The sequence below is a fragment of the Heterodontus francisci genome, chromosome 10, assembly GCF_036365525.1.
Source record: "Heterodontus francisci isolate sHetFra1 chromosome 10, sHetFra1.hap1, whole genome shotgun sequence".
In the NCBI taxonomy this organism is placed as follows: Eukaryota; Metazoa; Chordata; class Chondrichthyes; order Heterodontiformes; family Heterodontidae; genus Heterodontus; species Heterodontus francisci.
In genome coordinates, this window is record NC_090380.1 from 36,420,781 (window position 1) to 36,709,138 (window position 288,358).

The window sequence follows — 288,358 nt, forward strand, 5'->3', positions numbered from 1 at the left end:
ATCAGTGACCTGCCTGATGGCGTGATGAGCTGCTGTCTGTGAAATGCCACCGAGATCTGCAGATGATTACTGGAACAACCCAGTTGCATAGAAATTGAGGGCAACTGAGACCTTGATGGCTACAGCTATGGGACTGTCATGGGATCCTCAGGTCATTGTGGATCACAGCACACAAATCCAAGGCCATCTGCCTGTGTCGGCGCAGCCTGTGATGGCGCAGGCACTCCATCATTTGCAGGTGACTGACTCTTCGGTGGTGGACCCAGTGTCTTAGGTAGCACCTTCTTTCCCTTGCAGCTCCCTACTGTGCTTCTCTGGCCTGCTGTTCTTTCATGGGATATGGATGTTGCTGGTAAAGGCATTTGTTGCCCATTCCTAACTGCCCTCACCAACTGAGTGGCTTGCTAGGCCATTTCATAGGGCACTTAAGAGTCAACCACATTGCTGTGGGTCTGGAGTCACGTGTAGGCCAGACCAGGTAAGGACAGCATATTTCCTTCCCTAAAGGACATTAGTGAACCGGATGGGTTTTTACACCAGTCAATGATAGTTTCATGGCACCATTACTGAGACTAGCTTTCAATCCCAGATTTTTGTCCATTAATTGAATTTAAATTCCACCAGCTGCCATGGTGGGATTTGAACCCATGTCCCCAGGTCATTAGCCTAGGCCTGTGGATCACTAGTTCAGTGACATTACCACTATGCCACCATCTCCCCTGGGAGGTTGAATCTGCTGAAGCTTATATTGGCTGCTCTGTCCAAAGTCAGGGTAGCCCATTCCCATCCAAACTCCCTCAGCTGGGGTTTGTTCATGCCTAAGTAATGTCAGCAGGTACATATTTTTCTCTGGATTCCTGCCACTCACCACTGAGAAAAGTAAGTCTCATAGCTGCTCATGGCTACTCTGTGGCACTTTTGAAGAAGCTAAGATTTATTTTGAGCCTCAGCATTATTTTAATTAGACCTTCTCATAGCCCACATGCACTCTCCCCCACCCCCCAACCCAGTGTTCACGTCTTGCACCCTGCCGTGTTCCACACATGGGGCTGGAATTTAAGCGCCTGCCGCTATGACCAGTGAAAAAGATGGCGGCCCCGCCATGCCACCACAATCTCCTGCTCGGTGGCTCATTTAAATACCCGGGTCGGCCTGCACCTACCCCTCTCTCCCAATCACGTGGAGCAGACTGGGTCTCTGCCGCCGGCATTGGCGTTAGCTGCCTGTGCGCAGGCGTGGTGCCATTTTTAAAGGGCAGCCAGACCTGCCCGATAATTTGTAAAGGGAACCACACTGTTCAAATGGAAATCCTATTACCCCTCTCCCACCCCCAATAACAATAAAATTAAGTATCTGCCCTTTCCCCCTGCAAAACACTTACCTTTCAAACATGACCATTTCCCACCCCCGCAAGCTGAACAAGGTGCACAGGTCACCCCTTCTCACCATCCCCTACACTAATGATGTAAATTTGACATCGTTTCCACCCCACCCACCACACACTAAAAATCTTAAGTTCCCCCTTCCCCACCCCCACGGTGGTGTCTGTTACCCCCAGATGGGAAAGTGAAGGCGCGAGTGTGCCAGCTGCCACTCAGAAGATCACGGCCCGACTGTAAGATTGCAGCTTAAGTTTATCTAAATCTATTCATTTCATTAATTTACATATGGTAAGCAGGGTCCCGTCGCCCAGCGGCAGGGGGTGCCGCCACGGAGCCTTGCCACAGCTGGGAAGATCAGGCCTGGCCCTCCTGGCGTCGGGCTGTGTGGCAGGCCACTACCAGAATGATTGTCTGGCACCACCCCCCCGCCGCTGCCACAGAGCCCGATGTCGGGACCTTGTAAAATACTGTCCATGGAGTTCTCCCTGTTCCCTACCTTGAAAAATCCCAAATTACCTCTAACAAGCCAGTCAATCAGCTCCACAATGTCCTCAACAGGCTCTTAATTGGAGGATGCGGACTTGCTGTTCCCTCCCTCCTGGCGCCCCATTAAAAATGGCATTGCATTCCGGAGGTGGCAGCTCCCAGTGCTGACCTCCGAGAACGCGATCCTTTAAATCGCGCTGGCACCTACCCCGCACCCAGCAAAGCTTTTAAAATCTAGCCCATAGTCTTCCTTCATTAAAAATGACCTCAAACCAGCAACGAAGGGGTTAATTGCCTTTCTAATTGCAATAAAATCGAAGGACAATAAACATTTTCTATCTGAAGCAGATTAAATAAGGAATAAATTATGTGTTTAATATTCATTGACACAATAACCTATCTAAACTATTGGTTTCACTTATTACTAACATAAAAAGCTAGAGCATTTTGGCCTATACAAGGCTAAACTGAGCTACACCATTAAGGAAACAACAATCTTATTAATTATACAGTGGTGCAAGTTACACAACAAGGTATTTACAGTTTGGCACCTTGAGATACATATGAAACAAAGCAACATAACCTTTTAAAGCTAGTGTACGACTTCCTAAAAAATTCAAACAAAAAAATTAAAAAGTGTAAGCAATCTGATTATATGCCATTAAATAAATCACACAACATGGAACATCATTTTAATACCTCAGTTTAACGCTTAATGTCTTTTTCCTGAAGTGTGAAAAATATTAAAATGCTCTACTAGAATATCAAAGTATATGATTTTTTCATATATATATATATATATATATGTAGAAAGAATTTTTCCAAGCACAAAATGACTGGTGACCTGCTAACACCTACATGGTCATGGAATGTAGCTCAGTTGGACACTGTTTTAATATAAAGGCAGTGATTTCTTGTAAAATTTTGGTCCACTCTTGATTCATTGTATTGGAACCATTGTAAACATACCAATCTTTGAAAAAAAAAGTGTGATCTTGTTTCTGTTGCATGTCCGTAAAAACTACCATTCCTTAAAAATATGAAACAACTGTAGACTTGCTTTCTTCTCCTAGATGCTTTCTTCCTCTTCCCTCCCCACGCACCCCCAACAAACAAAGCCCTGCCCTTTAACATGGTACACTGGGCTAATTTACCTCAGTCTGCCATAACGGGCATGGATAGGTTTACAGGGGAAAAATATCAGTCAAGGTTAGACACTGGAAGAACATGTCCCAACAGACAATGCAGTACATTATGGCCTTGTTTCGTGTTCTCATATCATTGCATTCTATTGCTGGCCCAACAGAATGCAAACATTCAGCTTTCTTTCAATCTGGGTTAGTCACTTAGTGAGAAACAGTCAGCAAACAACAAAGACAACTTAGCATAACTTGGTCACGGGCAGTCCAAGCAAAGAGAGGCCTTCTGGTGGGACGTTGCCTACTGCTGATGGACAGCTTCGTGTCGTATAATTTTGTATGTAATCCAGTAAAAGATGTTAAAAATGAGGAATGCTAGAGGGAAGGCAGCACGGGATATCATGTCAATCCTTTTTGCTCTGTCGACGAATTTCTTTCTGATGGCCTCTGCATCCTTGGGCTGTGGGGGTGGAGGATTTGGAGCTACAGTTTTGACAGCTGTGCCATCCTTGACTTGAAGGCAATGACCCATCCCATATCCACTGAAGTTAAAACGACTCTCCCGAACCAGTTCTTCATCCTGTGAGAGAGAAGGGACAATAAAATAGAGCAACCAAATCTGACAAGGTGACAGCTTGATTTAGATATATTCACATTACTTGTGCCCTGAAGAAGTCATCTAGGCAAATCATCGAATTGTATTTTTCCCTTTTATTGCTGAGAGTATTTAATCTCATGCTTGAAGTTACTTTGAGAAACTGAAGCTTCAAGTTGCATCCTGGATCAAAATTTTTAGATCTTAAAGCTATTTCCCCTCTGTTAAAGGATTTGTCTTCTTACTGGAGATTGGGGCATGAGTAATTGTTTAATAGTTTAGAACGCTGCAACCTGATCCCAGTACTGAAGACAGCATCTAACATGATCATCTCCCGTAATCTTTTCTTTAAGGTTCTGAACAAACTGAACATTTTTCTTAGAATCTGATGGATTATTGGATAAATGTACCACTTGGTTTGCTACTGCGCTGCATAGAATAAGTTGGGCCCAGGTTCAACACCAGGCCTGTACTGATTTACAGATCTTAGCTGGGGCATCATGACAAGTGGTGCAATTGGTCTCAATATTACTGTGAGATAGAGAGCAGAAGTTGCTGAATTCTATAAAAAGTTTAGAAAGGCAAAATACTGTGGATGCTGAAAGTTTGAAATATAAACAGAAAACTCAATGTTGAGTCTGGAAGGTTGTGAATTTCCTAATTGAAAGAAGAGGTGCTCATCCTCGAGCTTCCATTGAGCTTACCTGAACAGTGTAGGAGGCCGAGGACAGAGAGGTCAGAGTGGAAGTGGGATGAAGAATTAAAGTGGCAAATGACTGGAAGCTCAGGGTTAAATTTTCAGATTGAACCGAGGTGCTCAGCAAAGTGATCACCCAAGCTCCATTTGGTCTCCCCAGTGTTCAAGAGACTGCATTGTGAGCAGTAAATACAGTATACTAAATTGAAAGAAGTTCAAGTAAATCACTGTGACCCAAAGAGCATTTTAGGCCAAAGCAAAGAAACAGCCAGTTTGAATAAATGTATTTTGAGTGAGGTGATGAAGGGTTGTTTCCATGGAAGCTTACCACAACATTCATTAGCAATTTTGGGAGAAAGAGAATTTCTTTGAATTCATTGTTTCACACTTGAAAAATACCAGAATCCAAAGGATTGATTTAATCCCAGTCCACCATTTAAGCAAAGCAGTTTGGTTGCTTACATGAGGATTTTCTGTATGGGAAACAATCATTTCCTGATGACAACTCGCCTGAGAAATCAGGAAACTATCAGAATATATAAGGAATTCAGCAACTTTTACAGCATTTGGTAATGAATTCATGATTCAGTTTCAACTGTACATTAACAAACACTGTTTGTCCTTCTTTCATTTCTACATTTATTCTTTTTTGCCACCATGGTCTGACATATAAGCTTAGTAATAAGAAATGGGATGGACAAGGTAGGTCCTCAAAAGCCACATTAATTCCTTGACACTCAGGCTAATTGTGTTTTTTTAAAATGGCCATTAAATTAAAAATGAGTCAACTGGCTTAAAAAAAAATCAAAGAAACAGCCAGTCTGAATTAATGTCAAGACTCTAACTCAATTTGAGCTGGGATCAACAATCTTGAGGTTGTTGCGGGCCCAGTTATGAAATGAATGTAAATTAGATAGAATTCAAACCAATTAAAAATAATCAGTATTATTTACATTAAAATAAATCAAAATTTCAAATGCCAAAGAAACATCTAGTGAAAGTTATTGCATTTAGGGATGAACATATTTATTGCCAGTAATTAAGTTTTTGTTTTCACTATGATATCAAACTGCACTGAAATGACTGCCCAAGTATAATACTACTAATCTCCTTTAATATTTCAACCCTTGCATCATCTACATAGCAGGGTATTCCAATTAACTGAGTAAGCAGTCATATCCAAATAAAGCTCGTACCAGTAAGCTTCTGTGCGTCGACATTTTGCATACCAAGCGACTATTCAAGTCTCATAATGAACCAGTAAATGTTTTTTATCCAGAGAGAATATACTTGGTATATGCAATAGAATGGTAAACTGGTTTGTACGCTAATAAAGAACTCATAAAATCCTTACAATGCACGGAGGGTAGGAAATATACTGTAAACGATCTGCTGAGAATTATACGCTAAATTCCAATTTGAATCCTCAGCTTAATAACAGCAGGTGTTGTAGATGGAGAAATTCTTGCCATCTGGAGACTACAATTTCAAACAAGTAATTTTGCTACCATTGATTTGTTCACACCATTCAGAGTATGTTAGAAGCAGTGGAGCAAATATAACAATGCCTTATTGATTCACACAGCTGAAGTCTGGACCTGTTCAATGCATTCAAGGGATAATGCTCTGGCTTTCAAAATATATATATGTCCTTTTCGCAGAAAAAAAATGTACTGGACAGCAAAAGTTCAACCACCTTTTCAGCTGGCTCTTTTGGTAGTGATCGCAGGGTGCAGGACATTATGATACCTACAAGCACCATCTGCAGAAAGGTCACCCATCAGAAAATTTCCCCTAGTTTGCCGCAAGGCTAAACCAAAACTGTGTTTGCTAAGGCAAACTGTATGGTATCATAACAACTAGCATTTAGACATTTATAATGTAGTAAAACTTAGGGAGATTAATCAGATGAAACATTGACACACAGGCAAAAAAGACATTGCAGAATCATAGAATAGAACAGCACAGCAGGAGACCATTCAGCCCATCCAGTCTGTGCTGGCTATTTCAAAGAGCAATCCAGTTACTTCCACTTCCCCAATCTTGCTCCATATTCCTGTAATTTTATTCTCCTTCAAGTATTTATCCAAATCCCTTTTGAAGGCTACTATTGAATCTATATCCACCACCCTGTCAGGCAGCACATTCCAAATCTTAACCATTTGTTGTGTAAAAATGTTTTTCTTCGTTTCACCTCTAGTTTTTTTTGCCAATCACTTTATAAATCTGTTCCCCCTCATTATCAACACTTCACCCATTTGAAATGTTTTCTCTTTATTTACTCTATTTGAACCCTTCATGATTTTAAACATCTCTATTAAATCAGCCTTATCTGCTTTAAGGAGAACAACCCCAGCTTCTGTAGTCTATCCACATAACTGTATTCTCTCATCCCTGGAACCATTCAATAAATCTCTTCTGTACCCTCTCTAAAGCCTTCATGTCCTTCCTGAAGTGTAGTGGTGCTCAGAATTGGACACAATACTCGAGCTGAGGGCAAACTAATGTTTTATATAGGCTTAGCATAACTTCGCGGCTTTCGTACACTGCCTCTATTTATAAAGCCCAGAATCCCATATGCTTTATTAACAGCTTTGTTAACCTGTCCTGTCACCTTCAAAGATTTGTGTATAAATATACCTTCTCTGTTCTTGCACATGCTTAAAAAGTGTACCATTTAGTATGTATGGTCTCTCATTCTTCTAATCAAACTGCATTTCCTAGCATTTTTCAGTAGTGAATTTCATCTGCTACGTGTCTGCACATTCCACCAGTCTATTTATTTTCTCTTGAAGTCTATGACTATTTTCCTCACTTCCAAGTTTTGTGTCATCAGCCCCCAATTCCAAGTCATTAATGTATATCAAAAACAACAGTAAACAACGCCAATGTTTACCTCCCTCCAGTCCACAAAATAGCCATTCACCACAACTCTGTTTTCTATCCTTAGCCAATTTTGTGTCCATACTGCGATTGCCCCTTTTATCCCATGGGCTTCAATTTTGCTAACAAGTCTAATATGTGACACATAATCAAATGCCTTTTGAAAGTTCATATACACATCAACTGCACTGCCCTAATCTATCCTCTCAATTACCTCATCAAAAAGCTCAATCAAGTTAGTCAAACATGATTTCCCCTTAACAAGTGCATGCTGGCTCTCCTTTATTAGCCCACACTTATCCAAGTTGCTGTTTATTTTCTCCCAGATTATTTTTTCTTAAAGCTTCCCACTACTGATGTTAAAATGACTGGCTTGTAATTGCCAGATTTATCCAGGGTGTAACATTTGCAATCCTCCAGTCCTTTGACATCACCCCTGTATCTAAGGAAGATTGGAAGATTGTGGCCAGCATCTCTACAATTTCTACCCTTACTTCCCTCAGCAACCGAGGGTGCACCCCATCCCAACTGGGTGGCTTATTTACTTTAAGTACTGCCAGCCTTTTGAGTACGTCTTCTTTATCTATTTTTATTCATTAGAGTTCTTTGAGGAAGTATCAAGCAACATGGATAAAGGGAAACCTGTGGATGTACTGTACTTGGATTTCTAGAAGGCATTTGACAAGGTGCCACATCAAAGGTTACTTTCCAAAATAAGAACCCATGGTATAATGGGTAACATATTAGCATGGATAGAGATTGGTTACCTAACAGGAAACAGAGAGTAAGCATAAATGGGTCATTTTCAGGTTGGCAAGCTGTAACTAGTGGAGTGCCACAGGGATCAGTGCTGAGGCCTCAACTATTTACAATCTATATCAATGACTTAGATGAAGGCACAGAATGCTTGGTTGCTAAATTTGCTGATGACACAAGGGTAGGTGAGACAGTAAGTTGTGAAGAGGACATAAGGAATCTGCAAAAGGATATAGATAGTTTAAGTGAGTGGGCAAAGATTTGGCAAATGGAGTATAATGTGGGAAAGTGTGAACTTGTCCACTTTGGCTGAGAAAATAGGGGTGGCGCAGTGGTTAGCACCGCAGCCTCACAGCTCCAAGGACCCGGGTTCAATTCTGGGTACTGCCTGTGAGGAGTTTGCAAGTTCTCCCTGTGACCGTGTGGGTTTTCGCCGGGTGCTCCGGTTTCCTCCCACAGCCAAAGACTTGCGGGTTGATAGGTAAATTAGCCATTGTAAATTGCCCCTAGTGTAGGTAGGTGGTAGGGAATATGGGATTAGTGCAGGGTTAGTATAAATGGATGGTTGTTGGTCGGCACAGACTCGGTGGGTCGAAGGGCCTATTTCAGTGCTGTATCTCTAAATAAAAAAAAAATAGAAAAACAACATATTATTTAAATAGAGATTGCAGAACTCTCAGATGCAGAGGGATCTGTTGTCCTAGTACATGTAACACAAAATTTAATATGCAGGTACAGCAAATTATTATGAAGGCACATGCAATTTTGTCATTTATTGCAAGGGGAATGGAATACAAAAGTAGAGATGTTTTGCTACAGTTGTACAGGGAATTGCTGAGACCACATCTAGAGTATTATGTACAGTTTTGGTCTCCTTACTTAAGAAAGAATATAATTGCATTAGAAGCAGTTCAGAAAAGGTTCACTCGACTGATTCCTGGGATGAGAGGGTTATCTTAAGAGGAAAGGTCGGACAGGTTGGGTCTGTATTCATTAGAGTTTAGAAGAAAGAGAGGTGATCTTATTGAAACATATAAGATCCTGAGGGGAATTGATAGGGTGGATGTTGAAAGGATGTTTTCCCTTGTGGAGAGACTAAAACTAGGGGGCACAGATTAAAAATAAGGAGCCTCCCATTTAAGACAGAGATGAGAAGAAATTTTTTCTCTCAGAGGGCCATGAGTCTGTGGAACTTGCTTCCCCGGAGAGCAGTGGAGGCAGGGTCATTGAATGCTTTTAAGGCAGAAGTAGACGGTTTCAAGGGGTATCGGGGGTAGGCAGGAAAGTGGAGTTGTATCCACAAACAGATCAGCCATGATCTTATAGAATGCCGAAGCAGGCTCAAGGGGCCTAATAGCCTACTCCTGCTTCTAGTTCATATGTTTGTATGTTCATATGTTTTATCTCAGCAGTATCCCAGCAAATTCCTAGTTTATCATAGCTTTGGCAAAGTTCTCTTTCTTGGTAAACATTGATGCAAAGTCTCATTTAATAACTCAGCCGTGCCTTCTGCCTCCACCAGTGGTTCTCCATTTTGGTCTCATTGTTCCTCTGACAATCCTTTTACTGTTAATATGCCTATAGAAGAACTTTGGATTCCCTTTTGTGTTTATTGCCAATTTATTCTCGTACTGTCTCTTTGTTTCTCTTACTTCCTTTTTCACTTCTTTGTACTTCCTTTGTACCTTTTATATTCAGCTTGATTCTCCCTTGTGTCATCTAGCTGACATCTGCCATATGCCCCCATTTTCTGCTTCATCCTACTCTCCAACCCCTTTGTCAACCAGGGAGCTCTGGCTTTGGTTGCCCTCCCTTTGCCCTTTGTGTGAATGTATCTAAACTGTACCCGAACCATTTCTCTTTATAGGCCACCCGTTGCTCCATTATATTCCCGCCTGTCTTTAACTCCAAATTTGCCAGGGCTAGAGCCCGCCTTATTGGGGTTGGTGGGTGGAGGGGGGGAGGGGGTTGGCAGGGCGGGGGTGGAGGGGGGAGGGGTGCTGCTAATTAAATGCTTTAAGGAGGGTCTTAAAGATACATACGTTTAGGAGTGGTTTTCCTGAGTTTATAGTCACTACAGCTGAAGCTCTGGCCACCAATGGTGGGCAAAGGGAGTGTGGGATGTGTAACAGGCCAGAGTTGGAGGAACACAGAGTTATTGAAAGGTTGTAGAGCTGGAGAAGGTTATAAATACAAGGAGGGGTGAAGCCATGGAAGTATTTGAACATGAGGATGAGAATTTTAAAGGCTTTGATGGACAGGGAGCCAAGATACGTCACAAAAACAAGGGTGATGGGTGAGGGGCTTGGTGCGGATATGTAGGATATGATCAACAGAGTTTTAGATGAGTTCAGGTTTATGGAGGGTGGATGGGAGGCCAGCCAGGAGAGCATTGAAGTAGCTGTGTCTGTGGTTGACAAAAGCGTGGATGAGGGTTTAACAGCAAATGGGGGCAGCGTATCATCTATGGCAGTGTGATTGGAGGAGTGTAATCCTCACTGCACAAATGGGAGGGAACAATGCATCTTTGTAATCTTGCTGCCTAGAAAGGCACATGTATGGCTTTTAGAAATGCTCAGACATTGACTTTAGGAATACATATATCTTTGAAGTTATGATGATAAATGTTTACTCCTAAAACCAACCTTTCCCCATGTTTTGGAACACCTTATTAAGTCACTATCTGGTAACAATAATCCGTTAATATGTACCCTATCGAATTGGATCAATGAGGGAACCAATCCCACAACATAAATAAGCTGGATTTCACAGGACTAGGAGCCAAGGGTGTTGGAGAATTGCCTAAGATGGTTATGTAAGATAATCACAAGTGGTAGCACTCTTGCCTTCATGTCAGAAAGTTTTGGGTTTGCGTCCCCCATCAGAGACTTGAACCTATGATCTAAGATGATACTGAAGAATGCTGCACTGTCAAAGATGTCATCTTTGAGATGAGATAATATATCCCATGATACAATTCAAAGAAGAATGGGGGAAGTTAGCCCGGTGTCCTGGACAACTTTTATCCCCCAGCCAATCATTTAAAGGGGATGATCTGGTCATTCATTGCTGTATGTGGGACCTTGCTATGTGAAAATTGGCTGCCATGTTTCCTACATTATAATAGTGACTACACCTCTAAAGTACTTCATTTGCTGTAAAGCACTGAAGGATATCCTGATCTCACAAATGGTACTTCAAGTAAGTTCCTTTCTCTTTCCATGATTGGCTGTACTAATACAGCTACTCACACGTGAGCACTTGCAGATTTTCAATTTCCAGTTTACTGCTTATTACTTATAAGGAAGAGGAACAAGTGAAGCATTCCAGTGAGCAGTCATAACAATACTGAATATAATCCTGTGATCACTAACTAGGTGACAGCCTGAAATTAATTTGCAGTTCCTTTATTCTCTGATTACAAGTGGTTAGCTTGGAGAGAGCTCTGACACAATCAACTTTCATGAATCAGGAGAGATTGATTTTCACCAGATCTTCAGTGACCCCCAAGAGTACTTATTTCTGGTCAATAAGACCCTACCTTATCACTGCGTGAGGTCTGCCAGGCGGAAGTCAAAGCCATAAATCATGAGCAGGATGACTGCAGAAGTCAAATTCTATTACTGTTCCGTGGGATTCAAGGATTCTTGTGACGTTTGGAGATTGCATTCCCTGCTCCTGTCAATTTATAATTGGTTGTACAATGTACATGGCTTACGATGATTATATAAGTCAAAGCACATTTTTATCAAAATGAGATTACAAGATTTTCTCTGAATTCAGCCAGTGTTTTGGGGATCCTTTTTGCCAATGTTACCATTGAAACCACAAATCAGTGGCTTTGATTGCAAGTTTAAAAAAATTGTATTGTCGGTTGCTGCCAGTTTTGTGGCATCTGCCCTGCACTATAAATGAGGTCAATCCCGTAGCTCTGGATAGCCTACCCATATTATAGTTTCTACTTAAAATAGTCCTGAAGCGAGAGCACAGTGCCAGAGTCCTGTTCTTGTATGAGTTACTAAAATGAATCATCTATCCCCCAAAGAGGTAGATCTCCAATATAGACACATGCCGATTCGCTAAGTCACTCAAGCCATGAGTTATACAAGCAACTGCTGTGGCTCCCACACATACTCTAGCCCTATTTCACATTTATTTACAGCTTTACCCTTTAATTGTATGATAGATACAATGAGAAACTGTCTGAATATAACACCATATTGTATTCTGCTTTTCTTACAATGAATGCTTTTGTCGTTAACCTAAAGGCTCATTTTCAACTTTCATTCTAGGTCTGGATATTCTCCAATATTATCTCCAATAAACCTGTACACATGAGTATGAGAACAACAAAAATTTGCATGTAATGTAGAAGAATATCTTACTTCATGGAGGTACAATAAGACAAAAGTGAACTACAAGCCAAAGAAGGAGATATTAGCTTGGTCAAAGAAGTGCATTTTAAGGAGGGTTATAAAAGGAGAGAGGGAGGCAGAGACATTTGAGAGGGAGGTATGGGGCCTAAATGGCTGAAGGCAAATGGACGATGGTGAGTAGATGGAGATGAACAAGAGACCAGAATCAGAGCAACATGAGGTTCTGGGAGAGTTGTAGGGCTGGGGAAGATTACTGAGATAGGAAGGTGTTAAAACCCAAGGACCAGGATTTTAAGTGGGAGCCATTGGGAGACCGGGAACCACTATAGATAGATGAGGACAGGGGTGATGGGTGAGTTGGATGCGTTACAGGATAGGATAGGTACAGCAGAGATTTGGTTGAGTTGAAGCTTATGGAGGGTGGAGAATGGGAGATCGGCCAGGAGAGAATTAGAATAATGTAAGAAGTGTAAACTCAGTCCAGTTGCAGCCACAACAACACTTGCCACCATAGATGCTTTGACCCCATTAAGCAGTGAATGAAACCAACTTGGAAAGTGGTGTTCCCTTCATCTGGACGAACAGACCCAGTATAATATATTTTGCAGTGCTACTTCTGAAGGCAGAGGTCCTCCAAAGGAAGTACTGTAATTGAAATGAGTGCCATTTAGTTGCAACGCTTCCCTCTATCAAGAGAACAAACTTACATCCTGTCAGTTTGGACTAAATTAGAACTTAGATTACACAGTTACAAGGACAATGCTCAAACACACTGAGCTGAATTCTGTATTGGATGTGGGGCTCCCAGTGCCAGGCCGAAAAAGCAGGGGGAATCCTGCCTCTGCCATTTTCGGTGCCCCCACCAACGGAGTGATTGGAGGGATCCTCTGGTCTTTTTGATTCAGAATTTTAGGAGGCGGGATCACCGTCCCTTTAAAGACTTTATAGGGATGGGCATACTGCTTCCAAGAGCTGCCAGCCAATCAGAGAGCTGGCAGCTTAGCAGTATTGGCAGCGTCACCAGGAACAGTGGTGGAACCCCGGAACAGAGGTAGGTGAGGCGGGGTCTCGGGGCCAGTCTGGGAGGCCCCGACAAGGGACGATGGGGGGTGGTGGTTGTTCAGTCTGCGGGAGGGGGGGTAAAGCTTTTCCCCAGGTGGGGTCCTCTGTGGGCCACAAATTGCCCACAGAGGAGGGGAGCCCCAAGCCCACACGGAGGGCACCTCATTTTACAAGGTGTCCCTGCTGCTGATAAGATCTCAGCGGTGACCGTTAATAGACCACTTAAGGGCCTCAATTGGCTTCTGGGCGGGAAGGCCGTTGCAACCGATCCCACCCCTGGGAAGATCGCTGGATGACGGGGAGGCAATGCGCCCTCCACCCCCTTTCCCCCCGCTACCTGTCACGATACTTCGTTCCCCCCCACCCCTCTGCCCGCCCCACTCACCTCCGATTCCACCTCGGGGGGTGGGGTGGGGGAGAGGGCCCATAAAATCCTGGCCGCTGCTTCACTAAAGCTCAGAAAACATTCACTATTTTGATGAGTTTGCTGGATATGAAAGACTTTTTATTTTGAGCTTCAATATACATAAACATTGAGAGATGTTCTCTGAGAGAACCCTTCAACAGCCAAAACATTGTGATCTCAAGAGGACTGATGTTCTTACAAGGTACGTGTGGAATCTCACATAATATATGCATTTCACAATAAATTCATGTACATGATTTAAATGATAAAAGTCCCTATCTGCCAGCCTTGCAGATAGTTTAGAAGAACACATAAAAATATCAGAAGCTATTTTCATGCAGGCCTGTGATTTGCAGGAGGGAAAGAAATCTACTCCGAAATCCCTGAGATATGACCAACTGCTAATAAAACGCACATAGAATTGCAGAAATATAATCCTGCAACATTCTTTCCCTGCCAACTCCACAATTCCAACAACTACTTGAACTAAGAGAACTATGATTCAAATCAAAACTGAGAAAATGAGAGACAGAACTGCAGTCATGTGAAATTGCAAAGAGGACAAGCAAAAATATCAAAAGAAAAACTGAGGGCTGCAACGACAGGCTTCACATTGAACTGACGTTACCCCTGTTTATATATAATTATTGTTTATAAAACATGTAAAACTCAAACCTGCAACTGTGTACAGCCAAGCTTTTCATGACCCCTTTACAGTACTGCTGCTGATACCAGGTCTAGAATTAGTTCCACGGCTGTCATATAAATGAGGCAATTTTGCTTTTTTGTAAGTGCTGAGATTCACGAAAGCAATAGTGAATAAATATACATTTTAAGAATGCAATACACCAAAATAGGTGGCATCTTAAAATGATTCATTCCAAATGACATAGAAGATTAGGATGCTACTAAATTGCACTCCATGCATGTGTTTTGTTGCAAATATGTGGCACTCTCACTATTCCCACAGCAGTGCAAACAGCCAGTTTAACTGAATGCTCCTCAATCAGTGCTACACAGCAGATAAGCATTGCCGATATAATAGGATTATAACTAATTACAAAGTGAAGATTAACCATGGAATTATAAATTCCCACTTTTCTAGTGTTCAAAGCTATTAATTGCAGGAATTTAGCAAAACGAATGATGCAAATTGAGGAGAAATGAATTTATTTGAAGAATCTAGATCAGAACGGCACACATTGGGCTGGAATTTGTGCTGGAGGCGGGGCTCCCAACACCGGGCTGAAAAGGCAGGGGAAATCCCATCTCTGCCTTTTTGTATTCCCCCTTGAAGCGATCCTCCAGTCTTTTTAAGTCAAAGTTTCAGGAGCCAGGATCCAAGTCCCTTTAAAGATGGGGATCCTGCTTCCAAAAACTGTTGGCCAATCTGAGAGCCAGCACCTCACAGTATCAGCAGCGCCATAGCGCGCGGTGGCCATTCCCGGAACTACAGAGGGCTCAGACCTAGGCCCAACAGTGGATCCCTGGACCAGAGGTAGGTGAGGCAGGGTTGCCTGGGTCGTGCGGAAGAGCCCGGCGAGGAGGGAGATGGGGATGTGGTCATGCAGTCCATGGTGTCGGGGGGTCCTGGGTGGTATAGTTGTTCTGGGTGGGCATCCTCCATGGGCCTGAAATTGACCATGAAGAAGGGACCACCACCACCCCCCCCTCAAGCCCGCAGGGAGGGCACCTCGTGTCGCAAGGCATCCTCCCCATGCAACGGAGGCACTCCCTACCACTAATAAGATCCCAGCGGTGGAGGGAAGAGGCCCTCAATTTGGCTGTTAATCGGTTGCTTATGGGCCTCAATTGGCCTCTGGGCGAGGTGGTCATTGTTGGCCTACCACACCAGGAAGATCACTCGGCGACGGAGAGGGGGTGAGCCCTCTGCCCCGCCATCCCCGCCACCCATCGCAGTATTCTGTGCCCCCACCAACACACCACCGCACCGCCCCCCCCACCCCCCAACCCGGCCTCAGGGGGCCACACAAAATCCAGTATTTAGTATTCCCGTTGCGGCTTCCGCTGGTGGTCGCTGTCGCTGTACATCATGTGTGCGGCTGGTCCACTGCAATCCCACAGCAGGTGGCAATTATCATATTGGAGGCACAGGGCCTGGCCAAATACACAATGGGGGACAGGATTCGAGGTGCCGAATGCAGTGTCAGCTGACTCTGGAGCAGTTCATGATGCCATATTTAAAACCCTGCCAGCCCAGCTTTCATTGCTACCTCTGAGTCATTTGCTGTTTACTGCTGAAACTGGTGCTGAAGTGACTCCTGGACTTCTCAACCCCACAACAAGGAAACTGCAGGATGGCTCAGGCAAGACACCGGGTGGTCCCATGGTTTAGTGATGCCTCCCTTGAGATCCACCTCCAGGCTGCAAGGGAAAGGCGGGAGGATCTCTTCCCCAGCGATGGCAAGTAGAGGTCCTCTGGCCTGACCAAGCAAGTCGGGACGGAGATTGCTGAGGAGGTGAGCAGCCGTGGAGTCACCCCCGAACATGTGTCCAGTGCAGGAAGAGAATCAACGACAACCTCCTTCGGTCTGCCGAGGTGAGTACTCCATACCTCTCTCCTTTTTGGGGATTGCATTTGGCTACGTGAGAAGCAGCGTGACATGGGGAGGGAGGTACTGCAAAGGCACTGGCAAAGGCGGATAGACATCACCACATCCTGCAAGATGCATAGCTGCATCTCAGCCACAGGCCACCTGTTTCACAGCTCACCCCCATTAACTCCCGAGAGCTGATGTGAGGATGAGCCATATAGGAAACCCCATCAGGGAACGAGGGCTTGCCATTAGCACAACAGTCCTGTAGCTCTTCCTTTGGAGTATGACTATGCCCCCCTTTCCACTTTCAAGACAAGAAGGCCCATAACAACAGGGAGACCTCACATACTAGCAGAGGAATTGCAGACATCTGGCCTCGTTCAGCAGCTGAAAATGAGGCACTGACGTTAGCGGTGACCTCGGTGGCCACTGAATAGCGGATGGTGCGACTGGAGTCTCCACGCAAGAAAGGGAGGATTGTCTTCCATCGACATCCAACACACTTCTGGAGATCCACATCATGCATGGATATCATGACCAGATCTGAAATGCCTAACTCACATGTTTGTATTCTCTCATGCAGGTCAGTGTTCGCGGGAGACTTAACCAGAGGGGGGACAGCAGTCAACCTCCGAGGAGCAGGCAGAGGAAGCACTGCCCCATGACTCTCCTGCATCTTCCACCAGCGCAGACACTTTCATCTCGGTGGGATCACATTCAGCTTTAGAATCAGGGTCACAAGGTGGTGAGGGCGCCAAAAATGTACCCGAACAGCTGGCTGAGGCTGTCACAGCCGAGGCCACTGACAGTCGGAGGACTGTGGGCATCCAGGCCCATGGCGAGCCTTTGATGTCGACAGCACAGGGCATGCTGGAGTTGCAGGGAGAGGTAAGGCAACATCTGGCGGAGATGCCAGAGATCATGCACAGCCATGAGCGGATGATGAAGGAGTCCATACATGCCATGAGTGCTGCCACATCTCAGGTATGTGAGCACATGGCTTCCTCCATCAAGAGTTTGGAGAGCCAGATCCCACAGATGTACGCAGACCTGCACATCACATTGGCAATGAGCTCGACGCAGGAGTAGCAAGGCAAGAGAAGGACAAGGCACCTGGAGATTTCTCCAGCTCCTTGTCCTTCTCCGGTCAGCAGGGAGGTTCAAGCGAGCTTTGAAAGGGAGGAGGAGAGGTTGCCCTCCACAGCTGGGGGCTCCTTTCAGGGCGCTCTAAGTGTGGACACCAGCTCCTCAGCCCCTCCACCAGTGAGCCCAGCTCCAGTAGCTGTGCGCCGAGGAAAGTCCTGCACCTGTGCAGGAAACCCTCAGGCAGCTGGGCCCTCCAGGCCTCAGGCAGCTGGAGGAAACCCGCTGAAATCATAACAGGCCTGCAGCCTGCCTCCAGCCCAGCTGCTAGTGTAGGGGTTACACCATGTAGAAGCACACGCAAATGTATAAGAAAACCGCCTAGAGACACTTGGGAGTTCACAGGTGTTTGACATTTGCCATTTGTTTTCCACTGTAAAGTTTTTTCATTATTGAAGTTAACATTCATTGTGTAAAATGCTTATTCCTTCGTGCATTTATTGTGAGATCTGACTTCACTCTTCTCCTTCATTGGGCTGCCAGTGTAGGCACAGCCCTCCTTTGGTAAGCATTTCTGATGTGCCAGAGCGCATGGTTAAGCTGAGCGCTAGGCATGGAAACCAAACAGAAAAGAAGCGACACTGAATTGTTTTAGAAGTCTTTGTTACTTTCATTCTGAGAAACCATCATGGTGGCTGGAAGCAGGTAAGTATGAGACTGTCTCTTGCATCCTGGTCCTCCCTCCATTGGAAGCGTTGCATCACACCATGGGGGTCCACAAAGACATGGTGTATGAACCCCATGCCAGGTGATCTGTAGGCCTGAAGAGCGCAGTCCTTGCAGTGACGAAGTTGCCTTGGCATCTTTGCTTTTGCTATTCCTCTCAGCTTACACGCTGATGGCCCTCAGTGCCTACCCTTGCTGATAGCCAACCCTCTCACCCTCTAGTATCGCCACCTGACCCTCTTCACCCAGCAGTATGGCCAACCCTGCCGACCACCCGAGACCGAGCCCACCCATGCAGAGCACACAGGACTGTAGGCTGACAATGGCCTCTACTCCCCCCTCTTCCCCTATTCAGTGCTGTTCATGGCTGCCTTCCCATCGTGGCATTGAGGCCTTGCCTCAGTGCTGCTAGCTTTCTACGGCTGGGGATCCGAAGGCACGTGAGGGCCGCCCATTGTGCACTTAATTCCAAGCCCCCCAGGTGAATCACTGTCAATTACATGCAACTGTATTAAAACTAACTACTACTGCATGGGCGGCAATTGCCGCCTTGGTGCTTTCCTGATGCTGACTAAATCCCGAACCAACATCACAATGTCAGATTTCCGGGCGGATGCATCCGATGCTATTTTCCATCCCCCCCATGCCTCCATTCCCACTCCAAACGGGCTCACTAAATTCAGACCATCCTTAGTGAAAGGACTGCATATATATATATATATAGACACATACAGATTTATGGGATGCATATATATCTTAAGCAGCAGAATCATTTGGTTGCATCTGTATCTCAAATGGCGTTTTGTATTAAATGCTGATAAAATAATGTATATTACTGCATTAGGAAAGTAAGCTATCAAGTGTAAACTTTTACAGTGAAAGCTTGATTGTACTGCAAAATTTCACCAGATGAGGGTTCATCAAATAGGCTTGGTTTCAGGGACAGTTACAGTAAAGAGTCAACTCAACTTGAAATTCTTACTTTTCATTTGCATCATTTCACTTTCCCCTAGGCTCGAGCAGAGTGTTTCCTAATTGTTGGCCTGAAGGGGAGTGGAGTCATGACCCAAGGAAGTGGAGTTAACATGTACTCTTGTCCTTTGGAAAGCAGCAGGAGAGCACAATATTCTTAGGACTCACCTGCACAGGAAATTCCTCTTGCTTCGGTGACTTTGAATGAAAAGGACATCTCTGTCCTGCTAAAGTGACCTGTAGTCTGTATGTACTGGGTCTGTACAGCAAAAGTGGATACTAATGAAATTGGTGAAGTCACAGCAGATGTTACAACTCAGATAGCCAAGCTAAGAAGACAAGAATGGGTGCCTAGTCTTTATACATTTAGAAGTTTTATTTACAGAGATACACATTACAAATCATGCACCTCCAATCCAACAATCACACTTTCAGTCTGCTCGTATACATATGAGTATAAATAAATCCCCAGTTAATGCTCACCACCTGAATACAATTAAACACCCAGTTAATATACAATTCTCAACAGAGGCATCCACTTGACAGATGCTGGATCGATCTTTCGTTAACAAATTATTTGCAGATGGCAAAAGCAAGTGGCTATAAATATTTGTTGAGCTGCTGATAAAGGGAGAGGTAACCCTATAGGTAAGTAACATCACTGATAAATACTTTTCCACAGAGAACCTCGATGTTCTTTATTTATTTCTTTTAAACTTTTTTTTTTAACCAAATGGAATGAATACAGTATAGTGACATAAGGCAAACTGATCCTCATGTCTGCTTCACAGTATTGGTCTCCATAGTTCCTGGTGCCAGTGGGTGAGTACACTTTGCATTCCATCACTCCTATGTTCCAGGCTTTGATTTTACAGGGGGTGGAGTGCAGATTCAGCAGAATGATATTTAGGCCAAAAGAGTTAAATTATGAGGGTAGTTTGTATATACTAACAAAAGTCATCGACCTGAAACATTAACTCTGTTTTTCTCTCCTCCCATGCTGCCTGACCTGCTGAGTATTTCCAGCATTTTCTGCTTTTGTTTCAGATTTCCAACATCTGTAGTATTTTGTTTTTACATAGATGAGGCTTATATTCCCTTGGGTATAGAAAATTAAGGTGTGATCTAATTGATGTGTTTAAGATGATTAATGGAGTTGATTGAGTAGATATAGAGAAGCCCTTCTGGTGGGTTCCAGAACAAGGTTATGCAACCTTAAAATTCAAGCTAAGCCAGCACCTCTTCACACAAAGAGCTTTGGAAATCTGGAACTCTCTCCCGCAAAAAGCTCTTGAGGTTCGGTCAGTTGAAAATGTCAAAACTGAGAATGATAGATTTTTGTTACCTGAGGGTGTTAAGGGTTATGGAACCAAGGCGGGTAGATGGAGTTAAGATACAGATCAGCAATGATCTAACTAGATGATACAGCAAGTTCCCATATTCCAATGTGCTGTCAGTGCTGAAGGTTTTTACCTTATGGCCAGCTCAATACCAAACAGGCAGTATGACAGCGATAAAGCAGTATGCTTCAATTATAGAGTTGAAGTAGCTGGATAGCATGATGGTCAATCTTTCTTGACAGAATTATTGATTTAGTCCAATCAGTATGGTAGGTAATGCACCATTTGTCCACCCACTGTAAAATCTAGCTTTAACTATAATAGCTTGCTTGTTGCTTGGCTTCCGAATAGGGAATTCTTCCCACGTTAAATCGCACTTCTGACATATCGCATACAAGACAAAGTGGCATTTTTCCACTTCTGCCATTAGACTAGACCCCACTTGGACTCTGGACCATAGGCTTGCTAACATCTCCAGTAAATGAACATCCAGTGTTATGGAAGTGATTTTTTTTTGTTAAAATATTTTTTGAGGAATTCATAGTCAAACTGAATAAATGTTGGACCAGTTTTTTTTTTCCAAGAGGGTAATCAAGAGGGCATTGAAAGAACTAGTTTGGCAACAATGTATACTGGTTGTCACATGACTCAAGTTAAAAACAGAACAGAAACCCTGGTAACAGGGGGGGAGATGTGGGCAGAGAAGTCAGTCACGCACCCCTTGATTGGACAAGCCCAGGGAGCAGCAGCGTGCACCTGAGAACACAAAAAACTCACAGGCTTTTGGTTGTAGGGTCAGTGTATTTTACCTTCTGGAGTGAGCAGCTAATAAATTTAGCCTGCTGCTGCAGAAGTGAAGGAAGGAGAGAAGACCACAACCCAGCTCATTTTCCAGTATCTCAAAGACCCTGAGAAGTCCACTGTGTCAATTCATCTCGTCTTCTGTCTAAGTTACTTCCCAATGCCGCGTGAAAGGAACTGTTCTAAAAGATCCCAGTGACCTGTCTACATGTACTTGGAGGCTAGATTGTATGCCAGTTTTGGATCAACATATCTCATCTGTTTTCTTCAAAAATGAGCAAGTAATCAGCCCAAGTATTTTTGTCTGTAACAGAGCTCTGAATTTAAAAAATCCCTTTTATTTTTCCGGTTAACTGATGTATGTATGTGTAGGTGTGAAGGGACTTCAAAATTTTAAATGTGTGTTTATGCTTTACTTCATTACTAGTTAAGACTTGTACTATAATAAACTGATTGTTTTGTTGTTCATTAAACAAACCTGGTTAGTGTGTTTTATTCTGGGGGAAAATAGAGTATATGATTGACTGACTGACTGTATTAGTAAGTGGGAAAATTAAAATATATGTTGTGACCTGTGGAGAAGTGGGACTAGAATAAACAGTGCACTCCTGCCGCCTAGGTTGTAACACCAGTCATTGAGTAGCCATGGGTTAGACCATTGTAGTAATGCATCTGTATTGAATTTGAGATTGTTCTGACCTCAGGAAATTACAAAAAACCCATGGCATGTGAATCTACACCAGCATTATGCAATTGTTATGAAAGTGGCTCTGTTTTGTAAAAAATTATTTTTTAAAAAAGAATTTATAGTTAAGCTAAATAAATGTTGGATCAGTTTTTAATCAAGAGGACTGAAGGAGCCAGATTAGCAACAGCGTTGCTGTTTGTCACATGGCCCGGGTTAGGCTTTGAGCAGAAGCCCTGGCAACAAGGGCAGAAAAGTCACAAGTGCTCATTTGATTGAACAAGCCCAGTAGTAACAGGGAACATCTGGGTTGGCAGAAAAACTGACAAGTTTTCTGGTTGTCAGTCAGTGTGTGTTTTACCTTCTGGAGGAAGAGACCACATTCTTGCTCAATGTTTTTTAAAAGTCAAGTGCTGCTGAAGTGTCAAAAAAGGACAGAAGAAGGAGAGAATTCCAAGGAAGAACAGAAGACTACAACCCAGCTCACTTTCTCACAATTCCCTAAAAGACACTGTGAAGTTCACTGTGAATTCGTCTTGTTTCCTGTATTTCAAGAAGGCCTGCTAAATTCAATGCTGCCTAAAGAGAGCTAATTCTGGAAGATTCCAGAGATTCTGTCTACGTGTGCTCAGAGGTTGGACCGTTTAGTGCAGCGTATCTCATCTGCTATTTTTCAGGGGTGGGCAAGTGATCTGCCCATGTAAGTTTATTGTCTGTAATAGAGCTCTCTATATATGTGTGTATATGTATATGTATGTGTTTATGTGAGTGTGAATGGACTAAAGTAAAAATAGACTTTAAAAATTGGTTAAGGTAGAAAAGGGGACTGTTAGATTTTTAAAAATTTGATCTGTGATATTGTTTTAATTCATTACTAGTTAAGACTTGTTTTATAATAAACTGTTAATTTTGTTGTTCAGTAGAGAAACCTGCTTAGTGTGTTCTATTCTGGGGGAAATAGTGTATCCGATTGACTGACTGTGTCAGTAAGTGAGAAAATTTAAAGAATATGTTGTGACCTGTGGAGAAGTGGGACTGAATTAACAGTGCACTCCTCCAGCCTCGGTCATAACACAACAGAGCACATCCAGCCGTGAATGGTGGTGGACAATTAAACAATTAACTGGAGGAGATGGCTCCACAAATATCCCCATCCTCAATGATGGGGGAGCCCCAGCACATCAGTGCAAAAGATAAGGCTGAAGCATTTACAACAATCTTCAGCCAGAGGTGCCGAGTGGATGATCCATCTCGACCTCCTCCTGAAGCCCCCAGCATCACAGATGCCAGACTTCAGCCAATTCGATTCACTCCGCGTGATATCAAGAAACGACTGAAGGCACTGGATACTACTACGGGCCCTGACAATATTCCGGCAATAGTACTGAAGACCTGTGCTCCAGAACTTGCCACGCCCCTAGCCAAGCTGTTCCAGTATAGCTACAACACCGGCATCTACCCTGCAATGTGGAAAATTGCCCAGGTATGTCCTGTACACAAAAAGCAGGACAAGTCCAACCTGTCCAATTACCGCCCCATCAGCCTACTCTCAATCATCAGTAAAGTGATGGAAGGTGTCATCAACAGTGCCATCAAGTGGCACTTGCTTAGCAATAACCTGCTCAGTGACACTCAGTTTGGGTTCCACCAGGGCCCCTCAGCTCTTGAGCTCATAACATCCTTGGTTCAAACATGGACAAAAGAGCTGAACTCAAGAGATAAGGTGAGAGTGACTGCCCTTGACATCAAGGCAGCATTTGACCGAGTATGGCATCAAGGAGCCCTCGCAAAACTGGAGTCAATGGGAATCGGGGGAAACCTCTCCGCTGGTTGGAGTCATACCTATTGCAAAGGAAGATGGTTGTGGTTGTTGGAGGTCAATCATCTCAGCTCCAGGACATCACTGCAGGAGTTCCTCAGGGTAGTGTCCAAGGCCCAACCACCTTCAGCTGCTTCATCAATGACCTTCCTTCAATCATAAAGTCAGAAGTGGGGATGTTCGCTGATGATTGCACAATGTTCAGCACCATTTGCCACTCCTCAGATACTGAAGCAGTCCATGTAGAAATGCAGCAAGACCTTCACAATATCCAGGCTTGGGCTGATAAGTGGCAAATAACATTCACACCACACAAGTGCCAGGCAATGACCATCTCCAACAAGAGAGAATCTAACCAAATCCCCTTGACATTCAATGGCATTACGATCGCTGAATCCCCCACTATCAACATCCTAGGGGCTATCATTGAGCAGAAACTGAACTGGAGTAGCCATATAAATACCATGGCTACAAGAGCAGGTCGGAGGCAAGGAAACCTATGGTGAAGAACTCACCTACTGACTCCCCAAAACCTGTCCACCATCTACAAGGCACAAGTCAGGTTTGTGATGGAATACTCTCCACTTGCCTGGATGGGTGCAGCTCCAATGACACTCAAGAAGCTCACACCATCCAGGACAAAGCAGCGTGCTTGATTGGCACCCCATCTGCAAACATTCACTCCCTTCACCACCGCACAGTGGCAGCAATGTGTACCATCTACAAGATGCACTGCAGAAACACACCAAGGCTCCTTAGACAGCACCTTCCAAATCTGCAACCTCTACCACCTAGAAGGACAAGGGCAGCAAATGCATGGGAACACCACAAGTTCCCCTCCAAGTCACACACCATTCTGACTTGGAACTATATTGCCATTCCTTCACTGTCACTGGGTCAAAATCCTGGAACTCCCTTCCTAACAGCACAGTGGGTATACCTACTTCTCATGATTTGTAGCGGTTCAAGAAGGCAGCTCACCACCACCTTCTCAAGGGCAATTAGGGATGGGTAATAAATGCTGGCCTAGCCAGCGTCACCCACATCCCATGAATTAATTTTTTTTTAAATGGTCTAAACTTGATCAGCTCATTTTATTCATAGGTTATGCCATCTCTTGGCTACTTTTGCCAAACTGATACAAAGTGTTGTTACAAGATAATTATCAGAAGCAGCTATCAAGCTAGTAACTCTATGTTCTTCACATTTGTATATTCCCCTGAACCAGTAACGTGTAAGTAATGCTGATGAATTATGGATGCTAAGGCTAATTTTATAGTACAATCTAAATTGAGATGTGGCCTGAACTCTAAATCTGAAGCAGATTGAGCTAGGCTACTTTGGTTTGACTGCACCAAAAATGTTTTGACATTTTTGTGTTTGGCTATTAGTTTCCTATCATGGTGGCAGTTTATGTATTAGCCTGGAGAGGCACAGCAAGAATATATATTTAAAACTTTTAGTTTCTGTCGTTGATAATTTAAAGGTGGCAGGAATCTATGACATTTAAATATCAACTTTTGCATGTGAGCCCGAGCCGACAAAGGAAATGGTGATCTATTCTCTGGCAAGCCTGTGCAGATATATGGATGCTGAAAAGCATTGATAGTGGTATATTCCTAATGGTTTAATACTGGTATATGGGTTTGATCATCGACAGGCTAGCAGTAATGTTTGGGTCTGATGCATGTCAGTCAACCAGAGGTGTATGGATCTGGCATCTGACAGTGTCCTAATGGTATACCGGTTTGCTCACTGACTGGTATCGATCTATATATCACAATTATACTATCAGTTTAGCCATGGTTTGTGGCTCTGGCCCCTGAAAGTATACTACTCGTATATGGGTCTAATCCATGACAATTCAGTCGTGTCATATGGATTGGATGTCCCTTAGTCTAAGGCAGGAGCGTTAAGGAACCTAAATTCTAGTTTCCATCTGTTAATTGGGGTATCAGATCCCCAGCAATCTTCTGATAATATGACTGTGACTTAAGCTTAACTTTGAAACAGACGTGATTTAAAAATATGAATAATTGCCTTTGAGAATGTGTGTAACCTAAAATACAGTCTTTTCTGGGATGTAGCCAGATGAATATCATTAAATGTATCACTTTGATAATTCATTTTCTGATACCAGTTCATAGGAAAATACATGGGTTTCAATTTAAATGCTGAATTAGCCTTTGGATCCCAGACCAGCCAATGTTTAAGAAACATGACACTGACTTGAAAACACCTAGGGCTGAATTTTACTAGCCCCTCCGACATTGTGGGTTGTGGTGGGGGGGCATGGAAAATCGGGCCTTGACGCCGGAAAGGTCCTGCCCCATTTTCCTGGCGGCAGCGAGGCCTTGGGGCGGACCCCCCGCCACTTGGTGAAAAAAACCTATTTAACATATTTAAATAAACGATAGCTAAAGAATACTTACTTGTCTCGTCGCGATGGCCAAGCCACACCGATATTCCGGCCAGTGCCGGAAGTCCCACGCCTTCGGATTTCTGTTTGGAGATCCAAGGCATAACACTGATGGGGCAGGCGAAGGAGTGAAATTTTCAGGTTGGGTAGTGGGGGGGGTACGGCAAAAACTTGCGCGATTCATGGCAGGGATGGTGGGAAGGGGTTGAAGGGTAAAGTGGAGAAAGTTGGGGTTGGGTGGGAGAGGGGATTTAAACTGATAATAAAGTTTTAACTTTAATTTTTTCTCACCTGTCATTTTAAACATTAAAATTAAACTGAAGGGCCTGAAGCCGTTTAAAAATGGCACCAGCACCTGCGCGGTGGCTCTGGACGCCATTGTCGGGGACAGAGCAGCCATCTCCTCTATGTTAATGGGAGTGGGCGTTCCACCCCCTCCATGTAAATCATCCGCCATGCGAAACATCGCGGCGGCTCAGCGGCGCAAATCGTGTGCGCGCCGTGCCTTTTTTGAAGCTCGCCGCTGATAAAGAATCTTGCAACTTAAGTAAGAGTGCAATTACATTACTTTGTCACTAAATAGATATTTCAATACAAAGAAAAGCCATTTTGATTAGAAATAGCACTTCGTTTCAGCTCCATTATCCGTCTCTGCATTATTAGGAATATGACTTGCACAACAAAAACTAGATTTTCAAGAGACCTTCGATAAGTTACCACGACATAGCTACTGAATAAGGTCAGAAAGTGTAAAGTCAAGGGGCAAGTAGCAGAATGAATAGCTGCCTGGCTTCGAGACAGAAAGAAAAGAGTAGGGATAAAGGGTAATAATTCAAAGTGGCAGAAGGTGGTATGTGGTGTTCCACAAGAATCTGTGCTGGAAACACTGTTCACAATTTAGATTAATGTTTTAGATTTTGGAATCAAAAATGCAATTTCTAAATTTGCAGTTGACACCAAACTGGGGATGGGGGATGGGGGGTGGGGGTGATATTCAATACTGAGGACTGCAACAAATTACAAGAAGATATTAACAAACTTGCAGAATGGGCATATAATTGGTAAATGGATTTTAACATAGATAAATGTGAGGTATTACATTTTGGCAAGAAAAATAAGGAGGTTGCAGATTACTGAGAAAATAAGAATCTAAATGGGGTAGACGAGCAAAGGGATCTGGAAATACAAATACACAAATCACTAGAAGTAGTGACAGAGGTTAACATTGTCATTTAAAAAAAAAAGCAAACCAAGCACTAGGGTTTATTTCTAGAGGGACAGAATTGAAAATTAAAGCAGTTATGCTAAACCTGTATCAAACCTTGGTTAGACCACACCTGGAGCACTGCATACAATTCTGGTTGCCACATTATAAAAAAATATTGAGGCACTGGAGAGCCTGCATAAAAGATTTACAAGGATGATACCAGAAGTGTGGGGGTGGGAGGAGGGGGAAGCTGACAGTATACCTATCAGGAGAGGATGACCAGCTTGGGTCACTTTTCTCTTGAAAAGGGAAGGCGAAGGGTTACGTACTAGAGGTCTTTAAAATTGTGAAAGGTTTTGATAGAGCAAAACTAGAGGCCATCAATATAAGATAGTCACCAAGAACTCAAACAGTGAATTCAGAAGAAAATTCTTTATTGAGAGAGTAGTGAGAATGTGGAACTCACTAATGCAGGGAGTGGTTGAAGCAAATAGTTTAGATGCATTTAAGGGAGGCTAGATAAGTATATAAGGGAGAAAGAGATTAGAGGGTTATGCTGATAGAATTAGATTAGGAAAGGTGGCAGGAGACTCGTGTGGAGTATAAACGCTGGTATGGAGTATGTAACTTAAGCTTTCCCTGGGTCCATTTCCACGTGCAGTTTGGTTGCTGCTCCCGACCCAAACCCTCCACTCCATTTCCACTTTTGCTCTTTTACTTTACTTCTTTACCCCTCCTAGATCTCTGCCTTCTATCTTTATGCCTCATTTCTGTTCTCCACCCTCAGGTACTTGCCCTCCCAATTCCCTACCCCAACCTAAACCTTCCTGCTCTCTTGTTGCTGTCCCAGGTTTGACTCGTTCTTAGACACAACTTCCCTCTGTGCCTCTTTTGGCATCCTCCAAAGGGCTCATCGAGGCACTTGAAGCTGTCTCATTATGAGCAGCAATCTCAATTGCCCCATCCCACTCTCTCGTCGATATTCCCGCCCAGTGAGCCTGCTGGGGGCTAATCTTGCCAATCCCCCTCCCGTCCAAATCAACCCTCCTACTGCTGATCCTGTGGACTAGGCCAGCAGATCAGCTCTCGCCGCCCCTCTACGCATCTCCCTCCAGAATGTCTGTTCACTTGTGAAAAAGGTCCTTGCCATCCATGAACTTGCTGTGGATGATTGAATCGACATCATGGCTTTAATGGAGACCTGGCAGAGGGGTGATGGCAGCTTTCTCCTTACAAAGTCTCCCCATCTGGCTATATCTTTCACCACTTGCCCTGCCAAAACCGTTAGTGATGGTGTGGGTCTTATCAGATCACACCTTGGCCTGATCCCCTACTCCTCTGGCACTTTCTCATCCATTGGGCATCTCACCTTGTTCCACTCCTCTCACCTCTCATTCAAAATCATCATCTCTACTGTCCTGCCAGGTACAATAAAAATTTTCTCACTGTAATATCTTCACTGCTTTCCTCCCTCAGCCTCTGCACTGAACGACTTCTCATCCTTGGTGATTTCAACCTCCATCTCGACTCATCAAACTCGCTCTCATCTGAATTCACTGTTCTCTTTATCCTCCTAAATCTCTCCCGCCACTTAAGCTTCCCAACCTAAATTCACAACCACTCCCTTGACCTTGTCATATCATATGGTCTTGCTAGTCCCATCGTATCAATCACAGATTATGCCATCTCTGATCACTTCCTTGTATTACTCTCCACCCACAACCCCCTTCCACGCCCCAACCCTACCTCCTTCTGTAACCACCCCAGGAGAAAACTATCCCTAATTCACTTACAACTGAACTTTTGAAATGCCAATTGTCTAGCTTTGGCCCTCCGTTCGCCACAACATTTCTGCCGCTACTGATTTTCTCAACTGCACCCTCACCTCCACCTTTGATGCCCTAGTCACCAAGAAAACTACTACTCACTCTCATCTCCATTCCCTTAAGTCCAAGGGACACAGACAAAGGATATGGCAGACTGGTTTAGCTATCTCCCATCAGATCTGGCTGGACCACAAACAACGCTATCGGGTCCTGCTATCATCAACTCACTATTCCAGAATCATCCTGAAATACAAAGATAACCCACACTAAAGTGTGAAGCCATTGTTTTTGGTCCAAACTCTGTTCCCTAGCTACTAACATCATCCCTCTTTCTGGCAACAGTCTGAAATTAAACCCCTCTGTTCGTAATCTTGGTGTCATATTTGACCCTGAAATGACCATATATCTCACCGTCATTAAGACCGCCTATTTCCCCCTCATAGCATCGCCTGACTTTGCCACTGCCTCACCTCATCTGCTGGTGAAACCCTTACTTATGCCTTTGTTACCTCCGGGCATGACTATTCCAACAAACACCTGTCTGGTCTCCCACATTCTACACTCCATAAACCTGAGGTCATCCAAAGCTCTGCTGCCCATGTCATAACTTGCACAAAGTCTCGTTCACCTATCACCCCTGTGCTCACTGACCTATATTGGTTCCCGATCAAGCAATGTCCTGATTTTAAAATTCTAATCCTTGTTTTCAAATCCCTCCATGGCCTCGCTCCTCCCTATCTCTGTAATCTCCTCCAGCCCACAACCCTCCAGGATATCTGCAATCATCTAATTCTGGCTTCTTGAACATTGAGTTTTTTGATGAGGTAATAGAGAGGGTTGATGAGGGTAATGCGGTTGATATGGTGTACATGAACTTCCAAAAACAATTTGATAAGGTGCCACATAACAGACTTGTCAGCAAAGTTGAAGCCCACGGAATAAAAGGGACAGTGGCAGCCTGGAAACAAAGTTTGTGAGTGACAGGAAACTTCAAGAGGACATAGACAGGCTGCTGGAACCAGCAGACATTTGGCAGATAAAATTTAATGCAGAGACGCGTGAAGTGATACATATTGGTAGGAAGAATGAGGAGAGGCAATAATAAAATAAAGGCTACAGTTCTAAAGCAGGTGCAGGAGCAGAGGGACCTGGGGGGTATATGTGCACAAATCATTGAAGGTGGCAGAGTGGGTTGAGAAAGAGGTAATAAGGCACATGGGATCCTGGGCTTTATAAATAGAGGCATAGAGGATAAAAGTAAGGAAGTTTTTGTGAACCTTTATAAAACATTGGTTGTGCCTCAATTGGAATATTGTGTCCAATTCTGGAAACCACACTCCACACTTTAGGAAGGATGTGAAGGTATTGGAGAGGGTGCAGAAAAGATTTACAAAAATGGTTCCAGGGATGTGGGACTTCAGTTACAAAGATAGATTTTAGAAGTTGGAGTTGTTCTCCTTAGAGAAGGTTGAGATTAGATTTGATTGAGGTGTTCAAAATCGTGAAGGGTCTAGACAGAGTAGATAGGGAGAAACTGTTCCCATTAGTGGAAGAGGTGAGAACCAGTGAACTCCGATGTAAAATGATTGGCAAATGAACCAGGGGTGACATGAGAACAATGTTTTTCATGCAGTGAGTGGTTAGGATCTGAAATGCACTGAAATGAGAGTAAGGTGGAGGCAGACTCAATCATGGCTTTCAAAAGGGAATTAGATAATTATCTGAAAAGAAAAGATTTGCAAGGCTATGACGAAAAGACAGGGGAGTGGGACTAATTGAGTTGCACTCACAGAGAACCAGTATGGACAAACGGCCTTCTTCTGTGTTGTAATCTTTCTATGATTTTATGATCCACAATTTTATTTGTTCCATTGGTGTCCGTGCCTTCCGTTGCCGAGGCCCTAAGCTTGGCATTCCCTCCCCACACTTCTCCTCCTCTCTGCCTTGCTTTCCTCCTTAAAACCTACATCTTTGACCAAGCTTTTGGTCATCTGCCCTAATGTCACCTTATGTGGCTCAGTGTCATACTTTTCTTTATAATGCTCCAGTGAAGTGCCTTGGGTCATTTTATTATATTAAAGGCACAATATAAATATAAGTTGTTGTTGGGCTGAATAGACTGTTTTTATGCTGTACATCCTATAAAATCCTATATATTCTGTAGACAATTATTTACCAACTGTTGAGAACTATCAGCGATACTAGTTGACATACCAATGGGCCAATTTTTACTGTAGGAGGTTTTTAAAAGCCCATAATATAGATCAATATCTGAAATTTCCACAGGGCTTCTCTCAATCGTCTACCATAACTCCAGCAGAAAATTGACAGAATCCCCTGGAGAAATGAGGTAAAGGATTGTTGCTAGGCAAAGGGGATCATCAGCGGAAATTCCATCTCCAGTTCTTCATATACAAGCTTTATTTCAAGAACATAACTTTGGAACTATTCAAAGGCATTTTTAGACACAACAGCAGGCTCGCATGTCCATTGCCACCTTTTACGCTGTTCCTGCTGTCAGCACTGCTTTGGGACATGAAGAGTTGAACTGCAGGCAATCCCTCAAGGTTAATGCCGCAGGCAGCCCCCAAATCAGTTGGTACATTGACAGATATCAGTGTTAGGTGCTGACTGTCTTCCTTAATGAAATCCAGTCAAAATCACATCCGGCTACTTATACCCAGCTAATGCAAACCTTTACCTCTTTGCTCATATTTAAACCAAGAGAAAGATGTCAGTGCAATGGGAGTTCATAACTGTTGGCTGTATTAAAATTCCTGAAACATGCTAATTGCAAATTTTAAACACAAATTCACACTTCCAATTCAAATAGAAATGAGACTCCGAGCACCTACAGATTATGTTTGAAAGTGAAATAATCTTCTCAATAATGCCCCTTGAAAACTCCCTGGGAAAATAACAGGCTTTTTTTATTCATTCATGAGTTCCCTTCCAATTCCATGATACAATCATTAATAGCTTCTAACCACATTAGGAATATCAGCATTTCTCCTCCATATTAGGTGACCAACTATTTTATTTGGCTGACTAGGGAGAATAATATATCCGTTCCCTCACTTGACAGCAGGAACGATTCCTTTAACTGTTTACCCAGTTCAAAAGTGAGTAACGCACTCTCTCTCTACCTTCACCAATGTATACAGATATGAGTTATAAGAGATAAATGAGCCCCGAGAGAGTAAGTCAGACTAATTTAATATTTCTTGCAATCAGAGAGCAAACCTGAAGCTAGTTATAACTAATCTGAAAACATTGCATCAAGGAAACCGTGAACAGGAGATTGCTAACTGAGCATAAAAAAAAAATAATGGAAAACTTCATGAGGAGGATGTGGAAAAATTTGGAACAATGTTGCTGAGGCTCCTTTCAAGAGACCAGTGGAGATGGTTTTTTTCATCAGGGTACGACAATCAAATGCTTCAAGATTTCCTCTTCTTGTTGTTTTTGGTGAAATCATAATGGGCTCATAAGAAATACAGAACTGCTACAGAAAGCAACTGGAGGAAATCTTCCTACTACACATAGCAACTGGAGGAAATCTTCCTGATGCACATAGTAACTGGAGGAAATCTTCCCGCTACACATAGTAGGCAGTGGCGTAGTGGTATTATCACTGGACCAGTAACCCAGAGATCCAGGGTATTTCTCTGGGGGCATGGGTTCGAATCCCACCACAGCAGAAGGTGGAATTTGAATTTAATTCATAAATCTGGAATTAAAGCTAGTCTAATGATGGCCATGAATCCATTGTCGATTGTTGTAAAAACCTATCTGGTTCACTAATGTCCTTTAGGGAAGGAAATCTGCTGTCCTTACCTGGTCTGGCCTACATGTGACTCCAGACCCACAGCAATGTGGTTAACTCTTACATGCCCTCTGAAATGGCCTAGCAAGCCACTCAGTCGTACCTAACTGCTATGAAGTCAATAAAAAGGAATGAAAACGGACGGACCACCCGGCATCGACCTAGGCACCGGAAAAGACAATGGCAAACCCAGCCCTGTCGATCCTGCAAAGTCCTCCTCACTAACATCTGGGGGCTTGTGCCATCTTGGGAGAGCTGTCCCACAGACTAGTCAAGCAACAGCCTGACATAATCATGCTCACGGAATCATACATTACAATGTCCCAGACACTGCCATCACCGTCCCCAGGTATGTCCTGTCCCACCGGCAGGACAGACCCAGCAGAGGTGGCGGCATAGTGGTATACAGTAGGGAGAGAGTTGCCCTGGAAGTCCTCAACATCGACTCCGGAAACCATAAAGTCTCATTGCATCAGGTCAAACGTGGGCAAGGTAACCTCCTACTGATTACCACCTACCGCCCTCCCTCAGCTGATGAATCAGTATTCCTCCATGTTGAACACCATTTGGAGGAAGCACTGAGGGTGGCAAGGCCACAAAATGTACTCTGGGTGGGGGACTTCAATGTCTCACCAAGAGTGGCTCTGTAGCACCACTACTGACTGAGCTGTCCGAGTCCTAAAGGACATAGCTGCTAGACTGGGTCTGCGGCAGGTGGTGGAACCAACACGAGGGAAAAACATACTTGACCTCGTCCTCACCAATCTGCCTGCCTCAGATGCTTCTGTCCATGACAGTATTGGTAGGAGTGACCACCGCACAGTACTTGTGGAGACGAAGTCCCGCCTTCACATTGAGGGTACCCTCCATCGTGTTGTGTGGCACTATCACCATGCTAAATGGGATAGATTTTGAATAGATATAGCAATGTAAAACTGGGCATCCATGAGGTGCTGTGGGCCATCAGCAGCAGCAGAATTGTACTCAACCACAATCTGTAACCTCATGGCCCGGCATATCCCCCACTCTACCATTACCATCAAGCCAGGAGACCAACCCTGGTTCAATGAAGAGTGCAGGAGGGCATGCCAGGAGCAGCACCAGGCATACCTCAAAATGAGGTATCAACATGGTGAAGCTACAACCCAGGACTACTTGCATGCCAAACTGCGTAAGCAGCATGCGATAGACAGAGCTAAGCGATCCCATAACCAACGGATCAGATCTACGTTCTGCAGTCCTGCCACATCCAGCAGTGAATGGTGGTAGACAATTAAACAACTAACTGGAGGAGGTGGCTCCACAAATATCCCCATCCTCAATGATGGGGGAGCCCAGCACATCAGTGCGAAAGATAAGGATGAAGCATTTGCAACAATCATCAGCCAGAAGTACTGAGTTGATGATCCATCTTGGCCTCCTCCTGAAGCCCCCAGCATCACAGATGCCAGACTTCAGCCAATTCGATTCACTCCGCGTGATATCAAGAAACAACTGAAGGCACTGGATACTGCAAAAAGCTATGGGCCCTGACAATATTCTGGCAATAGTACTGAAGACCTGTGCTCCAGAACTTGCCACGCCCCTAGCCAAGCTGTTCCAGTATAACTACAACACCGGCATCTACCCTGCAATGTGGAAAATTGCCCAGGTATGTCCTGTACACAAAAAGCAGGACAAGTCCAACCCAGCCAATTACCACCCCATCAGCCAACTCTCAATCATCAGTAAAGTGATGGAAGATGTCATCAACAGTGCCATCAAGCTGCACTTGCTTTGCAATAACCTGCTCAGTGATACCCAGTTTGGGTTCCGACAGGGTCACTCAGCACCTGACCTCATTACAGCCTTGGTTCAAACATGGACAAAAGAGCTGAACTCAAGAGGTAAGGTGAGAGTGACTGCCCTTGACATCAAGGCAGCATTTGATCGAGTATGGCATCAAGGAGCCCTAGCAACACTGCGGTCAATGGGAATCAGGAGGAAAACCCTCCGCTGGCTGGAGTCATACCTATCGCAAAGGAAGATGGTTGTGGTTGTTGGAGGTCAATCATCTGAGCTCCAGGACATCACTGCAGGAGTTCCTCAGGGTAATGTCCCAGGCCCAACCATCTTCAGCTGCTTCATCTTCCTTCAATCATAAGGTCAGAAGTGGGGATGTTCACTGATGATTGCACAATGTTCAGCACCATTCGTGACTCCTCAGATACTGAAGCAGTCTGTGTAGAAATGCAGCAAGACCTGGACAATATCCAGGCTTGGGCTGATAAGTGGCAAGTAACATTCGCGCCACACAAGTGCCAGGCAATGACCATCTCCAACAAGAGAGAATCTAACCATCTCCCCTTGACATTCAACGGCATTACCATTGCTGAATCCCCCACTATCAACATCCTAGGGGCTACCATTGACCAGAAACTGAACTGGAGTAGCCATATAAATACCGTGGCTACAAGAGCAAGTCAGAGCTTAGGAATTCTGAGGCGAGTAACTCACCTCCTGACTCCCCAAAGCCTGTCCACTATCTACAAGGCACAAGTCAGGAGTGTGATGGAATACTCACCACTTGCCTGGATGGGTGCAGCTCCAACAACACTCAAGAAGCTCGACACCATCCAGGACAAAGCAGCCCACCTGATTGGCACCCCATCTACAAACATTCACTCCCTCCACCACCGACGCACAGTGGCAGCAGTGTGTACCATCTACAAGATGCAATGCACCAAGGCTCCTCAGACAGCACCTTCCAAACCCACAACCTCTACCAACTAGAAGGACAAGGGCTGCAAATACATGGGAACACCACCACCTGCAAGTTCTCCTACAAGTCACACCCCATCCTGACTTGGAACTATATCGCCGTTCCTTCACTGTCACTGGGTCAAAATCCTGGAACTCCCTTCCTAACAGCACTGTGGGTATATCTACCCTAAATGGACTGCAGGGTTCAAGAAGGCAGCTCACCACCACCTTCTCAAGGGCAATTAGGGATGGGCAATAAATGCTGGCCTGGCCAGTGACGCCTACATCCCATCAATGAATGAAAAAAAACATAGGAAACAGAGGAAATCTTCCTGCTACACATAGTAACTGGACGAACTCTTCCTGCTACACATAGCAGCCGGAGGAAATCTTCCTGATGCACAGAGAAACAAGAGGACATCTTCCTGCTGCACATAGCAACTGGAGGAAATCTTCCTGCTGCACATAGCAACCGGAGGAAATCTTCCTGCTGCACATAGCAACCGGAGGAAATCTTCCTTTCTTTTATTCATTCATGGGATATGGGCGTCGCCAGCATTTATTGCCCATCCCTAATGACCTTGAGAAGGTGGTGGTGAGCTGTCTTCTTGAACCGTTGCTGTCCATGTGTTCCACATAGCAACTGGAGGAAATCTTCCTGATGCCCTAGCAACCAGAGAACTTCTACCTAACACAGATAGCAACCAGTGCCAATCTTCATGAGAATATGGGCGAATTTAGCCTTCAGGTTTTGCAATGGATGTTCTGATTTTTTTAGTGTTATAAAAAGTAAAGCCAAATTTCTAATTTTGAAAGTTTAATAGACTTTTCGGGAAGCCCAATACAAAATGTCATGATTATGGGGCAGTATCAGGTTCCTGACCTGTACCTTACCCCAAGTCAACATTCTTTGTCAGCCTAGGCAGCGAATATTCGCAGGCTGACAATGACATGAGGCATTATAGCCAAATTTGATCCCGCCTTTCTCAACAGTTCTGGCATGAGTCATAGATAGCAATCAAGATCAGGAAAATTGGCTGATTTCCTCTCCTTAATCCTGTAGAAAATATGCTTCCTAGCATGTGTGTTTGAAACTTTAACAAAAAAAAAACTAAAAACAGTTTAATTTACAATGCTGGAGAAATAGAAGCTGGGATTGATTCCGATGAGGGTGGCAGATTTGTCAATCAGGGGTATCCACTCAGCCCACCCCATGACAGTTGCTGGAGGCCCAAACCATGTTCATGGTCAAGACTTCTTAGAATAAAATTGGTCTGCTGCCAGTGCTAAACAAGGGAGGGAGAAATCTGGCAACAGAGGACCATTAAAGGAACTGTGACAGGCCAATTGTGGAGGAGGAGGCAGAAGGTGCAACAGTATCAGGAGGATTTTTCTGGAGCCGTCAGAAAGAACATTCATGTTCCTGTTGCCCCCTGCTCCCCCGCAAAAAAAATCTATCACTTACCTGAATTCTGGACTTTCCTGAGCTACCTCCAGCAATCCATTTAAAGGACATTGGTTTTGCTACTTAGCACATGGTATACATGCGCAGGACTAGTGAAGCATAGGGTCCGCAGCTTTTAACTTTAAACTTGCCTCGGGGTCCTATGCAAGTCATAGGACCCCAACTTACATACAGTAATCAGACCAACCAATTCCTCTCTTACTCTCTCTATGCCTCTTACATCTTTTCTTTTGTGGTTATTCTAACTCCCAGTCTCCAATTATTACCATTACCAATATTAGTGGATTAACACTTAGTGCATTTCCAGGACACTCCTTAGTCTGTTATTTTAATGCAGATGCGAAACCATTTATTTTAAATAACCCTCGATGGATAAAGGAATGTCATACAATCATGTTAAGCATTTTCCCATTAACATTTCTCTGATTCTTTCTCTTTATGGCAGTGTCTCCTTCCTCTCTTTCCTCCTTTTGGTCATCTATACTAATATCTCCATATGTGGCTCAGTGTCAAATTTTGTTTGATAGCACTGTTGCAAAGAGCCTTGAAAGGTTTATTACATTAAAGGCAATTTATAAATACAAGTTGTTTCCCTCTGTAATCTGTTTGGCTTCCACTCTCTGCGGATCTCTCTCAAGTATTCCTTTATTGACTTACTCATTTTAAGATTGGTTATCTTTTTACGCAGCAAAATGTTAGCCACCTGGCAACAGGTTACAAGTTGGCCAGGAATAGGCCCGGGCAGGAGGAGGTTATACATAGAGACCGTTGGAGACTAAACCGATCATCATGTCTGGACTTGTCTTGGGGAAGGCACATTAAAACTCAAAACAGCCAATTCAATGCTAAATGGCTCCTATCTTCAAGAATTGCACTGACAAAGGCCTTTGCAGACAGAGAGACTCTGGATTCAAAGCCAAGATAATAGGTGAGACATAACACCACTTTATCAAGATAAGCCATATTCAAACTCCATTGTGCATCAATGGCCACACATTCAAAGACCTTGTATGAACACACCAGGGGATAGCATTTATGGTCACCTGACAAAAACCAAGCCTGATAAAATTTTCTCTTTTAAAAAAAAACGTCTCTGAGAGACAGAGACAGAAAGCCAGACACCCAGGAAGCGGCAAATCCATTCCAGCCTGTAACATCTTTAAACCACAGAGGCAGAGAATGCAAGGTGACCTTGAAAACTCACCACCGGAGAAATCGTAACAGAATCTCATCACTGACTTTAACTGAATCTTAACCACAGGAGTCTACAATACTTCAGTGAACCAAGTAAAGGAACACCAGGCCTGTACCACTGTTAAAAACATTCCTCATGGAAAACCAAGAAGGGTTCAAAGTGAACTCTTTTTACAACAATCTGACTTAAATGCATGCTATCATCATCTCTCTCTCTCCTTGTGTGTGTGTGCATGTATGAGTGAGTGAGGTTGTGAATATTTTTTGGGTATTGTTTAATAAATAATTCATGTTTCTTGTAATCCTATAAGAAAACTCATCATTTGTCTTTGACCACTGAAACACTCGGGGACTAAAACAATATTTTTTTAAAACACTGTCTATCATCAGTTGAGAAGTGAAAAGTGGGAGCCATCCACACCATCTCCCTCTTGTCTGTAACAACTAATAATAATATTGTGACAATCAGATTCTTTAACCAACCCAATATTAAAATCAGGATGTTGTGACAAAATCTTTACTCGTAAATGCAATACAAGGCATTTATTAGAGGTAAATGTACAATGGACACCATTAGTATGAGCTGACATCTAGAGAGGGGTCTTGCAAGCCAACACGATAGCATCTTCAGTTTAGACATATGAAATCTTTAAAGGAGAGTGAGCATAATATTAAATTTGAGACCAATCAAGAAGTGCATAAAAGCAAAGTGTGTAGAATTAAGGGTGAATTAATTGGGATGCATGCACATATGGATTAGATATTGGAAATAATGGAAAATTATAATGTTAAGTATGGAAGGCAAATATATGACAATGAGAGTTAAATTGAGATAGGAAGAAAAACATATTCTACAAAATTCACAGAGCAAAGAGGGGCTATATAACTTTACAAAGACTTCAAACCATATTAAAATAGGTTTGAAAAGGTATTAACAGAGAAAAATATAGCTAAGAGTATTAACCATAACAGGACTTTTTCAGGACCAGAATTGTAAAAGGGTGCCCAGGGAGAAAGTTTATCTTAAAAGATAAATAGAGTGGATTAATTGAAGGTTAAGAGAAAATAGTTGAATTACTTAATGATTATTTTCTAGACATATTCATCGGCATTGAAAATATGTTTGCTATCAAATTATTGCAGTACGACTAATATCATGCATTACATTGAAATTAGTGAGGAAGGGGTACTTGGTAAATTAAAAAGACAGAAGATCCCTTCAGTCTAGTTAATATACATCCTAAGAATGTGAAGTATTCTTTCATGGGATGTGGGCATTGCTGGCTAGGCCAGCATTTATTGACCATCCCTAAATGCCCTTGAGAAGGTGGTGGTGAGCCGCCTCTTGAACTGCTGTGGTCTATGTGGTGTAGGTGCACCCACAGTGTTGTTAGGAAGGGTGGGCCAGGATTCTGGCCCAACAACAGTGAAGGAATGGCGATATAGTTCCAAATTAGGATGGTGTATGGCTAGGAAGGGAACTTGCAGGTGCTGATGTTCCCATGCATCTGCTGCCCTTGTCCTTCTAGGTGGGAGAGGTCATAGGTTCGGAAACTGCTTTCGAAGGAGCTTTGGTGAGTTGCTACAGTGCATCTTGTAGATAGTGCACCCTGCTGCCACTGTGCGTTGGTGGTGGGGGGAGTGAATGTTGAAGGTGGTGGATGAGGTGCCAATTAAGCAGACTGCTTTGTCCTGGATGGTGTTGAGCTTCTTGAGTGCTGTTGGAGCTGCACTCATCCAGACAAGTGACGATTATTCCTTCACACTCCTGACTTGTGCCTTGTCGATGGTGGACAGGCTTTGTCAGGAGATGAGTTACTCACAGCAGAATTCCCAGCCTCTGACCTGCTCTTGTTGCCACAGTATTTGTATGGCTGGTCCAGTTCACTTTCTGGTCAATGGTAACCCCCAGGATGTTAATACTGGAGGAGTCAGTATTGGTAATGTCATTGAATTTGAAAGGGAGATGGTCAGATTCTCTCGTTGAAGATGGTCATTGCCTGGCACTTGTTTGGCACAAACGTTACTTGTCACTTATCAGCCCAAGCCTGAATGTTGTCCAGGTCTTGCTGCAATTGGACATTGACTGCTTCAGTATCTGAGGAGTAGGAAATGGTGCTGAACATTGTGCAATCATCAGTGAACATCCCCACATCTGACCTTATGATGGAGGGAAGATCATTGATGAAGCAGCTGAAGATGGTTGGACCAAGGACACTACCCTGAGGAACTCCTGTAGTGATGTCTTGGGACTGCGATGATTGACCTCCAACAACCACAACCATCTTCCTAAATGTTAGGTTTGATTCCAACCAGTGTAGAGTTTTCCCTCCCGATTCCCATTGACTCCAGCTTTGCTAGGGCTCCTTGATGGCATACTCGGTCAAATGCTGCTTTGATGTCAAAGGCAGGTACTCTGACCTCACTTGAGTTCAGCTCTTTTGCCTCTGTTTGGACCAAGGCTGTAATGAGGTCAGGAGCTGAGTGGCCCTGGCGGAATCCAAACAGAGCATTAGTGAGCAGGTTATTGCTGAGTAAGTGCCGCTTGATAGCAGTGTCGACAACACCTTCCATTACTTTGCTGATTATTGAGAGTAGACTGATGGGGCAGTAACTGTCCAGGTTGGATTTGTCCTGCTTTTTGTGTACAGGACATTTGGGAACTTTTCCACATTTTCGGGTAGATGCCAGTGTTGTAGCTGTACTGAAACAGCTTGGCTAGGGACGCGGCCAGTTCTGGAGCACAAGTTTTCAGTACTATTGCCGGAATGTTGTCCGGGTCCATAGCCTTTACAGAATCCAGTGTCTTCAGTCATTTCTTGATGTCACATGGAGTGAATTGGATTGGCTGAAGACTGGCATCTGTGATGCTGGGGACCTCAGGAGAAAGCTGGGATGGATCGTCCACTCGGCACTTCCGGCTGAAGATTTTTGCAAATGCTTCAGCCTTGTCTTTTGCCCTGGGCAGGGCTCCCCTATCATTGTGGATGGGGATATTTGTGGAGCCTTCTCTTCCTGTTAGTTGTTTAATTGTCCACCACCGTTCACCACTGGGTGTGGCAGGACCACAGAGCTTAGAACTGATCCAATGGTTGTAGGATTGCTTAGCTTTGTCTATCACATGCTGCTTCAGTTGTTTGGCATGTAAGTAGCTTCATCAGGTTGACATCTCATTTTTAGGTATGCCTGGTGCTGTTCCTGCATGCTCTCCTACACTCTTCATTGAACCAGGGTTGATCCCTGACTTGATGGTAATGGCAGAGTGTGGGATATGCCGGGCCATGAGGTTACAGATTGCGGATGAATACAACTCTCTTGCTGCTGATAGCCCACAGTGCCTCATGGATGTCCAATTTTAAGTTACTAGATCTGTTCGAAATCTATCCCATTTAGCACGGTGGTAGTGACACACAACAGGATAGAAGGCATCCTCAACGTGAAGACGGGGCTTCATTTTCACTAGAACAGCACGGTGGTCACTTCTGCCAATACTGTCATGGTCAGGTGCATCTACAAGACGTAGCTTGGTGAGGACGAGGTCAAGTAGGCTTTTCCCTCCTGTTGGTTCCCTCACCACCTGACACAGACCCAGTCTAGCAGCTACGTCCTTTATAATTCGGCCAGCTCGATCAGTTGTGGTGCTACCAAGCCATTCTTGGTGATGGACATTGAAGTCCCCCACCCAGAGTACATTCTGGGTCCTTGTCACCCTCCATGCTTCTTCCAAGTGATGTTCAACGTGGAGGAGTACTGATTCATCAGCTGATGGAGGGCGGTAGGTGGTAATCAAAAGGAGGTTTCCCTGCCCATTTTTGACCTGATGCCCTGAGACGTCATGGGTCTGTAGTCAATGTTGAGGACTCCCAGGGCAACTCCCTCCCAACTATATACCCCTGTGCTGTCACCTCAGGTGGGTATGTCCTGTCCCACCAACAGGGATGGTGATGGTGTCTGGGACATTTGTATGTAAGTTATGATTCCGTGAGTATGGCTATGTCAGAGTGTTGCTTGTCTAGTCTGTGGGACATCTCTCCCAATTTTGGCACAAGCCCCCAGATGTTAGCAAGGAGGACTTCGACAGGGCTGGTTATTCAAAAAGAGAGGGAGATAGAAAGCAGAAAACTGCAGACCAGTTTTGAGGGAGTTACATCTGCTGTGGATAAAGGGGAACCAGTGGATGGGGGTATTGTACTTAGAGTTCCAGAGGCATTTGATTAGGTCCCACATCAAAGGTTATTGCAGAAAATAAATGCTCATGGTGTAGGGGATAACATATTGGCATGGATAGAAGATTGGCTATCTAACAGGAACCAGAGAGTAGGCATAAATGGGTCATTTTCTGGTTGGCAAGATGTAACGACTGGTGTGCCTTAGGGATCTGTGCTGGGGCCTCAACATTTTACAATTTATATAAATGATATAGATGAAGCGACCAAAGATATGGTCGCTAAATTTGCTGATGTCACAGATAGGTAGGAAAGTAACTTGTGAAGCGGAATAAGGGGGCTACAAAGGGATATAGATAGGTTAAGTGAGTGGGCAAAGACCTGGAAAATGGAGTATAATGTGGGAAATTGTCCACTTTGGCAGGAAGAATAAAAAAGAAGCTTATTATCTAAATGGTGAGAAATTGCAGAGCTCTGAGATGCAGAGGGATCTGGGTGTCCTAGTGCACGAATTGCAAAAGGTTAGTATGCAGGTACAGCACATAATTAAGAAAGCTAATAGAATGTTATTGTTTATCGCGAGGGGAATTGAATACAAAAGTAGGGAGGTTTTGCTTCAGCTATACAGGGCATTGGTGAGACCACATCTGGAGTAATGTGTACAGTACTGGTCTCCTTATTTAAGGAAGGATGTAACCTCGTTGGAGGCAGTACAGAGCAGGTTTAATAGACTAATTCCTGAAATTGGCGGGCTGTCTTACGAAGAAAGATTGGACAGGCTAGGCTTGTATCTGCTGGAATTTAGAAGAGTAAGAAGTGACTTGATTGAAACATATAAGATCCTGAAGGGTCTTGACAGGGTGGATGTGGAAAGGATGTTTCCCCTTGTGGGAGAATCTGGAACTCGGGGTCACCGTTTAAAAATAGGGGGTCGCCCATTTAAGACAGAGATGAGGGGAAATTTTTTCTCTCGGGGGCGTGAGTCTTTGGAATTCTCCTCCTCAAAAGATGGTGGAAGCAAAATCTTTGAATATTTTTAAGGCAGAGGTAGATAGATTGTTGATAAACAAGGGGGTGGAAGGTTATCAGGGGTAGGTGGAAATGTGGAGTAATCAGTTCAGCCATGAATGTATTAAATGGCGGAGCAGGCTCGAAAGGCCGAGTGGCCTACTCCTGCTCCTAATTCGTATGTTTGTACATTTGTGCTGCTGTTTCTGGTGCCTCGGTTGATGCTGGGTGGTCCGTCCAGTGTCATTCCTTTTAGAGTTTTCTCTAGCGATTTGGTACAACTGAGTGGCTTGCTAGGCCATTTTCAGAGGGCATTTAAGAGTCAACCACATTTCTGTGGGTCTGGAGTCACAAGTCGGCCAGACCTAGTAAGGACAGCAGATTTCCTTCCCTAAAGGACAATAGTAAACCAATGAGTTTTTACGCCAACTGGCAATGGTATCATGCCCACCATTACTGAGACTAGCATTTCTCTGGAGATTGTTCTAGCAAAAAGCCAGGCAGACACAATGGCCAAGTGGCCTCCTTCTATGCTGTAACCTAAAGAAAATTCAAAATGTATTGCTGACACAGGCAAAATATTGCGTATTGGAAGAATGAACAACATAAGTAGACAATGAAGGGAACAGGATTACCACTGGGCGGAGTTTCAAAGAGATGCAGGAAGGATAATGGACTCATTGCTTTCAATGTCATGATCAGGTGAAGAAATAATCCCAATGTTAAAAGAAAGTTGGGATATATAGCCAAACAGTGGATTGTAAAAATACAGAGGTTACATTGAGACTTTGAGGCTGCACTGATCAGACTTTGCTTGGAATACTGGGGTAGAATTTGCATAGGGGCTTTCAAGTCTCCCTCCAATGGAATGATTTTTCAGAACAAGATGATAAAAGGACACTTGACACCAACTTCAGTGGAAGGTTGGCAGAAGCAGCAAATAAAAAATCTTAAATGCACCCTAATCTTTGCCCACTTTTGCTATCTCCCTCCACTCAGCCTTTTTAAATCTCTGTATTCCTTTGACACTCTCGTTCTAGGTGCACAACAAAAAGTAAAACTACCTGTAATGTAATTGTAGGAATATATTGTTTGAAATAATTTGCCTATAATATTTGCAGGTGTACTGTAAGATTTTGGTTAATGTATTGAATGACCTCTGCTTTGTATGCTGAGAAGAGGCATTACACTGTTTTGTGATATTTTTGTTTATCAGTAATAAATATTTTTCATTTTACTATACATGTCCAAACCTCCATTCCAAGCTAAGATGGTGTAGCTGTCATCTGAGAGTGTGGATCTTGGGGTATCTGAGTCCCAATTTATCTGTGACTTAAATGCATTTCAAATTAATTGGAAGAGACTTTCACTTCTCCATTTAATTTTCAGATGAAGTCCGAACATGATATTCATTTTAGGTAGGTTCTGTTTCTGCAACTTGTGTGCATTGGGAATGGAATTAATTTCACTTTTTTCCATTAAGAAGCATTTTAAATTGCTAGGTCGTTTCTAACTAAGAAAATGCCTCGATGGACACCACAAAGTAGAGCCAAAGCTCCTTAAAAATCCTACCACATGAGTAATTCTACACAAAGTACAAACCAACACCGTATTTCAATGCACTCCAGCCAGCTTCCACACATCATATTTTGAAGCACAGATTTTAAACATTATTAATAACTACTATACAAAATGTTTTGAATGCTACATTTGCAATTCTGGGGCCAATTACATAACTTTTAATGGCAGTAAGTTGTTTTGTACCACATATAGTGGATTAAATACATTGCATGCTGGTCTTCAGAAAATCTTAGATGTTATTTTGGAAGTCATTTATACAGCAGCACTGGGATGCAGTGCTCAGCCACTTTGGGGAGGAGGTAGTTACTGCACACTTTGAATTGCTGATTATTTTTTTTAAGTGCACTTAGAGAGCAGGATCTGAGAGCTACATTGCAGTGGTATGTCACTGATACAATCAAAAGTACTTATAAGCATTTGAGCCTTCCTGCTTCACAATTTTTTTTTTAAAAGGAAAAGGACCATCAGGGGAAATGACCATTGGAGATTAAAAAAAAGGGTCAAGCTGGATAAAGGAAGAAATTATATCTCACTGAGCCCATTTTCTGGGCAAAAGTGACAAATTTCACAGGGCTATATCACATGCTCCCACGGCTGCCTGAAGGACATTTAATCCAGATTGGGTCGGGTGATTTTTCAGAAGTCATTGGCAGCTGCCTTAAACAGGCGTTGGGCTCCTGGCATATGTTAATATGCTTTTTGCTTGAAGGGAGCTTGAGGCAGAGCATTAGTGCTGCAGCATTGGTACGCCGTCTCCAACCTGTGTTCCCTTCGGGCATAGCCCCCCACCCCCACCTCTGGGATCACTGAATTTATTGCATCCTCACAGTTTCCTAATAGGGTTGGGAGGAATGGGGTGGAGGTGGCACGATTTAACCATTTGAGTTTGTGGAAGTCAATTAGAGTATATTTCAAAACACAGTTAACAATGAGTTATAAGAAGAAGAAGATCCCCAAGGACACATTGTACAGCGAGCTCGTCACTGGTATCAGACCCACCGGCCGTCCATGTCTCCGCTTTAAAGACATCTGCAAACGTGACATAAAGTCTTGTGACATTGATCACAAGTCGTGGGAGTCAGTTGCCAGCGATCGCCAGAGCTGGCGGACAGCCATAAAGGCAGGGCTAAAGTGTGGCGAGTCGAAGAGTCTTAGCAGTTGGCAGGAAAAAAGACAGAAGCGCAAAGGAGAGAGCCAACTGCTTAACAGCCCCATCAACCAATTTTATCGGCAGCGCCTGTGGAAGAGTATGTTACTCTAGTATTGGCCTTTTTAGCCACTCCAGGCGCTGCTCCACAAACCACTGACCACCTCAACACGCTTACCCATTGTCTCGAGAGACAAGGATGCCAAAGAATGAGAAGAATAAGAAGAAAGTTCAAAATAAATGGAACCAAAATTGAAGAAAGAGCAAGTCGGAAATCAAATTGCACAAATTCACAAAGTTCTCTATGGTTTGCATTAATAAGATGCAATGGTATTTTTCAGAGCTAATCTTAGTATTTTAAATTTGGATTTTGTGAAACTGAATAAGTCCACTTGAGGTAAGAAACAAAGAGAAATTCGATAACCTCTGAAAAAGTGAGATGCGCAATTAATGCACACCCATTGCTTCTGGTACAGGTAGTTGAGATACTGGGTGAGCTAAACATTAATAAAGAGGAGGTATTAGAAAGGCTGACTGTACTGAAAACTGATAAGTCATTGCATTCATGGGCATTCATGGCTCCCTGCCATGTTACCGACAGCTATGCCCTTACACATCCCAGACCCTCCCTTTTCCCCATGCTCCTCAAATGAAAATTCCAAACTGTTGCTCCCCAGACTCCTAACGAGCTCTACAATGAGCTCAAAAAGCAGTTAATTGGAGGTACGCAGGTTGTCTGCTCCCCTCCCATCCTCCCTTTTGAAAATTGCATCATGTCCCCAAGTTGTCGGGAAACAGTGACACCTCCTGGGTGCGTGATTTTCCGGGCTCACCCACATTTGAACTCGCCCCATGGGCGACTGAAAATTCAGCCCAATAATCCAGGAAAATATGAACATTCACTTGGAGAAATGTGGATTAATTCAGGAAAGTAAACACAGATTTGTTAAAGGGAAATCATGTTTAACTAACTTGTTAGAATTTTTTGATGAGGGAACAGACAGTTGATGAGGGTGATGCAGTTGATGTGTTGTATAAAGACTTACATAGGATATATGGCACAGAAACAGGCCATTTGGCCTAAACAGTCCATGCCGGTGTTTATGCTCCACTCGAGTCGCCTCCCATCTTTCCTCATCTAAATCTATCGTCGTAACCCTCTATTCACTTCGCCTTCAGATGCTTGTTTAGCTTCCCTTTTAATGCATCTTTACTTTTTTTATATTTTTTCATGGGTGTTGTATGATTGCTTTAAGAATGATTGTCCCTTTCCGAACTCAGTATGTTATTGATATAAGTACCAGAAAGTAGCCACATGACTAGAAGCCATACTCAATCAGCACTGTTACCCACTGGACAAAGGTTCTGTATATAGTTTGCTCTGTATTGTGTGTATTAGTTCAGCTGTTAATAAACCTTCTAAGATCTTCAAGGAACTGGAATCCACATAACTTATTGTGTTGCTTAAGATAAACTCATGACAATGGGATGTTGGCATCGCTGGCAAGGATGGAATTTGTTGCCCATCCCTAATTGCCCTGAGAGGGTGGTGATGAGCTGCCTTCTTGAACTGCTGCAGTCCATGTGGTGTAGGTACACCCACAGCCCTGTTAGGAAAGGAGTTCCAGTATTTTGATCCCGTGACAGTAAAGGAGCGGTGATATAGTTCCAAGTCCGGATGGTGTGTGGCTGGGAGGGAAACTTGCACATGATGGTGTTCCCATGCATCTACTGCCCTTGTCCTTCTAGGTGGTAGGGGTCACAGGTTTGGAAGGTGCTGTCGAAGGAGCATTGGTGAGTTGTTACAGTACACCTTGTAGATGGTACAAACTACTGCCACTGTGCACTGGTGGTAGAGGGATTGAATGTTGAAGGCGGTGGATGGGGTGTCAATCAAGTGGGCTGTTTTGTCCTGGATGGTGTTGAGCTTCTTGACTGTTGTTGGAGCTGCACTCATCCAGGCAAGTGGAGAATATTCCATCACACTCCTGATGTGTGCCTTGTAGATGATGGACAGGCTCTGGGGTGTCAGGATGTGAGTACTATTCACTTCAACTACTCCCTGTGGTAGCGAGTTCCACATTCTCACCACTCTTTGGGTAAAGCAGTTTCTTCTGAATTCCCTATTGGATTTCTTGGTGACTACTGATGACCTCAAATTATGCTCTTCCCCACAAGTGAAAATATTCTCTCTGTATCTACTCTATCAAAGCCGTTTATAATTTTAAAGACTTCTATTAGGTCACCCCTCAGCCTCTTTTTTTCAAGAGAAGAGACCCAGCCTATTCATCCCTTCCTGATATGTATACCCACACATTTCTGGTATCATCCTTGTAACTCTTCTCTGCACCCTTTCCAGTGCCTCTATATCCTTTTTATAATATGGCGATCAGAACTGTGCGTAGTATTCTAAGTGTGGACCAAGCAAGGTTCAACACAGGTTTAGCATAACTTACCTACTTTTCAATTCTATCCCTCTAGAAATAAAGCCTAGTGCTTGGTTTTTTTTTTATGGCCTTGCTAACCTGCAGTGCAACTTTTAGTCATCCATGTATTTCTACTCTCAGATCTCTTTGGTCCTCCACCCCACCTGGACTCACAACTTCCAAGCAATAAGTGAGCTTCATTTCCAATTATTTGCATATTCTGCAAGTTTATTAATGTCCTCCTGTAATTTGTTGCAGCCCTCCTCAGTATTGACTATCACTTCCAATTTGGAGTCATCCGTAGACTTAGAAGTTGTGTTTTAGATTCCAAAATCCAAATTGTTAATGTAAATTGTGAACAACAGTTATGTTTTTGGAACACCACTATCCACCTTCTGTCACTCTGAATAATTACCCTTTACTTCCACTCTCTGCTTTCTGCCCTGAAGACAGCCAGCGTTCCATTCTGCCACATGTTCCCTGACTCGGCATTCCCTGACCTTATCCATTAGTCGATTATGGGGCATTTTATCAGAGGCCTTTTGAAAATCCAGATAAATTACATCTACTGCATTACCATCATCCACCCTTTCTGTTACTTCCTCAAAAAATTTAATAAGTTGGGTGAAGCAACATTTTCCTTTTTGAAATCCATGCTGACTATTCTTTATTATATTTTTCATTTCTGGATGTTCTTCTCGTCACTCCTCAAGTAGGTATTCCATTATTTTTCCTACCACTGAAGTTAATCTGACTGGTTTATAATTCCCTGGGCATATTCTGCACATCTTAAATATAGGAATTCCATTAGTTATCTGCCAGTGCTCTGGCACTATACTTTGTTTTAACTAATTGTTAAATATGTGTAGTAATGCCTCTGCTATCTCTTCCCTAGATTCCTTTAAAATGCAAAGATGCAATCCATCCAGACCAAGTGCTTTATTCTTTTTGAGTTTGATTAGTTTATTCAATACAACCTTCTTTTTATTTTAAGTGCACCAATTTCATTATTCAGCTCATCATACAATGTTATGTCTACTTGTTCTATCTCCCTGGTAATTAATGAAGCAAAATAATTATTTAATATTTCTGCCATCTCTCTATCATTACCAATGGTATTATCTGTCTATCCCTTCATGGTCCTATTCCCATCTCAACCTTTTTTATTGATGTGACAGTCAAATATTTTATTATTTTGTTTTATGGCCCTTGATAATTTAATTTAATAGTTCCTCCTTGCCTTCCGAATTTTTTTTTTTTACTTATTTCCTAATCTTTTGTATTTTCTCTTATCATGCACTCCTCTGTTGTCTATGTACTTAATGTATGCCTCTTTCCTAACCCTCAATTGTTCCCTTGTGTCTTTATTCATCTAGGAAGTCTCACTAGCCTTTAGTTTGCTCTTTTTCTTTTCATGGAATATATTTTTTCTGCACTCTGTTGAACACCATTTTAAATGTTTACCATTATTGTTCTATATCGTTGTTTGCCAATATTGTTGCCCATTTTATTTTCCCAAGTTCTAATCTCAGTCCCTCAAAATTAGCTTTTCTCAAATCTATTCATCTGGCTTTCATCATATTTATGTCCTTCTCTATTGTCATCTTAAAGTGTATTTTATTATGGTCACTATTGCCTAGATGTGCCCCTACTTTCACTTCTCTTAACTATTCTGATTCATTACTGCTCTGATTCAATAGCAAATCTTCCCATGTTGGGCTTTTTACATATTGGGTTTGAATGGAGTCCTGTACACATTGTAGGAACTCCATTCCCTTATCCCCTTTACCTTCTTCTTCTGTCCAATTAATATTGGGTTAGATGAATTCCCCATAAATATTATTCAGTTTTTTACTCAATTTGCTAATTTGTCTAAATATTTCTTCTCCCACCTCCCTTCCACTATTTGGTGATCTGTAGACTACATCTATTAGTGTGATTAATCCTTTATTATCTTTTATCTCTATCCATATGCATTCTATTTTTGTCTTGCTGATGGCTGCATTCCTTTTCGATTTCTATTATGTTATCATTAGTAGGTACAACAACTCCACCTCCCCTTTACCCCTCTCTATCTTTTCTTTATGTTCTACGGGTCGATGTTTAACTCCAAGTCCTGATTTTTCTGTAGCCTTGTCGGAGTAATTCCCGACAATGCCTGGTTCCTCCCAATGCATGATTACCACCAGTTCCCCTGTTTTATTACTGACATTGTGTTCATTGCTGTACAGACAATTCAACTCCTTTTTAATAGGATTTCCTCTCACTTTATGTTTAAACAATCTTTTAGACTCCAAATCTATCTTCTTTGGCCTCCTTGTCTTGGGAGACAATGGGTAAGCGCCTGGAGGTGGTCAGTGGTTTGTGAAGCAGCGCCTGGAGTGACTATAAAGGCCAATACTAGAGTGACAGACTCTTTCACAGGTGCTGCAGGTAAAATTGGTTGTCAGGGCTGTTTCGCAGTTGGCTCTCCCCTTGCACTTCTGTCTTTTTTCCTGCCAACTGCTAAGTCTCTTCGACTCGCCACTCTTTAGCCCCGCCTTGATGGCTGCCCGCCAGCTCTGGCGATCGCTGGCAACTGACTCCCACGACTTGTGATCAATGTCACAGGACTTCATGTCGCGTTTGCAGACGTGTTTAAAGTGGAAACATGGACGTCCAGTGGGTCTGATACCAGTGGCGAGCTCGCTGTACAACGTGTCCTTGGGGATCCTGCCATCTTCCATGCGGCTCACATGGCCAAGCCATCTCAAGCGCCGCTGACTCAGTAGGGTGTATACGAGTGTATAACTCTATTCATTCCCTTACCATCAATGTCTTCCCTTACTTTATTCTTTCTTATGCTCTCCTTCCCTGTTTTGTTTACATTTAGGCTGCTTACGTTTCTTGTAGATCCCTCCCCCCATTTTACTAGGTTAAAGCCTTTTCCAACTCCCTATCTATCCTTTTCACTAGGACATGGGTCCCATCCTGGTTCAGGTGGAGCCCGTGCCATGAGTATAGTTCCTTCCTTTCCCATAACTGACGCCAGTGTCTCATGAAAAGGAACTTCTCTTTCCCACACCAGTCCTTTAGCCACGTGTTAATTTTTCTGATCTGACTGCTCCTATGACATTTTGCACGTGGCTCCAGAGATTATTACCCAGGAGATCCTGCTTTTTAGTTTAGAGCCTAATTCCTGGTACTCTTTCAGCAGGACCTCCTCCCTGTCCCTATCTATGTTGTTTGATCCAACATGGACCATGGCAACTGGATTTATCCCGTCCCTTTTCATGTTTCTCTCTAGCCGCCATGAGATATCCCTTATCTGGGTAGGTAACATTGGGACTTTTGCTCTTGGCTGCAGATGGTGCTATCTATTCCCCTAATTATAGAGTCCCCAATACCACTACATTTCTGTTCTGTTCTTCCTCTGCTTGGACAGCCTTCTAAGCCACAGTGCATTGGTCTGCATTGTGGCTGTCCTCCCTGCAGTCTTTCGCCTTGTCCTCACAGGTAGCGAGTACTTCCAAAAGGCATTTGATAAAGTGCCACAAGTCTATTGACTTGTCATTAAAGTTGAAGCTCATGGAATAAAGGGAAAGAGTCAGCATGAATGCAAAGTTGTCTGAGTGACAGATAACAGAGTAGTGGTGAAGGGTTGTTTTTTGAAGTGGAGAAAGGAGAATAGTGGGGCTCCCCAGGACCTAGACTTGAGTGTAAAGGGCACAATTTCAAAATTTGAAGATGACACAAAACTTGGAAGTCTTGTGAACTGTGAGGAGAATAGTAATAGACTTCAACAGGACATAGACAGGCTGATGGAATGGGCAGATATGAGGCTGATAAAATTTGATGCAGAAAAGTGAAGTGGTGCATTTGGTAGGAAGAATGAGGAGAGGCAAAATAACATAAAGGGTACAATTCTAAAGGGGGTGCAAGAGCAGAGGAACCCGGGGGGTATATGTGAACAAATCATTTAAGGTGGCAGGGCAGGTTGAGAAAGTGGTTGAAAAGGCAAATAGGAACCTGGGCTTTATAAATAGAGGCAAAAAGTACAAAAGCAAGGAAGTTATGATGAACCTTTCCAAAACACTTGTTTGGCCTCAGCCGGACTATTGTGTCAAATTCTGGGCACCGCACTTTAATAAGAATAAGAAGATTTTAGAGAGGGTGCAGAAAAGATTTACGAGAATGGTTTCAGTGATGACAGACTTCAATTGTGTGGATAGATTGGAGATGGTGGGGTTGTTCTCCTTTAAAGAGAAGTTTGAAAGGAAATTTGACAGAAGTTTTCAAAATCATGAGGGGTCTGGACAGAGTAGTAGAAATAACCTGTTACCGTTGGCAGAAGGGTTGAGAACCAGTGGACTCTGATTTAAGGTGAATGGCAAAAGAACCAACGGCAACATGAGGAAAAACCTTTTTAAGCAGCAAGTGGTTAGGATGTGGAACACCCTGCCTGAGAGCGTGTTGGAGGCAGACTAAATCATGGATTTCAAAAGCAAACTGGATAAGCACCTGAAGAGACAAAATTTGCAGGGCTATGGGGAAAGGGCTGGAGAATGGGACGAGGTGAGTTACTCTTGCAGACAGCTGGCATGGACATTATAGGCTAATTAGCCTCCTTCCATTCTGTAACCATTCTATGGTTCTATAAGACAGTATCTTCAAAACTAATTCTCCTTTGCACATCCCACTTCCCCCTCATCTCACAATCTCAACTGATTTAGAAGCTGTAGATGGTCTAAGCATGCACCTCTTATTTTACCCTCACCCACACCATATCTCTAGCCTGGTCCCTTTTCGAGGACTGCAACCTGCCCAGTGGTGGGAGCAAAGCAAGAAGACAGTGACGAAGAAACACAGTCACCCGTTCTCATGCTCACAGCCACCAGCTCAAACATTGACACTGCACCTACTTTAGAGGATAACTCAGAGGCAGGAATTGCACGTGGGGAATCACTGGACAGGACTGTAGATAGGGGGCAAAGGTACCACAAGGTGCCAGCTACTCAATGGCTGAATTTCCACAAGACTTCTGCTCCAGAGGTCTCAGGTGAACACTTCCATGGGGCAGGTTACAAAAGAAAGCTGATGGGTATGCACAATGAAATGCTTGGTACATGCCACCTAAGCTAAGGGCAGCAGTCACATGGGATCACCACCACCTGCCAAGTTTCCCTCCAAGCCACAACTATCCTGACTTGGAACTATGTCGCCATTCCTCCACTGTTGGGCTAAAATCCTGGAACTCCCTCCCTAACAGGGCTGTGGGTGTACCTATACTACTTGAACAGCAGTGATTCAAGAAATTGGCTCACCACTACCTTCTTAAGGGCAATTAGGGATAGACAGCAAATGCTGGCCTTGCTAGCAATGTTCACATCCCATGAACGAATCAAAAATAAAAGGGCCAGCTAGAAAACCTGCATGCAATGCTGAGGAGCATGGAGGAATCCAGTACCAATTTGGTCAAAGAGACTGGAGCCCATTTTCTTCCAGCGTGGAAGTGGTGGCTGTTGTATGATTGCCTTTAAGAGTGATGTCCCTTTAAGATCTTAGTATGAACTAATGAGCCAAGTACCAGGGCGTGATCAGGTGACTCCAACCCAGAGTCACTCTGCTACTGCAACACCTAGAGACAAGTTCTGTAAATAGTTAGCTCTGTACTGTGTATAATAGTCTCGCTGTTAAACCTGTTTGAGATCTTTAACCAACTGGACTCCACACATCTCATTTATGTTGCATCAGACAACATAAAAGAATGCATTATGTGGTGGCAGCGGTGATGAGAAGACAAAGTCTGAGGTTGAAGACCACAGTTAAAACAGCTCTAAACATAACCTTTCCTACAACCAGTAGAGAGAAAGTTCAAGAAAAATACTGGCTAGGTGAAAAAAGAAAAACTTACCTCAAGCGGAAGAAGACAGAGCACAGAATGGTAGGCGGCAAGTAAATCGGGGGATTCATTGTGCTGATGGGTGAGGGATACTGCTTAAAAAAAAGCTTTGAAGTCCTTCAAAAGATCTTTTTTTTTTCAAAAGCTCTGTGTAGAAAAAAAACAGGAAGACCTGACTCCTTTCCCAAGCTGATCGAGGTTGTGCCATTACAGGAGACATCTGTTAGAAAAAATGTGGGAAAACCCAGCTCACTGCAGAGCCTTCATCCACACAGCCAAAGTTTAAAAACCCATTAAACTACTCAAGCATGAATAAGACATTCCATTCACAAAGCCACAGTTAAAAAAAAAAACATTAAAACTACTCCAGTGTGAAGAATATAATAAACTTTGAACAAAAACCCATTGAACTGCCTATTGTACAGTTATGTAAACAGAAGAGGCTTAAGTGCTGGAAGCAAGAGAAACGCAAAGCACTAGCAAACACCCACTCCTGTCAATCAAAGCAGCTAGTATAAATAACAGAGAGTCTCTTAAAGGGGAAACAATGCAGAGTCATAGAACAATTCTTAAAGTAAGTTTTAAAGCAAAAGAACAGCAGAAATCTGGATACCAAATGTCCCAGCATGAACTGGAAGGCCTTCACTATCCGAGTTCCAACTGTTTAAATTGTCATGGTCCTGTAGTTTTTTTTCAGAATATGTGGTTTGCCTTTAAGGTTTGCAAGAGATCAGCATTGCTTTAAGAACCAGCAAACCTCAGGAGTTATAGGAAGGTGTATTTTCATTGCCTTAGAAACAGCCATTTGGAGACTGCGATTCAAAGGGTGCATTCTCATTACCATAGATACAGCCACTGGGAGTGAGCCACATGCGATACATTTGTTAAAATTCAGTTCTGAACTGGCTTTTAGTTGAAGACAGTTTGTTTTAACAGAACACAGACACAGGGGACATACAGGCAGCTGTGGTGACAGCACCTGGAAAAAGAGCTCTCAACCATTTAAACTGAAGGAAGAAGATTTTAGTCTGTTTAATTATTCTCTCTCAAAATTCTAGAACATCAAGCCAAAACAGAGCTGTCTGGTAATTTAAACTGAAGGAAGGGAAGTTAGACTGTGACAATCTTTTATCCCTCAAAAAACTCTAAAGTCAGATTGATTCCATTGAAAGTGTTTGCAACTCGTTAATTGTTGAAATTTGCTAGAGAAGGAAAGCAACATTCTGTGAGGACTTCAAGCAACATTGGACTGTAAATTTGCAAGGACTCTAATTTTTTCTATTTTAAATGTTCTTTATATCTTCATAGTGTTTATGAATTTAGTTCTTCGAATTGAAGAATTAATTTGCTGATTTAAAGACACCTGGTTTGGTTAGCCTCATTCTGGGGTTGATAGTACAATTTGGCTGGGTCTCTCTTTAATTTGGAAAGTTTTAAATGATATGTTAGGCGATCTGTGGAGCGACAGGATTGAAGTATCAGTCTGTTTCTCTGACCAGAATCAGAATCATATATTTTGACTGGGGGCTTTGACTGGAGCGGTCGGTTGTAACAAAAAAAATGCTGTTATTCTTCACAGACCAAATAATTGTAGAGCCATAAAAACAGGCTGTAAAAATGCTAATAGCAGTTGGAAATGAGGGATTACACAGAATCAACACCTCTGGACTATCTATCGAGGACCAGAAAGATCCTGCAAAGATATGGAAAGTGCTAGAAGATCAGCTCTGATGAAGAGTGAATTTTAGAATTCAACACCTGGAATTGATGTCCTACAGGCAACAGCCACAGGAATCAATAGACCAGTTCATCAGTAGATGCCATAGTAAGGGTAACGAATGTGATTTCTCAGAAACAGAGCTGTCGGACCAAATAATGGAGCTGGTGATTATATCAACACCAACTGAAGCGTTTCAGAAACACCTCATGGAAAAAAGAAAGGTCACAGCATTGATGCTGTGCTGGAAGATGGCAGGAAATACAAAGTCGTTGTAGCAAGCACTAGGTGCAGCCAACAGTATTGGCACAATAACCAGGTCGAAAAGAGCAAGCATGTTGTGTGGTAAGTGCAGTCTGTCCCACTCACGGCGAAATTGCCCTGCATTTTGAGACCTGTGCAAGGCGTGCGGTGCAAAAGGACACTGGGCCCGCCTATGCAGAAATTCTGGCTCCAAAGACGCAGCCAGAAGGACACAAGCCAAAGGAAGACAGGCGCAGCAACAGGGCAACATACGAACATATGAATTAGGAGCAGGAGTAGGCCACTCGGCCTTTTGAGCCTGCCCGCCATTCAATAAGTTTATAGCTGAACTGATTACTCCATATTTCCACCTACCCCCGATAACTTTCCACCCCCTTGCTTAACAAGAATCTATCTACCTCTGCCTTAAAAATATTCAGACTCTTCCTTCACCACCTTTTGAGGAAGAGAATTCCAAAGACTCATGCCCCTTTGAGAGAAAAAAATTCTCCTCATCTCCGTATTAAATGGGCAACCCCTTATTTTTAAACAGTGACCCCTAGTTCCAGATTCTCCCACAAGAGGAAACATCCTTTCCATGTCCACCTCAGGATCTTATATTTACCAATCAAGTCGCCTCTTACTCTTTTAAATTCCAGCAGATAAATGCCTAGCCTGTCCAATCTTTCCTCATAAGACAGCCCACCCATTCCAGCTATTAGTCTAGTAAATCTTCTCTATACTGCCTCCAATGCATTTACATCCTTCCTTAAATAAGGAGACCAGCACTGTACACAGTACTCCAGATGTGGTCTCACCAATGCCCTGCATCGCTGAAGCATAACCTCAAGATATTTGTATTCAATTCCTCTTGCGATAAACAATAGCATTCTATTAGCTTTCTTAATTATGTGTTGTACCTGCATACTAACCAATTAGAAACATAGAAACATAGAAACATAGAAAAATAGGAGCAGGAATAAACCATTCAGCCGTTCGAGCCTGCTCCGCCATTCAATACGATCATGGCTGATCATCCAAACTCAGTAACCTGTTTCCACTTTCTCCCCATATCCCTTGATCCCGTTAGCCCTAAGAACTATATCTAACTCTTCCTTGAATACACATAATGATTTGGCCTCAACTGCTTTCCATGGTAGAGAATTCCACAGGTTCACCACTCTCTGAGTGAAGAAATCTCTCCTCATCTCAGTCTTAAATGGCTTACCCCTTATCCTTAGACTGTGATCCCTGGTCCTGGACACCCCCGCCATCGGGAACATCTTTCCTGCATCTAGTCTGTCCAGTCCTGTTAAAAGTTTGCAGGTTTCTATGAGATCTCCTCTCATTCTTCTAAACTCTAGCAAATACACGCATAATTGACCCAATCTCTCTTCATACGTCAGTCCTACCATCCCAGGAATCAGGCTGGTGAACCTTCGCTGCACTCCATCCATAGCAAGAACATCCTTTCCCAGATAAGGAGGCCAAAACAGCACACAATACTCCAATACGTCTGGGGAGGCGGTGGCGTAGTGGTATTATCACTGGACTAGTAACCCAGAGACCCAGGGTATTGATCTGGAGACATGGTTCACAGCAGAAGGTGGAATTTGAATTTAATTAATAAATCTGGAATTAAAAGCTAATCTAATGATGGCCATGAAACCATTGCCGACTGTTGCAAAAACCCATCTGGTTCACTAATGTCCTTTAGGGAAGGAAATCTGCTGTCCTTACCTGGTCTGGCCTACATGTGACTCCAGACACACAGCAATGTGGTTAACTCTTACATGCCCTCTGAACTGGCCTAGCAAGCCACTCAGTTGTACCTAACTGCTACGAAGTCAATAAAAAGGAATGAAACTGGATGGACCACCCGGCATCGACCTAGTCATTGGAAACGACAACGGCAAACCCAGCCCTGTCGACCCTGCAAAGTCCTCCTTACTAACATCTGGGGGCTTGTGCCAAAGTTGGGAGAGCTGTCCCACAGACTAGTCAAGCAACAGCCTGATATAGTCATACTCATGGAATCATACCTTACAGACAATGTCCCAGACACTGCAATCACTATCCCTGGGTATGTCCTGTCCCACTGGCAGGACAGACCCACCAGAGGTGGCGGGACAGTGGTCTACAGTAGGGAGGGAGTTGCCTTGGGAGTCCTCAACATTGACTCTGGACCCCATGAAGCCTCATGGCATCAGGTCAAACATGGGCAAGGTAACCTCCTACTGATTACCACCTACCGCCCTCCCTCAGCTGATGACTCAGTACTCATAAGTACTCCATGTTGAACACCATTTGGAGGAAGCACTGAGGGTGGCAAGGCCACAAAATGTACTCTGGGTGGGGGACTTCAATGTCCATCACCAAGAGTGGCTCGGTAGCACCACTACTGGCCGAGTCCTAAAGGACATAGCTGCTTGACTGGGTCTGCGGCAGGTGGTGAGAGAACTAACAAGAGGGAAAAACATACTTGACCTCGTTCTCACCAATCTGCCTGCCACAGATGTTTCCATCCATGACTGTAATGGTAGGAGTGACCACCGCACAGTCCTTGTGGAGACGAAGTCCCGCCTTCACATTGAGGATACCGTCCATCCTGTTGTGTGGCACTATCACCGTGCTAAATGGGATAGATTTCGAACAGATCTAGCAATGCAAAACTGGGCATCCATGAGGTGCTGTGGGCCATCAGCAGCAGCAGAATTGTACTCAACCACAATCTGTAACCTCATGGCCCGGCATATCCCCCACTCTACTATTACCATCAAGCCAGGAGACCAACCCTGGTTCAATGAAGAGTGCAGGAGGGCATGCCAGGAGCAGCACCAGGCATACCTTAAAATGAGGTGTCAACCTGGTGAAGCTACAACCCAGGACCACTTGCATGCCAAACTGCATAAGCAGCATGCAAGAGACAGAGGTAAGCGATCCCATAACCAACGGATCAGATCTAAGCTCTGCAGCCCTGCCACATCCAGCCGTGAATGGTGGTAGACAATTAAACAACGAACTGCAGGAGGTGGCTCCACAAATATCCCCATCCTCAATGATGGGGGAGCCCAGCACATCAGTACAAAAGATAATGCTGAAGCATTTACAACAAGCTTCAGCCAGAAGTGCCGAGTTGATGATCCATCTCGGCCCCCTCTTGAAGTCCCCAGCATTACACTTGCCAGACTTCAGCCAATTTGATTCAGTCCGCATGATATCAAGAAATGACTGAAGGCAGTGGATACTACAAAGGCTGTGGGTTCTGACAATATTCCGGCAATAGTACTGAAGACCTGTGCTCCAGAACTTGCCGCACTCCTAGCCAAACTGTTCCAGTATAGCTACAACACTGGCATCTACCCAGCAATGTGGAAAATTGCCCAGGTATGTCCTGTACACAAAAAGCAGGACAAGTCCAACACGGCCAATTACCGCCCCATCAGTCTACTCTCAATCATCAGCAAAGTGATGGGTGTCATCAACAGTGCCATCAAGCTGTACTTGCTTAGCAATAACCTGCTCAGTGATACCCAGTTTGGGTTCCGACAGGGACATTCAGCACCTGACCTCATTACAGCCTTGGTTCAAACATGGGCAAAAGAGCTGAACTCAAGAGGTAAGGTGAGAGTGATTGCCCTTGACATCAAGGCAGCATTTGACTGAGTATGGCATCAAGGAGCCCTAGCAAAACTGGAGTCAATGGGAATCAGGAGAAAATCTCTCTGCTGGTTAGAGTCATACCTAATGCAAAGGAAGATGGCTGTGGTTGTCGGAAGTCAATCATCTGAGCTCCAGGACATCATTGCAGGAGTTCCTCAGGGTAGAGTCCAAGGCCCAACCATCTTCAGCTTCTTCATCGATGACCTTCCTTCAATCATAAGGTCAGAACTGGGGATGTTTGCTGATGATTGCGCAATGTTCAGCACCATTCGCGACTCCTCAAATACTGAAGCAGTCCGTGTAGAAATGCAGCAAGACCTGGACAATATCCAGGCTTGGGCTGATAAGTGGCAAGTAACATTTGTGCCAGGCAATGACCATCTTCAACAAGAGAAAATCTAACCATCTCCCCTTGACATTCAATGGCATTACCATCGCTGAAACCCCCACTATCAACATCCTAGGGGCTACCATTGACCAGAAACTGAACTGGAGGAGCCATATAAATACCGTGGCTACAAGAGCAGGTCAGAGCTTAGGAATTCTGAGGCGAGTAACTCACCTCCTGACTCCTCAAAGCCTGTCCACCATCTACAAGGCACAAGTCAGGAGTGTGATGGAATACCCTCCACTTGCCTGGATGGGTCAGCTCCAACAGCACTCAAGAAGCTCGACACCATCCAGGACAAAGCAGCCCGCTTGATTGGCACACCATCCACAACCATTCACTCCCTCCACCACCGACGCACAGTGGCAGCAGTGTGTATCATCTACACGATGCACTGCAGCAACGCACCACGGCTCCTTAGACAGCACCTTCCAAACCTGTGACCTCTACCACCTCGAAGGTCAAGAGCAGCAGATACATGGGAACATCACCACCTGCAAGTTCCCGTCCAAGTCACACACCATCCTGACTTGGAACTATATCTGCGTTCCTTCATTGTCGCTCGGTCAAAATCCTGGAACTCTCTTCCTAACAGCATTTTGGGTGTACCTACCTCCCATGGACTGCAGCGGTTCAAGAAGGCAGCTCACCACCACCTTCTCAAGGGCAATTAGGGATGGGCAATAAATGCTGGCATTGCCAGTGATGCCCACTTCCCATGAATGAATAGAAAAAAAAATGTGGTCTCACCTAGGCCTTGTGTAATTGCAGCAAGATATCCTTGCTCCTGTACTCGAATCCTCTGGCGATGAAGGCCAACGTTCCATTTGCCTTCTTAACTGCCTGCTGCAACTGCATGCTTACTTTCAGAGACTGGTGCACAAGGACAGCCAGGTCTCACTGCACCTCCCCTTTTCCCAATCTATCGCCATTCAGATAATAATCTGCCTTTCTGCTTTTGCCACCAAAGTCACATTTATCCACATTATACTGCATCTGCCATGTATTTGCCCACTCACTCAACCTGTCCAAATCACACTGGAGCTTCTCTGCATCCTCCCCAGCTTTTGTGTCATTTTCAAACTTGGATATGTTACATTTAATTCCCTCATCTATATCATTAATATATATTGTGAATAGCTGGGGTCCTAGCACTGATCCCTGTGGTACCCCACTGGTCACTGCCTGCCACTTGGAAAAAGACCCGTTTATTCCTACTCTTTGTTTCCTGTCTGCCAACCAGTTCTCTATGCATGTCAGTACCTTACCCCCAATTCCATGTGCTTTAATTTAGCATGCTAATCTCTTATGTGGGACCTTATCGAAAGCCTTCTGAAAGTCCAAATCCACTGGTTCTCCCTTATCTATTCTACATCTCGTTCCATCCTCAAAAAGTTCCAGTAGATTTGTCAAGCATAATTTCCCTTTCGTAAATCCATGTTGTCTTTGTCCGATCTTGTCATTGCTTTCCAACTGCTCTGCTATTACATCTTTTATAATGGATTCTAGCATTTTCCCCACGACTGATGTCAGGCTAACCATTCTAAAATTCCCTGTTTTCTCTCTACCTCCTCTTTTAAATAGTGGGTTTACATCAGCTACCCTCCAATCCGTTGGAACTGTTTCAGAGTCTACAGAATTTTGAAAAATGACCAGCAATGCATCTACTATTTCTAGGACCACTTCCTTAAATATTCTGGGATGTAGATTATCAAGCCCTGGGGATTTATCGGCCTTCAATCCCATCAATTTCCCTAACACCAATTCCCTACTAATACTGATTTCATACAGTTCCTCCTTCTCACTAGACCCTATGTTCCCCAACATTTCTGGGAGGTAATTTGTGTCCTCCTTTGTGAAGACAGAACCAAAGTATGTATTGAATTGGTCTGCCATTTCTTTGTTCCCCATTATAAATTCCCCCGTTTCTGAATCTTTTTCTCTTCACATATCTATAGAAGCTTTTACAGTCAGTTTTTATGTTCTCTGCAAACTTACTGTCATACTCTATTTTCCTCTTCTTAATCAATCCCTTTGTCCACCTTTGCTGAAGTTTAAACTGCTCCCAATCCTCAGGTTTGCTGCTTGTTCTGGCCATTTTATATTTATCCTCCTTGGATCTAATACCATCCTTAATTTCTTTTGTGAGCCACGGTTGAGCCACCCTTCCTGCTTTATTTTTGCACCAGACAGGAATGAACAATTGTTGTAATTCATCCATGCACTCTTTAAATGCTAGCCATTGCCTATCCACTGTTAACCCTTTAATTAACATTCCCCAATCTATCATAGCCAACTTGCGCCTCATACCTTCATAGTTTCCTTTTTTTAGATTCAGGACCCTAGTCTCGGAATCAACTCTCTCACTCTCCATCTTAATGAAGAATTCTATCATGTTATGGTCGCTCTTCCCCAAGGGACCCCGCACAACAAAATTGTTAACTAATCCTTTCTCATTACACAATACCCAGTCTGGGATGGCCTGTTCTCTAGTTGGTTCCTCAACGTATTGGTCCAAAAAACCATCACGTACACACTCCAGGAATTCCTCCTCGACAGTATTATCGCTAATTTGGTTTTCCCAATGTATATGTAGATTAAAATAACCCATAATTACAGTTGCACCCTTATTGCATGCGTCTCTAATTTCCTGTTTAATGCCATCCTCTACATCACCACTGCTCTTTGGGGGTCTATATACAACTCCGACCAACGTTTTCTGCCCATTGGTATTTCTAAGCTTGACCCATACAGATTCCACATCAGGATTCTCTGAGCTAATATCCTTCCTCACTATTTTATTGATTTCCTCTTTTACTAACAACGCTACTCCACCTCCTTTCCCTTTTTGCCTGTCCTTTCTAAATATTGAATACCTCTGGATGTTCAGTTCCCATCCTTGGTCACTCTGCAGCTATGTCTCCGTAATCACAACTATATTGTAATCATTTACATCTATTTATGCTGTTAATTTGCCTACCTTATTGCGAATACTCTGCACATTGAGACACAATGCCTTTAGGCTTGTCTTTTTAACGTTCTTAGTCATCTTAGCATTATTTCGCACTATGGCCCTATTTGTTTCTTGCCCTTGATTTCTATGCCTTCCACTTTTGCCTTTTTGTTTCCTGTCTTTCGTTTCTATCCTTGTTTCCTTCTCCTCAGTCTCCCCACTCAGGTTCCCACCCCCCTGCCATTCTAGTTTAAATCCTCCACAACAGCACTAACAAACGCCCCTGCGTGGACATCGGCTCCGGTCATGTGTAACCCGTCCCACTTGTACAGGTCCCACCTTCCCCAGAACCGGTCTCGATGTCCCAGGAATCTAAATCCCTCCCTCCTGCACCATTTCTCCAGCCATGCATTCATCTGGTCTATTCTCCTGTTCCTATACTCATTAACACGTGGCACAGGAAATAATCCTGAGATTACTGCCTTTGAGGTCCTGCTTTTTAATGTAGCACCTAACCCCTTAAATTCATCTTTCAGGACCTCATCCCTTTTTCTACCTATGTCGTTGGTACCGACATGTACCAACACTGGCTGTACTCCGTCCCCCTTCAGAATGGCCTGCAGCTGCTCCGAGACACCCTTGACCCTGGCACCAGGGATGCAATATACCATCCTGCAGTCTCATTTGCGGCCACAGAAACGCCTGTCTGTGCCCCGTATAATTGAATCTCCTATCACTATGGCTCTCCCAGTCTTTCCCCCCACCCCTGCTGTGCAGCAGAGCCATCCGTAGTGCCACGAACTTGGCTGTTGCTGCTTTCCCCTGGGAGGCCATCCCCCCCAACAGTATCCAAAGCAGTATATCTGTTTGAGAAAGGGATGGCCACAGGGGACTCCTGCACTACCTGCCTGTGCCTACTACTCTGCCTGGTGGTCACCCATCCCTTTCCTGCCTGTGCAGCCATTACCTGCGGTGTGACCACCTCACTAAACGTGCTATCCAAGACGTCCTCAGCATCACAGATGCTCCATAGTGAATTCACCCGCAGTTCCAGCTCCGTAATGCCGGTAGCCAGTAGCTGCAGATGGATACACATCCTGCACACCTGGTCGTCAGGGACACTGGAAGCATCCTTGATTTCCTACATAGTGCAGGAGGAGCATATCATGGGTGCGAGCTCTCCTGCCATGACTTATCTTTAGATTAATTAGTTACTCCTTTTAAAAAATACTCATTACACTAGGGGCCTTGTTCTACTCCAATCACTACCCACTACAATCTAAAGTCCTTAATAAGTTACACTAATTTAAAAAAAAAACACAATTTAGTAGTAATAACCTTATCACTTATAAGGTAGGTTTAAAAAAACTTTCCCCTGATTTTTTCCAGCCATTTCCAGGGACTAACAGCTGTTACTCACCAACCAATCACCTTGCAGCTTTCCTGTGATGTCACTGTTGACTGTTTTTTTCAAACCCCAGCGCGCCTGGACTTCTCTCACATGGGTCCGACTCCTCTCTGCTCCACTCCTGGAAGGTAAGTGACTAGGCCGCGATCTTGGGCTGTATTTATCAGGTCCTCTGTTGGCGTTCTTCCCACAGGTCCGACTCCTCTCCTCTCCGCTCCGCTCCCGGAAGGTAAGCGACTAGGCTGCGATCCTCGGGCTGTATTTATCGGCTACTCTCTCGGTGTTCTCCCCACAAGTCCGCTCCTCTCCGCTCTGCTCCCAAAAGTTTCATGCAGTTCATACATTAGGACAACCAGATCCCTCTGCATCTCAGAGCTCTGCAATCTCTCACCATTTAGATAATATGCTTATTTTTTATACTTCCTGCCATAGTGGACAATTTCCCACTTTCCCACATTATACTCCATTTGCCAAGCCTTTGCCCACTCACTTAACCTATCTATATCTCTTTGTAACCCCCTTATGTCCTCTTCACAAGTTACCTTCCTATCTATCTTTGTGTCATCAGCAAATTTAGCAACCATACCTTCGGTCCCTTCATCTAAGTCATTTATATAAATTGTAAAAAGTTGTGTCCCCAGCACAGATCACTGTGGCATACCACTCATTACATCTTGCCAACCAGGAAATAATCCATCTGCTTCCTGTTAGCTAGCCAATCTTCTATCCATGCCAATATGTTACCCCCGACACCATGAGCTTTTATTTTCTGCAATAACCTTTGATGTGGCACCTTATCAAATGCCTTCTGGAAATCTAAGTACGATACATCCACCAGTTCCCCTTTATCCACAGCACATGTAACTCCCTCAAAGAACTCCAATAAATTGGTTCAACATGATTTCCCTTTCACAAAGCCATGTTGACTCTGCATGATTACCATTTTTTCTAAATGTCCTGCTATACCATCTTTAATAATAGCTTTAACATTTTCCCTAAGACATATGTTAAGCTGACTCGCCTGTAGTTTCCTGCTTTCTGTCTCCCTCCCTTTTTAAACAAAGGAGTTATATTTGCTATTTTCCAATCTCATGGAACCTTCCCCGATACTAGGGAATCTTGGAAAATTAAAACTAACACATCAGTTATCTCACTCACCACTTCTTTTAACACCCTAGGATAAAGTCCATCATGACCCAGGGACTTGTCAGCCCGCAGCTCCAACAATTTGTTAAGTACCACTTCCCACGTGATTGTAATTTTCTTGAGTTCCTCCCTCCCTTCTATGACTTACAGCTAATTCTGGGATGTTACTTGTATCCTCAAAGACTGATGCAAAATATCTATTCAATTCAACTGCCAGCTCCTTATTATCCATTATTCATTCCCCAGACTCACTTTCTATAGGACCAAAGCTCACTTTGTTAACTCTTTTCTTTTTTAAATATTGATAGAACTCTTACTATTTGTCTTTATATTTCTAGCTAGCTTTCTCTTGTACTCTAATTTTACCTTCCTTATCAATCTTTTAGTCATTCTTTGCTGTTTTTTTATATTCTGTCCAATCTTCTGACCTGCCTCCCATCTTTGTGCAATTATAGGCTTTTTCTTAAGTTTGATACTATCTTTAATTGTTTTAGTTAACCATGGATGGCAGGTCCCACCCTTGGAATTTTTCTTTCACTTTGAAATGTATCTATTCTGTGTATTCTGAAATATTCCACTGCCACTGCATCTCTATTGACCTTAATCTGATTTACCAGTTCACTTTAGCTAGCTCTGCTTTCATGCCCTCATAATTGCCCTTATTTAAGTTTAAAATACTGGTCTTGGACCCACTCTTCTCGCCCACAAACTGAATGTAAAATTCAATCATATTATGATCGCTGCTACCTAGGGGTGCCTTAACTATGAGGTCATTAATTAATCCTATCTCATTGCACAATACCAGGTCTAGTATAGCCTGCTCTCTGGTTGACTCCAGAAAATTCCAAGAAATTATCCTGAAAGCATTCTATGTACTCCTCATCTAGGCTACCTCTGCCCATCTGATTTTTCCAGTCTATGTGTAGGTTAAAATCCCTCATAATTATCGCTGTACCTTTCTGACAAGCTTCCATTATTTCTTCCTTTATACCACCTCCTACAGTGTGGTTAAGGTTACGTGGCCTGTACACACTCCCACAAGTGACATTTTGCTTTTATGATTTCTCATCTCTACCCAAACTGCTTCTACATCCTGGTCTCTGAACTAAGTTCATCCCTCTCGATTGCCCTAACACCATCATTAATTAACAGAGCTGCCCCTCCACAATTTCCTAGCTTCCTGTCCTTCCTAAATGCCATATACCCTTCAACATTCAGGTCCCAATCTATGTCGTCCTGCAGCCATGTCTGTGTAATGGCTATCAGATCGTAGTTATTTATTTCTATTTGCGCTCTCGGTGCATCTGTTTTGTTTTGAATGCTACATGCATTCAGATACAGAGCCTTTAGTTTTGCCCTTTCATTACTTTTGTAACCTCTAGCCTTATCTGTTGATTTACTCTTAGATTTGTACTCTCTGTCCCTTCCTGTCACAGTCTGTTTATCATTTTCCATATTAATACCTTTTTCTCTTGCCTTGTCTCTACTCCTTGATTTACCATATCTTCCCAAATTTGATAACTTGCCCCCACTATTCAGTTCAAAACCCACTCTACTTCCCTAATTATATGGCTTGCTAGAACACCGGCCCCAGCATGGTTCAGGTGTAGACCGCCCCAATAGTATAGTCACCACTTTCTCCAGTACTGATGCCAGTGCCCCACGAACCGAAACCCACTTCTACCACACCAGTCTTTGAGCCACACATTATTTTTCTAATCTTATTTGCCCTTTGCCATTTTGCACATGGCTCAGGTAATAATCCAGAGATTATTACCTTTGAGGTTCTGCTTCTTAATTTGGTACCTAGTTCCTCATACTGACTATGCAGAACCTCTTTCCTTGTCCTGCCTATGTCATTGATACCTAAATGGACCATGATGACTGGATCCTCCCCCTCCCACTGCAAGTTCCTCTCCAGCCCTGAGCAGATGTCCCAAACCCTGGCACCAGGCAGGTAACACAGCTGCCTGGACTCTTGCTCTTTGCTGCAGAGAACAGTGTGAATCCCCCTAACTATACTGTCCCCTACTACCACTATATTCCTTTTTTTCTCCCTCCACTTGAATGGCTTCATGTACCATGGTGCTATGGTCAGGTTGCTCATCCACACTGCAGCCCTCACTCTCATCCAAACAAGCTGAAAGATCCTCAAACCTGTTGGACAATCACAAAGGCTGAGGCTCCTGCACTCTGGGTCCCCTTAACTGCCTCAGCTGCAACCACACTCTCCTGTCCCTGGCCACTGACCAAACCAGAAGACCCTATCCTAAGGAGTGTGAACACCTGCTGGTACGAAATGTCCAGGTAACATTCCCCCACCCCCCCCCCCCGCACCAATGTGTCGCAGTGTCTGCAGCTCGGACTCCAGTTCAATGACTCTGAGCCAAAGCTCTTCGAGCCGCAAACATTTACTGCAGATCTGTTTGCTCTGGATCACACTGGCATCCAGGAGCTCCCACATGCTGCAGCCGTGACACATCACCAACAGCAGCAAGGAGAGCACCAGAGACCTGCATAAATGCAAGCCGATACACAAAGTCCACAGTGAAAACGACCTGAGACAAGATGCAACGAGGAGTGATTCTCAGCCAGAAGATGAGCAGGCATTCACCTTGTGAACCCGACACATCGCATTGATGAAGTCAAGCAACTGGAAGCTTTCATCACTATCAACATCATGTGCCCAAAGAAAGTTGGCAAACATACACTCAGGATAAAGATTGACAACGTGCTAGTGCAAATATCCTACCAGTCCAAATCTTCAAAGATATGTACTGGAGTCATTGGAAATCAATGATACAACCGACAACTGCCAAGTTATTGCATACAACGGGTCACCCATTCCTTGCAGTGGCACACTAACATTGCAATGCAGCTGTGGCAAGTCGGCATGGAACCACAAACATTCTACCTTGTCGACACAAGCAGACTAGCAGTGGCAGGACTACCAGTGTGTAAGGACCTCAACATCATAACTATCCACAAGAGCATTGCTAAGGAGAAATCTCCAAGGACCCGACCAGCATCAAACAATGCAGTCTGGAAACCCAGCAACAGCACAACTATGCCGCGCCATCACTCTGTTCTCTAGAGAACCGTCAGCACCACAACGAGCCAGGATGGACAGGTACCGCCATGAGGCCAAGTATTCCTTCCCCAGCTAGTCCTCGACCTAGAGCCCCAAGCCTTCAGACGCAGAGGATGAGGGGAGGCGAAGGACATGCAATGTCCTGAAGAGGCAGAGGAGGAATAAATTGAAGCATTGTCTATTGGCTCTTCGAGATGAGGTGCCAGAACTTTCCAGAAATGACAAGGCCTCAAAAATGGTCATCTTGTGAAAAGCAACAGAGTATGTTAGCAGGCTGAAGGCAGAGCAACAGAAACTGAATGCAGAGAGGGAGAAACCTCAGAAAGAACAGCAACAGATGAGGTGCAAATTCTCCAAGCAAGAGCTATCAAACCACCAAGAAGATATATGGACTTTTGAGCCTCTATACTTGTAAATCTTATAATCTGTATTCCGTATAACTAAATCTGATGTTATCTAATGTTATACGTTTTATTTTTAGCACACGAGACTTATCTTTGGAAAGAAGGGGAATGTTGTAATATTGCCTTTTAAGAGTGGTGTTTCTTTAAGATCTTAGTATGCTAATGAGCCAAGTACCAGGATGTGGTCATGTGACTGGACCCAGAGTCACTCTGCTACTGTAACACCTAGAGGCAGGTTCTGTAAATAATTAGCTCTGTACTGTATATAATAGTCCAGCTGTAAATAAACGTGTTATAGATCTTCAACCGACTGGATTCCATGCATCTCATTTATGTTGCATCAGACAACATAAAAGAGCTCATTACAGTCGCCCACTCCATTTAGCACATTGTGGACCGAAGCATGATGCAGTGTTTGATGGTGCAATCTGAGCTTCCATTGCAGCACAAGCGGAAGGCACCAAATATCTGGGCTCTGCAGTGGAAGCTCAAACTTCTGTCACACAAGCTCAGACAACTGCTATCATGACTATGGATACCAGTGTTCAAAGGGGCTTGCAGGGTGTCCGGCAATCTGTCATCCCAACAGATTATTAGGATTGCTGAGCACCACCCCGGGGAAGCGGCAGGGACTCCATGGTGCAAAATTGCTGTCCTCTTTCACGATGACAGCATCCGTCCTCCCAGTCCTGCCACTCTGCCAGTGCCCTCGTTATTGCTTGTCAGCCAGCCAGCCCAAACTTCTGCCGCCTAAGCTGAAGTGGTACAGTCTGCAGCCAGGCCTTCTAGGGCCAGAGCTGCTCAAGGTTGTCCCCTTAGACCATCCGCAGTCTCCCCCACTGAAAATCAGTAGCTTTCAACCAGCCATACTGCAGCCACTAAGTAGCACTGCATAGCAGCACTGGAACACTGCAAAGGCATACAAAAGACAGGCACTAAGAGAATGCACAAGGCTTATTAGTTGATGTTTGTATGCAAAATGGCATAATTTGATAAATAAATTTGCTTTGGAATGTTTGCTTTGTGGTGACTTTTAGTTTTTACATTGTGACCAAGAGAATGCTGTGATGGTCAGTAATAGAGGAAAGGTAAAGTATGTAAATGTCAGTGAATGGAAAATTGGAGTTGCACTTACTGGTATCGCAGTCTAATGAGTTGTTCATAGACAATATGGCCAGATAGGTGCAGTCTAGGTTGCCTCCTTCCTTTTCCTTCTCCTCCTCATGCTCCTACTCTTGCTGCTCAGCCATATATCTGGTGGCAAGGGCTGTGCCTTCATGATGGCAAGGTTGTGCAGCATACAGCAGACCACCTCAAATCTTGGCACTCACTCTGCCGAGAATTGCATGGCTTCTCCTGAGTGGTCAAATAGCTGAACCATTGTTCCAGCATGCCAATGGTCTGTTCTGTCACATTTCATGTGGCAGCATGACTTTCCTTGTGTGCATGCTGCCCATGTCTGCATGGGATGTGCACTGAAGTCATCAGCCATGTGGTCAGCAGATAGCCCAGTAAGCACTCTCTTGGTTTTTATAGTGGCTCAAATGCAGATGGTATAGCAGACTGCCGCAGAACGAAGGCATCATGATTGCTGCCAAGATACCAGGCATTGACCTGTATGATTCATTGTGTGTGGTCACACACGAGCTGGACATTGAGGGAGTGGAATGCCTTTCAGTTGTAGTACATCTCAGAGCTTACATATGATGCCCACAAAGCGACATATGCAGTCAATGGCACTTTGCACTCTGGGGAATGCTGCAATCCTTGCAAAGGCACAGGCTCGCTCCACCTACTGTTGTCTAGCAAGAGAGAATGAAATATAGTTAGGTCTCTTTGAATAGAGAACATCAATGCCCACCCGTTTGCAACAGCAGATGGCAAACTGTGAGATGTTTGCAATCTGGAACAAACCAGACAAATAAAAGTTCATTTGCTCAGTCACCCTCACGGTCACTGGCAATGCAGTCCTCGCCCTGCTCTGAGGCTGCAGGTTTGACTGTAGCAGGTTGGAAATTTCAATCAGCACGTCTTTGCTGGAGTGCAGATGTCTGACTTATTGTTCCTTTGTGAAGTTCAAGTAAGAGAATTGCCCCCTGAACACCCTCGGCGGAAATGGCCTCCTGCTAGAGAGCCCTTCTCCCTATCCCCTTCTTCCCTCTTCTTACAATTTGTCCTGCTCTGTGTGCCCTCTGTTCATTCTCAGAGTCATGCTGCATTCCAAGGGGAATACGTACTAGTGCACCCATGTCTGGGAGAAACTGGTTTGTGCAGAATCCTTGAAGTCAGCAAAAACTCTTTCAGCACCTGCCACAACACCCCTGTAGACCTTAGCAACTTTAAATCTCTGGAAAGCATCAAACACTTGTAGAATTGTAGCAACTGACAGTAAAAATCATTCAACAACTAATCTGGAAGTAGTTAATGATTCCTTTAAATAGTGATGGTGGGGTCCTTCCCACAGCTGAAAGCAAACTCAGCATTGTTTGATTAAGAGACGGCATTAGTTGGAACGTTGAGCTCCAGAATATCAGCGCTGGTGTTAAATCTGCATTATATGCTGACTGAGATCATGATCTGCCTACTCTGCATATTTCCGGTTAGCGCTAATTATACGCGTGCTAACGCCCTCATCAATATGGCATCCAGCATGACCCCCCACCAGACGTGTGTGTGTGCTACCGATGCCTTTTGGGCCCCTAAGGCCACTCATAGTGCTAAATTATACCAGCCCTCTGGAGACAGGCTGGGAGGTGGGAAGGCTCGTAAAATGGCAGCAGAAGCCGTCAGGAAGAAATCTTGCTGCCTTCCTTAGCCAGGGTTGGGACAGGACCCCACTGCATGGGGAAACTGCCAGGTACATCAAGTTGGCTCCCCAGTGGCTTCCGAGTGGCTTCCATGGTTGCTCCATGGCCCACGGAGGGCACCCTCCCCCCCCCCCCCCACCTTCCCCCCTCACCCCCGCACCCCGTGGCAATGGCTGCCCCACAGCTCCGACATCGCCGCTGGAGGGTTTCACCTCTCTGATCGCTGAGGCCTGCCTGCCTGGCCATGGCACATTTAGAAGAGTTCTGGCTGGCGGTTCTGAGAGGCAGGCTGTTGTCCTTAATTTCCATCTACCAGCGCAGTCTTGGGACCCGCGTTTGGTCCTGGCAGTGGGACCTCACTCTTGCTGGCAAAACTCCAGCCACCGTGTTCAAAATCCAAGTGCTACCCATGTGAATTTTGTACCTTTGTATTTATTTATGAGGGAATTCTATAATTTAGCACTCTCTGTGCTGAACTTCACCTGGTTGAAGAACATTACAAGAATTGAGTTGTGGAGACCAGCATGCTTAATTCGTGATCCACCCAATTTGCTGCCAATTTCCAGACAAGATTCTGAACCAGGAATGCTAAATCATAAAAGTTACCCTCTAGTACCTTATCACATCTCTCAAAAATGCCTCCAATGTGTGTCACATACAATGAGTTACCTGAAAGGTAGAGACTGTTGTTAAGTAGGTTGAAGACAGAAGAACAATATTGTTTGGTTGTGATGTATCTATAATTAAGCCAAAATGCTCATGGAGGAATGATTGTTCCATTTTACAGCGCTCTTCATTTACCTTATTTTGTCGTCTCTGTCTTCTTCTCAGGCGCAAAAACTCTTTGTGCTGGCGTGATACGAAGTTTACAGCAGCATACTCCAACAAGGCAGAAAACACGAAGAGGAGACATACTGCCATCCAAATATCAATAGCTTTGACGTATGAAACCTAGATGAAACATAACAATGCCTTAAGAAAAGATAAGGTTATCAATTAAGTTCACAATTTTTTCTTAAATCAATCTACCCATCCAAATTTAAGATTTTGTCATCACCCTGTTCACTTGGGAACGCATATTGGAATCAAATGGGGCCATTTGTTACATGCCTTGAAATGAAAAGGAAAGAGCAGCCAGCAATTGATTACATTAAATATTTATTATTATTAGTTTCTGTCTGTGTGGGATTTGGACCATGCATGTAATCATTACTACGTTTCTCAGACCACTGAAAATCAGTGTGTCCAGGATATGGCCCTGAACACGGTCACAACAAGATATAGTGATGGGGAGGTCTGACAAAGCTAGGGCAGATTAGAGCCTAAATTCAGCAGCACCCAAAACCATCCACGATCCTTGCTGCATGCAGGTGAGGCATGCCAGAACAGAATGGTTTGTGAACCATCCTAAATTTGTCCTTGGGCCTCATCATCAAAATTGCAGTGATCTGTGGGCACTAATCCATGCCCCGATGTAGGGCCCCCAGTGCAGGCCCTTGGAATTTGATGAGCTCAGTGAGGCATGGGTTTGTAGGGGGTAGGGGGCAGGCAATGGCTGCAGTATTAATGTGGAAGCAGAATGAGCACTCCTATTCCTCTTGACTCCACATTGAGGAAGTTAAAAAGAACATACCTGTGGCCTTTATCATGGTCTCCTGCAATTCCTTCAAGGATCACTGGTTAAGCCACTGGAGAGTCTGAAAAAGTAGTGTACTTTCTACTTTTTACTAATTTCAGGAATGGGTCCACAAATGGGTACATAAGCCTCAATTCAAGTGGCCACCTAAAAAAATTGCTCTTCTCAATTTAGCAATGGCCTGAGTGGGGCAAATCGGGAACGGGCCTTCCTACTGCCCAGTTAACGCTCATAAAATGGACGCAGTCATATTGAATTTAAACACTAAATCTGTCAGTGTTCAAATGATCTCAATCAGTTTTTCAACAGACATGATCATTCCAAATGTAATCTCTTTTGAAAATGGCCAGAAAATCAGATGCATGTGAATCAGAATGGCAGAATTCCCAAAAGGGATCAGTCCATGATCTGATCATCCCAGTGAGCTGTGGTGCCTGCAGGGAGCACCGGATTGTGGAATCACTCCTGATATCCCTGCATAACTCTGCAACAGGGGCACTAAACATAAGACTACACCTCAACCTTTTCACCATTCACATTATATAATTGGGCTTTTTTTTTCCAGATTTAAAATATTCAGTACTGTTAATTTATGCTCATCTCCTGTACATGCTTTTTGTGGTCTCTAATTAATCTGAATCTTTAAAGAAAACCCACAGTATTTATTAGTTTTGTAGTTAAAGAGGAAATAAAATCCAACAACTGATGAATATAAAAGCAAAATACTGCGGATGCTGGAAATCTGAAACAAAAACAAGAAATGCTGGATTCACTCAGCAGGTCTGGCAGCATCTGTGGAAAGAGAAGCAGAGTTAACGTTTCGGGTCAGTGACCCTTCTTCGGAACTGATGAATATATTTGGGAGTGTCATATTTCATAGATTATATATTAGATAATACAACTCTATCTGTTGGCCAATATCTGAGAATATTACAGTCTGCTGTATATTCTAGAGTGAGTGCTACTCATTCTAATCCACAGAAATGTAGTTGTTTATACTATTTGTTTTCTTTTACCAATGGTAGACAGTAATGGACAGCTCTTTTCCTAGTGTACTGTGTGACTAGTCACAAACAACAACAACTTGCATTTATATAACATCTTTAACAGAGTAAAACATCACCAGTGAAAATGGTATTGCACTGTACACATCCATTAGCTGTTAAAATTCTTGAGACAAAAGCATTCTCTGTTAAAATGGAATGTACACCCCAAGCCTGGATCTTCTCAATAGGATCCATAGAGTTTTGGCCTGGCATTAAGTCAACTGTCAACTGTTAGATCCCTGGGAATTAGTAAAACTTGTCCATCTGAATTGCCTTAAAATATAGACAGAGAGCCCACAAAATAATCAATCTTTTCTCGAGTTTTGCAGAACCTCACATTATTGATGTAAAGTGAGAAGGATATGTGTGCAGCAAGGTACAGGAGAACTCAATGCAAATGGCTTGAGGCGAGTTTGAACAGCATTGGTAACTTGGCTATATTGCATGATTTATGGTTAGAATAATGATTGGAACATCCTGAAGCATCTGCATACATGCCAGCAAAACCGAACTTTGGTGGTAAGTCAGAGGTGTAACAGCTATTTGTAGTAAGCCATATGACACTCCCGATTTGATATCCAGTTTATTTTCAATTCCTCCCCTAAGAAATGAGTATGAATGCCATCTGACAGATATTCTGCATAGCTGACAAAGAAATATTCCAAATGTTGTGTAAGGCACTAATTGAATATGATTCACTTCATAAAAAATATTACAATTCAAATCACAATCTTGAAGCACACTATCATAATTTTTGTTAGGTTAAACATCAGTTCCTTAAGTGGACCTCACAATACCCTATGATCCGAGGTGCACTTATTTCTACTCAATATTTGGATAAATGGCTTAGTGATACAGGCATTGTAACAGAAAATTCTTACTGCATAAACCAGAGACTAGAATGTATCATGTATTGCCACTTAAAATCTCCTCTCTTTACAGATAGTGGACTGGATAAGCACTCTACCAAGTTGAGACACAGGCTTCGAACTAAAAGTGGTTTATTTACAGAAATTATATGAATGGAAAGTTCTCAGATTTCACGATGAGATACATTCACCCTCCTTTGCCCAAAATGTAAAATAACAAGGATACAAGTCACTGAGCTGAATTTAGTTCCCCCCACACCCCCGCCCAAGCATCAGGGTCCATGGCGGGGGAGGCCAGAAGATTGCTCTGGAGGAAGCCTGCCCCTGACCCCGGCGCTGTGAGGGCCCAGCCCGATCTTCACGGAGGCGGATATGCCTCGTGGCAGCCCCCACCGCATTTACATATTTGAATAAATTTATATACCTGCCTTAATTGCAAACCAGCCGCCGCCTCCGGTCCTGGTGTGATCTTCGTGTTGCTGGCTGGCACTCCCGCACCTTCCAATCCCCATCCGGGGAACTGAGGCACCACAGTGGTTGGGGGAGGGGGGGGCAGGTAATTTTTCCTGTGGGGGGGGGGGGGGGGTGGGGGGGGGGAGCAGTGATAAATTGCCCTCATTGGTGGAGGGTATGGCGGGAAGGGGTAAAGTTGATAATTTGTGCACTTTGAGGGGGGAAAGGTCATTTGGAAAACACAAGTGTTTTGGGGTGGAGAAGGAAATTATTTAATATTGTGGTTATTGCAGGGGGTGGGGGGGGGGGTGGAAGGGGAGGGGGAGGGTGTGAGTAGTCCAAACATACAGGTTTCACTTGCTTTCAAAAATCTGTAGTGATTTCTTTAAAAATCCCAGAAGGGCTCAAAGCCCTTTGAAAATAGCGTCAGCGCCCACGCCCAGGCAGCTGACGTCATTGCTAGTGATGGACAGGCTGTCCCTTCCATGTGATCAGCAGGGACGGGCCGCCCCGTCCATCCAAATGAGCTGCCACACAGAAGATTGCGGCCGCTCACCAACATGCGGCCGGCACGGGCGGGTCGCCGCTTCCTTCACCCGCCTCCGACCATGGTGGCAGCTGAACAGGATTCCAGCCACCATCTCTACCTTCTTATTATAATCTCAGAGCAACCTGGTTCTATTTATCAAGCTAGCATGGAAGCTTAAATCCAGTTAGCTTTATCGCTGATGGTTGCATATTACAAATATGTTTGCCTTTTCCATGTGTTGTCTCTTCCTTTCTGACAGCTACTGTCTTAAATCTGTGATGAAGTCTCTGCCCATTGATCTGTCAAGCACAGAGGGCTACAGCTCCTTCATTCAAAAATCTTCATTCTTCAGAAATAACTATCAATTGAAATCACTATCCCTGGGTTGAGGGCTTACCATATGACATGTGACTAGCAGATTTCCAGGAAACGGCCCAGTTACGCACCTCCAATTCAAATTGCCATGGTCACCTTCACACCCACTAGCAATGCCATCCTTTCCCTGCTCTGAGGTTGCAGTTATAGCTGCAACAGGTGGCAGTTTTCAATGAGAACATCCTTGCTGAAGTGAAGATATCTGACACATTGGGCTGAATTTTTCCAGCTTGCCATTGATCTCGGCGGCGAGCTACAAAAATAGCGGGGCACACACACGAGATTTGCTCCATGGTGCTGTCGCGATATTTAGCGTAGCAGCTCATTTACATGGCCAGGGCGGACCGCCCCCTCCACATCATCGGGTGCTCCATCCCTGGCAACGGTCCATTTTTAAAGGGCTTCCAGCCCTTTGGCTTAATTTACATTTTTAAAGTTGCAGGAGTTATAAAATTTAAATGAAAAATTTATTACAAGTTTCACTCCCGTCTCCCATCCCCACAATGACTAATCACTTTATTAATTGCCCTCTCCCCCCAAAAAACTTTCCTCATGATCCCGACCTTCCCCCGCTCAAAGTTTAGAACCTTTTACCTACAACCCCTTCCCACCATCCCCTCCACCAATCGCATCAGTTTTCCCTGCTTCCCCCCCTCCCCCCCACCACCGCCCCCACCCTGAAAACTTGCCCCCGCCGCGAACGGAGATCCGAAAGCACAGGAGTTCTGGCAACTGACCGGAATATCGCAGTGGGACGGCCATCGGCAGCAGATAAGTGATTAATTCATTAATTTGAATGTATTAACATATTTAAATTGTGATGCCTCCCCCATGAGGCCTCGCTGCCACCTGTAATATGGGACGGGGCCTTCCCAGCGTCGAGGCCTGTGGCAGGCCTCTCCTGCAGTTATTTTCTGGGCCCCCTGCCATAACCCCAACGTCGGGGGCCTGGTAAAATTCAGCCCATTGTTCCTTGCTGAGGTTCAGGTACAAGAATTGCTTCCTGAGCACCCTTCTCCAGTGACTGCAGCATGGCTGGTGGAAGGCTGCTGACTTTCACTGGGGGAGACTGCAGATGTCCTTGGAGGGGAACTTTGAGCAGTTTGGGCCGAGAAGGCCTGGCTGCAGACAACACCATCTCAGCATAGGCAGCAGCAGCAGTCGAGACTGGCTGGCTGACAGGCAACAGCAAGGAGAATGGACAGCAGATTCATGCTTCATGGGTCCATTCCTCTTCTGGGGCGGCACCTCAGCAATCCTAGTAGTCGGTTGGAAAGCAGATTGCTAGACTGCTGTGATGCCCTAAAAGCCCCTTTGAACAGTGGTTTCCAGAGCCATGATGGTAGCAGTCTGAGCTTGCATGACACCAGTCTGAGTTTCCACTGCAGCACTCAGACATTGGGTGGATGCTGTAGGTGCTGCACCCTAACCTTAATGGAAGCTGAGACACCATTCCCGGATGCTACATTATGGTTGGTTCCACAGGTGTGCTGCTTGAGGTAGCCAACAGTTCCATGTTGTGAAGGATGGGCTCCAAGCTCTGTGCAAAGCTCTTTACCAAGTTGATTCTGGACTCCTCTGTGCTCCTTGTCATTGAATGCAGGCTTGCTGACAGGCTTCCCAATGCACTGAGCATTTGGGTGTGCACACTGTTATGACCAGGTGAGAAAGAGGTCTAGGGTTCCCCTTCAGCCTTCACCTGGTCTTACTGTCACAGGGTTTTATTTTTAAACACACTGTGTTTTTAGCTCCCCTTTGGTGAATCCTTGTTCACTGCTTTCCAATTATAAGGCAAAGAAACCAGCACAAACAGGCTTTCATAGGTTTAAAGAAGGTGAAATTTTATGAAACTTAAACTTAAACTCCAATTCGGTTAACGCCTACGGATACACGCCGCACCCATGTTAGCATGCATATGCAATACACACATGCAAATAGGGACAGAAAGAGCAGAAGAAAAATAAAGTGGAAAGGTTTGAGGCAATATCTGAAGAGTTGCTGTTACGGTTCTTTGAGCTCACTGTAGAGCCCTGATTATAAGTAAATCTTGCTTTTCATTGGGTCCCAGTTTTCTTCTTAAACCTTGTTCACTGTAGGAGACTTTTCTGACTTGGGGTTCATGTGTGTTCAGTGGGTTTTGGAGTTCCGTGAGAAAGAGATGGGAGCAGACAGACAGGAGAGGAGGTCTGCTTTAGTCCAGGAGTATTCTGCTTTTTCCGCCGACTCTCAGTTTAAAACTCTGCAACAGCCAGGTAGTCGTGTGACTACTGCTGAGTATTTCCAGCGTTTCTTGTTTTTATTATAGTCATGTGACTAACTGGTCTGACCATGTCTGTTAGTGGATTGAATTGGAGGAATAGCTCCTTTGTCCACAAGCACTGTCTGTTAATATGCAAAAATGTATTTCCAGCCAGGGGCCTGACAACCCCTTGTAACAGGCCTTTTCATCCCAGCAACAATTTGAAATTTAATGTCCATGTTACAAAATTAATATGCCTCATTCTTGGCAGGTGGGAGTCTGCAAGCCAACACTCATCATCCTTCTTCTGTAGCCTGACTCCTTGCCCATTGCAGTTACCATCTGAGTTCTCTGCAGCAGATCTAGTGTTTGACCTCGACAGTTCCATTCCAGCTTGCCCCATCCTTGCCTCCTGCCCTGGCTGCAGCGCACTTGTGCCCAGTGATTCACCAGCTGCCGATCCCACCTCAATGCTATCGTTGTAGTGTTAGTATCTGAGCTGCAGTGAAATCGAGTGATGGTGTGTCTTCATCTTCACGGTCTTCTTGCTCTTCCTGCACTACTTGGGCAGGTTGCAATGCTTAGGTGTCTGGAAATAAAAAGGGACAAGGGTAGGGTTGTGGTGAGGGTAGAGGGGAAAGTAAGAAATCTATGCCTACACCATCAACAACAAGTGTTTGAGTAATGTGGCTGTCATGGTTGAATCGCTGGCAGTATGTGCAAGCTGTGAGATGTGCATTTGAGGCTTGCAACTTTGCTAAGTGTTCTTCTCAAGTTAAGTTATATTGTTAAAGGAATGAAAAAGTAAACCTGGAATGTTACTTTAAATCGAGTTTCGAGAATAGGAGAAGGGAAAACAGATACAAACTAGTGAAAGATAAATCTAGGACTAATAGGAAATTTGACTTCACAAAAAGAGTAATCAGTGTGTGGAATAAATGTCCTCATAGAGTTGCACAGGTCAAAAAAAAAATGATTTAATGAACATTTAATTAAACATTAAAGGTGTTACAAGACCTTATGATCTTTCTGAATGGATGAATTAAGTGGGGCTGAATGGCCTTCCTCATCCATAACTATGTTTCGACGTATGAAAACTATTGTATGGAGATGCTGGCAAGATGTAATACAGACATACATATGGTAAATATTTTGCTCTACCTTCAACACCTAGGTCTGGATTTTAACAACCCCCTGCCAGAATAGGCGGGCGGAAAAATATGCAGCCTGTACGCAAGGGGCCCACATAGCGGAGCCGCCGCGATTCCAAATATGGTGGCTCATTAGCATGGCTGGGTGGCCGCCCCGCAGCCCCAACCCCGATGATATGGAGGGGGCAGGTGAGCCGTCACCGGCAACGGCATCTGGGGCCAATGTGCAGGCATTGACGCCATTTTTAATGGGCTTAGAGCTCCAAATGAAACTTTAAATTTTTAAAGGGCCAGTTAGTGTACATCGTTAAAAAATGAATTTAAAAGTCTTCCCATGCCCTCTCCCACCCATCAATGGCATTAAACTTCATTTTAGCCCTTTCCCCTGAATACCAACCGTCATTAAATGACCTTCCCCCACCCTTTGTCCTTTACCCCTTCCCATCACCCCCCCCCAACCAATCCAAGGAGTTTGACCCCATCCCCCCTCCAGAGCTGAAAAAAGTTCCTCCTCCCCTCTCCCCACAAGAGTCGTGCCTCATTTCCCCGAACAGGGATTCAAAAGCGTGGCATTGCCAGCCGACCGAATGAAGATCGGTGTGGTGATTAAGAAGGTGACGGGACCCTCATTAAATCAGGTATGTAAATTCATTTACATATGGAAATCGTGGTCCCGTTGCCAAGCGGTGGGGCGGCGCCACGAGGTCTCACCACTGCCGAGATCAGTACGGGGCCTGCCGGTATTGGGATCGGTAGCGGGCCTCCTCCATTCCTATCTTCATTGCCCCCCCACCTCCGTTCCCAGCATCAGGGAAGATTTAAAGTCCAGCCCATAATATTTATACAAAAGATAACCCTGAGAAATTAGTCTTTTCATTGCATTAAAGTCATCAGGCTGAATGTTTCCACCAGGTAAGGGCAGCGGGACCCTGGGTGGTATTTTACCCAGTGGTGGCAATTAGAGGGCTGCCACCTGGACCGCCATTGAGGATGGTGGCCCACCACCCAGAGCTGCCACCCAATCACAGGGCCGGCAGCATTGCAGCTTCAGCAGCACCACTGTTGGAGGTGGCCAATGCTGAGGCTGCAGGATGAAGGAGAGAGCACCTCCATATTGACGCACCCTTGAAGACATGATAGGTTTTTTTTCTTACTCTGCTGGGGTCAGGCAGGCAGGTCCTGGCAATCGGGGCGGGTGGGTGGGGTGAATGCACCTTCCATTGGCGGTGGCATAGCCACGAGGGTGGCCAATGCTGCTGGAGGTCCCCTCTGTGTGCTATGGAGTGGCCACAAAGGAGGACCACACAGCCCGGGAACCTGCTCGGAGGCTCCCAGGTTTTACCTGGCAGTCTCCCCTGCTGTGGGGGCCCCTCCTGATGCCAGTAAAATGCCAGCAGAGGTGGAAGGTGGTCCTTAATTGGGCGCTTAATTGGCACAATTGGCCATCCGGCAGGAGGCTTAGACAGCACCTTAGACAGCACCTTCCAAACCTGCGATCTCTACCAACTAGAAGGACAAGGGCAGCAAATACATGGGAACACCAGCACCTGCAAGTTCCCCTCCAAGTCACACACCATCCTGACTTGGAACTATACCGCCGTTCCTTCACTGACACTGGGTGAAAATCCTGGAACTCCCTTCCTAACGGCACTGTGGGTGTACCTACACCACATGGACTGCAGTGGTTCAAGAAGGCAGCTCACCGCCACCTTCTCAAGGGCAATTAGGGATGGGCAATAAATGCTGGCCAGTGACGCTCACATCCCATGAATGAATAAGAAAAAAACTAAAGGTTCCTGCCACTGATAATATGCCATGGTAGCAGGAAGACAGCAGACCCCCTCCTGATGCCTTCCGTCGCCATTTTATCAGCCCTCCTGCCTCCTAGCCCGCTCCAAAGTGCTGGCAAAATTCAGCCTATTGTTTTCAAGAGTATTTTTTTTAACTTATATTTTCATGTTAATGTTCAATCCTACAGAGATGGAGCAGTGCCAACACTGTCCCATGTTAGGGTTGTGTTAAGGTACATTACTGAGATTTCTTTCTGCCTCTGTGAAACATAATACCATTGTTTATAAAGTATCCATATCATCTCAGCTAGTGGGCAGATTTCTGATCATCTTCTGCCCAACATAGTGTTCTATAAAAGGTAAAGAAATATGCTTTATAGTATATTAACAAGATTAGTTTTTTTCATTAAAATCTGGAGAGAACACTAAAACGCTGAGAGCAAATATATCTGCAGAATTCATTTAACTTAATGAAAAATATGATGGCTCCTTCATTTTAATTGCCTGTCTCCCCAAATGACTTGATTATGTTCAATAATTCTATAATTTAAAGCAACTCATTATGATATTTCTCATAACCCAAGATGGCTGGGGAACTGGAATCTGCTGCAATCTTCTCTGTAATAATTCTTTTGGGGTGTTTTAATGAAAAACTGCAGGGAAGGTTCAGCAATATAAATTTCTCAGAGTGTTCAGTCAGTTATTTTACAGTTCCAAATTCAAAATTACTTGGAGACTGGGACACTAATGAAGCTTTACACTGCCCTCTTTCCAGATTTAGGAACTTTGTTCAAATCTAGCCAAAACGGATATAACCAAAAGCTCCATATTTGTAGTGTTGTGCTGTGTTCTTATGTCTTCATTAAATGACAGGCACAGGCTTTATACTCAGATTCAACACAAACACTATTTATTGTCTTACTTATCTACAGTGCATAATCTCAGGTCCAAGACTTTTCCTCATTGGTGTGTGTGTGTGCTCTTTGCAAGCCATGTGTTGAGCGTGCCTCTCAAAATGGCATCTCTTTTTATATGTATGATATGTATTTCATCAGTTGCATCGGTGGCCTGGTCTCTTAAAGGTACGGTTTCTTAAAGGTGATGTTATCACTGCACTACATTACATTAGGCTCTTCTTTTAAATTTAAAGTTTTCCCCTTTTCTTTAAAGATTATCAGTTGCTCTCTGGATATTTAATCATGCAAAATTATATTGAATAAAAACTCAGTTGGACTGAAATTTGTAACTTGGAGGGGAGAGGTTTCAGGCAAATTACCCTCATTACCGAATTTTTTTCCCACCTGGCTCCTTTCATCGTTGATGTGTGACATAATCTTTAAATCAGACAGGTAATCAATAAGGTCATAATGATCTTCTCTGTGGATCTTGCAGGATTGATCTCGACTGTATTTGATTTGGCTGAGCTGCCAGTTGAGTTGTCACAGGCGCGAAGTTATCAACATGGCCTTCATCACTTTCTTCTGGAATTGTTTTAGCATTGACTCTTTTGAAGGTGGTCACATTTCTCTTCATAATGTAGTTTCCTCTCTTCGCTATGATCATGTTTCCTTTTCTTCTGAACTACCATAAGCACTTTTGGGTCAAATGGTGAGCTAATTTTCAATGTTTTCTCTTGCCGAACCAGGACTTTGTCTCCTTCCTTTATCTCGCTATCCTTTGCGTGCCTTTCCATCCATGAGTCCACATGCATCTTTATCCTATGTGTTTGACCTTTTTGTCTCTGTCCCTCAAGCCTTCTATTGAGTGCATGTACGGTTGTGAAGGCATGAATTGTGGCAGTAGATACTTCTTCAAGATGTCTTCTTTCGTTAGGTAGTTTTGTCTAACTCTGTTGATCATGATCAATATCAATTCACTGGAAGTTTTCAAACTTGGCAGATTTTCCTTGCTTGAGTTGACAACATGGAACTCAGTCTAACATGTGGACCCATGGGAGGATTTGAGAGTAACTTGGATGATCCCTAGGACCGGTAGAGGAGTATCTGATCCGTAGGAGAAGATTTTAGATATCAACTTGTTCAATTGCAGTTTCTGTTTTCTCTGTAACTCATGGAATGTTGGGACATCCATTATGTTGACTGTTGCTCCTGAGTCAATTACTGCAGAGATTGTCGAATTGCCTATTAACACTGCACATGGGTAGGCATCAGTACCTGTGGTTGTGAGCAACAAAAATCTTCTCTTGTGCTGGTAACTATGCAATCCTCCTTCTGGCATTCAGCTCTATTGATGTCTTGTGCAGGCTTTGATCGGTATACTCTTGCAAAATGTCCCATGTTTCCACAGGCTTTACACATTTTTCCTCTTGCAGGACAAGTTTTGTATTGAAGCTATGCACCAACGCAATGATTGCATGTTCGAACATGGGGTGATTGTGATCTCTGTCTTAGTCTTCCTTGCCATGCCTTGGACCTTTCTCTGGGTTTCCTCTGTGCCCTTGTGTTTGGTGTGTATCTCTGGTAAAACCAACTTCTTGTGGCAGTCATAGATTCTGTTGACAATCCTGACCTGGCCTCAGGGGTTTCTCATCTTATGTTACTTCCCTCTTTCCCTTCTAAGACTTTGGCTTGTCTTTCACTGGTTTCCAGCATTCTGACAATATTGAGTAGCCTTCGCAAGTTTAACGATTCGCCCCGCTAAGAGCTTACCTTCTTAGTCTTGGTGATTGGCAGGTCATAATGATGTGGGAAATGATTTCTTTGCCCATGCCTGTGAAGTTGCAATTCTAGCTCAGACTTCTGAGTCTCATCATGTAGTGGTCAAGGGTCTCGCACTCATCCTGTTTTTTTGCCTGAAGACATAAATTTCATAGTGAGGATTTGCTCTTGCTTGAATATATCTTGTTAGAGCATACTTCGCTGCAACATAATCATTATCAAGTCCAATGTTTGTGAGCGAATTGAAGCTATCACAACTTTTGGTGCAGCATAATGTAAGAGTAACGCTCTCTTTCTTCGAGATGTATTGATATCGTGTGCCACCATTAGGTATTTGAATCTTGCTAGCTATTTGCTCCAGCATGGTCCTGGGTTGCTGTCAATCTCTGTAAAGGCTGGAAAGACTGGCAAATGTTGCTCATACATGGGGCTGATTTATAATAGCTTGCCGCTGTTCTTGGTGCCGAGCTTCAAAAAGTGCGCAGAGTACGCACAAGACCTGCACTGCGGAGCCGCCGCGATATTTTGCGCACCAGCTCATTAACCTGGAGGGGCAGACCACCGCCACGATGACGCAGAGGGGGCGGGCACTTCATCCCTGGCAATGGCACTGGCGCCATTTTTCAAGGGCTTCAGGCTCTTCAGTTTCATTTCCATATTTAAAGGCACAGGTTTGATTAAAAATTGAAATAAAATTTTTTCACATCTGCAATCCCCTCTCCCACCCTCCCAATGAATAAACAGTTAATCATTTTTCATCTCCCCCCACCCCCCAAAAAAAAGTAAATTCCCAATCCCGACCTTTCCCCCCTGAACTTTCTGCACTTTGACATTCAACCCCTTCCCACCATCCCCTCAACCAATAGCATTCTTTTTTGCCATTCCACCCCACCCCCCTCGCCCACTGCCCTGAAAACGTCGCTCCTCTCCCCCTCCCCATCAGTCTTCCGCCTCAGATCTCCGAATGGTGATCCGAAGGTACAGGACTTCCGACCACCGGCTGGAATATCGGCGTGGGACGGCCATCTTGAAAAGGTAAGTCATTATACCTTTATTAACATTTACTTAAATATGTTAATATGTTTTATTTTACTGAACAGTGTGGGGGGGGTGGGGGGTGGTGCTGCCCTGAGGCCTCACCGCTGCCGATGGTAAAATGAGGCATGGCCTTCCTGGTGTCGAAGCCCGTTGCGGCCCTCTCCCAGAAATATTTTCCAAGCATCCCCGCCATGACCCACGACATCGGGGGGCTTGCAAAATTCAGCCCATGGTGATATCTTTTGCTTAAATCTGAAACAAAACATTTTTTTTCCTGTTCCAGGCCAGGTTTTCTCTCTTGTTCCAGTCCACAGTTTCTCATGATCCAGTCTCCTCCTTATATATGTATGATGATGTCATCAGTTGCATCAGTGGCCTGGTCTCTTAAGGGTACAATTTCTTAAAGTTAAAGTCACACACTACACTACAATATTTAGAAATCAAACCCAATATTTTGTGGGGGTTCACCACCGCCTCAAAATATCCCTCAGCTCTGTACTAGCATTAAGTTGGCAATCACATTTTGAAAAGCCATAAAATGGCTGATCGGGTTGTCTCTGACTTTTTTTTCTTTGTGTTCCTTAACCTTGGAAAATTCTGTGCACTGAGGTTGGAGGAGTGCACTGTATTTCTCTAGTTCCACTTCTCCACAGGTCACAACATATATTTAAATGTTTTACCCACTTTCCGACACAGCCAATTATATACTTTTTCTATTTTAGTTTCAGAATAAAATCCACTGACCAGGTTTCTTCAATAAACAAAATTATTAATTTATTATAAAACAAGATTTATTAAATAAAGATGCAAAGCTTATTAACACACAGGTTGAAATATGAAAGTTCCCTTCTAAATTAACCCAACATACACAAACACGCCGGCTAAAAAAAAAGAGTTTTCTCTGCAGAGATCTCTTTACAAAATAAATACTTTGGTCAAATACTTGTTAATTATTGAAGAAAAAAAGGATAAGATATGGAAAGATCTCAGCTGTCCCTTTTAATCTGGCGTCCTGATACCCGTAGACAGCTATCACTGGATTTCTTTGGAGCAGTTCTTTTCATACATATGTCGAGAATTAGTCTGGCAGGCTTTGCAGGAGAATCTCTGCATCAGGGATTTCAGCTATCACAATGGATTCTCAGGGTTTCTCAAAGAGGTGGAAAAAGGATGAGCTGTTGGCTTCTCTCTTAGCAGGCTTACCCCCAACTGACTCAAAACAATATCCAAAATGAAACCAACTCTTGACCACCATATATCTTGACATGTCACTTCTCTGTAAACAACTCCCCTAGTCACCAAGGCTCCTTCGGTTTACTCAGCTTAAGACATGTTACATCCAGTAAGGGTTTGTTTTTAAACCAAGTCCCAGTCCTTCCAGCAAAACAAAGTCCAGTATCGATGGAATCTCTTCAGTCTTTCAAATGAATCAATTTCCACAATTTTGTAAGCACAAGTCCTCAAAAAATATTTTAAAAATGGAAGCACTTTCACAATACCTGTTGCCAGAAAAATGTAGTGTTGTGCTGTGTTCTTATGTCTTCATTAAATGACAACTGCAGGCTTTATACTCAGATTCAACACAAATATTATTTATTGTCTTACATATCTACATTGCATGATCTCAGATCCAGGTCTTTTCCTCGCTGGTGTGAGTGCATGCTCTTTGCAAGCCATGTGTTGAGTGTGCCTCTCAAAATGGCATCTCTTTATATATGTATGATTATTTCATCAGTTTCTTCGGTGGCCTGGTCTCTTAAAGGTACGGTTTCTTAAAGGTGAAGTCACCACTACACTACATTACAATATTTCAAAATCAGAACCCAGTATCTTGTGGGAGTTCACCACCACCTCAAAACATCCCTTAGCTCTGTACTAGCATTAAGTTGGCAATCACATTTTGAAAAGCCATAAAATGGCTGATCTGAGACCAATGCAGTCATGGATATCCTTCTCTGGTTATGGTTGATATATTTCTCTGGGAGAGTGCATTGGGAGCTTCACTCGGAGATAGACGTGCTTGATGCCGATATTGGGTGATTAAACTGAAAAACTGTTTTACTTCCAACACAGACATCCTTCACACTGATGAATCTGAGAACGGCCTTAAAAAAACTTCTCTCTATATGTTTGCTAGGTTTTTAAAATCTGGTTACAGCTATACCATGCCTCTGAATATTTTCATCCATTAGACAGCCCGTGCCCAGGGATCCTCCAACTTCTAAACTGTGCACTGACTACAATTTAATATGTGTATAATGTTCTTTCAACTGCAATCTTCTGCATTCTTCACAAAAGCACTTCTTCCATATCATCTCACCATCACGTTTAGGTGCTGGAGTGCTTTGAAATGACTGCGAGAAGCATCTTGTGATTTGATGGGACAGTTGCTGGAGAATGAAAAAGAAACCACTTAATGTAGATAGGTTTCAACTCCATTTCTGATATTAGAAGCTACCATAAATTAAGCCAGTGTTCAAAAATATGAATTTTGCTGAATCTTCCCTGGAGTATTCATTAACAGTCTGATCTTTATCTGCAGACCTTTGCATGAAAATTATATTGTTCAAACTCCACATAATGCAGCACTTTCGCAATGGCAATATGTTGCTATTGGTAACAACGCAGACAGACTGAAGGTGTTGCAGTGATTGTTCAGCTACTTGCACTCGGAATATGACACGAACTCTGTAAATTATTAAAACCTGCTTTGCATTTGACTCTTTAGAAAGTTTTTAATCCTGCAACAAAAACAGACCTGTGAAGAGGAGGACGAATGGTATTAACTGGATCAAATCAACAGAATAGACATTCCTATGTTCCCATTTGTCGAGATTTTTTCGAGCTTTTTAATGGTACGACCTTATTCCATTTTCAAATGGCAAAAGAGCTGCTATCAAGAGCCAAGTTTTCTACAAGATTTCTGTATTATTGATAGGAGTGACAAAAATGAAGTGTTTGGAGAATTAGAATCTGTTGCTTAGTAACCTGCTACAGGCCTGAACAGCCCATGGGAATATGTACCCAAGATGTCTCATAAGTGTTTTTTTTTGATAATCCTATGAATCTTACTGCACAAGAATGGAATGAGGTGATCGAGACAGTCGCGTTTTATTCAGCTGCAAATCAATCAGGTTTAATTTCTCTCACTGGTAGCTTCATAACTGGAGACATCTTGAAATCTATGTAATAAGCTTATTGATCTGCAACCACTCTGAAACCTCTTCTGCCCCCGTTAGTCTCCAGTTTAGGCAAGCTTAGTTTGAACTGCTACTATTTGTTGAATTTTTAAGAAATGCCCTTGAATAAAAAACAATAGAACTATCACTGTTTATGGAAGGTTAAAAAATTGCAATAAGCAGGAATATTCTGATTTGTGGGGAATGCCAGGAAGATAATACTTTACTTCAATGTTAGGGGTTTATGAGCTAATCATTTTCATACTCATCAAGATCCTTGTTATAAGAAAAAGAAGCCAGCAAGCAGTAGTGGGAGTGTATATGGTCATTTTTTGTTCAAATACGTGACAGGAAAACCAACCAGAGTGAGTGGGAGCTGACGCTCTCCTGTTGCTCACTTGTAATGAAACCTCAGGTAGTTAAATGGCATTTATCCACAGCTTCATGCCACTACACAACAAAGAACAGACTTAGCAGTTTATTTAACTGTAAAACGGTCAGAGTCGAGTGCTTTATTGCGAGTGATCTCAGGAAATGCTTATTTCATTTGTCTTCTTCATCTTTTCTTTCATTGTCTCAAATTTTCTCCCCTCTTCTCTTGAAGATTCTGGCTGATTTCCCCAGTCCCACATCGCCCCACCAACCTGCCCCACCCCCAATAATACACAGAGCATTAAACAGAGAAAAATTGACTGACAAGCACATTCTGTGGCACAGCTTCACAGATACAGGCACTCTCCAGTACCTTACCTAAATGAACATTTTTTAGGCTTAGGCCTAGGCAGTCACTGCTAGCAAGGAAGGGGATGGGACACTATAGCCAAGGCCAATACTTTCCTAAACTGATGTCACACATTTACACTTTCCATCAGGGTAATTAAATGGGAATTAGGAGTGGGAACCTTTCCCTAATCTTTCCTTTCCTTTTCCCAGGGCTTCTGACGTTTACTAGAGTGCTCCCATAATCTCCTGGCTGTGATTGGCTAACTTATTGTAGATTAGGAACCAAACCCAGGCCTTTTCTGCACTGTATAGAGATACATTTCAGAGATACTTTCAGATGAGTCATTAAATTGAGGCTCCATCTGCCTGTACCTGTGATTCACCTTGCTAACACCACATTACAGAATTGGAAGAACAGCAGGGAATTCTGTGAATGTCCCAGCCAATACCACCAAGAATGGATCTGCTGGTCATTCATCCAATTGCTATTTGTGTGATCTAGCTCTCATGAATTGGCTAGTTCCTTTTCCTGCATGACAAGAGGATAATTTAAAAGCACTTTGGGATATTTCTGACAGATAAAGTACTATTATAACTGCAAGTTTTTCTTGATTTCCTGAGCTTTCCCACTTTGGCAGCATTGGCTTTTAAAAGGGGCTAAAGTTGCTTTATTTATTTATTGAAGTCTGGCATATAACACTTTTTATGTCAGCATTTTATATTAAGACTGCCTATAAATATTTATATTGGTTTTCCAGTAAGTAACATTTACATTGACAATCTGTGTGTAAGCTGACACCTGTCTCAAAGTAGTTGCAGGCTCCAGCTACCAGGTGACGCTGTAGCTCCAATCTGACAAAGTCTCTCAATTGCGTCTCCCAACTTTTGCTGCCATTTTATTTTAATTTTATTTTGCTTTCTCTTCAGGCAAAGCATTTTAAAAAATTTTGTTATCTATTTCTTTTAATTTTGGAAAACTGATTTACTAATTTTCCTGTTTTTAAACTTTGTCTCCCCCATCTTTCTACTAGCAGCTCTCTCCCACGAGCTCCAAAACCTCTGCTTCTCATGCCAACAATTCTCTCCTGGCTTAAAAGAAAGTCAACTTCAGCCTGCAGCCCTGCCTGTACTGTCCACTAGCTGACTCAAAGATATAGTAACACGTCAGGCTTGTTTGGCTACTCCCTAAAAATATTTGAGCCTCAGGCCTATGGTCCATCCCTGATAGCTGGATGAAAATAAAGGAAAATATTGACCTGCATCCCTGCTCCTCTCTGGCTAACTGACCTGAAAAGAAAAACATTTCAGGCCTGTGGCACCTGTTCCCACACCTTGCTGACTCAGATAAAAATAATACCTTGGGATCTTCTGTCCAGATCCCTGCTGTCTGTCAGTGCCTGGGTTAAAAAAAAAAGTAAAATATCTCTGGCCTACATCATCAATCGCCATCCCATATTGCCCCCTAAAATGGAAAACTTGAGAGCTTTAGCCCCAATTATCTTTCACTGTTGACTCTTGGGGCTGGATTTTGTATTCCCATCACTGGGAGCGGTGATGGGCATGGAATATGGCATCCGTCCCCCACGGGACCCACGCTGCCGCGATTACGCAGCAGCCATTTTACATGTTGACGTCAGCCGCACCCCCTCCCACCCAATCGCATGGTGGAGGTGGCCTCGGCAACGCCATTTATGGTGTCGCCTGTTGAGGGAGCAGGTGCTGGCACCATTTTTCAAAGGCTGCCAGCCCTGCAACAGTTCACCATAATGCAGAGTTCACCCCTTCCTCCCCACACCAAGAGTGCAGAGTTCACCCCTTCCCCAACCACCCATCAGAGTGCAGAGTTCATCCCTTCCCCACCTTGGTGGCACCAGCTTTCCCTCGACGGGAAAGTGAAGGTGTGTGAGTGCCACACATCGTGTTGAGGATCGGGAACTGAAGGTAGGATTACTATGGTTTATATTTTAATTCATGCAAATGTGTTATTTAAATATACTAACTCAGGTCCTGTCGCAGAGCGGTGGAAGGACTGCCACGGAGCTTCCCCTCCACCGGAAAGATTGGGCCCGACAATCCTGGCGTCGGGTTCCGTGGCATCTATTTTCCGTCCCCCCACCCCCACCCCCACTCCCACCGTCACGGAACCAGACATTGGGCTGGAGACAAAATCCAGCCCTCAGTAGTCTTCTTAATTTATGATTTTGGTTCCAAGTAAGCTCACTGTCTGACACTTGCTCCCTTTTCCCTCTGAATTTTGTTTTCATATTCAGCCGTGATCCTCGCCATTTGACTTGACACCCTGGTACCAACTGTTCTTTCTCTTTTTGAATGATGACTTGGCTCCCACTCCGCATTCTTCCCAGCTCTGCATTGCAACCCGTAAAGATAAAAGTACAGTTCTGCTCTCAGATGTGCTGCCAAGAGTTTAAAAAAAAAACACAGCTTTAACACTCTGTTCCCATTCCATGCTTTTCACACCTCAGTAATGTGGCTCCATTAATTGTAACAACTGTTCCAAACTGTTTAAAAATAAAATTCTTGCCCTGTTTCTCACTCCTCCTGGCTCTGCAATACAGCCTCATTAATTGTAATTAAAAAAAAACTAATATTTGGCTCCCAGCTGTTTAAAAATAAAACTGTGGCCCTGTTCCCAACTGTTCACTCTGCCAGAAAAAGTAATGGCACAATTATCTTACTTTTATATAGCAGTGCATCCTCTGACTCATTATGAGCAACATCACCGGAGAACCACTAATATTCTCTCCAGTGAGTGGAATAGGATCAGTCGATGGATAAAGGATAATGGGCAGCTCATGCAACGCTGCCTGGTTTGTGCTATTGCCCAAGACAGATTTCTACTCCGGTGTCTTTTACTGGGTAAGCTGAAAAAGTTCAGGGTCATTCAATACTAAAGTTTTGAATTCCTATCTATCATTGTAAAACCTGTCGGAGCTTCAAAATGTTAGTGAAGCATGTTAAGACGTAATAGCCTGCTCGATAGCGTCATGTGGCATTCAACTGACAGTATCTGGGGAAACATGAAAGCAATCAATAATGAATGTATGATGAATGAACTTGCTGAGTAATAAAAACAGTCCGTGTCCTAAGGCTGTAGAATTATGCAGCAAAAAAGCTCATTTTACTGCACAATCCCAGCAATCTTTGCTGTAGTTTGCTTCATGGAGAGCCAGGATCAATCGAGATTCTAATCGAAGTTCCATTTGAAATCTCAGATGTCTAACATCCAGTGAGGTTAATTAATAAAGGAAAATATCCCGTGGGGGAGGGAGGAAGGAAAGGAAGGTAGGAAGGAAAGGAAGGAAAGGAAGGAAGGAAAGGAAGGAAGGAAGGAGCTAACTGAAGTATTGCATCCAGTTCAGGGCACCATACTTCAGGAAGAATGTGAAGGCGTTAGAGAGGGTGCAGAAAAGATTCCCAAGAATGGTTCCAAGGATGAGGAACTTCAGTTACGTGGATGGATTGGAGAAGTTGGGACTGTTTTCCTTGTAGAAGAGAAGATTGAGAGGAGATTTGACAGAGGTATTCAAAATCATGAGGGGTCTGGACAGCGTAGATAGGGAGAATCTGTTCCCATTGGTGGAGAGATTGAGAACAAGAGGGCACAGATTTGAGGTAATTGGCAGAAGGAACAATAGCGACATGAGGAAAAACTTTTTCACGCAGCCGTCGTTAAGATCTGGAATGCACTTCCTGAGACTGTGGTGGAGGCAGGTTCAATCGAGGTATTCAAGAGGGAATTGGATTATTATCTGAAAACAAAGAAAATACAGGACTACGGGGAGAAGGCGAGGGAGTGGCACTTGGTGAATTGCTCCTTCAAAGACCCAGCACAGACGTGAAGTTCCGAATGGCCTCCTTCTGTGCTATAATCATTCTATAATTCTGTGATTCTAAGTAATTTTGAAGTGGAGTCACTGTTGTAATGTAGGAAGCACAACAGCCAATTTTCACACAACATGTTCCCACAAAGGACAATGTGATAATGATCAGGTAATGTCTTTTTAGTGATGCTGGTTGAGGAATAAATGTTGGCCTGGATATTAGGGATAACTCCCTTGCTCCTCTTTGAAATAGTGCCATTGGATCTTTAACGTCCACCAATAGGGAAGGTGTGGCTTCAGTTTTAATGTCTCATCCGAAAGATGGCACGTCCGAAAGTGCAGCATCCTTCACTCTCACACTAGACTATCAGCCTGGATTACGTGCTCAAGGCTCTGGGGTGTGGCTTGTACTCACAACCTTTTGATTCCGAGGTGAGATTACACCAACTGACTGGCACGAAGGAGGCGAAGCCATAGGCTTGCCCTAGTTTGATGACCAGTACCATTCTCTTGTTATGCTTTCTCCCCACACACTATTCACACTCGTTGTCATGTATGATGGCACTCAAGCACAACATCAGGGTACACGATGAGCAATTTTTAGAATGTGCGCTTCTGGCGCAGAGCTTTGCCCACCAAGAGCATGCATCAGCCAATTATGAGCACACTCCTCACTATTTCCCATTCATTAACTTCAACCTTTTTCCCTGTCAGAAACATATATTTTTAAGGTTAATTCTACAGCATATTGCTCTGTGGGCAATTCTTGAAAGAGTTGTAGAATTCTAATATCTGGGCCATATCTGTTTCCGTAGGCTTACCACAGAAATCACTAAGCAGTCCCACTGTACAGAATGGAGCAGCACCTCAGAAAGCTCTGTGTCACTTGTTCCATCCATCATATTTTTATCTCCACTGCATACTCAAAAGAGAGACTTACTCATCTTTGGGAAATCTTTGATGCCATATCACTCTCATAAGCCAAACTATATGACATGGCACACCTTTCACATTCCAAGCAAGCCTTTCATTGATAGTGGGTTAGGCCATAAAAGTGTCCACTCACACTCACTTGCATGCTGCACGTTCTTGCACTCTTGGTTTGAAAAGTACAGCAGCCAAATGTATAGCAGTGGCAGGGCTCATGTAACAGTCAGCACTTTGTCTATCATCTGTGATTGCAGCAAAAAGCACACAACAGAAGAAAGAGGCTAAAAACTGGCACACCTAACCTGAAGACCAACCTATTTAGAAAAATTAACCCCAGGAATTATGGTGCACCACGCATTAGAGAGGGACATGAAAATACATACAATTACATAGAATTTAGAGCACAGAAATTAGCCATTCAGCCTAACTGGTCCATGCTGGTGTTTATGATCCACACGAGTATCTTCCAACCCCTCGTCATGTAATCCAATCAGCATAACCTTTTTTTCCTTTCTCCCTCTTTGTTTATCTGGCTTTCCCTAAATGCATCTTTGCTATTCATCTTGACTCCTTATGGAAGTGTGTTCCAGCTTCTCACCACTTTCTGGGCAAAGAATAATTCCTTATTGGATTAATTAGTGACTATCTCATATTTGTGGCATCTAGTTTTGATCTCACTACAAGTGAAAACATCTTCTCCACATCCATCCTACCAAACCATTTCATAGTCTTAAAGACCTCTCTCATGTCAGCCCTCAGCCTTCTCAGATAGCAAACCTATGTCTGTAGGCTAATACACTTTCTTTTTTCAATGAATTTGTTACACACTTAGGGATTAGCTCAGCAGGAAGCTTAGCAGGTCCCACAACATCAAGGTGTGGATTGTGCTGGCCACTGAAATGTGTTATAAGACGTGCCTTACAAATTGCTTCTTCTGTAGGTGCAGCTGAGGAGCAGCAGCGCACAGAGCTTGAGGTAATGTGGTCAACTACCCTACAGGCCTGTTACACACACAACCTGCAGTGAACATTAGCCCAAGTCGTGGTCAGCAGCAAGGCTGAAGCCATCGAAGATGACAGTATGCTCATATCCTCCTTCTCACATTCCATTCCATGGCAAGTACTGTCCCATCATTATAGTGAGGTTGTGCAGCATGCAGCTGGCCACTATGAATCTTGAAAGTTCCTCTGTCGAGTACAGCAGGTTTCCTCCAGAATGGTCCACGCAGCAGAAGCATTGTTTCAGCATGCCAATGATCTGCTCTATCCCATTTCGTGTGGCTGCATGGTTTTCATTGCATGTGCCCTGGAGTATGTCACCTATGGATAGCCCTGGTCACCCAGTAGCCACCGTTTGGTTTGTTGTGGTGGCTCAAATGCAGCTGGCACAACATACTGCTGCAGAATGAAGGTATCATGACAGCTGCCAGGACAGCGGGCATGGAACTGCATGATTCTCTGCCTGTGGTCACACACCAGCTGGATGCTGAGCAAGTGGAATCCATTTCGTTTGTGGTATACAGCAGAATTGACATGCAGTGCCCACAAAGTGATGTGTATTGTAGGATCAGAATTCCTCTCCCCCACTGGACTTTAAAACTGGACTTTGTGGAGTATGGGGAAGGAACCCCAACCCCCACGGACAATAGTACTGTGAATGAGAACCAAACCTCAACACAAAGCACACAGAGGCAGGCTGCATTCCGATGGGTCAATTTCAAACATTCCAACATCACAACAGAACTGATACTGTTAAAGGACTGTAATTTGGGGCATTATTATGACAGTGACACATGATAACTGCCATTGTTACAACTAACCGGCCCCAGACTACAGCATTCACTCCTGTCAAGACAGGACAGAAACCTTTTCATGTATATCAGCTCTGGAGCCTGGAATACCTCACCTTGGTGGAGTTCATTGTTCTCGGTCATGGAAATAACATCAGCACTGAGTGGATCTGTCTGGACCAGGCAGGTAACAGAGGAAAGAGATTAAAAGATGCTAAGCACTGACCATCCAGCAGGATGGCTTCAGGAGATGTGTTTCGATAAGGATATCATAAAAAGGACAACATCGAAGTGTTTGGCACTGCAGTCAAGAAGGAGGGTCAGGAACGATCAACCTGGCTCATGGACCTACAAATTTTCATCGGAAGGACCAGCCGCATGGAGGATTGTAAGTTATCAGCCAAATCTGAGGGATATTTGGGGCTGAGAGTTTAAAGTAATTTTAAGTGTAGCAACCAAATCCTGGGAGGGTTTGGGGTTTTGAATTGAGTGAATTTGGGGGAGAAATGTGGGGTTTGCCTGTGGTTTTTCGAAAAAGGTTTATCTTATAAGTTGTGATGACTTGTGTGTTTGGGTGGAAGCCGAGGTTAAATCGTGGAGGGTTTTAAATCGGACTAACCAATCAAGGTGTCGTGTGGTGACCTTTAAATTAGTTTAGAGATTTTTTTGTAGCAGGGTGTTAGGAGGGTTTAATAAACAAGCTTATGGTTCAGCCCAATCCTGTGTCTGTGCAATTTGTCCTTTATAAAATCCTAAAGTCAAGAACCATCAGTAAGGGGGGAAATGGGAGTGGGAACCTGTTAACAGTATGTGTTCAATGTCACCCTGCACCATGAGGAAACCTGCAATCCTGCCAAGTTTGCATACTCAATCTGCCTGCTGCTCTCTTGAGAGAATGAAATGTATCTAGCTCTCTTTGAATAGAGAGTCACAATGACCTCCCTTAAAAAACAGTGAATGACAAACTGCGAGATGTTGTAAGTATCTCCAGCTCCAGTCTGGAAGAAATCAAATGCATAAAAGTATATTGCCATGGTCACCTTCACACCCAGTGGCAATGCCATCCTTGCCCTGCTTTGAGGTTGCAGTTGTAGTTGTAGCAGGTGGCTGATTTCATGAAGACATCCTTATTGAGGTGCAGACATCGCTCATAATCTTCCTCACTGAGTTTAAGGCAGGAGAATTGCTCCATGAACACCATGGGTGGATATGGCCTCCTTCTGAGAGCCCTTGTCCACCTCCTCCATCTTCCAGCATCTTGTGCTGCTCTGCAAACCCTCTGTTGATTCACACAGTCATGCTGTATTCCAAGGGGAATACGGACTAGTGTATCCATGTCTGCGAGTAATTGGTTTGTGCAGGTCTTGAAGTCAGCAAAATGTCCTTGAGCACCTGCCACACCACTCCCTATAGACCTTTGAAACATGCAAGAACTATGGAAAGCACCGAACACTTGTAGAATCATAGCAACAGCCAGAAGAAATCAACCAGTAATTAACCTTTAGGTTGTTGATTCGTGGATGATTCCTTTAAATAGCATTGATTGGGAGTGCTTCCTGCTGCTGGATGTGTGTTCAGCTGTGTGAGGTTAAAAGACAGTGTTAGCTGGAGCACTGAGCTCCAAAATAGCACTGCCGATGGCAAACCAGCGTTGCATGCTGTTTAACATTGACTGCCTGCTCTGCATACTTCTGGTAGATGTAAGATATGCGTCGCTAACACCCTCACCAAGATGGCATCCAGTGCAATTCGTAGCAGAAATGTGCACACTCACACACATGGTCCCTGAACAGCACCTGTAGCACCCAAACAATGCACACTGCCAAGCCCAATTTCACGCCCATTGTCTGTGATGTTATGCTTTTGCAAAATCCCAGTGCTTTGCTAACAAGGTAGGTCTTCTCTCCAATGCAAAGATGTGCTCCCAACCCCAGTCTCCCCTTGGAAACCCATCATGGGGCAGGGGAAGGAAGGGGTGGAGATTAGCTGTGGTAGGTCTCAGACCCTGCCACAACATAGCAGCCTCTGTGCTGTCTTTTAAAATGGAAAAAATAATTCAACACTTTGATAAACAGTGACTAAGCTTTGTCATCAATTGTGATAGCTTTTTTATCAATTCAATTTGAGAGGGGTCCCTAATTCATTCATAACGGCACTAGATACCAGGGATAAACAGGTGTCTTTTGCCCAGTGTTGCTCTGGTGGATGCTGTATTTCTATGCATTAGAATATGCCCACCCTTATAATGAACAAAAATGTCCTGTCGCTTATACCAGGAAAGCCTGGAAGTGGTAGGGGAGAATAGGGAGCCAGTGGAGCAGCTCCTGCTAAGGATGGGAAGGATTCAGAGAGAGAAAAAACAAATATGATGCCTGGTCTTATATCACTGAACTAGAAAAAGGCATGTGAATCTATATTTAATGAAAAAAGCGGTAATGGTGAACAGGGTCCAAGCTTTTTAAAGAAGGAAGGGAATTGGTAAGGTAGATACAAAGACCTTATTTTAAGCTTGAGAAGTTGCAAGGTATACAAATAATCCCATCTTCACAATTAGGGCTATTGACTTGTGGAATACAATGTCATCCAGCACAATGAACAAAAATTCGTTTAAAACATTTCAAGGTGAATGTGTTCAATTTCTGTTTTAAGAGCAACAAAGGGATTTGGGTTTAAAATAAGTACAAAATGGTCAAATTAAGTTCCAAAACAAGATATAGACTATACAGCACATTTATTGAACTAAATTACCTTTTCATTTTCTACATTTTTTCTTCTCACAAAATCAAACACCCAGAAATTATTTTTTTTCTGAACCAAGGAAAGACAGTAGATGAGGCATCATCTGCCAAAAGAATATAGGATTGGTAGAAGAAAATTGAGACCATTTTCCTAAAAAGATTTCAAAGAGAATTAGATCCAGCAATGATTGCCCGGTTGATGACAAGCATCACAGACAAGGATGTTTGTCAATCTGCAGTAACAAAGGAGTCAGATTTATCCTGTTGGTAATTTTAACAAATAATTTACTATGCATAGAAAACTGGGAATGATGGATAGGTTGTGTGGGTTTAATGGCTGCAATTATACCGAAAGTTTTAAATGCCCCAAAACCTGTTACATGTTTCATTTTTAAATTTAATTAGTATTAATTATTAAAAGTTTTTTAAAATTGATATAATCTATTCAGTTGATCAGAATGTACTGAGGATATTATAGTCTTAATAACAGTTCAGTACTGGGGCAGCAGATTGTGCTCTAATTGTGCAGAAGTAAATAGATTTGTAATGCTCAGTCATATATTATCACAAATCCTAAAAAGTTTGCACCGTTTTCAGGGAGCAGAAACTCACCATACGAGTTTGTATTAAGTCATTACAAAAATACATGCGCAAAATGCAAATTCACCCAAACTTTTGCTCGAATTCATTTGGGCTGAATTCTTGTAACCTCACACAGACTGAATGTACTTACATAGGTTTTGACATATTTTTGATAAACCTGCTTGGCATGCCAGCCCACAGTCAAATATGGGACCTTGAGTCAAACACTCAATTGTCTGTGTGATTATTCTGGATTCATTCTCGGGATGTGGACATTGCTGGCAAGGCTGGTATCATTGCCCATCCCTAGCTACCCTTTAGAAGGTAGTGGTGGGCTTTCTTCTCCGACTGCTGCAGTCTGTGTAGTGAAGGTACCCTACAGTGTTGCTGGGCAAGGAATTCCAGGATTTTGACTGAGCAGTGATAGATGCTCAGGATGGTGTGCGACTTGGAGGAGAACTCAGAGGTGATAGTAACCCCATGCAGCTATTATCCCTCGAAACAGGTTTAAGAGGTGCTATTAAGGAAGTCTTGGTAAGTTGCTATAGATAGTACACGCTATATCCACAGCACACAGGTGGTGGAGAAGTTGGATGTTCATGCTAATGGCTAAGGTGCTGGATGATGTAGAGTTCCTTGAACATTATTACAGCTTCACCCATCTGGCATGTGGAGAGTTTGCCCTTGATCCCCACTGACTCCTGTTTTACTAGAGCTTTACTTGGTGCTACACAAGGTCGAATGCTACCTTGATGCAAAGAACAGTCACTCTCACTTCACCTCTGGAATTCAGCTCTTATGTCTATGCTTGAACCAAGGATGTAATGGGGTCTGGAGCATTAATTGCTTAGCTTGGATTTGGCCTGCTTTTTGTGGGCAGGACATACCTAGTGATTTTCCACATTATCAGGTAGATGCCAGGGTTGCAGGTGTACTGGAACAGCTTGGCTTGGGGTTTGGTTAATTCTAGAGCATGGTTCTTAAGCACTACAGCTGGGTTGATGTCAGGGCCCGTTGCCTAACAGTGTGTCCACTGCAGTCAGATATTACTTGATGTCACAGGAAGTGAGAATTGAAGACTGGCACCTGTGATACTGGGGGGTTGAGGAGGAGGCCAAGAAGGATCATTCACTCGACTGAAGATGGTATGTGCTAGGCTCCTCCATCATTGAGGATGGGGTGTTCATGGAGGCTCCTCCTCCTGTTAGTTGCTTAATTGACCATCACCATTCATAACTGGATGTGACAGGGTTACAGAGTTTTAACCTGGCCCATTGGTTGTAGGATCTCTTAGCTCTGTTTATATCATGCTGCTTTTGGTGTTTAGCATGCATGTCGCTTTGTGTTGTAGCTTCACAAGTTTACCACCAGCAGCAAAGCATACCTGGTAATGACATTGTGTAGTCGGAATGCATGGTAAAATCTCAAAGCCAATAATTGTCTAAAAATTCCTCTACGTACTACATCTTTGACTAAACTTTTGGTCACCTGTCCTTATGTAGCTTGGTGTCAAATTGTTGTCTGATTACGCTCCTCTGAAGCGCCCTGGTATATTTTACTATATTAAAGGGGCTATATAAATGCAACTTATTGTTTTTGTTATTTATCACAAATACAAAGCCATAATGGGTAACTGATTTTGCCCAAGGGGTAAATGCAATGTATGGTGGAATTTTCAGCCCTATCAGATGCCCAAAAGAACATCTATTTAACTGGACTCTTATGCAAATGCAGCCAGCAGAAGTAAAGCTTTTTCCTATTGGAAAACTGGAAAGAAGCATCAGATGAAAAGCCAAAATATCTCCTCAAAGTTAGCAAAAATGTGGCATCATGAGAGTCTTGAGAGAAAGCTGTTTGCTGCCCTCTCAGCAAGTGGAATGCCATGACTGCGGGATGGGAAGGGGTTGAACGGGAAAAAGGTATCTCTATTACACGTACTTTATCCAGGTATACTTAGTGATTTCTGTCATTGAACTAACAGTAAATTATAAGTAGAAAATCTTCATGAAGTATAAAGATTCATACTCTGCTGGTGAGTATATTGTTAAACTAGATAGTTTCATAATGGAGCCAAAAATAATGTAATCTAGAATCCATTTGTTGAGGATTAATCCTGGCACTCTACAGTGTGACACACGTCTTTATGTAGGTAATCTGCAACATACAGGGCCCTTATCAGTGCTGCACAATTGAAACATATGCCTTCAGCAAGTTTGCAAACCTTACTATACTCCATTTACCACAATTAGTAAGACAATACCGTCTTAATACTGTGAAAAAGCAACATTAATAAGCCAGTTTATTGCAATTCTAGGATCTGTAAATGAGTTTTGTAGTGTGTTAACTGTTTCAAGATTGTCGATCTGATTTTAATTAAGAAAAAAACCCTCAGCTGTGTTTGATTGACGCGTTTAATATTTATTGAATATTTTTAGCATGGGAGAGCAGCATCAACACATCATTGAGAATAACAACAGCTGCAGGAATATAATTTTTAAAAGATTTAAAAAATTACATTTCTCCTATTGGTTGTAATGCATGTCTCACATGTGTAATAATTCTACTTTATGGATTTAATTATTTCAAATTCTTTTTTATGGCCCATAGCTTCATCTTTCTTGCCAATATTCTCCAAATCCATGCTACCAAATGCATTGGGAATATCATGCTATTTTGCTCATGAGATCTGAACTACAATGTGAGCACCATTACATGTTTGTGGTTTAATCCACAAATGGTATATGGGTGCGGAGTGAATTGCTTTGAATCTAAACTGGGCTCATTCAGTAGAAACAATTTTAAGTTTCAGTTGAAACATTCAATTTCAATGGAGCAACAGTTTAAATGTGAAAGGTTACAGAATAGTTTTGAAGTGACTTATAGGACCATCTTTGTTTTGGTCTCAAATTTTGAAGAAATTCACCAAAGAGTGTGGGTTTCTGGTAAGGAAGGCTAAAATAAAATTGGTCATAGCAATTTCTGTAACAAGACCTGAATGAAGGTATGATCTGGATAGGCCAGCTGCCATTTCTCATTCTTTCATTCTCATCTTCTAAAATCTTTCGGCTCCATAAGCAGCTGAACTAGATCCTGCAGGATAAACATTATATCCCATGAAAAGTGTAAGGTCTTATGAAATGTAAAGGAAATCTGGAGGACAATTCGACAGTTTTATATAATTTGTGGATGAATCAGACTAAGGCAGGGACGCAAATCCTTATTTAACACAAAATATTTTCCCTTCAGTGTCTTGCGCCTTTTACTGAAGGGATTGACATACTGGTGTTTGGTTTCAAACATCCTCCAACATTTCATCCAAGCATCCTTTCTTCATTGATGCAGTGAGCATTGGCAGGCAAATGATAAGGGCATCATAAATAGGCTTGAACTTGTCCTTTCCCAGTGTGTGCATCCATGTCTTTTGCTGCAAGGATCACTGAATAGTGATCAAAGATAGGAATCTTGCATGATTACCCCCCTCCCTAGCCGGTGGTCAGTAGCAGCCCCAGCCTGATGGAGATCGGCAAAATCAACACAAACATTGGACCTCTGGTCTGTTGTATTCAATTACATCTGGCTTTGGTTATAAGTGATCAAGGTAACTTTTGTAAACCCTCATTTAAAAGTATTGGTACTTGGTCCATGACTGTTAATGTATTGGTCACAATTACATTTTAAAAAATGTAATTTTGGAGGGAAAATTCTGATAGAAACCAAAAAAAAAGTGGTCAATTCTTCTTTGAATTATCTTCCTTTGTTTCCGAATACCTCATGCTAAAAGCTCTTTCGTGCATCCTGCCTACATTGAAAACAAAGCTCATTGCACTATCTATTGATCGCATTCTTTCCCAAGACTTTAAAAATAGTGGAATTACTTCTGTATCTAAGTCCTCCCTTCCTCACACAATCTACGCACTTTTAAAACAAGTTCAGTGCCTCTGAGCCACTAACCATTGATTGAGCTCATCTTTTCCTCAACTTTGATGACGTCTTACAGTAAGAGGGTCACTGACCTGAAATGTTAACTCTGCTTCTCTCTCCACAGATGCTGCCAGACCTGCTGAGTATTTCCAGCATTTCTTGTTTTTTATTTCAGATCTTCAGCATCTGCAGTATTTTGCTTATATATTACAGTATAGTCCCTGGTTTAGGTATCTCAATTTTAAAAATAATGGAAAATGTCATTCCTTAGTTGTTAATAGGGAGGTAAATATGGAATGGCAGAACATGGATTAATGGTCTGAGTCAAAAGAAGGTGATTAATTGCTCTCTTTCAATTGTTGCTAAAACTTGATAAATTTCCTGCTTATGGAGGTGGGTTTGCTGTTGCTGGAAGCTCTTAACTAATCACAAGAAATAACAATGCAGAAGACCCAAGATGATCTACCTCCCGAAAATGAAACCTATTAATATAATTTAACAATATTTTATCGAATCAGACAATTTCAATTAATAACACATCTAGTCCAAACAACCAACACCAATTAATAACATACCAAATCCAAACAACCAAATTCAATTAACGCCATACCTGATCTAAATAGTAAATTGTAAGTAAAAGAACCTGTAATCTGACATGCAATTCAAAATAGCTTGTACCAACTCATGTACCCATCTTTGGCATTACAGAAACGTTCTGAAGCTGCATTAAACTTAAAAATATCTAATGCTAATCTAGGTAGAAAATGTTCCCAATTAATCAAGTTTTCAGACTATAGCACATCAATTAATAACATCCCAGTACATTATCACAGCCACACCAAAAGCTACTTGTAAAGATGACATTCTGTCTAAATAACTTTACATTGTATTCCAATGTAGCAGGAATCATTCAATGTACTAACAAATTATTGCAAATTGGTTAGCAGAAGGCAGACATCAGAATTCCTTATCCAAAAAAAATTGTGTTCAAGACCTAAAATTTATTGACAAATTAATAATATGTTAATGAGAATTCAGTAGTATACAATTGTCTGGCAATGTCTCACCTTTGGAAGTGAAGCTCGAGAGCCAGAACTTTGTGTCGTCATTGTCAGCACTGTTGTGATGCCTAGAGCTACTCTTGCTGGAGCAGCATCCATGTTAATCCAGAACGATACCCAGGACAGAATGACAATCAGCAGACTTGGTATGTACATCTGGATTAAATAATAACCCATCTGTCTTTCCAAAAGGAACTTTACTTCAATGCAGGTAAATTTCCCTGTTAAAGAAAAAAGTGGCATCAATTAGATAGACCCATAACACACTCTTAAAGCTTTAGTAAATTTGCAGCAGCATCCTACACTGCCCTTGGTATCTCATCTTACTCATGTTTCATTGATAATTGTATTGTGAAGGGCATTTAGGAAGTTAGTATTGCCTCAGTATGCTATATCTTTGAATACAAAACTCAAGTACAGATGAAAGAAATGGCAATTATTCTTTCATTAGTAGCAATTCAATTGAGGATAAAAAGTAAGATGTCATTGTAATCTCAACCAATTCCTTAGTTGCAAGAATCCACAATGCAAATTGCTCATGACTCATCACTGAATTATCAGTTGATGCTTGAAGCAAATCCAAGATTAGGTAGCTGGAGAACAGCACTGTGTGCAATCCAAAATAACTGCATTGATACACTTTTCCCCTCAGCACATAAGGTACAGTGGTATAATGATTATGTTACTACACTAATAATCCAGAGAATATGGGCAGAATTTTCCCCTTGGAAGCGGGAAACAGCAGTTGGGATTGTTTTCAGGTCCCAAACCTGCCTCTGGTGGGGAACTGATTAAAATCTCAATTTTTATGTGGGTGAGCCCTTAATTGATATTGGGATGGGTTCCCTGTCCAATTAGAGGTGGTGGGGGAGGGAACGGAGCTGGGACAGATGAAGTGGGAGACTGATTTAGGTTCCCCATGGCAGCCATCACTGAGGCTGCTAATTCTCCTGAGGAAGAGATCTGCCGAGTGTGCCAAATCCTTCCACTGCAACAGAGGGAAGCAAAATGTCACAGGAGAGCTGGAGGCCTGGCACCCGAGGCAGGGCTGCCCTTCGCTTCATAGATGCTGACCTAGATCTAATGTTGTAGGCTGTGAGAGAGAGGAGGGTGGTCCAAAGAGGCCTGGGTGCACATTGCTGCTGCCAGCGGCAGAAGTGAGACTGGAAGAACCTGGATTCAGTGCCAAAAAGGTCCAACGACCTCATACACTCTGGCAAGTTGAGTGCAACTCCCAACCCTCCAGACAGATCTCAGGGCTTGCATCCTCCAGCAGACACACCAACTAAGCAGCCTCAGGGTACATGCCACTCCTGAACATGGGTGGGGTGTGTACCCAGGGCACTTACTGACCCCTCAGAATGGCTTACAACCAAAGTGCTGCTGAGGACCTCTCCCCACTGAGACATGCAGCTCATAATGCATTGGGGAAAATGACATTGGACACAGAGAACAGCACTCTCTTTTGTCCTCGCAGGAGAAATGGGCACGCAATGTCTGGGAGAAGGTCTAGAAGAGAGGAGCTGTGCCATTCTTCGACAGAATCACCCCCAATGGAGCAGGCAGTGATGGAGATAGCCAGGATAGTGGAAGAGGAGGCAGTCGGGGCTGGAGAGTCAGAAGCTTATGGTGGACCTCGTGATTACAGAGGGCAATGTGGTCATTAAGTGGGTGCAGTGCACTCCACCCTACCTGATAGTTGTAGCTCACTGAGTAACACTGGGCAGCCTCAGCACTGCAGCAGCTTCTACTCTCCTCAGCTAGCTTTCATCATCTCTTCTTGTGTCTCCCACAGGTCCAGACGTCCACCCCAGGGCACCCTCTCCCCCTCCCTCCGTGGGCCCAGAGGAGTGATAAGGAGATGAAGAAGCACCGCCACACCTTACAAGCACACTGTCCACCAGTGCAGATACTCTCACCTCGGTGGGTCCTCCTGTGTGTGTAGATAGGGGGGCACTGGGTGATGATCATGGCATGAGTGTGCAGGAGGAAGTGCTAGAGGCAGAGGGAGCTGTGGTCAGTTCCCCTTGGAGGAGGGAGTACAGACATGGCCTTGTTCAGCTTGACACAGATGCAGGGCCTCAGAAGTCAATGGAAAGGAGGCTCTACCTTGAACAGCAACAGACGATGTGCTGTCACATGTCAGGGTTCCCTGAGACAGAGGATGGAGAAGTCCATCCAGCAGCCTCTGGAAATGCCCTTACAGGCACATCACAAGAAGGACAACCGCCACGTGCATCTCAGTTGCAAGCTGAGATGAGTGAGCAGGCTGCCCATACTTCCTCCAAGGCCACTAGGAGAACACAGCATACAAGCAGCCGAGTGTGGAGGACACCGCATCACGCAGAACACTAAGTGGGTCACTGGAGTACCTACTACTTTACTCTCTTTGCACTGTATAAATGATGACATTTTAAGGCACACATCTGGATTTCTTTCATTGCTGCCGTGACAGGAAACATGGTATGAGGTGGTGAAAGAGATAATGGGATTCTCCACAGTGAGGGCAAAACCTCTGGGCAGATGTGCTTCCTTTATTGGCAATAAGTGATTAGATGCTCCAGGCTGCAGCTTCCATGAATATGTTAGCACAGATATCTCAGACTCCCTTCCATGCCATGCCCCTCAGAGGGGCTCAGTTGAAACATTCCTTAATTAGGAGATCCCAGACATTCATGGCATCCTCATGAGCCATGCCCAGCCACCTCTTTGTGTAGCTGGGGTACCTCTCTGTTCAGCATCATCTTCCTCCACCCCCACATTTTCCTCCTCTCTCTCCTTCTGCTCCTGCTTTTTCCCCAGTGAGCTGTCTCCTTCCAGGGCCTCACCATCTTCAAGGTCCTCACATCTCTGGAGGGCCATGATATAGGGAATGCAGTAGACCACCACAATTACTGGGACCCTGTCAGGAGGGTATTTGAGGGTGCTACCCGACCGGTCCAGGCACCGGAAATGCATCTTCAGAAACCCAATGGCCTGCTCAATGGTTGTCCAACTGAGAAGGTGGTATTGATTGTATCACCTCTGTGCCTGTATCTGGGGATCCTGTAGAGAGGCCTTTAGTCTTGTCTTTAAGGAATAAAGGGATTTCCCTTGTCCCCTTGGATCCATTCACGCATTTTGGGAGATAGAGTGAAGATCTGAGGCAGCCTGGACTGGGGGAGGATGGAAGAGTCATGGTAGCTGCCAGGAAAGCCAGCGCACACATAGAGGAATCTCTTGTTGTGGTCGCAGACCAGTTGGGTGTTGAGGGATTGGAAGCCCTTCCTGTTGATGGATCTGACTGGGTGGTAACTGGGTGCATTAATGGCCACATCGATGATGCCCTGCACTTGGGGGAATCCAGCAATGTTGCTGAAACCCACTGCCCTCTGCCTGTGAGACCACATCTGTCGTGAAATGAATGTGCTGTCCAGCTCTGGCAAATAGGATATCAGCGACCTGTAAGATGCACTGGTGTGCTGCCAGGAGAGTCGCAGTCTTCTGTGACACTGGGTCTCGGTCATCTCCAGGTAGCTCCATCTTTAGCAGTAGATCCTGTGTTGAAGGTATGGCCTCCGTTGCCTTCATACCCCACTTTCCTCTCGTGCCCTCCTGCTGCTCAGGTTCCGCCCTTCCTGTGGATGATGTTGCTCCTCATCGCCACTGGTCCCAAAATCTGACAGTTGTGTCCCCATTGCCAGTTGCAGCCTTCCTTTTGGACAGGTGGCCACCTTACTGTGATTGGCAGCCTTGCCCCCTGCTGTTCTACCCTCACAATGCCAGAGACGATGACCCTGTTCAATGCCCAAGTGCTGAGTGCCCACTCTCCCCCCCACTCCTCCACCAAACCAGCGCAGTACCAAGGGCACCTCCTTTCAAAAGGCCAAGTCCCTCTCTGTCCCTTTTATTCACTGGTCTGGCCATGATTGGCTCCCCACCCTGTACCCACCTCTCTTTAGCTGTTCAGCAACAGATGGCAATGTAACCCATGCGCCCCTGTGAAAATTTCAATCTCCCCCTTTAACAAACTCAGAATAAGCTCTTTGCTAACAGTCATGCTAGGCCCCCATCATCAAGAATGCAGTACATCAATTTTGTCATGAACATCGATTTTTAACTGTTGTTGGAGTGAGGAAATAGATCTGCCATGGCTGGAAAAAAACATTTACATACTAATAGAAATCGAAGGTGAGGAAGCGCATTCCAGGGCCTGCTAAGGAGGATACAATCCACAAGGGCCAGGACTGGTTAGACCAGCTGGTCACATGACTACCTGGCTGTTCCAGGGTTTTCTTTTGAACTGGCCACAGAGGGTTTGGAGGCAGAGTGTCTGTTTGCTCCGGGACACTGAAGACACAAGAACCCCAAAAGAGAAACAGTGAACAAGGTTTAAGAAGAATACTGGGCCCCAATGGAAAGCAAGATCTACCTACAATCAAGGACTCTACAGTGAGCTCGAAGAACCATAACAACAACTCTTCAGATATTGCCTCAAACTTTTCCACTTTCAGAGAGTGATGCAGCACTGAAACAGGCCCTTTGGCCCACCAAGTCTGTGCCGACCATCAACCACCCATTTTATACTAATCCTATATTAATCCCATGTCCCCTACCACATCCCCACCCTCCCTCAATTCTCCTACCACCTACCTGCACTAGGGGCAATTTACAATGGCCAATTTACCTATCAACCTGCAAGTCTTTGGCTGTGGGAGGAAACCGGAGCACCCAACAGAAACCCATGCAGTCACAGGGAGAACTTGCAAACTCCGCACGGGCAGTACCCAGAACTGAATCCAGGTCGCTGGAGCTGTGAGGCTGCAGTGGTAATCACTGCGCCACAGCACTTTATTTTCCTTCTGCTCTTTTCTGTCTCTTGCATGTATGTATCGCATATGCATGTTAGAGTGGGCACATCGTGATCCATAGGTGTTAACCGAATTAGAGTTTAAGTTTAACAAATTTCAACTTTTCTTCTTTAAACCTAAGAAAGCCTGTTTGTGCTGGTTTCTTTGCCTTATAATTGGAAAGCGGTGAACAAGGATTCACCAAGGGGGATCTAAAAACACAGTGTGTTTAAAAATAAAACCCTGTTACAGTAAGACCAGGTGAAGGCTGAAAGGGAACCCTAGCTCTCTTTCTCACCTGGCTGTAACATAACTTTAACTGGATTTAATTGGGATGTGGGTGTGATCACTGTCCCGCTCTCCTCCCACCCTGGTGAACATGGTCAGTGCCGGAAACAGCATCTCCAAACAAACATTTCGACCAGCTCTGGTATGTTTGGGCCCGCCACCTGTCCCTGGGGGGACCGAAAATTCAGTCCCATGTGTTCAAATCCCACCCCAACAGTTTGAGAATTTGAATTCAGATTTTAAAACCTGGAATTAAAAATCTGATATCAGTAAAGCTGTCAGATTGTTGTAAAACCAGTTCAGTAACATCCTCTAAGCAAGGAAACCTGCTCTCCTTATCCAGTCTAGCCTACATGTGACTCCAATCCCACTCTTAACTCTCAGCGTAACTAGGCATGCGGTAATAAATTCTGGTATTTCCAATGATTCCCACGTCCTCAGAATGAAGAACAGGAGGATAGCGTATATCCGACAATTAGTCAAAAGAAAATTAAAACAATACCATTTACCCACAAATGCAATTTAAATGACATGGAGTTTAACCACCCTCGTGTCAATTTTTGTTCCTAGCAATTGGTGCACTGTGAGCTTTCCACTCATCCCTAATTAACTATGCAAAGTGAGCTACTCGTCTGAACTGAACTTGTAGCTGTGAGCTTGTCAAATGGGCAATGCCTACAAACTCCCAATTCCAGGTCCAATAAGGGGCTGGGAGCTTGCCTCCACTATATAAATGAAGCTGACTCCACTAAAGCAGGCTGGGTCAGCATAGTAATGGGCAGTAGGTGCTGATATGGCTACCATCCAACTAATGTCCAATTAGAGACCTGAATTGAAAAGCTACTCCTTCAGTGCAAGTATGTTAGGCTGGCCTGAAATGTCTATTTGGGGACTGCAGGCTACATTAACCAAACCAGGATCCAGAAAAAAGGATTCCACGTCTGATTACTCAGACCTCGTATATATTTTTTTGCAGTGATACTGATGGCTGCAAAATCTATCTTGTCTTGTAGTAACATATGTTTTACTAGGTTGATAAAAATGACCACCATAATTAATATGATTATGTATAATTTGCTATCAGTGCCACTTCTTGTTGTGTTAATATTGTTAGAAACACTGAACTTTGTAACATGATTATGTTTTAAAAGTTGTGATTTCTAAAAGTTTATGATGGAGTCTGGAAGGTCAGGTGACCTCAAATCCACTCTGCTAGAGGACAAGACAGATAAAAGACTTTTCTTGGGAAAAAAGAGACTGCTGGGGTAACACCCAAAGAACAATGTGTTTCGCCCTCCCAGACTTTTGGGTCATAAACAAGAGGATCAGTGATTCTGAAGATGCAAATGTACCTAGCAGCCGCTAATACCTGAGAAGAATAGAAGGCCCTGGTGGCATTGTGCAACTAGACTTCAGGACTTTGCATATTGGAACAGGAAAATAAGCTATTAACTTTTAAGAGAGAGAGAGACTGAGAGTGAAACAGTGAATGGCTGCAAGGACTTGAACCTGTTTTAGAAGTTGATGTTTGTCGAAAAGTAGAAGACCAGCGGGATCACCAAGAATCGCCTTATTCACGGACATCCAGGTTGAAGGTGTTCGGAGAAGTGAGTGAAGAGGGCACTGATTTTTGAAAAGGTCTGGTTGATCCAACCCATTGCAACTGGGAAGAGTTTGGGACTTTTAACTACAAAGATTTCGCCATCAAGCAGACAATGTGGTGCGAGGTTTCCAAGTATTTTAATAAGTGAAGAAAATACCTTTCTTTGTAATCTGGGGTATCAGCTACTTACAAACTTCTTTTTAGTTAATTGGGATTTCTTTTAATTAGTTATCAAAAAAGTCCTAAAACATGAAATCCTGTGTAATTCTTTAAATTGGTCTGGGGGTTCATATCTTGTATTTTGAAGTTAACAGTCTCACTAAGATCATAACAATATTGATGTCCTGTGTACTGTGGCAGAATTCTTAAAACTTACAGGTTTCAATAGTTCATTTGGAGCATCAGAATATTTCTCAACATCTATTATATCCTGAACCGTTGGAATATTTTATACACTATGGAGCCTCTCTGTTGCTGAGTATGGATCAGGAATTTGGTTGAGTATCTGATTTGCAGCACTCAGTATTAAAAGGAACCTCTGCTGATGGCCAGCGGTGGCCTCACTAGAGTCACTTAAATATTGTCACCACACTGACATTCACTTTATTCAGACAAGCTGCACAACCAACATTTGCCACACCCGTATAAAATGGGCAAGATACCAATCTACTGATCTCACCTGCTAAAGCTGGATTCTTAAAGCTAGTTTTCAGTTCTCAAAGTTAAGCCTAAACTTGCACTTCCTTTTGACAGAAGCTTAAATATATAATTGCATTTTTCTCCCGACATTCATTTTGTTTGCTGCAAGAAGGTGCCATTTTTGCCAATCTTTCCTGCAATATTAGTAATCCTGGCTGCAAAGGAACTTGCAACTAATTACTTGGATGTTTCTTTTTAGATTTACCTCGGCATTTTTTATGATGCCAGTAAACCTCTTGCTCGTTTGCTTGTAGATACAAGAGACCTAGGAGACAACCTATTCTCTGGGCCACCTCAGCTCTGGCATTGACAGTGGCCTTCCATTCCAGAATGGGCTACCTCCTTTGCTGAAAATCTTGCAGCAGGAGCCCCAAGAGAGTCTTTTTTGACTGCTGGACAGCCTCCTGTGATTTGGAGGCCCAACATCATTTATGATTGCCAGGTAAGCTGCTGTGTGCCAAATAAATGACCCAATACAGCTCATCAGATTCAGCTACCGCAATAGGCTAACTCCAATTGCTAAAACAATCAATTAACTGACCCTATCTTTTATTTCATCATCCCAGTCACATTACCTAAAGCTTAAGTAGACACTCTTAAGGGTATGACATGTCAGGACTTAACCATAAGCGTGACCTAAGATATGAGAACCACAATTATCTAGAATAAGATGTGTAAAGACCAAAAACTTAGCATCCCTCTTTAAACATGGGTGGCAGCCCTTTAAAGTTGTTGCCTCATTGGATTTGCTGTTTCCAGTAAATTGCACTCCCTTTCTGCAAGTTTTTCATGCAGTGGCAGCCTAGTTGCACAAAATCTGGTGAAGCCAGTCGCTAAGGTGAAGGGTAGGACCAACAAGTCCAGGGAACCCTGGATATCTAGGGATATAGAGATTGGATGAGGAAAAAAAAAGGCTTATGGCAGATTTTCAAATTTTCAAATCCTCTCTGGCCACAGGAGAGGTACCAGAGGACTGGAGGACAGCGAATGTGGTACCATTATTCAAGAAGGGTATCATGAATAAACCAAGTAATTACAGGCCGGTGAGACTAACATCAGAGGTAGGGAAACTATTGGAAAACATTCTGAGGGACAGGATTAATCTCCACTTGGAGAGACAGGGATCAATCAGGGATAGCCAGCATGGCATTGTCGGGGGAGATCGTGTCTAACTAACGATTGAATTTTTTGAGGTGTTGACTAAATGTGTAGATGAGGGTAAAGCAGTTTAAAGGCCTGCTCAGGTCTGGAAAAAGAACCCGACCTGAACCCGACCAATCCACAGCGGTCCCGAGCCCGACCCCGCCCGAGTCCCTCCAATTTTGCCCCGCGCCCGACCCGGGCCCAAGCCCGACCCTGACTCGACCCGACCCGACCATTCCTTGACTTGCCTTCCGACTCGGAACCTCCAGGAAGCTGCAGCGTGTGCGTGATGATGTCATAGTGACGTTACTCACTCACTGCGCAGACTCAGTTTCGTCCCAATCGCCCAGCTCAGCTAAGTTCTTTTATTTTTAATACTTACCGGCAGAGCACTTAACGTGTGTGTCTGGCCCAACCCGGACCCAGCCCAACCCGTCCAAGCCCGACCCGACCCGAGCCCGAAAGCCGGATCCAGAAGAGGGGCCCGACCCGACCCAACCCCAACACCACGCATGTTGTCGGGTCCTGTCGGGTTCAGGTCGGGTAGCAGGTCTTCAAAGCAGTTGATGTAGTCTACATGAACTTCAGTAAAGTTTTTGATAAGGTCCCACATGGGAGATTGGTTAAGAAGGTGACAGCCCATGGGATCCAGGGCAATTTGGCAAATTGGATCCAAATTGGCTTCTTGGCAGGAGACAGAGGGTGATGGTCAAGGGTTGTTTTTGTGAGTGGAAGCCTGTGACCAGTGGTGTACCACAGGGATCGGTGCTGGGACCCTTGCTGTTTGTAGTGTACATTAATGATTTAGACGTGAATGTAGGAGGTATGATCAGTAGGTTCACAGATGACACAAAAATTGGTGATGTCATAAATAGTGAGGAGGAAAGCCTTAGATTACAGAATGATATAGATGGGCTGGTAAGATGGGTGGAGCAGTGCCAAATGGAATTTAATCCTGAGAAGTGTGAGGTGATGCATTTTGAGAGGACTAACAAGGCAAGGGTATATACAATGGATGGTAGGACCCTAGGAAGTGCAGAGGGTGTACTTGTCCATAGATCACTGAAGGCAGCAACACAGGTTGATAAGGTAGTTCGGAAGGCATATGGGATACTTGCCTTTATTAGCCGAGGCATGGAATATAAGAGCAGGGAGGTTATGATGGAGCTCTATAAAGCACTAGTTAGGTCACAGCTGGAGCACTGTGTACAGTTCTGGGCACCACACTATAGGAAGGATGTGATTGCACTGGAGAGGAGATTCACCAGAATGTTGCCTGGGCTGGAGCATTTCAGCCATGTAGAGAGACTGGAAAGGCTAGGGCTGTTTTCCTTAGAGCAGAGAAGGCTGAGGGGAGACCTGATTGAGGGGCATTGATAGATTAGATAGGGAGAAACTTTTTCCCTTAGCGGAGGTGTCAATAACCAGGGGGCATAGATTTAAGGTAAGAGGCAGGAGGTTTAGAGGGGATTTGAGGAAAACTTTTTTTCACCCAGAGGGTGGTTGGAATCTGGAAATGCACTGCCTGAAGGGATGGTAGAGGCAGGAACCCTCACAACATTTAAGAAGCATTTAGATGAGCACTTGAAATGTCATATCATACAAAGCTACGGGCCAAGTGCTGGAAAATGGGATTAGAATAGTTAGGTGTTTGATGGCCGGCAGAGGCACGATGGGCCGAAGGTCTTGTTTCTGTGCTGTATAACTCTATGACTCTATGACTGTGACTCTCAGATAGCAAAGATTATATTTACAGAACAGAAATAGGTCATTCAGTCCAACAGGTCCATGCTGTGATTATGCTCCACATGAGCCAGATGCAGTGGGCTTTCGCACTGAGGTCTTGATTAGAATCCAGCACATACTGTTAGCTATGGGACCTTGTGTGAAATGAGTTGGACTTGTCCGCACAAAGTTCCCACTGGACCAGGTTCTCCAGCAGACAACTGGCCATAATTAGACACGAAATTGAGAATCACACTGAGGGAGACCATAAGAAAGGTATATTTCTGAAGATCTGTTCTAAACCATAATTGGTCAGAATAGAAACCTTTACTTTTCATCTGGATGTATCTGTGGTACTTGACGTTGACTTAGGAAGGTGAAAATTTCAATTCGTGTGTTCATGCCTCTATTCTAAAGAAGCAGAGAGAGAAATTTCAAGAGGAACATGGCAAGCATGTACACAATAATATCACTGACAATAATTTCCACCTTTAAGTGGCAAAAAGTAGAAATATGTTCCATTTGCAGCAATGACATTCTTCACTTGATCAGCATAAGAAAATGTAAACCATTTATTTTGGGGACTATTTTTGGTTTAGGTAATGAATGGCAATGATATAGGAGGAATTATCTTGGAGTAATTGCTGTGTCAGACAGCATAATAGAGCAGTATTGACACCAGTACATATGGCCTTTAACCCTGGGGCTTCAGTTACCATGTCATTTCAAGAGCCCAGTCTAGTCTACTTCCTGCGTAGTGCCAAGTAGAGTAATTTTTCCAAGCCAATTCCTCTGATGATGATAGTCACTGGAGTAGAGGTGCACTGAACTAATGTCACAGTGTCAGTTCTGTCAGACTCAATGCGCTACGACAAATGGAGAGAAGTCCTGGTGCAGCACGAGCATTCTTCTCAGGCCTGGTTGAGCTTTGGTCTCCAGGCATTTTAGGAGGAGCTCCCTTGCCCTATGTGAAGAGAAGTGCTTAAAGCAATGTAAAAGGGATTTCAGTTGCACCTGAGTAAACAGCTGAAGGGTGGAGAGTCTCCTCAATTTGACCCAGCATACTGTACTCAATGTATCACTGTGATGCAGGCAGTTGAAAGGTATTATAACAACTACTTGTATTTATATGGCAACTTTAATGTAGGAAAACATTCCAAAACTGATCACTGGGGTATAACCAGATCCAAAGAAGCTCGGATGACTAAAAACTTGGCAAAAGAGGTAAGTTTTAAGAAGTGTCTTAAAGGAGCAGAAATTGAGAAACTGAGAGGTTTAGGGAGGGAATTCCAGAGCTTCTGGTCTAGATATTTGAAGGCGAAGGAAGTGGTGGATGGGTAACAACAACTCATAGAATCATATATATTGTTTGCCTTTTCTCCGTGACCTTTTGGTCAGCTATGTGGCCTGGTCCAATCTGCACCTTCTCCTTTGTTATCTCTTGCCCAACCCCCACCTCACTTGTTTATAATCTGTGACTTTTCTAATATTTGTCAGTTCCGAAGAAGGGTCACTGACCCGAAACGTTAACTCTGCTTCTCTTTCCACAGATGCTGCCAGACCTGCTGAGTGAATCCAGCGTTTCTTGTTTTTGTTGTCATAGAATCATAGAATGGTTACAGCACAGAAGGAGGCCATTCGGTCCATCGTGTCCATGCTGGCTCTCTGCAAGAGCAACTCACCTAGTCTCACATTCCCACCTTTTCCCCATAGCCCTGCAAATGTTTTCTCCTCTTATGAAAGCCAAGATTGAATCTGCTTCGACCAAACTATCAAGCAGTGCATTCCAGATCCTAATCACTCACTATGTGAAAAGTCTTTCCTCATGTTGTCATTGCTTCTTTTGCCAATCGCCTTAAATCTGTGCCCTCTGGTTCTTGATCCTTCTGCCAACAGGAAGTTTTTCCATATCTACTCTGTCCATCTCTATCAAATCTCCTGTCAATCTTCTCTTCTCCAAGGAGAAAAGACGCAGCTTCTCTGAACTATCCATCTAACTGAAGTTCCTCATCCCTGGAACCATTCTCGGGAATCTTTACTGCACCCTCTCTCATGCCTTAACATCCTTCTGAAAGTGTAGTGCCCAGAATTGGGCACAATACTCCAGTTGAGGCTGAACCAAGATTTTGTACAGGTTTATCATAACGTCCTTGCTTTTGTTGTTGCACTTATATAGCACCATTAATGTAATAAAACACACCAAGGCATCAATAGACCACATTTGGAGGAATACAGAGTTCTTGGAGGGTTGTAGGGCTGTATGAGTTTTCTGAGATAGAGAGGCCAAGGCCTTGAAGGGATTTGAATACAAGGAGGAAAATTTTAAAATCAAGGTGTTGATGGATCAGTAGCCAATGTAGTTCAGCAAGAGCAGGGGTGAAGAGTGACTGAGACTTGATGCCAGTTAGGATACAGGCAGCAGAATTATTATAAAATGCCAAGTGAAAACACATTACAAGGAAATTTTTGTTTTATGTTTCCTAGCAACACCCTTAATAGCACTACAATGCAATGGGACTGAAATTGGACTCTGCAGTGCCACTGATACTGCTATGGAAACCCAGAAGAAAGAAAATGGCTTAGCACCACCTCCCCATCCTGCCCCGACACCGTGGCAGCCATTGCACTTGATTTGACATTAGTTTCAGGAACTTCCAAGTATCATCTGTGCTGATCTCTCCCAGCTGAGCAGACATTCAGCAGCTCTAGGCCCTCCACAACAGCACTATTTAAAGGGCCAGACACCATCTTGCAGGTGAGGTGCTTCTGACATAATTATGCTTAGGCTGAGTTTGTTGAAGTACTGTTGTGTATTTTTGGAGGTGTTTTGGAGAGCTGGTGCTTAAAATCAGGCGGCGAAGATATGGGGGCTGTGCTTGCAGTTCCTCTTGGTTTGCAAAATGGCCAGCAAATTGAATAAAGGCTTCAGAGAGGGGAAGCTCTGTGAGAGGAAGGAGGTGGAGGGCCCTCCACATTTTTCAGGACCATTTCTCCTACCTTCACCTGACCCAGGAGCAATGCCTGAGGTGACTCATGTTCAACAAGGAGGTGGTCACTGAACTATGCCACCTCCTGCAACCCAACCTGGAGCCTCACACCTGGGCAAGAACAGCCCTGCCATTGGCTGTCAAAGTCACAGTGGGATTGAACTTTTACACATCTGGGTCTTTCCTGGTGGAAGTAGGCAGCATCTCAAACAGATCCCAGTCAAACATCCGGGAGGTTACAGAAACTATCTATTCCAGAAGAGGAGAGTATATCGTCTTCTCACTCAGCAGGGACAAGCAGGATGAGAGGGCACGTGGCTTTGCCAAGATAGCAGGATTTCCGATGATGCAGGGTGCAATTGACTGCAAGAATATGACTCTGTGGGCCCCCCATGGCAATGGAGAGAGGTACAGGAACCGCAAGGACTATGATTCTATCAATGTGCAGTTGGTGTGTGACCACTTATAATACACCAAGTCTGTGAATACCCATTATCTTGGCAGAAGTCACAATACATTCATCCTGCACCTCTTAGTTGTAAACATCATATTCAGGCCTCCATGGAGAAGCAGAGACAGGCTGCTCAGGGAAAAAAGACCCTATACACATGGTTGGTGACCCCCCCCCACCATGCAAGGTCAGCGGGCATATAATGAGAGCCACAGAGCCACAAGAAACATCCTGAAGCAGACAAATGGCCTGCTCAAGCAATGGTTCTACTGCTTTGACTGCTCAGAAGGAGAACTCCATTCCACACTGGAGCAGGTTTCAAAGTTTGTAGTGGTCTGCTGAGTCCTCCATAACATTGCCAGAATGAGGGTACAGCTATTCTCTCCAGGAATCTGAAGGTTACCTTGGGAGGAGAGAAGAGGAGAAAGGGGAGGAGGAAAAGGAGGAGACAGGGAGGGTGCAAAATGACACTTTCACAAGTTGTCAGACACTGCTTTCAATAAAACTACGTCCCTTGACCAGAATGGATCCACCATGCCCAACTGTTCCATCCATCTGAGAGGTCCCATCCAAGAATAAAGTTAACCTACAAAAACCTTTTTCATTGTATAATTACTGTTGGATGAAGATGTCAAACAGAACCAAACTATTCACCCTTGTGCATTCGTTTAGTGCCCGTCTTGTGGGTGCCCTTTCCTGGCTTAATGCTCCTACATGGTGCTGCAGTGTGACTTGCGGAAGGCTACTGACTTTCAGTGGGAGAGATGGCAGGTGGCCTTGTAGGATGACCTCGAGCAGTTGAGGACCCAGCTTCGAACTGAACCACCTCAGCATGTGTGGCAGCAGTCTGGGCTGGCTGGCTGAGAGAGGCAACAGAAAGGGCACTGGCAGAGAGGCAGTGGTGGGAGGATGAATGCCGTCATTCTGACAGAGAACAACAAATCCATGCACCATTAAGCCACTGCCACTCCCACAGTGCAGCACCTCAGCAATCCTAGTAATCAGTCGGAAGACAGATTGATGAGGGGCTGCAAGAGCCTGCATGCCCCTTTGAGCACTGAGATCCATAGCAATGATGACAGCAGTTTGAGACTGCATGGCAGCAAGCATGAATCTCATGACGTTCATCTGAGGTTCCACTACAGCACCGGGATGTTGAGCGGTTTCTGCCTGTGCTGCAGTGGAAGCTGAGACAGCGGCCTCCAGACACTCCATCATGGGTTGATCCACCAGTGCTGTCCTGGAGTTGGCCACCATTTCCTCACTGGAAAGGCTAGGCTCCAAGCTCTGTGCGATGCCCACTGCCATGTTGAAACTGAACTCCTCCACGCTCCTTGACAGTGACAGGAGGCTGGTTGGCAAGGCTGTCAATGCACCAAGCATCTCGGTTCATCAGTGTTCTCTCGTATGCTGTCCCATCAAAGTCCTCATCTGTGTCCCTGCAGCTGAACTCATTTGCAACCTCATCTCCAGTGAGCTGGCACACGATCTGTCCTTTCCCATGTCCTGGTTGCAGCCCAGTAGCATACAGTGTCTCACCATGTGCAGGTCCCAACTCTATACCAGCCATTAACATATGTGCAGTACTGGTGTCTGAGCTGGTGGCTGCAAGTGTCAGCTCTCTCTTTCTCTTGAGGCTGCTGCAGCTGGGCACATTGCAGTTAAGGGTATCTGAAAGCAGAAAATCAGAAGGGGAAGATTAGTTGAGGGATGGAGGGACAGAAAAGCAAGAGGTCCATGGTCACACCATCTGCAGCTTACACACCATGCCAGACAGCAGGATAAGGGTGTGGGGGGAATTGAGAAGGGGCATAATGCAGTAACATTCCATATTCCTAGATAGTCTTGGTGATGCCAGATGTTACAGGCTCTGTTGCAGGTGGCCCCATGATGCGGAGCACCATTTCCTCCATCGGGTTCAGTGGATGGTTCTCTGTTGCTACCTCAAGTTATGGGCCACCTTGTCCTGCAAGCGAAAGGGCAGAATTGTGATTGTGGTTCACTGTGTTTAGATGATGTGCCTGTCATAGATGAATAGCTGGAGGTATGCGGAGGCAGCAAGAAGTGTGTGTGAGGCTGGCATCATTGGAAGGTGTGTGAGGGTGAGATGGAGTATGTGTGTGTTAGAGACTGCTGCTGGGTGAGCGATGGGGCTGTGGTACATTGAACACTGTAACAGGCTGGTGGTTTGGTGGCTATGAGATGTCTTGTGAAGTTGCGTTCACTGATTTTGGTCACCTGCATGACGTCATTGAACTTCTTCCGGCAGTTTGTGCACTGTCTACCTCAATGGGAACAGATGCGGGAAAGTTGTGAACTGCGACCTCCCCGCGGTCAAAAACAGGTGCAAATGAATTTTAGTCCATTATGTTTTAGTAACACAATATAATATGTTGTCTTTAAACAGATTATATATTGGAATAAAGAATCATTCATAAATCAATTCTCAACAATAGAAGGTTAATCATTTAGGTGTACAACTGATAGTTTTGACTTTTACATGATTGACATTCCAGTAGGCAAGGAAATTATCAATTACAAATACAGAATACAATTGTAATCTTTACACAACTCCAAGAGGTCTATAGAGAGCAGGCTGGCAGACCCACAGAAGCCTTTATAAACTGAATAGACTACTCATTTAAATTGTAATGAAGCTGCAAATACGTGATAATCTTTGAAATTGTTAAAACATTAGCCTTGAAATTGCTGTTGGTGCATTATTGAAGGATTAACTCATAGAATGGTTACAGCACTGAAGGAGGCCATTCAGCCCATCGTGTCCGTGCTGGCTGTCGGTAAGAGGTATTCAACTACTTCCACTCACCTGCCCTTTCCCCGTAGCCATGCAATTTCTTCTCTTCAGATAATTATCCAATTCCCTTTTGAAAGTCATGAGTAAATCTGCCTCCACCACACTCTCGGGTAGAGCATTCCAGATCCTAACCACTTGCTGCATAAAAAGTTTTTCTTCATGTCACCTCTGATTCTTTGGCCAACCACCTTAAATTGGTGTCTTCTGGTTCTCGACCCTTTTCCCAATGGGAACGGTTTCTCTCTATCTACTCTGTCTAGAACCTTTATGATTTTGGATTGGGTCCCCCGGTTTTAGGACTCTCCATCATAATGAACAATTTGTATCAATAGTTTGTCAATTCTATCTCAATGCAAGTTAAAAGACTTTTGCCAGTTCTGATGAAAGGTCACAGACCTGAAACATTAACTCTGTTTCTCGCTCCACAGATGCTGCCTAACCTGCTGAGCAATTCCAGCACTTTCTGTTTTTATTTCAGGTTTCCAGCATCTGCAGTATTTTGCTTTTACTTTGAAGTATTCATTGGGTTTATAAACACAAGGTCCAGATCTCACAGTATTCCCTGTTTGTTAGATTTTATTTTTCCTGTGCCCCTCAGCTCAAAAATGTTTGCATGCAGGCTGAATAAATGTTTCATTTTAAAAACCTCTTGGAACAATTTACTACCTGCAGGGAATGAGTTTCAATTGTTCTCTTTCTGGGAAGGAGAGATTGTGGCATTGCAGGAACATAAATCTCATTATTAAAAGGGTCCTTACATTGTTCAGTACCAGCCCTAACTGTCTGCAGTGAATTTAATTCATTTTAACAGCGCAAATGCAACAAATTCTTGGAACTCACAGAAGATTGATGGCAAGGTCCTGTTTAGTGAGGCTAATAGTGCAAATCGTCCAGCAGTTTGTAGCAATTCACAACTCATAGGTATCTCTTCCTTGCCAAAAATTGTGGGGTGCTGCAAGTTTTATGAGTAAACTGCGCACTATAATTGCCACACAGTGGGTTGAGCAATGGAACAGCACCAACAACGAGGCCTGGGAGTGGTTGTCACAGAAAGCCATCGAAATTCCTGCTGTAGAGTATTCAGCAACAGTGCTGTACAATGTTGGCATTCCCATCACTACAGAACAGATCTGATGGTCACAAGCAGTAGACAAGGATGTCTAGGAGAGGAAAACCATTTTTTTTATTCTTTGATGGGATGTAAGCATTGCTGACAAGGCCAGCATTGGTTGCCCATCTCTAATTGACCTTGAGAAGTGATGGTGAGCAGCCTTCTTGAATGGCTGCAGTCCAGTAGTGTAGGTACACCCTCAATGCTGTTCAGAAGGGAATTCCAGGATTTTGACCCAGCAACTGGCGGCACAATGGCCTCACAGCTCCAGGGACCCAGGTTCGATTCTGGGTACTGCCTGTGCGGAGTTTGCAAGTTCTCCCTGTGACCGCGTGGGTTTTCACCGGGTGCTCTGGTTTCCTCCCACGGCCAAAGACTTGCAGGTGATAGGTAAATTGGCCATTGTAAATTGCCCCTAGTGTAGGTAGGTGGTAGGGAATATGGGATTACTGTAGGGTTAGTATAAATGGGTGGTTGTTGGTTGGCACAGACTCGGTGGGCTGAAGGGCCTGTTTCAGTGCTGCATCTCTAAATAAATAAATGGCAATACAGTTTCAAGTAATTTGCAGGACATAAAGTACAGGTACTTATCGGAGTATATAATACCTATCAGAGGTATTATCAAAGTATTCAAGATCTTTAAGGAAATATGTAATTTGAACTCCAGTAATATGTTCGAAATTGTGACAAACTCTAGAGCCAGGGGACATGGCTCAAGCTTAGATTCTGGAAGCTGCACAGCTAGTTTATATTTAACTGCTTTAACGCTGAGATGGTAAACGTGTAGGATGAACTACCAGGGAGGCAGTGGAGGCAGAGAGTGAAGAAGAATTTAAGGGAAAATTAGGTAGGTATTTTAGGGTGTTGGCGATGGAAAGGTATTAGTTTTGGGACCAGTCAGATGCACTGCAGTATTTTCCATTCCTGTACTTTCCTATGTTCCTACCAGTGCAACTATTAAAACAGGGCAAATGTATGAGTGCGCCACAGGTCGCAAGGTACAGGTTTGACAAGTGTTAGTATCCCACAGGACAGAAGTACGTGCAATACAATTACTTTGAAGAATGCAGGGTAGAAGTACTACAATAAAGAAAAAGGACTTGCGTTTATATAGCACCTTTCACAACCTTAGAATGTCCCAAAGTGCTTTACAGCCAATTTAAAGGCTTTTGAAGTGCAGTCACTGTTGTATTGTAGGAAATGCAGCAATTTCTGCATAGCAAATTTCTACAAACAGCAAAGAGACAATAACAATATAATCTGTTTTTGTGATGTTGGTTGAGGGATAAATATTGGCAAGGACTCTGGGGAGAACTTCCGACAGGAAATGCACTGACCGCCATGTTGGGTAAGGACAAACAAGTCCTTTACCCACGTCTGAAGCAGGTGTTAGCATTTTTGCATATGCTCCAACACTAGTTTGCCCTGAGGCAGCAGCACCATCAAAAGCCGAACGCAGGGAAATCAGTCCTAGGGATTGCATGCCAACCGAGAAGGTAAGCAATTTACCTGAATGTGGAGCTCTGCTACTCCTGACCCCATATTAAAGGAATCAATCAGTGCTCCCAACCACCCATCACAGCTGGTCTGATCCCTGATCCAACCAAACTCCTCCACCCACCCTGGCCCCGACCTTGGCCAAGACTCCAATGACGGACTCCAGCCCACTGATCCTAAATCACCATCTTCCGCTCCCCCGGTCCCGACCCCCGATCCCAGACATCAGGGCCACCGGCTCCCTCCAATTGTCCATCCCATCCCCCCATCAAAAATAAATCTCATGCCTTCAGCATGCACAATTCCTTTCAGGAAGTTTTAAATCCACAAGTAATGTCAACTGTGCTTTTATGTTATACCTGCAGTTTGTATTATAACAAGCCCGCATCCCACTACATTTTCAGTATAACTCCTCGTCTTCACATTGAACAAAGCTGATATCTGGACCTGTCAGCTTTTTGGATACGATCATTATCTCTTTTGTCCTTTGTTTTTAAGGTGGTTCGTAACCCACTCTTTCCATTTGTACTGTCAGTAAAACAGAATTTTACATTGTCATGACAGGAGTAGTTTCACACAAAATGACTGTTCCCTTTCCCTAACCAGCAATTTAAAGCATGATTCACAACAACAAAATGATGACTGAAAGCCACCAGTCATGGTACGGCAATTACTTTCATAACATTTAGGTGCATATGGCATTTAGATTCATATAGTTCTCTTTCATTGTTGTGATAGATCTGGCAATGTATGGGTGAGCAAACATGAAGAATCAGTTAGTAGGCTAACTGAAGGCCAAACATAAATGCTTTGAGTAACAAAGAACTGTAGAAGCTATAAAGTACACATGATTTTGAATGCTATAGTTAACTTATGCAATAAACAACAGGCTTTTGATATAAGCCAATAAAATGTGCTGCTCACAGAATGATTTTTGTTTAGCTAGAAGAGGGTAGATGCATTTATAACTTGTCCACTGGCATCAATTTTCTGGCTGTGAAAAGGCATAAAATACAAGTCCTAATTGTCCAATAATGATACTGAGTGTATTAGTCTGGTCCCCACTTAGTATAGAGAATATTTCCTCAGCATTTACTGGAGCAGGGGAGAGGACTTATGGTAGGAAACCCAGGGGTGCGGGTTTCCCCAAACACTATCAAGTTTTAACTCTAGTGTGTGTTTGAAATTCTTTTCCCATGTTCCCCACTGGGTGGCCAACCTGATAGTCCGGCTTGGCTGCCTTTCAAACATGGAAGAATGTGGCACAAGGAGCAGTTGGATTTAATGGTGTTGCAGGGGAGAGATTGCACAGGGGAGGAGGTAGAGAATGGGTAAGGGTGTTGGGGTCAGTGATCATGGAGCGGGAAGGTCAGCTGGGGAAGGTAACAGATCGCAGGGGGAGATCGCAGGTGAGGGGGTGGGGGGGGGGTCGGTGATGGTGGTTGAGCGGTGAGAGTCATACAGATTATGGGGGGTGTTTTACAGGGTTAGCTTGCTGCATCTGGAGGAAACAGTCCTGTTCCTCCTGGCCCACAAGCTGCACCTTATGCATCCAACCCTCTCGATGCCTTTTACTTGCCAGATTTCCCAAGGCCAGGATTGGGGACAATAGCAATTAAATATAGGAACCTTGTTAAAATGAAGACATGCAGCCTCCTTAAAAGGTTTCAATGGCCGATGCGCTGTCTGAGAGCAGGTTAGTTGCCCCTGCCTTGTCTCACCTCCATTAAAACTGGAATTGGAGGGGATTCAAGGCGTGTTTGAAATTTTTGGTATTTTACCTACCCAAACCCACCCATTTTTGTGGTTTAAAATTACCCACTAGATGTGTGATTCAACTGAAATGCGATATAAATCTGACGTGTTTTTTTTCCTGCTGGCTGACAAAGTCGCCCCATTTTGTGCTATGCCTGTTCATGGGAAAATTTAAATTGTCACTATTGAGGCTGGTAGCCCATCCCCTTGCAGCCAATGAATGATGAACATAAGGGAAAAGATTTTCACTTAAAATGTCTCCCTCTACGGTGAACACGATTAGCAGGAGGAAAAGTACAGTGGGGCCAAAACCCAGCAAATCTGTCAATTTATCTACATCTCAAGCTAAGGACTGAAATACATTTGAACTAATTTGGTGTTAAGAGTTCAGATGATTTACTATATATAAAAAAGCAGGTGACAGGTGAGTGTGAATCATTTTTATATGAGCACAGCATTAGAGATGGATTTAAACATTTTTAATTCGTTATGAGGGCTGAGATTGGAAAAAAGATTTATACAGTGATATAGTTTGCTTTACTGAACAGTGATCTAAACGAAAACACACATGTATATGGGTATCTCATACACATCAGAAACACAATTCTTATGATACACTAATGATGCAGTGCGGAAGACTTGTGCTCTATAACTAGTCAAATTGCTTGCCAAGCTGTTTCAGTACAGTTACAACACTGGCACCTCCCCAACAATGTGGGAAATTGCCCAGGTATGTTCTGTCCATAAAAAGTGGGACAAATCCAAGCCAGGCAATTACCGCTAAAATAAAAATGAAATACTGCTGAGTATTTCCAGCACTTCCTGTTTTAATTCCAGCCAATTACTGTCCCATCAGTCTACTCTCCAATCATCTGCAAAGTGATTGAAGGTGTCGTCAACAGTGCTATCAAGTGGCACTTATTCACCAATAACCTGTTCACTGATGCTCAGTCTCCATCATGATGATTCGGCTCCTGACCTCATTGCAGCCTTGGTCCAAACATGGACAAAAAAACTGAATTTCAGAGGTGAGGTGAAAGTGACCTCCCTTGATATCAAGGCAGCACTTGGCCCTGTGTGGCATCAAGAAGCCCTAGTGACATGGAAGTCAATGGGGATCAGGGGAAAACTCTCCATCAATTGGAGTCATACCCAGCACAAAGGATGGTTGTGATTGTTGGAGGCCAATCATCTAAGCCCCAGGACATTACTGCAGGAGTTCCTTAGGGTAATGTCCTAGGCTCAACCATCTTCAGCTGCTTCATCAATGACCTCCCCTCCATCATAAGGTCAGAAGTGAGGATGTTCGCTGATGATTGCACAAAGTTCAGCATCGTTCACGACTTCTCAGATACTGAAGCAGTCCATGCCTTCATGCAGTGAGAACTGGACTACATTCAAGCTTGGGTTGATAAATGACGTAACATTTGCGCCACACAAGTGTCAGGCAATGATCGTTTCTGCCAAGAGAGAATCTAGACATCTCCCCTTGTCATTCAATGGCATTACTATCACTGAATCACCAGAAACTTAACTGGACTAGCCATATAAATACTGAAGCTACAAGAACAGGTCAGAGGCTGGAAGTTCTATGGTGATTGACTCACCTCCTGAACCTCCAAAGCCTTTCTACCATGACAAGGCATAAGTCAGGAGTGTGATGGAATACTCTCCACCTGCCTGGATGAGTGCAGCTCCAACAACATTCAAAAGGTCAACTATCATCATCACTGGCTCAAATTCCTAGAACTCATAATTTAATAGCACAGTGGGAGTACCTTCACCATAAGGAATGCAATTGTTCAAGAAGGCGGCTCACCACCACCTTCTAGAGGGCAATTAGGGATGGACAATAAATGTTGGCATTTCCAGCAATGCCCCCATCCCATGAATGAATAAGTTTTTAAAAAGTGCAACAGTTTCCACTAAAATTAAATGAAGTTTCTGCTTTTTGACATGCACCCTGTTTATATTCTCAAAGGATGCGCTGTTTGTGACCAAGTGTTTTTCCACTGTTGGGAAAAGGTCCATACAGGCCATCGTCGTAAAACCTCTTTAACTGTACCTGCCTAGAAAAAATGGTGGGTACCAGCACCCAGCACTGTTGGAGGCATCTGTTTATATTTGCCTCTGAGATGGCTTTGCTTCCAGAGACTGCCTGGAGAGTCACCTGCTTCTGGGGGCATCTGTTCTGCCTTGTATGTGTGACAATGCTACCCCTGAAGGTACCTTAGCTACTTTCAATAAGCAATATTTATTAGAGTGTTATTGCAAATGTCAATGCTAGCAATGTTGTTCAGCAACATTAATTATAAAAAAAAAACTTTTATTTACATAATTCCTTAACAGATCATGAGAACATTCCATAGCACTTAACAGCCAATAGATTAATTTTGAAGTACAGTCACTGTTGTTATGTAAGCAAATAGACCAGCCAATTTGTACATGAGTCCCATGAATAGCAAGGTAACCAGATAACCAGAATTACTAGAATACTGGAGGTATAATTACCCTGTACTCATTACCAAACACACTGACCTACAGCTGAATGGAGAAAGAGTTATAAATTGAGGGGCAAGCATTGTGATGATCAGCTTGGGAGATATGGAGCTTCATTTTCCTCAGAATGGTGGCTCCAGCGGATGGGCCATCCACCCACGCCTCCGACAACGCTGCAGTCCAGACCCATTTTCCTGGTTTGCTGCTCAGTACCCATGGACAGTGGGATCCCTACAGGATTTCTGCTACAAAGTGGGAACCCATCAGTGTTACTGAGGAAACTCCAGGTGTGCTGCAGCATCACAAGAGGCAGTGAGGGGCGAAAGGAGCAGATAAGCCCCAAAGATTCCACGAGCTGTAGCTGATGAAGACCTCAACAGAGACCCATACAAGTAAGTAGCTGGGTCAGATCGAAAGTAAAGGAGGCCTCTGCGAGGCTCTCTCTCTCACTCTCTCTCTCAATTGCTCCACTTTAGGGCATTACCTTTATTAACCTGGACAGGCAGCAATAACAAGAGGTAACATGAAGGATGGGAGATCAGATTTCGCCTTCCTGCCCACCTGGAATGTTTACATGCAGCAGGGTAGGAATGTGGCAGTAGGCCTCACCCCCTCATTTTTCTGCCATTTCAGGGGGCATAGTAGAGGAAAATTCAGCCCCAGGGAATGATAACCAGCAACACGACAATAAATGATGTAGCTTAACCACAACATTTGCAGGAAAAGCAACTGGATTTGATGATCAATTGCTCTCATGCCATGAGAATGCATATCAACAATTGAAGCAAGGAAGTCATGATTTTCTGATCATTTAGTTTAATGGATGGTAAAATGTGCAGTGCACGCATCTAGTGCCCAAATATTTGATGCTCACTCGCATCATGTTCCGGGAGTGTTAATTCACAAAATCCACCCTAGTTTTAATGGAGGCTGCTGAATTGTACAGCAGGAAATATTAAGTAAAGGAAACATCTTGCTTACTAGAAAGCTAAGAACTCTCCTGGTCACCATGAGCAGAAGCACCATCTGCATGATGAAGATTTCCTCTGTTTGATATTTCTATCAATATTTTTTTAAAGAATGGATTTATCATTTCGCTCCAATGACCAAAAGGAAGAATCCTTCAACAAAGGGTTTATGATTTAATTATACGTGCTGACCAGATTAATACTTACCCTCACAAGGCAAGTTTCCAGTAATAGCTTCTACTGTTCTAATGATGAATCAGACCTACCTGTATTATAATGCTTTGTGCAATATCCTAGCTCCTTCTCGTCCTTTAGAAGAAACTGTGGAAGGGTCAGCCCATCTGCAACCTGCACCGGCCCTTTCTCCAGCCACTCAAAAATCAAATCGTTCATTGTGTATCCAACTGCAGGCCAACACAAAGGTATCAATGAACTCCACGAGATTCAATTAAATCAAAAAAACACATTGTGAACCAGATGGGTGAGGCACATTAAAAAATATACAGTAAAGCAATGGTAGTGAAGACTGGCTTACTGAAGCTGTACCTTCAATGTCCAGTGTTGACATGTTTTCATGGATCTGGAGCATGGAGGGTGTTCAAAATGTTGGATATGGTCATGGATACAATGGAAATGGTTGGAGACAGAGGTAGGCCAAAACTGCCATCAGCCTAATGAAGATGAAGAGAAGCAGGCTGTATTGGCATTGAATTGAAATGTTGCATTAATAGTGAAGTCAAGGACAATCTCAGACTGGACTGGAGGTCGTTTGTATGATGTAGAATTACGATGGCTGCACAAGAGAAATTTATTTAGGTCTGTTCACTTGTTGTTGACTGATATGTAATAACAATTACCATAAGAATCAAAGAAAATAATAATGTCTTAGAGCTCATGTACCAGCAGATTTATAGTTTTCAAACTTAATATGAAAACAAAATACAGTCGGTGACTTTGGCATATAATCCATGACTTAGAAATAGATGGCATGGATGCCATACACGATTAGCAAGATTTATGAATATGTTTATTATTATGCTTACGTTAGGAGACATGGTTCACCAGAGGCTGAAATGAGCCTTGTGTACATACACATGTAATCTAGTTACTTACAACTCTCTAACTGCATCGTACATGTTTGTACATCCATTGGAAAGTTTTTTAAATCCATTGGACAGGATAATGTTAGCGTCAGCCTGAAAAAAAATAGGCAACATATCAGGTAATGTTTTTCAATGTAGAGGACTGGATAATACAGCAATTTAGACCTGGAGTTGTCATCTATTTCATTTCGAATGGTGGATCCAGAAATTTTAAATTTTCAAACCAGACACCAAAGAGTTAATTTTGCATGTTTTCTCCACCAGTGTGGAGCCTTGTGAAAATGCGACTGCTCATCAGGGATAGACCTGTAGCATTGCTGATTCGTGTTGGCAGTGCCTCAGAAGTCAGATTTTTAAACTGAAGTCCATCTTCTGCTTTTACCTCTGTCTCTCATGGTGTGAAGACATTAATTATTAGTGTTTCCAACAAACTGTGGGGGTGGGGGAGAGAAATAGTCATTTTTTGCTGATTGTTAAGTGCCCTAGGTGAAACACATTTTATTTAATTTCAAGACAATTCTTTCAGGAGTTGAGATCATGGTACAGAATTACCTATTATTTTAAGACAATTTTCGTTGGTCTCTAGGGAAGGAAGGGCTGAGCATAATTTTCACTGTGATGACAGCACACAGAAGCAAATAAGACTTTTGTGACTCATTAACACATTTCAGTGCAATCTCCATTAGATTTTCTGAACATGGAAAATCAGATTGCCACAGAAGTTAACTTTTTCATAAAGATTCTAATGCAATTTTACCTACAGAGGTTGTAGGGTAGTCAACTATGAGGAAAGGAAATGTCTTGCTGTTTCAGAAGGCAATATGATCGATTTTAACTGCTGGTAGAGAACGGACGGGCAGCAGGCCGAGCACATCGGTCTGATCTTGTCACTGGGAGGCCCAAGCCATGTAGAAGCCTGAGGCTCTTTGCCATTCCGCAAGCAAACTGCACACCTTGAGTGGGCCTCCCACTTCAGCTCACTGCCTCCAGCCACCACAATATTAGCCGCTTAGACACCAAGACAGCTGCAGGGAGCTCGTGGGAGGGGAGGCGGGGGGGCGTGGCGGTTGGTGGAAGTGAGCACTATGATGGGCAAGCCCGGGCTGGGAGTGACTACGAGCCAGGAGGAGCAGGAGTATTTCTCCTGGCTCCACAAAAACATAACACCAAAAGAAAATTCTGGGCTGTTCTTGGAATACCACCAGTGCTCTCTTAGGCCACTCATCGCCCAGTACAACGGGGAAGAGCATGCGTGGCACATGCTCTGCCTGTAGGTACCACTAAATTTGCATCAGGGCCTTAGAGACATCATAAGAAACTAATCTGGATACTTGAATGAGCCTCCTGTCAAATTCAGGCAGATGCCTGGGCCACCCATATACAGGCCCTGCGCAAAGTCTCATCAGCAAGAGAACAGGGTGGTAAGTGCAGCACTCCTAGAGCCGCGACCTGGTGGTCCAAGTTCAAATTGGCCCTAATGTTGTTCTGAGGCCAATGTTAAAGAGAGATTATTGGGGCAATCTGAGAAAGCTCCAAACTACTGTGTTCTATTAAATTATTGGGAAGTAGGAGAAAGTGTGAGTGCTTATGCAGAAATTAAGAGGAAAAGCATCCCAAAATTTTATTTTAAAAAATATATTGGAGGACTCCTAGCATCTGAAAAGTGAAAATGTACTAATTTTCCCAATGCAGAACTTAATCAGAACTCTTCTAACTAAGACGCTACACTCAAAATACTAACCCATCTTTTTGGAAGCTGATGGACCTACTGCATATATCCAGCATTTTCTGTATATATTTGGGATATATAAGTGGCCCAATCCTCAGCTCTTTTCTCTGTACCACAATAAGTAGAAAATTCACTGAGCAGATCTTTTTTTAAAGAACAGTTTAACATTTTCATTATCACTTGGTGGAATTTACGAGAAAGCATAACAAACTGGAAACAAAACAAAGGCATGTTCAAAGGTGCTAATTATTCAATGAAAACATTGGTTCTTTTTCTGGTATTTACTGTCAAGCTCTGTTATGCTTTACTGTAGCCTAAAGAGACTCAAACAATACCATGTCATTTTCTTTTTTTACAGAAACAGATGTTGGTCCTACTGCCTATGTTGTTCCCTGGGTTAAGTATTTTGTACGGATATTCATTAAAAGTGAGGCACAATAAGTAGAGCTTATCCAAGCTTTGCTGCCCACACCAAGTCTTGCTGTCCATCCACGAATGCTGCAATTTTAAAATTCTCATCTTTGTGTTCAAATCCTTCCCTGGCCTTGCATCTCTTTGTGTCTGTAATCTCCTCTAACCTACAACCCTCCGAGATCTCTGCATTCCTCTAATTTTGATCTCTTCACATCTTCCATTTTAAACAACCCACCATTGACGGCTGTGCCTTAAACTGTTATGCCCAAATCTCAGGAATTCACTCCCTAAACCGCTCCACCTCTCTTCCCCTTCTTCATCCTTTCAGACCTTCCTTAAAACTTACCTTTTTGACCAAGCGTTTGGTCACCTGTACGAATATCTACTTACATGGCTCAATGTCAAATTTTGCTTAATAACATTCCTGTGAAGTGGCTTGGGAAGGTACTTAAAAAGTGCTCTTTGAAAAGGGAAATTTGATGCTTCCTCGCAAATGAAAAAGTTACTGCGTGAGAGATTTTTAATTAAGAAAAATAATTTCAAGCTTTCTTTTTGACGTTCTTCCTCTTCTTCACTGCAGTGATTCATGTCACAACAGAACACAACAGATAGTAGGAGATCATTGGCACCTCACCCAGGACTGTTTCTCACAGGTAAAATTAGAGGGTCAGACAGCTATGTAGTCACGAAGGGCATCACCCAATTTCTGTGTTCAGCAACACCTCACCCAGGACTGTTTCTCACAGGTAAAATTAGAGGGTCAGACAGCTATGTGGTCACGAAGGGCATCACCCAATTTCTGTGTTCAGCAACACCCATGTGCACCGCTTTCCAGCAGCTATCACTGGATTGCAATCTGGACTTGGAACCCTCAACTGATCTCTCTGTTCACTGGTCTAGATTAGAAACCTGCTAACTCACCACAGATCAGCTAAAGAACCTGGGAGCCTCCTGATCTACGTGGATCAGCACTGCAACATGAAATGTGTTTAGCCACTGAGCCTTTTGGGGGAAGCTGTATGAAAAGCAATCCAAAAGATATTTAAGTGTGAAATAAACACAATATACACTATATCTAATGTATTTCGAGTCAGCATTTATTTAAAAATCAGTCAAGAACCAATTCTTCATAACTGTTTCTTCATATTCATCTGTCAATGCATATAACAAATCTAAAATTGCACTATTAGAAAATAACTATCAATTTGTTCACTATATCATCAGGATTAGTTTGAGACCATTACCAGTTTGGAGAGATATGGGGCTGGTGGATCCTAATTATACTGCTGGCTGTTTTACCAAGAAAATGAAGCTTTGTGTTAAATGTTAATGTAAACAGTTGGCTCTATGCTAACTTTAAAATGAGTCAAAGTGTAAGTTTAAAGTTGATCCTGGAGGTCTCCTTGTACAACTTGTCTAAATTCCAAATAAAAACAGGAAATGCTGGAAATACTTAGCAGGTCTGGCAGCATCTGTGGAGAGAGAAGCAGAGTTAACGTTTCAGATCAGTGACCCTTCAACTTTCTCTCTTCACAAATGCTGCCAGACCTGCTGACTATTTCCAACATTTCTTGTTTTTATTTCAGATTTTCAGCATCTGCAGTATTTTGCTTTTATTTTGTCTAAATTCCACTCGGACAATTGCACATATCAGTTCTAACACATTGATGAAAACTGAAGTCCCTTCACATGGACAAATAATGCGTGGCATAACTGACAATGCAAACTGTGGCTGTAGATATAGTGAATGAACTTATAATCCACACTTTTGGACATGTCTATCACCGGCTTGACAATAACATTATATAAGAGAGTTTACAAAGGCAGTACAATATTTCATAAATACAACATAAGAGCAGGATGGCTTTTTGCTCTGGCGATTCTCAATGAGATGAGAAGCTGGCAATGTTGGACTGAATACCAATGAGTGCAAAAAGCACAGAAAATCTTTGAACCTCTGTTACACCATATGCAACAGAATCCTCTCCTCTCCAATACTGTCCATGTAATCTCTTAAAATGGAAAGCATTTAATGACAAGCACTGATTAGTACTTAAACACGAGTAATCAAAATACCAATATGCCTTTTGATCAAGTGTAGGTATATTACTGGGAATGTTATGCTTGGGATTTGGGGCTGGGTTTGTTTTATGGTCACTGGCTTTGAAATAAAAAGCAAGCCTATAAAGAAGGCAATATGAACAGATGTATATTCTGGCAATACTCCAAAATATAGAAATGCCTGTTACCAGTGAGATATTTACTACAAAGCAGATGCCTCTATTATATATTAACCAAGTAACAGCAATGTGAGTTGTCAACATCGCCCAGCTAAGATTTTAATTCATTATAAATGGTTGTACCCTTCAATTTTAGAGATTACTTGACATTCACAGATCTGAATGTAATGACCACAAGAGAAAATGGTCACTAATCCAAGGTTCTATTCAGAGACTTGTTAATGTCACCATCATTAATTTAATATAAATGGTAGTAAAATGGAGGTGACCAAATGGTTTTATGAAAATAATGACCTTTCTATATTCTGGGACTCATTTACCACAGTGACATTTAGCAACTTGACAGTGGCAAGAGTCTCACGAAAAACTAACATTCAAAGACATCATGGCCTTTATTTGCAGCAACTCTCTGGAGATATTCAAGGGCATTCATCATTTTGTGATAATTTGGAACAAAAGGAACAGATTTAACAGAATATACTGATGCTGGCAGTAATATGATTTTGGAGACAGCAATAAAGAGGTAATGCACTGTTAGTATAATTATGCCATTAATGAAGCTGCAAAAATAAGGCAATAATGCATTAATTAGAAATCAGTATTCTAGTTTACTCATGGTGTTCTGTGCCACACAACATCCAGGTTATGCCTCTAAAGACTTCTGGAGGTTGCTAAAGTAAGATTAGATTGTCTATTAGTACATATCTTTGATCAAATTCCCCTGAAGGGTTTTGTCCATTGTGTTGTGTGATCTTACTCCTATTAATTATTTAGTAAAGGTGCAAACAAAACAGCACAAAGGAATTGTATGAAGACATTTTGGGTTGCTTTTTTGTCTCAAAACTGCTCCAGTTTAAGGTGTAGACAGGGTGGTAATTAAACAAACGTCTCAGTAAAACATCGCCAACATACTGGTGGGGTCAGCTTATTTGGATTTTTGGGGCATTCTCAATTTAAGCAGCCTGAGCTTCCACCTAAAACAGACTGGTCCCCAATAAATATATGTAAATCGGATGCATATTACCTTCTCAGTAACCTGACACCATTTTTGTCTCCACCCACTTTGCTTTCGCCACTTCTTCAACCTTAACTCAAATCATGGGTGGTATAGTTCAGGAGATCGTAACTATGTGCAACACAAGTCAGGGAATGACCATTGCCAGCAGCACCTTGAGAGATCCTCAGCTACTTGTGGTCGAGCAACAACTCAATTTTAAAATTCTCATCCTTGTGTTCAAATCTCTCCATGGCCTCGCCCCTCCCTATCTCTGTAATCTCCGCTACCCCGATGACCCTCCAAGATATCTGTGCTCATCTAATTCTGGCCTCTTGCTTAGCTGAAAAACATTTGCATACTAACAGCCAGTGCTGGTGGAGACAAAAGGACCATTCCCTGACACATTCAACCCACAATGGATTTTGATCACCAGACATTGAAGGTTTAAGCAAGAGCATTCCAGAGACTGCTAAGGTGATACAAACCACAAAAGCCAGAACTGGTTAAACTGGCCACATTACTAACTGGCTGGTCCAGGATTTTTTGAACTAGCCACAGAGAGTTTGAACTCAGAAAAGACTGTTCGCTCCTGGAGTGAGAATACCTCTCCTGTCTGCTCCCATCTCTTTCTCACAAGCCTCTGGACCCGCTGAAGACACACGAACCACAAGAGAGAAAAATCTCCTACATCAAACTAGGTTTAAGAAGAATACTGGGCTCCAACAAAAAGCAAGACCTACCTACAATCAAGAACTCTACAGTAAGCTTGAAAAACAGTAACCAAACCCATCTTCAGATATTGCCTCAAACTTTTCCACTTTATTTCTTCTGCTCTATTCTGTCACTATCTGCATGTATGGATCACGTATGCATGCTAGCGTGGGCGCGTCGCGTATCCGTAGGCGTTAACTGAATTAGAGTTTAAGTTTAATAAAGTTCAACCTTTTTTCTTTAAACCTAAGAAAACCTGCTTGGCTAGTTTCTTTGTCTTATAATTGGAAGTTGGTGAATAACGATTCACTAAGGGGGAGCTAAAAAATGGTGTGTTTAAAAATTAAACCCTGTTAAGGTAAGACCAGGTGAAGGCTGAGAGGGAACCCTAGACTCCTTGCTCACCTGGTCGTAACATTATGTATTCGTGTGTGAGTGAATGTGAGTGAGGTTGCGACCATTTCGGGAATTGTGTAAAAATAAACAGTTATGTTTTCTCATAGATTAAAAAAATATCATTTGTCTATATTTTCACCCGAAAACACTCCCCAACTAACTTACCATCTTTAACAAAACACGATTGCGGTCAGTTGGGAGGTAAACAGTGGGAACCAGCCACACCCCTTACTACCTGTCCTGTAACACACTCCTGTGAAGCACCTTGTGTGTTTTATTACAGTAAAGGTGCTATATAAATGCAAGTTGTTGTTGTACTCTTGGGTAAAACTTTGGAAAGTTTTTGGAGACTATTACACAGTGATTTTGTTATTTAGACAATTTCAAGTGCTTGTTGTGCCTGTAGAACATCCTGAGCTCTTAAGAGGCTTTTGGTAATGTATTTTTTAACCACAGGGGTCCTTATTGCATTTCCACTCTGACAAGAGTTGGATGAGGTGACAGAGGTCGATCAGAAACGAGCAGCACACAGGGCTGCAGTGACAGGGAAAGCAAATACAAGGAAATATGCTTGTAGTAATACAAAGCCCTCAACACAGTGTACAGACTCAGCACAACATACCTGCACTTCTATAACAGGCAGTGTGTCAGGAACCTGCAGCAGACAAATAACCAACTACCACTGTTAGCATAGCATTGTCTTTTGTGGCAAGGCCACTGCATCCTTAAACTTCTTTAAGTCTCAGCAGACATCAGGAAGCCAGGTTTGCTAACGAAAGCAATTTCTTTATGTTTTTCATGGAGATGTGGAAGCAGCGTGGTCTAGGATTTGCTCAGATTTTAGACTTCCCGCATGTCCAGATGCTTTTTGACTGAACACATATCATTTAGCAGGCTCCACTGTCAAACCTACAGCCTTCAAGAAGTACAAGGGCTTGCACTCCATTAATGTACAACTGCTGTATGATCACCAGCAACACTTCACGCAGATCTGTGCCTGCTTTCCTGGAGGCTTTTATATTGTCCTAATCCTTCTTCCCCACTGCACCTCCTCCTCCCCACAGTCCCCCCCACCTTCCATGACCAATCCTTCTCCCTGCAAAACAAGTAAGAGGTTGGCTACTTGGGAATCACTACTTGGCTCATGACTCCTCTCAGGGGCCCACTCTATCAATCAGATGCATGGCTTGCCGAAAGCCCTCAATGAGCAAACCATTGGCGTTCTCAAGCAACAATTCCACTGGTGTCTTCCTGCAATACTGTTTATAAAAAGTGCCGACTATGATAATGGTTTGCTGCATAACTTGGCTCTGCAGAGGGCAAAACACATGCAACCACCATAAGTTGAGGACCTTCAGCCTGATGAACAAGAGAACACTGATGACATAGATGAGGATAAGGAAGCTGAAAGGTGCAACAATTACCTGTAGTCAGAACTCCTCAACAGCATCACATTGAAGACTTCTACAGCTGGCAAATCCTATTGCTCTACATCAACAGCCCTGACCAACATTTCTGCCAGTCCTTCCACTCTCAAATACATGGCATCCAGCCAAAGGCCAGCATTATTATTCATGTCAACTAACATGTTCCCTTCCCATTGTAAGACTGCAACAATACCAGGCTGTGACCCAGCTCTCCCACTGAGCTTCAAGATCTGTGGCCAATTGAAGCCCCTTTCCATTCAGTTTGCCACCTTGTTCAAAGTGAAGGAGATAGTGTAGCCCAGAATCCGCATGGCCCCAGTATGAGTATCTTTTTTTATTCGTTCGTGGGGTTTGGGTGTCGCTGGCTAGGCCAGCATTTGTTGCCAATCGTTAATTGAACTTGAGAAGGTGGTGGTCAGCTGCCTTCTTGAACTGCTGCAGTTCTTGGGGTGTAGGTACACTCACAGTGCTGTTAGGATGGGAGTTCCAGGATTTTGACCCAGCGACAGTGAAGGAATGGCAATATAGTTCCAAGTCAGGATGGTGTGTGGCTTGAAGGGGAACATGCAGTAGGTGGTGTTCCCAAGCATATGCTGCCTTTGTCCTTCTAGGTGGTAGAGACCGCGGGTCTGGAAGGTTCTGTCGAAGGAGCCTTGGTGAGTTGCTGCAACGCATCTTGCAGATGATGCACACTGCTACCACTTGCACGGATGGTGGAGGGAGTGAATGGTGAAGGTGGTAGATGGGGTGCCAATCAAGAAAGCTGCTTTTTCCTGGATGGTGTCAAGCTTCTTGAGTGTTTTTGGAGCTGCAGCCACCCAGGCAAGTGGAGAGTACTCTATCACACTCCTGACTTGTGTCTTGTAGATGGTGGACAGACATTGGGGAGTTAGGAGGTGAGTTACTCACCACAGAATTCCTAGCCTTTGACCTGCTCTTGTAGCCACGGTATTTATCTAGCTGGTCGAGTTCAGTCCAGGTCAATGGTAACCGCCACAATGTTGATGATGGGGGATTCAGCGATGGTAATGCCATTGAACATCAAGGGAGATGGTTGGATTCTCTCTTGTTTGAGATGGTCATGGCCTGGCACTTGTGCAGTGTTAATGTTACTTGACACATCAGCCCAAGCCTGGATGTTGTCCAGGTCTTGCTGCATCTGGACATGGGCTGTGAACATCCCCACTTGTGACCTTATGATGGAGGGAAAGTCATTGATGAAGCAGCTGAAGATGGTTGGGCCTAGGACACTACCCTGAGGAACTCCTGCAATGATGTCCTAGGACTGAGATAATTGACCTCCAACAACCACAACCATCTTCCTTTGTGCTAGGTTTGACTCCAACCAGTGGAGAGTTTTCCCCCGATTCCCATTCACTCCAGTTTTGATATGGTTCCTTGATGCCATACTCGATCAAATGCTGCCTTGATGTCAACAGCAGTCACTCTTACCTTAGGTCTGGAGTTCAGTTCTTTTGTCCATGTTTGGACCAAGGCTGTAATGAAGTCAGGAGCTGAGTGGCCCTGGTGTAACCCAAACTGAGCGTCAGTTATTGCTGAACAAGTGCCGCTTGATAGCATTGTCGATGACCCTTTCCATCGCCAGAGCCTGAGCCCAGCTTTAGCATTCATTTAGGTGACCGTGGATGACTGGAAAGCATCAATACCTTGCACCAGGACCATACACAAGTTGGTAGTGAACTCCCCCACACTGTCTAGCATGCTACAGTAGGCTCCTGGCGCGTAATCCAATATATTGTGCAATTGGTAGTGCATTGAAAGCATTCTTCTTTTAAAGGGTGGAATCCTGGGCTGGAAATTTACGCCCCCACAAATGAGCAGGCTGGTGGCGGCGGGGGAGGGGGGGGCGTAAAATTGAGTGGGAGATGGCGAGGGGGCCATACCTGACCTTCTCCCACCCCCGCTGCAGTTTTACGCGGGGCAATGGCGGCGAAAAACGCCCGCATGCCCCAAGGCCAATTAAGTGACACTTAAGGGCCTCCACCCACCACTGTGGGTATTTTACCCTTGCCTGGCAAGCAGCTGAGGCCTCTAAAAGCCCACCTGGTGAAACCAGGCGGCCTTCTTGCGGGCTGTTGGGGACCCTCCTGAACGGGCACCTTATGCTCCACCGAGGGCCGCCCTTGAAGTCCCAAGCACCGCCAACGCACAACACCTCCCCCCTCCCAAATGAGCCCCCTTGCCTCGACGGGGCCTGGCCAATTGACCTCAGCGTGGCCCTAAAAAAGTACCTTTTTTCCGAAGCCATCCTTCCTGTTGCCTCCAATGGCTGGGTTTAGTCTCAGCAGTGGTGACTGCTCCCGGTGGTGCTGCTGGGACTAAGAGCTGCCAGCCCGCTGATTGGCCGGCAGCTCCATTATTTGGGACTTCCTGCCTCAAGGAGGTGGAAGTCCCGTCCAAACTAATTAAAGGTCCGAGGAGCGAAAAATCCCATCTGGCTCCCTAGGCCCGGCAGAGGCAGACTTGCCACCGACGTTTTGGCCAGTGGACAGGGCTTCCCACCCAACGAAAAATTCCAGCCCTGAAGTCTGCATCGGTCAGCAGAGCTAATGCATAAGTAACCCTCCAGTGAGCTTGTTTTCCAGGGTGTAATTTCCATGTGCGCTTGCTCCTACTCACTTACGCTCAATGTATCATCCAGTGCCGACCCATCTAACTCACTTGCTGAAAACTTCCTGCTGTCATAAAATTTGGCAGATGCTACTGTACTACTGTAGCTTTGGAAAATAACTCTAAGGAAATTCTACAGCAGGTGGGTGACAGGGTTAGGGAGAGCATAAGCAAGTAATAATGCTTCTTCGAGAGTGTTCTCTACTGCAATGTGTAAGAGGGGACAAGGTCAAGGGCTGGTACTAGCAGCAGGAGCAGTAGCTCAATAACACCACCAAGTTGGCATGTTGAGTGTGTGACTGAATTAAGTTCAAAGAGAGAAGGAAGGCAAGATGCCCATATACCATGCTGTGCTTGGCCTTCGGCCTCACCAGCTCAATGGTTTTATGTCCTTTCTCTGCCAGCTATGTTGGTCTATAATGGTCTCCTCCATTGGATGTGAGCATGTGGAATGAAGTAAGACAGTTCTTGCACTGTCCCTTCTGTGCTATGTGAGCTCCTGCCAAAGAAAAGTGGAAGCAGGTTGGTATGTGTCCAGTTAGAAACTCTGGAATATGTATGAGGCAGCTTAGCATAGTGTATATGATGAGAGGAAGAAGTTGCAAGTGTGGGAAAAGGGGAAAAGTAGTTATGAGAGCAGTAGCATGTTCTGAGCATGAAAGTGCAAGCAGAAGAAGGTGCAGTGCAATGTCTTGTGATTTGGGGAGAGGCATGGGAAGAAGAGGGGAGAATTGCTAATGTTGGGGCCAAACCAGGAAGTGGCAGGACTGAGAAACTAAGAGAGAGATGAGCCATACCTTGGCTGTTCTGGTGAGGTCATCAAATTGCTTCCTTCACAATTATCTGGCCCTGGTACAATGCTAGCAACACTGATGTGCTCTGCTACCTCTTTACATACTGTTGGCAAAATTGCCTTGGTGGCCAGTACTCATCAAAGGGGAAGGAGATCTCCTTCCTACTACTCATTTGCTCCATGAGCACCTCCATGGCATCATTAGAATATCTTGGGGCCCTGAACAAAGTCATTTTGTCAGCAGATTCAGAAAATCAATTGCCAGGAAGCAACATTGGAAAGTGTGCCTCCCCTTTAAGAGGTGCAGGCTTCTTTTACGTAATGGCAGTCTCGTCAGATTTTCCAATCCCCCAATCAGTGAGTTACCATTAGGGAATGCAATTAACATAGGTGGCTCGCCAATTTCATCGAAAGTAGGCCCAGCCATGACAACAGGTCGGGCTTCTTACCAACATCATCAGGTGGGTGGATTGGTTCTCCCACCCACTGCCGACCTGATCTGTGCACTACACCAAATTGATGAAAGCAGCCACTCCTGCTTCTGCTGGTGTCACCTCCCTTTTGGGAGACACCTCAAGCATACCCTTTAAGTATTGTGATTAGGCCTCTCAACACTTTGAGGAATGTAATTGCTACTCGCCATGCATGTTTCATTCATTCTTCCTTGACAGTTGAAATCAGGATCCTACAATAGACATAAGACCCTAGATTTGCATATCTATATAGCCACCCAACTGTTTTGGGTGGTATTGTTCAACGCCCATTTAAAGACAATATAGATGGTAAATGGGTGCAAAGGTCCCCACCAGACTTTTAACTACAGTTCGGCCATTTTTCAGGCTGACAGTTGAAAGTTTCCCCAAGTGTCCCTATTTTCCATATAATTTAGAACATTGGAGTAGTTTATGAAGCTGACACCGTCTAAGACAATCTTGGTCAAAGGATTTCATCCAACTGTACAACACTACAAGTAAATAATAGAAGCTGGTATGAGAAAGCCAATCTTACCTTATACTGTACAAAACTGTTCCGTTTTTAAAAATGCGAAGCAGTTTGTTATCCGTTGTCACTTCATGAAAGTTGGCGCCCTTTTCATTAGCAAAGAACAAATCAGGCTTCCAGATGGAATCCAACATGGAAGGGTCCAAGTCCAAAGAATTATCTGGGTATTCACGGTAGGCTAATCGTGGATCATTCCATGTTTGCCGCAGAAATATATTCACTCTGTAGTCCTAAACAAATGTGAAATTATTTTAAAATGTGTACTCATTGATCAGGTTTGTGTTTCCATTTGCAGATAAATTGTTTGGGAATCTAAGTTTAATTGAAGATATAAGCACAGTATATCCTAAGTTCCACAACAATGCAATCAATAATGATCTTTATTACACACCCTCTTTCTTCTTTCCCATTTTTCTTTTCAATTCTTTTTATTTTTTGGTACCAAACCACACTGAGAACTGTTGACATATACTTGAGTTATTCTAGCTCTTTAAGTGTATTATTTTGTCCCTAAAATAAGAAAAAGGATAACTTCTGCATCAATAGAACATAATTGTATTAATTCCAGGGGAACCAGGTCTACATCATTTACTAGCTTTATTGTGCTCTATTTTGGATCAGCCCTTCCTGGTTTCCATGGTCCTGTTGGGTGTGTAATAACATTCTTCACATATTGAGTACCTGCATTCCTCCAGCAGTATCAGCAGCATGCATGCTATTCACTGTTTTAATGTAGCACAATTTATAGCCATTCCTTTTAAAAGTCATTTATACTTTTCTAATGCTTGACTTGACATTAACATTTCAGGCGTTGATTCACAAATGTGATGAACAAAATCTCCAATCACATTTAGACAGTGCAGCACTGTACACTTCTGTTTCCAAATAAATTATATGGAACTCATAATAAAAGTTAATTAGGTTCTGATGTGACAGTAGTTCATAAACTAATGATGCTAAGGTGGCTGATAAGATTTGTCTATATAATAATAGTCACTGCAATTCAAAAAGGATTTCTTTGTATAGACATTTTGAGACGTTTAGATGTTAACTTACTATATAAATGAAAGTTTCTTAAGTATTATTGCTAATATATGGAGATTAATTAAATGATAATTGTGAAACATGACATACTTGTGGCTTTGTGCCAGTGCAGTGAACCTCAAGATAATAGCTTATTTGTAGTGGTTTTACTTTTATTTGATAGCAGTTTTCAAATGGAATTGGCTCCAGCAGTGGCAAACTGCCATATTGCTTGACCACTCTGAGACTATTGCACCAACACATGGAAGATCTTTGGGAAAGCATATCAGACATGATTTTTGTTTGGCAGTGCCAAATAGGTTCTGCATATTTAATCATAATTCAAGCAAGTGGGTCATATGTCAAACATCTTGTAGATGGGTGGGTTATAGAACAAATGTAATCTTTTGATGGCAGACATCATAACCGGCTTGCCTCAATCTTGGGAGTTCTGCTAAACATTGGCAACGAAAGGTCTATCTTTGTATAAACTGTTGTTCCCTGGTCCTTCCATGTAACACTTAGTACACAATGATTACAAATAGGTTAAGATAATAACCCTTGAAGCTTAGAGAAACAATGAAGATAGATTTTTTTTAAATGTTGCTGTATTTTCGAGCATTTATTCTCAAACATGTATTGATCAATTAAATAAATATCTTACACAAATGTAGAGTTTAAATACTTTCTCAGCTGTATAATTATCATTATTAACCAAGTTGGACTTCCCAATCTCTTGTTCTAATATTCATGTATACTGTGTGCAAATTATACTCCCTGTTGTATTCTACACAGCCTAAATCCTAAGAAAACCTAAACTAATATAATGAAATGGTAATATCATGCAAATTTGGAGATGCTTTAGCGTTTTTATGTTTTTAATTAGATTTGATTAGGTTGGATTATTCAAAACATGATCATTTTAAGATTCATTAAATGGTTGGTTTTAGTCACATCTACAGTCCTATTATATAATTCCACCTACACCGCCAAAGAATACATTCACTGCATAATGCCATGTTAATAAGGATATGATTAATACTGAGGAAGCAGACTGGTTACAGTACATAAGTTTGACCTAGTCATTAGGTCTCCATTAAATCAGCTAACTTCTTTCTTTTGTATTTTGTTTATCCCTTGTATTTTTCTTCCCCTCCCCACTTTTCTCAAAGGTGACAACTCGCAATAAGGTATTAATCCACAGGCAATCTTGACCATCTGGTACCATTTATCACACCACAGTGCAGAAAACAAGTAAGTCAAATATTTAAAACTTTATTTTGAATAAAAAGATTGGGTGCTGCAGTGGGTCAAACCCTGGCCTTTCATCTTCATATCACTGAATTACTCTAACATACCTAAAACTTTTGGCTGTTTCTTTAAAAAAAATAGGGCCAAGTAGCTTTGAACTCAGTTACATTAAACCTAACCCAGTCTGATAGGTTTCACTGGCTATAAGGTTACTAAGTCAAATGTGTTTGTGTCCTCTCAGTAGATGGGTCAACAACTTAAAACTACAACAACTTCAGCACTAAACTGGCTGTCTCAATAAGAGGTCACAGGATAAGTGGCTTGGGAAATGATAAAAAGTCACACTGGTGCTCCTAGCTCGGGGCTTCAGACACAATCTCCAAACACTGTAGTTACATATATGACCCGAGGGTGCTTAATGCTCCCAAATGAGCACAAAATAAAGCAACAAAAATTACCTCATTTAAACAGAAAAGGTACAGAACATATAAAGTGAGTTAAATTAGATAGAAGTAAAGTTAAAATAATTAAAAAGCAGGATAGAAAATGGAGAAGATGAGAATGGAGAAACAACAGACCACGGGGCAGGCGAATCATCCTTTATTTAAATTATTTTGTATGTTTTTTGATAGGATTAATATATTAAAATACTAATCCGGTCACTATATGAAGTGACTAGATCAAAATTTTCCTGAAGGTTTTCTCCAGTATAAAATAATTCTAAACAGCTAATAAAGAATTTTGTTAAAACAAAAACAACCAGGGCAAGTAGCAATGACCAATTTACCATTTTTTAAATTCTTTACGATGTGGGCATTGCTGGCTAGGCCATCATTTATTGCCCATCCCTATTTGCCCTTGAGAAGGTGCTGGTGAGCCACCTTCTTGAACTGCTGCAGTCCAGTGGTGTAGATACACCTAGAGTGCTGTTAGGAAGGGAGTTCCATGATTTTGACCAATGAATGAATGGTGATGAAGTTCCAAGTCAGGATGGTGTGTGGCTTGGAGGGAACTTGATGGTGTTCCCATGCATCTGCTGCCTTTGTCCTTCTAGGTGGTAGAGGTCGCGGGTTTGGAAGGTGCTGTTGAAGGAGCCTTGGTGAGTTACTGCACCTTTGGACAAGAAGTAGCATTGCCAGGGTGGATAAATGCAATGCTGCAGTCGGGGTTTTTTTTTTCAGGAATAGGACAGCCCATTGAGGTACGTGTACATATGTTCATGTGTATAAAACAAATGTAATTGTCAATATTTCAGCATCTATGATCAAGTAGCATGTCTACACATGCAGTGTTCCGCTATTGTCTTTGAGAGTTTATCTGCACATGGAAGTTTCTCTTGAATTTAGGTTCCCCCCACCCCAGGCTGTTTTTACAGGCGCACAATATTTTTTACGAAGAGATGCAAATTCAAATAAGATGCCCTACACAAAAATAAACCCCTTCAGCTATCACTCAAAGGATTAGCAATTCACGCGTGTGAAAGAATAGGTATTATTGTCAACTTTGAATTTAACGTTCTTTATGTATTTGAACTGATTTATTCAACACACTTGTGATGACCTCAGTAACTCAAATAATGTGTTATTTTATGCAAGCAGGTTACACTGTTTTATTCGGCACAAGTGGAACTAGATACTTTTCAGCCGAGAAAGTCTAATCGTTGTTTTAAAAACGGAAGCCGAGGTCACGCAAGAGTTTTACTGTTGTGTGATGAGAAAACTTGGAATGTTGATTGTTGAGCTGTGCTTGGTCGTTGTAGGTTGCAGTTTAGAAGCAGTCTTTTAAAGGTGTTTTCCAATTGTATCAAAGAGTGGTGTCCGGAGTGTGATATCCGGGTATGCTGAGCTCCGAATCTTTAATATATTACACTACTGTGTATAGTACTTTTCGACTTGCTGAATAGGAAATTAAATTAGCCCTTTATTTGGTGAGTGGCGCATAATTCTCCTTTTACTTCTGGGACCTGTGTTTTGAATCCACCCGAGATGATATGACAACAATCCCGTCTCTCAACTGACTGGAAGAGTCTACTTGAAATGCGTTTAGACAGTCTCATCTTAGTGCCCAGGGGCATTAGACCACAACATTAAATCCCCACAATTCAGCATTAATTGCACACTAAACTGACAAGCTCTTTCAGATAAGCCATAGAGAAAGCTGATATAGGAGGTGAAAAGTGTTCACAGCAATAAATTTCCGAGGCTGGGATTAAATGTATTAACGAGACAGTACAGTTGGCTTAACTCTGTATCTGGTATTGCTTTATCTGATCTGGGAGTGCTGACACTGGTGTGACAGCTGGAAAATGTCCCTTTCCCCCGCCCCTCCAGTATCCAGTTACCCATAGAAAATCTAACAAGTGTAGTGCACTTCCAGTAGCACTAACACAGAATGAAAGCAGTAAGAAATTTGATAGTTAAATAAAAACTTTAGTCAAATAATTCTCAAATGTTTGAAATGTATATGTTCCAGATTTTCTAAAATATGAACTTAACTTTCAGTTTATAAAACTATTTATTTTATCAGTTAAATTATGTTCCTAAAGTTAATTAGCAGGAAAAAATGTAATCATGTTCTGCATATAGTGTAATTGTTTTGTATGCTTAACAGTTTGAGAAGCATGGACTATGTTATAAGGTGGACACATGAAAATTTATCTAGATAAATTCAACAAAACATGCAGACATAAACTGCATTTGATTAAAATGTTCAGTAAATTTCCACCGAATTTTTGTGCATTAATGGCAGCAGGAGGTTGCACTGTTGATTGTCAGTTGAGTTTGTAGTTTGTGTTGATTCCAGTATAAAGTTCTATATAGAATTTACAGTACAGAAACCGGCCATTTGGCCCAACTAGTTAACATTTCATATGAACCTCGTGGTCAGTCTTGACTGCCAGTTAAAGCAAATGCGAGATCTGACTTTTAATTAATGGCAGCATGAGATGTGATTTATGATTAAGTTATGTAATATTTGACTGTTTATTACCGACAGTGCGATATCTGACAGTGAAAGATCTGAATGTTAATAGCAGTATGAGATTTGACGGTACATTGATGGTAGTGTGAGATTTAGCTGGTCGTTAGCAGCAGTGGTGAGATGTGATAATTAATGGCAGTGTGAGATCTGATAGTTAACGGCAATGAGAGATTTGGTCGACAGTTAAGAACAGTGTGTTAGCTAACTGTTCTTTTATTGCATTTTGAGAGCTGACTGTTCGTGATTGGCAGTACAGTCCACACCTCCGATAGCAGGCCCATTGGTGTTTGACGCAATTTGCCCGTTATAGGAGGTGGAGGGTAAAACCCTAATAGGTTCCTGCTGGCGACTGATAGATAGAATCAAATGTAAGTAATTATACCTTAATGAGAGACGAGGAGCTTATTGAACAGCTGCTGGGAGTCCTGAGATTGCCTGAAATCAGTGAAGCTTTTTAAATCGGTAAATCCAAAGGATTGAGCAATTAAGGTAATCGCGTCTCAACGAGGAGCTTTGTGATTACCGAAGTCTGCCTGAAATAGCCAGCGTACTTAATTCAGTGTCGCCTTAGCAATTGACTTCTATGGTGAAGGAAAATGGTTAGCATTAATTGCCTGGTATAGACAGTTACCCACTATAAGTTTGAGTGTCATAAGTGGTGGTGACTAAGTTTTTACTGTCCGTTATCATGATATAGGAATTGATAAGTGGGATAACTGACTAGTAGTTAATGACTGTGTGTTTTACTGTTAGTTTATGATAGGGTGAGGTTTGGCTGTTAGTGATTTTTGATGGTCTTAATGATATGTCAATTACTGTCTATTAATGATTTGAGGTTGGCGTGTCATGGCAGTATGATGGTTTGGCTTTCACATTTGACTGCATTGTGCTAAGTCACTCCTAAGCCTCCAGCATAGCAGTCAGGAAGAGCATATTCATTATGAGCCAGGCATGTACACCTTTGATATACAAATACAGGGTGTAGCACAAGTCTGACGCCCCCTACTGCAAGACTGGTTTGCCCTGAGACAGTTAGCAGTGGGTCTACATGTGGCCTAGCAGAGGATCCAAAAATGTACAGCCCAAATTTGCAGACCTTGATATTTTGATGTCAGATGGTTAATAAAAATGCAAGATTGGCTGTAAATGGTACTATGGGGTTTGAATGTCTGTTATTGGTAGGACAATAGTCACTAGTTAGGCATGAAAAAACTGCTGCCACTGGCTGCTCTTGGTTCCACAAGTATAAAGTTAAACATAGTTGATACTGCAGTGAGTGAAAACAGCTCGCTACATGATATTTTCATTTCTCAGTTGAAGATGGAGCATTGCATCTATGTTGTAGCTACAAATGGTAACTCATCATCCCAGGATACAAGCTTGAAAAGGATTCAAAACTATCTTACAGCCATGAAACCTTATTCAAGGAGAATGGCCAGGAAAAGAAAAGCAAGCAAAAAAAAAAACTTTCTTCCTAAATGTTCTTAACTTGTTCTAACTGAAGACTGTATTTTGAAATTATATTTCCAACTTTGTTCTGTGGTATTTCAGAACCATCAGTTTGCCCTTTCTGAGCTTGTAAATATAGAACACGTACATATAAAATGCCAGAATGTCCATATTCTATCTCTGTAATAATGTTGGAGGTACAATTAATAATTTTGTAATAACAGGAGTAGGCCATTTAAGTCTATGGAACCCACTCCATCCTGTTGTTTACCATGGAAGCCTTATCTTGTATTTCTAACTCCCTGCCCTTTTTATCTTATCCCTTAATACTCTTATTGCCTCAACTCAATTGATTCTGCATTGATGGTAATCTGGTACACTGCATTTCACATTCTCTCAAACTATTGTCTGATTTTATGTTTAACTAGTCAAGTTCAAATTCTAAAATAATGTTCCCCTGCCAGAAAGTAGTGTTCTTCATCTACTTCCAATTATCTTCAAACTATTTAATCAGTTCCCCCTAATATTTTCATCTTTAAGGAATCTAACTTAGGTTTATGCAGTCTCTCATCAGAGCTAAGTCCTTTGATTCTGGCAAATGTCATTGGATTTTCTGTATAGTCAATATAGTCTTCCTAGAGTGGGTGTGCAAAACCGAACACAATACTCCAAATAATATCAGACTGAAGCTCTGCACAGCTGTGGTAGTGTTACTTATTTTTCTATACCACTTGTGCTGAAGTATAGCATTAGCCTTTTAGATCACTTTTTGAACCTACAAACAAGATTTTCAGTGACATTGGCTGGCATTTTGCATTTGTAATGATGATGCAACTGTCTGTGCTTCGTGTCATTATCCTGAGAAACAGACTGCAACTTCTGGCATCCACAAAGAAATACAGAAGTTGCTGACAGTGATTCCCTGCTCCTCCACATCAGGTGTTGTTGAAATCCCCACAGCCAGCAATCTTTAGAAATTACTGAAATGGCAAGAATTTCCCCTTTTATGTTGTAATATTGCTGTTAAAAATCTCTGAAAACGTTAAGCCTTTTGAATGAAGGGTAACTAAGTTTGTCATGCCATATTAAGTCCTAACTATTGCTGAAAAACCTCTCTGCCCCTGGAAAAGTAATTTTATATTTGTGTAATGTCAGTTTTTTTCTGTTACGACTCCAGTGTTTTAATATCTTTTTTAAAATAATTTTTTAATGATCTTTCAGCTTTTAATGTGTATGTCCTGGTCATGTATAAAGCTCTGTAAAATTTATAAAGAAGTGAAGGATAATCAGTGCATTTTACTTCTGGTTTACTATCGGAGAGTTCTTCAATGTGATTGGCTACTTACACTACTTGATGACATCACTGTTGTGGGACACCAGGTGATTCCTTTGTCTCCGCATCAGACTCAAACTAATATCAGGAAAGGTGAAATGCAGGCCACAGACATTAAGGGCCCAATTTTAACCCATTCAAAACCCACTCACTTGCACAGTTAAAATTGGGAGCTAGATCTTTGTGGGAGGCTATCTTCAAAGTCAGCAGCAAGTGTCAGGGGCAAAATCTGAGCCTGCGTACCCACATAGATAGACAGATAAATCCAAGAGAAGGGTCTTTTAGATTTGATTTTGATATCTACTCTTGCCTCTTGGAGATAAATGCTGAAAAGAGAATGAAATTGTGGAACATTGTATTGTAGTCCAATCGCAAATAGTGACCTTTGTGACAGACAAATTTTCAGCACTCTATTTATTAATATGGTTTCTTTGTCTCACAGGATTCTGTAAACTCCATGCAATTACTGCATAGTACGAAGTCCAATCTTTGAAATATGGGTGCAGCTCATAGATTCACTGGACTTCACTGGTATCTTTTTTAGGAATATAGGAACAGGAGTAGGCCATTCAGCCCATCGAGCCTGCTCTGCCATTCAGTACGATCATGGCTGATCATTGATTTCAATCTTTTTCCCACACTATCCCCATACCCTTTATGTCATTGATATTTAAAAATCTTTCAATCTCTACTTTAAACATACTCAATGACAGAGCTTCCACAGCCCTCTGGAGTAGAGAATTCCAAAGATTCACAACCCTCTGAGTAACAAAATTTCTCCTTATCTCTGCCCTAAGTGGCTTCCCCCTTACTTTGAAATTGTGTCACAAAAACAAGAAATACTGGAATCACTCAGCAGGTCTGGCAGCATCTGTGGAAAGAGAAGCAGAGTTAACGTTTCGGGTCACTGACCCGAAACGTTAACTCTGCTTCTCTTTCCACAGATGCTGCCAGACCTGCTGAGTGATTCCAGCATTTCTTGTTTTTGTTTCAGATTTCCAGCATCCGCAATATTTTGCTTTTATTTGAAATTGTGTCCCCTGGTCCTAAACTCCCCAACCAGGGGAAACATCTTGGCTACCCTGTCTATCCCTTTTTAAGTAAATTTGTAGGTTTCAATGAGATGATCTCTTATTCTTCAAAACTCTATAGAAATATAGGCCCAGTTTCCTCAATCTCTCTTCATAGTGCAATCCTGCCATCCCCGGAACAAGTCTGGTGAACCTTCGTTGTACTCCCTCAAAGGCAATAATATCCTTCTTAAGATAAGGGGACCAAAACTGCCCACAGTACTCCAGGTGCAGTCTAACCAAGGTTCTATACAATTGAAGCAAGACTTCACTATGCTTGTACGCAAATCCACTTGCGATAAAGGCTAATATACCATTAGCCATCTTAATTGCTTGCTGCACCTGCATGTTAGCTTTCAGTGACTTATTGATGAGGACACCCAGGTCCCTTTGTACATCTACACTTTCTAATCTCTTACCATTTAAGAAATACCAAAATGGATAACCTCACATTTTTCCCCATTATATTCCATCTGCCATGTTCTTGCCTACTCACTAAATCTGTCCAAATCCCCTTGATGCTGCTTTGCATCTTCCTCACAACACACACTCCCACTTAGTTTTGTGTAACCTGTGAACTTGGAAATATTATATTTGGTCCCTACATCCAAATCATTGATGTATATTGTGAACAGCTGGGACCCAAGTACTGATCCTTGCGGTATCCCACTAGTCATAGCCTGCCAATGCAAGAATGACCTGTTTATTCCTACTCTCTCTGTTTTCTGTCTGTTAACCAATCCTTAATCCATGCCAGTATATTATCTCCTATCCCATGTGCTTTAATTTTGCTAATCAACCTCCTGTGGGGGACTTTATCAAAAGTCCTCTGAAAATCCAAGTATACCATGTCTCCCGACTCCCCTTTATCAATTCTGTTAGTAACATCCTCAAAAAAACTCCAACTGGTTTTGGCTGTCAATAGCAAGTTTAGGCTTTGCTTTCTAGACGTCAAGCACCACTACATTAATGGGCATTCTAAATTCTGTAACATAAATTATTTCTGGCAGCTAGCTGTTAAAACTACTTGTAGTAATTTTGTTTTTAACAATTGCAAAAATTAAAACACAGTGAACAGTCCCTCACCAATGTTGAATGTCAGTATTATTACAGAAACAATTATTGTAATCAAAATTAGCCAACTAGATATTGTGGTAGCTTCTTCTATATCTTCAGAGAAAAAAAAAGTGACTATGAAAAGCCACAAGTTTAGAACCTTTTGGTAAGGGTTTCTTCATTTGTCTGCTTGCCATTTCACGATACCCCACCCACTAGTCACATTAATTGGCAGGAAAATCAGGAGCTGGCAAGCACCGAAGCAAAAAAGCCCAACCTGCCATGTATTAAAAGGAAAGTCTGAGTTACCATTTGTAGTAAATATGAATAGAGTACCTCATAATATCCAGATATTGCCATCCAACTTAAAAAAAAAAATGAAATAGGGTTATTGTAGAGAAATGTAAATATTTCTGCATGCATAACTTTGAAGAGCATGGAAATATAATCAGTAGTGGTTGAATAATAATGGAATTACTTCAGTATGTTTTATGTGAACATGTGTTCTTATTCCTGTCGTGTAAATAGCGATATGCATGCTATGAGTCAGCAACAAATGGAATAACAAAAATAGTTTAATGAAAACTCTGACTTGCTACCTTATTTGATCATACTGGATTGTTTTACAATAAATAACTTGAATTTACACAAAAGAACATGATTAAATCTTAATTAATTCTGGACAGATGGTGCTTTCAATCTATTAAGCAAAGTCAAGATCTACTCCATAGAATCATATAGCACAATTGAGGTCATTTGGCCCATTGTAACTGCACCGAAAGAGCTATCCAATTAGTTCCTCACCCCTGATCTTTCTCCATAGCCCTGCAATGTTTTTCTTTTCAAGTATACATTCAATTCCCTTTTGAGAATAATAAAAGCATGTTAATTGACTTAAAACGCAAAACAATTTTTTTTTAACTGTGGCACAATCTGGTTGCTTAGTATTGTTCACCTGCAAATATTTTAAATTGCTGTAACAGAATGGTGAGGATAACCACTGGATGACAATTATTGCACTTGTTTTCTATTAGTTCTCTGCTATTCCCCTTTTAAGATTTCTTATTGAAATGCTAAAGTTGTCTATTGTATAAACTACATGGGACTTCAGATAGGCAGTTTGGTTTGCTGATGGTTACTTTTGGAACAGCATATAAATTTCTGCTGATTAGCCTGCCATTTATTATTCCTTGCCTCAGTGCTTCCCAAAACAATTATTCTTCATAACTAAAAATAATCCGTTTTCCAAAAGATAAGGACTGAGGAGGGACAGTTAGCACAGATTTACAAACTACGGAGCATGGTTGACCATTGAAATTTTTTTTAGTGAATTGGTAAGTGTATAGACTAATGACCTGCAATGGTTTGTCATATTTGGGCTTTTAAAAAGCGCTCGATAAAGCACTGCATAAGAGGCTTCGTACTAAACTTAAGGGCATAGAGTGAATAATGTCAAAATATTTTGTTCTGATACCAAATTAAGGGGATTGAGAAACTGTACAGAAGATTGCAGCAGACAACAACTGGATTTAGCATGAAGTGAGCAGAAATTGGACAAATGCAGTTCAATGTAAACAAGTGTGAAGTAGTCCAATTTGAGAAAAATGACAGAATTGAAATATACCTCAACTGGTAAAATTATTAATGGAGTGAAGAAAGTGATGTAAGGGTGCAGAAAAACAACTCTTTAAATTGAAGTATTAAATACAAAAATATCTGTCCAGGACATTTGTTAGGCCATAGTTAGAATTCTCTGTAAATGGGGTACCTATACTTCGACTCGTGGAATGATACAGCACAGAAAGAGACCACTTGGCCCATCGTGTTTATGTTGCTTCTTTGAAAGAGCTATTCAATTAGTCCCAATCCCCAGCTCTGTCTTCATAGCCCTGTAATTTTTTTTACCCTTTCAAGTATTTATGCAATTCTGTTTTGAAGGTTTCTACTGAATGTGCTTCCACTACCCTTTCAGGCAGTGCATTCCAGATCACAGCAACTCACATGTTTAAAAAAGCATCCTCATGTCCCCTCTCGTTCTTTTACCTATCATTTGTGTCCCCCAGTTACTGACCCTTCTGCCACTGGAAATGCAAAACCCTTCATAATTTTCAACAACCTTATCACATCTCCTCTTAACCTTCTCTCTTCTAAGGACAGCAATCCTAGCTTCTGCGGTTTAACCACATAACTGAAGTACCTCATCCTTGGTACAATTCTATATCATTGAAGAACACCACTCTGGCTGTGCATGTAGCAGCCCATGGCATTGCTTGTCCCTGGGAAATCAAGGTACGTCTGCATAGTGCTGCTAGAAGCTGTTCATCAAACGCACCCCCACTGAAAGATGCTCCGCTTGCCCCATTACATTGCCCAGAATTAGATCCAGCACTGCTTCATTCCTCATTTGGGCTGCAAACACACTGAACAAGAAAGTTCTCTTGTACACATTTCAAGAATTTCTCCCCCCCCCCCCCCCCCCACCCCTTTTGCCCATTACACAATTACAATCCCAGTTCATCTTTAGATACTTGAAGTCCCCCCCGCACCCCCCCCCCCCCCCCACCATTATTACTACTCTAGAATTCTTTCATCTTTCTCTCTCTAATTTGCCTGCAAATTTGCTCCTCCATCTCTTTCCCACCACTTAGTGGCCTACAGTGTGCACCCAGCAGTTTAACAACTCCTCTATTGTTCCTTAATTCAAAACAAATAGATTCTGTCTTTGATCCTTCAACTACATCATTCCTTTCCAGAGTTACAATAGTTACTTGATCAATACTGCCACCATCCCTCCTTTTATTTTCTTCCTGATCTTTCATAAATGCCCACTACAGAAAATAGTTGAAACCATAGAAAAAGGACAATGTCAATTCAGTAGGATGATATCAGAGATGAGAGACTATACTTGAACAACTAGGGCCATATTCACAGGAGCAATGACAATTATGGGGGGCATCTAATGTAAGTGTTCAAAATTTTGAAAGGTTTAGAGATTAAACAGCGAAAGATTATTTCCACACATTGCATCGGGAATTCAGAGACATAGGGCTGGATTTTGTGTAGGAGGCGGGCTCCCGGTGCCAGGCTGAAAAGGCGGGGGGAAGCCCGCCTCTGCATTTTTGCAACCCCCTTGACCGACCTTCCAGTGTTTTCCAATTTAAAAATTCATGAGCTGGGAGTGGTGGGTGGTCATGAAGTGTGGGGTGGGGCCTTGGGGGTGGGGCCTCGGGGGGGGTAAGGTATTTCCTAGTGGCTCCCCAACCCACCCCCCACCAAGCCCGCGGGGAGGGTACCTTGTTTGCAAGGTGTCCTCCCCGCATGGCAGAGGCCCCCCTCCCCCACCCTTGCCGCAGGTCAGATCACAGACATGGTGGAACCAGGCCCTTAATTGGCCCCTGGCGTGGGAAGGCTGTCGCTGGCTTATCCCGCTCCCAGGAAGATCGCTAGGCGACGGGTCCACCGCCCCGACGCCTCCCGCCACGATGCTCCGTGCTACCATGCCTCCTTCCCCGTCTCATTGGGGCCCATGAAATCCCAGCCATAAACTCAGGGTTAGTATCAGAATAATAATGGTGAACATTTGAAGAAATATGTTCAGTCAAAGGTCTGCCAGAATGTGAAAAGTGGCGATTGAAGTGACAACACTGAAGAGAGTTAGATGAACATTTGAAAAAAAGTAAATTGAAGTAGAAAAATAGAATTAGAATAGATAGTTCCAGTGGCAGAATTAGTAATAGTCGAGAAGTGATGAACTGATTGGTCTCTTTCTGCTCTGATACTCCCATAACTATAGTATATATTTTATTCTGTTCATAAAATCTATTCTTGACACTGACTTTAAGTGCTTTTAATTTCCTGGTTTGCTGTCTGAGAGAATACTTCAAAGTGACTGGCTGCTTAGCCTGCTTGCTGACATCACTGTTGCTGCATGCCTGGAGATCTCCTCTTGGTAGCACATTTAAACTGCTGTGGGGAAAGGGGAAATCCACGTCGCAGAGATCGCTAGATCTTTATGGGCAGCTTTCTGAGTTCAGCGGTGAACACCATTGCTTCACTGCTGACCTCAAAATCTAAGCCATTATTTAGGTTTGGGCTTCATTGAAGTGCCACTGGTAAGCTGCAGGTGCCAAAAGTATGCCCTACTGCAGTTTGCTAGTTGTGGGAGGGTACAGTGCACACTCCATCCATTTATTGCAGTAGAATTGCAATAGGCCTGCCAGAACCAGCATAGGACCCTGATTTGCATATTTAAACAGCCTAATGCACAAAAAAAAGGGGCATAGTGTTCATCAATTTAGAGATGGCACTGGTGTGGATTATTTATATTATGTATTTATTTTATTTAGAGATACAGCACTGAAACAGGCCCTTCAGCCCACCGAGTCTGTGCCGACCATCAACCACCCATTTATACTAATCCTACATTAATCCCATTACCCTCTCCCATCCCCACCTTCCCCTACCACCTACCTATACTAGAGGCAATTTATAATGGCCAATTTAAGTCTTTGGCTGTGGGAGGAAACCGGAGCACCCGGTGAAAACCCACGTGGTTATAGGGAGAACTTGCAAACTCCGCACAAGCAGTACCCAGACTGGGTCGCTGGAGCTGTGAGGCTACGGTGCTAGCCACTGCGCCACCCAAAAAGGGCTGGTGCTGTTGTAGATTCGACAACATAGAAAATCATATAGCCTTTCACCCAATCATGCCTGCTCTTTGAAAGAGCTGTTTAATTAGCCCCACTTGCTCTGCTCTTTCTCCACAGCCTTGCAATTTTCCCTTTCAAGTATTTATCCAAGTCCCTCTTGAAAGTTACAACTGAATCTGCATCTACCACACTTTCATGAAGTGCATTCCAAATTTTAACAACTCACTGCATTAAAAAAAAATCATCCCTTAGGTTCTTTAGCCAATTTCCTTAAATCTGTGACCTCTGGTTACTGATCCATCTGCCAGTGTAAACAGTTTCTCCCTATTTAAAACCCCTCGAATGACATTGCTATAGATTAATTACATTGCGTGGCTGTCTCTGGCGCTGGTGTGAATCATTTAATCATTTACTCTATGTGACTGCCTTTTGAAGCAGCCATGTTACCTAAAGAGACGTGAGGGTTAAAATCACCAAATCTGGTTACCATTAACTAGGTAAAATGATAACATTTAAATTTCTCATTTATCTGGGATATTTTAGTAACCTGTTTTTTATTTAATTAAAAATGAGTGGATGAAAATTTCCTTTTCAGGTTTAAGCCATCTTTTTTGCAATTGTGTTTTTAAATAAATATTCACATTGAGAAATCCAGTCTCATTATATATACCAATTTCATCATTCTGTAATAATGCACTGTAACAGCTGGAAGGCCAATTGAGAACCAATCGCATTAGAAGATGACATGCAGCAAGTGAAAGCATCATGAAAAAAGAACTTCAATTAAATTAGTTTTTGACTGCCATCAAGTTAAATATTGCAGCTTCTGTGCATGAGACTTTCAATGAAAGAAAGGTTCAAGTGTTCTCAAAAGCAGTTAGCACGCAGTAAAAATGCAATTGGTACAGAGCTAACATCCGTGCACAGACATCCATTGAGATCCATCTTGTAATTGAAGTGTTCAGGCAGAGTTTCCCAGGTACCACATGATCCATCCAAATTTATAGAAGTGAACTCTACCACAGTATTGAAAGACAAATGATGAGAATTGATTTTATTCTGACAATGAAGAAGAGAGTGAATTAACTCAGCTATTATCTTTGATCATTGTACAAATCCATAAGTGCCATCCATCCATGTTTTGTGGGGACAGTCAGCATTTTTGTGGTGCGTTCTGCATTTCTTTGTTCCCCTGCAGCACTTTGGGCCTAGTCACGTCAACTGCCCCAGAGAAAGTGGTAGGAATATGGTGCATCATGGCTTGGGAGCAGGGACATTAGCTGAAAAGCGCTACTACCTAAAAGTCAACTATATGGGTCAAGTGTTTTGAGTTCACTGACCTTCTTCACTGCTGACAAAAATCAGTGTGGGATTTAAACTTCCTGCACTATGCTGTGTTTTCTCACAACACATTTGGACAAGGTTCTTCTGGTCATACAAGATAGTGTCAGGGGCTTGTATGCTTTTCATTCTCCTCAGCTGATTTGAGGCAGCAGTAGGTAAGCAACATCTATTGATTTTGATGGTACTATGCCATCTTTGAGCATGAAAATTTGATTAAATAGTCCACTCAATTCAAAGTCAGTAAATTCATATCTGATAATTTAACTTTTTTGAGCACTAAATTCTCACTTTGGTTTGCTACCGCTGCACAAAATTATGACAGCAGAAGTCGCATTAGGGCTCTAATTTAGTACCTTTTAATGTGCTTAACACGAGGGAATGTTGTTAACTAGTAAAAGATTAATATTTTGCCATTGCATTACAGCTGACAGCTGAATTACACTGAGTGAAAAGCCACTAACAATGAAAATTAAGCTTCTTGATGTTATGTGGAATTTTTACATCCTCTGAATAGTGAGCTCAGGTTGGAATGAGTACAGTTTAGTGTGAGGGTGGCGGGACAGGATTAACAGTGTTGGGTGGGGGGTGCTCTGGGTACTTCCCAGTCCATCTCCTGGGGCCCATTAAATTCTGCCCAATGAAAGGGTTACATTTGGGATTTGGGCAGCTTCATCAGCTCTTGTGATCAAAGGAGCAGGAGGTCAGTCTGAAAGAAGAGTTAAGTTTAGGGGGAAAAAAACAAGGGGAGGAGATGGGGACAAGCTGTAGAGTGATGAGGGTTGAGGGCTGAAGAGTTTAAGAGACTAGAGAGTGGTCAGGGCAGAAGAAGATGTCTTCTTTTTTGAAGCTATTTGGCAGCTTTTTCAATTTTTGTATGTTAATATATGCAGATCACATACTCTCCCAGTTAAGGTGCAGTGTATCGAGCAGCAGTTCAAAATAGCCTGATCCACTCTATGCAGCCGATACTTTGCATTCATTCAGATTCCATCAGAACATTCTAGAGGAGAAACTAATTTGTATAAGAGGCTTTACACAGACATGTGTTGATTCCAAAGGGACAGGCAGTACCGCAGTCCGCTACCTGCATGGCCACCTTCATTGTTGCTACTGAAGAAGGCTGCGCAGGTAGCAGCCCACAGCACTACCTGCCCCAGTGAATTGAGGTAAGTCTGCATACAGAAGTGGCGCAACATGAACAAATTTCTTCCCCTGCAATTCCAGTCTGCTCCTGATAATTACAGATCATCTTTTGCATAAAAACATTTGAAACATTCAGTCATTGAATTAACAGTAGTGCAACAAAATGGGAATTTATGTTTTTTTTATTTGTTCCTGGGATGTGGGTGTTGCTAGCTGGGCCAGCATTTATTACTCATCCCTAATTGCCTGTGAGAAGGTGGTGGTGAGCTGCCTACTTGAACCACTGCAGTCCATGTGGGGTAGGTACACCCACAGTGCTGTTAGGAAAGGAGTTCCAGGATTCTGACCCAGCGACACTGAAGGAATGGCAATATAGTTCCAAGTCAGGATGATGTGTGACTTGGACGGGAACTTGCAGGTGGTGGTGTTCCCATGCATCTGCTGCCCTTGTCCTTTTAGGTGGTAGAGGTTGCAGGTTTGGAAGGTGCTGTCTAAGGAGCCTTAGTGCGTTGCTGTAGTTCATCTTGTAGATGGTACACACTGCTGCCACTGTGCGTCGGTGGTGGAGGGAGTGAATGTTTGTGGATGGGGTGCCAATCAAGCGGTCTGCTTTGTCCTGGATAGTGTCGAGCTTCTTGACTGTTGTTGGAGCTGCACCCATCCAGGCAAGAGAAGAGTATTCCATCACATTCCTGACTTGTGTCTTGTAAATGGTGGACAAGCTTTGGGGAGTCAGGAGTTGAGTTACTCACCGCAGGATTCCTAGCTTCTTACCTGCTCTTGTAACCACAGTATTTATATGGCTACTCCAGTTCAGTTTCTGGTCAATGGTAACCCCCACGATGTTGATAGTGGGGGATTCAGCAATGGTAATGCCATTGAATGTCAAGGGGAGATGGTTAGGTTCTCTCTTGTTGGAGATGGTCATTGCCTGGCACTTGTCTGGCACGAATGTTATTTTCTAGTTATCAGCCCAAGCCTGGATATTGTCCAGGTCTTGCTGCATTTCTACACGGACTGCTTTGGTATCTGAGGAGTTGCGAATGGTGCTGAACATCGTGCAATCATCAGCGAACATCCCACTTCTGACCTTATGATTGAAGGAAGGTCATTGATGAAGCAGCTGAAGATGGTTGGGCCTGGGACACTACCCTGAGGAACTCCTGCAGTGATGTCCTGGAACTGAGATGATTGACCTCCAACAACCACAACCATCTTCCTTTGCATTAGCTAAGACTCCAACCAGCGGAGAGTTTTCCCCTGACTCTCATTGACTCCAGTTTTGCTAAACCTCCTTGATGCCTTTACTCAGTCAAATGCTGCCTTGATATCAAAGGCAGTCACTCTCACCTCACCTCCTGAGTTCAGCTCTTTTGTCCATGTTTGAACCAAGGCTGTAATGAGGTCTGGAGCTGAATGGCCCTGGCGGAACCCAAACTGAGCCTCACTGAGCAGGTTATTGCGAAGCAAGTGCCGTTTGGTTGCACTGTCAATGACACGTTCCATCACTTTACTTATGGAGAGTAGACTGATGGGGCAGTAATTGGCTGGGTTGGACTTATCCTGCTTTTTGTGTAAAGGACATATCTGGGCAATTTTCCACATTGCAGGGTAGATGCCAGTGTTGTAGCTGTACTGGAACGGCTTGGCTAGGGGCGCGGCAAGTTCGGGAGCACAGGTCTTCAGTACTATTCCCGGAATGTCGTCAAGGCCCATAGTCTTTGCAGTATCCAGTGCCTTCAGTCATTTCTTGATATCACGTGGAGTGAATCGAATTGGCTGGAGACTGGCACTTCTGGCTGAAGTTTGTTGCAAATGATTCAGCCTTATATTTTGCACTGATGTGCTGGGCTCCCCATCATTAAGGATGGGGATATTTGTGGAGCCACCTCCTCCAGTTATTTAATTGTCCACCACCATTCATAACTGAATGTGGCAGGACTGCAGAACTTAGATCTGATCTGTTGGATATGGGATCGCTTAGCTCTGTCTATCGCATGCTGCTTACGCTGTTTGGCACACAAGTAGTCCTGGGTTGTTGCTTCACCAGGTTGACACCTCATTTTGAGGTATGCCTGATGCTGCTCCTGGCATGCCCTCCTGCACTCTTCATTGAACCAGGGTTGGTTCCCCTGGTTTGATGGTAATGGTAGAGTGAGGGATATGCTGGGCCATGAGGTTACAGATTGTGGTTGAGTAAAATTCTTCTGCTGCTGATGTCCACAGCACCTCATGGATGCCCAGTTTTGCATTGCTAGATCTGTTCGAAATCTATCCCATTTAGCACGGTGGTAGTGCCACACAACACAATGGAGGGTATCCTCAATGTGAAGACAGGACTTTGTCTCCACAAGGACTGTGCGGTGGTCACTCTTACCAATACTGTTATGGATAGATGCATCTGTGACAGGCAGCTTAGTGAGGACAAGGTCAAGTCTATTTTTCCCTCTTATTCGTTCTCTCACCACCTGCCACAGACCCAGTGTAGAAACTATGTCGTTTAGGACATGGCCAGCTCAGTCAGTAGTGGTGCTACTGAACCACCCTTGGTGATGGACATTGATGTCCCCCACTCAGAGTACATTCTGTGCCCTAGCTACCCTCACTGCTTCCTCCAAGTGCTGCTGAACGTGGAGGAGTACTGATTCATCAGCTGAAGGGGGGCTGTAGGTGGTAATCAGTAGGAGGTTTTCTCGCCCATGTTTGACCTGATGCCATGAGACTTCATGGGGTCTGGAGTCTATGTTCAGGGCAACTCCTGACTATATACCACTGTGCTGCCACCTCTGCTGGGTCTGTCCTGCCAGTGGGACAGGACATACCCGGGGATGCTGATGGTGGTGTCTGGAACATTGTAAGGTATGACAATTTAGTACTTGAAAAGTTAAATTATCTGATATGAATTTAGGCCTAGGGTTGAGCTTAATTAAAAGCAAAATACTGCAGATGCTGGAAATCTGAAATAAAAACAAGAAATGCTGGAAATACTTAGCAGGTCTGGCAGCAACTGTGGATACAGAAGCAGAGTTAATATTTCAGGTCAGTGACCCATCATCAGAACTGGGTTTTAGCTTACCTGACCCACTGGGAACTGGAGTGGAGGGGCGGTCGGTAAGGCGCGGGGAGCCTGAAAGACAGGATTCTCCAGCGAGGCAGGGGTCAATCAGGGCGGGGTCAATTTTGGGGGGGTCAGGGGAGAGGCGCTATCGTGGGGGTTTGCCCAGGCAGGCACGCTGGATCCAGCAGGTAAGTTACTGCCAGGATCTGACTGGGATGTAGCTGCACAGTTAAATTCAAAAAATAAAATAATAATGAGGCTTGCAGTTTAATAATACTTATACTGCCAACTCCCCTCCTTGGAGCAGGTTGCTTGCTCACTCAGCTTTCCGCCTCTGTTAAAGCCGAAGGTGGCTGGATTGAGGGTGGGTTTAGATCGTGATTCTGATTTTTAAGACTTTCCCATCCAACCCAAACTGACCCTTTTTTTTGTGGTTAAAGTTCCCTCTTTCGTGACTTTGAATTGAGGAGTAGTCCACTGTCAGTCCTAATGCTCTAAGATTTTATGGTAATCATTCTCCAGTTTGAAGTTGGTGGAGAATCCTGCTCTGAAATGGGGAACTGGTCACATTGACATTTTTTATTATTCTGGGTTGTGCATCATTTTTGGTCAGGGGAAGTGAAGTTTTGCCCAAAGGCAGTGCTTTATTCTCTAGCAGTTAGTTTTAAAATATAGTTTAAACAGTTCCTAGAAGTGCAACTTTTTAAATACTGACTTTGCATTGTTTGACTGGGGCCAATGAAAACCCAAAGCAGTGCAAGACTAGCTCCTCTGTTAGCTCAATTTCTTATTGAACTGAGGCTGCTGCTGTTATACTCTGCACCTTGCATTACTGTGAGACTGAAATTGCTTTGTAGTGATGCACAATGTGCAGTACAACTGCCCTGTAAGATTTGTTATTAGTTGATATTGTCTGATTTCCTGGTCAGATGAAATATTATTAATGAAGCAGAGCATTTGATTTTAAGACTAACTATGATGCCTAAAATAAAATTTAAATTGTTTCATCAACAGATTTAAAATTTGTGGAATTTAAAGATTTCTGTCTTAACAACTGTAACCTTGTTTGGAATATATAACAATTATTTGACATAGGGTATATTTTCCTGTCTGTGAAATTTAGATACAAGTATTTAATACAGTCATGGTTTATTTTTGTGTGTTACATTTATCCAGGTATTAACCCACTTATTCTGAAATAAATGGATGAACGTCTTAAAAATAGCACGCAAAGAAATAAAGTATGAGCTTGTGTATGTAAATTTACTCAACATGGTTTTATGAAAGGGCAATAATGTTTGATAAATTTATTATTTTGAGGATGTAATGAGCAGGGTGGATAAAAGGAACCAGTAGATGTAGTGTATTGAGATTTCCAAAAGGCATTTGATAAGGTGCCACATAAAAGGTTACTACACAAGTTAAGAACTCATGGTGTTGGGGGTAATGTATTAGCATGGATAGAGGATCGGCTAACTAACAGAACAGAGTGTTGAGATAAATGGGTTATTTTCAGGTTAGCAAACTGTAACTAGGGATCAATGCTGGGCCCGCAACTATTTACAATCTATATTAATGACATGGTTGAAGGGACTAAGTGTCAAATTTGCTGATGATACAAAGATACGTGGGAAAGCAAGTTGTGAGGGAGACATAGAGTCTGCGAAGGGATATAGATAGATTAAGTGGGCAAAAATTTGGCAGATGGCATATAATGTAGGAAAATGTGAGGTTATCCACTTTAGTAGAAGAATGGAAAAGCAGAATATTATTTAAATGGAGCAAGACTACAGAATAGTGCAGTAAAGAGGGATCTGGGTATCCTCATACATGAAACATAAAGTTAGCACGCAAGTACAGCAAGGAAGGCAAATGAAATGGTGGCACTTATTGCAAGGGGCATGGAGTAGCAAAGTAGGGACGTCTTGAAACAACTGTTGGTGAGACCATACCTAGAGTACTGCATACAGTTTTGGTTTCCTTATTTAAGGAGGGATATATTTGCATTGGAGGCAGTTCAGGGAAGGTTCACTCGGTTGATTCCTGGGATGAAGGGTTTGTCTTTTGAGGAAAGGTTGAGCAGGTTGGACCTATACTCATTGGAGTTTAGAAGAATGTGAGGTGATCTTATTGAAACATAATATTCTGAAACATATAAGATTGACAGGGTAGATGCTGAGAGGATATTTCCCATTATGTGGGGACTCTAGAACTAGGGGACAGTTTCAGAATAAAGGTCTGCCATTTAAGATGGAGATGAGGAGGTATTTCTTCTCTGAGGGTTGTTAATCTCTGGAATTCTCTTCCCCAGAGAGCAGTGGAGGCTGGGTCATTGAATATATTCAAGGCCATGCCATACAGATTTTGGATCTAAGAGGGCGTCGAGGGTCATGAGGGGGCAGGCAGGAAAGTGGATTGTGGCCTCAACACCAATCAGCCATGATCTTATTGAATGGTGGAGCAGGTTCCAGGGGCCAAATAGACTTCTCCTCCAATTTCTTATGTACGAGCTTTACCTCCAATATAGTTAATTCTAGAAATTTTTAATTCATTTTCACGATATGGGCATCGTTAATAAGGCTGCCATTTATTGCCCATTCTTAGTTGCCCTTAGTCAGTGGTGAGACTGCCTCCTGAACAGTTGCAGTATATAAAAGTCAAGAAGCTATGTTACAGCAATATTCTGTTCCCCTTCTAAAATCCAATCTCCTTAGGATTTGAGTTTACATTCCTTGAAGATTAACAAACGGCTGCTTAATGTGTTGCCACGGAATCCCTTGGCCTGCTATTTTAACGGAGGTGTTAATCTATTTAAAATAAATTGCCGAACACCTCCATTAAAATATTGTACCAAGGAATTTAATTAACAAAATTATGCTATGTGTGGATTAGTGTGCACACAAGTTAAGTGTTCATACATTAATCTACACAAGGCATTTTTTCAAGGCCGTGGAAAAACGTACACTTTTATAATAATGGCCTATAATTTCCTGAAATCCTTCACCAGAACAACAGTGTAAGTACTACATAATGTTAACTTTCTGTGCAAAGCATCAAGAAAAGCTGGGCATTAATGACTTATGCCTGTTTTCACTCAACGCCGAATGTCCTTGATCTCTTACACAGATTCTGCAAATGCCTTTACCGCTCATTAACGTAGCTCCACCCCGATGCAAAAGATCTGATCGTGCGAGTTTCCTGTTTTTACACCAGTTCTGAAGGGTGTTTTATGCTGATATTTTAAGCAATTTTTAAAATTTCTCCTGGGACCTGTATTGTATTTTCTGCATCTATGAATGCGGCTTCACAGCATCAGAATAAGTTACACTGAAAATTGAAATTGCATTTTCTTAAAAATGCAGTGCAGAGCATACATAAAGCATGGTTTGATGGCTTCAAACTTGAATTTTCATACATAAAGAGGAATTTTAAAAAGGGATGTGACCTGAGTTCTACATTTTCCTTGGGTTCCCATTGTTTATGCTGATTTCTATTTAATTTATGGCATTTTTATAGTTTTTAAGCCGTTGGGGAGCTCAGGAAATTTCAGCGTTAAGTTTGGTGCAATTTGCTGGTTCCACCATTTAACGAAATACTGGGATAATGTTTTTAGATTTATTTTTAAGGAATGGAAAATGTCATTCGCCCAAACAAAGTACTGTTCAACAGAATGATCTATCTACTCACCTTACTTTTCCACAATGCAAATGCTGCATTTTATGAAGAGGATAATGGGATTTTATGTTTTAAAAAAAATTTTTATGCAGGTATTAACTCCCAGGACAGATCATCCATAATCAGTGGTTGGACACCAATTGTTTCACAGAATGGGAAATAGCACCTGATGCAAGCAATTTGGCGCAGTATAGCTTGGTTTTGAGCACCTGGTCGGTAAAGGCCCTGGTGGTAGGCTGACAAACTAAGCAATATATTACAAGATGGCCTCATGTTCAGTCCCACTCACCATTGTAGTTTCTGCTATTGAACCAAAGCTGTTGATAAATATGTTGCATGTAACATTAACAGGAGGACCTGCAATTTGAATGATAAGACAAAAGAAAGAAAATTGACAAGCTGCTACCATACAAGACATCAAGTTATTTGGCAGTGGCCATCAGCACTTACCATTGTCGTCTCCGTGACAGAGCCGAAACTGTTGATAAAAATATTGCATGTAACGTTTACTGGAGGACCTGTGAAATGCAAGGACAATGTTGCAATACAAGTTGGAGCAGTGAAAGTACATGGGAAATGCCATGATGACATACTTTGATAAGATCAAACATAACCAAACATTCCAAAAATCATGTGGTAGAAATTTGTCCTCGGGGATGGTGCGAAAGAGGTGGCATGGAATAGGCCGTTGTTTTTATATTGACTTTAAAGGAGCCAAATATCAAGCGGGTTGTATAATGGGCATTTGATGTGGTCCCACCTGTTTAGTACCACTGTCCGAGACGAATTTCTACATCGGTACATGATACACTTTTTCTTACATTTCTCTCTATTGCTTTATTATCATTCATTTTACTTTCAATCGCAACCCCGTCACCATTCCAGTTTTCTATCCCTTTATTTTCTTGAAGGTATTTGGTCATTGCGGGGCACAATTCCCTCTTGTAGCTCTACCTATCGATATCTGAGAGATGAAAGAGTGTGCATCACAGGGCATGATGATATGCCTCTCCAGTAATGCCCCCACTGGTGCCCTGGCCTGAGGACAAAAACTGACTCTCCGCACAGATTGATAACTAAACCCGTGCCTTTCCTGACTTGTGTGACATAGTTTTGCAACAGACTAAGTTTTTATTAACTAGCCCATCAAAGTATCCCCTCTCCTTTTTTGTGTTTATTAAAATAATTTATCTTGTTGGAGATGTCAGAGATGTAAACATCTCCAAACTTAATTTTTAAAAAAAAAACACGGTCACATCAGGCAGAATACAGGCATAAATTGGTATGGGAAGAAAAATAAGGAAAATTGGAACAAGCAGGTCACCTGCTGGAGGCTGGAATATGGGGCATGGAATAAATGAATATAATTCTAGATCCTCTATTCCAGAACCCAAGCTATTTTTAGCTGCCGTACAGATATCAAAGCTTCAGTCTCATATTTAAGTCACATTTGTCAGATGGCCTTTCTATAATGTGTGAATATTTGGTCCATTAATGGCTGATGCCCATGAAATATGCATAAGCTTCTTACATTTTAATAATGAATATTATTCACGCTACTCTAATTATGAGAGTGCAATGAATTATTCAAATGTTGTAGTGTTGCAATATAACTCCAAACTGTCTAGGAATAGTGTGAACAGCACAAAACCCAGATACAATGTTGGAAATTAGTAACATAAAGCAGTACTTTCTGTATTCGCCTCTAGTCTCATTTATACATACTACTAAAACATTTAATATATAATAAATTTCCTTTGTGCAGTTTGTTTAACAAAACTGGGACCTGTTCATAAAGAACAGGTTCATGATAATCTTGTACCATTGAGCCAATTGTACTCACTGCAGTGAAATTATAATGTTCAGTAACATTGTTTCACTAGTATAAATAGTTTATATCTGGGTCAGTGCAAATAATCTATTGTCCAATGTATAAATTTGCCAATTGTAAAGGTGACCATAATACTATGTTAAAAATATATTAAATAAATGTCGAAATTGAATCTTATTTTCAAAGACAATATTTCATTTCACAGAAACTTTGAATTGTTTGTGTTCAAGAAGATAAAAATATTTATTAATGTCCTGCTAAGAGAGGTTTTAAGCCAACAATCAAGAGGTAAGCATTTCTAAGGATGTTTGACTGTTCTGAGTTTGGCTCCTACCGTAAAGCATGTTATAGTAAATTAAGGACACTCCAGGCTCCTGTTAAAGGCCAGTCACGAGAAACTGTTGTAGAATTGAGCAGGGAGAGATATAAACAGACAAGGAATTAACTTAATCCTGCTGCTAGTTATATAAAGGATGGACAAGATTTTGAAGTAGCAGCACCAATGACTGCTTATTGTTTAAAGATTGTAAACACAGTCCTTCCCTGTAACAATACAATGAATATTTCAAATATGCTTTACACAAATATTATCACAACCAAAAGAATCCAATAACAATTTATTAGGCTTGTTGTTTTTATTTACCTGATAGACTGTAAAGGATCAATTCGAGCTTTGTTTATCTTCTCAAGAGCTGATGTATTGTGCCACAGCAACTTAAATGATGGCCTCGGCATCAATGATAATGTCTGACCTAGACACGCACAAGTGGGTCGACAGCATATACAGCACTTTACTATAAGGACACTCTTCAGATATAAACTATTTATACTGAAGAGTGTCTGCAGAGTCTCATCGACAGGTTTGTGGCTGCCTGCAACGAATTTGGCCAAACCATCAGCCTCAAGAAAACGAACATCATGGGACAGGACATCAGAAATGCTCCATCCATCAATATCGGCAACCACGCTCTGTAAGTGATTCAAGAGTTCACCTACCTAGCCTCAACTATCACCAGTAACATGTCTCTCGATGCAGAAATCAACAAGCGCATGGGAAAGGCTTCCACTGCTATGTCCAGACTGGCCAAGAGAATGTGGGAAAATGGTGCACTGATACACTCGGACTTTTGTGTTCCGTATCAAGCCTGTGTCCTCCGTACCTTGCTTTATGGCAGCGAGGCCTGGACAACGTATGTCAGCCAAGAGCGACGTCTCAATTCATTCCATCTTCGCTGCCTCCGGAGAATCCTTGGCATCAGGTGGCAGGACCGTATCTCCAACGCAGAAGTCCTCAAGGCGGCCAACATCCCCAGCTTATACACACTACTGAGTCTGCGGCGCTTGAGATGGCTTGGCCATGTGAGCTGCATGGAAGGTGGCAGGATCCCCAAAGACACGTTGTACAGCGAGCTCGCCACTGGTATCAGACCAACCGGCCGTCCATGTCTCTGCTTTAAAGACGTCTGCAAACGCGACATGAAGTCCTGTGACATTGATCACAAGTCGTGGGAGTCAGTTGCCAGCAATCGCCAGAGCTGGCGGGCAGCCATAAAGGCGGGGCTAAAGTGTGGCGAGTCGAAGAGACTTAGCAGTTGGCAGGAAAAAAGACAGAAGTGCAAGGGGAGAGCCAACTGTGTAACAGCCCCGACAAACAATTCTTTCTGCACCTGTGGAAGAGTCTGTCACTAATATTGGCCTTTATAGCCACTCCAGGCGCTGCTCCACAAACCACTGACCACCTCCAGGCACTTACCCATTGCCTCTCGAGACAAGGAGGCCAAAGAAGAAGAAGACTATAAGGACAACCTGGGATTGTCTGCCCTCTCTGCGTTATTCGAGGCATTTGTCTCACATGCTCGTTCTAATTCTTTCAGGGCACTTTACATATTTTGCTGCTTGAGAAAATCGTAATTTTTTTTTAAAAAGGTAGATTGATATTTAGGAATTCACACATGATCTCCACTTAGAAAATTAACTCAAATGTGGTGTATTTTAAATGTGCACAGAATGGTTGCGGAAAAGCTAAGTAAAACCATTAAGTATTATCTATGCAGAAAAATCATGAAAGAATAAATTCTAAAATAACACTATGAAAGTAACTTGCATTGTTAATAATCCTGGCTTTAGCTTAAACAGTAATTGTTAGTGATTATTATCTATAATTTCTGTTGAATTTTTTTAAATATCCTTTTCTTAAATATGTTTTGTTTAAGCAGTGAGTGCTTCTAACATGACAAAGTACTGGTTTGGAAAAACTATCAAATGCATAGGTGCAAGGGTTTTGAGATAATCCTTGTATTGTGTTAAATCAACAACCCAACATCAATTCAGCTTCAACTGTATAGGAAATTCAGCTCTTTCACAGTAACAGGTCTAATAATCCACCATACTCAGCCATTACTCAGCATCATCACTTAATGATTGTTTAAAAAGTAAATATTAAAAATAATTGAGTTAATCAAATCAAATAATTAATAATTTAACACTGTCAAATGCAAGAAAAAGTACCAATGGCGACAGCAATTTTTAAGGATTCATTCCTAAGCTTCTTCACAGTCTGACATTACCATCTCTGCATATCAAGTATTTTGTAGTCCAGTTTCTGTAATAAAGGTTGCAATCTCCAGAAGACAAAAACACTTAAGAAACACATCAAGAGAAAAGTCCATTCAGCCTATCAAGCAAACTCTGGGCTGAATTTAGTGAGCCTGTCACAAGTCCCGGCGGCGGACCCAGAAGTGGGCGCCTTTCCTGCTCGTCACATGGGTGGCTGGCGCACTGCGATCACGCAGAAGGCGGCCACTTTGGACAGGCCCCACAATTCCATTATACGATTACATAATGGAGGACAGAATGCAAGACGCCAAATCCGACGTTGGATGACGCCAGAGCAGGTGTTGATGACATATATTTAAGCTTGCATTGCTACCTCGGACTCGATTGCTGCTTGCTGTTCACAAATGAGACTGGTGTTGCAATGACTCTGGACCCTACCCCACTGCTCCCACTCCCCCCACTCCCCTGTGACAGACCCTGCAGGATGCAGAGGCAGGACACAGAGTGGCCCCATGGTTTAGCAATGCCTCGCTCCAGATTCTCCTCCAGGCTGCAAGGGAAAGGCAGGAGGTCGCTGAGGAGGTTAGCAGCCATGGGGTCACCCCTGGACATGGGTACAATGCTGCAAGAGGGTCAACGACCTCCTTTTTCTGCCAAGGTGACTGCTCGACACCCCTTTTTTTTTTTAGTCATTGCAAGTGACTATGCAGGAAGAAGCAGGACATTGGGTGGGAGGCTGAGGGGGTTAGGCATCATCTCCTCCTGACAGATGCATGACTGTATCTTGGCAACAGGCCACTTCTTTCACAACTCGCCCCCATTAACTCCCGTGAGAGTGGATGGGAGGATGAGCTATATAGGATACCCCAGTCGGGGACGAGGGGCTGCCACTAGCAGAACTGTCCTGTTGATCTCTCTCTCCGAAGTATGACTATCTCCCTCTTTCCACTTGCAGGACAAGTTGGTCCATAACGGGAAGAGACAGACCGGACTGGCAGAAGCATCCCAGATCTTTGTCCTCTCTCCACAGCAGAGGAAGAGGAATTAGAATTGGCAGGGACCCAGGCCAGCTGCTCCATCTCAGATAGAGACACTGGATTCTCTGCACAAGAGAGTGAGAATTGGCTTCCATTGGCATACAGTTCACTTCTGGAGATCTAATTCATGTATGGTTGGCATGGCGAGATCGGCAGCAGCACAACCCGTGCATGTTTATATTCTGTCATGCAGGTCGGTGTCCGCAGGATATTCTGGCAGAAGGGGGACAGCTGTCCACCTTTGAGGAGGAACCGCAGTCAGAGGAAGCACTGTGCCATGACTTCTACCAGTGCAGATACTTTCTGCTCGGCTGTAGAATCAGGGTCACTAGCTGGTGAGAGCACCACACATGTGCAGAAGCAGCTGGCTGCTGTGACCGCCGAGATCTCTGATAGTCGAAGGACTGTGGATGGCCAGGCCCATGCTGAGCCCCAGGATGATGACAAGCCTCTGATGTTGACAGCACAGGGCATGCTGGGGTAAGGCAACATCTGGCGGAGATGCCAGAGGCAATGCGCAGCCATGAATGGACGATGGAGGAGTCCATCCTTGCCATGGGTGCTGCCATGTCCCAGGCATGTGAGTGCATGGCTTCCTCCATCGAGAGGTTGGTGACCCTCATGGAGAGCCAGGTCCCACAGATGTGCGCAAACTTCCACACATCGCCGTGGCTATGGGCTCTATGCAGCAGTGGCAAGGCAAGAGAAGGACAAGGCACCTGGAGACTTCTCCAGCTCCTCGTCCTTCCCTGGTGAGCAGGAGGTTCAAGTGAGCCTTGAAAGGGAGGAGGAGAGGCAGGCCTCACAGCTGGGTGCTCCCCTCAGGATGCTCCGAGTGTAGGCACCAGCGAGCCCTGCTCCAGTAGCTGCAATGCCTGAGGACAGTCCTGCACCAGTGCAGGAAACCTCAGGCATTCAAGGACCTCCAGGCCTCAGGCAGCGCGAGAACCGCCGCTGAAGTCATCACAGGCCAAGAAGCAGTGTGATCAGCAGCCTGCCTCCAGCCCAGCTGCTACTGCAGGGGTTACACCGCGTAGAAGCACTTGTAAATACGTAAGTAAACCACCTAGACGTATTTGGGAGTTCATGGGTGTTTGAAATATGGTGTGCTGCATCATATAAAATTATTTTGTTCAAACTATTACCCTTCATAGTGTAAAAGTGAATAATCTATCATACATTAATTATGAGCTCCCTTCCCCCTTACTGGAATGCCAATGTAGGCATAGCCCTCACTTGAATAGGTCCTCCCATAGGCCATAGTGCATCATTCAGATGGGCGCTAGACATGCAACACAAATAGAAAGGAAGCAACAGACTGCATTCATTGAGGTAAGCATTATTTTTACTCTGAGTAACCATCATGGTGGCTGGAAGCGAGTATGTATGAGATTGTCTCTTGTCTCCTTGGCACGGCGCTCAATGTGACTGGCCACTGGTACAATGGGTTCACCGTCCAGTGCTTCTTACTCCTCTCCCTCCTCCATGTCCTCCTTGTCTGTGGAGGAGTGTTGCTCAGTCATGTCGTCATCATCATGCTAGACCTCCCCCCACAGCCCACCACACGCAGTGATAAATTGTGCAGAGCACAGCAGACGGCAACGATATGTACAACCCTTGCTGGAGTATACTGCAGAGCTCCACCGGATCAATCAAGGCAGTGGCATCTCATCTTCAGCAGCCCAATGCCTGGTTGGTGCTCACTCGGGTGGATCTGTGGCAAGTGTTGTATTTCTCCTGTGCTGCATTGCAACGGTTCCTCACCGGTGGCAGTAGCTATGTCTTCAATGAGTAGCCCTTGTCCCAGAGAATCCATTGGTGAAGGCAAGAGGGGGGTCTGAAAAGCTGTGGCACCTGGGACTGTCGAAGAGGGCACACACCTGCTGGAAATGCTTTTGGTGGTCGCAGACCAGTTGTACGTTGATGGGTTGAAAGCCCTTCCTGTTGATGACGGCAGCTGGCTGGTCCGTGGGAGCCTTGATGGCCTTGTGCATGCAATTTATCACACCTTGCACCTGGGAGAATCCAGCAACAGCCCTGAATCCGATGGCCCCCTCTACCTGACTGTCAGGGTCGGTCCAGCAGCGCACATAGTCACTGGCCTCTTGAACAGGGCATTGGTCACATTTGTGATGCAGTGGTGGGCTGCTGCCTGAGACCCCACACATGCTCCCGGTGGATCCCTGGAAAGATCCAGATGCATAAAAGTTTAGTGCCAATGTGATCTTCAGGGCCACTGGCATGGGGTTGCATAGGTTGCAACTCATGCTGCAGCATGGTGCATAAGTCGGTGACTACCTCCCTGACGATGGCGCTCGGACATTTGGAGGTAGCTGATTCGAGCCTGGTACACACTCTGGTGCAGGTGGGCCCTTCTGGGCCTGGCCGGCTGCTGCTGCACAGCTACCTCTTGGCCCTCCCTCCCTCGGATGTGCTGTATCATGCCATGGAGGTCAAAAAAGACGGTGTATGAGACCCATGCCAGGTGATCAGTGGGCCTCCAGAGTGCTGTCGATGCAGAGACGACCCAGCCCTGGCAACTGAGGTTTTGCTATTCTCCCAACAGACTCCCTGATGGCCCTCAGTGCCCGCCCTTGCTGACAGCCGACCCTCCTCATCCAGCAGTATGGATAACCAAACAACTCACCCAACAGTTTGGGCACCCGATACAGCCACCCAAATCCAAGCCCTGAAACCACCCTGCCCCCCCACACCCCTCCAGCAGACCACCTGAGACACCACTCAGCCAGCACTCTCACCCGAGAACCCGCCACTCCGCCACTCCCCCACTCCCCCCCCCACCCCCCCCCACCTGCATTGCAGAGAGCACAGCACTGCAGGCTGATGATGGCCTGCTCTGCACTGCCCTCTTCCCCTATTCAGTGCTGGACATGGCTGCCTACCCATCGTGGCACTGAGACCTCTCCTCGGTGCCGCCAGCTTTTACCGGTCAGAAATCCAAAGTCATGTGAGGACAGCCTGCCGTCCATTTAATCCCAAACCCTCCATTGAATCGCGATGAATTAGATGAAAATGTATTAAAAGTAAGTGTTCCACAATTTAAATTACATTCCCGTCGCATTGGGGTAGTTATGCCTCCTTGGAGCTTTCCCACCACTGACTAAATCTGGAATTGATGTCACAATACCGGATTTCTGGGCAGATAATTCCGATGCGATTATCCAGCCCTCCTAGACCTCCATTCCAGCTCCAAACGGCTGCACAAATTTCAGCCCTCTGTGTGCAATTTGCCGGATCATGTACTCTACCCCACTCAGTCAATTTCCTGACCAGTTGACATCTATTTCTTATTGATCTGTAGTTTAGCTCTTCCAAGTCAGTATTTTGGTTTAGACTGTCTCACTTCATGGAAATGCAGGAGCGGAATTTCCTCTCAGGGTCCCACTGAACAATTAACTGGTATAATATAGCAGAGGTGCACTATTCTTGTGAGGGAAGTGTCTGCTCAAATTTTCATGGATAGTTTGGAGGTCTACTCCCTGCAGGGATTTGATCTGAGATTGGGAGGCAAAGGAGGAGGGAAGCTGCAAGCCCGAGAAGCCTCCGAATATCCTTCTGGTTGCTGGTATCAGGTTCTTTTTACCTATTTCTGGAGATTAGCAACCAGAAGGGCTCAAAGCCCAAATAGAGGGCCTCATCTGCAATGTTACTTGGCTGTGCCTACTCCATTTTAGAAGACTGGAAGACTCCGGCAGCATAGAGTCATAAAGAGATACAGCACCAAAACAGGCCCTTCGGCCCAACAAGTCTGCACCGACCAGCAACCACCCATTTATACTAATCCTACATTAATCCCATTTTCCCTCTCACATCCCCACAATTCTCCTACCACCTACCTACACCAGAGGAAATTTTTACAATGGCCAATTTACCTATCAACCCACAAGTCTGGTATGTGGGAGGAAACCAGAGCACCCGGAGGAAACCCACGCGGCCATAGGGAGAACTTGCAAACTCCACACAGGCAGTACCCAGAACTGAATCCGGGTCACTGGAGCTGTGAGGCTGCGGTACTAACCACTGCGCTGCCCATAGTATGGCAGTGATGGCAGACAACAGGTTAGATTTCCCTCCTGCCACTGGAAGAGATTGTCATAAAAATTCCACCAATCCGCTGTGCCCCCACCACATCTGCCTGGGTCAGGTCTCCGTAGCGATACCGGGCAAGCTCCTCAGGAGAGAGCCCACTGCAACCAGGTACAGATATCTGGTAGTACTGCAGCGGATGGCTGCTGCAACACCAGGAGAGCAAGGGGCCATTTAAAGGGGGTAGAAGAGCTCCAAGGATCGATAACTTGAATTTTCTTTTTAGGCCTTAAATGAGATCAAGCCTAAAACCAATAAGTGAATCAACCTGAGGAATGAGAGAGGTGCCCACAACTGGAACCTCTCTTTCCAAAAAAAAAGCAACAACATGCATTCTGTCACAGCGCCAGGGAACATTACCACCCTTATCCTGGCAGTCCTTGCAGTTGGCAGAATTGGCAGCAGGAGGCAGGGAGATTTAGTAGATTGCCATGTCCTGTCTCTCCTCCGTCATTTGCAGGTGGCAGGAGTGATGCGGGCGGGAGTGGAAAGTCGAGGCTGGGAGGGAATGCGGTGAGAGGCTTCTGCGCCTAATCTTTCCATTGTTTCCATCGCTGAACCATCTAATATGAGACAGTATGGCAGAAGTAAATCCAGGCCAGTGAAGCTGTGCCCCCATTTCTCTTCACAGTGCCTAGAAACTGAGCTATCCCCAAGTGCGATGAAGGATCTATTTTGCATCTCTTCGGGCCCACCTATTACCATCATAAATGATGCCACATGCATTGGCTCATTTAACCTAATAAATTTTAATAATTTCCATGTACCTCCAATTGGATGATTCTATAATTTACCATCAAATTAAGATGCAGAGGAACTACAAAAAAGGTACCATAAACTAATTGGTAATTTTATATTATTACTGCGTACTCTTCGTTAATGCAATGGAATCCTGAATATTCTCTTCATCTGACTGTGAACAAGTAGACAGGACCTCACTCTCACTTTACGCAGGAACTACAACCAGTCTGTGCTATTCACATTTGATTGCTCTACTGTTTATGTCAAATGTTTTCGTATGCATCTGCTTCATGTCATAACTCACCTAATATAATCATACCTTTTGAGAGTCCTGAATAATTCTGAGTGACCCAATTTGAATACAGGATTTCAGGTAAAGTCTATCTCCAGTAGTTTGAAACTACCTATAAAACTCTTGTGAGGGAGTGAGACAGATGCAGTTGAGATCATGGGGATTATTGGGAAGGGGAAGTTAAACTAAAGCAGCAAGACATCACATATATCATATAGTGGGTGAAAGCAAAAGTCACAGAAAACATGGCAGGCAATAAAGAAAGTAGGAGAGAAATTCAGAGGGCAAGAGGGGGAAAAGCAAATGAATCCAACTTAAGACATTAGTGTATAAAGAACAGGAAAAGGGAAGAAAGAAGTCAAAAAGTGGAAGGAATGGAGTAAAATGGAAGGTAAAACTAGAAAGAAAAATGAAGCAAAAGAGAATTGAAACATTAAAATACCTGAAGGTTGTGGCTTGATTCCAGTAATAACCCTTTTTGCAAAGCATTTAATGTTTTTCATCACATAAGATGTCACCTTCCAATATCTCTGACACATCAAAATGTTGGAGATAAAATAGCTCAAAAGTGTTTTCATACATCGTATATTTTTAGAAGAAAAAAACAAGGTGCCCAGTAAACTAGCTTCTGCTTCCAAATAATAAAAAGCAAAGTGAATCATTTTCTCTAGATTATCAATCAGATAACAGCAATCTTCTAAAATCTTAGTGAGATGGTTGTTGAACTTCTAGATTTCATCTTTATATGATTTTATATGTTTGAGGTGGGAGTTTCTTGGGATGTTCTCCCCATCTGCTCTTCTCTAGAAGTTTACTCGGTGTATCTGGTGTTTTCTCTTATCTTCCTCCGAAGTTAATAATGGGAGAATCCCTGATGAAACTTTACCTTATAGCAGTTAGGATTTGGTGAATTTACTTGAGTTTTGCTGAACCATCGACCAATTTCAGTTTACTGGATTTAATATAGTTTTCAATCTGCTGCACTGATCATCGCCTCTCACTTTGAGCTATCTGTGAGCAATGCCATGAGAGATCTAAATCATAAAATTAAAAATTAGCCAGTGATGGAACAGAGATCCGTTAATGCATCCAGGTACACATGTACAACTCCTTTCTCATTGAACACAATGCAAAGTGTTGTGGTGTGGTTCAAGTCTACTGGATGAACAGCGCACTCTACAGATCAGTAGCAAGAAAATAACTGCACCCTTATATTGGAGACTATAGTTCATGACAATTCTGTAGAAAGTAGTTTAGCTCCAAGTCCCATCTCTAATCAATTAAGAGATTTTTGTGTTTATTTATTCTCAGTCATAGCCAAACATCTTAGGGTCTGAATTTGCTGGAACGGGGTGTTTAGCAGGATACACGCTATTATTTGGACTTTACCATTCCACATTCATAGTGATCTATATTTACCCCATAATTTGCTGGAACATTGATCCATCTATTGCACAATGAGGGCAATGGGACCTTGTGAACAGTGTAGACAATGGTTGAGCCTCCAGCCCAATCACATAGCACTATGAATAGCTGGGAACAGACACCATGAGTCAGACTGTGGCGTTGAGAGGTAAGTGAGCTGCAACTTCTGAAATCAACCTTCATCAACTTTCAAAAGTTAATTCCAGTTAAAAAAAACTTCTTTAAAGGCTGTACACAGTGCATGTTGTACCTTTCCTGTGCTTATTGTTGGTGATGCAGAATGGTGTTCAAGAAAGAAAAGCTTGCATTTATACAACACCTTTCACAACCACAGGATGTCCCAAAGCGCTTTATAGCCAATGCAGTACTTTGAAGTGTAGTCACTGTTGCATGTTAGCAGTCATAGATTCAATGTGTAGGCCTTGGTCCCCCACCATCCATTTTCCTCCTTGTCCCTTCTTTCTGGATGTTGGATTAATGAAGGATAGATGAGTCATGAGCATTTCCCCTGTGGTCTGTGATTACAAAGTCCTCATTGGTGCTTTGTGGACAATTGTCAAATTTAACATGTGATAACCCTTCCTGTTGATGGAAGTAACCTCAAGAAGAGCCTTCGGTGGCGCGTTAGTCCCATCAAAACCAGCTCCCGTCTCTGCTTCACAGAAGAAATGCCATATTTGATGGGGTCGGATGTTCTATAGAATAGGGCATCCATGAGCTGTTGATTACAGGCCTTCTCAGCTCCTTGCCCCATGTTTGCCAAAATCCCCACTGCCTGACTGGAAGAAATTGGTGCCATAGAAATTAAGGGCCATTGTTACCTTCATTGGCAAGGACTGACTGTGGAAAGTGGACCACAGTTTTATCATCTCAGATAGGTGGCAAATTGCTACCTTGTTGAAGCACAGCCTGCAGACATAGAGCTCCTCTGACTGTACTTTGTACTGGGAACGATGTTATTCATTCGTTACTGGGGAAAGTGACAGGGTGGGAGGTGGGATGCTCAGTAGTGAGCTCAGTTCAGTTCCCAGCCCTGGTGACTCAGGTGACGTTACTGTTCACTCCGCTCTTCTTCCAGGTTGTTCACAAAATTAAGAACTGGGGAATGTCAAAAATGCTTTCATCATTGTTAGATGCAGAAATAGTTGGAGGGCCCCTGAAATTAATTGTCTACAGCCACTAACAGCGCTCTGGATGACAAAATTGGCAAAAATAAATTGCCAAAAATGAGAGATTTGGGAAAAAAATCTCCTTGGAATAATTTCCAGACTGTTGGTCTGAAGCTTCGCAGCTTTAATGGTCCTCTTGTTGTTCTCCCAGGCTGAGAGTCATGTGTTGGCCATAAATCACGTCATTACCAGGTCACCCACGCTCATATGAAGAATGGCTGCAGGATGAATTATCAGAGTCCTATCACCCGTGGAACCATACTCAAGTAAGTGTTGTGGGGGAGTTTGCACTACAAATCAAGGCAGTGCATCAATAGTATACATAATTTCTGCAGCTTATTTCCTTTTTAGTGAGCTGCCTCTTGCTTTGGAGTCATGGGTATGGTTAAAATAAAAAAATCTTCTTCACATAGTTGTGGTTTCATCAAGGACAGGCCAACTCTACAGCTGTCAAATATGCAGACTTTTTTTTAAAATGACATTTCCTCAGCAATCTAAAAAGCACAGATAAATACAGTTCTTTCCAAGTTTCTTGCATAGTTAAGAATTACAATGTTTTTAAAAATTCTAATACTTTTCACCAGTTAATGGAGAAATCAAATTAAGTTGGCTTACTTAATTATTTAGTTGAGGAGAAACTACTTTATCCAGAGAGTGGTTAGAATATGGAGTACAAGGAGTAGTTGATGTGAATAGCTTAGATGCATTTAAGAAGAATCTAAATAAACATGGAGAGAGAAATCGAAGTCTATACTGATGGGGTTAGATGAAGTAGGATAAGAGGAGGCTTGTGTGGTGTATAAACACCAGCATGGTGTAACTCATCCCATTATTTCCGGGAACATTTATATATTAACAATGGTGTACACCATTCATATGTCATTACAATGCCTTGAGTTTGCAGCAAATTCAGGCCCATTGTCTTTCCTGCTTACTGCAATTCCGTCTGTCTAAAATAATGAAGTAACACATCGAATCAAACAGTATCCTGACTTAAAGTTGGTTAATTTCACCAGCTTTGGGCTGGTCAGTTTCAAGTATTGAGTGAGGCCGGGACTTGAACCTAACCCTCGACTCCAGTGTTCAACTTCTGAAGCTATTCAGCTGCAATCACAAAAAGATTACTTTGGTTTGCATACTGCATCTTTCCCAGTTGCCTGTTTGAAATGAAGTCCTAGTTTCAAACAAATTATTGGCATATTTCTCTTTAATTCCTATGCACTTCAGTGATCTGATGTGACCTATCACTCTTTTATCCCATAACCTGCATTGTAATTCAACACCAGGGATGGCAGGTTTTAGTTATAAGGTTAGATTGGAGAATCTGGGGTTGTTATCAGAGCAAAGAGATTTGAGGGGAGATTTGATAGAGGTATACAAGACTATGGCAGGCTTACATAAGGTGGACGAGGAAAAACTGTTCCCATTAACTGATGGTACAAAGATGAGGGGACACAGATTGAAGGCTTTGGGCAAGAGGGGGAATCTGAGGAAGAACTTTTTTATGCAGCGGGTGGTAATGACTTGGAAAGAGGGTGGTGGAAATGGAAAAACAACCCAATGATTTCAAAAGGAAATTGGATGGGCACTTGAAGGAAATAGACTCGCAGGGCAACGGGGAATCGAGCAGGGGAGTGGGAGTGACTAATGCACAGCCGAGAGCTGGCATGGACTCGATGGGCTGAATAGCCATCTGTAAAATGATGCTATGACTCTATAACAAATCTCTAAGTTTGTGTAAATGGATATTCCCTTTGTTGAAGTCAGTTCATATTACAAATCTGTAAAATAACAACTGTGAAGAACTTGTGGATCTTGGTACAATTCCCACCACTTACACTGTCAATACTTACCTATATTGGCCAAATGGCATTAACATTCATCATTAGCATGAGTCAATTGCAAAGGTGTCGCTCAGATCAGATTACACAATCCGACTATTTAGGGCGACACGGGAGGCGGAAGCTGTTATATATTTGGTTCTTTATGCTGCCACCATATAATGTCTAGCCAGAGAGCTTCTTAGACTATAGTGTTTAAACATTAATCTTTATTGTCTAGTAACTCTATATATGCTCCACACTAGCCTGTGTGCCTTCTTCAAAAGCCATGCTGTAACTGTTTTCGAGTCTCTCCCACATGATCTCTTACATCATCGCAGTGGATGGTAATCTTTACATTCACTCAAGATTAACCCTTGGAAGGAGATGTAGTATAAGGGTATCAAATTCTTTATTCCTATATATATATATATTTACACACACACATACATTCACTTTTTTATTTACATGCTACCCCATCTCCACCCAAGTTTCTGCCTTCATAGGTTGAATCTATCAGGAGGCTTCACAACTCTCCCTGATCTTGTCGTCAGACGTGGAAGATTGGTCGTCTTTCTCTGATCCCTTGTTTCTGAACTGGGACGGCCTTCATTGAGGTTTGTAGCATTCGGTGCTTTATGAATGTTTGCTTCATCATCTGAATTGTCTAAATGTATGGCCAATTGACGTCTTTGATATATAGAGGAATAAGATTCCTTTTATTTTTCCATATAGAACCTTCTTGAGTTTGGAATAGATACGATCGCTGTTCATTCTTTCTTGTCTTTCTGGAAAATTACCTGGTCTCTATTTTGCTCTTGTACCCATACCTTTTGCCCTTCTGACAACTTTGGTAGGTTTCTTGTACAATATCTTCTGTTATAATTATGGGTCTGTTTTGATATGACTTTTCTTTGTCTTGTACTTTCTGATAATCCTTGCTTTGCAATCCTGGAAGTAATTTCTTGGGTAGAATTGGAAGTTGTGTTCCATGTTTTCTTCCCGTTAAGAGTTCTGATGGTGCTAATCTGCACAATATTGGAGTAGTTCTGTATGTCAGTAGTGCTAATTGGAAATCTTGATTTTTCATCAACATTGTTTTAATGGTTCTGGCTCGCTCAACTTCTCCATTTGATTGTGGATATTTACAAGAGCTTGTTAGGTGAACAAATCCACATTCTTCTGCAAAGTGTGTGAAGTAATCGTTTGAAAATTGTGGTCCATTATTAGATACTATCTGATCAGGCATACCATGTGTTGCGGAAACCTCTTGTAAAACTCTGATGATTGCTTCAGTTGTTGATGTATACATCCGCTTAACTGCAATCCATCTTGTGAAGTAATCAACTATAATTAGATAGGATTTTCCCTCAAAGAAGAATAAATCCAATGCCAACCGTTCCCACGGTCTACTTGGGAATTGGGTGGAAAGTAGTGGTTCTCTTTGATCTTGTCTGTGCACCTGACAATTTTGTTGGATTTGCTTCTTCCTAGGTTGTCTATCCATGTAGCACTCCTGCAGGAGCTTGCTGCATTTCTCTTTCTCGCTCTGGTAGTCTTTGAGCGGCATGGCGGGCTGTGCTGTCTTGTGTTGGTTCTCTCCGCATGGTGTGGGCTCTCTGGCGGAATCCAGACTCTCTGCAGTGCTCAACACAGGTTGGGGGCTCTGGATTCTTCTTGTTTATCTTCAACTTTCTTTATAATATGAAGCTCAATATTAGCTCTTCTACTTAAGAGAACTCCTGATTGCTTAGGACATACAGTGTATCGAATATCTCTTTTCCCTTATGAAGCGTTGCTGGCAACTTCCCCTTTACTTCAAGTACAACATCTCCTAGGCCATGTAACTGAGTTTCTGTTGGTTGCGGAACATGTGTGGATAGCTACGGCTCTTTATCTGACAGGATCATCACACTTGCTTCAGTGTCAAGTTTGAAATTAGTAGTATGTCCATTGACATCTACGTCGGCTGACCAAAATGCTTGCTTCGGATCACTGATCTCGCCCAGAAAATATTTCGTCTGCTGCAGGAGGTTGCGTAACTTCATTTACCTCTCTATTCTTAACTACTTTTCCTTTTGAGGTTGAGGTAATCGAGATTGTATTTCGGCACATCTTACTGAAATGCCCTATTTTTCAGCAATAAAAGAATTCTGCTCTATTGGCAGGATATTGTTTTAAGACTTCATCAAATTTTGCTGATGTTCTATCAATACATTGTCTTGCTATTATATCAGCCACAGCACCAATTAAATATAATAATGTATTCACTTGCTGTGTTTCAGACCTGTCCAATCTCAATGCCTCTATACCTGAGGAATCTTTTCCTCCATAGCATCCAATTCTGAGTCTGATTAGATCCTTCGTGACTTTTGAAACTCTGCGGCATTCCCAAATTTTGATCCATTTAAAAAAAAATTATAGATTTTTTTTTAGTGTGTTCCCCTTTAAGAAACTTTTTTTCAGGCTATCTTGCTTGGAGTGTAGCAGGTGCTTGACAGTGTTCCCTGTTTGTTTGTTTTTAGGTTTTCTAGGCTTAAGTAGTTCACTGAAATGTTTGCACAGCTGCCATTGGAATTGACAGAGCTGTTTGATAGGCAGTTCCAGTTGCTTTTTGAGAGCTAGAGTTTATTTACTTTCTTCAAGCTTGACTTCTTTAATGATTTCCCCCCCAGCTTAGCTGCGTTAATAGAGACTCTGCTGTATTTGGGGGTTTCCCGTGGTTTTTTTCTTTACTTTTGGACTTTTTTTTTCAGTTCGCGCACTTTTCAGGGTTTTCCTGCTCTCCACCCTCACCTTCAGCCCAAGTGAGGGATTGGGTTTCCCCCTTTTTTTCTTGCTCACATGGAGCCTTTAGAAAATAAATTTTTTAAACTCTTCAAAGGCTTTTTTTTTGTTGTCAGCACAATGACTCACTCTCTTCATCTTCTTGTTTTAAAGTTTCTTCTCTTCTGGCTGAAAGATGATTGTTGCTTCAAATTTTTTCTTCTGTGTATAGCACTTCGATCCCAGTGCTGCATCATATTATATATTTGGTTCTTTATGCTGCCACCTTATAATGTCTAGCCAGAGAGGTTCTTGGACTGTAGTGTTTAAACATTAATCTTTATTATATCGTAACTATATATACTCCACGCTAGTCTGTGCCTTTCCTTCAAAAGCCATGCTGTAAATGTTCTCGAGTCTCTCCCACATGATCCCTTACCTCATCCTGGGGACAGTAATATTTGTATTCTCTGAAGATTATCCCTTTGATACCCTTATACATAATGTCCAAAAGGTGCCACCAGCCCGTTTTTAATCTTGTTCAATTGATGAGCACACAAGACTTCTTGAATTACTCAGACACATTATAGCAGCAAATCAAGCCTACAGGGGGCTCCAGAGAAATAGAGGAAATCACACTGATCCAGAGATCTGGAGAGAAGCCAAAAAATGTTTTAATACATTGGGCAGCAGTTTTACCATGCACTCCCTGGGCTGGATTTTACAGAGCTGCCGCGTTGGGCTCCATGGTGGGGGGGGGGGGGCGGAAGATCGTTCCGGCAGTGGACCACCACAGAGCCCGACGGCGGGAGTGCCAGGCCTGATCCCCCTGGCGGCAGCGAGGCTCCGTGGTGCCGCTGGGCAGCGGGACCTGGATTTAAATGTTAATTAATAAAATGAATAAATTAAAATTCAGTTACCTGCCATCTTATGGGATGGTCATGATCTTCAGAGTGGCAGCTAGCCCTCCCATGCCTTCACTTTCCTGTTTGTGGATGGCAAGCGCCACACTGGTGGGGAAGGGGGGAACATAAGATTTTTAGTGTGGTGGGAGGACTGGTTCAAATTATTGTAATTCGTATAGGGGATGGTGGGAAGGGGTGAACTGTGAACTTTGTACACTTTGGGGGAAAGGTCATATTTATAAGGTAAATGTTTGGGGGGGGGAAGGGCAGATACTTAATTTTAATGTTATTGAGAGGTGGGAAAGGGGCATTAGAAATTTGATTTCAGTGGGGGCGGGGGGTTGCTATTTTCCATTAAAATTTAAATTATCTGGCAGGGCTGACTGCCCGCGACGGAAAACCCACCCCTCCACATGATTTGGCGGCGGGCCAACCAGGGTATTTAAATAAGCGACCACGCGGTAGAATTGTGGCAGCTCAACAGCGCCCAGTGGGCACATAAAATCCAACCTCTTAAAGCGGGTGAATATGTAATTGCTATCATGCCTGTTATAAGCAGTGGAGACTGTACCTCTGAGGTTCAGATGGTGCCAATCTTGGGTTTGAGCCGAAGGCTCTAGATTCAAGACCCACAAGAGAGATGTGAGCCCAAAATCTAGTCTAACACTCCAGTGCAGCATTGAAGGAGGCTGCATTGTTGGAGGTGGCATCTATTTTTGATACATTAAACCAAGACCTTGTCTGCCCTCTCAGATGGACATAGAAGATCACGTGGCACTATTTTGAAAAGCAGGGGAGTTGTTCCTCTTGTGTTGGCCAGTATTTATCATTCAACCAACATCACTGAAAATAGATTACCTGGTCATTTATCTCATTGCTTGTTTATGGAAGCTTGCTGTGCACAAACTGGCTACTACGTTTCCATCATTACAACAGTGACTGCACTTCAAAATTACTTGATTGGCTTTAAAGTATTTGGGATGCCCTGAGGTCATGAAAGGTGCTATCTTACTGTACGTCTTTCTTAGTATGCCAATTCACATTGGTGACACAGTGAAGTGTTGTATTTGTATTGCTGGCTGTCAACAACACGGTTTCATGACGACAATGTATTAGTTCCTGTGTAGGTACTGTAAAACGTATGAGTGTTAATAAAAAATATTTTCCTCCAGTGATTAATGCCAGAAAACTACCTAACAAAACTGAACAAAGTTACTGCTGGATAAGTACAAAACTGTTGTACTGTTGGAGATGACGAAACTGAGGCCCCATTTGTGCTCTCAGGTGCATGTAAAAGATTACATGACACTATTCGAAGAGGAGGGGTGTTCAGGACAATATTTATTCCGCAACCTAAAAAAGATGATCTGCTAAGTTATTTAATTGCTGTTTGTGGAACGTATGCACAAATTGGCTGCAGTGTTTCCTACAACAGTGACTACATTTCAAAAATATTTCATTTTCTGTTAAGCACATTGGGGCATCCTAAAGTTGCGAAAGGATCTGTCCATTTGTCTTTCTCTTTCTTTCCCATGACTGAAGATTAAAAGTGCCAATGTTTATGCGAGCCTACCTGCAAAGGTGGGTCACTATTAAGCATATTGTTACCATGGATCTTCCATCAAAGTTACAGCAGTCAGTTGGGAAAATTGCCATGGAAATGAATGGTGTAAATGTTTACTGGGTGTAGAGTTGATGCTCATTTCCATTGGCAGGTACCATGAGACACTGCATTAATGTGGCAAACACTCCTACTTTCTCCCCATGTCCTGAGATCCGGTGCCTGCATTATCATCCACAGATAGACAGGCGGACTGCTGGAAAACCCAAGATGTTCCTTGAGTGTTAACATCTGAGCTACCTAATTATCTGCTGCTTATGAAGAACAGTAAGCAGCGCTAATGGAGAACAGTCTGCCAAACCTACAACCTCCACCATCTAGTGTCATGCTCATGGGAAGTACTGCAATGGAAATACAAAAATAAACTGGAGAGTTATAAAAATAACAATTCAAAAGACTGGTACACTTCCCTTCAACAAGATGGAGGACAAAGTCACATGACATCCACCTTCTCCTGCACTGAAATACATATTCATGTCTGCTAGAACTAAAACTTGTTAACCCCATCTGCATTGAAATTGTGAACAGCTCATCATACATGGATGTGAGCTATCAACAAAACGAGCTTAAACAAAGTCACTGACAGATGCCCTGTCTCCAGCTACAATCACTACAATAAAGTGATAAGATGAAAACACTTCATCTTATCAAAATGGACTGTAATGAGAAGCTATTGTATAGCCCCTCAGGAACTGAAACCTAAATCACATGGGTGAAACGAACACTTAATGAGTTTTACCTTTTTAAAGATAACCTTTTTGGAGAACAAAGAGGACATCAGCCAAAAATCTCCAGCCACAGAGACAGCATTGAAAGCCATTGTTAACTCCAGCACAAGGCTGAGCGAGAGATCGATTTCAAGCTAAAACAGTTGATCCCTGCTGAGACGAGTTTGTGCGGAGAAATAAGAGTTACTTTTAAACAACTCCTCCACCTGTGAAAATTGAACTAAGAGATACCAGCACCATCTTCAAATTAAAGTGTTGACTGCCAGAAGACTTCAACATCCCAGCAAATGCAAGACAACCAGCAAACAGGCCTGCAACTTTAAAAACTTTCAAAGGGATGCCACAGGTTTTTCCTGAAAACAGCAGACTTTTACACTTTAAACTCTCAATGTCTCTTACCATTTACCTTCCATCTATCATTTATAGAGTGTGCATGAGAGAGTGACTGTGTGCATGGGTAGTGATGCGAACATTTTGGGTGATTATTGTTCAATAAATATTTAATCTTCTGTTTCAAACCTACAAGAAAACCTGTCACTGTCTGTTTATTTGGCAAACAAAATGCAGGGGCTGAAACACTAGTTTAACAAAAACACATTTGCAGCCAGTTGGGAAGTGTAAAGATTCTGAAACATCCTACCCAACTGTGGGAATAGATTCACAATGCGGATTGCAGTGGTTTAAGAATGTGGCTCACCATCAGCTTTGAAGAGCAATGAGGCATAGGCAATGAATGCAAGCGTTGCTAGTGGCACCCATAATCCCAAGAATTAATTTTTAAAAACACTATTTACCAGTAAAAGTGAGTATTATCATCTGTTACTATCAACCAGCAAAGTTTAGCATAGTTACTGCAAGTTGCTGCTCTTTTTTTTTTGTTACAACAGGTGCTGACAATTGCACTGTAATGTATAAAATGAGAAAGGCATTGAAGGAATTATGGTTTATTGTAAGTGCCTATAATTGAGGTTATGACCAGTTGTTAAACTTCCCAACCCTTACTCAGTTGCAAATCATATGCTCAATTCTGTTCCATGAAAACAGACCAACTCTTTCTTCATGTTCTGACACTATACAATAGATACTACATACAGAATAATCCTGGTAATTTTTCTATAAATAATGATAATGGCTATGCAATGATGACTAAATCTGCCAGTGTAGTGCCAGCACACATTGAGAATATGATGCAATACAAACCCTGATAGCAACAGAATAAGCCACACTTGTAAAATTTAAATTTATAAAGAACAAGACAACAGCAAGTAGTTTCTAGCTGGCAATCTTATTTTAGGGCTCAAACAATAGTTCAGATGATGGTTATAAACGTCATGTAGGATCGTACAAATGAGCAGCAACAATTTACACTTATATAGCAGCTCAACCATTCTAGAAAAAGCCAAAATGGGAAGTTGGACAAAAAGAAAGCAATAAAAAGATTGCCTTTTTTTTTTAAAGTGAATGTATTGTTTCTTACAGATGATTCAAATTGAAAACAAGTCTTTTAAGCAGTGTGTGCCACCATCCTCATTTTGTGGCAAGTTAGTTGCATAGTAAAGCCCACTGATTGGTTTGAATTTATCACGTTTCCTACTCAGACCATTCCAATTCCTGACAATGTAAGGGGACAGTTACACATAGGGCTGGATTTTACCAAGCTCCCAACATTGAGCTCTGTGGCGGGGGGGGCCGGAAGATCGTTCCAGCAGAGGCCCGCCAAGGAGCTCGACGCGCCGGTGGCTGCAAGGCTCCACGTCGCCCCCCCAACCCCCCCACCACCTGCCGCTGGGTGACAGGACCTCAATTTCAATATTTAAATCAATAAAATTAATCCATTTAAGTATACAGCAATCTTCCGGTCCCACCGCGATCTTCAGTGCGGCGACAGGCACTTCTGCGCCTGCGGGGGTGGTGAGGGGGTGCTGTTCAAACCCCTGGACACATTTTAAACTGAAGCGCAATTTGATTTTAATGTTTTTGAGAGTGTGAAAGTTCCTGTCTATACTCTAATTGGCTCACTGGAAACACACAAAGAATTCTTTCCTGGTGCCCATGGTACAATTCACAGCTAGGGCAAGCCATAGTATAACACGGATGTTTCTGGCTGCAAATTATACTCTGGAGACCCTAATACAATACAATAACAGTGTTAAACATAATTGTTACATTTGTAAGAGAGAATTCTGATTGCAATCAAATATTGGCTGCAAATATTCCTACTGCAAAATTTGAATCAAAATAAAGGGACTGACCTCAGAAAAGGAGTCACCCCTATTAAGTGAGCCCGATGGCATGTGTTTATCCAAACTGTAGCTGAGCTTTACTGACCAAGAAGATCCCAGGCTTAATAAACTACCTTTCAACAGTTTAACACAGAAAGAAGTTCAAGCTGCACCTGAAGGGGAAATAAAGTTGATCTTCTGTAACTGCAAAGTCCCAAAAGAGAAAGAAGGATATGAACTATGGAGCAGATTGTAGAGCTGAAAAAAAAGCTTGGCTGTGATAAATACCCATTGGAAGCCAGAACTGGGTTGACTTTCCTACTGTTGAAGTCTGGTCTCTTCCCATACTGGAATTCGTTATGGCCTAGATTTTGCGTTAAGAATAAAGGTGAGGCTATCAGCACTCAACGTTATTATGACGTAAATTGGCCAGCATCTTCTGGTGTCCACACCTATGTAGTTAAATGAGGAAATTGGGAAGTTGCTGTCTGATTTGCTGTGCTCCTCCAGAAGCTTTGCTACACTGGTACCTCACCATGACACTTAGCAACATGGAAGGCGTGAAGTTGGGTACTTACCAATTACCCACTAAACACGAATGGCTTGGCCATTCAAGTGTCAATGAATTTCTAACGGCGTGGTAAGTCTTAATTACTGCCTCTGTGGAATGGGAAAATTTACTTTTACAAGTGTGGAGTCTCATTCCTTAAGATTTTAATTATTGTTGGAGATTTTTTAAAAATTATACTTTTTCTTTCTGTTTCTTTTATCTCTCTTAATCCCATCTTTCTTTCCCTCTCTTCATTTTGCTTTTTGTACACAATTTTACATTGAATTAAATATTCTGATGCATACTTCCTGGTTTAGACACTGTACATCTCTGACGATTCTTCAATCTGATTGGTGGAGGAGACGTGCCATTGTTTTCCCTGTTTATACAAGTCCCAGATCCTCTGTACAGGCAGCCACACTGTTTCAGCTCTCTAATTACTGCAACGCACAGTGTAAAAGCCCACAGAAAGTAATATACTGGTATGGATTTAGAATTGGTTAGCAGACAGAAAACAGAGAGTAGGAATAAACAGGTCATTCTAAGGATAGCAGACTGTTACTAGTGCAGTACCACAAGGATCAGTGCTGGGGCTACAGCTATTCACAATCTATATAAATGATTTGGATGTGGGGACTAAATATAAAATTTCCAAATTTGCTGATGACAAAAATAGGTGGGAATGTAAGTTGTGAGGAGGATGAAAGGAGGCTTCAAGGGGACTTGGACATGAGGTTATGACCAGTTGTTAAACTTCCCAACCCTTACTCAGTTGCAAATCATATGCTCAATTCTGTTCCATGAAAACAGACCAACTCTTTCTTCATGTTCTGACACTATACAATAGATACTACATACAGAATAATCCTGGTAATAAATGGGCAAGAACAGATTGAATATAATGAGATTAAGTGAGAAGTTATCCAGTTTGGTAGAAAAAACACAAGTATTTCTTAAATGGTGAGAGGTTGGGAAGTGTTGATGTCCAAAGGATTTCCTTGTTCATGGGTCACTGAATGCTAGTACGTAGGTGCGGCAAGCAATTAGGAAGGCAAATGGAATGTTGGCCTTCGTTGCAAGGGGTTTTGAGCACAGGAGGAAAGGTGTCTTGCTGCAATTTTATAGAGCCTTAGTGAGATCGCAACTGGAGTATTGTGTACAGTTTTGTTCTCCTCATCTAAGGAAGGATGTACTTGCCATAGAGGAAGTGCAATGGAGGTTCACCAGACTAATCCCTGGCATGGCGGGATTGTCTTGTGAGGAGGGATTGAGGAAACTGGGCCTGTATTTTCTAGAGTTTTGAAGAATGAGAGATGATCTCATAGAAATTTACAAAATCTTTACAGGGCATGACAGGGTGGATGTAGATAGGATGTTTCCCTTAGCTGGTGAGTCTAGAACCAGTGGACATAGTCTCAGAAAACGGGGTAGGCCATTAAGACTGAGATGAGGAGGAATTTCTTCACTCAGAGGGTGGTGAATCTTCTCTATCCCAGAGGGCTTGGAAGCTCAATCATTGAGCATGTTCATGATAGAAATTGATAGATATCTGGATACTAATGACATCAAGGGATATGGGGTTAGAATGGGAAAGTGGCATTGAGGTAGAAGATCAGCCATGATCTAATTGAATGGCAAAGCAGGCTTGATGGGCTGGATGGCTTACTCCCGCTCCTATGTTCTTATGTCTGTGGGTAAGTGTAAATGCAATGAACTGTGAACCCTGTTCATTTGCCACTGACCATCTTATGTTTCTAAATAGCTAATATGAGTAAAGGAAATAAAATAACTTCTTTTACTTTAAAATAGCAGAGGTATTAATGGTATTACTAGTCAGCATGCTATTTACACTTTTTTAAAATAGTGCAGTACCCTTTTACTGACAGTAGATGTCTATGGCGCAGTTAGAATATGCTCTGATCTTGGCCTTCTGAATCCACGAATGAGGCACAACATTAAAATAGTCCTTTGCAACATCCAGACTCATAAATGTGAAACAGGCCAAACCAATAATTAGGACATGTAAACACAATTGAGATTGAATTTTCTGGATTTTGAGCACTAGCTTGCTAGAGAGTGGGGACCAGATCTGGTTCTTGGGGTGCTGCTTGGGCACTCCTGCAAACCAATAGTATGTGGTGTTGTAATATAACCTCTATACTAATTTTTTTTACTGATTTTCATTGTTATAAATATCTGAGCAGAATTGCTAGTAATAATCTTTTAAAGGAACAGCTCTCATCAAAGACACACATGACATCCTATGTGATTGTGGCAAAGGCAAACTATCCATCCTCATCCTTCTCAACCTTCTGCAATCTTTGACATGGCTGACCACATCATCCTCCTCCAACGCCAACCGTCGTTGAGCTGGGTGGAAGTGCATTGGCCTAGTTCCATTCAAAACTTGAGGTCATCCAAAACTCTGCTGCATGTGCCCTAACACGCACCAAATCCTGTTCATCCATCATCCCTATGCTAGCTGACCTACACTAAGCAATTCTCAATTTTAAAATACTCATTCCCTTTTTCAAATGGCTCTCCTATCTTTGTAACCTCCTCCAGCCCTATAACCCTCCTAGATATCTGTGATCCTCTAATTCTGACCTCTTGAGCATCCCTAATTTTAACTTCTCCATCATTGGTGACAATGCCTTTAGCTGCCAAGGGCCTAAGCTCTGGAATTCCCTTCATAAACCTCCCTGCCTCCTGAACTCACTTTCCTCTTTTAAGAAACTCCTTAAAACCTACCTCTTTGACCAAGTTTTGGTCATCTGCCTAATATCTCCCTGTATGGCTCACTGTCATATTTTGTTTTATAATGCCTCTGTGAAGTGCCTTGGGATGTTTTATTACATTAAAGGTGCTATATAAATACAAGTTGTTGTTGGTGTTGTTATTGAATAAAGAATAGACCTGAAATAGGTTCTGTATGAATGTAGGAACATAGGAACAAGAGTAGGCCATTCAGCCTGTCAAGCCTGATTCACCATTCAATTAGGTCATGGCTGATCTATATCTCAACTCCAGCTACCCTGCATTGATTCCATAACCCTTTATATCCTTGTAGTTGCAGGAAAAAAGACACAGGCGCCAGGGGAGAGCCAACTGTGCAACAGCCCCGACAAACAAATTTCTCTGCAGCACCTGTGGAAGAGCCTGTCACTCTAGAATTGGTCTTTATAGCCACTCCAGGCGCTGCTTCACAAACCACTGACCATCTCCAGGCGCATATCCATTGTTTCTCAAGATAAGGAGGCCCAAAAGAAAGAATTATATCCTTGCATAACCAAAACCTACATAGAGGTAGGCTAATGATAAAAGCAGGTAAATGACTGCAGAGTGATATCTCTTTCTGGCTCTTCCTTCATATAGATTTTTTTTTTTTGCTTCATATTTCACACCAGGAAGTCAAGGAGAGAACCAGAATGAGAGGTGGGCGGTGTTGCTGCTACAATTTGAGTTATGGTTCTGAAGTCTTATTAGGTGGTTCAGGTACTGTCAGCATGGGACAGGCTGCCCACATTTCTCGATCAGTGGCACATACAGCTAGAGCTAAATTGGAAAAGCTACAAATGCTGGAGATCGGAAATGAAAGTAGGAGACGTAGGAAATGCGTAAGAGGGCGGCCAGTATCTGAGAAAGAAATACAGCTTTTAGTATCGCTCTACCTCAGAACTTCATTGTGATAAGTCACACCCGAAATGTTGTGTATTTACTGCACAGAAGTAAATTTTCCATGACATATTCTTACTGACATCTTCAATGGATACAACTGCTGTTCAATGAGCCTTGTACAAAGGAACACTGAGTTATAAATGTTTCGCTGCCACAGACTGGTTGAATGTGAGCTGAGTACCAAATGTTTGCACACAGGAAAAGAAGGAAAAATAGAGCATACTGTTTTCATGCACATCTTAGAAGTCGGCTCAACAGAAGATTTACAGAGGACTTGGAGGAGGTTGTAAGCTCCTTGCTTAAGCCAGGGACAATTATCAAAATTACCACCAATGAGGTATACCATAGTTATGATCAGTGCAAAAAGGTGAAAAAACATGTAAATAACACAAAAATGAGCTTAATGTGCATAATTTTATTATTCAATGGCAGATAACCTGTGTCTGATGCTGTTTGTAACATTTAATTCAAAGGGATTTAATGGGAGCCCGTGACAAGTGTTTGTAACTTCAGTCAATGTTGTGATATCAGGATATTTTTCTGATTTATATCTTAGTGAGCCTGAATTAATCTAGGCAGTTTTTGATTAAACATTGCATGGTAACCTTCAGGAGATAAATGACATCAATAAACAGTATATGAAATGGTGACAATCAAAAGTTCACCGACAAATGTACTGTAGTTAGATGTAATATTACCAGCCTAACTCCAGATTAAACATATGTAACATCATGGAACTGTTTTAAAATTAAAACTGTACCACTGCGTGAGATGGGAACATCTCTCGCGAGCTGAATTAAGTACTTTATTTATGGTGGCCCTGTTCCGTGGTTTAACTTGTGGTAAACCTAACACACCCATCTGCCCATTTACCTCCTCTCTCCTCACTATCCCAGGCCCCAAACACTCCTTTTAGGTGAAGCAGTGATTTACTTGTACTTCTTTCAATGTAATATACTGTATTCGCTGCTCACAATGTGGTCTCCTCTACATTGGGGAGACCAAACGCTGACTGGGTGACTGCTTTGCGGAACACCTCCACTCAGTCCGCAAGCAGGACCCTGAGCTTCCAGTTGCTTGCCAGTTCAACACTCCCCCCTGCTATCATGCTCACATCTCTTTCCTGGGCTTGCTGCAGTGTTCCACTGAACATCAACGCAAGCTCAAGGAACAGCATCTCATTTTCCGATTAGGCATACTACAACCTGCCGGACTGAACATTGAGTTCAATAATTTCAGAGCATGACGGGCCCCCCATTTTACTTTTAGTTTTAGTTCTTTTTTCTTTTTTACATTTTTTACAATTTTTTTTTCTTCTGTTTATTTCATTTCATCGTAGTTTGTTCAGTTTGCTTACCCACTGTTTTTTTTCATGTTTGCAGTTGCTGCTGTTCAATCTTCAGTTCGTTAAAACCCAATCTGTACTAATGCTTTGTCTTTCAACACACCATTAACATATTGTTTGCCTTTGCTCCGTGATCTTTTGGTCAGCTATGTGGCCTGGTCCAATCTGCACCTTCTCCTTTGTTATCTCTTGCCCCACCCCCGGCTCACTTGCTTATAACCTTTGACATTTCTAATATTTGCTAGTTCCGAAGAAGGATCACTGACCCGAAACGTTAACTCTGCTTCTCTTTCCACAGATGCTGCCAGACCTGCTGAGTGGTTCCAGCATTTCTTGTTTTTATTTCAGATTTCCAGCATCTGCAGTATTTTGCTTTTATTACACCCATCATATATATTGTTTATTACCATATGTTTTAGGTACATAGTGCAAAATAAATTGAAAAAATAGAAAATATATTGGCTTTGCAATTACCAAAGGCTGCTCCAGGAGCTGTGATACATGACTGTCACTGTTAGAATTCATGTATATGGCAACTGCTGTTTTCAGTGCGTTATGATGAAGATGATCAGTTTGGGGTTGATGTAGCTATGCTGATTGGTCGAGGAAGGGAATGAAAAATGGCATCTGCTGACACATCACAAGACTACTAGAGTCTAGAGACAATGATGGTTTAACAATAAAATGTTATCTTCGAACCCAAATGGAGATTTAAGTATCTATCTATCTGTACTTTTTAAAATAAAAAAACAATCCACTACGACAGTGTTATATTTGGCGGCTCAGTGCTGAGCCTCATACATCATCTGACATTGTGTACCTGTTTGCTGATGGCACTTAGTTTCAGCTTACTGCCTCCTCCACTCATTCTAGGATTGTAACCACTCTTTCCCATTGCCTATCCAACATAAAGACTTGGATGAGGTGAAATTGCCTCTAGTTAAATGGCAGCAAAACTGAAACAACAATCTTCAGCTCCCACACCTCCTGGCTCGGCTTCCTGACTGCCACATACAGCTAAGCTTAGAGGTGCGGAACCTTGGTGTACTGTTCAACCCAAGCTCAAATACCTCCCCTGTATCTGACCCATAATTAAGACTTCTTTCTTTCATCTCCGGAAGATCATCCACCTCTGCCTTTTCCTATTCTCCTCTGCTCCCAAAACACTTACACACATCTTTCTCAAACAAATAAAGGCCCACTTCCCATCACTCAAGTCTTTATAACATTCCACTGCTCTCACTGCACCACTGAATTGTACTTGATCTTCCTTCTCATGCTCTAATCCCTTCATGGCCTTGCCCACTCCACCAGAGCTATCGCCTCCAGTTGTAGATTGTTGCGTGCACCCACCACCCCTCTCTCACTGCTCCTTCCCCTCCATAAACAGTGGCCACTCTTTGTGCAACCATGCCACCCAAGTCCTCGGGAGCTCCCTCCCCCAGTGCATTCCCATCTCCCTCTCTTCTCTTCAAAAGATTCCTTTAGACACCTCTTTAACTTCTCTTTCATCCTCCTACTCGGTGTCTACTCTTAGTTCACCGCACTGTAAAACACTCTGAGATATCTCTGTACATAAGGATGGCTTTAGAAACAGCTGGGCAGATTCATTCTTGACTGGGCTGAGCCACTGCAACTGTTTGCACCACCCACAACCACCACCAAAACCACAATGCTCTTTTCAAAACTATTTTTTTTGAGAATCACTTGGTTTTAATATGCGCCGTGATTAAAAATTTAGATGTTGTTATATTGCTGGTATTATGGTCCATCAAAAGACCCACCCACAACATTTCATTAAATTCATACTGATATGAACCTGCCCCCTCACCTCAGCATCTGAAATCTCCCCGAGCCACGGTGTCTTCACAAACCACGATCTCCTACCAATCGGCATTTCTGATTTCCCCCAACAACCTCCCAGAGCCCTTTCCAACCCCTCCATTCCTCCCTCCTCTGCTACAGCCTCCAGTCTACCCCCACCGCCCCCACAACACTTCCAATCTTCCCCATTCCCTCTGATTGCCCTTGCCACTTCCAATCTCCCTCACCCTTGACCCTTCCATTTTGTCTTCCCACTGACCCTTCCGTTCTCCTGCCCGGTCCTTCCATTTCCCCCTGAGCCTTCCGATCTCTCCCCACCGGCCTTTCCATTCTCCTCCCCTGAGTCTTTCAATCTCTCCCCTGCTCCATGACTTCCTCTCCCCCTCCCTTTGACTCTTACAATTCACACCAATCCAACCCCCACCCCAGAATAAGATATCCCCCCCTCCATCTTTGGCCTCTGTGTAAGGTAAAAGGTATCAAGGGATATTGAGCTAAGATGGGAAAATGCAGTGCATGATACTTGTAAGGTGGGCTCCTGGCAGAATTCCCGGAACTCTTTACCTAACAGAACTTGGAGCACTTTCACCTCATGGACAGCAGTGGCTCAAGAAGGCCCACTACCACTTCCTTAAGAGAAAATAAGGATAGACAATATTTGCCAGCCTTGTCAACCATGCCCTTATCCCAAAAATGATTGTCAAACTCCTTTCATTAAAATTTACAATGCCAAAAAGCAAATTTCTATGGTGCTGCAATGAGGGAGAACGACCAGTGAGACATTTGAGAAGGCAGGAGAGTCCCAAACAAATCAGGAAGAAGTATTAGATAGGCTGTCTGTACTTAAAGTGTATAAAACACCAGGACCAGATGAGATGCATCCAAGGATACTGAGAGAAGTGAGGGTGGAAATTGCAGAGGCATTGGCCATAATTTTTCAATCTTCCTTAGACTGGGTGGTGCCAGAGGACTAGAAAATTGCAAACGTTACACCCATGTTCAAAAAAGGTTGTAAAGGTAAGCCCGGCAACTACAGGGCCGTCAGTTTAACTTCAGGGGTGGGAAAATTTCTAGAAAAAATAATTCAGGACAAAATCAATAGTCACATGGACAAATGCGAGTTAATTAAGGAAAGCCAGCATGGATTTCTTAAGGGAAATTCATGTTTAATTAACTTGCTGGAGTTTTTTGAGGAGATAACAGAGAGGGTTGATGAGGGCAATGCTGTTGATGTGGTGTACATGGACTTTCAAAAGGCGTTTGATACAGTGCCACACAACAGACTTGTGAGCAAACTTGTAGCTCATGGAATAAAAGGGGCGGTAGCAACATGGATATGAAATTCGCTGAGTGACAGGAAACAAAGAGTAGTTAGTGGTTAATGGATGTTTTTTGGGCTGGAGGAAGGTTTGTATTTTTATTTTTTCTAGAACTTTTCCCCAGGGATCAGTGCCGGAACTCTTGCTTTTCCTGATATATATTAAAGACCTATACCTTGGTGTACAAGGCACAATTTCAAAATTTGCAAATGATACGAAACTTGGAAGAATTGTGAACTGTGAGGAGAATAGTGTAGAACTTCAAAAGGACATAGACAAGTTGGTGGAATGGGCAGTCAGGTGGCAGATGAAATTCAATGCAGAGAAATATGAAGTGATTCATTTTGGTAGGAAGAACATGGAGAGACAATATAAAATAAAGGGTACAATTCTAAAGGGGTGCAGGAGCAGAGGAATCTAGGTGTATATGTGCGTTATTCATTGAAGGTGGCAGGACAGGTTGAGAGAGCGGTTAATAAAGCATACAGTATCCTGGGCTTTATTAATAGGGGCATAGAGTACAAGAGCAAGGAAGTTATGTTGAACTTGTATAAGACACTAGTTCGGCCTCAGCTGGAGTATTGTGTCCAATTCTGGGCAACGCACTTGAGGAAAGATGTGAGGGCATTGGAGAGATTCACGAAAATGGTTCCAGGCATGAGGAATTTCAGTTATGAAGATAGATTGGGGAAGTTAGGATTGTTTTCCTTGGAGAAGAGAAGGCAGAGAAGTGATTTGATAGAGGTATTCAAAATCATGAGGGGTCTGGACAGAGAGAAACTGTTCCCACTCATGAAAGGATTGAGAACGAGAGGGCACAGATTTAAAATATTTGGCAAGAAAGTAAAAGTAACATGAGGAAAAACTTTTTCATGCAGCGAGTGGTTAAGGTCTGGAATGCACTGCCTGAGAGTGTGGTTGAGGCATGTTCAATTGAAGCATTCAAAAGGGAATTAGACAGTTATATGAAAAGGAAGAATGTGCAGGGTTACGGAGAAAAGGTGGGGGAATGGGACTGAGGGAACTGCTCTTCCAGAAAGCCAGTGCGGTCACGATGGGCTAAATAGCCTCCTTATGCACTGTAACGATTCTGTGATTCTGTGATTTTAAGCAGCAGCAGCCTTTATAAGTGAATATTGAACTCAGGCCTTGTCACTGAGTTTCACACTCTAATTCTCTGTTTTTAAGAATCTGAAAAGCATATACCGATCAGCTTAGAAAACTAGCATAAACTGAACAACAGCTCCAAAAAAACTGATATAGTCCTCAAAAAGTTGACAATGCAAGAACAACTCTGAAAACTGATCACATGCATTATGTGTTAAGGTTTCTTTCCTTGTATTACAGAACAAAAGTACATGAAAGCCTGAAGGGAAAATCATAATTTTGAAGATTCAATTGGTGATGCATTTCTAGAGGCGGTCCTGGAGTATTCTTCCAGAAAATGTTTATTTTTAGATCAAACATTATGCATTTTTATTGATTTTTCAGCACTGTTATACTTCATAGTTAATATGTTTTTTCAAGAAAAACAATGATATTTGCATTTTCAACAGACCAGAGTATCATTTACCTCACAGTTATGCTCCCACACTCAAAGCCCACTGGCTCAGTTCATAAAAACACTTTACCACCTCAGGAGCCAGCTCACAGAGACACTGTGCCCTATCCTGCTCTCCAACCTTTCACAAGGACACGCTCTTCTCCTCCAACCTCACAGGTCTTCTTCCTCTCCCCTTCAACTTGGCACTCTTCTCTCCTCGAATTCCAGATAAGCTGATACTTTTCTTGAACTCTTCCTCCAGTTCAAGTTGGCAATCTTCCCATTGATTTCATTAGCTGGAAAGTGGAGGCTGTCTGGTTTTTCATTTCACGGTTGCTGTCATGAGAGGACCTGCTGGTGGGGTGAGATCTCAGCACTAATTAAGGTTTCCTCTTCAATAAACATCTCTGTAAGGATTTATTATTTATGGCTCCTTGTTTATCAAGCAACCTTGCAGAACTATTTCTCAGATGACTAGGGTGGGCTATTTGAAACTAAGTGAGGAGTTGGAAGCTCCTCGCAGCTGATAGCTACATTTTACAGAGGGTTGAATTTTGTAGCCTTGGTTATTCATTTTGGTAGAGAGAGAATACTACCAGATATTGGATAAATTGCTGCAAATTCCTTCCTCTATCGCTGCAGTGTGCCTGACCAAACTGGTCAAAGAATAGCACTGATAAAATCTATGGTAATGTTTGCTTTGCAATTGCCCAGGCAAAGCACTGGTAAAGCATTTATAAAAATGAATCCATGCCTTAAAGGCTCAGCAATGGAGAAGGTTGGAATTGGGTTTTTAATCATGCTCTATCCGTTTCCAATCACTTATTTCTTTCCTTTGGGGTAAGATAGGAAACAAATGCTTCCCAAAGCCACTAAGCCAGTGCAGGACAGGCCCATGTGTTTTCTAAACTCCTGACTCTAGCAATTTTGCTGATTTGTGCTCTCACATACAATAACATTCTGAGGCATGGCTGCAAAATGGTGATTTCTGAGACCTGTCTTTGATACGCTGATACAGTTGAAGAAATATTGGCCGTCGATGTGAAACGCTGATGGTTGGTATGCATGAAACTTTGGTCCTTACCATCTGCGGTCCTTTCTTCCTCCTCCAAACTTTGTAGGCTTTCAAATCGCAAGTCTGACGTCATTACTATTTTCTGATTTCCCTTATCACTTTTACCCTTGTCAACCATAGTGATGTCCTACACTGAAGACATATAAATTGTAGTGGGTCAGAACTAAATGATCTCATCCACATTTGATCAATTTGGATGAACTTCTGTAATGATAAGACCAGAGGTGAGTTTGAATTCCAAAGAGTTCTGACTACAGAAGCAGTTAAGTAAAGCTTTAAACATTTTTGCTTTGGCTTATATTGGTTTCCTGCATGACAGCTTGCAGCAAAGGGGATTAATAAATGCATCATTTATGACATTATTATAGCCACATAAACTGCTCTGATACAATCAGCTTACTAATGGGCTACATTGTAGGCTGGCAGCATACCAATTTGTTCTATCTTTACTATTTTCAGGATGGCCTTTACTCTAATGTTCCTCTTTACCTATGTATCTCCCTAATTGACACTGATAACGTCTGCAATTACAGAGTAAAACAAATTAAACCTGGTCAGTACATCACAATATTGTACTTCTCAGTGAAATTTATACTATTTTGATGCTGGAATCACACAGAATTAACTAAATGATGTCACTTAAAATAGTAACAATGCGAATTGGCCAGTCATTAAAAGTAACAAGAACAAGTGTACGTGTGACACCATCCTGCTCTTCACTGAAGCAGTAAGCATGCAACTGTACAGAAGAAGTGTAGGCTTAAAGGAGAGTAAACTAAATAAATCTATCAATTCAGGAGAGCAGCATACCATCCATCAAATCTGGCATTAATACAGACTTAAGTTTCAGCTAATGGAGATGTCAATCTATTATATCAATGAGGCTGAACTCGGTCTTCTTTATCCCAATGTAGAGTATTGGTAACTTAAGAATGTAGGAGTCTTAGCAGACTCAATGGTAAATACATCCAACCAATGCAAAGTAGCAACCAGTAAAGCTAGTAGTATATTGAACCAGCAGAATATAAGTCGCAGGAGGCATAGTCAAATCAGAAGTAGAGCACTGGTGCCAGCCTAGGTCACCAAGAAACATGAGACAATTTCAAGCACTGGAAGCGGGGCAGCGAAGAACCATAAGGCTGATCCTCCAGAGATCCAAGTCATGTGGAAAGACTGGAGAGACTTTGGCTTTACATCCTGGAAAGGAGGTGCCTGAGCGTTGATCAAAAAAGGTGTAGAAGATTGTTAAGGGCATAGAAAAAGTTAACCCTGAATACTACTTTAAATTCAGGTGTCAGAGTAGAAATAGAGGGGACATATGTTCAAACTAGTGAAAGATAATTGTAGGACTAATGCTAGGAAGTTCTTCAAACAGCAACAACTACAAATTGTATTTATATAGCGCCTTTAACATAGTAAAATGTCCCAAGGTGCTTCACAGGACCGTTACCAAACAAAACCTAATACCGAGTCATATAAAGAGATATTAGGACAGGTGACCAAAAGATTGGTCAAGGAGGTAGGTTTTAAGGTGTGTCTTAAAGGAGGAGAGAGATGTAGCAAGGCAGAGAGGTTTAGGGAGGGAGTTCCAAAGCCAAGGGCCTAGGCAACTGAAGGCATGACCACCAATAGTGGAGCAATTAAAATCAGGGTTGCACAAGAGGCCAAAATTGGAGGACTACGGAGATCTCGAAGAGTTGTAGAACTGGAGGTGGTTACTGAGATAAGGAGAGGGTATGACATTGAGAGATTTGAAAGCAAAGATGAGAATTTTAAAATTGAGGTGTTGCTGGACTGGGAGCCAATGTAGGTCAGCAAGCTCAGGGATGATGGGTGAATGGGGCTTGGTGCAAGTTAGAGTATGGCAGCAGAGTTTTGGAAGAGATCAATTTACAGAAGGTGCAAGGTGGGTCGTCAGCCAGCAGAGCATTGGAATAGTTGAGTCTAGAGGTAACAAATATATGGATGAGGGTTTCAGCAGCAGATGTGCTGTGGCAGAGGCAGTGTTACGACCAGGTGAGAGAGGGGTCTAGGGGTTCCCTCTCAGCCTTTACCTGGTTTGACCGTAACAGGGTTTAATTTTGCAAACACTGTGTTTTTAGCTCCCCCTCAGTGAATCCTTGTTCACTGCTCTCCAATTGTAAGGCAAAGAAATCAACCAGACAGGTTTTCTTAGATTTAAACAAGAAAGGTGTAGGTTTATTGACCCTAAAACTCTAATTTGATTAAAACTATGAATACGCGACGCGACCACGCTAGCATGCGTATACAATAAACACACATGCAGATAGAGACAGAAAAGGAGAAAGAATAAAGGGAAAAAGTTTGAAGCAATAGCTGGAGTGCATTACTGCCCTTTGAGTTTGATGTAGAATCTTTTATTGCAGTTAAATCTTGCCGTTTCGTTGAGGCCCAGTGCATGCTTTCAAACTTGTTTTGATGTAGGAGTCTTCTCTCTTGAGGTTTAAGTGGATTCAATGGATCTGGAAATTCATGAGAGAGAGAGAGAGCCAGGGAGAGAGACCTTCCTTCTCTTTTGTCTTCAAAGCAGTCTCTGTCTTCAAACTGTCCTGTGAGCACAATTCAAACCTCCAAGTTGGCCAGCAGGTTAGTCATATGACTAAGTTTTTTCAACAAACTCTCCTGTGTTTTTTGTGGATTCTCCATCTTAGCAGATACCCTCAGTAGGGGGGTGGGGGATGGATGGAATGCTGGCTTGTTACACATTCAATGTATGGTGATCAAAATCCATTTGGGTTAATTGGATCAGGGAGCTGTTCCATTGCCTCTCCAGGCAACTGTCTCCTAATATGCAAATATTTCCAGCCACTGCTGGTCTCTTTAAACAAGTCTTTTTTCAGTCCAGCAGCAGTTTGAAATTAATGTTCATATGACAAAATTAATATACCTCATTCTTGGCAGGTGGGGTCTTCATGACAGGCAGAGACAAGTGATGTTATGGAGGTGGAAGTAGGCAATCTTTTGATGGGGAGGAAATGGATTTGGAAGCTCAGCTCAGGGTCAAGTAGGATGCCAGGGTTGCAAACAGTTTGTGCAAGGACCAAAGACAATGTCTTTTGTCTTCACAATAATTAACTGGAGGAAAGTTTTGATCATCCAATACTAGATGGCAGAAAAGCAGTGTAACAAAGCAAGGGCAATGGCAGGGTCAACAGAGGTGGTGGTGAGGTAGAGTTGGGTGTCATCAGCATACATGTGGAACCTGACATTGTGGCTTGGAATGATGTAGCTGAGGGGCATCATATAGATGAGAAATAAAAGGAGGACTGCAAAGATAATGGTGCAGGAGCATGCAGAAAAACCATTACTGCCTACAACTGGATAGATAGGAATGGAACCAGGCAAGGATAGTCCCATCAGCTGAACAAGAGAGCTGTTAGAGGAGGATGGTATAGTCAACTATGTTAAAGGCTGCAGACAGATTATGAGGGATCAGGAGGGGTCATTTACCATAGTCACATAAGATTTTACTTATGACTTTGATAACAGCTATTTCAATGCTGTGGCAGGATGGAAATCTAATTGGAGAGGTTAACAATTGAGGCAACAATACATTCAAGGACTTTAGAGAGGAAAGGGAGATTGGAATTGATCATTGAGTGGATCAAACTGCAAAAAGAATCATGGAAGCAAAAAATCCTGGAATTTGAGAAACAATTGGATGCCACAATGGAGAGAACGCTGTGATCTCGCTGGATGGATGAATTAAGATGGGCTAAAAGGTCTTCCTCATCTCTAATGATCTTGTGACCTTTGAACTGAACAACACAGTGACATCGGATTTCTGGGTGGACTATTCTGGGTGGTGCTATTCTCTGGCCCCCACACCTCCATTCCCACTCCAAATGGCCTCACTAAATTCTGCCCCATGGTTTTTAAATTTTTATCAACTTTTTTTTCCACTCTTAAAGATTTATGTATCTGATCAACTATGTCCCCCTGCTCATCTACTCCTTTTAAAGTTTTATTATTTAGAGAATATTTATTTAGTCTCCTCACAAAATGCATCATCTCATATTTCTCTGCTTTGGATTTCATCCATCTATCTTCTTAATCTATTCACACATGTCCTCCTGAAGTCGCATACAGCCTTCTTCAATGTAACTGTGTTCCTCATTTTAATGTTGTCTTCAAATTCTGATATTGATATATTTCTCCTATTCTCAAGTCCAGATCATATAAAATAAGAGCAAAATGACCCCTGGAGGACCTTTACGTCCCTCCAATCTGTAAATATGCATTAATGAATATTCTCTATTTCTATCTTTAACCAACTTCCTATCCATTTAATCAACAAGCTTCCTTGTGGCACCTTATAAATAACTTTTGGAAATCCAAAAACTCTGCATTTTCTTTCTCAATGCATACTGTTCTTTCTTCAAAATGATCTGTTGAATTTGCCAGATATAATTTACATAGAGCGCACTTCACAGAAACAGGCCATTCAATTGATGCATGCCAGAGTTTATGCTCTACAAGTGCTTCCTTCCACCCCTTCTTCATTTAATCCGACCAGCATAAGTTTACTTCAATTTCCCTCATGTGATTATTCAGCTTCCCCTTAAATCTTTCTGCAAATCAATCTTGCTGTCATTAACTTACACCTGTCTTGTTAAGGAATGTTAATTTTACCCTGTATTGTGGATTCTCAAAGATGGTTCCTTATTAATGTTAGATTGGCTGTCATCTGTAGTTACCCAGTTTATTTCTTTTCTCCTTCTTGCCTGGGGATGTTACACTTGTGGCCCTCTAGTTGTCTGGCATGACTTTCATATCCAAGGATGTTGAAAGAAATAGAAACAGCAAATTCTGGAAATACTCAGCAGGTCAAGCAACATCTGTGGAGCGAGAAACAGAATTAACCTCGCAGGTGGATGACCTTTCATCAGAACTGCAAAAAGTTAAAGGCAGGGAAAGGGCTAGGGATGGGACAAACTAAAGGGAAGGTCTGTGATAGTGTGGAATACAGGATAGATTAAATGAAAAAGGGATGATGGTGCACGGCAAAATCTATTACCACCCCCTCACCCCCTTTTCAACCATCATCCCTTTTTTCATTCAAGCTCTCCTGCCTTTGACCGTATCGCCGACCTTTCCTTTTGTTTTTCCTCCCCACCCGTCCTTTCCCTGCCTCTGTACTTGTTTAAAACCTGTTACATTTCTAACTTTTTCCAGTTCTGATGAAAGGTCATCAACCTGAAACATTAAATTTTGTTTCTCTCTCCACAGATCCTGTCAGATTTGCTGAGTATTTCCAGCATTTTTTTAATTTCAGATTTCCAGCATCCGCAGTATTTTGCTTTTGCATTGATGTTTGAAAGATTGTGGCCAGAGTCTCTACCATTTCCTCTCTGTATTTCTAGGATGCGACTCACCAATGTTTTTTTTAAATTCATCCAAGGGCTGTGGGCAACGATGGCAAAATTCAGCATTTATTGTTCATCCCTAATTGCCCTTGAAAAGGTGATGGTGTGCCACCTTCTTTAGCTGCTGCAGTCTGTGTGGTGAAGTTACTCCCACAGTGCTGTTAGGTCAGGAGTCACTTGTCACAGAATGCCCAGTCTCTGACCTGCTCTGGTAGCCACAGTATTTATGTGGCTGGTCAAGTTAAATTTCAGGTCAATGGTGACACCCCCAGGAAGTTGATGGTAAGGGATTTGGAACTGAATGTCAAGGGAAAGTAGTTGCACTCTCTCCTGTTAGGGATGGTCATTGCCTGGCACTTATGTGGCATGAATGTTATTTGTCACTTATCAGCCCAAGCTTGAATGTTGTCCAGGCCTTGCTGATTATGGGTATTGACTGCTTCACTAACTGAGGAGTTGCGAATGGTACTGAACACAGTGCAATCAGCAAAAAAAATCCCCACTTTTAACCTTATGATGCAGGGAAGATCATTAATGAAGCAACTGAAGATAGTTGGGCCTAGGACACCACCCTGAGGAAATCCTGCAGCGATGTCCTGGGGCTGAGATAATTGGCTTCCAACAACCACAACCATCTTCCATTATGCTATGTATGACTCCAACCCCTGGAGAGTTTTCCCTGATTTCCATTGACTTCTCCTTTGATGACTCCTTTGATGCCACACTTGATCAAATGCTGCCTTGATGTCAAGGGCAGCCACTCTCACCTCATCTTTGGAATTGAGATTTGACCAAGTTTGGACCAAGGCTGTGGTGAGGTCTGGGCTGTGGTCCAGGGCAGAATCCATGCTGAGATTCAGTTAACAGGTTATAGGTGAGTAAGTGCTGCTTAACCTCACTGTCGATGACTCTTTTTTATCATTTTGCTGATGATTGAGAGTATGCTAATGGAACTGTAATTGGCAGCATTTGATTTGTCTTGCTTTTTGTGAACAGGGCATATGTGGACAATTTTTCACTTTGTCAAGTAGATAACAGTGTTATAACTGTACTGGATAAGCTTAACTAGAAGCGCGGCTAATTCTGGAGCACAAGTCTTCAGCACTACAACTGGGATGATGTTGGGGCCCATAACATTTGTTGTATCCTGTGCACTTAGTCATTTCTTGATATCATATGGAGTGAATTGAATTAGCTACAGACTATGTGATGCTGGGATCCTCAGGAGGAGGCCAAGATGGATCATCCACTTGGCACTTCTGGCCGAAGGTGGTTACAACTGCCTCAGCCCTGTTTTTGCACTCAGATGCTGGACTCAGCCATTATTGAGGATGGGGATGTTTGTGGAATCTCCACCGATTTGTTATTTAATTGTCCACCACCATTCACAACTGCATGTGAGAAGACTGCAGAGCTTTGATCTGATTTGTTGGTTGTTTACGATGCATGTAGTCCTGTCTTGTAGTTTCACCAGGTTGGCACCTCATTTTTAGGTATGCCTAGTGTTGCTCCTGGCATGCTCTCCTGCACTCCTCATTGAACCACAGTTGATCCCTTGGCTTGATGAGAATGGTAGAGTGAGGGATATGTTGGGTCATGAAGTTACAGATTGTGGTTGAATACAATTCTGCTGCTGCTGATGGCCCACAGCACCTCACGGATGTCCAGTTATGAGCTGCGAACTCTGTTCTGAATCTATTCCATTTAGCACGGTGGTAGTGCCACAAACACAATGAAGGTTGTCCTTAATGTAAAGATGGGACTTCATCTCCACAAGGACAGTATGGTGGTCACTCCTACCAATGCTGTCGTGAATAGATTCATCTGCAAAAAGGTAGATTGTTGAGGGTGAGGTCAAGTACGTTTTAGATTCATGTTGGTTCTCTCATCAACTGGCCACTCTGGTAGCTTTGTCTTTCAGGACTTGGTTAGTCGTGGTGCCACCAACCCATTCATGGTGATGGACTTTGAAATCCCCACCCAGAATACAATCTGTGCCCTTTCTACCCTCAGTGCCTTTTTCAAGTGATGTTCAACATGGAGGAGTATTGATTCATCAGTTGAGGGAGGGTTGCAGATTGTAATCAGTTTGGTATTGCAGCATTGTGCTTATGTTACTGGCCTAGTAATCCCAAGGCCTAGACTAATGACCCAGAGACATGAGTTCAAATTCCACCACGACAGATGGGGAATTTGAGTTGTTAAATAACTCTGGCATAAAAAGCTAGTATCAGTAATGGTCTCCATGAAACAACTGGATTGTGAAAACCCATCTGATTCACTAATTCCCTTAAGGGAAGGAAATCTGCTGTCCTTATCTATACATGACTCCAGAAAACTCTCCAGTGAAACCTTTGAAATGGCCGAGCCAAGACATTTAGTTGTACCAACTGCCATTCAAGGAGGCATCTCACCATCGCCTGCCAAAGGCAATTAGGGATGGGCAATAAATGTTGGTCTTGCCAGCAACACCTATATTACATAACTTTAAAAAAAGAATCCTGGCCCATGTTTGACCTGATACCATGAGACTTTCTGGGGTCCAGAGTCAATGTCAACACTCCCAGGGTCACTTGCTTCTGACTGTAGACCACTGTGTATTTTCCACACAAAGATCCAACAACTTTTTCTGCACTCATTTTGATCTATAGTATCCTATCTAATTGTTTGACTCCTCCTCTTGCACCATTTAATTTATTATTTCTACCATTCCTTCATCCTCTGTTAGAAGGTTTTCTTCTGTCTCCAATTCGTCCTACTATTTCTTTAACTATTGTATTACTTTTATCCTTTATGTTTCTTGTCATTTTCTCTTCATGCTCCCTCAATCTTTTTATAACTTGCTTCTGCTAAATATTATTTTGTTTTATTAGCCATGGATCATGCATTTAAGCTCCATTTTAATGTCCTTTGTTCAACCAAGGAACTACAGCTTTTGTTATATCTCCTTATCTTCTGGGAGAATATATCTAGTTTGTACCACAATCACCACACGTTTGAAACTTTCCCATTGTTCCTGGTCTTTTCTTCTTTTTTGTTCTGTTTATCTGAGCTAGTTCCTTCCTTACCTGCTTGGAATTTGCTTTCTTCCAGTCAGATGCCTCACTTGTTCAATTTATATTTGAACCTAATTACATTATGATTGATACTCCCTACCTGTTCCCCTACTATTAAATTACTTATTGGTTCAACTTCATTTCCTGTAATGAGGTCCAGAACTGCCTCCTTCCTTTTTAGGTTAAAGCCATACTGATCAAGAAAGCGGTCCTCAGCACAATGAAAAATCCCTTCTCCTGCTTTGCCACATACATCACTTTTATCCTTGGAAAATGAATCACGCCCCTTAATATTCTTCCATTATTTTACATATTTCTCTACCTTTCCCATTTTCCACCACAGGCAAAGGTGTAGTGGTATTGTCACTGGACCAGAGACCCAGGGTATTGCTCTGGGGACATGGGTTCGAATCCCACCATGGCAGAAGGTGGAATTTGAATTCAATTAATAAATCTGGGATTAAAAGCTAGTCTAATGATGGCCATAAAAGCATTGTCAATTGTTGTAAAAACCCATCTGGTTCACGAATACCCTTTAGGGAAGGAAATCTGCTGTCCTTAACTGGTCTTGCTTACATGTGACAGCAATGTGGTTGATTCTTAAATGCCCTCTGAAATGGCCTGGCAAGCCACTCAGTTGTATCAAACCACTACAAAGTCAATAAGGAATGAAACCGGACGGACCACCAGGCATCGACCTAGGCACTGGAAACTGCAAACCCAGCCCTGTTGACCCTGCAAACTCCTCCTTACTAACATCTGGGGGCTTGTGCCAAAGTTGGAGAGAGCTGTCCCACAGACTAGTCAAGCAACAGCCTGACATAGTTATACTCATGGAATCATACCTTACAGACAGTGTCCCAGATACTGCCATCGCCATCCCCGAGTACGTCCTGAACCACCGGCAGGAGAGACCCAGCAGTGGCACAGTGGTATACAGTCAGGAGGGAGTTGCCCTGGGAGTCCTCAACATTGACTCCAGACCCCATGAAGTCTCATGGCATCAGGTCAAACATGGGCAAGGAAACCTCCTGCTGATTACCAACTACCGCCCTCTCTCAGCTGATGAATCGGTACTCCTCTATGTTGAACACCACTTGGAGGAAGCACTGAGGGTGGCAAGGGCACAGAATGTACTCTGGGTGGAGGACTTCAATATCCATCACCAAGAGTGGCTCGGTAGCACCTCTACTGACCGAGCTGGCCGAGTCCTAAAGGACATAACTGCTAGACTGGGTACGCGGCAGGTGGTGACGGAACCAACAAGAGGGGAAAACATACTTGACATCCTCACCAGTCTGCCTGCCGGTGATGCATCTGTCCATGACAGTATTGGTAGGAGTGACCACCACACAGTCCTTGTGGAGACGAAGTCCCGCCTTCACATTGAGGATACCCTCCATCATGTTGTGTGGCACGATCACCATGCTAAATGGGATAGATGTTGAGAAGATCTAGCAATGCAAAACTGGACGTCCATGAGACACTGTGGGTCATCAGCAGCAGCAGAATTGTACTCAACCACAATCTGTAACCTCATGACACAGCATATCCCCCACTCTACCATTACCATCAAACGAGGAGACCAACCCTGGTTCAATGAAGAGTGCAGGAGGGCATGCCAGGAACAGCACCAGGCATATCTCAAAATGAGGTGTCAACCTGGTGAAGCTACAACCCAGGACTACTTGCATGCCAAACTGCATAAGCAGCATGTGATACAGAGCTAAGCGATCCCATAACCAACGGATCAGATCTAAGCTTAGCAGTCCTGCTACATCCAGCCATGAAATCTGGTGGACAATTAAACAAATAACTGGAGGAGGAGGCTTTACAAATATCCCCATCCTCAATGATAGGGGAGCCCAGCACATCAGTGCAAAATATAAGGCTGAAGCATTTGCAACAATCTTCAGCCAGAACTGCCAAGTTGATGATCCATCTCAGCCTCCTCCTGAAGTCCCCAGCATTACACTTGCCAGACTTCAGCCAATTCGATTCACTCCACATGATATCAAGAAACAACTGAAGGCACTGGATACTGCAAAGACTACAGGCCCTGACAATATTCCAGCAATAGTACTGAAGACCTGTGCTCCAGAACTTGCAGCGCCCCTAGCCAAGCTGTTTCAGTACAGCTACAACACTGGCATCTACCTGGCAATGTGGAAAATTGCCCAGGTATGTCCTGTACACAGAAAGCAGGACAAGTCCAACCCGGCCAATTACCGCCCCATCAGTCTACCCTCAATCATCAGTAAAGTGATGGAAGGTGTCATCAACAGTCCCATCAAGCAGCACTTTCTTAGCAATAACCTGCTCAGTGACGCTCAGTTTGGGTTCCGGCAGGGCCACTCAGCGCCTGACTTCATTACAGCATTGGTTCAAACATGAACAAAAGAGCTGAACTCAAGAGGTGAGGTGAGAGTGACTGCCCTTGACATCAAGGCAGCATTTGACCAAGGAGCCTGAGCAAAACTGGAGTCAATAGGAATCAGGGCGAAAACTCTCCACTGGTTGGAGTCAGACCCAGCAAAGATGATTATGGTTGTTAGAGGTCAATCATCTGAGCTCCAGGACATCACTGCAGGAGTTCCTCAGTGCAGTATCCTAGGCCCAACCATCTTCAGCTGCTTCATCAATGACCTTCCTTCAATCATAAGGCCAAAAGTGGGGATGTTCGCTGATGATTGCACAATGTTCAGCACCATTCGCGACTCCTCAGATACTGAAGCAGACCATGTAGAAATGCAGCAAGACCTGGACAATATTCAGGCTTGGACTGATAAGTGGAAAGTAACATTTGCGCCACACAAGTGCCAGGCAATGTCCATCTCCAACAAGTGAGAATCCAACCATCTCCCCTTGACTTTCAATGGCATAACCATCACTGAATCTCCCGTGATCACCATTCGGGGGGTTACTATTGTCCAGAAACTGAACTGGAGTAGCCAAATAAATACCATGGCTACAAGAGCAGGACAGCAGCTGAGACTTCTGCGGTGAGTAACTCACCTCCTGACTCCCCAAAATCTGTCCACCATCTCCAAGGCACAAGTCAGGAGTGTGATGGAATACTATCCACTTGCCTGGACGGGTGCAGCTCCAACAACACTTAAGAAGTTCAACACCATCCAGGACAAAGCAGCCCGCTTAATTGGCACCCCATGCACAAACATTCACTGCCTCCAGCACCGAAGCACAGTGGCAGCAGTGCGTACCATCTACAAGATGCACTGCAGCAACATGCCAAGGCTCCTTATACAGCACCTTCCAAACCCGCGACCTCTACCACCTAGAAGGACAAGGGCAGCAAATGCATGGGATCACCACCACCTGCAAGTTCCCCTCCAAGCAACACACCGTTCTGACTTGGAACTATATCACCTTTCCTTTACTGTCGCTGGGTTAAAATCCTGGAACTCCCTTCCTAACAGCACTGTGGGTGTATCAACCCCACACGGACTTCAGCGATTCAAGAAGGCAGTTCACCACCATCTTTTCAAGGGTAATTAGGGATGAACAATAAATGCTAGCCTAGTCAGCAACACCCACATCCCATGAATGAATATTTAAAAAAAAAATTGTGGTCTATAATAAACTTGCAAAAGAAAAACTGTTGCCTTCTAAAGTTTTTTATTAATCAAATAAAAACATATTTGGCAGTCTTCGTACATCTGCATATTTTATAATCATACATCTGTTATAAAACCACGGTCCTGTGGCCCCCAACTTTTTCGTGTAACCTTATATGCTATATTACTGGACCTGCACAATACTACAAAATCCATTGCAGTACCTAGAATGCATGTTATCCTAAAACTGTCGTATTAGAATGGATCTTAGGCTGGCTCCAGCATATGAAAATCATAGTTCCTCTTTGCTATATGATATGGGTATGTAATGAGTTCCTAGGGAATAGCATACCGACACGCTATCATTCTTGCTTTACTAACATGTACTTTTATTGTAAGTATTAATACTGTATACACACTACTGAGTCAGCGGCGCTTGAGATGGCTTGGCCATGTGAGCCGCATGGAAGATGGCAGGATCCCCAAAGACACATTGTACAGCGAGCTCGCCACTGGTATCAGACCCACCGGCCGTCCATGTCTCCGCTATAAAGACGTCTGCAAACGCAACATGAAATCGTGTGACATTGATCACAAGTCGTGGGAGTCAGTTGCCAGCATTCGCCAGAGCTAGCGGGCAGCCATAAAGACAGGGCTAAATTGTGGCGAGTCGAAGAGACTTAGTAGTTGGCAGGAAAAAAGACAGAGGTGCAAGGGGAGAGCCAACTGTGCAACAGCCCCGACAAACAAATTTCTCTGCAGCACCTGTGGAAAAGCCTGTCACTCCAGAATTGGCCTTTATAGCCACTCCAGGCGCTGCTTCACAAACCACTGACCACCTCCAGGCGCGTATCCATTGTCTCTCGAGATAAGGAGGCCCAAAGAAAGATAATACTGTATACAGAACTTTAATTCTAAAATCAAGAAAAAGGAAGCATAGTCACATGAAGACAATCTCTTCTGCTCAGTGTATGAAATCACTACCCTCCACTATAAGATTGAGCCTGAATGGATCACCCATTATTTTGCCACTTCACTCATTAACAATGATTTTTTTTGGTTGTGTTATTATTCTCACAACTTTTTTTCTTTATTTTGGTCCCAATACAAAAATTACTCATATAGTTAAGTAATAAGAATTAATAGTAACAAAACTATTAAAGCAACCATTTCATATTTGGGAATATATGAGAAACAATTGCAAAACAATTACAGAAAATGTCAACAACCATTTCCAGAGCAATCTTTCTGAAACTCTTCCCCTCTAACGTAAATCACACAAAGTATAAGGACTCTCCATTATGCTTCTTAAACAGCAGGTCAATTCTTCTTGTATTCTAACAGAAGCTTTAACGTGAATAAATGAAATGCTTCATATCTATTCAACTTGTTAGCTGCCATTTTTGCCATGTTTCTGAAACCTCCTACCTCTGCAACCTGTGCGCCTACTTAATCTGAATGCAAAAATTATTTAGCAGTTTTTTGCATGTTTAGTGAATTGTCACTGGGACAATGGCCAGGTGAGGAACCTTTCCCAATAACTCAACTCGCTTTGACAAGCAAAACAAATCTCATACTTATGGAACGTGTGCTATTGTGGCTATTAATTCTTTTCAGGCACTTTATAGAGCAGTTTTATTATCTTTCCGAATTCCAATTTTCCTAGCACTTGGAAAATGGAACCATATGCTTTAAAAAAAAACTATCATACTAAGTACAAACAGAGTTGTATTAATGAGCATGGCAAAAAAAGATGTTTCTTCATAGATCTTTAAATAAATAGTACAACATTATAATACTCAGAGGGATAAGAAATTGGAAATGTATCACCGCATAATTACAATTAAAGTAACTTCCCCAACAAACTGATAGAAGACTGCTGTGTAGTATTTGGAACAATCTGGATCTAATGCAAATAAATAACTCAACTGTGTATATTCTATTAAAGCTACACATTGGCCGTTTTAATGGATTACCAAAGTATCTGTGAAAAGATTTAATGATTTATTTTGCACTATACCACTATTATTTTGATCCGTTGTATACAGATGCCTCAGACACAATCAGTGCTGGTGCATTTATAGCAACCTTTGGTCAATGTTCTTTAACATAACCAGAGTGTTATCAACACAGTTTAAATAGCATTGGAGTCTTTAGGTATTCTTGATATTAATTATGTTCGGTTTCTGTGATAAAAATCAACAGAACTATTCACAAGGTTTAAAGAAAAGATTGTATTTTCAAATTATGGGAATCAGAAACTAGTTTACAAATGATAATAGAATAGGTTGGCCATGCCAGAAATCGAATTGTTTTAAACCCTCACATATCACTGTAATTATTAGATGACATTCAGGATATATTGGGAACATTCTTCATGTATGATTATTTATTTCAACCACAAATTCTGAATATGATAAAACTTCTATTTTTTTCTTCATTAACAAATTGTGAATGACTGACTAACTGGATTACGTTTAGCCTATGTTCTTACTTGTACAGTTACACAGATCTACCATTGACTTTGCTAACATTGTACAAGTAACAAATAATTGTTGAAGGAGATTGTATGTATTAATTTAAGGCAGCATTAATGATCCTAAGGCAAACCACTGGTAAATAACTGGGAGGGCATTAATCTGAAAACAAGGCAATTTGCGGATGCTTCTAAATTTAAATCAAGACACCACCGCCCCTCTCTTTCCTCTTCACAAAGTAATTGCCTTCATTCCACAGATGGATGTTGGGGTAGTATCAGTTTCATTTAAGATACTGGAAACAAGAATATAAAACAGAAAAAAAACCTCACAAATCACAATATAAATCAGATATATAAAACTAATAAGTAACACAGATCTTGAAAGAGAAAAATGGAGTGAATAGATAGAATGCTGACCTTATGCAAATACTTGAACCATATAAATAAACTACTATACATATGTGGGCATAACTGTGGACTCCAACAGCAACCAGAGATTATATCTACTTTTCAGCTTCTGCCTTCAATGACAAGTGCCATAAATCACTTTAGTCTTCATTGATTAAGATGTTATTCATAATCTCGAGCCCTACTCCTCTGCAAAAAATACTGAAATATAAACTATTGTTGCCACGTGCCGATTATTCTTGTGTTACCACTTCCACATGCTCTTTCCCACAAACACACTAGCCTCATGCATCATCTCTTGCGACCCCTCCCCTCTCCCACCATCACCACTTTCTGGTATCTGAGAATGAACAATGTCAGGTTATTACAAAACGTAATGCAAATGTATCTGACTTAATGAAAAACACATCTGCATTAATAGCATTGTAATGCAACATCGGTCTTAACTATCCGTACAACAGCGTCATCTTTTTAATGTCAAGTAATTAGGTTTCTGTGCTTTTGTTGCCTATTGTGCGTATGTATGGGATGCAGGGGACTGTAAGAGAATAAATTATCTAAGAACGTTTTCACACCAATAATACATTATTGAATGCTCGGTATCCAGATTTAATTACATCAATATTTTCCCAGAGGTAATAAACTCTTTGGCTATCAGTAGTCTGAATATATATCGATTCATGGGATGGCACGGCACTCTGATTGGACAGCCCGACAGAACTGACTTGCAGTACTCATTGAACACTGTTGACAGTGCATTAATATTCCAGTAGCACATCAATGTTCATCAGGTGGAACACTAACTGTAAGCGTTCACATGTACATCACACTGTCTACATTATAAACGAATCGCCTGCAAATCAAGTGATCAACATAGTCCCCAATTCCCTTAATTCAAACATATTTAATGTTTGCTTTGAGTATTGGGAATAAAAAAAGACGGAGACTTAATATAAATGTACTTCAGCTTTACCACGGCTTATATAACTCGGAGAAAAACATATCCTGGCTTCTTTATTAACGGAAAACGAGTGTCAATATTATCAGCAGGCCTCAAAACGCATACACTTCTCAGCGAAATTAAACTGGAATGGCACGTGATTTATTTTAGCGTTCGCTTCAATGATCCCGTTTCTGGGCATTCTATTGATGGAAGTATCAAGCAGACGGAAATGGCATCAACATACTTGGAGATCGGGCACTGCCGTCCAATAGACATATATTCACTTTTATATCCTGGGCACATTAGGGTTTCGAAGAGGCTCGTCCTGCAACCCATCTGTGCAAATGTTACTGAAGTTGCTGCACTTCAACCTAAGTTGGAGATATGGGTTTGCCAAAGTCAATCAGACAACTGTTACGTTAAATCCTCTCTCGCACATCTAATTCCTTACTAAATTCAGAATGCAGTTGAGTTCCCAGAACTGATCTACACAGAAAATGGCCAAATTACTTTCTGCATCGATATTGGCCTGTCACTTCTTTACCTTTAAAATTTGGTCTGATTCTGGCATCGTATCCTGATGTCCTTCCCATCAATTTGTCCAGAAAATCTGAGGGGGACATGGTCTGCGAGGCCGGTTTGGTTGAAGACCTAAAATCATGTTCCTTGCAGAGAGCTAACCTGAAGAAAATACAACCCAGCATTAGGAAGATCTAGTGCAAAGACTTAGCACTGGATTGTAGAGGAACGACAAGACAGTCAGTTTGAATGTAAATATTTTGAGCATTCTCAAAATTTAGTAAGGGGGCCAATGTGTCCTGCAAAAGTATCAATTATCGGAGCCCATCCTGATTCTCTTTTCAACTACACACATTTTTTCGATGACTGTACTTTAAAAAAATGTCAGAGTCTGGCTTCAGGGACCGATAAATATCAAACAGATCGCAATCTAAACACATTTCATTCTGCTGAAAGCCATATTTCCAAAGCTCTTGGATGCAATAGGAATACATAAAAAGTAGTCCATTAGCAGAGCTCAAACCATCAAACCTCCCCCATCCCCAAAAATGAAAACTTCATACGAGCAGGCTTTATTTATTGTAAGGGATGTAATAGTTTGAGTGGAGAACCATCTATAATTTACACATACTCTGTCCTACTAGCAGGTTAAGCCAATCTCAACATCAAATGCCAAGAAAAAATGGAATCATAATTTACGATTATCTGAAAACACTAATGCTCCACATAGCTTCACGTTCACGAAAATTAGATCGAATTTCAAGAACTTCCGCCACCACCTCCATAAGCTCCGTGTGTTGACGATTAAAAGGGATAGTTTTCGCCCTCCGCTTAAGCAAAAGGCAGCAAAATTGGGGGACAGCTTTAGGTAGAACTGTCCTCACGTTTAAGGCATCAACTACTAGTGTGTTTACAATATCATCCTTCGATCCGTCACAACAACCTCTCCGATAGGCTGGGGTGCTCTTTGCTACTACAGTGTAACGCCGAGAAGACCAAGATACATTGGAAGTAATACGTGCAGTGCAATTCCCCATTGTTCTAGCCGCCGACCTCGTTATGCTAATAACCTGCAAAAATGGCAAGACAATCCGTGCACTGTTTCTCCAACAAATGCCAAACCATACCTGAAGTTGCTTGTTTCTAAGATGCACGCGAACAACGTTGTCAGGATTTTCACAACTGGTCGATTCATTCCGCCAAACTCTTCTCTCTGTCTGGTATCGCGGGCAATGTTCTGGAAATAAAGTCCCTCCCCACCCCCCCCACCCCCCTCCTCCAAAAAAAAAATCGGTAAGTCGTGTAGGAAACTCAGATCCAACGTTTTTCCCCAAAACTGGCAGAAAGTAGAACTGGATTGATGAAGGCGGAGAAAGAATCCAGGACATCAGTCCTCAGTATCATTGTTTGGTCGAAGACTTGGAGATCGAGCTGCTGCAGCGGGGAGTAAAGAGCGTCAGAATGGCATATTTTCCCAAAGCACCACTGTAAATACGACGTCAGGGAACGGGAGGAATCAAACTTCATGTTACGGTAAACGGGTGAGCGTCGGCTTTCCTCCCGTGAAGCAGCAGCAGCATCATATTGGGTGTTTGAGAGGGTGAGAGGGGTAGGGAAGCTCTATTCAGTGGAGAGAGGTGCAGACAATGCAGGAATGAGAGCCCTCACACCACTGGTACATTTCAGTACTTGGACAGCTCCCGGGGCTCCCAACTACAGCACTGCGCATGCTCTACAAGCCCCCTTAAAGAGACGTGACTGGGCTATAAAGGAGGTTTTAAGGATGGGATAGAGAAGTCAATTATACGTGCAAAGCAATCTATGATTAACATTTGAAAATGACATAGATCGGAATCCTTTTGTCTTCCCCTCCGAAGTAGAAAGCAGCGTGTCCAACAAATTGTGAATGGCTGATGCTAAATTAGATCAGGACAGACATGTGGAGCATACGAGGTGCTGCCAATTCCAAGACATTAAAACCATTATGTGAAATCAGTAGCTTCTGGTTGACTTGCTTTTTTTTCCTCTAAAATTGCTGTGCCGCTCACCTGCTAATACAAAGTTGTTCCCCTGTGATTCTTGCACACTTCACCTGAACGATTTGTTGCCAATGTGTTTGTCCAGTTGTAATAGGAATGGAGTGTAGGCACGGCTTCTGTTTGAACAGCTGATTTGCTATCGAGGTTAGGACTATTAAGAAACGGCAGTCTTTTGTGTTGGATTAAGAAGGCCATGTCTTGCACTTTTTAAGGTCACTTTTTTTTACAGAAAGCAAGCATTTGTATTACGATCTTAAAGAATGCAGCTATTCTGAGGTTGACTTGTTGAAATACATTTGAAGTGTACAGTCTTTTTAAATTTCCGACCATCATTTGCAACGAATTTGACAGTACCTATATTGTTCTATTTACCAATCGATGTTTAACCACCTGGATGTTGGGGGTGTCCCGTGGCATTTTCATGGTATGGTATCTGTTTCATCCAATTGCCACATTTTGTGAGGTTTTTTGTGATTGACTACTTTCAGTTTCCAATCTTCAACCTATAACTAACTGTATATATATATGTGTGTGTGTGTGTGTGTGTGTGTGTATTTACAGCAACGGCAGTGTTAATTGTTTTTCTTGTCTGACAGTTTTCTCTCCATGAGAACCTAAATCATCTATAAACTACACGTGACTATGCTGCAGAAATTCAAGATTAGTGGAATAATCTGACATGTGGAGTCTAATGTACTTTTTATAAGAGTTTAATTACTGTTCAAACAGGAATGCAGCAAGTTCACAGGAAAGGCTAATGGATTTACCACATATGGTAAGTTAAAGCCTCAGATCGAAGATAAAGTGAATTATTGAAATCTATCAAATCAATTCTGGATTTTACATATGCTACTAAGTTCTAATAAATGGCATGAGAGTGGCATCATATGCTGGTGATCATAGAGGCAACAAAGATCACAAAATAGAACTGCTAAATGGATTAATGTGATTGTATTTTACCCAGTTGGACTTCTTGATTCTCCTGGAATAGTTTATACAATGAGTTATTTTCCATGGGATCTGTCCTTCCACATGAATTCCTATAACACCCAGCTCTGTTTACTAACTGCTCCTTTGCTCCAAAAGCTACACTTTACAATTGGTTCTCAGGCAATAGATGGGCCAATATTGCTTCCAGCTTAATGTTGCCAAAAACAAAGGCATCCTGCTGGCTCCCCCCTCCCCTCCCCTCCCCCTGCCTCCCACCCCCACACGTATATGCCTCTGGCCTCCACTCCATCAGAATTCCCAAATTTCAACTCAGGCTTATTCCAGAGGTACAAAACTTTGGCAAATACCTCAGTATTGAGCTTGACTTCCTTCTTCCTATCTGTCCAATTACCAAGGCTGCTTTCTTTCACTCTCTGGAATATCACCTGCCTCTGTTCTTGCCTCTCCCCACATTGTTGCCAAGACTCTGTTCCATGCCATTATGACGTAGCTGCTCAGTTCCTCCACTGATCTTCTTGCATCCTCCGACCAGCTGTACATTACAGCTGATTCAGCACACTGCAGCCTCACCTATAAAAAGTCTCATAATTTATAATGTCTACCAAGGCCAGCTTCACTGGCTCTCAAACACCAGTTATTTCAAGATCATTCTTGCCTTCAATTCCCTCAATGTTGGTGTCCAACCTTACCTCAACAGTCTCCTTCAGCCATGTGTCCACATTTACGCTCCTCTGACTGTTTTTGGTCACCAGCCATTTGGAAGACTCTCAAATCTTTTTGCCTTGCCACTTCCCTCCCTGCCCTCACAAGTCTCCTAAAGACCATGCGCTTTTAGCTCCCAAGCTTTCTGCCTCCCTTTCTCCCTCTGGTACAGTTTTCACTTTCTCCTCTACCAGTAAAGCCCACTGAAACATTTCTCTGTACATAAGGAGTGTTGAAGAAATTTTAATTGTTGTTGCAAATGCAACTAAGTCATAAATGAGCTAATCAAAATGAATAAATTAAACCTCAGTACAGAAATCAGATGCATGTTTGAATTGAATACTTCAAGACAGGAGGCTTAGCTGAAAAGAGTCCATGACTGTTAATTATACCCCTTCATGTACCTCAGAAGATGCAGATTCAGCTAGCTGCATGGTGTACCCTGTCAGCGCCAGGCTACCTTGTGCCCTTTTTCTCCAGCAGCAAGAGTCTCCAGAAGAAGACCTATTGAAGGAGAACAATTCTTCTGAGGAACCATTGTCATGCATTCCCATTTTCCCAAGCATCAGAACAGAGATTGAAACCCTAGGTGGGTTGGAGAATGCATTACAGAGGACTGCATGTGGTGAAACTCTCAACATGAGAGAGAAGGTACTGATGGCAGGGAAAGTTCAAGAGATCAAAGGGTCGGATATTCTCTTAGATCTTCTGACTGGATATGGACTTCAGGAGCCTAACTATGAAAAGAAAACTGATTGTGGCACCCAAGCAGTTATACAAGGGATTGGAAGGCCTATCAAGGGGTTTCATCACCACGGCTGAAAGTAAGAAGGAGTCCACTTCCAGCGTGTGTAGTGTCATGTTAGTCAGAATCACCATGCTACAGTCTATCTTGGATACTGTGGCCAAATCCAAGGATGCTTGAGCCAGACCATCACAACAGGAGTCAATGTTACCAGTCTTTGCAACTTTGATGGTGCTCAAATAGCTGCCAACAGGCCTCTGGGGAGACTGATGGACTGAACATATGGGTGTGGCACAGATGCCAGACGAGTGAAACATGTTTTCCATTCTCAGGATGTCAGCACATCTGCTCCCTCACTACCCTTTCAACCAATATCTGCCACGATGCCAGAAAGCCAGATAGGTCAGACAGCCTGGCAACAGCCAAAGTACTGCAGTCTGCAGCCAGGCCCTCACAGGTTCAAGCATCCAGAAGTCACCAGCCATGAGCATCTCAAGGGTCCCAAAAGGAGCAACAGCAGTCTTCGACCAGCTTTGCTGAAGTTACTGCAGAGCACCTCAAAGGATTAATAGAGTTGGTAAACTTTTTCACTATGTGTTGGCACTTAGCTGAGTGATGAATTCAAAGGATTATTGCACTTTGATCACTTTTAGAACATTGGTGTGCAGCATCTTTTCATAAAAGTTTCTGACTCTACATTGTCAGTATGTCATTTGTTTAAAAGTTAGCTGAATAGGTTCAATGATCTTTAATGAAGGACTAAGGGATTGATGATAGGGGTAATAAGGACTGTTAATGATAGGAGGGGGATGAGCTGGTTACCGGGAGCACTATTTTACAGATTGCTCCCTGGCCATTGTGTCTGCAATGTATTGTGTTCATATTCCTTCTGCTTCTTCTTCAGCTTCATCCAATTCTTCCTCATACAAATGTACGAACATATGAATTAGGAACAGGAGTAGGCCACTCGGCCCTTCAGGCCTGCTCCATCATTTAATAACTTCATGACTGAACTGATTACTCCACATTTCCACCTACTCCCGATAACCTTCCACCCCCTTGATGGTGAATATTCCTGTTGCTCTGCCTCTTCCCACTTCAATCCTCTCTGTAGTGCCATATTGTACAATCTGCAGTGCAATACAATGATGTTGCAGATGTTGAATGGTGGCATATTATTGGAAGCCCCCAGATATATTTACATTCATGAACCTTTGCTTCATTAGCCTGTGTGCTCACTGATGTTCCTGGTAGTCACATGGCTGTGATTGTACCTGAGATGTTCAAAGATGTTGGGTAATGGAGTTGTGTCAACATCCATGTGTGCAAAGGATAGCTGTTGTCCCCAAGTAGCCATCCTCTTACGGTCCTGGAAGGATGGATTAATGGGGGATAGATAAGTGCTGGAGGAGGAAGATGTTGTGATAGTTGCTTGCCAAACTAGCACAGATTTACATGAAACTTCTGTGGTAGTCGGACACCAGCAAGTGTTACATCTATGAAACAGTGTCCCTAGGGAGATGATGGAAACAGATAGTGTTGATTCAGTCAAATGCAAATTAGATAGATTTCTTTCAGAAAATGGCATTTTTGGCTACAGCAATGAGTAATTTGAAACATGGTCGTGATAAAAGCACAGAATGTTGTTCCAAAGCTTTCTGCCACTGGCTGTATTCCTCACCTCATGTCTGGCGACTAATTTATAGAGATTAATTGCCAATATTAGTCAACACCTCCATATTGTGTCATGAATCTACCAGAATGGTAGAAAGTAAACCAGATAAAGCTTGGTCTTTTTTGTCTAACAATTCCTATGTTCCCACCACATTAAATGATAGTCTTTCTTGATGCCAAAAGTTTAAGGCTGGGTTTCTGGTACCTTGATACTACTTGGGTGCAGTCTATAATGCCCTGGACACAAGGAAAGACAGCCACTGCCACATATCGCAGAGCTCTTCCATTTTGGCTGTAGGCATTCATGGCAAAAGTGATGCATTTGTTGGCCCTAGTAAATAGGGCATTGGTGACTTGCTTGGTGCAGCTGTGCACTGCAGATTGGGAGATGTGGGTGATATGCCCTGTGACAGCTTGGAAAGAGTCAAAAAGATTAAGGGTGGTGGTAATTTTTGCAGCAACTCACAAATCATGACCATCTGGGCCAGCCGGCAGCAGGTCTTGTTGCATAGATCAGCCAAAGCCTGCCTAATGAAGTACGGGCTCATGATACCATGTTCCTTAGTCATATGCAGAAAAGTGGACTATGGGTTTTGTGGCTGTATAAGGCCTTCTAACAGACGTAAATGCTGCTTCTCCTGAATGCTAAGGCTATTGCTTCTCTTCCTGTCAAAAACCATGAAGCAAAAATGGCACTTAAGACAAACTATGGCAGCTTAATCAGGATAAGTAATGCTAAAAAAAGACATAGGCAAGCAATCTGAAGGCTGAAATAATCCTTGGAAATCCACTAAGCACAATAGCACATGGATCCCTATCTAAATGCCTGCAGTTAATTTCCCCTTCAAATAGTGCTTCCTGTAAGTCAGTCAGTGCCAGAAGCCAATCTCACAAGGTTTTATCCAGCAGGTTGGCTTCTGGGTGGGGCTGCTGACCCATTCATTTAAAATAGTTTTGGGGTTCTAATTACATCAATTTCACTGTGGGAATCTGGTTTAACTATGTTAATGAAATGTCTTGCCTCTCATTTTCACATCCCATGTTTAACTTTTTAACCCAAATCTTCTCCAACCATTGCATAGGTGAGATATTGAGATCATTAAATCTGTATATGGTCTAGAATGGTAAATGCATTATCCATGGAAAAAGTAGTAGTAACAAGTATCCTTGTCTTTTCTCCGTACCTTTTTATTGAGGACGATCTTAAATTAGTTTCCAAATCAACTTGAAGTTTACTTGTTCTACATTGTTGAAAGATCAAAATTGGATCATGTTTCCAATCTGCACATCCCTTTTAAGAAAAATTCTCTGCTCCTTCAGTGCCCTTGCAGATAAGGGCACTTCAACGTGTAGTACAAAGCCATAAAGATCAGAATGTTACAGGTTCAATTCCTGAACTGTGCTGAGTGAGCTGATCTCAGCTGAGCTACAATTACTACAACCAAAGCAGGAAAGGAAAAATCAGCCAGAGTGCCCACTCTGTTAATTTTCCAGAGGGTCTGTCGGGAATTTGGAATTGTACATTGCTGAAAATGGGTTCGGGTATAATGCAATAATGCCCTTCACCATCAAATAGCCTCCCAACACTTAGAGACAACAATTCCGATGCATCAAGCCAGGGACACATATCAGAAACTGTGCAATCCCTCTATCAATCTGTGGGTATTGAAACTGTGTGCATCTGGAGATGTGGCCCAATTATTTTGAAGATATGCCGACAATAGCAATAACTTATGTTTATATAGTGCCTTTAACACAATAAAATATCCCAAGGCACTTTACAGGAGCATTATCAAACAAAGTATGACACTGAGCCGCAAAAGGAGATATTCGGTCAGATGACCAAAATCTTGATTAAAGTGGTAGGTTTTAAGGTGTGTCTTAATGGAGGAAAGTGAGATGGAGAGGCAGAGAGGTGTAGGGAGGGTATTCCGGAACTTGGGGCCTAGGCAACTGAAGGTGTGGCCACCAATGGTAAAGGAATTAAAATCAGGGATTCAAAAGAGGCCAGAATTAAAGGAGCACTGATATCTTGGAAGGTTGTGGGGCTGGAGGAGATTACAGGGTTAGGGAGGAGTGAGGCCATGGAGGGATTTGAAAACAAGGATGAGAAATTTAAAATCAAGACATTGCTTGATGGGGAACCAATGTAGGTCAGCGAGCACAGGGGTGATGGGGGAACGGGACTTGATGCGAATTAAGACAAAGGATGACCTCAAGTTTATGGAGAGTAGAATTTGGAAGACCAGCCAGGAGTGCGTTGGAATAGTTAAGTCTAGAGGTAATAAAGGCATGATTGAGGGTTTCAGCAATGGATGAGCTGAGACTGGGCGAAGTTGGGCGATGTTACAGAGGTGGGAATAGACAGTGTTAGTGATGGCACAAATATGAGGTCAGAAGCTCATCTCAAGGTCAAATGTGACACCAAGGTTGTGAACAGACCAGCTTAATCTCAGACTGTTGCCAGGGAGAGGGATGGAATTGGTAGCTAGGGAACAGAGTTTGGAGCAGGGACTGAAAACAATGGCTTCAGTCTTCCCAATATTTAATTAGAGGAAGTTTCAACTTGCCCAGTACTGGACGTTGGATAAGCAGTCTGATAATTTAGCAACAGTGGAGGAGTTGAGAGAAGTGGTGGTGAGGTAGAACTGAATGTCATCAGCATACATGTGAAAACTAATGCCTTGCTTTTGGATGATGTTGCTGAGGGGCAACATGTGGAAGAGAAATAGGAGCGGCCAAGGAGCAATCCTTCAGGGACACCAGAGGTAATGGTGCAGGAGCAGGAAGAGAATCTATTGCAAGTGATTCTCTGGCTATAATTAGATAGATAAAAATGGAACCAGGTGAGAGCAATCTCACCCAGCTGGATGACAGTGCAAAGGCATTGGAAGAAGATAGTGTTGTCAACTGTGTCAAAAGCTGCGGACAGGTCGTGATATGGAGGAGGAAAAGTTTACCTTTGTCACAGTCAAATAGGATGTCGTTTCTGATTTTGATAAGAGCTGTTTTGGTACTGTATAGCTGTGTATATGGACAGATGGGATCATGTCCACATAGAGATGGTAGCCCAGCTGTCTACCCTGAGATCATGGGCTTAATTATACCAACCCCCACCCCACGTCGGGGGTGGTGGCAGAAGTGCCCTGAAAATACCTCCAGGAGAGGCCCGCCATGGGCCTTGGCACAGGGAAGGCCCGGCCCCATATGGCTGGTGGCGGCTAGGCCTCGTGACGGCCCCCTGCCGCTCGGCAACAGAAACATAATTTAAATATGTTAATGAATGTAAATTAATGACTCAGCTGCTCTCGCCGGCCATCCCGCTCCGATATTGTGGTCGGTTGCCGAGACTCCCATGCTTTCGGATCTCCATCCGGAGATCCGATGCGGGACACTGGTAAGGAGGGAGGAGGAGGTAGGTATTTCAGTGTGTTGGGGGGGTGGGGGACGAGCGGGGCCAAACCAATATGAGTGGTGTAGGTGATGGTGGAAAAGGTTAAAGATAGAAGTTTGTGAACTTTAGCGGGGAGGTTAGGTCAGGTACACAAGGTAAGTAATTTGTGGGGGGAGAGGGCAAGGAATGAGGTGTAGGAATGAGGGGTAGGAGTGGGGCTAGACACATTTATTTATTTTTCTTCATTAACTTTTAAATGCATATAATTTTAAAAATGTAAATTAAATGTAAGGGCTGGAAGGCCTGCAAAGTGGCTTCGGATGCCATGGTCAGGTATGGAATGGCACACCCCTCCACGTCATCGGGGGAGAAGGGGCATTCCGCCCCTGCCATGTAAATGAGCCGCTACTTTTAATATCGTGGCAGCTCCGCGGAGTAAAGCATGCATGTGCTGCCAATTTTTACAGGCCACCGCCAATTACAGTGGCAACATAAAATTCAGGCGCATGTTTGGAATAGATTTTGTAAAATTAGTTAATTAAATGGCAGATCTTTATTGCTTTGGAACATCTCCATGCTGAGTGCTAACCAATGAGGGATTGCAATCTATGTATTAAACATATTTGAATATTTTTAAATGGTGTCATAAATACTGATTAGTGCATAGATATACAAACTGAATCTTTGCATTTAGTTCCACACTTATATATGTGATTGTGCTTTTGCAATTCCTAAGAGAAAAAGCACAAGGCCACCTTGTTAGCACCAAGACAACCCGCTGGAAAGATAAACGCTCTCGACCTCCATCCGTCCTGTCCCACTTCATCAGTGGCATGTAGCTAGCCGTACACCCAATGGCAGACCAAGTTAATAGCTTCCTGAAAGAAATGCTATTGCTTTGTCGCAATGTGCCTTATAAAGACATTTGCACTCTGCAATGGACAAAAAAAAAGTTATAAAGTACTTAAGCATTCACTGCAATCCACGTGAATACAAAAGTGACTTTAAGAAAAGGATGGAGTTCTGTCCATTTAGGGAATATAGAATGGTCATATATTGCAATAAATATTTCTATAAATGCTTCATAGTCAACCATATCACTGTCATTTATTATTCCATTCCATTATTTTCATTTCTGTTGTATAAATATAATCCACGTCCAAAATAATGTCATCTTTGTTTGTGACTCAATATAAATGAAGTGATTAAAATACAATTTCAAGTTGGCAAGGAACTGTTGTAAGGAAACAAAATTCATGTCTCAATCAGTAGCAATCCGTAAAACAAGCCCCCAAGTGTGGAGTTTCCTTCAGTACAGTGGTAGAAGTTTATGTACGATGCTCAGTGACTCACTACTAAAATAACTAGTCATTAGGGTTAACATACATCTATTAGTACATCTATAGTAGGAGGATCAGACATGGGTTTTCTGCTTGTTGGGATTAAAGGAGCATAGTTATTGGAGAAGATTTGACTTATTGTCACATTTTGGGATTCAAAGTGATTCCTGACAACGCAGCCGGCCACTGACGTCATCAGGCTGCACTAAGGTGCGCACATGCACAGGCGGGTTCTAGTTCTCTGCGCGTGGGATGCGTTCCGACTTGCCAGGACTGGTTAGCGCATGCACCGATGATGTTATCGCATGACGTATGCAACTTCGGGCAACCCGCCTGGTCGGCCTCTGCGCATGCGCTTTACATGTACAGCAACGCAACGCCAATTGATATTCACCCATGCCTCAAGCTCGGCTCTCCCCCTCGCTGCTCTCTCCAGCCGCTCTGTTCTATACCTCACTGCTGTCTCCGGCCGCTCCGCTCTTTCAGCCACTCTGCTCTTTCAGCTGCTCTGCTCCCCCCCTTGCTGCACTCTCCGGCTGCTCCGCTCCCCCCCTCGCTGCTCTCTCCGGCCGCTCCACTCTTTCCGGCTGCTCCGCTGGCTCGCACCCTCCCCGGCCCGCTTCGCTCCCCCCCACTCCGTCCCGCTCGGCTCCCCCCGCCCCTCCCCCCCATCCCCGGCCCCGGCCCCGGCCCTCTCGGCTCCCCCCGTCCCCGGCCCCAGCACGCTCGGCTCCCTACCTCCCCCATTCACCCACCCCATCCCGTCCCCAGCCCGCTCGCTCGCTCTCTCCCTCCCGCCATTGTTTGCTGCCATGTGTTTAGCTTAGGTTGCCTTTGTGTGATTATTTGAGCAGCGCCATCTTTAGTCCTGGCAGCTGCCTGAATTCACAGACTGACGTTTTAGTGGCACATGCTGCATTTGCGCATGTGCCACTGCAGCACCACCTACTGGCAGCATTGTCAGCAAACGCAGCCTTTGGGATTTGGGTGAAATCTTACCAACTTTGGTTTTGACCACATGCTGAGACCATTTCTGGGTTGCTGTGTGACCTTCCTGAAGGCGGCCAATTAACAGGTCACCGCTGGGAACCTTGTCCAATTAAATACACTGGGTGGGCTGCACAGGCAGGAGGGTCAACTCAAGTGCCTGAGGCTGTGGGCAGCCAGCAGGCCCATTGGGAGACATGGGCCCTCTCGCTGTAGGCGGGAGACCACAAGGGCGCCTCAAGATGGAGGCAGCCTCTGGTGACTTTTGAATGTTACAAAATAATCCCCTCCACAGGATGGCCTGTGCCGTAGCAATGACCCTCTGATCCCCACAGCTTGGAGATGGGAGATTTATAGGAGGCACCGATGGCCCTCCGACCTGCAGCTAAGATGCCGCCTCCAGGCATCTGCCGGGCTTTGGCGTCCACAGGGGCCCATCCACCATCAGGAAGATCCTATCAGTGTCACCAATCTGCCCCCAAGTGTGCACTTCATTGATAATAATTAGCTACCCACCTCTGCTGGATGGGTAGTCAGTGCTGATCAGACTCTGCCTCTGGCAAAAGCGCTCGGAGGTGGGATCACATCGCATAGACGACCCCTCATGCAACTTTCAGGAATTCCCCTCCACTGGCTCCAAAGCTGTCTCTGCGCAGCAGATAAGATTCCATTCTTTGTTCTCAGAACGGATTTGGAAAAATGTTACATTTAAAAATAAAACAATTTCTTGCTTGTTTAAGAAAACATTGAGCTGATTGGTGATTAACATGTTAATGTATTCAGCATTGAAGTTACTTCTCCAGGACTGAAAACAATCAGCAATTTGTTAGCCTGTCTTGGAAATCGCTAAACATTGTCATATCGATTGTGTTGGGAATACAGGCCCCCCCCTCGCCTGGTATTGGGATATCAGGAAAGTAGAAATCAGGCTTGGAAACACACAATGAAGGGGATATTTTAACTGACAGCTGAGTGAGAGGATGGAAGGGTGCCGAATGGTAAGCCTGTCTGATGTCATCAGTGTGAGGCCTGGTTGATTTTAACTGTTGGGCCTCAATTATATTTGATGGGTGGGTGGCCCACCTGATTGTGTCAGGAGCTGGCATCCTGCCCACTCGCAAGACAGAATTTCTGGAAGGCCTCCAGAAAACTATTTAAGATGTAACTGCACCTCTTGCATTTATTTCTTGGAGATTGCTGCATTATACTGCTGAAAAGCAATGATTGTCAAACAGAAGCAATCCCCCAAGTTCTCTGGCACCTCTCAGGACATTCCTAGTAAAAGAGGTCAGGGCAAGGAGAGATCATTTCTGTGCAACACATGGGAAGAAGATTCTGACAGTCAATGTCCAACAGGCTTGCAGACAGATGTCTAAGCTTATCAGTTCAAAGAGTAGCACCCTCAGGAACTAGATTCAATGCAGAAAAAAGATTCATTGACCTGATCCGAGTAACAAGAGTGAGTGCACATCTTCATTTTACTATCACTCTGCGTAACACCTGGAACCTGCACTGTCCTCCTATTTCCCAGCTCTCTGAACACTTCCCTTTCCCTGCATCACACTTCTTTTCTACCAATCACAAGGAAACACTGTACCGCGTCTCTTTATTCTGAACATACACTCATCTCTTTCATGATGCCTTCAGAGCAACCATTAACAGCATTCAGCTCTCACATGGTAGCAATTACAAAACATGGAATTCACCCCCCACCCCCCAACACCCCCCCTCCGCTCCCCAGGAGTGGGCTGGGAGGTGGGAGGGTTGTAAAATTGAGCAAGAGGCGGGGCGCCATGCCCGTTGTCTACCTGCCCCTGCTGCTATTTGACCAGCAATGGGGAGGTGACAAATGGCCTGCCTGCCCCAGGCCAATTGAGGCCTTGAAGTGGCCAATAAATTGCCACTTAAGGGCCTCTTCCCACTGTCGCTGGTATTTTACCAGTAGCAGACGCGCACTTCAGCACCTGAGGAGGCCACCCATTAAAACCTAACAGCCTCCTTGCAGACTGATCGGGCACCACAGATGGCCCCCCAGCAGTTCAGTCTGGCCCCGTTAAAACTACCCCCTCCCCTCGCCCGGCTGACTCCCACCCTACTCGCCGGGGGCCCAGCCTATTGTCCCCAGCGCAGCCCGAGCCTCACTTACCTCCTTGAAGGATGACATCCATTGCTGTCTTCTTGCTGGGTGCAGTCCCAGCAGTGGCCACCACTCCCGACAGTGCTGCTGGGACTGAAGAGCTGCCGGCTCTCTGATTGGCCATAGCTCTTGGAGGCGGAACTTCCTGCCTCAGATGGGTGTAAATCCTGATCGAGGCCAATTAAGGGCCTGGACTGTGTAAAATCACTGCGTGGCATCCAGGCCTAGTGGAGGTGGGCTCTCTCCCAACTTTTCAGCCAGTGGGCAGGGCCACCGCAGCAGTGTAAAATTCCGAATGATGACTCCTTTCTCACTTTATCCAGAAATATTCTTTTAATTCAACACCTCCCCATCATCTTACAATTTGCTTCTTCTCCCTCTCAGCATTTCCACTATGTGAAGAAGCCATACACATCTACATATTCCTTGCCCATAGCCGTTGTCAAGCTCGGAAGTTGCTGTGATGAAATAAACGATGAGCTGGAAAAACTATGCAATGAAAAAGTAAAAAAAAAACTGTGGCACTTGATTATCCAACAAGATAGAACAAGAGGTGAGGTGATACATCCTCCCACCCCCACCCCCACCCCCCCCACTCTCCGTACCGCACTGGAAATATACATGATTGTCTGCTGAAGATGAAACTTTTTAACCTCGTTTGAATTAGCTTTAGGGAGAACCCATTGAAATTGAAAGGAGATCATTACATATTGATGACTCTTATCTACAGGAATGAACTAACAAAGACTTTTTGCAGACAGCCTGTCAGTGTAGCCAAGGTCACCACAATGGGTGTGAAGAGCACCACTTCATTGAAAATGGGCTACAATCAGAGGCCATCTTGCAACAATGGTTCCCATATCCTGGAGCATTGAATGGTCACCACAGAGTCACCTGACCGAAAATCAAACTTGAGGGTTTTTGCTTTAAAAGGTAGCCTTCGAGAGAGAGAGGGAGGTCAGCCAAAGAGGATACCGAAAGCCAAATTCCAGCAAAAGTCTGTGAGATCAATCCAGCTAAGCAAGAAGCCCTGGATATTTGCAGTCTTGACCTTTCTCTGAGGTGTTGTACATTTCTAGTGGTTAAGACTTCCCCTGTGGTGACCATTCCAGGAATGGTGGAGCAGGGAACTCAAACCAGAAGCCTGTGCTACTAGATTTTGCCGATTTGTTGGAAGCTCAGACTGCTGTCATTCAGAGGCCTGGATTTTAAGAGCCAGCGGCGAACTCAGAAAATGGCGGCCCGCCTTTGCAGGTCGCACACCAAAAAGCCACCGCAATCTAAAACGCGGTGGCTCATTTAAATAGTTAGGTGGAAAGCCGCCCCCCAACTTACATGGAACTCTCTGTCCCCGGCAATGGCGTCAGCTGCTTGTGCGCAGGCACTGACACCATTTCTAAAGGGTAGCCAGCCCTGCCACCCAATTTAAATTTTTAATGTCCTACGCCCCAAAATTAAATAAATGAATTTCAAACACTCCTTTCCCACCCGCCGATAACACTTACAATAGCTATTTCACCTTCCCCCCCCAAAACACTTGCCTTTTACATATGACCGTCCCCCCCACCAAACTGCACAAAGTTTAAGGTTCAACCCTTACCACCATCCCCTGCACCCATTACATATATTTGACCTCGTTCCCCTCCCGCCACACTGACAAACATACATCCTCCCCTCTCCCCACCAGTGTGGCGCCACGTTTCCCCAGACGAGGATCTGAAGGCGTGGGAGTGCCGGCCGCTGCGCCGAGGATTGTGGCAGGCCCTCAAGATTATAGGTAAGTATTTAAATTTAATGATTGCATTCATTTGAATGTGTTAATTGTGGTCCCGTCGCCAATGGTGGGGGGACTGCCACTGAGCTTTGCCACTGCTGGGAGGATCAGGCCAGGCTCTCACGGCATTGAGGTCTGTGACGGGCTTCATCCAGAGCCATCTTTAGGCCCCCTCCGATACCTAAGGGAGAACAAAATCCAGCCCAGAGTCTGCTCCACCTTGGAGAAGCTGGTGGAGCATATGGATGGACTGGACTAGATGGATAGCTTGGGCTGGTGAATCTCATCAATAGGGGCTTGAAAGACTCCACTGAATTCCACAAATCTGTTATTCTTCTGACCAGTTCGAGTAATGAGGTGAAGGCCCATGGGGGTGATACTAGCACGATGGAAGTGGCATATATTGCCTCCTCTCATGTGCCAACACATCTGTCAATCCCTGAATCAATGTCCACCATTGTGTCAGAAAGACAGCTGGGCCTCCCTGCCCAGCAGCAGACCTGAGCTGTCTGAGATCACTGAGCATGAGCATCTCAAGGACTCTCACTTGAGCAACATCAGCTGCTTACCAATGCTGAAGCCACTGTGGGACAACCTCATAGGAGTGATAGGCATATTAAACAAATTGAAGTAAGGTGTTAAGGGTTCAGGTCAATCAGTGCTTTGGCCTTTTCACATTTTGTCTGCAGTGTTGGCATTGGAATTCTTTACAATTAAAAAAGAAAAGCTTCCACGATAGTTTTATAAACATATTCGCAATGTGTATAAATGATGGTTTGATGGCTTCAACCTTTAGTTTTCATGACACCAGTAAGGTAAAGAGGGACTTCAATGGCACATCTTCTGCAATTTCCTCAGGCCTCAATTGTTTATGCTGATTTTTGCTTGTGGAGTAGTGGGCAAACATGAATTGGTATGGGTTAGGATTGGCATTTGAGGTTTGGATGAGCTAAAGTTTACAGAGAATTGAGGGTGGGAGATTAGCAAGGAAGGCATTGGAATCAATGTGTTTGAAGGTGGCAAAGGCATAAATTAGGGTTTCAATGGTAAATAAGCTGAGGGAAGGGCAGAAATAGACAATGTTAAGAAGGTGGAAATAGGAAGTCTTTGTGATGAAGTATATGTTGGGCTGGAAGCTCAGCTCACTCCTGAATAGGTTACAAGCAATCTAGTTCAATCTGAGCCAGTGACCCAGTGGCAAGGATGCAGAGTTTATGTCAGGAGCTGAAGACAATGGCTTTGGCCTTTCCAATGTATAGCTGGAAGATATTGAGGCTCATCAAAGACTGGATGTCAGTAAAACAGTCTGATCGCACAAAAGCAGCAAAGGAGTCAAGAAGGGTGTGGAAAGATAATGCTGGGTATCATTAGCATACATATGGAGGCTGATTCAAAGTTTACAGATGATCGTGCTGTAGGCAAACTAGTGAATGATACAAAGGAGGAACCCAAGGATTTATCCTTGGGGGACTCTCAAGATGATGATCTGCAAGTGGGAAGAAAAGCCACTGATAGAGATGCTCTGGCTACAGTTGGATAGGTAAGAGAATGAAGAGAAATTACAATATATTTCTTTATACAGCTGCTGTTGGAGACAGGAATGTTTTGCTATTGGGAGTGGTTAACAGAGACCACCGCAGCTTTTAAGGGAAAACTGATTTAAGATTTGAAGCAAATGAAGTTGCAGGGGGATTAGTTTAGAATTGTTTTAGTAAAGGCACAATAGGTCAAATGGCCTCCTTCTGCACTATAAACTTCTATGTTTCTAATAGCTCCTTTTTAAAGGTATCAATTAAATTCAAATCAACAGTCCTCGGGTTCTGATGAAATGTTACAGACCTGAAATGTTAACTGTTTCTCTCTCCACAATTGCACAGCACTTTCTGTTTTTATTTTAGTCTTCACTGGGAGTCTACTCCATTTTGCTGCTGCTTTATGGGGAGAAACGTTGTTTCTAATTGTAGTGTTAGAATACTTTAAAGTGGTTTAAATGGCTAAGTATCCCAGTGGGCTTTGCATTTAACAATTTAGCCAGAAAGCAATACAAGGAAAGAGAGTAGGGATGGAATCTTGGTGTTGGTGCTTACGAACAAAGGAAGCTTAGAAACAGAGAATGCTGAAGTTCCCTGTGGCTGTAACTCCCAGATAAAAAGGTGACCCTTACCTAGATTAAGAAGCTGGTTGCTTGGAATCCCACATACCCAACATGGGAAACAGCTCTCACTTATCGGATTTGACAGCCATAAAATAACTCATACTTTGATAACAGTTCCTGAGGGGCTCAGACTGTGTCCCTAACCAAGATAAGAAAGAGGTCACAGCACAACAGTCAGCTCAAGCAGAGCTAGAATGATGGGATAATTTATGACTAGAAGATAAGAACAGAAGATGAATACGTGCAGTGCCATGCAGGCCTCCACCTGCCAAGAATGAGGCATATTAATTTCATGACATGGACATTAAATTTCAAATTGTTGCTGGGAAGAAGAGAAGACCTATTACAAGGGGTTGCCTGGCCCCTGGCTGGAAAGACATTTTTGCATATTAATGGACAGTGTTGGAACAAAGGAGCTATCCCCTGCTCCAATACAATACACAGAACAGGCCTGGTCAAACCAATCGGTCACGTGACTACCCTGCTTGCCAACTTGGGGAATTTGAAATTGTAGAGACAGTGTTTGAACTGGCAGAAAGCGCTTTGCTCCTAGACTGAAACAGATCTCCTCTCCTCCTGTCTGCTCCCTTCTCTTTCTCATGGAACTCCAAAAACTGACTGAAGACACATGATCCCCAAGAGAGAAAAGTCTCCTACAGTGAACAAGGTTTAAGAAGAATACTGGGCCCCAACGAAAAGCAAGATCTACCTACAGTGAGCTTGAAGAACCGTAACAGCAATTCTTCAGATATTGCCTCAAACCTTTCCACTTTATTTTTCTTCTGCTCTTTTCTGTCTCTATTTGCATGTGTGTATCGCATATGCTTGCGAGCATGGGCATGTCATGTATCCGTAGGTGTCAACCAAAGAAGAGTTTATGTTTAATAAAATTTCACCTTTCTTCTTTAAACCTAAGAAAGCCTGTTTGTGCTCATTTCTTTACCTTATAATTGGAAGTGGTGAACAAGGATTCAGCAAGGGGGAGCTAAAAACACAGTGTGTTTAAAAATAAAACCCTGTTCCAGTAAGACCAGGTGAAGGCTGAAAGGGAACCCTAGACCTCTTTCTTACCTGGTCGTAACAGCAGCCTAAGGGAGCTGAATGGTGTAAAGATAGAGCTGTCCTTCACTGAGAAGAAGACAGGGATTTCAGAACCAGGACCTCTTAACATTCATCAATCTCTTGAAGAGCTGAAGAGACCCATACAAGTAGTAAAAAAGGATATGGCAAGCACTGACATGGGATTCTGTAACATTCCTTGGGGTCCCTGTGTGAAAATGGATGTGAATGAGTGAAAGTTTGCTAATGTTTTACAAGCTATAAGTATTTCACATCTGTAGTTTTGTCTTTGATGTAGGAAGGATTTTATGATGTACGTATACACATTAGGCAAGATTTTATCTCAAAACTCATTCACTTGCACAGAGTTAAAATTGGACCGATCTTTTTTTTGATACTTTAGGCTGAATTTTTGCCACGGAAGCGGGAAACAGTAGCCGGGTTTGTTTTTGGGTCAGAAACTTGCCTTCGGTGGAAAACTGATTGAAGTTCAGATTTTCATTAGGATGAGCCCTTAATTGAAATGGAGACAGGTTTCCTATCCAATTAGAACCAGTAGGGGATGTCAATGAGGTGGGTCAGATGAAGTGTGGGCCTCATTTAGATACCTCATTGCAACCATCACTGAGGCTGTTGGTTGTGCTGAGGGAGAGATTTACCTTCCACAGCACCAGAGGGAAGCGAGATGGCACAGGGGAGCTGGAGCCCTGGTACTAGGGGCAGGGCAGAACCTTGCTTCATTGATACCGACCTGGATCTAATGCTAGAGGCCATGAGGGAGAGGAGGAAGGTCCTCTTCCTGGAGGATGGCAGGGGCACCTCTCTGCTCAGTGTCAGCTCTTTCTGCCTCCTTTTCTTCCTCCTCTCTCAGCTCCTGCTCTTCCCCCCGATGAGCTGCCTTCTTGCAGAGCATCATTGTCCTCAAGGTCCACATCTCTCTGGAGGGCCATGTAATGGAGAGCGCAGCAGACCACCACAATGGCCAAGACCTTTACAGGAGGGTATTGGATGGTACCACCCGACTGGTCCTGGCATTGGAATCGCATCTTCAGAAGTCCGATGGCATTGGTTGTTTCGCCTCTGTGCCTCTGTCTGGGCTTGCTGCAGAGGGATTAGTAGCCATCTTGTCAAGGGATTTCGCTTGTCCCCTGGATCCATCCACGCATTTTGTGGATTGTTAGGAAGATCCGAGGCAGTCGGGACTGGTGGAGGCTGAAGGAGTCATGGCAGCTGCTAGGAAAGCGAGTGCACACAGACCAGTGGACGTTGAGGGAGTGGAAGCCCTTCCTGTTGATGGATCTTACTGGTCAGTCACTGGGCGCCTTGATGGCCACATGGGTGCACCTGGGGAAATCCAGTGATGGAGGTGAAACCCAACGCCCTCTGTCCCTGCGAGGTTGTGTCTGTTATTAGATGAATGTGTTGTCTGGCTCTGGCAAAGAGGGAATTAGTGACCAGTTAGATGCAGTGGTGTGTGGCCATTCTTGAGATGCCACTGAGGTCCGCAGATGATCCTTGGAAGGACATGGTGACCAGTGCTGCAAGGTGTGAGATATTTGGCGACAAGGGCACTGATGTCTGTGACCATCTGCCTGGAGAGACACGATCTCCTCGGCACTGGTTCTTGGTCATCTCCAGGTAGCTCCGTCTTCGGCAGTAAATCCTGTGCTAAGGCTATGACCTCCGTGTCCTTCCTGCGCCTCTTTCCTATCCTGTGCCCTCCTGCTGCTTGGGGTTCCGCTTTTCCTGTGGAGATTGTTGCCCCTCATCACCAGTGGGCACAAAGTCTGACAGTTGTGCCCCAATTACCAGCTGTATCCTTCCTTCTGGGCAGGTGGCTGCCCAGCTGTCCTTGGCAGCCTTGCCTCCTGCACTTTTGCCCCCCATTCAAATCCTGAGCGCTGAGTGCCCACTCTCCCTGCCACCTGCACTGCACCAAGGGCAGCTCTTGACTAAGAGCTGAGTCCCCATTTGCCCCACTGACCCTTTTATGGGACCAGGATGATGCCCTGAGGGAGCCATGACTGGCTTCCCACTCTGTACCCGCCTCCCCAGCTCGGAGACTATCTTAATTGGCCTGAATTGGAGGGCGAGTGGGATTCCTGTCCCACTGTCCCCCAACACTAGTGATTACTGCCGGCGCCAGGATCAGCACCTTGAAATCAACCTGCTGCCCGGGAGCTAGCATTTTCAGTGCCCCCCATCCCACCTCCTTGCCCGTTTCCGGGGGGGGGGTCCCAGAATTCAGCCCTTTGAGTCAGGTTTTGGATTTTGAACTGATTTAAACTATGTGAACATTCCTTGGACACGTGACCTGGGAATACCATGTAATATTTGTCAATTTGAGTTCATAACTCATTACAGCGATCAATATTTTTAAGTTACGTGTGAAAACGGTAGTTGATTATGTTCAGTTCAATTTAAGATTGTGCACCAGAATTGGGGAAAAACTTTGTGATTTGCATTTTAAATTAGAGATCCTGTTGTGGATTTATTCTGACTGACGTTTACTTGTGCAACTGTGAAGAACAGAGCGAGTTTGCTTTTTTTAAAATAAAGGGATATCATATTTTACCTTGAAGAACGATAAGTCACAGTTGCTATGGTGTCTGGTAGTAGATCAATTTGAACTTTTAAAAGCACATTGGTTTAAATAGATTTCAGCTAAGAATTACTATTGCTTTATGCAGTTCAAATTTAAGACACGTGGTCTTGTCTGAAATCCATTTGAACATATACAAAGCGCTGCTTTCTAAATAGGGCTAATGCAAGTCTGAGACCTGCTTCTGTGATTTTCTCCACACCTACCCCTATAGTTTTGACAAATAAGAATTAATCAGAAACTGTAAATTGGGTTGAGAGAAAAAGCACTAAATGGAATGAAGATGGAGAAAAGGGAAAGGTTCTATCCCTTTTCTACTGTCACAAGTTGCAGGAGTTGTTTTTGTTTCCAGTGTACTGTCTCTTTAAAAAGCCAATAGGAATGTTTTGGAGCCTACAAACTGGGATGCTCCACAATTAACCCCTTTACGTAAGACTGGGCTGGATTTAATGCAGGAGGCGGGCTTCTGGTACATTTTTTCTATCTCCGGAGGGATCCTCCAGTCTTTTGGGGTAAAAGCCCCTTTAAACACTTAAATAAAGACAGGAATCCTGCTCCCAAGAGCTACCAGCCACTCACAGGGCCAGCAGCTCAGCAGTTCAGGAGTATTGGCAGTCCCACCAGCAGTGGTGGGCACTACTGGTACTGCAGAAACCTCAGATCCAGGCCCAGCACTGGAACCCTGAACCTTAGGTAAGTGAGGCGGGGTCGCCGGGGCCAGTCCAGAAGGCCCCGGCAAATGGGGGTGGGCATTCGGTCCAGGAGGAGGGGAGTCCCGGAGGGTACTTTTGTTCCCTGTGGGGGTCCTCCGTGGGCCATAAATTGCCCATGAAGGAGGGACACCTCCCACCCAAGCCCACAGGGAAGGCACCTGATTTTCCAAGGTGCCCTTCCCGTGCAGTGGAGGCCACCCGCAGTGCTGATAAGATCCCAGCGGCGGTGGGAAGCAGCCCTTATTTGGCCTCTGGGCAGGAAGGCCATCGTTGGTCTATCCCGCCCCTGGGAGAATCGGAACTGGAACTCCCAGCTTCGGGTTCTGTGGCGGGTGATTCTGCCCCAATTCTCCGGCAAAACCCACCACAAAATCCGTCGTCGGGATGAACACAAGATCTGCCCAGTGTTGAAGATTTTGTTTAACTATGAAAGCTAATTTCTTCAGTTATAGCAGTCATTTGGCAAGGCACCTGAAGTAAGAACAAAAAGGACAATGATGTAATCTTTTGAGGCTTTGTAAGCTTATACCATTTCGATAATTTTATCCATTCTGTTTTGGGTTTAGTTTATAAACTATTGGTCTGAATTAAATTGGAATTATTGAGGTTAGCTGACTTATCACATTGTGAAACCCCAACTTTCATTGTGGTCACAGTGAAATTCTGGTTATTAAAATTCTGAGGAGGTCTCTAAGTTTGGACATGAGACTATCACATATAAAATTGGTAGTTTTGAATCATTTTGGTTGTACTGGAAAAACTTTAGGGTTGAAAACCTTTCTTCAAACAAAAAGTAGAAGCTTAAAAACTATTCAAGTTTTATTTGGAAAAAGTCATCTTCTTTGATAACTTCTTTAAAGTTAACAGTGACGTTACAAATAATTTCTGCTGATTTAACAATTTTTAATTCCTAAGGATATAAAAAGGGTTTGGGAGAATCTTTTTGCTAGTTTTAAAAAGTACAAAGACTGAGAAGAAAAAATAAATAAAATGGAATTTGGTTCTTTTGGTTCAGCAAAGTTTTTTTTTAAAATGATGTGAAGTAATGCAAGTGTCTGATGATATCTTTTTATAAGCATGCAGGAAGTTAACCCTTTCCACTGACAACTGTTTTTAATTAACCACACAACTTTGCTGAATGCATTGTTGAATGCAAACATATGTTGGGCATTATAAAATTTAAGTTTCTTAATTTAAGTGGATAGTTCCTCCAGTGAGAAATTAACCTCTTGGACTCTCAGGAAAAGCCACAATGGATTCTCTATTTTTCTTTTGAACAGGAGATCATGGTTTTCCAGACCACATGAATATTGATTGCATAACAAGAGATCCAGTAATTTTATGAATTTAAGACCTTATCTGCAGACATTGACAGACATCAAAATGTCACAGCATGATGATTTGGACTTAAGATTTTGACTTTCAATGCTCAGTCTTAACCCGTTCAGCAACATTTGTTGTCTTCTAAGATAAAGTGAGATATGAGAGCTTTAAAGAAATTGGAGGCAGTTTTATCTCTAATGTAAAGCCACCAAGTCAGGCATAATTTGTTTCTGAAATTGGAATTGATAGGATCATTGGTATGAGTTGCTGTTTCAAGCACTTGAGGAGGGAATATTTGCCTGAAGTTTAAGGGAATATCAATTTTTTAATACAAGAAAAGATTAATGCAATCATTGTGGTTTCTGCCGAATGCTGTGCATCAAGGAAGAAAGTTTTGGGGAAATAAAATTGAATATGGACAAGCCATACAGCCCAACATTATTGCTCTTTGAATTTGGGATAATTTTGAAATGATAAAATCGGCTGAGGGACAATATAGTGGCTTATTTGGGGAAATAAAAGGTCCAAGAAAGGTTTGGTTAAATAAAATAAACTAACAAAATGTGTTAGTAATATGGACCAGGTGGGTGCATTTTATCCATGCTTTCTATCTATAATATTGTATTTGACAGTAAAGTTCCTCCAGGGCTCATAAATGAAATGCCAATTACTGTGTAAAATTGAATGAGTCAAAGTGATTGTGGATATAAAATAGAAACAGGAAACTTAAACCACAAAATGGGAATTTTTCTAAAATTATTTTCTTGGGCGAATTAAAATCAGTCCAAAATAGTTGGGAAAATATGTGTGAGTGCATCCACAAGTAATATAAATCACCTGGGCACAATTCACCAAAAGATATCAATCTGGTAGCCTTGTACATTCTAGTGAAAGTCAGGAATGTATAGGTGAGAATAGTTAACTGATAGCTTTTTCCTGGAAAGCTGTGTGTCCTTGCCTTTTCTGAACAATAAATAAAAAACTGTATTGGATAGCCTGGCCACCACCTGAGACATGCAGGGGGGAGATGAGCAAAGATCTCCAGTTCAGGATTGCATTGCTTTTTAGTACAAATGAAATTGGGACAATTGAGGACTAGGAAAAAATAATCTTTAACAAGAATTATCTGCAAGATGCGAACAGCATAAGGAGAGGTGGAGAATCTATTAAGTCCATGATTTCTTGTTAATATGGTACACTGTAGCTTTCTGTACAATGTATTCATAATTTCTCAGTCTGTATCATGGTGTGTAGTATTGGACAAATAAAACTTAGACTAGTTATCATATATACATTACTTAAATGAGCCCTTAAAGATTTAAAGAGAAAACCAAGGGACTGAGCCAGCTGAGAGTTCTCTCAAGTGGGGAGTACATAGGAGCTCATGGATAATTATCAACAAATGATATGAGATCAAAAGGAAGCATTGGAGTAATATGTTAATGTTTGTTTTTATGTAAATGTAATATCAGTCAATTGGATAATCCAAGTTGATCTAAGGCAAAGCCAGAAAAAGTTAAGGGATAAAGTGAAAGTTCTCATATGAAAATTGACCCAGAGTGGTTCTACTCAGGCTTAAAAGAGGAAATGTTAAAATATTTTAAAGTACTTTAAATGGCCAAGTCTCAAATGAAGGAACCTCATGATGTACAAAAAATACAATGACAGAAAGCCAATTGCGATCATGTGAGTCACATACTGACAACTTTACTGCCTGCAGCAGTAGTAGATTCGCCAACTTTAAGGGCATTTAAGTGGACATTGGATAGACACATGGATGAAAATGGAATAGTGTAGGTCAGATGGTTTCACAGGTCGGCGCAACATCGAGGGCCGAAGGGCCTGTACTGCGCTGTAATGTTCTAATTATAATTCTAATTCTACCCTTTGTAGTAACAAATTGATAAATATGTAAATGAGTGTAATGCAGTTCACTAGACGGGCACTCTATCCCCGGCAATGGCATCAGCTGCCTGTGCGCAGGCACTGATGCCCTTTGAAAGGACTTCAAGCCCTATTATTCCATTCAAATATTCAACGAGACATTTATTTTAAAAAATACATTTATTCTGCCCCTCTCCCACCCCCCTATAACAATTAAATTAATTACTTGCTCTCTCCCCACTCATAACACTTACCTTGTCCACCTGACCTTCCACCCCCCCCCCCACCAAAGTACATAAAGTTTAAACTATAACCCTTCCCACCATCTCCTACACTAAAGATATTACTTTGACCCCACTCCCCCCACCCCCCTCGCACTGAGAAACTTACCTCCTGCCCCTCCCCACCAGTATTCCGCCTCAGTTCCCTGGACAGGGATCCGAAGGCTGAGAGATCCGGCCAGCGGCACAAAGGTCGCACCAGAACAGATGGCGGGAACGTAGGTCTCATTAATTCATTGATTTTGATTAATTTAAATATTTAAATGGCAGTCCCATCACCGAGGGGCAGGGGCCACCACGAGGCCTCATCACCACCAGCAATATCAAGCCGGGCCTTCCCAGTGTCGGGGTGTGTGGCAGATATAACTAAAAGGGTAGGTAAAGGAGAACCAGTGTACATAGTATATTTGGATTTTCAAAAGGCATTCAATAATGTGCCAAAAAGAAATGTGCCATTAAACAAATATTTTATGTTTGTCTTCACAGTAGAAGACCCAAAAAATATACCAGAAATAATCAGGAACCAAGGGTCTCATGAGAGTGAGGGACTTAAAGTAATTAACATTAGTAAAGAAAAACTACTGGTGCAATTCATGGGATGAAAAGCGACAAATCCCCTGGACCTGATGGCCTATATTGTAGGGTTCTAAAAGAAGTGGCTGCAGGTTGCACAAGATAAGAGCTCAGGGATTGAGAGTAGGTAATACATTAGCATGGATAGAGGATTGGTTAAAGGACAGAAAACAGAAAATAGGAATAAAAGGTTGGCAGGCTGTTATTAGTGAGGCACTGCAAGGATCAGTATTGAAGTCTCAGCTATAACATATTTATATTAATGACTTAGATGCAGGAAGTGGGTTGGAGATAGCAGAAGGGCTTGCCATAATCTTCCAATCTTCCCTAAATAAGGGGTAGGTGCCGTAGGATTGGAGAGGCAAATGTGACACCCTTATTCACGGAAGGGTGTAAGGACATTCCTAGTAGCTACAGGCTGGTCATTTTAACATCATTTTAACAGTGGTGGGTAAGGTTTTAGAAACAATAATGAGTGAAAAAAAATCAACAGGCAGTTGGAGAAGTATGTTAATTAAAGAAAGCCAGCACAGATTTGTAAAAGGTAAATCATGCTTGACTAATCTAATTGAATTTTTTGATGAAGTAATAGAGAAGGTTGATGAAGGGAATGTGGTGGATGTTGTTTATATGGATTTTAAGAAAGCGCTTGACAAAGTATCACATGAAAGGCTGGTTAATAAAATTGAAGCTCATGAAATAGGAGGGTCTATGTCCAACTGGATAAAAAAATTGGCTTAAGGACAGAAAACAGTGAGTCATGGTAAATTATTGTTTTTCAGACTGGAGGATGATAGACAGTAGTGTTCCCCAAAGATCAGTGCTAGGACCACTGCATTTTTGATATATAAAAATGACTTAGATATTGAACTACAGAGGAAAATTTCAAAATTTGCCGATGATACCAAACTTGGAGGAGTGGCAAACAGTGAGGATGATACCAATCGACTACATCAAGAGATAGGCTAGCAGAATGGGCAGCAAGCGGCAAATAGAATTTAATACAGAGATGTGTGCGGTGATACATTTTGGCAGAAGGGATAGGGAGAGGCAATATAGCACAATAATAGCACATTTCTCAAGAGTGTGCAAGAACAGGGGGACCTGGGGATTCATGTGCATAGATCTTTGAAGGTGGCAGAACATACTGAGAGAGTAATTAACAAAGCACATGGGATCTTGGGCTTCATAAATAGAAGTTTTGAGTACAAAAGCAGGGAGCTTAAGCAACCTTTATAAATCTCTGGTTAGGCCACAACTAGAGTACTGTTTCAAGTTCTGGCCACCACACTTTAGGAAGGATGTATGTGTCCGTTACAGGGTGCAGAGGAGATTTACTGGAATGGTTCCAGACATGAAGGATTTTAGCTACAAGGTTAGGTTGGAAAAGCTGGGGTTGTTCTCCTTGGAACAAAGGAAATTGAGGGGAGATTTGATAGAAGTGTACAAGATTATGGCAGGTTTAGATAAGTTAGACAAAGAAAAGCTGTTCTCATTAGCTGATCATACAAGGGCTAGGGGACACAGGTTTAAGGTTTTGGACAAGAGGTGCAGGGGGGATGTGGGGCCCATTGTGGGGGTGGGGGGTGGAGGGAGGGGGTTCCATACAGTATCAGGGCCTGGACCCCTGAAGATGAGGTGCAGGTTTTATTTTCTTTATTACGAGTGGCCCCTTGCAGTGGGAGACAGCCTTTTCCCCCTTCGAGCCCACCAAGCTTTGGTTAGCATTTCTGGCCTTCTAGGTGGAGAACACCCAGATGCACATCTTAACTGCCAAAGACCTGCTGCTCATGTCCCCTCCCTTTGAGCTTATGAACTCTGGCCATAGGCAAATAAATCCCAACATTCATGATGGAATTACCCCCATCCCGCAAGAATTTTCTAGGCTTCAAGAAGTCCAACAAGGAAACTTAATTGGATGTTATGGAACTTAAGATAACTTTGAGTAACATTAATTCAAATGTTGTAATTTAAGTCCAAAGTTCCTGAGTCAAATGGAATAGTTGAAGAGTAGGGAAAAGAGCTAAAAGAATATTGAAATAACATAAATGATTGTATCTTAAGAATTTGCTAGCCAATCATAATACAACCACTAATGACACAAGACAACAGCTCAACTACTCATGATTAGATTGAGAAAAAAGTACTGTATGCAGCTGTCAAACTCAGTGATGTGAAGGAGCAGAGGCAATATTGCCAGGCAGCACATCATCTACCCACATTGAGAAAAGAAAACAATATGCAAGGACAAGAAGTACTGATGCCCAACTTCAGAGCAGAGGGAGCATCTCGAAGATGTGAAGACAAAACAGTACAATATCAACAAGTGTTTAACCAATTTTTAGAGTTCCATCCAATCTTCAACTCCCAAGAAGAGGGCGGTAAAATAATGACAGACAAAATAATACATTTATTGTAGAATACTTAGTGTAAAGTATTGTATTAAAAATGAATACTAAAATATATTGAAGACAAATGTGTAGTGCTACTTTTAAATATGCTGTGATTTTAATAATGTAGGGGAATGTCTTCTGGCTTCTATGTGATGGCAACATTTTACACATAGTTGGAAGATTTGCTCTATTTTATTTCTGGTAAAATTATGAAAGAGGGAATGGGGGCCATAGCAACAATTTAGACAGAATGGGAGGGCCAGAATTTGGGGTGGAACCCAGTTCTGCGAGGTTTCTGTTTCTTCATGAAGCAAAATTCTGCTGGAAGTGGATTTAGACAGTTCTCATGTTCACTGATTCCTCACTTACCCCAACAATACCCCTCCTCCCCTACAACTTCCCATGTGGATGTAAGCTGAAATGATGGGACCAGAAGGTTAATGTCATCTTGTCAGTTCTGCCCGTTTTGCCCCCAGTGCTAAGTATGCTCAGACGGTGCATATCAGGAGAGATCCTCGTATTTATATGCATCTAATGCTATCTTACAAATGGAAATTAATTCCAGAGTAACATCAGGAAGGAGGCAACTTAAATCTGTAAATCTTCTTTTTAACTTTAAGTTCCTTCAGGTGGAACGGCAGGTCCTGAGACACAGCAACAAGGTGCTAAACCTGCCCCCAACCCAATCCAGTAATGCTGGAAATGGTAGGGATGCTTTTGCCCCTTTGTAAACGATCTCAACCTTGAGATTTATGACAGGTTGAAGTGTGCAGGAGACTGGATCAGAGCTTTTGCCCCCTGCCACACCATCTGACAGTGGAGTGAGGTCCCAAGTACTTTGGGTCTAATGTGTTTGATTTTGCATGAGATAGTGATCAGAGGAAATCCCCTCTCTTAATTTTGGTTTATTGTTAGAAGAGTGGATATTTTTGACTTTGGATGATAATGTAAAATGGGCAGTAATAAATCAGTTGCTTGGGAAACATCTCTCACAAGTTTGACTGCCATCGTTGGATGGGCATGGTATAAGCAGAATGCTGTACTGTGAGCAATAAAATGTTAACATTGAAACAAAAAGCAAACGGAGTATTACTGACTGAATACAACAACTACATTCAAAATTTGGTGCAACGAATATTCCTATGTTAAGCTCTTCAATATTCCAATGCATGTACACATATATATTAAGGATCTTGAAATTTACAGGAAGCTAGAATGAAATAAAATGACCAGTAAGATTTAGATTTTTTTTAACTATGTCACAAATATACAGAAAGATATATTAAACTGAAATATGCTGAGTGCTTTAAACAAACTCTCAATTAGTTTCAGGCCTTTATTGATGGAAGTAGCAAACAGCATAGTTAGCATTATAGATGATTGAAAGTGAGTAAAAAGATTGAAATTTAATCAAATTAATCAAATGTTGTCACAAACTATGAGAACAAACATTGAATGGTTTATGGAAATCATTTTAACCATGAGATTAAATGACAACCTTACTCTCACTGCAATCCATTACTTCTATAACATAGAATGTGGTTTTAACAAAATTAAACCACACCAATAACAGTTAAAAATAGCGTCAGTTGCATTGATTGAAGACTGTGGGATGTCATAACTAAAAGAAAATTCACAAAAGGAAATATAAGTAAATTATTTTGAAGTTGGAAATTGCATCTCTAAGAATACTAAGGATACAAGACCCAATATGCAGTTCTACCTCTTAAATGATTGAATGGGGTGAATTTCTTCATCATTTACAGTTCTTGAACATGATAGGACATGGTAGGAAACTGTGTGAAAGCAAGTCAGGTAGAAGCTGGTTCCATTTGATTTCTTTAAGTTTCCTTGCTCTTTTGCTGCTCACCTGCGATCTCCCCATTGGCCTGCCAAAAACTCATTTGACTAGGTTAGAGTGAAGTACCTCCAAATTTCCTGGAGTTGGATTGCTGCTGCAGCCTGGGTAAGTTAGATACAGTCAGCAAGGCACAGCAGCAGTCAGGATCAGCTATTCAAAGGGCAGGTAGGAACTTCCTAAAGCAAAATAATCTGGAAGCCTTTCCATTTAGATTTTTCAGGTAGGAAAAGATTTTTAAAGTTGTTTTTTCCCCCACCATTCTGACTACAGACACCTGCACTTGCTTCAGATGGCTTCTTGATGGGGTGGAACACTAGCAGATTTTCAGATGATGAAGGAACGGTGGTATATGTCCAAGTCAGGATGATGTGTGACTGGGAGGGAAACTTGGAGGTGATGGTTTTCCTATCTAATCATTTTCCCTATCCTATGTAGTGGATTTCACAGGTTTGGGAGGTGCTGCTGAAGAAAACTGAACCAAATAGTCACGGCAGATACTTCAGTGCCATATTGAAGGAGACCTGCATTGTTGTAAGTGCTGTCGTTTGGACAAAACTTTAAATCAAGGAGCCATCTGCCTCTTGAGGTGAACGTTAACAATTTCATAACAGATTTGAAAAACTAAAGAGTTCTCCTGGTATCCAGATCAACATTTCTCTCTCAACCATCAAAAAGAAATGAACTGATCTTTCACCTGATTTGCTATTTGTGATGGTTCATTGTGTGCAGTGGCTGCCTCATTTGCCTACAAAGCACTAACTATATTTCAAAAGTTATTTATTGGCTATAATGCAATTTGAGATGTCCTGAGGATGTGAAAAGCCCTATATAAATAAAATACCTTTCTTTCTTTCTTTCAGATAAATGCTAGTCTCTCTTTCACTGGTGAAGGCTCTTTGCTGTGGTATGGTTCCATGAGCGGATGCACCCCTCAGTACTTTGGTCAAGTGACAATAATTTATGTGAGGGCCATGACAGTGAATGCCACCTGGCTTTATGTCATAACTAAATACAATTCTGTCCTCACTTGAAGTGCACAATAGCATATCCGGCAGGGTTGGCAGAAGTGAAAATAGATTTTGACCTCCTAACCAAAGTCACTAAGGTCAACTATCAGTAGGTAAGATGAGCTAACTAAACAGAGGCAAGACATCAACCTGGAATCATTCTGGATTGTATGGGAAACTCACCGATCCATTTGTGAAACTTTATAGGGGTTTGGGCACAATCCTACTCTCCCAGTGAGGAACCGCTCTTGTGGAAGCACAGGTCAGAATATCAGGGTCACATTTCTTTTGCCCAGTCTATGACCAGCACTTCCTCTGAGAACTGTTTACCTGTGGGGAACATGGGATATTGGGATCATGGAATTTTCCATTATATTTTCTCCCTAAAGCAGTCCGCTGAATGTTTTAATATTGTTTCTTTCCATCCATATTTGGTATTAATTCTCATATTATTTCTCAGTAAAGTTATGTGAAGATAATCGCATAGCAAAACAAAAATATGACTTAACACTTCATTAGCCTGTGACATTGAATCATTTGGCGAGTGACATTTACATGTCCCTGGAGCCCAGCCATTGTGTGTTAATGCATATTTTGATTTACCATGCTTTATCGTAAAACAATGGTGCCAGAAGGAGTGATGCCTGACTAAACATGCCTGATGATGTGACCCACTAATAGCATAAAACGAAATGAGATCTGACATATCCACTAGCACTCTAGCTTTTGCTGGTAAATTAATATTATCATTCCGTAATGGAGCAGAATTTGTAGCAAATTGGTATTAAAATGAAAATTGCATTTAAATAAGATAAAATTGCAGTATTTAAACCAAGTGTTGCTGATAATGTTGATCCACCAGTTTATAAGAACATAAGAAATAAGAGCAGGAGTAGGTCATTCAGCCCTTCAAGCCTTCTTCACCATTCAATAAGACCATGACTGATCTGATTGTGGCCTTAAATCCACTTTCCTATCAGCTTCCCTTAACCCTTGACTCCCTTGTCAATCAAAAATCTGTCTAACTCAGCCTTGAGTATATTCAATGACCCAGCCTCCACTGCTTGCTGGGGAAGAAAATTCCAAACACTAACGACCCTCTGAGAGAAAGAATTCCTCCTCATCTCCATCTTAAATGGGAGACCCCTTAATTTGAAACTGTGCCCCCTAATTCTAGATTCACCCAGAAGGGGATACATCGTCTTAGCATCTACCCTGTCAAACCCTTTCAGAATCTTACACATTTCAATAAGATCACTTCTCACTGAGTATAGGCCCAACCTGATCAACCTTTCCTCATAAGACAAACCCCTCATTCCAGGAATCAGCCTAGTGAACTTTCTCTGAATGGCTTCCAATACAAGTATTGAATAAGGTGACCATAACTATACGCAGCAGTCTAGGTTCGGTCTCACCAGTGCCCTGCACAGTTGCAGCAAGACTTCCCTACATTTATATGTCATCCCCCTTGCAATAAAGGCAAACATTCCATTTTCCTTCCGAATTACTTGCTGTACCTGTATATTGACCTTTAGTGATTCATGTACAAGGATACCCAGATCCCTCTGTACTGCAGCATTCTGCAGTCTCTCTCCATTTAAATAATATTCTACTTTGCTATTCTTAGTGCCCAAAATGGACAACCTCACATTTTTCAACATTATACTCCATCTGCCAAATTTTTTGACCACTCACTTAATCTACGTCCCTTTGCAGACACTTGTATCCTCCTGACAACTTGCTTTCCTACTTATTCGTATTGCAGCAAATTAATATAGATCGTAAATAGTTGAGGCCCCAGCACTAATCCCTGTGGCACTCCATTAGTTACAGTTTACCATCCTGAAAATGACCCATTTATCCTAACTTTCTGTTTCCTGTTAGTTAGTCAGTCCTCTATCCATGCTAATATACCATACCCAATACAACGAGCTCTTATCCTGTGTAGTAACTTCATTGAATGCCTTTTGAAATTCAATACACTGCATCTACTGGTTCCCCTTTATCCACCCTGCGTGTTACATCCTCAAAGAACTCTAAGAAATTTTCCAAACATGATTTCCCTTTCATAAAACCATGTTGACTCTGCTTGATTGCATTAGAATTTTCTAAATAACCTGCTACTACTTCCTTAATAATGGATTTTAGCATTTTCCCAAAGACAGACATTAGGCTAACTGGCCTATAGTTTTCTGCTTTCTGTCACCTCCCACCATAACCTCCCCCCTCCTTTCTTGAATAAAGGTGTTACATTTGTGGTTTTCCAATACGTTGGGACTTTTACAGAATCTAGGGAATTTTGGAAGATTATAACCAATGCATCTCCTATCTCTGCAGCCACTTTCTTTAAGACCATCGGATACAGGCCATCAGGTCAAGGGGACTTGTCAGCTTTTAGTCCATTTAGTATTCCCATTACTTTTTCTCTAGTGATACTGATTGTTTTAAGTTCCTCCCATTTTTTCTCTTGATTTTCTTCTATTCTTGGGATGCTTTTTGTGTCTTCTTCTGTGAAGATGGATACAAAATAATTGTTCAAAGCCTCTGCCATTTCCTCATTTCCTATTATTAATTCCCCAGTCTCACCCTCTAAGGTACTGATGCTTACTTTATATATTTTATATATTTGTGGAAGCTTTTACTGTCTGTTTTTATATTTCTTACTAGTTTTCTCTCATACTCCAATTTCTCTCTTTTTTTTCGTCATCCTTTGCTGATTTCTAAAATTTTCCCCATCTTCTGGCCTGTCACTAATCTTCACAGCATTGTACATCTTTTCTTTCAATTTGATACCACCTTTAACTTCCTTAGTTAGCCACAGATGGTGCATCCTTCTGGCAGAGCCTTTCTTCCTCAATGGAATATATCTTTGTTGAGAGTTGTGAAATATCTCCTTAAATGTCTGACACTGCTTCTCTACTGTTACATGTTTTAAACTATTTTCCCAGTCCACTTTAGCCAACTCTGTCTTCGTATCCTTGTAATTAGCTTTATTTAAGGTTAAGACACTAGTTTCAGACTCTCAAACTGAACGTGAAATTCTATCATATGATCACTCTTACCTAGAGGATCTTTTACTATGAGCTCTTTAATTAATCCTGTCTTATTACACATTACCAAGTCCAAAATAGCCAGGTCCCTTCTAGGTTCCAGAATGTGTTGTTCTAAGAACCTGTCCCGAATATACTCTATGAACTCATTTTCCAGACTACGTTTGGCAATTTGATTCAATGTGAAGATTAAATCAATGTGAAGATTAAAATCACCCATGATTATTGCAATACCTTTCTTGCAAGCCCCCATTATTTCTTGATGTATACTCTGTCCTACTTCGTAGCTACTGCTAGGGTGTCCATTAGCTGCTCCTATCAGTGACTTTTCTTTGCTATTTCTTATCTCCTCCCAAACTGAATCTACATCTTGATCTTCTGAACCACAGTTCTTTCTCACTATTGTACTGATCTCAGCCTTTATTAACAGAGCTACCCCACTTCCTTTTCCTTTCCTCTTGTCCTTACTAAATGTCAAATACCCTTGAATATTCAGGTCTCAGACTTGGTCACCTTGCAACCATGTCTCTGTAATGGCTATCATGTCATACTCATTTATTTCTATTTGTGCTATTAATTCATCCATCTTGTTATGAATGCTACATGCATTCAGATAAAGAGCCTTTCATTCTGTCTTTTAGCCTACTCTGACCTTATTTCGGGTGCACTCATATGTTTGTATACTTTGTCCCTTCCTGTCACACTCTGGTTCTCATTACCCTGAACTATTTCTTTCTCCTTTCTCTTTAACTTTCCAAATCTCCCCTCATGTGAACCCTCCCCTCCACTATTTAGTTTAAAGCGCTCTATACCGCGCTAGTTATATGATTCACCAGGTCATTGATTCCAGCACGGTTCAGGTGAAGGCCGTCTCATGGCACAGCTTCCTCTTTCCACAGTACTGGTGCCAATTCCCCATGAATCGAAACCCACCCTCCTATGCCAACCTTTGAGCCACACATTCAACTCTGTAATCTTATTTACCCTATGCCAATTTGCTTGTAATCCAGAGATTATTACCTTGTGGTTCTGCTTTTAAATTTATCCCCTAGCTGCTCATCCTCACTCAGCAGAACCTCTCTCTTAGTCCTACCTATGTCATTGGTACCCATGTGGACCATAACAACTGGATCCTTCCCCTCCCACTCCAAGTTCCGCCAAGGAGATATCCTTAACCCTGGCATAGGGCAGGCAACACAACCTTTGAGACTCACGCTCTTGGCTGCAGTGAAATGTAGCTATCCCTCTGACTATACTGTCCCCTACAACTACTGCATTCCTTTTTATTCCCACCACGTGCCGTGGTCAGTTTGCTCATCGTCCCTGGAGTCCCTGTTTTCATCTACACAAGCTGCAAGAACATTGAACCTGTTGGACGATTGCAAAGGCTGAGGCTTCCCCAGGGCTACCTTCTGGATCCCCGTACCTGTCTCTCTTGCAGTCACACTCTCCTGTCCCTGAGAACAGACCAAATCAGAAGCGCCAAGCCTAAGGGGTGTGACTGTCTCCTGGAACAAAGTATCCAGGTACCTTTCCCCTCCCTGATGCATCACAACGTCCTAAGCTCAGACTCAAGCTCATCAACTCTAAGCCGAAGCTCCTCAAGCCGCAGCCGTTTAGTACAGATGTGGTTGCAGTGGATCACACTGCTATCCACCAGCTCCCACATGCTACAGCTGCAACACAGCACCTATACTGTGCTTCACTGTGTTTTATTTAACCAATTACATTTAGAAATATCACAACAATTATCTGTAATTATGAATGGTATCATAAATTAGAGTTGCTAATGCTCCTCAGATGATTGTTTTGAACAAACAGAGATGGAAGGAGTACACCTGATGATTGTCATGACAACTCACACATGGTACTCAACTGAGTGTCAATAATATTTTCTTGACAGGTTCTCTTACAGGACCAGAGGACAGATTTAGCACTGTTGCAGTGATAGTGACATTACTCTTCATGATTAAGCTCTAAATTTGTATTTCTAAATACCTATGTGGGCTGGATTTTACAGCTCCCCCAACGTCAGGGGTCATGGCAGGGGGAGCTGTAAAATGCCTCTAGCAGAGGCCTGCCATGGACCTTGATGCCGGGAAGTCCTGGCCCGATATTGCCGGCGGTGGCGAGGCCTCGTGGAGGTCCCCCCGCCGCTTGGCAACGAGAGCAAATATACATATTTTAAAAATGCAAATAAATTAATTATTCACTTACCTGCTCCCACCGTCCGTCCCGCTCCGATATTGATGCCGGTGGCTGGCTCTCCTGCGCCTTTGGATCACGTCTAGAGATCCGATGCAGGACACTGGCGGGAGTGGGGAGCAGGTAAGTATTTCAGTGCGGAGTTGTGGGGGGGGTGGTGGAGGGGAGCGGGGTCAATCTAATCTGATTGGTGTAGGGGATGGTGGGAAAGGATGAAGTTAAAAGTTTATGAACTTTGCTGAGGGGAAGATCAGGTACACAAGGTAAGTATTTTTGGGGGGGAGAGGACAAGGAATAAATTGTATGGTTATTGGGAGGGGTGGGAGAGTGACTAGAAACATTTTTAAAAAATAAATTATAAATGACGATCTCTTTAAATATTTTAATTAAATGGAATGGCTCGAAGCCCTTTAAATATGGCGTCAGCACTTGCGCAGTTGTGCCTGATGCCATTGTTGGGGACGGACTACCCGCCCCCTCCACGACATCGGTGGAGGTGGGGGTGGCTTGCCCCGTCCATTTAAATGAGCTACCGCATCTAATATCGCCATTGTTTATGGCAGCAATGTAAAATCCAGCCCCCTGTTGAAATCATACATATTCATTAACACCCTGACGCACTGCGCCTTCTTATGATACTCATCTGTCCGTCATTTTAACAGAGGGTTCAATTTATTTAAAAACAATGGGCCAATATCTTTTATGTTAATATTGTCCAAGAAATTTGATATAAACACCTTAATGTGTTGGCATGCTAATATCATACAGTTCACCCAGCTAGAGAATAAAAGGCTGTGTCAATTAAATTCTTAACATTTGACTTTGGCAAAGCAAAAAGGATATCTAGTCAACAAAAGAACTGCATCTAAACTGAAAAAGGCAGAATTCTGGAGATGGAATTTAAGGCAGATCTGGATACAAACTGAGAACTGAGCTCCTCATACCATATTAAGGTGTATCACTCATATGCTCATGGTCCATTGTTTTATCGCCATTGCTAAATGACCAGGTGAGATGGAGGTGGGAGTAGCAATTTTGGGTTATCTATGTATTTTTGTTCGAAATTTGCCTTATGACCACTATGACAATGCTATGAAAGTTAATTTAGTGGCATGTTTAGTTTAGAGATACAGCATTGAAACAGGCCCTTCGGCCCACCGAGTCTGTGCCGACCATCAACCACCCATTTATACTAATCCTACACTAATTCCATGTTCCTACCACATCCCCACCTGTCCCTATATTTGCCTACCACCTACCTATACTAGGGGCAATTGCTAATGGCCAATTTACCTATAAACCTGCAAGTCTTTGGCATGTGGGAGGAAACCCATGCAGACACAGGGAGAACTTGCAAACTCCACACAGGCAGTGCCCAGAATTGAACCCGGGTCACTGGAGCTGTGAGGCTGCGGTGCTAACCACTGCGCCACTGTGCCGATATCATGGAAGTAGGTTTTTAGTTTGCCATTGTCTTAAAGAATACCAAGATTGATGCCATCAGTAGTTGCAATTGAGTCTCCCTGATGGGACAATGTGTTTATCCAAACAGTAGCTGAGCTTTACTGACCTGAAAGATCCTGGATTTGATAACTATCTTTCAACAATTTAACATAAAAATTTAAGCTGCACCTGAAGGGGAAATAAAGTTAATCTTCTCTAATTGTAAAGTCCCAAAAGAGAAAGAATATGAACTGTGGAGAAGATTGTGGAGCTGGAAAAAAGCTCAGCTGTGATAAATACCCATAGGAAGTCAGAAGTTAGGTTGACATTTCCACCGTTGAAATCTGCTTTCTTCCTATAGTGAAATTCATTATCTTTCCCATTACAGCTCCAGAAGTCCAATTAAAAGATATATTACTTTACAAACAGAGCAGCAGAGCCTTCACTGCGTTTTCCCAATTCCCACAAGGACTTTTGGCAGATTCATGGAAACTCAGGAATTTCCCTGATCATCCGCCAAAGTTGTGACAAGGATTAGCAGAACCCCAACAAATTCCACTCCAGTGGAACTTAATTGAGAATCCTGGCAATTAGTAGATAGGACAGCCCCTAATCTAGCAGCCAGAATCTAGGGAAAATAATAAGAAACAAATCAAATATGTTTTGGAATTGCAGATGAGTCAACCACGCTGATCTTATTTTTTTCCAGAATATTTATTTTTGACAGGAAAGTAAATTTTGTTCCAATGCCCTTAAAAACTTTGAGAAGTGAATCCATTTGACTGCTCTGCATCTTAGAAATGTATCTGGTGAAGACTGAACCTTAACTTATGAGATCTGATTTATACAGCTTGAAGACTTGTGTTCCTGTCCCAATAAATTATCATCCTTCTCTGTTGCTGCTACCATGAGTCAAATAAGTGATGTGTTGTTCAGCAGCCTTTGGAATATGTATAAACTGCTTTTATCTTCCACAATTTATGCACAGCCTGAATTTGTCAAAAATACTACACCTTGAATATCTCCCTCTCTATCAGTTCCCACAATATAGATTGGAGGTATTGATCTCTAGGTAATTTTTTGAAGTACTTTCCAGTTCCAAATCTATGGCTTCTATCAGCTGAAATTGCTTTTGGAACCTAAGGTCACTGATAGATAAGCACTTGCAATTTTTCCTCATTTTCCCAAAGCTCCAGAAATATAAGAGAAGGCATATTAATCACCTGAGATATAATAGTTTCCATTCCTCACCTTGTGTTCTCCATGTACCATGGGTAATGTATCTAGGCAGAAAATCACACAGCAGAGTTTTAGGAGACATGCCCCTATTAGCATGTTGCCACATTCATCTGGATGACTTCCCAACAGTGCTGTCTTTCAGTCATTGTTAATTCTCTTCTCCTGATTGCGGTTGATGAACCAAGATTAGCAATTACTACTAATCAAAAAAGAATACTATTCCTCATTTCTATTCACAGGCATTAAAATCTTGCTATTGGCTCACCTCTCTTTAATTTGCAACATAAAATTATGTTTACTTCAGAGCATATTTTTTACAGGAAGGGCTCAGCTGTGTTGCTTTTTTCTTTACCTGTGTCCACAGTTGAGAAATCTTAAGAGGCCATAAGCACCAGAGGGGAGCCTATGGTTGGCAGCACATATCAGGAATTCAGGCACACATTGCTCATGATGTTCCAAACATTCATGGTCATGGCTGGAAAATCCTGGGCATCGTGCCCAAACTTTCCATCTCAATTGTTGGTCAGCAAGACTCTAATGAACAGGACAGTCTTATCAAATCTGCCTTACATATGGAGAAATAAAATAGAGAAAGTATAAGCGTGGCAGCCACAAGCTTTTCATAACATTTCAATTTTAGTCAGATATTTTTATTTAAATTCTAGCTGAACTCTTTTTGGTATTGTTCACGGTGAGTTGGAAGATATGCTGTTTTACAAAAATAGAGTGTTTATGCTGTCTTAAGTAGTATGTCAAGGTCATTGATCTACAGTGAAGAGGTCAAATTTCCTTTTTAATCAGTGGTATTCTGAAACCTTTACTGGTGCTTTCTCAATTCAAGTCCACTTTTCTGTCCATTATTCTGTGAAAACTGTAAAATGAGTAGCCTTATGTATATTATTTTATTTATATATTTATATTTTTATTCCTTACCAACTTTAAATTAAAAAATACATGCAAGATGGTACACAAGTTAGATTTAAATATCCAAGTCTCAAATTTCCTTGCCACTGGGTTGCAATGCTCGGATAAAAGGGACAGAGCAGGAGCGGAGGGGGCAGAAAGTACTGGAAATATCAGGGTTATACCCAGAAGAAATCTTCAGTGGTTCCTTCCGGCACTTGGACAATAATATTTGTAGTGTTTTGAGATTGTTTTGAGAATTACATTGCAAATATTGTTCACTTGAGGCTACCATGTACACATGAGCCAGGAGAGGGAGCTGAAAGAGAAAGTGAAAGCATAACAGAATAAAGAAGACTCCATTATGTTCAACAGTTTGCTGCTTTCTTCTCAGTCTTTGCCTCATATTTCTTACAAAATTTGGCTAAACCTCACTCCAGTCCAGCGAACATCACAATATTCATTCAGGCATTTTTAACGAAATGGGAAGATATGCTTGGGTGTAAAATATTGCCTGGGTGCAGTGAAGAATATTAGGCGAGACGGACTGCACATTCGTTATGGACAATGCCCAATGCTTGGAGCATTCATTTAAATAGATGGAGAATCAGGCAGGCTCAGTTATTGTCCTCTATGTGTGCACCCTAAACAACGTACCCAAGTGTAAAGATGAAAATTTGCACCAATGTGTGCTGGTAGTAAAGTCTGAATAATTATACACAAATCAATTTAATTACTGCTTAACGAGCCCTTAATAAGCAAAGGTTATCTCCATGAATTAGCGTGCATTGGACCTATTTATGCCCAGGATTAACTTGTTGAGCATAGTCAGCAGTTACCAATGACTTTTTTGATGTACAAATTACTCCACTTCAACATAGCATTAATGTGTGTTATAACTCTATTACACTGATTACGTTTATTCCTAAGATAGAAATTATGGGTGGGTTTGCTTATTATCTCATGGATGCTTATAATAGTCTTTCCCTTCTGTTATTTGGTTGTGATTCATTAACTTATACTAATGATTTAAGAAAAACTGAAGAGAAATATTGCTAAAAATACTGGATATATAAATAGAACTATTACAGAAGATTAACCGATTGAAATACAACATATTGTTTCTGTTCCTTGAAACCATAACCTTTATTACAGTATTACACGGCATTATAAAAATATCATTCTTATACGAAAGTGTATTTCAAAATTTGATCAAAACTATTTGGTGTTTAAACTGAAAGGACATTGATTTTGACTCTTGCGATAATGTAAAATGAGAAATCGTGAGCCAGTAGCTCACTTTACATCTTCCCAAATGTTATGAATTAAAATAAAAATCAGGAGAGATGTAAAACAGGCTGCTGACTCACTATCATCCCTTTTACAATATCACACAAAAGTCAGGCTCTACCTCCAAAGACTCAAAAATAACCCCATTAACTGCATTCCAAGTTTCATGTTGATCTCTGCTTAATGCCATCCCTTTAAAAACCTGGCACATTATGAAGTGCAACACGCATCTGCTTGCCTCTTTGATCAATACATGCAAATCACATAAGAGTAAAGGGAAGGGGAACCTTTTGCACATTATGCCATCGTCTTCTGTTAAATTAGTAAGCAATGGGTACCGAGAGCTATATCAAGCCTGCCCTGAAGTGTATGATCTGCTAAACAACAGTGCAAAGGCACAAGCATATAATTTTCAGCCACTTTAAAGGTTTGTGGAGATTTAGCCCTGGAGATGTAGCCCGATGAAAATGTGAGAGTCAGTGGGGCTGCAGAACTGACATATTCATTCATCAAATGTTGAAAAGACCTAACAATTGCCAATAAGCTCTGTAGGGTGTGAAATCACATTTCCCTTTTTTCCCTTGGAAGACTTCCAACAAGTGACAGAAAAGCAGTAAACGAGGAAAAGGATGTCGCAACGTGACAAAATAATAAAAAGACCCTGCTACAATGATGAAAAGTGGAAGCATAGTTTTACGCACAATAAAAAGAATGAATTTAATGAGGGGCAGTGGATCCTTATTAGGTTTCAGAAGCAAGCCTGGCACATAGAAAAATCCATTTTAATGGTGGGAGCTTTGTTAGAGTTTTGTAGTTTTATGCTTGGGCAAGCAATTTCATTATTGTAATAAATTCCTATTTCGGTGAAATAATCAGAGATGTTTCAACAGTAGTGATTTATGGTCCTACTTTATGATATTCAAGGACTAAACAAGACAGATACATTTCAAAATGAGTTTTAAGTAAAATTCTTAAACCTTAAGCATTTACACATTAAATCTAATGTAAACAAAGGAAGGGGATTCAATTCCTTGAGCCTGAGCTACCATTCAATTAGATCATGGCTGATCGGTACCTCAACCCCATTTACCCATCTTTGCTCCTAGATACCTTTACCTACAAAAGTTTAGCAGGAACAGAGGAACATAATTTTTTTTAAAGGCAAAATGAAAATACTATGCTTTATTCTTGCTTCAAGCTACCAGCTTGGAAACCACCTGCTTGATAAGAGACAAGTTACAACTATATACTTGCTGTTACAATGGTCCTTCTTACTGTTAAATGCAGTAATGTTCTTCTGCTAAAAATTAATAACATGTGGCAGAATTAAGAAGGAACTTGACTATATTTATAATGGTCGACCAGCCAGGCAGGTATATAATGTTACAGCATTCAGCAATGAATAGAAATACAGAGTGCTTGGGGGGTAATTTTAACCCCCCCCCCCCCCCCCCACCCAACAAGAGGGGTGGATTGGGAGCAGGTGAGGGGTGAAAATTAATGATTTTTAGAGCAGGAGCACAACCCGGCTTCCAACGCACCCACTTCCGGGTTTAATAGAGGTGTGTTTGGATGTTGCCGAGAAACCTACACACCGAAGTTGGGTATTGAATTATTGCAGGCATGTGGGTACTTATTGGTGCATTTAACATTAATCAGGTGCGAATGGTTTTTAACTTCACTCCAAATTTAACTCGTCCAGCAGGGTTTCCCAAGGCTCAGAAAACTGGCCAGGGAAATAGAGATGAGTTTAAGCAGTGGTTCAAGTGGGTATTTAAACTTGTCATGGTCCCATCTGAATAAAAGCTCAGTTATTACAATTAGTGTCTCAGTTCCCTCAGGGAGTGAGTGCTTGTGTGAATAAAACTTCTGTCAGCCTTGGAGTCTTTCAAAGGGACGAGGTCAGGATGGGAGGCCAAACTGGATGTGTTTGACATCAGAAGAGGAAGATCATTGACATCCTCGGCAGCAACAATGTGCTGTGGTAGGATCGGTACATGCACCGGAGAGAGGTGCACAGGAGGGGACATTAGTCACTTCACAGTGTGTACAGAAAGAGGCTCAGCTTCCCTGACCTCTGGGTGAAGCAATACTTGCAGAAGTTGAGATTGTCACGTCAGTTGGTGGCAGGCTTCTGCAGCCTCCGAGAGGACGACCTGCACCCAGCTGGACCTGGCGACAGCACTTGACGAGTGGCCATGAAATGACCACCACCCTCAACTTTTTCATCTCCAAATCCTTCCAGCATGCTGCCAGCGACATCTCCAGAATATTGCAGTCAGCTGAACATAAGTACATGAGTTAGATCACTCATGGATAGTTTGCCAGGACTGACAATTATGCAAATTTCCCATGATAGCAATAGCCAGAATGAGCAGGCACTCGAATTCACCTCTTTGGCAAGATTCCCACAGGTACAGGGCACCATTGACTGCATACACATGGCAATCTGAGCACAGGCACAGCAATCGGGAGGTTTTATAAATTGCGAAAGATATTTGTGCGTCAATGTAGATCTGGTGTGCAACCACACGTAGAGGTCCATGCAGGGCTGCGCCAGATTTCCTGGGAGCTGTCATGATTTATTCATACTGTGTCAGTCCAACATTCCAGACCATTTTGTTCCAGGCAGCAGACTGAAGGTTGGCTAGTAGCCGACAAGGGATGCCCCCTTCAAACTTAGCTCATGAGACCTTTGAGGAACCTCACCAATGAGGCACAAGAGCACTACAATGAGAGTCACATGACCACCAGGTGTGCCATTGAGAAAGCCACTAAAATGTTGAAGATGTGCTTCAGGAGTATAAATGGGTCTGGAGGTGCCCTTCAGCGCTTGCCAGCCAGGATGCACTGAATAATAGTGATGTGCTGTGTCCTGCAAAACATTGCACAGTAGAGAAGATTACAGGTGGGGGAGGATGAAGAGGATTATCACACATCTGTGAGTGAGGGGAACATAGAAGAGGAGCAGGCAGAGCAAGAGAAGAAGGATGAAGATGGGAGACCTAATTCAAATCATAAGATAGAAATTCTGCGCAGTCTGCTTCCAATGCCAGGAACACTCCCTCTCTCACTCCCTTTGCACTAAACAGTCCTTCAAGCACTCACCCACTCAGTGCACATCTGCCCAGTGGACTCCATCATGTACTGATACTCTTCATGAAACAAGTGGAAGAGTGAGTTGACATTTGGGACGCAATAATGGACAAAATTTGGAAGTGGTTCTAATCAATAATTTTGAAGTAGCATTATAAAAAAAAAAGTGAACAATGTAACATTTTGTCAAACACCCCTGTGCATACTCTTGGTGAATTACAATATCTTGAACTTATGCTTCCTACAGCTTCTACATGGTGGATGCTGTGTGGTTTTAGCAGAGGTGGAGGCAGGTTGCATGGATCCCTGCCCTGACTGCTGAGATGCTTTTGACCTTCACACTCTGGGTTTTGGAGCCCCTGAGGGCCCCGCCAAAGACTATTCCACTTGCACCTGTGCAGGGGCAGACTTGACCGTTGGGAGACGAGGCACAATGTCTTGTTGTGGCTATTGGGTGGGTGGGGGGCAATGGGTGAGAAGTGGGAGCATTTTGAGTAGAGTTCCCACTTCCATGTCCACTTCCCCATCATCCCTATCCCGGACCAGCGCCATATCTCACCTACCACTCCACTGTACACCAGCACAGTGGAGATCAGTGATGTATTGTAAGGCCACAGAAAAGGTATCTGGCATCCCGTTTAAGAACAAAGAACAAAGAATAGTACAGCACAGGAACAGGCCATTCGGCCCTCCAAGCCTGCGCCGATCTTGATGCCTGCCTAAACTAAAACCTTCTGCACTTCCGGGGTCCGTATCCCTCTATTCCCATCCTATTCATGTATTTGTCAAGATGCCTCTTAAACGTCTCTATGGTACCTTCTTCCACCACCTCCCCTGGCAACAAGTTCCAGGCACTCACCACCCTCTGTGTATAGAACTTGCCTCGCACATCCCCTCTAAACTTTGCCCCTCTCACCTTAAACCTATGTCCCCTCATAACTGACTCTTCCACCCTGGGAAAAAGCTTCTGACTATCCACTCTATCCATGCCGCTCATAACTTTGTAAACCTCGATCATGTCGCCGCTCCACCTCCGTCGTTCCAGTGAAAACAATCCGAGTTTATCCAACCTCTCCTCATAGCTAATGCCCTCCAGACCAAGCAACATCCTGGTAAACCTCTTCTGTACCCTCTCCAAAGCCTCCACGTCCTTCTGGTAGTGTGGCGACCAGAATTGCATGCAATATTCTAAGTGTGGCCTAACTAAAGTTCTGTACAGCTGCAGCATGACTTGCCTATTTTTATACTCTATGCCCCGACCGATGAAAGCAAGCATGCCGTATGCCTTCTTGACTACCTTATCCACCTGCGTTGCCACTTTCAGTGACCTGTGGACCTGTACGCCCAGATCTCTCTGCCTGTCAATACTCCTAAGGGTTTTGCTATTTACTGTATACTTCCCACCTGCATTAGACCTTCCAAAATGCATTACCTCACATTTGTCCGAATTAAACTTCATCTGCCATTTCTCCGCCCAAGTCTCCAACCGATCTATATTCTGCTGTATCCTCTGACAATCCTCATCACTGTCCGCAACTCCACCAACCTTTGTGTCGTCCGCAAACTTACTAATCAGACCAGCTACATTTTTCTCCAAATCATTTATATATACTACAAACAGCAAAGGTCCCAGCACTGATCCCTGCGGAACACCACTAGTCACATCCCTCCATTCAGAAAAGCACCCTTCCACTGCTACCCTCTGTCTTCTATGACCGAGCCAGTTCTGTATCCATCTTGCCAGCTCCCCTCTGATCCCATGTGACTTCACCTTTTGTATCAGTCTGCCATGAGGGCCCTTGTCAGGTTGCTGGATATGTTATATATATCAGAGTTATCTCAGAGCAATGCCAATGTCACACTTGTATTAAACCACCAACTGGTTTATTTACAGCTCTTTAAAGTATCTCAGCTCTTACAAGGTTTCAGTATAATGTCTTCTCAGAACAGTCTGTGTTTTGTAGAACATTCTAGTCTATGTCTCTTTTTAGTTTCAGTTTCAAACTCTTAAGTTCCACTTAAGCAATCAAGCACAGTGAACACTGATCAATGGAAAGACTCATACAATGAAATTCAGATCAATCAAGCACTGCAATCATCAAAGGAGAAATGAACTTATTGCTGATGATAAACATTGAAGTTGTCAAAATGGTGTCATCAGGGGGAAAGATTTGACAGATTTGATTTTGCTGGACAAAATGTTGAAAATTGCTGAGGTGTTATCAAGGGTAGGATCACAATAGAGACAGCAGATGAATTTAGTCAGAAAGAACTATCTTTAGTTACAGGACATTAAATTCAAATAATTCAAAGAAGAGTGGGAAAGCTGAAGGGACATCAGAATAAAAATAAGTCTATGTGTCTTTTTGTATCAGAACTTGGGATAGAAAGTATAGGAGCAGAACTGGAAAGGAGAGAGATGAAACTTGGGGTTCAGTGAAAAAGCAAAGATGAGACGCGTGTGACTGAGAAAGGATATGAATAGAAATGAGATTTGAGGAGATGTCGTAATGTTGCAGATGTTCAGGTTAAAGCTAAAAGAGGAAGCTGTTGCATTGTCTGGGTTGTATTAGAGGATGCAGTAAATCTTTAAGCTGTGGTTTTATACTGTTTATGAAGTCAATGAAGAGTAGAAAAAGCAAGGATAAGATGGGCCTTGGTTTGAGGTCTCATACAAAAGCTGGCACCCCGGACAACGTCTGAAGTGTCAGACTGAAATATGTGTTCAAGTTTCTGGAATAAGACTTGATTCCACAATCTCCTGATTCTGAGGAAAGACTACTGGGCCAAGCTAACACATGGCATGACGTGTTTAACAGGCTAGAGGCACTTCTATCGAATATATGTCTTCTGGGTAAAGTAACGGAGGAAACTAACTTTGAAATTTAACAGACAGTTAAATTATATGACGGAGAATCATAAATTTCTATGGAAAGATGAGTTATTAGGACCAAATGGCTTCTATTATCTGTGATTATAGCAGCCGTTATTTACTCAGATTCACTCAGCACTATCTATAGAAGTAACTATAGTTTTCTGTCACTTTCTGTCATTACATACAACAGATCCATTTCCTCTTTTCATAGGGAATGTTATTTTTAAATGGCCATGAATAGTTGATTTAAAAACATGGCCAAGTACTAAAATTATGTGGAGTGGAATAATTTATTTCTGGCTCCAACGTGTGAGAAGTTTCAGATGTTTGAAACGGATCCCACCATATCTGCTAATTAAAACAGACCGCACTTCATATCAGCAGAACAGAATGCCTTTGACATTTATTTACCACTACAGCGTGAAGGTTCGCACTTGCTATTTAGTTGCTACTTCAGATATCCAGTGATTTGATTTGCATATTAAAGGCAAATTCCACACTTTGATGGATGCATAATTTGATGGAGGTTTTTCTGTACCTCAGTGGGGCATTAAGGCTTCCGTACTGCTGTATCTGGTGGTAATGTTGCATAGCTAACTCATTTTGATTCAGTGTTAGGTTCAGACTTTATTAGTCCTCAGTGAATATTGACTACAACAGCAGTGATTTTCAGCAGGAAAAATAGTACAGTCTGGTCCACTCATGAAAAACATGCTTGTGTTAACATTACACTTATATCAACCAGTCCCAGCCCCTTCTCTGTACATTAGTACCAAAAATGTACCATGTATGTCGACATCAACATAAACTCTGACATGCTGAAGTTGACAAATTTTTTAGGTTCCTTATGGTATTAAGGGCTTTCTTACAGTTTATGTCAACAGGTGTAACATGGGGCGAGTGTAGCACATGGGCAAGTAAAGCACGTAGGTGAGTGTGGCATGTAGGTGAGTGTGGTCAGTCAGTCAGTGAGTGTAGTCAGTCAGTCAGTGAGTGTAGTCAGTCAGTCAGTCAGTGTGGTCAGTCAGTCAGTGAGTGTGGTCAGTCAGTCAGTCAGTGTGGTCAGTCAGTCAGTGAGTGTGGTCAGCCAGTCAGTCAGTGAGTGTGGTCAGTCAGTGAGTGTGGTCAGTCAGTCAGTGAGTGTGGTCAGCCAGTCAGTCAGTGTGGTCAGTCAGTCAGTGAGTGTGGTCAGCCAGTCAGTCAGTGAGTGTGGTCAGTCAGTCAGTGAGTGCAGTCAGTCAGTCAGTCAGTCAGTGTGGTCAGTCAGTCAGTGAGTGTGGTCAGTCAGTCAGTGAGTGTTGTCAGTCAGTCAGTCAGTGTGGTCAGTCAGTCAGTGAGTGTAGTCAGTCAGTCAGTCAGTCAGTGTGGTCAGTCAGTCAGTGAGTGTGGTCAGCCAGTCAGTCAGTGAGTGTGGTCAGTCAGTCAGTGAGTGCAGTCAGTCAGTCAGTCAGTCAGTGTGGTCAGTCAGTCAGTGAGTGTGGTCAGTCAGTCAGTGAGTGTTGTCAGTCAGTGTGGTCAGTCAGTCAGTGAGTGTGGTCAGTCAGTCAGTGAGTGTAGTCAGTCAGTCAGTGAGTGTGGTCAGTCAGTCAGTGAGTGTGGTCAGTCAGTCAGTGTGGTCAGTCAGTGAGTATGGTAAGTAAATGGCTGGGATTTTGTGGAACTCCCGATATCGGGTTCCGTGGCAGGGGGTGGGGGGTGGGGGGTGGTGGTTGGAAGATTGCAGTGGCAGAGCCCCGCTATGGAGCCCAATGCTGAGATTGCCAGACCCGATCTTCCCGGGCGGCAGCGAGGCTCCATGGCAGCCGCCAACCACCCCCCCCCCCCCCACCTCCAACCCCACCCTGCCGTTCGGTGATGGAGACCAACTATAAATATTTAAATAAAGGAAATTAATAAATTTAAATACCATTCACCATGATCTTACCAGCTGTTCGGGATCTTCCGTGCGACAGCCGGCACTCATGCGCCTTCACTTTCCCATCCAGGGAAAGTTGGCACCACCAAGGTGGGGAAGGGGTGAACTTAGGATTTTTGATGAATTTGTTGGGAGGGGGAACAGGTCAACTCTGCATTTCTAATGTAGGCGGCAGGGGGAGGGGGGAGGGGGTGACCTCTGTACTTTGTGCAGTTGTGAGGAGAGGTCAAATCTTCAATGTATGTGCTCTGGGGGGTGGGGGGAAATGGGGCAGCTATTTATTTTCATTTTATTGGGGGGATATGGGTCAGTAATTATTCTACAGTGTATTGGGGGTGGGTGGTATGGGATTCAACTGTGCAGGTCTGGCAGCCTTTTAAAAATGGCAGCAGCGTCTGCGCAGAGACAGCTGATTTTTTAAAAATTCATTCATGGGATGTAGGCGTCACTGGCCAGGCCAGCATTTATTGCCCATCCCTAATTGTCCTTGAGAAGGTGGTGGTGAGCTACCTTCTTGAACCGCTACAGTCCATGTGGGGTAGGTACACCCACAGTGCTGTTAGGAAGGGAGTTCCAGGATTTTGACCCAGCGACAGTGAAGGAACGGCGATATAGTTCCAAGTCAGGATGGTGTGTGACTTGGAGGGGAGCTTGCAAGTGGTGGTGTTCCCATGTATTTGCTGCCCTTGTCCTTGTAGTTGGTAGAGGTCACGAGTTTGGAAGGTGCTGTCTAAGGAGCCTTGGTGCATTGCTGCAGTGCATCTTGTAGATGGTACACACTGCTGCCACTGTGCGTCGGTGGTGGAGGGAGTGAATGTTTGTAGATGGTGTGCCTATCAAGCGGGCTGCTTTGTCCTGGATGGTGTCGAGCTTCTTGAGTGTTGTTGGAGCTGCACCCTTCCAGGCAAGTGGAGAGTATTCCATCACACTCCTGACTTGTGCCTTGTAGATGGTGGACAGGTTTTGGGGAATCAGGAGGTGAGTTACTCGCTGCAGGATTCCTAGCCTCTGACCTGCTCTTGTAGCCGCAGTATTTATATGGCTACTGCAGTTCAGTTTCTGGTCAATGGTAGCCCCTAGGATGTTGATAGTGGGGGATTCAGCGATGCTAATGCCATTGAATGTCAAGGGGAGATGGTTAGATTCTCTCTTGTTGGAGATGGTTATTGCCTGGCACTTGTGTGGTGCAAATGTTACTTGCCACTTATATTGTCCAAGTCTTGCTGCATTTCTACACGGACTGCTTCAGTATCTGAGGACTCACGAATGTTGCAGAACATTGTGCAATCATCAGCGAACATCCCCACTTCTGACCTTATGATTGAAGGAAGGTCATTGATGAAGCAGCTGAAGATGGTTGGGCCTAGGACACTACCCTGAGGAACTACCTTGCAGTGATGTCCTGGAGCTTCGATGATTGACCTTCAACAATCACAACCATCTTCCTTTCATTAGGTATGACTCCAGCCAGCGGAGGGTTTTCCCCCTGATTCCCATTGACCTCAGTTTTGCTCAGGGTCCTTGATGCCATACTCAGTCAAATGCTGCCTTGATGGCAAGGGCAGTCACTCTCACTTCACCTCTTGAGTTCAGCTCTTTTGTCCGTGTTGAACCAAGGCTGTAATGAGGTCAGGAGCTGAGTGGCCCTGGCGGAACCCAAATTGAGCGTCACTGAGCAGGTTATTGCTAAGCAAATGCTGCTTGATGGCACTGTTGATGACACATTCCTTCACTTTACTGATGATTGAGAGTAGGCTGATGGGGCAGTAATTGGCTGGAGTGGACTTGTCCTGCTTTTTGTGTACAGGACATACCTGGGCAATTTTCCACATTGCCAGGTAGATGCAGAGCCTGCCCCCGCCATGTAATGGGGGGGACAGACCACTCTGTGTATTTATGAACCGGTGTATGCTCGATCGTGTGGCGTGGCGGCGTGCAGCCCGCCATATTTTTTGCTCACTGAAAATTCAGTGAGTGTGGTATGTCAGTGAGAGTGGCATGTGGGTAAGTGTGGGACATGAGTATGTGTGGCACATCGGTGAGTGTGGGATGTCAGTAAATGTGGCATATGGCCAAATGTGGTCAGTGAATGAGGCCAGTCAGTCAGTGAGTGCGGCCAGTCAGTGGCTGGGACTTAGTTGAGCTCCCAATGTCGCTTTCCGTCGCGGGGGCCGTCAGAGGATTTGCTGTGGCAGTGGCCCGCTATGGAACCCAATGCTGGGATTGCCAGACCTGATCTTCCCGACGGCAGCCCTTAATCCCTCAATCAACTAAAATGGATTATCTGGTCATTATCACATTGCTGTTTGTGGGAGCTTTCTGTGTACAAATTTGCTGCTTTATTTCCTACATTACAACAGTGACTACACTTCAAAAAGTACATCACTGGCACGTTGGGACATCCTGTGGTCATGAAAAACGTTGTATCAATGCAAGTCTTTTCTTTATGCCCTATCAGAAAATAGTGTTATTTGTCAATAACTGCTTTGCCCATGTTCATGTCAATGGATTGCAGATATCATATTCTGACTGCAGCCAATTGGACTACAGCCTCCTTCAGTGGTTGAAAAAACATCAGGGTAAATTTCCTTCTTAGAGTATAGTTATCACAATTTTGAAATTATAAAGCATATGTTCTGGGCCTAAACCAAGTATTTTATGGATATCTATTTTAATAATAATGTTTCTGATCCAAAATGCATTGATAACACATTGAATCATACCATGGTTACAGCACAGAAGGAGGCCATTCGGCCTGTCGAGTCTACACCACCTCTCTGCAAGAGCAATTTAGCTGATCCCGCTCTGCCACCTTTTCCCTGTAAAAGTACACATTTTTATCTTCAGATGCTTATCTAATTCCCTTTTGAAAGCCACAATTGAATCCACCTCCACCACACTCACAGATATTACATTCTAGATTCTAACCATTCGCTGCGTAAAAGATGTTTCTTCATGGCGCCTTTGGCTCTTTGCCAATCATCTTAAATTGATATCGTTTGGCTCTTGACCCCTCAGTCAATGGGAACAGTTTCTCTCTAACTACTCTGTCTAGACCTCCTCATGATTTTGAACGCCTCTATCAAATTTCCTCTCAACCTTCTCTTCTCCGAGAACAACTCCAGCTTCTCCAGTCTATCCCTATAACTGAAGTCCCTCATCCCTGGAACAATTCTTGTAAATATTTTCTGCACCCTCTCTAAAACCTTCACATCCTTCCTAAAGTGCAGTGTCCAGAATTGGACGCAATACTCAAGTTGAGGCCAAACCTGTGTTTTATAAAGGTTCATCATAACTTCATTGCTTTTATACTCTATGCCTGGATCTTTAAAGCCCAGAATCCTGTATGTCTTTTTAACCACTTTCTCAACCTACCACCTTCAATGATTTGTGCACATATACCCCCATGGCCTGTTCCTTGTGATGGAGTTCATGAGTTGACCTGTTGAATGTACTGCTAGGTGCACTGACCTTGTATTTTTTCTGAGACGTTCCTTTACTGGAAAATGAAACCAAAAGTTTCAGAATTCTGGGGAAATCAGTACTGGATAGAACCAGAAAAAACAAACAGTCATTTGACCAGATGCCCTTGATTGGAGCTCAGATTTCAGTATACAAGATTACAGACTGCAGTGTTGAAGCAAGCTGAAAGCTGTCGTTTTAAAAAAAATAAGCTGCTGTGATAGAACCTGCTTTCTGGGAGCTGGCCCTTAGCAAATACGAGTTGCTACAGTTGTTTTCGATGCCTTAAAGAGTTACTAGTCGATCCACGCCATCAAGACTGTTGTGAGCAGGGCTGAGGTCATGCGAGAAGTGACAAGACCGAAACCTTGAAGGGAAGACTGCAATACTAGCTATTGATGAGATGGCATCATATCTGTGTCCGCATATTGAAACGCGGGATCTGGAGATCTCCCTGAGAAGTTCAGAGATCTAAAGGACTTTGTAGATATAACTGGTGCTATCTTTGCTGAGAGGACTGCCCAGAAGATCCATGAGATCTATCTTTGTTGCATTTGATAATAAATATGTAATTTTTAAGCTAAATATATATAATTGACCGTGATTTAACTGTTAATTTATGTTTAATTTATGTTAGCTTTGGTTTAGGTGTTAATGTAAAATTTATAAAAGTGAAATCTTCTCTTTTTGTTTTTTTTTTAAATTGGGGTTGGTCGATGGGTTGGATATTTTTGGTTTCTGATCACCACGGAAATCATAGCATCCTGCACCCCCTTTAGAATTGTACCCTTTAATTTATATTGCCTCTCCTCTTTCTTCCTACCAAAATGTATCACTTCACATTACATTTCATCTGTCACATGCCTGCCCATTCCACCAGCCTATTTAGGTCCTCTTGAAGTTTATCACTATCCTCCTCACAGTTCATAATACTTCCAAGTTTTGTGTCATCTGTGAATCTTGAAATGATGCCCTTTACACCTAAGTCTAAGTGATGAATATATATCAAGAAAAATAGTGATACTCGTACTGACCCCTGAGAAACAACACTAACTGTCTTCCTCCAGTCCAATAAACAACCATTTATCACTACTGTTTCCTGTCCCTCAGCCAATTTTATATCCATGCTGCCACTGCCCCTTTTATTCCATGTGCCTCAACTTTGCTGACAAGTCTATTATGCGGCACTTTATCAAACACCTTTTGGAAGTCCATGTATACCACATCAACTGCATTACCCTCATCAACTCTCTCTGTTACCTCATCAAAAAACTCAATCAAGTCGGTTACACATGATTTCTCTTTAACAAATCCATACTGACTTTCTTTAATTAATCCACCCATGTCCGAGTAATTTAATTCTGTCCCTAATTATTATTTCTAAAAGCGTTTCCACTACTGACATTAAACTGGCTGGCCTCTAGTTGCTGGATTTATCCTTACATTTTTTTTGAACGAGGGTGTAACATTTGCAATTCTTCAGTTCTCTGGCACCACCCCTGTATCTAAGGAGGATTGGAAGATTCTGGCCTATCCGGTCCTGGTGACATCACTTTAAGTACAGCCAACCTTTCTAATACTTTCTCTTTATCAATTTTTAGTGCATACAGTATCTCAATTACCTTCTACTTCACTATGCCTTTGGCAGCATCTTCTTCCTTGGTAAAGACAGGTGCAAAGTACTCATTTAGTCCTTCATCCATGCCCTCTGCCTCCATGTATGGATCCCATTTTTGGTCCAATCAGTCCCACCCCCCTTTTTTTCACTATTTTTTGACAATGTATATGGCCAGAAAAGATTTTTAGAATCCCCTTTATGTTAGTTGCCAGTCTCTTCTCATACTCTCTCTGCCTCTATTACTTCTTTCTTCACTGCCCCCAAAATTTTCCATAGTCAGCCTAGTTCTCACTTGTACTGTCAATCTGACATCTGTCATACACCCACTTTTTCTGCTTCATCTTACTCTCTATTTATTGTGTCATCTAGGGAGTTCTGGCTTTGGTTACCCTACCTTTCCCTCTAATGGGTATGTACCCAATCCATCTCCTTTTAAAGGTAGCCCATTGTTTCATTGTAGTTTTCCCTGCCAATCTTTCAAGAAAATTCTCCTGAACAAACTTCAGAAACTCTTCTCCCTCTCTGCCCTGTACACTATTGCTATCCCAGTCTATATTAGGATAATACGGATACACAAGTACTAATATGATTCCAGTCCGCTAGATTTCAATTAGCTTAAATCAGAAACAGGCCTGGGTTTGCACTGGCCTCCCTTTACAAATTAAAATCTGCAATATACAGTGTTTGTAAGGACACAGAATCCAAATTATATTGTCAGTCCATTTATGTTAAAAAAAAGTCATTAATGATGTATCACAGAAAGGATCCTAGCTTTGTGTGGAGTTTATTTTTAATCAACCTCTGCTGATTAAGTTGTTAATTGCTAATGCACTGTTGTTCTTTTATGATTAAGAAAAACTGCAATTGAAAGTGTTCTTGGTTGATTACTTGCAGAAGGTGGCATTATCAGATTGCAAGTTCAGCTCGAATAATTTTTTTTTGGTATTTAAAACAGTCGAAATCAAACAATGTGCTAATTTGGCTTTTTAAAATCATACAGCTTTTTTTTATTGGTAAATGTATCCCAGGTAAGTCAAGGGGACCTGCGGTCAAGCTAAAATGATGCTTTGTGGACAAAATGAAGAAACACTTGCAAGGGAAGGTGTTCATTTTACCCTAGAGATTAGTTTGAGTGCTACTCCACCACTTTGAATTGTTGTGCACAGGCTTTTCCACTTCTACACTTTGTGATTTCCCTCCAATTCAGGTTAATGTGTGGCAAACAGCAGCCTGTATTTCTTAGTGTTAAAAACTGCTTTTTTCTCTAAACCTTTACTTGGAAATTAGTGTGCATGCTGTTACTGTACAAATATTTAGCCCATTTAACACCTCCATTAAAATACCAGAGGAGGAACATCAGATAAATATGTTAAGTGTGTGCACACTCAATTTCCCACCACATTATTTCAGGGCCTCTATTTCTAACAATTTTACAGGTTGCTTTTTTGTCCCCCCCTTAAGCTATTACATTACTTCTTTCAAGCCCTGCATTCCCATAAAATAGCATACAATCAAGACTTGCTGAAAGCTTCTCAACAGTAAGCCAGAGATAACATTGAATAACAACAGCCTCTTGCTTCCCAGAAAGTCTGAGCATTTGAACACAATACCATATTATATATCTAATATCTGTTTATGTTTAGTGCTCCCAACACCCCCAACCAGAACACCACCCCAACCCCACTCCCCCCAACATACACTACTCAAAGCACCAAGGGACTTTATGTGCTGCTAATAATAGCTCTGCCAAATGTGATTGAAGTTTTCAATCTCTGCACATTGCTATAAATCAATCCTTCCACACCAGTGTTACACAGAAGAATTTCTTTCATTATTCCCCTGTGGAGATCTCTAAGCATCTATTTCAGAAAGTAGTGTGGAGTGGAGGTGGAAAGCTGGTTAAACAGGAGGATTCCCCTCAGCAAGTCCACTCCATAGGACATGTCATTCGTGAGATTTTCTGATTTTTTTCATCACATTTCCATTAAGTTTAGGCCCCTTGCTCACATTGTCAACAATAAGCCTAGTTCACATCTCCTTCTTAAAGTGTATGTCCACTGGGCTCCACTCAAGATTTCTAATATAAAAAACTTTATGTTAATTAGTATAAGGTAGAAGATTTATTTATGTCCCTATCAACGGACTGAACATCTCCAGGATATAATATCAAAGCCTAAAATAACCAGAACTTAACAACAGAGGGACATATTTTACTTTGTGTGCGAAGTTGATAAGAAACTACCTTTACTAAATTGTGGTTATTAAACAGTAACCGAGAGAGGCAAATTAATTCAGCTCTGGCAATGACTCTTCCAAAACACACAAATAACTCTTGTCAATTAATTACAGAGCTCCAATTCCTAGTCACTGCACTGTCAGGAAAACAACAATAATAACAACAACCACAACAACTTCTATTTATATAGCGCCTTTAACATAATAAAATGTCTCAAGGTGCTTCAAAGGGGCACTATAAAACAAAAGTCATATAAGGAGATATAAGGGCAGATGACCAAATGCTTGGTCAAAGAGGTAGGTTATAATGAGCATCTTAAAGGAGGTGAGCGACATAGAGAGGTGGAGACTTTCGGGAGGAAATTCCAGATCTTAGGGGCCAAAGCTAAAGGCACTGCCACCAATAGTGGAGGGATTAAAATCAGGGATGTGCAAGAGGCCAGAATTAGATGAGCGCAGATATCTCAGATGTTTGTGGGGCTGGAGGAGATTACAGAGATAGGGAAGACTGAGTCCATGGAGGCATTGGAAAACAAGGATGAGAATTTTAAAAGCAAGGCATTGCCTAACAGGGAGCCAATGTAGGTCAGCAAAAACAGGGGTGATGGGTGAGCGGGACTTGGTGCGAGTTATGATACAAGCAGCAGAGTTTTTGATGACCTCAAGGTTATGGAGGGCAGAACGGAAAAGGAATTATAAAAAAAAGGAACTATAAAACCACAAAAGGGACTGCAGATTTCTAAGCCTCCTTCTCTAACCTTTTTCAGCCTAAGACCCCATCCCCGCAGCAACAGTCTTGATCCCTACCAACATTTGTAATCATTCTCATTACCTTGTAACAATTGTACTAACTGGATTGCTCTTCGAAAGAGCTGGCACAGATTTGATGGGCTGACTGATCTTCTGTGCTGTACTATTCTATGATCCTCTGAAGGCTAAATACTCAAATTATATGGGGACGATATTCAAAATGTGACGTCATTTTTGTTTGCTTACAAATGCATGGTGTAATGAAAACTTGCAGTGAAATACATCATGATGGCCAAATTGATGCACAGCTGTCCTGGTTCTTCTGTCACGCAAACAGTGCCCCTTTCAACTGAACGTGTAGCAAGGGGTCTAGGGATGCTAGTTAACTTGTATTCAAACTGGACCGACTATATAATGCTCTTTCTATTGATAAAACTAATTCAGCTGCTGTAGAAGGAAGTTTTATTTTTAGCCCCCTTCCCGATCTAGACGGCTTTGAATTGCTTATCATACTGCTATGGGTTAGTACACAGACACAGGATAGGTGTGGGGCCAGGAAATAAATTGGCTCAGTTTGAAAAGTAGTTTGTGGTTTACCTTCAGGGAGCTCTTAATAACAAGTATGTCATTAGTAGTTTTGCTTCAGATCTTTGGTATCACTTGGCTGTGCCTGTTTGGGGATTAATGATGCAAAATGGTGAGTTGCTTACTTACTTGATGGATTCCTTTACATTATAATACAGTGTAACAGTGGGAAGCAAAATATTCTTCCAATTTTGAAGTTTTTATTATATACAAAGCCAAATGTTCCAATTAACATCACATGGAGGTTGTCAGGCAGTCATGCAAAGCAAGGAGGCCTCCTTTAATGTTTATGTCTAAAGGTTAAGGGTTATAATCTCACTCCAGGTCATAAGGTAATTATCTGAGGCAGAAGAAATTAAATGGAGAAAACTGGGAAGGTGAGTGTCCATTTTTAAAAGAACTCGCCTAACCTTCTTCAAATAGTCAGTAAGCAGAGGGAACAGATTTAAATTGACTGGCAATAGAACCAGAGGCGACATGAGGCAAAACTTTTTTATACAAATGATTAGCTTTTGGAATGCACTGCCTGATTGGGTGGTAGAAACAGATTCAATAGTAGCCTTCAAAAGGGTTTGGATAAATTCTTGCAGGAGAAAAAGATTGCACGAACATGGAGAAAGAGTGAGGGAGTGGGACTAATTGGGTTGCTCTTTGAAAGAGCTGGCACAGACTCGATGGGTTGAATGACCTCCTTCTGTGCTGTACTATTCTATGATCCTATGAAGGCTAAATGTTCAAATTATATGAGGACTGTATTCAAAATGTAACAAATCTTTTTTTGTTTTCTTTCAAATGCATGGTGTAATGAAAACTTGCAGTGAAATACATCATTTGGATGTGGCATCATGATGGCCAAATTGACACACAGCTTTCCTGGTTCTTCTGTCACGCAAACAGTGCCCCTTTAAACTGAATGTGTAGCAAGATGCTAGTTAACTTGTATTCAAACTGGACCTACTATATAATGCTCTTTTTATCTAATTCAGCTGCTGTAGAAGGAAGTTTTATTTTTAGTCCCCTTTCTGGTCTAGATGGCTATGAATTGTTTATCATACTGCCGTGGGTTAGTTTACAGTCACAGGATAGGTGTGGGGCCGGAAATAAATCAGCTAATTGGAACATTTGGCTTTGTATAAAATAAAAACTTCAAAATTGAAAGAATATTTTGCTTCCCACTGTTACACTGTATTATTAGGTAAAGGAATCAAACAAGTAAGCAAGCAACTCACCATTTTGGATCATTAATCCCCAAACAGGCACAGCCAAGTGATACCAAAGATCTGAAGCAAAACCACTAACGACATGCTTGTTATTAAGAGCTCCCTCAAGGTAAACCACAAACTACTTTTCAAATTGAGCTAACTATAAAATGTTACAACCACATAAAACTGTCAGAATGTTTCAGTCAGCTTGTTTCCTGATCAGATCAGTGAATTCCATAAAACCTTCCAAAAAGGTTCTCTCCCCTTTCTTGAACTTAAGAGAATATACAATAAGTTGGGTGAGGGCGGATGCGGGGGAGGAGATAAGGGGCACAGAAAGCTGCAGTGGATCTCTGGTTTTACTTGTGTCGGAGTTTGGGGAACATGTCTGCAAAAAGCACAAGCTTATTACTGTCTGGACTGAGATTTCCTTCATGAAACCCTCACTATTGCCAGCAGTCTAAGTTTAACTCTTTCAGAAATTGCAACTCTTTCATCTGGGGCATTCACTTCCCAGTAGTTTGTATAGCGCTCCTGTGAGATCTTACGATTTAAAATATAGGAGCCTAATGTGCTCAGCAGGAAGAACAAAGCTATGTCCAAGTCTCCATGGAGTCTGGCAAGCCCAAGATTAGCTGGAAATTTTCACAACGAAAAGATAGAAAAGATATCTGAGGGATATGGGTTTAGGTACACCTGTTCTTTCTAAGGGCCAGTACAGGCACGACTGCTCGAATGGCCTCCCTCTGTTCTAAGCTCTTATCAAAGTACAAATGGCAACCTACGTGAATGTGACAAAGGTAAACTATCCATCCTTGTGCTTCTCGATCTGTCTGCAGCCTTTGTCACAGTTGATCACACCATCCTCCGCCAATGCCTCTTCACCATTGGCCAGCTGGATGGGACTGCATTTGCCCTGTTCTATTTATCCATCTAATCGTAGCCAAACAATCACCGTCAATAGATTCTCTTCCCATTCCCACTCTGTATCTCTGGATCCATCCTTGGCCCTCTTTTATTTCTCATCTACATGCTGCCCCTTGGTGACATCATCCGAAAACATCAGTTTCTACACTGACGACACCCAGCTTTACCTCACCACCACCCCTCTCAATCCCTCCATTGCCTCTAAATTATCAGACTGCTTGTCTGGCATCCAGTACTAGATGAGCAGAAATTTCCTCCAATTAAATACTGGTAACACTGAAGCCATTGTCTTCAGTTTCTGCTACAAACTCTGCTCCCTTGCCACTAACTCCATCCCTCTCCCTGGTGTTACGACCAGGTGAGAAAGAAGTCTAGGGTTCCCTTTCAGCCTTCACCTGGTCTTACTGTCACAGGGTTTTATTTTTTAAACACCCCATGTTTTCAGCTCCCCCCTTGGTGAATCCTTGTTCACCGCTTTCCAATTATAAGGCAAAGACACCAGCATAAAACGGTTTTCTTAAGTTTAAAGATGAAAAGTTGAAATTTATTAAACATAAACTCTAATTTGGCTAAAACCTGTGAATACATAATGCACCCACACTAGCATACATACGTGATACACACATGCAAGAGACAGAAAATAGCAGAAGAAAAATAAAGTGGAAAAGTTTGAGGCAATATCTGAAGAGTTGTTGTTATGGTTCTTTGAGCTCACTGCAGAGTTCTTGATTGTAGGTAGATCTTGCTTTTCGTTGGGGTCCAGTATTCTTCTTAAACCTTGTTCACTGTAGGAGACTATGCTCTCTTGGGGTTCATGTGTCTTCAGTGGATTTAGAGGCTTGCGAGAAAGAGATGGGAGCAGACAGGAGAGATCTTCTCAGTCCAGGAGCAAACAGACACTCTGCCCAAACTGTTCGTACAAATCCAAAAACATCCAGTTGCCCAGCAGGTTAGTCAGGTGACTAGCTGGTTTGACCATGTCTGTTTATGTATTCGGCCATCTTAGCAGTCAACCTGGAATGACAGCTCCCCCACCTTCAACATCTGGTGATCAAAAGTCCAATTTGGGTTGAATGTCAGGGAATGGCTGCTTTATCCTTCCAGACACTGTCTATTAATATGCAAATGTCTTTTCCAGCTACAGCTGATCTGTTTAACATGTCTTCTTCACTCCAGTAACAGTTTAAAATCAATATTCGTGACAACATTAATGTGTCTCATTCTTGGCAGGTGGGGGCCTAGCATGACACTAGCAACTGTCTGAGGCTGAAGCGGACTGTTCACAACCTTGATGTCACATTTGACCCTGAGGTGAGCTTCCAACCATATCCACGCCATCACTAAGAACACCCATTTCCACCTCTGTAACTTCATACAACACCGTCCCTGTCTCAGCTCTTCTGCTGCTGAAACCCTCACCCATGTCTTTGTTAACTCCAGACTTGACCATTCTAATGCACTCCCAGCCAGCCTCCCACATTCTACCGTCTGTAAACTTGAGGTCATCCAAAACTCTCCTGAAACCCTCCCCTCCCTATACATCTCTGCCTCATTTTCCTCATTTAAGAAGCTTCTACATCTTCAACCAAATTTTAACCATCTGCCCTAATATCTCCTTATGTGGCTCAGTGTCATATTTTGTTTTATAATGCTCCAGTGAAGTGCCTTGGGATGTTTTATTAAATGTAATAAAGGTGCTATATGAATACAAGTGGTAGTTGTAAGTTTCTATGATTCTATACAGCACCTTGCAGGACTTCGACATGGCCCAAACAGCCTTACAACCAATGAAGTGTAGTCAATGGAGGAAATACAGCAGCCAATTTCCACACACCAAGCTCCCACAAACAGCAACAAGACAATGATCCAATAATCTGTTTTAGTGATGTTGGTTGAGGGACATATGCTGGCCAGGATACTACAAGAAACTCCCCTGGCTTTCTTCAAATACTGTCTTGGAATCTTTTACATCCACCTGAGAGGGGAGATAGAGCCTAAGTTTAACATCACATCTGACACTGCACCACTTTCTCAGTACTCAATTGGAGTATCCCTCTAAATTATGTGTTCAAGTTTCTGGAGTGGGATATGAACACACAAAGTCCTGATTTAAAGGTGAGGGTGCTATCACTGAGTGATGGGCTGTGCTTTAAGAAGACATCTTATTTTGTGAGATTCCACTGCCAGCAATCATGTGGAGAGCAGTATGCCCAATTCGTGGCATTCACAATTTTCCAGTGATTCATTTTAATGACCTAAAAATCAGAATCCCATCAATCTGGCATAATTCTCGGCTTCTGTCGAGCAAACTCCATATTGGGAACAGAGCCTCACAAAATTTATTTTTTTTGCGTCCTCCAGTGAGGACTGTCAGATTTCCAGCTCCATGATCTTTAATTTCTTTTAAGCTTTTGTCAGAAAACTTCTAGCATTTTCTATATTCTCATCTGCACCCTTATTCATGCAGAACTTGATATTTTTAAGCTCCTGTATCAGTGTTTGGCAGCAGGCCTACCATCAGCTTATTGCTGGTGAGGCTGCTGGAGATGGATATCCTTTCCGAATTTCACTGTGGTATTTTTTACCCAAGGCAGAAACAAACTTCTTCACAACATTCAAATCAAATGTATAGTTAGCAAACATAAGATTAATAGGATTAAAACAACAGATTAGAGTTAGCACACTGTCATTCTTGCACCAGTGTTTTCATAGAATCACAGAATCATAGAACTGTTACAGCACAGAAGGAGGCCATTTGGCCCATCATGTCTGTGCTGGCTCTCTACAAGAGCAACTCCCACTCCCCCACCCTTTCCCATAGCCCTGCAAAACCTTTCTCTTTAGATAATTATCCAATTCTCATTTTAAAGGCCTGCTACCTGACCCGAACCTGACGGGACCCGACCACATGTGTCAGGTTCGGGTTGGGTCAGGTCCCTCTTCTGGGTCTGGCTTTTAGGCTCAGAATGGGTCGGGCCAGACACATGCGGTAAGTGCTCTGCTGGTAAGTATTGAAATTAAAATGCTTACCTGAGTTGGGAGTCCGGGACGAAACTGAGTCTACGTAGTGAGCGAGCGATGTCACTGTGACGTTGTCACGCATGCACTGCACCTTCGTGGAGCTTCCCAGTCGGAGGGTAAGTGAAGGGATGGTCGGGTTGGGCTCGGGTCAAGTCGAGTCGGGGCTGGGCTCGGGTCGGGTCGGGCCGGGCCGGGCTCAGGGCGAAATTGGAGGGACTTGGGCTGGGCCGGGCTCGGGTCCACTGTGCATCGGTCGGGTTCGGGTCAGGTTCTTTTTCCCGACCTGTGCAGGCCTTTAATCCTAACCATTGGCTGTGTAAAAAAGTTTTTCCTCATGTCACTATTGGTTCTTTTGCCAATCACCTTAAATTGGTGTTCTCTGGTTGTCGACCCCTCCACCAATGGGACCAGCTTCTCCCTATCTACTCAGTCCAGACCCCTCATGATTTTGAACACCTCTCTCAAATCTCCCCTGAATCTTCTCTTCTCTAAGGAGAACAACCCCAGCTTCTCCAACCTATCCATGCAACCGAAGTAATTCATCCTTGGAACCATTCTCGTAAATCTTTCCTGCACCCTCTCTAATGCCTTCACATCCTTCCTAAAGTGTGGTGCCCAGAACTGTACACAATACTCTAGTTGAGGCCAAACCAGTGTTTTATAGAGGTTTATCATAACTTCCTTGCTTTTGTACTCTATGCGCATATTTATAAATCCAAGGATCTTGTATGCTTTAATAACCTCTTTCTCAACCTGTGCTGTGACCTTCAATGATTTGTGCACATCCATTCCCAGGTCCCTCTGCTCATGCATCCCCTTTAGAATTGTATCCTTTATTTTATATTGCCTCTCCTTAATTTGATACCAAAATGAATCACTTCACACTTCTCTGCATTAAATTTAATCTGCTATGCATTTACCTATTCTTTATGTGTTTCCTATTAAAATTGAGTTTAATTAATTTGGGCGACACAGTGGCGCAGTGGTTAGCACCACAGCCTCACAGCCTCACAGCTCCAGCGACCCGGGTTTGATTTTGGGTACTGTCTGTGCGGAGTTTGCAAGTTCTCCACGTGGCCACGTGGGTTTTCGGCGGGTGCTCCGGTTTCCTCCCATAGCCAAAGACTTGCAGGTTGATAGGTAAATTGGCCATTGTAAATTGCCCCTAGTATAGGTAGGTGGTAGGAGAATAGTGGGGATGTGGTAGGGAATATGAGATTAATGTAGGATTAGTATAAATGGGTGGTTGTTGGTCGGCGCAGACTCGGTGGACTGAAGGGCCTGTTTCAGCGCTGTATCTCTAAATAAATAAAATAATCAAGCTCGCTGTCATTCAACATAAGTCTGATTAAGTAAAGGGTGTTACTCGGGGAAAGGATGTTTGCATTTAAAGTTTTATTGTGGTTGGTGATTGAAAGTTGTTGATTTCAATTTTTTTAATGCTTATATTTATCTATTACCTTACATAGTGCTCCACCTAACTTCACTTCTTTTTAATCATTTTTAATTGACATCAATTTATTCACTGAATCAATATAATTATTGAATAAAGCCAGTGGCGGTGGCAGAGGCAGGGAGGGAGATGAGGAGATTTTCTTTTATTCAGCAAGTTGTTATGATCGGGTATACATCACCTGAAAAAGTAGTGGAAGCAGATTCTGTTGTATTATCTCTCTAGATTAATACAAACAAAGCTGAAGGGCAGGAATAGACATTGAACACAAAGCTTTAATGGAGACTCGTTCTGGCTTCAGCTTATACGTGCTAACTGAGGCAGTATTCAATGCAGCCGCTTAATGCAGGTATGGTGGTATGGGGGGGATGCTGGAGAATCACATTGGAATCGTCCACCCGGATATCCGGTGTCATGACGTCAGTTCCGGATCTTGTCAGCAGCGGGAAAGCACCAAGGCAGAAATGCTGCCCCTAAGCAACAGGCGGCTATTTTAATTTGCTGAGAGGTTGTTAATAATGTATTTACATCTCATTATTTGTGATTTAATGGTTGACTCATGATTTATTGATGGCAAGTGGCACTCACATGCCTTCGGGTTTTCAACCATTAAAACCTGGAGGCGAGAGGCATCAGTGCCTAAGCAGGGAGGCAGACTTAGGCATTGCTTCATAGGTGAAGAGGGGGATTAGCAGGCCACTATCAGACAGTGTTGGTGTGTGCTCTGCAAGGGGGCTCAGGGTGTCGGGGGCTCTGCAAGGGGGCTCCGGTATCAGGGGCTCTGCAAAGAGGCTTGTGGTGTCAGAGGCTCTGCAAAGGTTTTACTAGGGTTTGGGGTGCCTGAAATGGGCTACCAAACTCAGTGTGATATGTTAGGTCGCTCATACAGCTGAAAGAGAAAGTCCGTTATCTGCAAAGTTGAGCTTTAAGGGCCATCAGGAATTGTCGAAAGATCAGTTGCCAAAGCAGGGTTATCTTTGCATCGACAGCGCTCTGTAGGCCCACAGGTCACCTGGCATGGTTCCCATACTCCCTATCTTTTTGGACCCCTGTGGTGTGATGGAGGGTCAATGGAGGAAGGACCAAGAGGCAGCTGTGCCTGCCCATGAAACTCCACAACCAGAGCAGCAACAGCTGGCTATGCCAAGAAGGGCCCACCTGTGCCATAGAGTGTACCAGACGTGAATCAGCTACTTCCAAATGTCTATGCGCTATTGTCAACAAAGACTACAGCTCTTCAGGGAGGCCGTCACTGACTTATGCGCCTTGCTGCAGGACGAGTTGTGACCTGTGGGATTTGGTGGTCACCCTATGTCAGTGGCCCTGAAGATCACAGTGGCACTAAACTTCTATGCATCTGGATCTTTCCAGGGATCAACCAGGGACATGTGTTGGGTCTCCCAGGAAGGAGCCCACTGCTACAATAAGGAGGTGACCAATGCCCTGTTCAAGAGGACTGGTGACTGTGCGCTATCGGACTGACCCTGACAGTCAGGCTGAGAGGCCCATCGAATTCGGGGCAATTGCCAGATTTTCCTGGATGCAAGCTATGATAGATTGCACATACCTGGCCATCAAAGCTCCAATGGACCAGCCAGTCGCCTTCATCAACACGAAAGGCTTCCATTCAATCAATGTTCAACTGGTCTGTGACCATCCAAAGTGTTTCTTGCAGGTGTGTGCCCACTTCCTGGGAAGCAGCAACAACACCTACATACTTTGACAGTCCCAGATGCCACAGCTTTTCCGGCCCCCGCTCACCTGCAGGGATGGCTTCTCAGGGACAAGTACTACCTATTGAAGACATGTTTTCTGAATCCTGTGAAGAACCCTCACGATGTAGCAGAGGAGAGGTACAACAATTGCCATAGCTCCACTCAAGCGACCATAGAGCTGCCCATTGGGCTACTGAAAATGCGATTCTTCTGTATCGATTGATCCGGTGGAGCCCTGCAGTACGCCCCAGCGAATGTCTCGCGTATCGTTGTGATCTGCTGTGCTCTGCACAATCTAGCCCTGCAGAGTGGGGAGGCTTTGGAAGAAGATCAGATGCCTGAGCGACACCCATCCACCGACGAGGAGGGCGCAGAGGAGGGAGAGGAGCACGCAGCACTAGATGGTGAAGACCTTGCACCTGAGGCCAGACAGATTGAGCGATTGGTCGATGAGGCAAGAAACTGTTGTGTTATTGCTTTAACTGCTTGAGTAATAGTTAACATACTATTGAATATGTAAATAGGTTAGCATACATCATCACAGGAAGTGACATAAGCTAACATGTGATATTGCAGTTGGAGCAGTGTTAGTCAACAGTAAGCACGTGTATCTTAGAGCTCTCCTGTAAGTCTGTTATTTTATAATAAAGAACCCTTTATTCAGTTTACCATTGAACCTCAGATTGTTTGGTACATTTGTGGTGAGAAATCACTAACACAATATGGTGGCAGTGGAACACAACAGAGTAGCAGCATTGCAGAGCTGTTCAGCGTGCCAGTAAATGTGATCAACGCAGAATGGAGATCATCAACGCGACATCGAGGATGACAGTTTCTCCCATGGAAAGCCATAAAGTTTGGGACAACACTGCAGATCGTCGGAGGAAGCGGCGACGGTGCGACATTCAGATTCAAAGACCATCCTCAAAAAATTGGTACTCCGGGAAAGTGTGAGTACATGAAGGGGTTAGTTTATTTGAATAGTAGGCTGCAGTAAAGGCAGTAATCGGGCAGAACCGGGCTCACAAAAGGGAGAGTCAGATCGAGTCGGGTCTGTGGTACTGCACCGCCATTACATGTTGTGGTTTTCCCACCATAAGAGCTTCATGGGTGGAGTCTCCCCGATCACAGGCTGAAAGCCTGCACTGTATCCACAGAGCTCAGGCTGTGGCAGAAGTCTAATGATGCAGTCACAGCAGACCTGTACTATTTTTTCCTTCAAGGGAAGCTTTTATAAAAGAAAGTAATTAAAGGGGAGAGTTCTAGCAGAGAAGTCTTGTGCACAAGAAGTTTAGCAGCATGACCATAGAATATTCAGCAATGAACTGGAAGGTTTAAGATCTCCTCCATGAGTTCCAACTCTTCAAACAACACATAGAATTGTGTTTTTTGGATCTTGCAGTCACAGAGCTTGACAAAAAAGCAATTAAGATAAATTGCAATTCACATCACAGGACTGCATTGCATCAACATGATTGGACTGTCAGAAGTTGACCAGACGGACCTATCAAAACTTTGGTTAGCTTCTGAAGACCAACTGAAGGTCAAGGTTAATTTCAGGATCCATCGACTGGAGCTGATGGCAAACAGCCCACAGCCCAAAGAAACCATCCATCAATTTGTTAGCCGATGCTGGGAGAAAGAGAAAATCTGTAAATTTTCAAATGCAGAATGGTCCAAGACGATAATGGATATAATTATTGCATCAACCTCAGTAGAGGTTCCAAAAAGACCTGCTGGATAAAGGAAAAGGATATCACACCTAAAGTCTCCTTAAGCAAGGTAAGAAGTAAAAAGCGATAGCTGCAAGCAGGCAGTGCATACAAGTGCTTGGAGCAGCAACAACCAAAGATGAGGTAGCCAAGACACCTCGATAAGGTAAGGTGTGCGGCAGGTACGGTCTGATGCACCTGCCAAGAAGTTGTTCTGCATTCAGGAATACCTGTAATAAGAATAAATGGGAACTGGGAAAGGCTGTGCAGAAAGTCTGGCAATGAAGAAGCAGTCAGAAGCCCCTGCAAGCCACAGCTCAATAAGAAACAGATACCACCCAGTGGAAGAAACGGAAAAGAGTTTGTCAAATACCAGGTTAAAAAGCCTATCCATGAGGTAGGTAAGGACAGGGACAGGCACCAAAAGCAAACAAGCCTTTCACATGATGACAGTTGCATACCACATGGATACAGTTACACAGCTGGAAGCCTCCTCTAGTATCAAAATCATATGCCCAAACAAGAGTGCCAAGCACAATCTACGGCTAAAGGTTGATACTGGGGCAAGCACCAACATTTTACCACTTCGGATACTAAAGGATAGGTACCTGGCTAAATGGGAATCTATGCTGCAGCCATCAAGAGCTAGACTTACTACATAAAATGGTTCACCAATATATTGCATGGGAGCACTGACGTTGGAGTGCAGTTATAGAAATTCTGCATGGTCAACACAGGTCTTCAATGTAGTTGACACCAATGGTCCAGCAGTAGCAGGTCTATTAGCATTCAGTGAACTCTGGATCATGACAATTCATGAGATCAGTAATGTGCCACTGCTAAACAACCAAGGTAAATGTGACCCCATTGAGTCCATTCAGAATTTACAACAGAAGGTACCCGGACAAATTCGATACGGTGGGCAGTTTTAGAAGAGATGCTGTTCTTCATTTGAAAGATAACGGAATTCCCTCCATAGATCTGCCACGGAAGTGCAGTGTCCACATCAAGAACAAGCTAAAGCAGAGATCATGTTCGGTGGCAAGTCAAGACAACTCTTCTGAATCATCATTTGACAAGATCATTGTCAATCCAAGAAAAACTGTTGGAGAGACAGGAAGAATGAAATGGGCAGTGTGCAGATGTGGAATTACCTCCTCTACAGATCAGACAAAAGTCAGAGTGGTCCATCCACATGATAAGACATGGTTCCCTGCGGAAGTGTCAAAGATCTGTAATGAGCAATGGAGCGATGTTGAGAATGAACAGATGTCAGCTGAGAGAGTTACCTCACAATATCATGCCTGACACTCTTGTAGCATCGAGAACACATTCACATTCAAGTCCTAAGAATGAAACCAAGAAAAATGACATGTACAACACTCAAGTACAAGATGACTGTCGGTCCAAACCTATGAGTCAAGAGAAAAGAATTGACAATTCCAGATCCAAGCAAAGTTTCACAGTTATAAGATCAGGTCGAGTCAGCAGAGCACCTATACATTTCGGAGACACATGATTAATTAAACATGAGAGTCAATAGATGTGTAAATATTGTTCACAACTATCCTATTTCATTATGTACATAGCTTATAATTTATGATATTTCCATTTAAGGAAAGGGGGATGTTGTGATATTGCTTTAACTGCTTGATTATTAGTTAACATACTGTTGAATATGTAAATAGTTTAGCATACATCATCACAGGGAGTGATGTAAGCCAACATGTCATATAGCAGTTGTAGCAGTGTTAATCAACAGTAAGCATGTGTATCTTAGAGCTCTCCTGCAAGTCTGTTATTTTGGAATAAAGAACCCTTCATTCAATTTACCATTCAGCTCAGAATATTTGGTACGTTTCTGTTGAGAAATCAATAACACAACAGAGACAACTTCATAATGACCTGCTTCCAGCCACTCTGATGTCCATTCACAGAGACTCCAGTAACGACTCACCCCTCTCCTTTCCATTTGTCTTCCCTGACTTTCACCCAGTTGCAATGTGTGCTAGTGCCCATGGGAGAACACATGTTAATGAGGGACGTGGGCACAATGGCATTGCACTAAGGGGGAAGGGGGAAGTCAGCAGCTCACAATTAGGGCATAATGGAAAAAGTCTTTCAGACAAAGATCGTTAATGACCAAACAAAAGGAATTTTGATTAATCAATAAATTGCATATGTTCTACACCAGTTAGTCCAAGTGTAGCTAGATGGTTTTCTTAATATGTTTGCAAGTGCTCCTATGAGGTCACCAACGC

The 288,358-nt window shown here is 42.9% G+C and overlaps 1 protein-coding gene across 4 annotated transcripts; it reads right to left on the reverse strand.

Moving 5' to 3' along the window:
• Positions 1 to 3,308: 3,308 nt before the first annotated feature.
• Positions 3,309 to 219,002, reverse strand: glra2 (glycine receptor, alpha 2). Of its 4 annotated transcripts, none has more exons than XM_068039864.1 (9): positions 218,935 to 219,002; positions 217,833 to 217,969; positions 167,176 to 167,243; positions 142,863 to 143,086; positions 130,527 to 130,609; positions 129,680 to 129,817; positions 105,050 to 105,264; positions 73,276 to 73,425; positions 3,309 to 3,587 (listed from the first exon to the last, which is right to left on the reverse strand). In XM_068039864.1, the coding sequence occupies exons 1-9, from the start codon at positions 219,000 to 219,002 to the stop codon at positions 3,309 to 3,311; spliced, it is 1,362 nt and encodes a 453-aa protein (XP_067895965.1). The 4 variants fall into 4 exon arrangements, with proteins under 4 accessions (XP_067895965.1, XP_067895962.1, XP_067895966.1 ...); XM_068039861.1 differs by lacking the exon at positions 167,176 to 167,243 and adding an exon at positions 167,337 to 167,404; XM_068039865.1 differs by lacking the exon at positions 167,176 to 167,243 and adding an exon at positions 167,337 to 167,404 and having other exon boundaries at positions 217,833 to 217,964; positions 218,930 to 219,002.
• Between the last annotated feature and the right edge of the window lie 69,356 nt (positions 219,003 to 288,358).

Excerpts from the sequence above, each read along its gene's own strand:
- glra2 (XM_068039864.1), bottom strand. The coding sequence starts at position 219,002 with ATGAATCGACCAGTTGTGAAAATCCTGACAACGTTGTTCGCGTGCATC. Across the intron at positions 217,970-218,934 it reads TTAGAAACAAGCAACTTCAG|GTTAGCTCTCTGCAAGGAAC; the intron begins GTATGGTTTGGC and ends TATTTTCTTCAG. Across the intron at positions 130,610-142,862 it reads ACAGTTTTGTACAGTATAAG|GCTGACGCTAACATTATCCT; the intron begins GTAAGATTGGCT and ends ATTTTTTTTCAG.